General features: G+C 48.6%; 6 protein-coding genes, 4 long non-coding RNA genes and 2 other non-coding genes across 23 annotated transcripts; 3 read left to right on the forward strand and 9 right to left on the reverse strand.

Annotated features, from left to right (window-relative positions):
* Positions 1-6,399: 6,399 nt before the first annotated feature.
* HNRNPR (heterogeneous nuclear ribonucleoprotein R) lies at positions 6,400-41,106 on the reverse strand. 6 transcript variants are annotated; one of them, XM_042994605.1, is made up of 11 exons: positions 40,969-41,106; positions 37,565-37,730; positions 35,162-35,280; positions 34,446-34,553; positions 30,869-30,982; positions 21,163-21,339; positions 19,374-19,509; positions 16,745-16,959; positions 12,786-12,935; positions 10,205-10,326; positions 6,400-10,068 (listed from the first exon to the last, which is right to left on the reverse strand). In XM_042994605.1, exons 2-11 carry the CDS (start codon positions 37,719-37,721, stop codon positions 9,456-9,458), a joined length of 1,911 nt encoding a protein of 636 aa, XP_042850539.1. In that variant the 5' UTR covers positions 37,722-37,730; positions 40,969-41,106; the 3' UTR covers positions 6,400-9,455. The 6 variants fall into 6 exon arrangements, with proteins under 6 accessions (XP_042850539.1, XP_042850541.1, XP_042850538.1 ...); XM_042994607.1 differs by having other exon boundaries at positions 16,745-16,950; positions 37,565-37,733; XM_042994604.1 differs by having other exon boundaries at positions 37,565-37,733.
* LOC122240942 lies at positions 9,535-19,485 on the forward strand. Of its 2 annotated transcripts, XR_006220756.1 has the most exons (4): positions 9,538-9,616; positions 10,833-10,902; positions 18,280-18,455; positions 19,399-19,485. It is a non-coding gene; the product is annotated as an uncharacterized LOC122240942 (long non-coding RNA). The 2 variants fall into 2 exon arrangements; XR_006220755.1 differs by lacking the exon at positions 10,833-10,902 and having other exon boundaries at positions 9,535-9,616.
* A 12,667-nt stretch (positions 41,107-53,773) lies between the features above and the next one.
* Positions 53,774-61,882, reverse strand: ZNF436 (zinc finger protein 436). 2 transcript variants are annotated; one of them, XM_042996621.1, is made up of 4 exons: positions 61,476-61,882; positions 60,969-61,061; positions 60,039-60,165; positions 53,774-57,561 (listed from the first exon to the last, which is right to left on the reverse strand). In XM_042996621.1, the coding sequence occupies exons 2-4, from the start codon at positions 60,999-61,001 to the stop codon at positions 56,309-56,311; spliced, it is 1,413 nt and encodes a 470-aa protein (XP_042852555.1). In that variant the 5' UTR covers positions 61,002-61,061; positions 61,476-61,882; the 3' UTR covers positions 53,774-56,308. The 2 variants fall into 2 exon arrangements, with proteins under 2 accessions (XP_042852555.1, XP_007083761.2); XM_007083699.3 differs by lacking the exon at positions 61,476-61,882 and having other exon boundaries at positions 60,969-61,466.
* Positions 61,883-65,975: 4,093 nt separating this feature from the next.
* Positions 65,976-66,078, forward strand: LOC122241703. The gene has a single exon (XR_006221936.1). It is a non-coding gene; the product is annotated as a U6 spliceosomal RNA (small nuclear RNA).
* A 5,288-nt stretch (positions 66,079-71,366) lies between these two features.
* TCEA3 (transcription elongation factor A3) lies at positions 71,367-109,750 on the reverse strand. Of its 2 annotated transcripts, XM_042996814.1 has the most exons (11): positions 109,603-109,750; positions 104,222-104,284; positions 103,378-103,483; positions 102,762-102,900; positions 93,787-93,849; positions 84,086-84,249; positions 83,856-83,912; positions 80,348-80,502; positions 75,469-75,615; positions 73,681-73,752; positions 71,367-71,469 (listed from the first exon to the last, which is right to left on the reverse strand). In XM_042996814.1, exons 1-11 carry the CDS (start codon positions 109,669-109,671, stop codon positions 71,461-71,463), a joined length of 1,044 nt encoding a protein of 347 aa, XP_042852748.1. In that variant the 5' UTR covers positions 109,672-109,750; the 3' UTR covers positions 71,367-71,460. The 2 variants fall into 2 exon arrangements, with proteins under 2 accessions (XP_042852748.1, XP_042852749.1); XM_042996815.1 differs by lacking the exons at positions 104,222-104,284; positions 109,603-109,750 and adding an exon at positions 103,763-104,153.
* A 3,048-nt stretch (positions 109,751-112,798) lies between these two features.
* Positions 112,799-161,590, reverse strand: ASAP3 (ArfGAP with SH3 domain, ankyrin repeat and PH domain 3). The gene is given in 27 exon segments (XM_042996469.1): positions 112,799-114,221; positions 114,224-114,251; positions 115,444-115,503; positions 115,505-115,535; positions 116,061-116,289; positions 117,164-117,359; positions 117,495-117,602; positions 117,697-117,764; positions 118,373-118,488; positions 118,644-118,729; positions 119,672-119,849; positions 120,083-120,177; positions 120,410-120,543; positions 120,688-120,878; positions 121,001-121,049; positions 122,209-122,296; positions 122,611-122,680; positions 123,643-123,752; positions 123,929-124,015; positions 124,197-124,272; positions 124,741-124,826; positions 125,028-125,139; positions 132,099-132,148; positions 133,544-133,618; positions 136,023-136,168; positions 136,266-136,338; positions 161,401-161,590. Coding segments are annotated over 27 exon segments (2,715 nt in total). The 5' UTR covers positions 161,530-161,590; the 3' UTR covers positions 112,799-114,177.
* A 10,621-nt stretch (positions 161,591-172,211) lies between these two features.
* On the reverse strand, positions 172,212-172,284 carry TRNAK-CUU. The gene has a single exon. It is a non-coding gene; the product is annotated as a tRNA-Lys (tRNA).
* Positions 172,285-179,756: 7,472 nt separating this feature from the next.
* On the reverse strand, positions 179,757-202,796 carry E2F2 (E2F transcription factor 2). 3 transcript variants are annotated; one of them, XM_042996543.1, is made up of 7 exons: positions 202,017-202,796; positions 196,391-196,496; positions 194,065-194,284; positions 193,159-193,317; positions 191,374-191,488; positions 189,358-189,550; positions 179,757-183,228 (listed from the first exon to the last, which is right to left on the reverse strand). In XM_042996543.1, exons 1-7 carry the CDS (start codon positions 202,266-202,268, stop codon positions 182,945-182,947), a joined length of 1,329 nt encoding a protein of 442 aa, XP_042852477.1. In that variant the 5' UTR covers positions 202,269-202,796; the 3' UTR covers positions 179,757-182,944. The 3 variants fall into 3 exon arrangements, with proteins under 3 accessions (XP_042852477.1, XP_042852479.1, XP_042852478.1); XM_042996545.1 differs by lacking the exon at positions 202,017-202,796 and adding an exon at positions 198,465-198,526; XM_042996544.1 differs by lacking the exon at positions 202,017-202,796 and adding an exon at positions 197,045-197,330.
* Positions 202,797-213,155: 10,359 nt separating this feature from the next.
* On the forward strand, positions 213,156-223,582 carry LOC122241108. Of its 2 annotated transcripts, none has more exons than XR_006221078.1 (3): positions 213,156-213,389; positions 214,786-214,902; positions 223,463-223,582. It is a non-coding gene; the product is annotated as an uncharacterized LOC122241108 (long non-coding RNA). The 2 variants fall into 2 exon arrangements; XR_006221077.1 differs by lacking the exon at positions 223,463-223,582 and adding an exon at positions 218,254-218,770.
* Positions 220,058-221,702, reverse strand: ID3 (inhibitor of DNA binding 3, HLH protein). Its single transcript, XM_042996093.1, has 3 exons — positions 221,313-221,702; positions 221,092-221,174; positions 220,058-220,557 (listed from the first exon to the last, which is right to left on the reverse strand). Exons 1-2 carry the CDS (start codon positions 221,610-221,612, stop codon positions 221,115-221,117), a joined length of 360 nt encoding a protein of 119 aa, XP_042852027.1. The 5' UTR covers positions 221,613-221,702; the 3' UTR covers positions 220,058-220,557; positions 221,092-221,114.
* Positions 223,583-258,872: 35,290 nt separating the features above from the next.
* On the reverse strand, positions 258,873-265,324 carry LOC122241339. The gene is made up of 3 exons (XR_006221419.1): positions 264,044-265,324; positions 263,325-263,419; positions 258,873-259,145 (listed from the first exon to the last, which is right to left on the reverse strand). It is a non-coding gene; the product is annotated as an uncharacterized LOC122241339 (long non-coding RNA).
* A 587-nt stretch (positions 265,325-265,911) lies between these two features.
* LOC107179763 lies at positions 265,912-274,877 on the reverse strand. The gene is made up of 3 exons (XR_001510477.2): positions 274,834-274,877; positions 273,854-273,910; positions 265,912-270,850 (listed from the first exon to the last, which is right to left on the reverse strand). It is a non-coding gene; the product is annotated as an uncharacterized LOC107179763 (long non-coding RNA).
* Positions 274,878-284,257: the final 9,380 nt, after the last annotated feature.

Consider the following 284,257-nt stretch of genomic DNA (forward strand, 5'->3'; position numbering starts at 1 on the left):
GCTGGCTTTATTTGAGGCATAACTTTTTAAAAGAGCCTTAAACTAAACGTAAAATTGTTCATAAAAATATAAACTTTAAAGTAAACATAAAATTCAACATTTAATTCTGACCTCACATTATTTGGCCTATTTCCAACCTAGTAGTTAAGAACGTACACTTGGGAGTCTGGCAGAAAAGGGTTTTAATCCTGGTTTTGCCACTTCATAGACAGGTGAACCACTAGCTATATATAATAAATTCCTTAATCTCAATTGCTGAGTTGCTCATATGTAAAGTGGGGACAATACCACCTACCTTAAAGGGTTGTTGCTTACGTAATATACAATGTCAAGCAATTCCTTAGCACAGTGCCTGGTATACAGTACTCACACCATAGTATGACTAACCCACCATAAGAAGAAAAAAGCTTGGCTAAGGAAAAGAAACAGCAGAGTATTTATTTTCTGTACTTCACCTGTATTTTTATTTTTCAAAATAAAATAAAATAAAGTTTGAGAGTCAAAAAGCCAATTATTCTGCCAAATTTATCAGGGACTACCTACCTTCTAGCCTCTCTTTATATAAAAACAGACATACCTGCCATTTCTATTCTTCACGAGCATTTCCCATCTGTTGATCTTAATCCATATAAATTGATTTTAAAGTCACCTTTAAGGATTTTCCTTAATCTGCTTTAGCTTTTCACTGCCCACTCTAGATTTACTTTGATCTAATTAGTGAATATTAACCATGTTTTTTCTTTCAACGTTCTGAAATCTCAAGAAAAATAAAAACACACAGGTATTTTTTAGTAACCTATCAGCTTTCCCTTTCTGAGCTTTCAGAAGTTATTTTATCTTCCATGACTCTTGTAACACACTTCCTGATCTAATTCCTAAACAAACAGGCCATGACATGTCCTTAGCGACCTGATCTTTTTTGCTCTTTCCTATTGTAATTTTCCATTAATTGTTTAAAACTTTATTAAAGCCTGTTTTTCTAAACTCATTTCATTTTCTTGCAAACTATGCTCCTAAACTTTCCTCTGGATCTTGAACACTATTAATATATGTGGTGGCCTTTCCCAAAGTTTTAAATTTCCAACTGGACCAACCAGATCCTGCAAACCACTGCAAGTATCTATTGCTGGTATCTTTTCTACTAAGGTCTACTCTGAATCCCCAGAGGGGTGTGAGATAATCTATTACTCAAAGTGTAGTCAGGGACACTGGCATCACCTAGAAGCATGTTAGAAATGCAAATTCCTACCCCGTTGCCAATCCATTGAATTATAATATGTATTTAAAAAAAAAAAAATCCCCAGGGATTTCCACTCACACTGAAGTTTGAGAAATACTGTTGAATGAGGAATTGGGACCTAAACAGTTTTTAACTTGAAAATTAAAATAATCACAAGCTTTTTCAATATTATTTTGACAAATGCAACAAATGATCTCATTTATCTTTTTTTCATATTTTGAAAAGTTAAATAGAAACAATGTTACAACTAACATACTTACTCATTACTTTAAAAGAAGTTTTAATAAAAATATTAACTGTTGGTTGTATTTAGACAGATCAGATTTTTCCACACCAACTCTATGTAGGTTATACTTAAATATGATTAACCTGGTAAGGTTCTGCTTAACAGGAAGCATGGAAAGTTTCAATATGACCAGCCAATGTTAAACATCTTTGGTTAAACATCTAACCAAAAATATTTAGTTATATCATAACTTGCCAGAAATATACCCAAGTTGCTCTGACCACACCAATTCAGCAAAATATATAAAGCCCTTTATAATCAATAGGCTTAACAAAAACAATTTTTGATAATATTTTGATCAATATAAAACACAAATATTTCAAAATAACCATTTAGCTGACAAAAACAGTAATGGCTTTTTAAACAATATTCACTGCTGTCTGATCTACTTACATACAAACCCAGACAACTGATACGTGCAGATTTAAAGGATTCCTGACTCAAGTATTGAAAGTATAGGCATGTTTTTGTCTCCAAATTCTATTCAACAGTGCTTGATACAGTATATGAAATCTTTGATAATGCAGTATTTTCATATTTAAGGAAATATGTTCCCTTTTACTGAAAATTGAAGCTGAACTCCTTCCCGCCGCCCCCCCTCGCCCCAATGTCACTATCCTTGGCAATACAGGTCCTCACCTTTATCCTTGTAGAAAATAATTTTAAAGTGATCGAACCTGTTATTTTAAAGGCATGACTTGAGCTGTACGATTTTGTAACTAATTTTAAGCTCCTGCCCTCCTAATAAATGGCTAGGCGGACCTAAAAATCACCCTTTGGGAATTTTAGGTAAATAGTTGAATAAAACACTACTTTTGCTTCTTAGTTTTTGAGGAAATGCCTATACATGATTGTGAGTTCAGTCACAAATTTCAAGTGTAAGTCAATAGAAATGTGTTTTTCATAGCTATAGGCAGAAAATAGTCCCCTACGTGAATATAATACACTCCACTGAAAATATCTAATAAAATCTAATTATTTCTAAAACATAAACTAAATAAATTCAGGGCTTTAGGTAGAGCCAAAAGATACCAAGAGCCTAAGCCTAAATCCATTGTCAAAAGCAAGGTCTCTTATTTTTGGAAAAAAACACACCATAAATCAGTAAGCTGCCGATCCTAACCCCAACTCTGTCAACATTCAAAGCGGCCCAAGTTTAAATATTTTTTTCTGTTAGAACATTCCTTCCTGTCTCAGTGAATGATCTGTTGATTTTGGACAAAAGGAAAACAAAAACAATAAAACAATAAAATCTTTCTGGAAAATACTGACCTAGAGGAAGTATTTTGTCTACTCTTCTTATATTAAAACAATAGGGCAATCACTTTTTTTCCCCCTCTATTAGCTCACATTTATTTAACAGTCTTCATTTCAAAGAAACAAGGCAGAATACTCCCTGTGAAGGGTTTCTCACTCAATTTGTTTATAGATCATTAGGTCTCTATCACTTTCCTCCTAGATCTTTTTTTGCTGTTACTGGTACGTATCTGCAGAAAAATGAGCACATTATTTCAAGTAAATTTCCATCTGAGTTGCAAAATTTCTACCTCTTTTGGTAGAAAGAACTCATGAGAATAAGTACTGTATTAGGGCTCTCCTCAACAGAATGGGATCAGTATTAAAAGAGAAATCCTCGTAAAGTTTAAGAATTAGCTCTTGATATGGTACTTCTTGTATATTGGAGACATTTCCCAATGATGCATCTAAACCCTCCAACACAGCCTTCCTGAAATATTCCCTCACCACTTCTTCACCTGCTGACATGTTATGTCAAGGGGTCAAGAACACCAGGGGAATAAAATGCCTACTGACAACACTGCGTAAGTGTTTACTTTTGTCCACCTCTGTATGTTTTCTGGTATCATTTCCAAATGCCATAATTATATCAGAAAAAGTTAGTGGCAGCCTGTTATGCCAAAGCCAACATTCCCATCTTACACCTGTAGACCCAGGTCTAACCCCCCAGTAAAGCTACTTCCTGACACTTTAATAACCCCCTCAATTTCGGCCCTTTTATTTTTACTTCTTCCCACTCCTTCACTACCCTCCTTCAAAAGGTGCCCAATATCTAGTACTGAATCTGAAGACAGGAACTCCATTTGACCACAAAAGTCTCAATTATAGAAATACTGAATCTGTTTTCCACAATTGAAATCAGCACGCCCCACCCAAAATCACCAACACAACATTTTGAACATGTTAGATTTTATTAAGAATATTTAACATTGTACAAATATTCCAATACAGTTATGGTACCTGAACACTGTACCAAAAGCACGATTTTTATTAAACTGATTAAGTGGTCTTGCAAATGGTCCTATTTTGATATTCTCATATTACTGTGTGCATATAGCAATGTAATGTCTGCAGGAGCTTTCAGCTCAATTATATAAATAGCCTTATAACATAGTACTAAACATCTTAATTGGATTCATTAAAGTACAATTCTACCTATGTTACTGAACAAGCTAGAAAAGTCCCTTTTGTCCAACCATCATAGATGAGAAATCAAGAAAAGTAATGTTCACAGGATCCTAACAAAGTTACTACATAAAATGAAAGCCCTTGTTTATATTTGAGGAATTTAAGTCTTCCCCCGTAATACCTACTTTTCTGACCCCACGAAATGTGTTTTATTGTTAGTATATAAAAGCTAACTAGAGTTTGTACTGCGTTTTCCTTAACTTAGATGAACCCCTCAGAATTACTTGAGTGTTCCTACTACTTACTATAACAAGTTTTCCAAAGAGCACCATTATTAGTGCAATCTCTATCTTTTCTATCACTGATACACACACATCATATGTCAAAAGAGAAACAAGTACCTCAACAAAATAATGCAATTACTGCAATTTTTAAAGTACAATTTCATTGTAGCGATTTACAGGTAATCTACAGCAAGCTTACAGACAAGATTTCAGGACACTAGAACGTTTAACATACATCTAAGAGATTCTTCCTAGACTGATACACTCAACTGAGAAAGAAGGCATAAGAATATCAGGGAGGTTCTTCAGGCATGAATAATTACTTTTAATCAGACATATCACAATTATTTTTTATGGATTATGGTCAGAAACGCTTAGTTATTAAAGGTAATTCCCTTAATTTATACTTTACTATCATGGAATCCTCCATTATGAGAGATTTGAATCTTAAGTAATCATCTAAAAACGGACTCCTAAATTCTACCAGTGTCTACTAATCCCAGCAGCTGTCCTGGGTTTCAGACAAAACACAGTTGTTGACAGATCTGTGGTTTCACTCTGTTCAAGGTCCTAGTATTTTAGCTATGTAATTTCCTCTTGACCCACAGTCATTATATCAAATGTATCTTTAAAACAAGCCCTCTGCCGTTTATGAAACTTCTAGAACTTTTAAGTTTCATTTTACAATGTTAAAATTTTCTGGAAGATTTAAAAATAATTTCTCCTAATGCTTATTAAACCCTCCATTCTATCAACACCTTCCTACTTTTACTAAAATTGGCGTGCAATAAACATCTCTTAAGATGAACTATGTGTTAAGTTACCCAATAAGAATGCAAACATAATAAAGATATTAGAGGGATTGAAATCACAGTAAAATAAAAGCAAATTTATTGTCTAAGAGACTTTAGAGTCTATCTTGTAAGGTGTCTATTTCGATCACTTAAAATATACCCTGAGTATTTCATTACTTCATACTTGCAGGCCTTTCCTGCTAAACTATAATTTGACAATACAAAGTATGAAGTACTTATTATATGTTCCTATTAAGAACAAAATTATTTAATATTATGTCTTATTTGTCTACAAGGCCAACATAAATGCCCACTTATAAAATATGGGCATCCTCCCACACTTAATGCCCCACTACTGATAAAAAAAAAAATAGGAAAAAAAAATTTCTTACCAACAATTCCACTGGTTATCGTCCCCAGCGAACCCCACCTAGCAAGTCGACATCATGACATGTCAGGTCAGGGCAGCCTCAACCTCGCTTCCCTGATAGTCAGGTGATAAAAGGAAGGAGTTAAAACAGGAAAAGTACACTTGCAGATTTCTGGATAACATCTGAAAATGGTTAAAAAACAAAAACAAAACAAAAAACCCAGAGCTTCTGGTAACCTCTAAATAAAAAATACGTATGTATATATATTTAAAAAGAAAAAAAAACTATTCTAGAAAGATTAACAGTAACTACACTTCAAATTAAATATAAATATTAATTACTGACTAATACATTAAATATGCAGTACTTTTAAGGCTTGGTGTTTGCATTTCAAAAATCAAAACTAATCACAAACTTCTAGTGCAAAAGTAAACATGCTTGGTTAGTGGATTTGTCATTCTGAATTCTCTAGTCAGTCACCCAATCCCCAGGCTTACTCAGAACTAAGTTAACAGAAGCTCCCATTCTTAGAGAAACATAAACACACTTATAAATCCAGTGCACTCTTTCTATAAGGCTTTTTCTTAGCTGCTCACTTAAGAAATGCCACACGGTAAGGGACAAAACTAACATTAAAATTTCTTCCACATACTTCAGTTGGTTTTCTTTAAGAATACTGGATAGCTCAATGTAACAAAATCCTCTTTGGAAAATCAAAACTGCAAATTTTACCGTATGTAAAAGTCTTTATAATTGACAAATAATAGCCTTATAGCAAGTATTTACTGGAAGGGTTTTGGTTTTTACAAATAATACACAATTAATAAAACATAGGTATGATTATCCAAATGGGCAGGAGGCAAATGATGTAATGAGTTTCAAGAATATTATGTGGCTTTATGCTAGGAATGGAATTTTAGGTCTCTTCTCTTTTGGAATTTAAAACAGAATTTATTTTGATGCATGCTGTTCTTTTTAAAAAGAGGGTTCACCTCCTAAGTCAGATTTCAAAGTCAAATGAGAGAAAAATTGTCTACTAGCAGAAAGCATTGGGCTTTCTTATGCAGAATAACCCCAGTAACTAAGAAAACTGAAAAACAATTATGCTGAACTTTCGCTTAAAAAACTACAGAACCATAGTAACTCAATTTCCATATCAATTGATCAAATAAACTTGGATTTATTAGAAATCTGGCAACTTATTAGAACTTTTTTGCTTTTAAAAAATTAAAACACCATCATATAAATACATACATTTAAGCAACTGCTATAAATGAGTGATCAAATAAAAATTAGCATTCCATTATGGGGAAGGGGTATATTTATGTCAGTCTCAGGAGGGTACCTATGAAGAGGTTGGCCTCAATATGAAATAAATAGATTTCCCAACACACATTACTGCAGCAGGCTCATAAGTAAAAGCAAATGAATTAGGTTGGGGAACAAAAAAGATGGCACAAGAGCAGGAAATGAAATTTCCCAGAACTCATTAAAAAAATTCATTAAAATAAAACACCTAATGAAAATCTAAAACAAAGACCTCCTCAATGGACGTATTTGAGGTTTATAGATTAGATGGTTAGATTTATTTCCGTGAAAAGTTAAGCTCTTAATCTATTTTCTCTGAATGCTGCTACCGCAATAGTTTACAAGACATCAACAAGGGAAAAAGCTCTAAAATGAGATTTAATGCTCAAAAAGTTGTGTTTTTCTATTGAATAAAATAGCTACAAAAACCCTATAAAGCAATATTAGAGGGACAACTCAGGCATATTTTAATAGATGAGAGTAAAATATTATTTGCAATTAAAGGAAAGGATTTTGACATGGGACCCAAATTTTATTTAGTCTTATGTTTTTGCTAGGGTTTATATTTTAGGATGGGTAGGGGAAGCAAAATAAATTAATCTGTTTCAGAATCACTGTTTTTCCCATTCCTAATTTTCTTCATAGTGACTTTGTAGCTGGTAACATCAAATTTTTAAAAAATACAAACAATTCAAGTTTTACTTGTAAATGCTTTCTTCTTTCCAAGAAAATTCAGGATTATACTTAAGTCTAATTTAGGCTTATTGTTACAACTACAGATTGTATTTTCAAAGTTTAAAAGCAGCATTTAAAGAATATTTGGTGTCTTTACTTGCATACATGGGCATAAGAAAAACACCTAGATCTAAGCTTTACCAAACAGATACCCATGTTAATTTGAAAATACAACAGACTATATAATTCCTTTATGAGTTTCCGAAAACAAAAGGAATATTAATAAGGCCTATTAACTTACTGAATTATATAATAAGTGTACTTTTAAAGAGAAATGAGACACAGACTTTCATCAGTAAGTATTCTCTTATTTGAAGTCAAAAGAGAAGCCATGAAACCCAAAATATGATCTAAGCACATTCATATTAAGTGGCTTATGATTTTGAAATTTACTACTGCTGTCATAAAAGACACCAAACAGGAACAAAACACATAATAAAGGTGTGTCCATTTTAATTAATTATTCCCTAATGGCTTATTTTTATAATTTAACGACATTTTAGACCCACCTAAGAATAAAACATAAGGGAAAATTTTATGGTAATTTGAAAGTGATCCAGACTTTTCTGCACTGTCAAGGTGGGATTCTTTTGTTCCTCTTATTCTCAAGTAAAACTGCCATTGCAATAATTCAGAATTTCTAAAGGAAACAGGGAAATAGGTGTTATAACTCGGCCAATAAAAACTTTAGCCAGTAGGGTAGTAAAAAAAATAAAATAAAAGTAAGAGGTATTAACAGAAAGTCAGAAGTGGGTATTTTTAAGCCTCTCTTAGAAGGCATGAGTGCTTCTCAAAGCAAATTTACAATTGGAAATTATATTCCTAAACCAGTAACTGAAGTGATAGTCACAATCACGTACGCTAAAATTGATGTTTAGTCCGCAGTGCAATTGACGCCACAGTACTAACATTTTTTCCTGTTATACATTCACTTATCCAGCAAGTAAGTTCTTCAGGCAACAAATTATCCTTTATAGAAAGAATGTGGGTCAAAATAAATTGCAGTCTGCTTCCCCAGCCCCATTTTTATTTAACGCAAATTATCCAATGCCTGCAAGAATGTTCAAAAGCCTTTGAACCTGTTTTTATAAAAATAAAGGATAAAATTTCAAAATTAGAAGAGACTATGAGAGAACACCAACCAATAAAGTGCTATTTGGAATAAATACTAGAATTTAGACTAATTCTCAGTCTGATAGCCACGGTACATATTGGAATAGACAAGAAATTTTGCATGAATTTGATCACTCACATAGGCAGTTATAATTTGAAAACAATATTCCTCGCAAGGATTACGAATAAAATAATGTTTTAGGACACAATTGAATTTGAAATAGGTAATGTTTTGAATAGATTTTTTAGTTTTATTGAAATCTTACATGAACAAGAAATTGGAAATACAATCACATCAAAGAACAAATTGTCACGGCTTTGACGTTTAAGCCAAACAAATTTTGTAGGGCAGATTTCAAAAAGGTGTGAAGTTATAACAATTTAAAAACACAGTTAACCTACTTCTAGGAATGCAAAACATACAATCATAGGTTATTTTCAATACAAGAAAACTTAAATTTGTTTGCTTTAATTTCTTAAAACTACTAAGACAAAGCACTAGCTTGTATTTTTATTTACAGCATACTCCATACTCCTATGTAATCTATCCCAAATCCAAAAAAAAATGAAACTGTTCAAAACCAAAGGTTCTGCAAAATCATGATTTAACAGTGTGCTCAGCTTGTTTTTGAAACTAAAATGAAGCCTGAAACGATAAAAGCATTGTAACCCCCAGAATAAGGGAACTCTGCAAGCCCAATAATGTCCAAGAGCATTTATGAAAAGAGGAAAAAAATAAAAAGACTTGAGTATATATACAATAGTGATTTCTTCAGCCCAATACAAATGGCAGCAAACTGCTACTTAAAGATGAAACAGTTAAGCCAATTTTTTTTTTTGAAGAATGTAGATCTAGAGCCAATCGGATCTTGCCAATATCATTTTCAAGCCCTCACTTGTCTATTTCCACTGTTGCCCATAAGTATCCTGATAAAATTCCTGGTTGTCATTATTGTAACCATAGTTACCAGAATAGTCACCACCTTGTTGAAGCGGCTGCTGAGCGATGGGTTGGGAACCCCAGTTCTGTTGGTTGTTGGTCTGACGGCGCTTGGAATCAGGTTGGTTGTACCCGTCTGCCTTTCTCTTGCCTCCTACATTGCCCCCACGATTGCCCCGAGATCCACGGGAACCACGGCCTCTCTGCTGTTGTGCAGGACCCCCTCTGCCACCCCTAGAGCCTCTTGGTGGTCCCAAAGGTGCCCCCCTCTGTGAATAGCCAGCTCTACCTCTTGGAGGTGGTGCTCCCCGCCCCCTTGGTGGTGGCGGAGCACCTCGCCCTCCCCTTCCTCCTCCTCTTCCTCTTACTGCATAGCCATCATCATAGCCGTAGTAGGGATCTTCATAGCCTCCACGATAGTCGTGATAATCATAACCATAGTAATCATCATAGTAATCTTCATAGCCATAGTAATCTGGAGGGTAGCCATATCCACCTCTCCCCCCACCACGACCCCGACCTCTAATTGGAGGTGGCATACGAGGAGGAGGGTGATAGTAATAATCTTCATACCTAGCAACGGAAGGAAGGGAGAAAAGAAAAAACAAATTAGCTTACATCAAGACCAATCCTAAATTTTTTACTAACTTGATCTCTATTACCAAGTTATTCCTTGTTCAGAGATGTATTTATTAAAATGTAGACTCACGCAGTGCTTCTGGAAGCCTGTCTAGCAGCTTGGCGCTCTTTCCTTTTCTTGTCTGGTGGCTTGGCTAAGACTATTTCAATTTCTTCCCCTTCTATTTCTTTGCCATTCATTTCATCCATGGCCTATACAAAATTACAAAAATAAGTTTATGTTGCAAGTAAACTAATACTTTAAAACATAATTACAAAAACATGTCTGTGCCACTTAATATAATTAATAAGCAATTTATTTCACAACTATCTTAACTGGCAAAAGAATGTGGGTGGCTCAGTCGGTTACTATTAATACTATTATATTTAAAAAGGTAAAGGGGCTTCGAGGGCTGCCTATCACTGCTCCTTAATTCTAAATAACTAACCCCTCCGAGTTGAGCCATACCAAAGAAGCAAATCCACATCTGGGAAAAGCACCAGTATTAACACAAACTTTTCAGGATTCAAATTTTTAAATAAAAAACATGGCATTCAACATGTAAATCTGAAACTACTCTTCCATAAAAATCTTAAAGATATTAAAGACAAATGACGTTACTGAATGCGGTTGTCAATTAAACGGAACAAGATACTGACCAAAAATTGCCTAGGTTTCCCCCACAACACTTCACCTAAAACATACTTCCCCTGAACAGTTAAGAGCACAGAGGCCAGAACAGGCGTGGACTAATGAAGACTCAAGTACTCACCTGGGAAGCAGTAACCGTAAGTATTCTATGCTCTGTCCTTTACCTACGCTGTTCCACCTAACAGCCTCTGCCATACATCAAAGTTCAAGTAACTCAGTAACGAGGTATCACCTCCTCACCACAGCTTTTCTGTTTTCTTACACAACCTTTTCTTCTCTGGATGAACAGAATAAAATGCTCTATCTATAAGGAGCATTCAGTGATAAAAAGTATCTGAACAAAGACTAAATCAGTCCTCCTCTACAAGCTAATTCTCCCCTTTACCACATTAGCTTTTGGCTCCTTCACCTAAAGCAACTAAGTCAAGTCTACAAAAGCCTCCCAGATGCTGATAAATTTTGTAATGTGGCAAACCACCCAATCAATTTTTATGATTATATTTAATTAGAGACAACTATTTCTTTAATAAGGACTGAATGAAAATGAGTGTTTAGAAGGTATAAATTTATCAGTTATCCGTGTTTCATACCTTTGGCAATTTCAGAAACCAAGCATTAGATTCTGTACTAAACTGTGAATTTGATAAGCAGTGCTATCTCATTAATTAGTTTCCATCAAAAAGCAAACCAACAGGGGCGCCTGGGTGGCTCAGTTGGTTGAGCATCCAACCTCGGGTCAGGTCACAACCTCACGATTTGTGAGTTCAAGCCCTGCACCGGTCTCTCTGCTGTCAGCACAGAACCAGCTTCAGATCCTCTGTCCCTCCTCTCTCTGCCCCTGCTCTGTTCACGTGATCTCTCTCAAAAATAAACAAACATAAAAAAAAAAGCAGCAAACTAATAAATTCTAACGAGTCAAAGATTCTATAAGGCACACTTTAAAGCAGTACACCCTAGGCAGGAAACAAAAACTGCTCAAATTAGAGGTGGCACCACTCCACCAACAGAACATGGAGGAAAAGAACTAAGCCTGAATGAGTCACTGAGGATTTTGAACGTATTTCCCCAAATACATAAAAAGCTTTTTTAGTGTTTTGTCTTCTTTCCCCCACTAGGAAAGGCAAGAGGAACAAGAAACTAGAAATTTTACACATTAAAAATGATACTGATCCATTAGGAGAGAAAAACAGCAGGGTATTCAGCTTTGATGTCATAGCCACCACACGAAACTACTTTTTTCACCATTTTCATTACTATCATCAAATCAACTATTACATGCAAGAAATATCTCTAACAACTACTGAAACCAGCAAAAGCAGTTAATACTATTAGAATTCTAAAATGACTGAAGAAAGGCAAGACTAAAGGGGTGCCTGGGCGGTTCAGTCAGTTAAGCGTCTGACTTCAGCTCAGGTGATGATCTCACAGTTTGTGAATTCCAGCCCTGTGCTGGGCTCTGTGCTGACAGCTTAGAGCCTGGAGCCTGCTTTGGATTCTGGGTCTCTCTCTCTGTTCCTCCCCCACTTATAATCTGTCTCTTTCTCTCAAAATAAACAAACATTAAGAAAAAAAAAAAAAAGGAACTAACCATTCTCTCAGAACACATCTGCTGAATTAAATATGCTGTACTGTGTGTGAAGTCATGTACAAGGCTCAGGTTCCTTCATAAATCCAGAGTAGTTATAGTACATTCATTACCTGTTTTACCATTTACAACAGCTAATTAATACACCTTGTAATATTTCCAAGGCATCACGCTATCAAACCCTAGGTTTACAAAAACAATACAGAGATTAAAACTACTTGCCTGAAATCACAAGCCCAGTTAGTAATAATCAGGCTTTGAAATATGAAGTCTTACCTGTTAAACTATTACCACTTCAGATAATTAAAAGATAGTTCCAGAGCTCGGCAAAAGCTGAAAACCAATTTTATTTCAGTTTTTAAAGTCATTTTATGGGCTTAGCAAGTTTCAACAACAAAATTCGAATATCAAGATGCAAAATTTCAAAATGTCTACCTTAACAGCTGCTCCTCTGTCTTCAAAATGAACAAATGCATAATCTTTCAACTTCTTCACTCTTTCGAGTTTTCCAAATTCAGAAAACGACTTTTCCAATATTTCTTCTGTCACTGTAGTAGCCAAGTTTCTCACAAATAAAACTTTCACCTAATACAACAAATACACAAAATTGGCACTGGCTACTTAATTTTAGCTGAAGTCTTACACTAAAAGTATTTCTTCCTATCCTCATGGCAACCTTGCCTTTTCAAAAACATTAAATATTAAAAGTACATCACAGAAAGTATGAAAACTACCAAGAAAATTATTGTCAGTTACCAATTTATATAGATTATTGGGTCCTTCTCTTGCCCTGCCATTAAAATCCCTAACACTGTGAACAGAACCCTCAAGGAACCAACACATAATTACTAGGTTGATTCAAAAATTTAACATCGTCCCTCAACACCCTCTAAAACAGTATGTTTTGGGGCTTTCCCCCCTAGAACTGAGTGAGCAGATTCCAAAGTTCATATGAAAAAATAAACAAGAAATAGGGGGAAAAAAAAAGAACAAAAGAACAAAATTTAGAGACTAGCCCTACCACATATAACAAATTATAACTCTTAAATCACTGGAACAGTGTAGTGTTCATCTGGGTAAAAATAAAAATTGGGGGGGGGGGCGCCTGACTGGCTCAGTGGAACATGCAACTGCTGATCTCAGGATTGTAAGTTCACGCCACATGCTGGGTGTAAAGTTACTTAAAAATAAAAACTTAACAAAAAAAAGTTGGATTTATACCTCACACTATATATACCAGGATAAACCCCAAATAGATCAAAAACTTCCAAAGGGGTGGACAGGGATGGGGATGGGGAGAGACTGAAAAATATTAGAAGAAAATAAGGGTAATTCCTTTATGTAAACATTGCTCTAAGGAAGGCTCTGTGATTGAAAATCTATTATATAAAGGAGTGATAAAATTCAACTACTAGAAATAAGTGACTTTCATATGGCAAAAATACCAGAAGTGGAGCCAAAAGACAAATGACTTATATTAGAGTTCATCTTTCTTTTTTAGTATCAGAGCTCCAGGAAAAGGAAAAAAAAAAAGCTCAATGGAAACAAAAAGATATGCATAATTCACAAATACATGGTTCATATAAAGAAACACAAATGGCCCTCAACATATTAAAAACTTAAACCCATGCATAGGAAGAGAAGCAATCACAATGGTTTTGAGATCTATCATTTACCAGACTGGCAAAATCCAAAATAAGATCATACGCTATTTTAACAACGATGAGGAAAATGGGCCTCTTTGTATTTTGCTGGTGCGTGAGTAAAACAGTACCAGGGGAATATAGCAGTATCTTAATAATTACAGATGCATTTACTCTTTGGCCCACAATTTTATCTCTGAGAATCTATTCTACAGACATATCTGAACTTGTATCAACTAACAAGATACAAGCTCATTCATTACAGCATTGTAATAATAAAACATTAGAAACAACCCAACGTCTAGTTAGTTGAACACAGCACAGTATAATCCACAGAATGGAACTATTATGTAGCCATAAAAAATGAGGAAGAGTTCTAAGAGTGGATATGAAGAGACTAACAGGACACACTTTTGGCAAGACATTTTTTCCCTTTTTTACAGCTCCGAAATAGGTATCCAACTTATAGTCGATGTGACACGCAAGCACTATGTCATAAATTGGCAACATTTAATAACTTTTTAGTGGTATGCATAATAATGGTACACTTCCTTAGAGCTAATAGGATAGTGAATAAAGCAAATATAGATCAGTGAATATAGTAGGTTACCTGTAACCATCATGTAAAGTCAGGAAAGAACCTCTAAAAAAATAAACCAGAGACTACTAAAACTGGGTGTGTATCAGGGACAGGGAATATGATAGACGGGATTAAGTAGAAGTGGGACTTCTTCGACTATACCTTTCTTCATAATTTTGATTTTTGAACTAAGGAACTGTATTACCTATTCAAAGAAAAAAATTAACACACTCACTGAATAAGTTGTTACCTTAGATAAAGGGCTATATGAATAAAAATTATCTGAGGAAAGGTATTAATTCAAGGTGAAAAAACCTAACATCGTCCACTTTCACCTCCACCCCCTTTATTTTTGCAGTGTTGTCACAGAGGTCAATCTCTATGTTATGCAGGCCTCCGTTGGTTTACTTTTCTAAAAAAAATTCAACACAGATCTTTTATTCTTTTTGGAGATGAAACCACAACAGACTATATAAAAATTATTTGTTGAAACTTTGTTTAAAACGTTCCAAAGGAACAAAGTCCCTTTAAGAAAAATACATTTAGGCACTTAGGTTTTGATTTATTATAAAACTGACCCAAGTTGACAAAATATCTTCCAATGAATTACAACACTGATAGAGTGAAGTAATACCAGAAGCTTTTACTCTTTAGGGTAGGACCCCCCTGGTGGAATTTAGAAAACAATAAAGAAATCAATATTATCCGATCAAATTTATTCAATAAGTATTATTCAAGTTTATTGAGGCCTCCCTTTCTTTCTGAAACTTGTTTATGACCTCGGAAGAATAGTTCCTCGCATAAAATGTTGACGTTTTCTAACCCTACAGAAAAAAGTTTAGGATGAATTTCAATCTGAAAGGTTACAAGAGGTATGTGAAAAGCGTTGATGAGCAAATTACCAGCTACACTTACATTCTCTGGGAATTTTATTTACCTCTTATAATGTGTAGATATATTACACATGACACATGCTATTTTAAACACGTTTTTATAGAAAAGGTAATACAAACTGTACTGTTTCTACAAGGCAGTCAAAGTTGTAAGGGTTCTTAAGAGACTTATCCAATTCCAATAAAACAGAGAACATCCAAGTTCAGTAGCTTGCCCAAAGTCAAATTGCATTAGAATAAACAAATGGAATTAAAATGTTAGTAAAAAATAAAAATAAAAAATCAGAGCTATTTAAATTCCCAGTCCCTTCCTTAACACAAATCTGTTCAAGAAATGAGAAAAAGATACTGAGCAGCACATCTGAAAGCCTCTGATTCATTTTCAATGGATCTTCTCTTAATCCCAAGAGGTCTGTGCCTACAAAAACTTGATCATACTAGTAAAAACTGGGGCTGGCTCTCCTTCAAACTAGTTAGAGTGAAGACTACTTGCTCAGAACCTGGAAAAAAAAAAAACCTTTAAAGAAAGACTTCTTAGTCTAAAAGAATTCAACCACTAATTTCTGGCCATCAAAGAGTTGCTGCCTTATTACCAAGAAGGGAAGAGACACACCAAAATACACAAAAACTCACTAGAACCAGCAGAGATGCCACTCTGATGTGTCCCTTCAATCCCTGGAGTCACCCAAATGAAAGCCTAACCATCAGATCTCATGGCACCATTATTTACCAGGCAAAGATCGCAGCAACGCAAGTATAAGATTCAGGAGGAAAGCAAGGGCCTGCCACAGGACTTGCCGTGCATATTTTGCCACTATCACGTAACAGCAAACATGATAACCCTTTGTCTTTCTTCATGGAGACAATACTCTAAGGGAGCTTGACCATTAGATGAAAAAAGTCATAGTATGGTCAATGAAGATTACAATTCATAATCTCCAAAACATTACTTTATTCAACAAGTCCTGGTCTTTTATAAACCTCTGTATCCCTCCTAGTGCCTAGCACTAAACAAATTCTCAGCGTGTATGAAAATACTTAAAGGGATTTCATTTCAGTTCCTTTGCACATTTAATCTCTGGGAAAAGGGAGGATTAAAAGAAACTTCTGGATACCAAGACAGGATGTTAAGTTTGGTATTAAAGCAGGTCCTTGCCTAAATAATTAAGATCAAGAGCTACAATCTGTATTTATCATAAAACGTTTAAAAATTGAGCTTTATTCTAAGTACAAAATTTAAATGATAATCTCACCCCCATCCCAAGCAACTGCATTTACCTTAGCCATGACTTCTGGATCTGGTTCTTCCACAGGGTCAGCCCATTCAACTGTAACTACATTTCCCCATACTTTTACTTTTCCACTCATCAGCCGGCGTCTGGCTTGTGCTGCTGACTTGTGATCCTCATATTCAAGGAAGCAGAACCCCCGATTCTTCTTTTTGTCATCGGGTTGATGATAGAGAATAACGTCCACCAAACCCTCTGTTAAACCAACAGCCAGATATATAAGCCAAAAGCATCCACCACACATCTAGCGATTAGGCAGACCTAAATCCATTTGCCGAAGAGCAAAAAATATTGAAGAAGCCTCAAAAGGGTTCCCTAATTACCTAGTAGACAATTAAATCAGCATTGTTAGATATGGGTTTTGACACAGTATTTTATGTTCCCTTTTAATTTTTCAGGGTCCTGAGGGTACAGCCATAAACAACAGGTTCAACCACTATATGCTGACGTATAACATTCTATAGTGTTTTAGAGTGTTTGATATAACATGACCTTGTAATTTATGAAAACACTACCAAGGAACTTAAAACCCAAATTATTAACATAAACCCAAGAGAACTTACATTCAACAAATACTCATTACCAAAAATCATCCTTGGATCTAACTTAAAAATTAAGGTTTTTGCCAAGAATGAAAATGACTGCTAAATATTACTGTCTTGTGTTCTCATCTTTCCACATATGTTCTTTCTAGGTAGTATCGGCTACTTTGTACTTTTAAAAGCTATCTACATCCTTAAGAATGCTTAGGTTTTGGTTCTAGCCCAGACTTAAAGACATTTCGAATTTAACATGTCCAAAACCGCAGTCACCGCTCCCTAAATCTGTCTTCTCTACTTCTCTATCTAACAAACAGTCCCACCTCCTGGTTCTCAAGACGGAAAGTGAGGACTCATTCTTGATTTCTTCCTTTACCTCCTGTACTCCCCTACCCAATTCTGAGCCCATCTACCTCTTTTCACCTTCATGGCTATTATCCTAGTCCAATCTTCTATCTTAACTACCATGACAGCCTCAACTAATTAATTAGCTTCTCCTCCTAAGCCCCTCTAAACCATTATCCATATGGCAGCAGCGATAATATTCTATAAGCATGAAACAGACATTACTCCCTGCTTGAGACCTCCAAATACCTTCTCATTACACAAAAAATCTAAAACTCCTTACATGGTCCACAAAAGCCCCCTGTGGCATCTCATACAATCCTACCCTTAATTCTACAGTAATTTGAAGAACACTGGCCTTCTCTCAGTTACTTTAATACACCAACTTCTCTCTTGCCTTGGAGCTGTGGTATGTGTTGCTCTCTTGGAACGCACATCCCTTTGCTCTTTGAATGCTACATCCTCCTCATTTGTTGGGTCTTGGTTGAAATGTCATCTTATCAGAAAAGCCTTCCATAACCATCAAAGCAAGGATAGTAGCTATTCTCTAGCTAAGTATCATCTCCCTCTTCTCAGTGCTTACTGCTTACCCCAATGTATAAATATTTCTTTAATTTTTTTGTCTTATCTCCTTTCCCAGAATATAAACTCTACAAGGGCAGATAATACATCTTATTCACCACTGTATCCCAGCAAATAGCACAATGCCACCACTTAACAGGCACTAGATATCAACACTTGCTGAAGGAATGACTAAATGGGTAAGAAGCCAGAAAACTAACAAAGTGATGAAGTCAAAGAACTGCACCATAAGGGGTACGTAACCAACACAACTGTGACAGGCGGTGGCAGTGGTTACAAAGCGGAATGCTAGGAATCAAGATTTTGGAGTGGGGAGAATTTCTGGCGGCAAGATCCAGAATGTGATCTGGATGTGGGGGTGCTGAGGTAAAGAACTGGGGATGAGGTGGTCATTAAACTAGGAGGCTAGAGGATTGGACAGTTCGTCGATATACATGTTAAAGGTACTACAAATAAGTCAATTTAGGGCAGAAGAGAAACACTACGAGCCAGAGCAATCTCCAATTAATGAAAGACTGAAACCAGAAGAGCAACAGATGACAGCATCAAGGAAGGAGAAAGGATAATATATCTGGAAGACAAAAACATGGTTTTTATGAGGGGAAGTAATGGTCTAAATCAATGTTTTTATAAACCATAGCCAGCAACAGTATATTCCTACCCACATTAAAAAAAAAAAAAAAAAAAAAAAAGGAACAGGAAATACCATGCTAAATCATGCATAAAAAGTGAAATTAACAGTTTTGTTAAATTTTGTTTCAGTTATAAATGTATATAAACCTGTGATGTTCAACAAACATCTCAATTCCATGGATTTAGAATCAGAAATTTTCCAAAATCTGATTTAGACAAGGCAACAGGAAGGATAAGAACTCTCACCCTCTTGGCCCTGAAGCACACTTAATGTTGGGAAGCCTTCAGGGCAAGACTATGGCAAAAGCTAAGGCACAGAAGTGAAGGGGTCATTCCAAGAAATTAAGGATGAGAGGGAACACACTTAGTCCAAACCACTGCAAAGTAGAAAGGAGGCAACTTAAACATTGAAGATTTGTTTGAATTTTTAGATTAATATACACCTTTTTTTTTTTGTACTTATAAATAGTACCACAGACATCCCAAAACTAACTTCTACTAAATACATTTTTGTTTTACCTGTGACTTTACTGAATTCTTCCAGAATGTTTTCCTTAGTCTTATTCTTCGGAATTGATCCAACAAAAAGCCTGTTGTTTGCCACAGAAATGCACACTCCAAGGTGTTTACCAGGGCGAATTTCATAGCTGTCACACTGCAAGGAAGAAGAGAACCAGATACCCCACAACCATCCCAAACTCAGGACGACTGATCTCAATCTAAAAAATTCAACAATTTAAGGTCAAACACTTCCTGCTTCATGAACTCACCGAGTTCCCTCATGCTTACCATTATATAAATGTGTATTTTAGAACTTGTTATGGTCTCTCATCTTAGTTTGGTTTTGTTAACTTTCACTGCTCCTCTGGATAAAAATGACTCAGTTATTTCACTTTATTTTTTAAAGTATCTTATTTAATATTTCAATGTGATCTATCTGAAAAATTGTCCAGAGAACTTCAGAAAAAATACCCAAGACTGATCATTCAGGGTCCTTGGAGATAAAATTAGATACAGATAAGCCAAAGGCAAAATAACAATACAAAAAGAGTAACAACTATGTATAATTAATACAAAAGAAATTTAGAAGAATTTCACATTCTACACAAAACACAGAATTCTAAATGTATACATGAAAAGTTTTAAACAGCATATCAAACACCTTCATAATACCTTCAAAATTACATGAAATAATAGGAAATAAAAACAGTTTTATTTGAATCACTATGGTGATAGTTTCCTTGGTAAACTTTAGCTTCTTAGGTTTTAACATTACTTACCCATTACCTTACTGAAAGATACGTGATTAAAAAATAAAATCATCCATACATTACCAAAAATGTGGAAATAAAGCTTTGAAAACTTTCAATAGTAAGTCAGAAGGAAAAGTCCCTAATAAAAACTAAAATCTGGGTCAAGCTAGAAGTGGAAGTAATTTAGAAGTGATTAATGAAACCAAAAGCCCTGGTGGAAGAGGTACCCATTCTAGAAGGACTGGAACTAGACAAAGTGAGGCTTTTAGATGTCTGGAAAGAGTAGGCAAAAACAATGACACTGTTATTTTAAGTAACTGAGATGGTTGTACCAATACAGGAGTGAAGATAAACCTCATTTGCAGAACTCTGTTACTCCTACTCCTCCTAGTAGTAGTCATACTATTGTACTACTAAGTACAAAGGGTTAAAGGCCCTGCAAAAAGGAAATTACTAGATTATAGAAGATTAGCTATAAAATAGTAAAAAAAAAAAAAAGGAGAGAAAGATTAAAGACAGAGAAGGCTGAAGGGCCTGAAAACAAAATATAGAAGAATAGGCATATACTTAGAAAATAAATTGTATGATTAGGTGGTGACAAAAATAAAAGAGTCTCAATCATTTCCTGAATTATGTCCTAAAAGTCGCTGTTACTCAGTTACGCCCTGCAGAATCCATCCCGGCCTTCATTACCCTTTTGAGAATCTTATCCTAAAGTTTCATAGTAATGACTGACATCCTTTCTGCCTAAAATCAAAAGGGAACTGCAGAAGCCAAATGCATATTCAAATGAAAGTTTAGTTACTAGCCAATCTAATAAATAACTTCTAGGAATTAGGAGAGACTTTCTCTAACACATTATTTCTTGGGTATGTTCATTCTTTTTTACTTTTATAATCAGAAAATACAGAGCAAAGATCACGTACCAATTTAATCAATATATAACCACTCAAAGCAAAAGCTGAAGAAAATAATGTTAACTGCAAACATTTTTAATTGAGGTAACTCTCTCAAATAATGACTTGCTACACAGTGTGTATTTCTTTATCACATACCAGTTTAACAGCTTCCTGTGCAGCTTCCTTTCCACAGAAGGTGATAAATGCATACCCTCTGTTCTGACCAGACAGTGGATCCATCATAAGACGTAGATCCCAAATGGGACCAGCCTTTTCGAAAAGGGGTACCAACTCATCCTCATATAAATCTCTTGGTATTTTACCTACAAAGACCTGAAAAAAAAAATCTCCGTATTACAATCCCAATGTAAACATTTGATTTTAGAGCCATAAAGCCTGACTGCCCTTTTTTTTTTTTTTTTTTTAATTTTTTTTTTTTTTCAACATTTATTTTATTTTTGGGACAGAGAGAGACAGAGCATGAACGGGGGAGGCACAGAGAGAGAGGGAGACACAGAATCGGAAACAGGCTCCAGGCTCCGAGCCATCAGCCCAGAGCCCGACGCGGGGCTCGAACTCACGGACCGTGAGATCGTGACCTGGCTGAAGTCGGACGCGTAACCGACTGCGCCACCCAGGCGCCCCATGACTGCCCTTTTTCTAAGGGGCTAGGGGCACAAAGATGGTTAAGGAGGAGTAAGTACAATTTGAATCTTTGGGGGTTAACCTTAATGTTTATTTATTATGATTACCTTAGGGTCATTAACAGAGAACAATATTCTATAGGGAAAAACGGAAGCTAATTAATAAAGAGTGTGCAAAATTCGTACAAACAACTCTAAATTTTTAATTTTTATAGTTTTTCCTTTTCTCACAAAAGTAACAAAGGGCATGTATGTATCTTTGGGAAATATTTCTGCATTTTTATAAAAACATGAATTGAATAAAGACTGAAGTGCTCTTCCTCAAGCTTTCTCAACTCTAGTATCTTTACCACTTAAAACTCCAGAGCTTCTGGATGGAACTAGAGGGTATCATGCTAAGCGAAATTAGTCAGAGAAAGACAAGTATCATATGACTTCACTCGTATGAGGAATTTAAGATACAAAACAGATGAACATAAGGGAAGGGAAGCAAAAATAATATCCAAACGGAGGGGGACAAAACATAAGAGACTCTCAAATATAGAGAACAAACAGAGCGCTGCTGGAGGGGTTGTGGGAGGGGGGAGGGGCAAAACGGGTAAGGGGCTGAAGGAATCTACTCCTGAAATCATTGTTGAACTATATGCTAACTAACTTGGATGTTAAATTAAAACAAACAAACAAAACCCTCCAGAGCTTCAATGTATCCCTTTCTCTGTCAGAGTATTTCATTTTAAGGTGTGAAAAAAATTCATCATTTGAGGATTTGGTGCTCTACCTTAATTAAAATTATGTAATAAGGATTAAATTATAACATAAATTAGAATTAAACAATCAAAAGCCTTCTCAGTATTTAATATCAGATCACAATTTTCAAGTTTCCACCATGTCGGCAACATCAAAGATAATCTTTCACATGAAAACATTTGCAATCCACACACAGTCTTAAAGAGTAAATGTTTGTGTTAGAGATGAATTTTCTAGTGAAACACATCTTCATCTTTTCATACTATGAAAAATGACCTGATTAGTTAAACAGCAATCCAAAAGATGGCCAAATTATTACTAGATATTAAGTTTCTGGTGTTAATGTAACAGTTGTTCTAAGACAACCCTTTTCAAAATAATCAAATTTACCTTCACTGCTGTCTGGCAAAACTTGAGGTCTTCTTTTGAATTCCTAGTATAATTCTCACATAACAGCTATTCAGTCCTTCTGTCTCAGTGAAGTCTCCAATCCTCGTTCACTAAGTCATTCCAAGGAGATTGTGTGGGAAAGTCACCGGTGTCCTTATATTCTCTCCTCTCAGCCTTAAAAACTTTCTCAGTAACTGTTTTTACTTCTTTATACCTCAGAGAAAGAGATTTACTTCCTTTCCAAGGTTAACTCCTTACCCCTAATAACTAAGCCCATTTCTTCTCCCCACCTTCTTCTGGAAATAACCGCAAACTTTATTTCTTCGACTCTCCTATTTTGCTCAGTACATCCTTTCCTACCCACTGGTTCTTGTCTTCAAACGTGCCAAATTTCCCATAACAAAACAATATACAAACAAGAAAGCTTTACCCATTTACCTTTCACTTTCAAATGCTTTGAACACATCACATCTACTATATCCTTAATGCTGTGCAGCTACAGAGAATAACTAGACACCTAAGGCATCATCTATGCGATATCCCTATAGAACCATGTTTCTAACGAAAACTCACTCTGAAAAGCCCTTGCCATCTATGCTCTCTCTTTAACTAGCACTGGCTTCTTCCTCTAATGCTAAGCTGTATGCCCAAATGTCACTAATGGATACTTTGCTTCCGCAGTCTCATCCTCCTTGCCTTTGCAATAAGCATTAACATTAGTGGTGCTGCCTCCTAAAAATTCTCTTCCCTTAAATTTTCAGGATCCTCCACTAGCCTGGTCTTCTCACCTTTAATTATTTCTCTATCCTTTCCATGGTGATTCTTCTGGCCACCTAGTAGTAATCTGCGTGTTTCCCAAAGTTATGGCTCTATCTCATCTTCCCTGTATTTTCTTCACTTTTAAAGATCATATCCATTCCCCAAGTCTACTATATAGTCATCTCCCAGATTTACATCCCAAGACCTAATTTTATACTTCCAACTGCCTACGAAGCATTTCCTCTTGGTTGTCCTGATTTTACCTCAAATCACCAATAAGTCTAGCAATGCCAATTTTGTGTTTTTAGGTTTTTTTTAATGCTTATTTATTTTTGAGAGAGAGACAGACAGACAAAGCACGAGTGGGGGAGAGAATCCGAAGCAGGCTTCAGGCTCTGAGTTGTCAGCACAGAGCCTGACGCGGAGCTCGAACCCATGAACCACGAAATCATGACCTGAGCCGAAGTCAAACGCTTAACCGACTGAGCCACTCAAGTGCCCCAAATTTTTGTTTTCTGAATACAGATGCAGACATAAATATGACTATGTATCAGAACAGTACTAATAGTGGTTTATCAGTGCATGAAAAAACTGTTCTAATTTTATTCTTTTTCTTTAATTGTATTTCCTAAGTATTATATGGTATATATAATAGATTTGTAACAAATGTTTCTTCCTTCCAAAAAACAAAATAAGTAAAACCCACACTTGCCAACTAGTTCCTTTAATTTTCCCCATTTCTCTTAGGAGAACGTAAGTTCTGCTGCTCCCTCCACCCATGAGATGACTAAAGAAATAATACCTATGTAACAAAAATCTCAGATATTTTGAATCCCTCCCATCCCTATCCATATCCAATTAATCTTTTAAGTATCAGCTTAAAGTTGTTCCAATAAATAATACCTAGCCTATATAGATAACTGGATTCCTCCCAACTCATAGAACTTGTCCAAACTTTTCATGAGACATGGAATTGCATATACCTTCAATTCATGTGCCATGTTTGTTTTTCTAAGTTCTACAGATACAGTGAATACCACAAACAAGGTCTAAACAAACATGAGACTTAAATACTACTGATGGAGAAAAAAGTTAAATAAACAATATGATTTCAAGAGGTGTCAAAGGCTAAGAAAAAGCAAGGAAAGGGAATAAATGATGAGGAAGAGGCTATATTTTAATTAGGAAGGCTTCCTTGAAGAAGTAAATTTGAACTGAGACTTAAGGTAGAAAATTAAGGAAAAATCTGAGGAAAGAGCATTCCAAGGTAAAGGAACTGCAAAAAGATGGGAATACACTAGACGTATCTGAAAAACAGATACAGGACAGTGATGGAATAGAAACCTGTTGGGAAAGACAGAACAGGGGCCAGATTAAGTTAAACCATGTTAGGAGTTTGCATTTTATTCCAAATGGGTTGGGAAGATATCAGGGGGTTCTGGGCAGTGAGTAGGTATGACATGTTCTAAAGGGCTGTCAGCTAGGTAGAAAATGGACTGTATGGAGAAACAGGCTGACCAGTCAGGTTCACAAGGCAATCCAGACAAGGGATGATGGTGGAACGGACTAATACGTTGACAGCTGTGAAGGCAGGGAGAATGTGAGAAATAGCTGACTTTTAAGTTATGTTGGATTCAAATCTACATTTTAGTTACTTTTGAGTAAGTTTCTTAATCAGTGAGTTGCAATACCCTATCTGGGAATAACACCATCAAGAGGGTTCAATTTCCATGTGAGCAGAGAGCCCACATCTTGTTCTCATTTTATTCCCAGTACGGATCACAGTGCCTGAAACATTAACAGCTGCTCACCTTTGACGAACGTACAAATGAAAATCTACCTCATGCTGTTAGCTTATGCACTAGCTCCCATTCCTTCTCTTCTACTCAAGGACACTTGGTCCAGCAACAATCTGATCATCAATTTTCTCCTTTATATATAGACCATTCTCATCAGCACACAAGTGATCATAATTTCTAACTTAAAGTTTAAATGAAAACAAAAATATATCTTGACTATGACACACCTTCCAGTTATTGCCCCATTCCTCTGCTACCCTTTGTAGCAGAAGTGCTCAAAAGAGCTATACCAATCTTGCTATTTTCAAATCCCTCACCTCCCACTCTCTTGAATCTTCTCCAAACCCAGCTTTTACCACCACTGCCAAAGTCACTAATGACATCCACGTTGCCACAATCAAATGGCAATTCACAGTCCTTGTCTTACTTGGAAAGTTTGTTATCATTGACCAAGCTTCCTTTTGTGAAAACTCTCTTCACTTGACTTCTAGGATACCACACCCCAGGTTTTTCTCTTTCTGCTCAGTTCCCTTGCTAGTTAGTTCCTTCTCATCTCCCGAACCTCTAAACGTAGAGGGCTGTGGGGATCAGATCTCAGACCTTTATTTTAGCTGCACACACTTCCTTGGTGACCACATCCAAACTCTGGTTTTTAAATACCATCTGGATGCCTATGCCTCCCACCATTTATAATCTCCAGCCAAAACTCTCCCCTCAACTCCAGGATTATATAAGCAACTGCTCACTCAACAGCTCCATTTGGAGGTCTAAGAGACATCTAACTCTTAACATGTCCAGAACTGAACTGCAATCTTTCAATCTTGCCAAAATGTCCTTCTGTACAGCATTCTTCAATAAATGGCAACTCCATCCTTCTAGCTGCTCAGGTCATAAGTTTTGAAGTCTTCCTTGCCTCCCTTCTCCCATATCCCCATATCCAACTCATCAATAAATCCTGATAGAATCTAACCACTTCTCACTAGCCTCAGCTATACCACCCTATATTATCAATCCTATAAATGAGCATTCATTAAGACAAAAAATAAACAAGGATAACTGGTATTCATTTTGAAGTGTATTTTTTGGTGTGGCTAAGCTCTCTGGCCCAACCCGGACAAAGTGTTTTTATATTTGAGGTTACTTGTATTTGAATATTTAAAAACTGTTCTTGAAAGCAAATTCTGTTTCATATTGCTTCTATTAACATAATGCAGTGGTGCTTCATAATTGCATTTTTCACCACCCCTATTTCTTCCATACCCATTACAAATATATAATAAAGCAAAGAAAGAGCACAGAAAGTGGCAATATGAAAAAACCTTTGACACACAGCTAAGTGAGGAAGCTAGGTGTCAGATTATTATACTACTTCTATCACATTTGTGCTTATATTTTTAGAACCAGAAAATTTACCTTATCAAGCAAACCTAAAGTGAAAAACCTGTATTTTCAGAAAAAGTAACTTAATGATTGATTAATCACTCTACAGAAAGGATTCACAAGACAAGTTCCTTGTACTTTAAAATATCATTTGAATGTTAGAAGTCTAACTTACAGATTTTTTTAAGAATACTGTTTTACTTTAAAAGAAACATCAGCATTAGTCAGAGAAAGACAAAAATCATATGACTTCACTCATATGAGGACTTTAAGAGACAAAACAGATGAACATAAGGGAAGGGAAACAAAAATAATATAAAAACAGGGAGGGGAACAAAACAAGAGAGACTCATAAATATGGAGGACAAACTGAGGGTTGCTGGAGGGGTTGTGGGGGGGGGTGGGCTAAATGGGTACGGGGTATTAAGGAATCTACTGAAATCATTGCTTCACTATATACTAATTTGGATGTAAATTTTTAAAAATAAAAAATAAAGCTAAATAAAAAAAATAAGATTAGAAAAAAAATATTCTGGAAAAAAAAAAAATCAGCAAATCCATGGTCAACAAAGTCCCCAGTATTATAATCACTGGGGTCCGTGGAAGAAACAGGCTAACAATACTGGTTTACTGGGGGACCTGGGTGACTCCGTCGGTTAAGCACTGGACTTTGGTTCAGGTCACAATCTCACGGTTCGTGGGTTCTAGCCCAGTGTCGAGCTCTGTGCTGACAGCTCAGAGCCTGGAGCCTGCTCTGGATTCTGTGTCTCGCTCTCTCTCTGCCCCTCCCTGGCTCACACTCTGTGCCTCTCTCTCTCTCTCTCTCTCTCTCTCTCAAAATTAAACACTAAAAAAATAATAGTAAAACAGGGGCGCCTGGGTGGTTCAGAGTCAGTTGAGCGTCCGACTTAGGCTCAGGTCATGATCTCACTGCTTGTGAGTTCAAGCCCTGCGTCGGACTCTGTGCTGACAGCTCTGACGCTGGAGCCTGCTTCGGATTCTGTTGTCTCCCTCTCTCTCTGCCCCTCCCTCTTGCGCTGTCTCTCTCTCTCTCAAAAATAAATAAAATGTTAAAAAAAATAATAATAACAATACTGGTTTACTAAGAAAAAGGAGATGGCTTCACTTCAAGATCAGTTTAACTTTAGGACATTAACTTAAAAAGGCAAAAAATAAATAGTATTCAAGAACTAATTAAGCATAATTCCTTTAAAAGTTTCTAAGCTCAATTTTTAATTAACTAAAATGAAATAGAAATGCTTTCCTTATATTAACTTGTTGGTCCCTGTGCCACTCTGGCTCCACATGAACCGTTTGGAGTTAGCACTCAGACATGTGCAGCTAATCCTCCCCACCCCCCACCCCCATCAGAACCAACAGCATCTAATGAACACCGTAACAACAGTCCTTTCTTTACTCACTAAGCATCAAGGCTTGAAAAAAGTTTTGGCTGTCTACTATCTATCCATCAAATATTTCAATAGTAACAGAGAAAGCCCTCTGAGGCTCTGGAAGCAATAGAGGTAACAGGCAGCACAACATCGTCTTTTGAGTGTCTACGGAGTTCGTCCATCATCCAGCTCTTATTTGCTATTTTGCAAACACAGCAGCTCTTCCTTATACACAATTCAATTTAGGTACCACTAAATCATATACTTTTACATCTCTGTTAAATAAATATACTGGTTTTCTCACACTTCCATTAATCAACCAAAGAATTAAATCTCAATCTACCATTTCCCTTAAATTCCTCTACAAAACATCAGTGCTCTGCTCTTTAAACACGTAAGTGCTTATTATAACGTAAACAAATAAAAACAGACGTTCCTTCCCAAAATAGCTGTACAATGCCAGCTGAAGAGGCACAGGTACTAGAACCAGACCTGACCTGAGGGCCAAGACACACTAAAAAATACACTTCAAAATTAATACCTATCTCTCTTGTACATTTCGCATCTCAGGGCAATGTCTAAGAACAACGCCTGCAAATGGGTGCTCACTTATAGGATTAATTTATAGTACGTTTTACCCAAAGATGAACCCTTCGTCTTCTCACAACTAAATTTTACTACTGTCAGTCTCAGGCACTGACCCTAATTTCAACTTTCTCAATCAAGAGCTAAAAATTCTTAATGACTGTAGTGAAATATAAAAAGAAACAAAAACTTAAACTTCACAGCATCAAAATGACACCAACTAAAACCAATTTATTAAATTAGCAACCCAATATATTAAAAAACCTCTTATTTTTCTGATTTTTAAAAAACTTTAATTTTCAACAAGTATAGACCAAATCTCATTTAACTTTATAGGAAGAATCCAAACCTTTACACTAAGATTCTGTGGTAACAAACTGCTTGACAGCAGTGGCTTATTACGCTCATACAGGGATTTCACTGTAGCAATATTTGCTGTATGCAAGGATACCCAATATATAGGAAAATGCATCTTTTTCAGAGACAATGCAATATAAGAGAACATACATAGTTTACAATTAAGATACCAACTTAGTTTCTAACTGGATACTCAAAATAGCTTATCCTATTAAATGGTTCAAATGCTTTCAGTGAAATCTTAAGAGTACTAACAAACTCCTTTCTTATCTATATAAAACAAAGATACAACAAGTCTCCATTAACGAGCTCGTTAATAAAACCAATCCAATGGGCTAAAAAAGTTCATTTTTATAATTATAAAATAGACCAACTATAAAAACATAGTTTTAAAATTGTATTTTCTAACGTACGATAATATATAATATACAATAACAACGTAATATACAGTAACAATATTATACAGTCTTTTTATTCCTAAGGATTTTATAACTAAAGAAATAAGACTAAAATAAATGTAGTAACTGGTAGATATCAACAAGGACATCACTAGCTGGATGATACACTGTAGATAACTTTTTTAGACTGTATTCCCCTCTTGGAGGTGTTTTAGGCTGCCTCAAAATAAGGAAGAGGCAAATGAGCAATTCCATTTTTTACTTTTTTCCCCCCATTTTTTATTTATTTTATGACGGTCTAAGGTAAGAAAACAAAACTTAATGGTAAAACCATCAGAAAAAAGTACATTATGAAGTCGTTCAAGTAAGAAGGCCAAACTACCTACTGTTTAAAAGTAAACAGAATATAAACGTAGATTTGAAAGGGTTCAAAATCTAAGCAGGACGTTAAAAATGAAGAATGGGTTGGGGCAACTGCCTGGGTGTGCAACTGATCTTGGGTTGTGAGTTTGAGCTCCACGTTAGTATGGAGATCGCTTAAAAATTAAAAAAAATCTTTAAAAAAAATGTTTAAATGCTTGGAGTCCCTTTTAATATTGCTAAATATTAAGAAATAGAATACTAGTTGTAATTATGTTTGAAAGAAGTTCAGGGAACAAAGACCAATGAATGTAAACTCTATTCTCTACACAGAGAATATACTGGAATTACTTCTGATATAAATCTAAAAGGTTATGTTAATTGGCGATATCTTTACTCACAAACTAGAAATAATTATCTTTGCTCGTGGTTACCTGAAAGACACCAAATCAGAAAAGGTCCTGCTGTAAACTTACACTTTGGCATACAGTTTTTACCATTTAAAGGATTAGAACTGGCTAACTAACATAAAGGTGTATGAAGAAACCTTTACAAAGGCTCATACGGGAGGAAGGATTGCTTCTTTGCTCAAGGACAAACCAATGTGCTCTACCTTTATCTGATTCTACATCCTTCCCTTGTGTAACCCACTCCCATCAATAAATCTCTCAGGAAATATTGAGTACCCTTTATGTGAGGAGGGTGGGTCAAGAAGGGAGGACAAGCACTGTTCAAAATTACTGACATGAAACAAAAACAGAACAAAGCAATTCTTTGTCCTTAATAACCTCAACCCAAGCAACTAAAACAGTGTGTTGTTGGCTGCACGGTTTTAGAAACTAGTTCTAAGAACTCTACATTCCTTTACGAAGTGTTTGGGCATCTACTAGTCACGTGATTCTCCTTGCTTAGGAGGACAGTAAAATACAGATGGATATCCAAAACGAATAATTATGACTACACTTTGAAAAGAATCCAGTATTCTTCCCCATTATAGAATAGAATAATTTACAAACTGGAAAGATTTCGGCAAACAGCTGAAGAATACTCACTTCTGTTCCAATTCCCGGTTGCACACCCGAGTACACACTGTCTGGCGGAGGACCACCATACTTCCTCTGTCCTGTGGTTACATCCAGAGTATAGCCAGTCCTCTCAAGCAACGCCTAAAGACAATTATACATCTGTTTATACTTGAATTGTAGGCAAACGAAATCTCTAAGCACAGAACACATTTTTGTTACGCACGAGAACAGAAAGACGGGGTAAGGATTATTAAAAATGTGACAGGAGCTAACCCCCGGCTATCTACATACACATACTGCAGCATTCCTCATTTGCATTCTCCTCTACTCCAATGAGAGCTTTCCTTAACTTGTTCCCTTTATATACCATATATCCACCTGTGATTCAATTCAAATAAAATGTTCTCTACTCTTAAAAAATCAGAAGTCCCAGGGTGTCTGGGTGGCTCAGTCGGTTAAGCATCCAACTCTTGATTTCAGTTCAGGTCATGGTCTCGTGGTTCATGGTTCGTGGGTTTGAGCCCCTCAGACTCTGTGCTGACAGTTAGGAGCCTGCTTGGAATTCTCGCTCTCTCTCCCTCTGTCCCTCCCCCAATCACGCTCTCTTTCAAGAACAAATGAATTACAAAAAAATAAAAAATAAATCAGAAGTCCTACCTCCTTCATGCAGCTTTCTTCATTTGCTATTTCTCACATCTTCCTACTCTGACTTTCTATTATAGTCAGGTAAGTTAACCTTTGTTTTGTTTAATCCTTTTGTCTTTACTTCTGCTATATCATAAGCTCTATAAAAACCAGACCATTTCTCATATAGCACGGATTCAAAGTATGTGGCAATTACCAAATGAGTATACTCAGGTTCAGAAACAAAAAACAAACAAACAAAAAACAAGCAACTTTATGCTTCCTGATTACCAACTTTTTCCACATTATATTAGGTATTGAAGGAATACAGAAAAGAAAGTAAGGGTTTATATTTATAGGAGAGGCCTAAAAAAACAGAAAAAATGGAAAAAAAGGAAATGCAATGTACCTAAAAAGGGGAGAATTTTACACTTCATGTCTTAAAAATGAGATGGTCCCTGATTTGCGGTGATCTGACTTACAAGTTTTGGCTTCAGGATGGTGTGAAAGTAATATGCATTCAGTAGAAACCACACTTCATATTTTGTTTTTTATCTTTTCAATATCCAGTAGGATATTCTCGTGATGCTGGGCTGTGGCAGGGAGGCTCAGCTCCCTGTCAGCCATGCGATCACAAGGGTAAGTAACCAATACACTCACAACCATTCTGTACCCATACCGACCACAGTTTTTCACTGTCAGTACAGAACTCTATATAAATTACGTGAGATATCTAACATTTCATTATAAGATGTTTTTACCCAACTAGGCTAATGTTAAGTGTTCTAAACACATTTAAGGTAGGCTAGGCTAGGGGTGCCTCAGTGGCTCAGTCAGTTAAGTGTCCAACTCTTGATTCTGGCTCAGGCCATGCTCTCACAGTAGTAAGGTCCTAATATCAGTTGTGAGGTCCTGAGAACAGGCTCCCACTGGGTGTAGAGTCTGCTTGAGATTCTCTCTCCTCTCCCTCTGCCCCTCCCCAGCTTGCACACATATACATAGGTGCTTGCTCACTCTCTCTCTCTCTCTCTTAAAAAAAAAAAAAAAAAAAAAAAAAAAAAAAAAGGCAGGCTAAGCTACAATGTTTGCCAGGTTAAGTGTCATCAGGTGAATTTTCAACTTAGGATATTTTCATCAACTTAAGATGGGTTTACCTAAGTGTAACTCCATCCTAAGTTGAGGAAGATCTATACACAATGTCAAAGCAACAAGAGATTTTAGACATCATCAGGTTTAGTGGTTTTCAAAAATATCTTTGGAGGAACTCTGGGATTCCAGAGTTATCTCAAGCTCTCAAGCTCTCTATTCTTCTACCTTTGACTCAAAAAGAGCTGCTCTACCTTGAAGCACAGAAATAAATGTTGATACACAATAAAAACACACTACATATATTACATACTTACACATTACTTGTCTAATAGGTCATATGCACATATCACATGTATAATACATACCTTACCAAGAGCAAATACCCAGCCTGAGGGAAATAACATAGGCCTATTCAATACACGCTAGTAAGTTTTCCTTAAAAATAACTATTATGTCAGATGGGCTTTTCATGTATTTATTTATTTATTTATTTATTTATTTATTTATTTTTTAATTTTTTTAACGTTTATTTATTTTTGAGACAGCGAGAGACAGAGCATGAACAGGGGAGGGGCAGAGAGAGAGGGAGACACAGAATCTGAAACAGGCTCCGGGCTCTGAGCTGTCAGCACAGAGCCCGACGCGGGGCTCGAACTCACGGACCGTGAGATCATGACCTGAGCCGAAGTCGGACGCTTAACCGACCGAGCCACCCAGGCGCCCCTCATGTATTTATTTTTTAAGTGTACTTATTTATTTTGAGGGAGAGAGCAGGGGAGGGGCAGAGAGAGAGGGAGAGAGAGAATCCCAAGAAGGCTCCGTGCTGTCAGCACAGAGCCCGATGCAGGGCTTGATCTCAGGAGCCACCCAGATGCCCCTCGCGTGTTCATTTTAAAAATACAGGGGTGCTTGGGTAGCTCAGTGGGTTGAACATCCAACTCTTGATTTTGGCTCAGGTCAGGGTCTCACTGTTCAAGAGTCTGAGCCCTGCACTGGGCTCTGCGCTAAGAGCATGGAACCTGTTTGGGATTCTCTCTCTCCCTCTCTCTCTCTCTGCCCCACCCCTGCTCCCACTCTCTCTCTCAAAATAAGTAAGTAAATACTTAAAAAAAATAAATAAATAAGAATGGGTTATGCCATTTTATAGATGAGGGGGTAAAAGGTACAAAAGGAGGTTTATGTAAACCAGTTCCATGATAGAAGCCACAAGTTCTATTTCCTGTCTAAAACATAAGACTGCACAAACAGCTTCATTAAATAAAGTAACTATTTCAACTTGAAAAGTCTATCTCTGTGGCAATAAAACATCAACATCCATTTAACAAAGGAATTAGGTTCACTGGTCTTTCACCAAAAGCCCTATATTCACCTTTCAGGGACGTTTATCTCAAGGAAAGTAACAGTAATGGGTGCTAGTTACACAGTTCTTGCTACATTCCAGGCATTATTCCAAGCACGTGACATATCTTAATTCCTTTAATCCTCACAACTCTAGGAGATGGGTACTATCACTCTTCCCAGTGTACAAACAAGGACACTGAAGTAGATAAAGAGAAACAAAGTGCTTAGAAAGAAACCAAACCAAGAGACATGACTGAATCAATCTAAAAAGCTATTATCAGAAGCATCAATAAACATGTACCATGCACAGCCAGAAGAACAAGTAATGAGGCAAGAGTTTGAATTAGGGCTTTTCACCAAACATACAATTGAATGTTTGCCCCTGAAATGCTTCTTAATTTTCCTTAGATTATCTCATTTCTAAAACACTAGTTTAAAAACAAACAAACAAAAAAAGTGGAACTGTAAAAACTTCCTAGAAAACATGAAAAAAACATTCAATCTCCTCATTAAACTTAGTATCACCACGACTACCCAAGTCAAGTTTTACCTTGATCTTTGCTTCATCAGGTCCCTTTGTGGACTCTTGCACCTTGCTCCCCTGCTTCTCCCTTTGCCTGTAGGTCTTCATAACTCCACATAAAAATGCACTTTTGTTCTAGAACAGGCAAGTAATTCAATGAAAAAGAACCACCAGGAATTGTCGAAAGGTCAAATACATAATTAAATTACAATTTCAAAAGACAAGAATTTTAACAAAATATTTACTCATTAATTCACCCAACAAATATCTGCTGAGAGGCTACTACGTACTGGAGACTGGAGCAGAGGGTAAGAGCTTACCTTCCACACTGGCAAAACCGTCTTCTATTTTGTTCATATTCAAGTGCGTCTGGATTATCTTTGCCAGACATTCCAAAACTATTCTTATCTACGTTATTTCCCTCCAAGATAATAAAACAGAATCAGAGAACCCCAAAATGTTTAAGATCGCAGGAATCTAAACATGTAAAAACCTACTAATAACAATGAGCAAACCCTGTTTTTAAAGTAACTTACTGCAAAGCGGGGCGAGACTTTTACTTTACACTTTTGTTTCTGAAAACTCTTTGCCATAAGCAGGTTTTTCTTTCCTTTGGACTAATTTTTTAAAAGAGGCGGAGGTAGTCACAAACAAAAAAATACCAACTCTCTCAGGAAAAAAAGTAATGGTAAAGTAATTTCAGATCATGAGTTGTTCAAAGGCATGTCTAGCAATGGCCTTACCTGAACATGTGATAAGTCACTTTCCTTGAACTGTTGTAGTACAGACAGAGCTCCTTCTTCATTAAATTCCCTGAGAGCATCAATTGCTCTTTCATCAAGATCGACATAAGCTACCAATCCTAAAAATTAAATTGAAAAGGGGTAATGTTACTGCAACAAAAGGGATAATCTAAACTGTGCTATCAATGTTTAATCAAGAATTGTTATATTCGACACTATTACTAACCAACTGCATTTTCACTGAATATGCAAATAGGCAGCTATACAAATACTATATACACAGAAAGGCCAAGAGTACAAATATGAAAATAAGAGATAAAATGTCAACAACTTATAAACATAAATTTCAATCCCCACATCCCACAAAAACCCCACAAAAATCCTAACCCCGTTTCCCACTCCCCAAAAAGTTTAAGGTTTGGAAGTTAAATCTGATGCACACACTGTACTACAGATTAAGCACTAATATAACAAACTCTGATTTATGTTAGAGTAGTAAGCATACACTGTATTCCCCAAGGATCAACCTTCAAATTATATGGACTGCTGTGGTTGTTGCTAACCACACAAGAGGTGGGAGAAAAAAAAAAAAAGAAACCATTTTTATTAAATAATTCTTTCCACTCTCCAAAAGGTATCAAAGGCTTTTCCTCCTTAGCACCAAAGAGAAAATGAAATTGATTTGTTTATCTGAGCATCCACTTTGCTGCAATCAGAATGTGGAAAGGCAGAATTTTAAACTCTTCTACAAATGCAAGTGCAGCTTGATTAATCAATTCTGAAAGTCATTTAAGGCAATCTTTTGTTCTTTTGATGCGTGTCAAGCTGAGGTTTAAAAGATGCTGTGGCATTCACAACACTGTCAATAATGACTATTTTTTTTCAAATGGCATTAAGGACTTTACTGTGGACTTACAAGTAAACTATACAGAAAATATATTGGCACTGCAATCTATACATATATTAACTGCACACAGAACAACTACTCAATTTATAATATAGTTTCTTGAGTCTGTTAAGTTCGTGTTGTGTTTCTCTCTATGTAAGAATATATTTCAGAATTGATCCAATGTAAAATGGAAATATTTGGCAGATTAAAACCCGAGTCCATATGAACTAACATCAAAAGTGACTCCATTTTGATAAAGCCAAAAAGAACGTTATTCCATACAATAAATATATTTTAAATAAATGTAATGCCATTTGTAAAGTTACTTTAAGAAAATGTTGCCAAGATTTGTTTTAAAAGCTCAAGATGAGCATGCCTAAATAATTGAGAGTTTCCTTACTTCCATATTCCATACCACCACCCAAAGCCACAACTCAGGACACCCATCAATCCATTCTGTCAATCCAACCCTACACCCAAACCATCAGCCTCTTATCAATAACAAACACTCTACAAGAGAGCATCTCTGAGCAAATCACTGCCAATTCTCTATGGCAGAATGTCGCAGCAAGTTCCTGAGGACTGATTTTCAAATGGAACCATCACCCAGGAGTCATTTTTAGAAAAGTCATTTTAACGTCTAAAATTATCCTAAGCTTCTCAGATTTGAAAAAAAAAAAAAAAATCTTTTAAGGACAAAAAAACAGATATTTGTTACTAGAGTACTTAAGACACATTTGTCAGACAATTCAATTCTCTCTCCCAAATCTGGAATAGGCACACAAAACACAGAGGAAGAAAGTTTCCATCTATGGCCCCAAAGGGGGAGGACACATTTATTTATGAACAACACTCCCTAAGGGTAAATATTTCTCTCCCTCTTTAAAACTTCAAACCACTTACAACCAACCATATTAAGATATTCATATTTGCTTAAGCACTTATCCATGGGACTTCTAGATTTTTTTTTAAAAGCAGCTGTTACAAACCAAACACTTCCAAATTACTGAGAGATGTGGATTTTTGTCTATTAGAAACTTAGACAGGCCACAAACTCTCAAGAAGTCTGACATTTATTATCGTTTCAGACAATACAGTCTCACCAGTCCTCTTATTATGCCACCTAATCAGACCTAAGCTGATTTAACAATCACTTTAAGAAGCTAAAAGTAGAAAAGTAAAAGCAAAATGATGACTGATTTAGATTAAGAAAATGTAAAATTTGGTATGCTGAAACATACATTTTAATTGGTGGTAAATCTAAGACAAATTGATGTACCGTTCTGAAACAACTAAGACTGCATATTCAACACTAAGAAGGCTTCAAAATAATGAAATAAGAATATCAAAGTCAAACCCAATATGCCCTCAATGAAGGGAAAGTAACAAACATTCAGCTCTACATAGATCAGAAACAATAAGTATTATTTAACCTTAAAAAAAAAATCTATAAAATTCAAAGTGGTTTGCCCTCACTTTCATAACCAGTCAGAAACAAGAAATGCATATTATACCTGTCTGAAATATTTCATCAAGTCTTTCTGCCACCTTCTGTGGGAGGCCTGCCTCTATCAGTGTCTTGTAGTGTTCTGTGTGAGTTACACTGGAAGTATCCATTGGTTCTTCCTCTTCTTTTAACTGTACCGCATTACCATTCACCTGATTAGCCATTTTATTATGCTGCTGGAAAAAATTCAGGAGCTATATTACATTAAGCCAGAAATAACTAGTTTGTAGGACAATGCATGATTTATCTAAACTAATTTGTATACATGCTGCTAATAAACTCTATCAAAATAATATTATATGCCTTTTGTGATGTATCTGACCTAAATTTGCAATAATAATCCTGTAAAACCATAAAAAATGTACATGGAAGCATCAGATGTTTAAGGAACTTCATGTACACCAGGTTAAAAAAAGGCGTGAATTTACTAAAGGCAGAATTGCTGATTAACAAAAGCAGCTGTTGTGTCCTCACAAGCATATCAACAAATCACAAAATCCTAAAAAGCCCATCAGCTCTCAATTCTTATACAGTTTTAAAAGTTTGATTTAGAAACAATGAACACCCACAGACCACTTAATCAAAGTTTAGGGACTTTCAAATTATCCTAGTTCTGCTTCAAATCTAGGATAGGTGTGAAATAAATGCTCTGCTGTCTCTAGTTCAACATGCTGGTGGTTTGGGTTTTCTCCGCCTCACTTAAAAAAGAAACAACACAACTTGACATTAATTTTTGTTCTAAAATTAATTTGCTGTTTTCCCATTCACAGATTTAAAAGAAAAAATGACCAAGTTTAAAAGCTAAACGATTGTGTTAAGTCCACATAAAATAAAACACGAGCTATAATTGAGGTTGCTTCTTTAAAAAAAAAAAAAAAAAATCATGAGTACGTATCGAATTTTTCGTATCAGTAAAATAAAGCTCCAAAAACATATTGAAGAATGGACAGCTAACTTCTTCCAAATAGTTTCAACAAACATTACCTAAATTAGGGTAAACTTAGGTCAGATGTCCCAGATTAACCTACCCAAATTATTTTTTTGTATGTTCAACCTGTATGTAATGCTGAAATGGACCAACTCCCTGAAGAGAGAGATTAGATAATAAAACCATATAAGGCCAGTCTCTATACTGCCTCTAAAAGACAGGGAATTAAAGTGCACTGGTCTCTAGTGAATGTGATGAAGATAATAAGCAGCAGAATAAAGACATTGCAACAAATACTGAAATAAAGGACATGAAGGTGGATCTCAAGAAGAAGCCTACTTTTCTTGATGAACCTCAAGGTACCCTAGTTAGCTAGAAAGAAAATACAAGCTTCCTAAAAAGCACTAAAACCCGCGATAACCACACTTCCAAATTGCTTATCAACCACTGTGCAAATGCAGCAGGTGCAGTTTTCTGACCTATAACAACTTCTTTTCATCTCCAAGTCCACAGATATTTCGTTGACATTAATGAAAAAGGGAGGAAGACCAAGGGGAAGGAGGTAATAGAGAACAGGAAGAGAGGAAAATGCAGAAAGGGTTATTCGGAAAACAAGATAAATATGACTTCTTATGATTACAAACGTTAAGACTTGATAGCCCACTAATGTCTATACAGACGCAGACTCTGGTTAAAACTCTGGGTGGAGAAATGTTTCTCAAGGCAAGCCTCAAATTCTGATGAATTGGCAAAAACGAAAACATTCAAAACTGGCACGCTTTTGATCAAGAAACTACTTACAGTGTAAGATGAATACGTTTACTGATTAATACAACCTATTTCTATAAAGATGCACTCTAAAGTCCAAAATCTGTGAACATATAGTTCTGTTTGCCCACGTTCCCCCACCCCCAAATACAACCATTAAGATCATCAGAACTCAAAAGTTCTCAGTATCACAAGACCCTTACAGTATCGCACCTGGGATTTCTATCAGCCACAGAAAAGAAGCAAATTTTTAACAGGAAAGTTCAACGAACATCTGGTGAGGTGGTATTTTTTTTAAGCATGTGTAAAGCAAAAAGACAAGTTGTGTCATTAAGCACAAGATAGAAACATTTATGACCATCATTTCATTGCAAAGGCTCTCCTACAAGTTGATTCTGAAATTGGTTGGAATTTTCAAAAAGTTTGTAAACTTTAACGACAAAAAAAGTAAAATAATTAGATTCCAGAAAATAAAACCTTTCGGACCAAGGAAAAAAACCTCTCTCAAGCCAAATACAATGTGCTCATTTAAAAAAAAAAAAAAAAAGTCTTTTATGTCATAGGAGATCGTTTAAAACTCTTGTGTCAATTCAACACAATGCCACACAGCCAAACCATATTTCTGGATGCAGCAAATGTACTGTGACTAGAGTCATTTGATAAGCATTTTTGCAAAAAGGAAACATTTAAATAAGATTTTAAAGGGCTGCTGGGAGATTTGGGAAGTCAGCACTAGCCCCTCCCTGACTTTTTCTGAACATCTCTGCGCAAATTCTTCGTATTAAGAGACGGGCTTTAAAAGGACCAAAGAAATGAAAACTAACGGTTATCTCACGGGCTAGGAGTGTCAAGCCCTTATCCTACGACTGACTCACGAGACATAAATTCAGCCTCTTGAGGGACAGCAAAAATCTCAAACAGGTCAGTGTGAAAGGACCGAACCTTTCAAGAACCCCTTGGCTTTAAGTTTCATCTTGTGGCAACACGGTTACTGCCGCCTAAGAAAAAGAATCGCCCTTCCAATTTGGTGCGCCTGTGACAGTCTCAGAATCGTGCCTCTCAGACGCCGCTCGAAGCCTAAGTTTCGTGGCCTCTAGTAGTCATTTTTTCCTTCAAATCTCGGCTCGCAGCATGCAGCGTGGGGGAGGGGAGGAAGGCTTCCTACACGGATCGGCCCCTGGGCTCCAGCTCGCACAAAAGTTTTCTCCCGGCTCAGGTAACCCCGGGTTTGCATCCCGCCCCCTGCCCACCCCACCCCCTCAGGCCCGTCCCGATCAGTAACACATCCCACTCGTGGCTAAGCCGGCCGAGACGAGAGCGAAGCGGCTCCGGAGTTGGGGGGGGGGAGACGAAGGGGCCGCGGGCGCCCTTAGGCCGCCCGGCCGGCCGCGTGGAGCGGCCGGCGGAGGCGGGAAAAACACGGCCGTCCCCAGCAGGCCGCGCGGAGAGCACCCGGCGGCGCGGACCGCGGGCCGAGGGTTGGAGGGGCGGGGGAAGGATGCGCAAGGGCGAGGAGGCGCCTCGGCGGGGCTAGGCCCTCCGCGGCGCGGCCGGACGAGGCCGAAGCCGCAGCCGCCCCCAGCCCATCCCCACCCCCACCCCGGGGCCTCGGTGCGAAAACGAAACTGGGGCCGAGGCGCCGAGCCCGGGATGGGCCCCGTCGGGTCGGATCGGGGCTCCCGGCCCCTCCCCCCACGGGCCGGCGCGAGACTCACCAGGGCAGAGCTGGGGCCGCCGGCCGGGCCCGTGAGAATCAGCGCGAGGCGCTTTGAAAACGACTAGAAATGGCGCGCGCGCCACCCCCTCCCCCCCTCATGGACAGAGACGCGATCCCGGCAGCACGCGGGGTTTCCCGGAACTGCTTCCAGGGACTCCGAGTGGCCGGGCAATCATTTCGCGCGGCGGCCTGAAAGGCAGCCCAGGCGCCCAATAGCAGCGAGAAGCAGCGGCTCACGCAGGGGGACAAGGGAGCCAATCGATGAAGCCATCGGCTGAGCCAATGAGCGAAGTCAGCGCCGCCGGCTGGGGCGCCTCCGGGGCGGGGGCAGGAACACAAAGGGGTCTGTGGTGAAGCCCCGGGTAGAGGCGAGGCTGCGGGGCACCAGGCCCTGAGAAGCCGGGGTTCTTCCCTCCTCGTCCTCCGCCGGGGCGAGACCGAAAAGCTAGGCCTCAGGCCGCGTGGCCGCCTCCGGAACCCCGCCCCCTGCTGTCCCCGCGGGCCTCGCTCCGCCGCGACCCTCCCGTCCCTTCGCCCGCGCCGAGGCGTCCCTAATCCCTCTCGCGCCGCCGGCGTTCGCCCCAGACACGCCCACCGCCACGCGGTCGGGCCTCCCTCTGGGTCATCTTTTGGGCGCTGGTTGGAACGCGGTTTAAGAATGATTTGGCCGGCCGTCTGGCTGTAGAGTTTCACGTAGAAAATCATCCCTCGGATCGGAAAACTGCCCCCCGGCTCCCTTCCACACGTCATTGGGTCAGCTCAGAATGTGAGGGAAATCGCCAAAGTTGGCATGACCCAAGAGCAGTGTCAACTCACACGTGCTGGAACGGGGACCTTTTTTCCCACAGGGTTTGAAGCTCATTTTTTATGAAGTAGTAAGGCAGACATACGCATGCGTGAAGCCAAAAGAGCTGTGCGGGGGGGGGGGGGGGGGGGGAAGAGCTAGGTCCCAAAGGAAGCAAATTCCTGTTATTCCTAAGCCTATTTCTCACCCTCCGCCCTTACCGGTTTGTTCCCTATCCTCGCCTTAGCCCAAAGCCTGTCTCCTCCCACAACCTTCCCAGCTCTTCCCTATCCCAACGTCCAATACCCTACTCCTCTTAGGGACTGGAGAAGGTCAAGCAGTGGTCTGCAGGATTTCCAGATACACTAGAGGATCAATTAAGTTTCTCAGAACCGACCAGCCCCAAATTAATTATTAAAATCCTATTGTGTGGGGGCGCCTGGGTGATCTAAGCGTCTCTTTAAAGGTTTATTTATTTATTTACTGGGGAGCGGGGAGGGGGAGAGAGATCTGGAGACAACAGAATCAGAAGCAGGCTGCAGGCTCTGTTCTGTCAGCAAAGAGCCCCGTGTGGGGCTCCAACTCACCAAATGTGAGATCATGACCTGAGCGGAAGTCAGACCCTTAAGGACTGAGCTACCCAGGCGCCCCTAAGTGTCTGACTGTTGATTGCGCCTCAGGTCGTGATCTCACCCTTCGTTAGTTCCAGTCAGGCCTCCATCTCTGGAGCAGACAGTTGGAGCCTGCTTGGGATTCTCTCTCTGCCCCTCCTGTGCTCACCTTCTCTCTCTCTTTCTCTCTAAATAAATAAACTTTGAAATTGAAAAATAAAAACCTATGCCCAGTACCAAGCTAAATGTCTCAGTGGATCCAAGTTTTGGATTAGTGAAACTTACACAAATGCTGGGATCTTTGTGAGAAGTAACATAAAATGATAAAAAAAAAAAATTGAAAAACACAATCTTGGAAGGGCATGGTAAAAGTGAGGGACCTCAAAGTTTAAACTTTATTAACCTCTTTCTAGCTCAAGGGTTCTTAACCTTTTTAGTGCCCTTTGACAGTCCAATAAGAACTATGGATCTCTTCTAGATTTAAAAATAAAATACATAGCATTACAAAAGAAACTTCATATTGAAACACAATTGCATTAATATATTTTAAGAACAAACTTGTGATACAGTAGTCTTTACTAACATGAAATATCAAGATCTTGCAGTAGGTCAAATAACTACTGAAATTTTTTTAACTTTTTATGTATTTTTTAATGTTTATTTATTTTTGAGAAAGCGAGAGAGAGCACGAGCAGGGGAGGGGCAGAGAGAGAGAGGGAGACACAGAATCCGTGGCAAGCTCCAGGCTCTGAACTGTCAGCACAGAGCCCGACGCAGGGCTCAAACTCACTAACTGTGAGATCGTGACCTGAGCCGAAGTTGGATGTCCAACCACTGAGCCACCCACACACCCCTTATTTTTTAACTTTTTTAAAGTATTTCTTTTTTTCTTCTTTTTTTAATGTTTATTTATTTTTGAGACAGAGACAGAGTGTGAGTGGGGGAAGGACAGAGAGAGTAGGAGACACAGAATCTGAAGCTCATTCCAGGCTCTGAGCTGTCAGTACAGAGCCCGACACAGGACTCGAACTCACAAACCATGAGATCATGACCTGAGCCGAAGTCGGACAGTTAACCGACTGAGCCACCCAGGCACCCCTCTTTTTCCCTTCTCTTTAAGTTTTTTCCCTTCTCTTAAGTCGGTTAAGTGTCTGACTTGGGCTGTGTGCTGACATCTCAGACCCTGGAGCCTGCTTCGGATTCTGTGTCTCCCTCTCTCTGTCCCTCCCTCCCCTGCTTGCACTCTCTCCCTCTCAGAAATAAATAAACATTAAAAAAAAAAGTAGGGAATATAAAATGAATGAAACACAATCTCTATCCCCTAAGAGCTTACAAAGCGGGCAAAGCTGACAAAGCAGGCCAGATATATAAATAAACATAATAAAAGTGAGCTGTTAAGGAGCATACCAGCTATATCCCTAATCTTTTGAGATTAGGTAACAGTGCAGCCACGCTGTTTTACAACCCTTACCTGTCACAGACCAGATGTGTGGTCTGAGCTGATATGTTAACGAACGTGCTTTTGCTTCTCAAAACAATTACAGGGCACCAGAATATTCAAATTGAAGCTTTGACTTTTACTGCTTACAAACTAAAGTTAACAGAGAATGTTTAAAATGAACAACCCTCCTTGGGGTGCCTGGGTGCCTCAGTCAGTTAAGTGTCCGACTTTGGCTCAGGTCATGACCTCGTGGTTTGTGGGTTTGAGCTCCGCGTGGGGCTGTGTTGTGACAGCTCAGAGCCTGGAACCTGCTTCGGATTCTGGGTCTCCCTCTCTCTCTGCCCCTCCCCTGCTCGCGCTCTCTCTCTCTCTCAAAAATAAATAAACATTAAAAAATGTTTTTTTTAATGTATCAACCCTTCTTACCGGAACCTTAGATCAATCATCATGCTTCTCCCTTTTATCCTTCAGACTCTAAACACGATTACATCAATCTAGCTTCTTCGAAGTGCCTTCACTTGCCACTAACAAGGACGAGCTATCCCAGGCATAGTTCAAAGACACAGGCAGGGGAAAGGGAAAAGAAACAATATAGAAAGTAAGAAAGAGGAGAGGAAAAATAGGAAACCAATACCACGTGTAGCCTGTTGTGGAAAGGATATCAGCAAACAATCCCTGCTAACATTAGGTGCCAGGAATCCTCTACACAGCATTACCTGAAAACCTGAAACTTCATTTTCTTCATCAAACTTTCTCTCTCTTTTTTCTTTTAAATTATTTTAAGGAGCTTTCCAAAACTGTTACAATCAAGCTGACCAGAACTGAAGGCTGTTTTTCATTTATACTTCCTAGGATTGTGCTTCTTTTAAGAAATAATATGCAGTGTGGCTGACTTGAAAACAGCTTGTAGTCAATTCACCCCAAGACCTTCTTGTATGCCTCCTTTATCATTTCTGTCGCATATTTTTTCTTTTGAAGATTATCCTTGCCCTGGCCTGTTGAATTCTCTCCTAATTCTCAAATTCGTCAAAGCCACTTTATTAATGTTTTTATTTATTTTTGAAGGAGAGAGAGAGAGAGAGAGCATGAGTGGGGGAGGAACAGAGAGAGAGAGAGAGAGAGACACGGAATCCGAAGCAGGCTCAGGCTCTAAGCTGTCAGCACAGAGCCTGATGCGGGGCTCGAACCCACAAACTGTGAGATCATGACCTGAGCTGAAGTCAGACGCTTAACCAACTGAGCCACCCCCGTCAAAGCCACTTTAAAATGGAAAGCGTATCTCCACCTTAGCTGCAAGACATTTTAAACAATAATCACTCCTACTGTAAGTTAAGCTTCTGCTATGTATTGGGTGTTCACACAGGCTACTGATGTTCCTTATATGAAAGCTTTAAGAGTAGTATTTTCCTATTTTATGGAGAAAACAAGTCTCAGAAAGGTTAAAACATTTGCGCAAAGCCACACCACCGAAACTCAGTGAGGCCCAGCTCTGTGTGAGTCTAAAGCTACTTCACCAAGCTACTTTTCAGTTAAAGTCTCAGCACTGACAGTCTTCGCTTGTAGAGGGTACCTATTTTTACCAGCCAAAACATCATCACTGTCAATCTGATAAGCTAGAGGATACTATTCAGAGTCCGAAGCAAACTGTGATATGGGACAATGGCAACATTTTCCTTACGTGGTTTGCAAATTGGCTTCCCAAAGCAATTGGAGCTTGTTCTGAGAAATGACGGCATCTAAGAACAAACGTGTGTCCTCAAAAGGTCTCAACATTGGGAAGCAACAGTTCTCCGGGTAGGTTTGTTAGAAAAGAAAATGACTCAGGAAGACTAAACCTATATGGATTTCATAATACTTATTAACGTGTGTTAAGCACATAACCACGTTGTCTCATTTAATGCTCATTTAATGCTTGAAGTATGTGAGGCAAGTACAAAAATGTATCAACTCCCTTTTGCCGATGAAAAAACTAAGGCCCACAGGGTGCCTGCATGTCTCAGTTAAGCCTCTGACTCTTGATATTGGCTCAGGTTGTGGTGGTTTCAAGCTCCATGTCAGACTCCGCTCTGCCAGTATGGAGCCGGATTGGGATTCTCTCTCTCCGTCTCTCTCTGCCCCTCGCTTTCTCTCTCAAAATAAATAAACTTAAAAACAAAAAAAGGGGGGGGGTGCCTGGGTGGCTCAATCGGTTAACTATCCAACTTCAGCTCAGGTCATGATCTCTCTGTTCATGAGTTCAAGTCCCGTGTCAGGCTCTGTACTGACAGCTCAGAACCTGGAGCTTGCTTCAGATTCTGTGTCTCCCTCTCTCTCCCCCTCTCCTAATTATCCTCTGTCTCTCAAAAATAGATAAAAACAAACAAAAAAAATTTTAAAAAAACAAATTAAAAGAAAAAAAGAAAAGAAAAGAAAGGAAGCTAAGGCCCAAGCTATAGCTGAAACTCAAACTCTGGTGTAACTCCAGATTCTAGTCTCTTAATCATTATGTCACACAGCCAGAAGAGATGAATCAAAACCAATAAAGTTAAACCTCCCTCTTTTTAAGACTTCATATTACCCGGGCACGTGGGTGGCTCAGTTGGTTAAGCAACTGACTTCAGCTCGGGTCATGATCTCATGGTTTGTGAGTTGAAGCCCAGCGTTGGGCTCTGTGCTTAAAGCGCAGAGCCTGGGGCCTGCTTTGGATTCTGTGTCTCCCTCTCTCTCTGTCCCTCCCCTCCTGCCCCTCCCCTGCTGCTCCCCCTCTCAAAAATAAATAAACATTTTTTAAAAAGCCTTCATATTCCCAAAGCTTACGTTGGAAGTCTCTGATTTTGAAGTTCTTTTTGTCCTGATTACTTTTTCTCACGAGTTCTCTGTTCTCCTTGAGTTCTGTTGAGGGAATATGGAAAAAGCGAGAAAAGTGAGCGCTCCTCTCTAACCTTCCATTCCTCCACACTCAAGAAAGGCAAGAATCAACTTTCAAGTCTAATTAGGATTGTTAGACCCAGTTTAAGAGCGACGAACACGTGGTCTCATGGAAGAATTTGACATACTTGGCAATAAGATTCCCTGGCAACCCACCACGAGAACCTTGATCCATCTATCCATTGACACTGAACTCTGCAGCCATTTAAAGAGAGAGGCGCAGGCGGTGGCGACACCTGCTATCTAAATTCCAGAAATCAAATTCCAGGAGACTATTGAACATAACATTTGGTCCATTGAATTCTAGTTATTTTAAGGCTTCCCTTAAAGGGAAGAAGAGCTATAGTCTGCAAATCGTTCACGGAAGTGTTACTGTAAGCTCTTAACCCAAATCCAGGAGAATTTTAAGATATTCTTACCCATATTCAAGTATACAAGTTAAATACATGGTTACCCAAATCAGATTCAACAGGGACGGTGAATCCTGCTCCTTCAGTTAAACTTACTTATGACTTGACTTTAAAATTCAATAAGACAGTAAGAATTGATTATAAATAGACTATGTGTATGTAACTAAATTCTCATTACCCTTAAATTGAAATATCCTTTAGAAGGAGGAAGCGTTCTCAGATTATCATTAATAATAACAAGACTGTAATACCTTGTACTCACATAGAGTTTTCCCATTTACAAAAGGTTTCAAATACAGTATCTCACTAGACATCTTTGCTATGTTTGGACATCTTGAAATATGCCCCATCCCTTGGCCCTGTGACTCTCGTCTCCTGATTTTCTGGGCTCTGTAATACTTCTAGGTATTACCTCTAGGTCCTCTCCTCTGCCCATTGTTATCTACTGGTGTTCCCAGGATTCCACCCTTCACACTCTTCTTACGCTCTATCAGGGTCACCCATTCATATGCGTGCTTTACACTATCATCTCCATACCAGCTATTCCCATTTCTTTATGTACAGCCCCACTTTTGGCCCTGAGTTCTGGACTCATATTTGCAACTACCTGATGGGCATATGAATATATGTTTGGATGCAGTAGGTTCTTCAGACTCAACAGCTAGTCTCTAAAGATGGTTTTCATCTCCCACCTTTTGACCCCTTGCTCAATGAACTCCACCCCCACCAACCTGGTGGTTGTTCCTCTAGTATGCCAACCACTGCCTCGCCACTTAACGTTTGCTCTTCAGTAAATTAAGTATTCAGAACACTTCCCCCAGATATTCTGGTGGCTCATTTAGGGCTGTGCTCTAATGTCACCTCTTTAGAGGGGCTTTCCTTGAGCACTCTCTCCAAAATAGCGGTCCCCTTCACTCTCCTTCCCTTATGTCTGTTTTTCTTGTTATCACCTGATGATATATATGTCTTTGTTTATTGTCCATCTCCCCCACCAGCATATAAATTCTACAAGGGCAGAGTCTTCATCTCATTCAGTCTTATGCCAGGTACCTAAACTGGTACTCAACAAATGTTTGTTAAATGACTTAACTTGTAATCTTCATACCCGTCCCAGACTCCTCCTCTTTCGATGTTCTGGTTCATAGTATATTCATCCATCCAACAAATAACTTACCTCAGAAATCTGGATCTCATAGGTTCTGACTCCCCCACGATAAGCCACTTGTGGAAAATTAAAAAAAAATGTTTATTTATTTATTTTGAGAGAGAAATTGGGAGAGAGAATCCCAAGTAGGCTCTGCGCTGTCAGCTGGGTGCTTAACTGACAGAGCCACCCAGGCCCATACGTTTTTTTAAAGTAAGCTCAATCAAAACCACAATGAGATACCACCTTACACCTATCAGAATGGCTAACATTAACAACTCAGGCAACAACAGATGTTGGCGAGGATGCAGAGTAAGAGGATCTCTTTTGCGTTGTTTGTGGGAACACAAGCTGGTGTAGCCACTCTGGAAGACAGTACAGAGTTTCCTCAAAAAACTAAAAATAGAACTACCCTACGACCCAGGAATTGCACTACTAGGCATTTATCCAAGGGATACAGGTGTGCTGTTTCGAAGGGACACATGCACCCCCATGTTTAGAGCAGCACTATCAACAATAGCCAAAGTATGGAAAGAGCCCAAACGTCCATCGATGGATGAATGGATAAAGAAGATGTGGTATGTATATACAATGGAGTATTACTCGGCAATCAGAATGAAATCTTGCCATTTGCAGCTACATGGATGGAACTGGAGGGTATTATGCTAAGTGAAATTAGTCAGAGAAAGACAAAAATCATATGACTTCACTCATACGAGGACTTTAAGAGACAAAACAGATGAACATAAGGGAAGGGAAGCAAAAATAATATAAAAACAGGGAGGGGGACAGAACAGAAGAGACTCATAAATATGGAGAGCAAACTGAGGGTTGCTGGAGGGGTTGTGGGAGGGGGGATGGGCTAAATGGCTAAGGGGCACTAAGGAATCTACTCCTGAAATCATTGTTGCACTATATGCTAACTCATTTGGATGTAAACTTTTAAAAACAAAACATAAAATTAAAAAAATATATAAAGTAAGCTCGACACCCAATGCGGGGCTTAAACTCACAACCCCAAGATCAAGAGTTGCGTGCTGTACTGACTGAGGCAGCCAGGCACTCAAGTTTTTTAAGTTTATTTATTTTTTTAAGTAATCTCTATACCCAATGTGGGGCTCGAACTCATGACCCCGAGATCAAGAGTCCAATGCTCTTCCTACTCAGTCAGCCAGGTGCCCGGAATTTTTTTTTTTTTTTTTTTTTTGGAAATTTTTGATAGGACAGCTGGAACCAGGACTGAAGAAGAGTACAAATAGAGGCCTGTCCCCTTCTTTCCCTACTCTGTATCTGTCCCGTTCTAGGTGGGCCCTAACATCCACACGCGTGAGGCTACGCAACCTGCAGGTGTAATCTCAGTCTATCCTCCCAAACCTAAGGCCTAGGGGTACACACGTGCAGATTGGTTTACCTTCAAGAACACAAACCTGGGGAAGACACTTGAAAGGGAGCTATTTGGGCAAAGAATTCCAAGGTCCTGGATACTTAGAGTTGGTGATCTAGAAAGGGAAGGAGGAGGTATGAGCTCCAGATGGGCACATCCTTAGCCCCATGAGCGAAGGCGCAACTCGAGCAAAGCCAGATCAGGGACCTTTAAGGAGCAGGGCTCAGGGTGGTGGTCCTGCTGCCCTGATCTAATGGCAGTACTACCTAGGCTAAAACTCAAACTCCAGTAGAGCGGATGTAACTAAACAAGAATGAAGTCCAGAAAGCGTGCTTTCTCCCTTCCTTTGCTAAAAAAACAAAGATTTAAGTGCTATGATTCAAGATACCAATGTGAAGATCTAGAAAAGGAAACCTGGGGTAAAAATCCTATCAGAAAACTGCAGGTGATCAAAATTTGAAACTTTGGTTCTTTGAAAGACACTATTAAGAGCATGAAAGGCAAGGCCAAAGACTGGGAGAAATACTTGTAAGTCATATGTATGATAAAGGACTTGTGTCCAAAACATATAAAGAATTCTGAAAACTCAATAAAAGCAAATGATCTGAAACTTTTCATTAGATTGTCATAGGAATCTGGATTCTTCCTGCAAAAGATTACCCACCAATTTATTTGTTTATGTGCTCTGCTTGAAGAATTCAGAGGCTGATCAAATACCAAACTTAGAACAGGGAGCTTAAAATCCTGCCCAAGTTTCCTGTGTTGACAGCCTACCTTGCAACACAGCTCCAAAGTTGCCATAAAGAATCTATCTATTCCTAGAGAGAAGATGACAATGACCCATCAAATACAGGAACCACCAGGGGTGGCTGCCTTTATTATCCCAGCTTTATCTGGGGGACAGGCTGGGAGGTGTCTTTGATAGGTCCTATTGGCTCTGGGAGCCTTCTTCATCTTGCATAAGGCCCCACCAGATATCCAATGACAGAACTAACGTTCTTTGGTGAGTAGCTTGTGTGGTGACAAATTGGAACCGAAGTCACCAGCTCTGCTGAGGGGAATGAAGTTTACACATAATGTCCTCTCACTTAATCCAACAAATATCTGTTGCCTGCCTACTCTATATCTTAAGTCAAACATTTGCTAATAGCTGAAGATACAATAGTGAGCGAGACACAATGACTTCTTCAAGGGTACCAAAGTCTAATGGAGGAGATGAAAAAGTAAGCAGGCAATTATGAAGCAGGGATAAAGCGCTTTGATTGGCACAGACTCATGGAACACAGAAACGGGACACCTGTCCATCTTGTGGGATCAGGAAAGGGTTCTTAGAACAAGTTAGGAATGAGACTTGAAGGACAAGGAGTTGGCCGGGAGTGGAGAGAAAGAGATTCAGCTTGTAGCGTTGATAGCACAGAGAACTGAAGCTGAGGGCAGTGGAGGGCGGCAGAGGCCAGAGCACAGATGACCTCCTCAAAAATTACACCAAAAGAGTTTCACCATATGCAACGGGCGATGGGAAGCATGAGAAGATTTTACACAGAACAGTGGCAAAGAAAGGATTTGCCCTTTAGTAAGATCCAGCTCCAGCTAGGCAGAATAGACCAGAGGGGATTGCAAATGGAAAAGAGATGCATGGGATGCCTGGGTGGCTCAGTCGGTTGAGCGGCTGGCTCTCGATTTCAGCTCGGGTCATGATCTCATGGTTCATGGGTTTGAGCCCTGCATCAGGCTCCATGCTGACAGTGCAGAGCCTACTTGGGATTCTCTTTCTCTCCCTCTGTCTCCACCCCTCCCCTACTCACGCATGCTCTGTCTCTCTCTCAAAAACAAATGGATGAACTTTAAAGAGAGAGAGAGAGACTCATTAGGAGGTGGTTTCAGTAAACAAGATGTGGGTGGGGACACCTGGCTGGTCAGTCAGAGGAGCGTGTGGCTCTTAATCTTAGGGTTGTGAGTTTGAACCCATATTGGGTGTAGGATTACTTAAAAATAAAATTAAAATTTTTTTAAAAAAGTCAGCAGGATGTGGTCTGGTGATGGTCTGAATAACTGCAGCTAATATTTCAAGCCCATTATCTCACTTAAATCTTTGCAACTCTAGGAGGTAGATATAATTACCCCCATTTTATGGATGGGAAATCCAAGGAACAGAAAATTAATGAACTTGCCTAAGGTTGCATGGTAAGTGGTGAGAAAGCAAGTAGAAAGAGCAAGGTTGGTCATGACTGGATGACTAGTCAACTAATATTTATTGTCTTGGGGAAAGGCCGAAAGGAACAGGAGCTGTTGAGTGTGATATCCAAGTTTCCAGCTTGGGTAACTAGGCAATGGCTGAGTTAAATACAGGAGAAAGCAGCTGGGGGGTGGAAGAAAGCGGTAAGGTCAGCTTGGGGTTGATTTTAAGGTGCCTGGTAATTTCCAAACGGGGATGTCCATAAATCAGCTAGGCGCAGGGGCTGTTGTGAAATTCAGAGTGGATTTTGAGGTCATCAGCCTCGGTCTCTCCCTGAAGGAAAAACAAAACCACCTTTGGAGAAGCTGAAAATGATAAAAACTTTGCACACAAAGCATTTAGGAAAACATTAAAAAAGGAGATTAGCTTGAGGCGCCTGAGTGGCTCAGTCAGAAGAGTATGCGACTCTTGATCTTGGGATTGAAGTTTGAGCCCCATGTTAGGTGTAGAGATTACTTAAAAATAAAATCTTGGGGTGCCTGGGTGGTTCAGTTGGTTGAGCGTCCGACTTCAGCTCAACTCACGATCTCACAGCCCATGAGTTCGAGCCCTGCGTCGGGCTCTGCTGACAGCTCAGGGCCTGGAGCCTGCTTCAGATTCTGTGTCTCCCTCTCACTCTGCCCCTCCCCTGCTCGTCTCTGTCTCTCTGTCTCTCCCCGCCTCTCAAAAGTAAATAAACATTAAAAATTTTAAAAAAATGGAAAACTCATTAAAAAATAAATAAAATATTTAAAAAATGGGATTAACTATGAAACAATTTTAGGCCACGACAAGGTAATTTTCTTCTATTAGTTTTCCTCCTCAGTTGTGTTTCACTAATGCCCTTTTATCTTGAAGTCTCCTACAGATACACAGGGCCCAGGCTACGCCACTAGAGACGGGTATCTAACCAATGCTTCAAAAAGTCCATTCCTCCCAGGGCATAGGAACTCCTTTTCAAACAATACTAACTTTTGAAACAGTAGGGAACCACTTAACAAATTATCATTTCAGTGCATTCATGGGTGTCCTAACGGCCTGGAAGCAAAGCCCTAACCTGGCCTTTTAGAGAACAGCTCACACAGAAGGAAATCTGCTTCCATTATAATAATGGCAAAATATTAACATATCAAATACCCTTAGAGGGGGGCTCCAGGTGAGCCAGCATTTTCCTTTAACGTTTCCTCCCAGAAATAAAAATTGTTGAACATGTAGCAAGGAAAAAGAGAGCTTTAAACGATGTTTTAATAAAATCTCTTTTCTTTCCAAGTCTTGGGTATAGGTTTAATTGAAGTTTTTCTTTCATCTTTGTAGTTTTCCCCAATTTAAAGCACTTCGACTCCCTACCTCCGCCTAGACTGGCCCGCCATTTAAAGAAAGGTTTCATAAGAGAAAATTACTTGTAAGTAATTTGAAAATTGTGGCCACACCTTAGTAATACATAATCACTGCCTTAGGCAAACTGTGTCATGAATAGAGAGCCTTTGACTATTTCTAAGAGGGATCTGTTCTGGGATTCCAATACTAGTTCAGAAGAAATTGTTTTAGCGTTCTTAACAGATATCCAAAAATATCTCCTTAAAGCAACAAGGCCTCCTTTCATTTTTGCTTTTGGATGTGTTTGTGTTTCACCTTCTCCAAAGTTAACGAGACACTCATACCAAATACTCCCACGCTGCTTTGCCTCCAACCCAATCTTCACAGGAAACTCTCCAGATTTTTGCATCTTCCTAAAATAATGGCAATATCCAGAGGGCCCACCAGTGTGTGAAAATAATGTGCGCCCAAATTTCTACCAGAACATCTGTACAAATGCATCAGCGTAAAGACAATTGTGTCCACTCTTCGTGAATCTGACGAGAAACCAGTTTATGAATCGGTGCTGGGTTACTAAAATAATTCTCAGCTTTTTGATTTTTAAAAATTATACTTTTAATTATAGAATATTGTTAGAATACAGATGTAGATAGACACTAGCATAACTGCGACCGATACCCTACGAAAAACTGCTCTACATACTTACTTGTTCACTCACTCTCCACAACCATAGAAAACAGGCACAAAGTGTTCAGGGTATGTGCAGAAGCGGCCAGAGACTTGGGAGCAGGAAACATGCAGAAAGCATTAGCAAAGAGAGTCTGATGCAGAAGTTCTACACAAAAGTTCAACACAGCAAGTGGGCAGCAGTTGGCAGAAAGACAGGAGACAGCTGGTCTGGCCCTTGCCCTTTGAACTTCCCAGCTGGAGTGTACATGTATGGAGAGATGGCTGGGGCACCAAGAAGCCTCTTCTTGAGCCACTCACCTCTAAGAAGCCAAAAGCAGCAGCAGGAACAGGTTGGGATGGGGCAGGAGAGTAGGGAAGAAAGAGGGAGTGAAATACCCTTGGGCCATGAGGATGCTGTCTTCTGTGGCCACTCCAAAGCTGATGCCCAGAGTGCCTCACAGAAACAACAGGCGAACTCTGATATTTGTTAAAACCATTAGCAACACTGATACAGGAAAGGACATATTCGAGTTCAGTCATCAAGAACATGTGAGTCATTCAACAATTAAAATATGGATACCCACGATCGGCTAGATTTTGTACAGGACACAAAACATGCTCCCTGCCCGAGTTGAGTTTGTATTTAAACGGGAGTGGCGACATGAAGAAACCTCCTTGATGGAGCGGTGTTTCATTTTGTTCCTTTCAAGGTTGTGTCCCTGCAAAGGATGCAGTCCCACACAGTTGTGGCTCCTAATGACTCGACGTAGTATACTACCCGAGGGAGACCACTGGCTCCTTTAACACACCAAGTCCCAAAGAGCTATGGCGAAATATTTTTCAAATGTTACAGCATTCACAATAAAGCACAGTAGAAATAGCTCGGGGCACTCTCGAAAAAGATATATTCCTTAGTCCCCTCCCCCTCACACCTCCACCCCCAAGTGCCTGGATAAGCACCAATGCCTGGGGTATTTCTTAACTCCCATGTGGGCTGAGATAAGGAGAACTGACGCTAACAGGTTTAATTTGGGTCAACTTTCATCTTAACCACATGTATCTGTAGACTGACAGGATAGAAACACATTCCTATCTGGGTTTATTAATTCCTTGTGAGTAGGCCAAAGAGAAGAGTATTCAGTCTGAGAACAGGACACTCAACCTATCTGTCCAGTTATTACCTCCCACAATTGACTGATACACATAAACAAGTGCTTAGTTCTGTACAAAGACAGATCTTAAAGGAGCGTGCACACTAGAGCACTCGTGTTTAACATTTTTCCTTTATAAAAAAAAAAAAAGAAAGAAAATGAAAGGACATTTCTCACACTGGAGTTGTCTGTAGTTCTGTCACATGATCAACATCACCCAGGAACATGCTAATTCTGTGTGAATTCAGTTTCCGCTACTGGAAAAATTACAGGAATACACGTTTTACTGTACATACACATGCCCTTATGCAAGCCAAGAGAAACACTGGGATGTGGCCCTTATCAAATCCTAGAGTTAGCAGTAGAATTGACCTCTCGAGGCAGAAGGGGAAGAACACAGAAAGGAATGGTGGTGGTCCTTGGGGAGGAACTCTGTGTTTCCTTCCCGGGAGCGGCCAATTCCACTCGGTCCTTACACTCCACCACCAGTATGGTCCTATCTTCCCTTGAAGATACCCTCCCTACATTGTTCCCTACAGTGATCCCCCAAAGAAAAGGAATACATTTTGATCAGTGGCAATAACAACAGTAACCAGCTCTTGCTAAAGTCACCACCATTGATGAGTCCTTGGTCCCCAAACCCGTGTCTCATGTTTCCTTTTAATCTGCATCTGTAGTTAGCTCTTGCAAAGATGCAAGCTTGAATAAAGGTAATTAGGAACAATGAGGGAAACGGTTATGATCGTTGCCTTCATCGTGCAGAATCCTGCCCTCAGGAAGATGGAAAGATACAAATGCATACGCAACTCAAGGAAAACGCCTTTCAAAGGGGAAGATGTGCGTGCCCAACAATTATGGAGAGTGAACAGGTGTGGCAATTCAGGCAGTCTCTGGTTGTCTTTTTCCGAAGCAGCTGTGACCACCCTATTACAGTCCAACGTTCCCCCTAGCATAGTTCTTTGGGCCACGGATGAGAGAGATAACTTTTAAAGATTTACTCCATTTCCAATCCTGAGGATTTACCAGCATGCATCCCCTGGTCTTCAGATTCCAGTTACTTGTGGAGCTGATTCTGATGAAGTACTTCATCACTATTCAGTGAATAAAAAAAATCACTCCTTGGGAGAAGGGGGGAACATTCCCAAAGTTGTGGGTCAGAATTTCAAATGGCTTATCTTCTTTGATGTTTCAAACGATGGCCGGCAAGGAACCTCACTACGGTAAAAGCAGCTCCGTCTTGAGGGAGCTCTTTGCTATCAAATAAAATTGTACCTTCAAGTGAATCATTTCTTATAATTACAGGACTTAGTCAGTATGTACCCTCTTATGTTTAATAAGCGCCGAGCTCCGGCTGAAGCTCTTCTCGCACTCAGTACATTCGTAAGGCTTCTCTCCCGTGTGAACTCTTTGATGGGTGATGAGGTTGGAGCTCTGAGTGAAACCTTTTCCACACTGTACGCACTCATAGGGCTTCTCTCCGGTGTGGGTTCTCTGGTGTTTAATGAGATCTGACCTTTCTCCGAAGCTTCGCCAACACTCATTGCACTCGTAGGGCTTCTCTCCGGTGTGAATTTTCTGGTGTGTGATGAGATGAGAGCTCCGGCTGAAGCTTTTCCCACAGGCGTTACATTCGTACGGCTTCTCCCCTGTGTGCGTTCTCTGGTGCTGGACCAAGTGCGAGATGCGGCTGAAATTCTCCCCACATTCGTTACAGTGGTACGGCTTTTCCCCCGTGTGGGCCCTGCGATGGCGCACCAGGTCGGAGTTCTGACTGAAATTCTTCCCACACTCGTCACACTTGTAGGGCCTCTCCCCCGTGTGCACCCGATAGTGTTTGATGAGATCAGATCTCTCGCTGAAGCCTCGCCCACATTCATTACACTCGTAAGGCTTCTCCCCCGTGTGGGTCCTCTGGTGCTGAGCTAGGTGAGAGCTCCGGCTGAAGCTTTTCCCACACTCCTCACACTCGTAGGGCTTTTCCCCACTATGGGTCCTTTGGTGCTGGATGAGGTGAGACAGCCGGCAGAAACTTTTCCCACACTCGTTACATTTGTGGGGTTTTTCTCCAGTGTGGATCGTCTGGTGCTGAATGAGGTGAGAGCTTCTTCCGAAACTTTTCCCACACTCGTTACAGTCATAAGGCCTTTCCCCGGTGTGTGTTCTTTGATGCTGAATGAGGTGTGAGCTCCGACTGAAGCCCTTTCCACACTCGTAGCACTTATAGGGTCTGTCTCCGGTGTGGGTTTTCTGATGTCGATTAAGGTCTGAGATCTGACTGAAGGCCTTTCCGCAATGAGAACATATATGATACCGGATGCCCGTGTGGACTTCTTTGTGAACGAGCAGGTCAGTGACTTGTTGAAGAGGATAGCTCACCCACTCTTCGGCTGCTAGATCTCCCCACTGTCTTTCGGGTCTCTCCCTGCTTTCAAAGGCTTCTTCATTTTCAGGATTTTCCTCGGTGTTCCCCACAGGTCTTTCAGATGCAGTGCCAAATTCCACATCTTCACCAATCTCTTGCTTTGGATTCACTTCGTTCTCACTCCTGATCTCAAAATCTGTAACGAAGGGTAAATAATAATAATAATAATCCCGGCAAATACACAAAATTTGTCTCCTGTGTACCAGGCACTGTGCTAAGTTCTTTCCCCAAATTACTTCAATCACCCTGAGAGTCAGGCATTATGATTTCTACCCTATGGATAGTAAATTCTAGACCCCGAGAAGTGACCTGCAAAAAGTTCACAGAGTAGTAAGTGGTGGGACTAAGATTCAAATCCAGGTTTGTCTGATAACAGTTCATGCTCCGAACCATTACCGTTAATGGTTCTTTATGAAAATTGTATATGCTCCCGGTGTTTTCAAAGAACCAGAACAGAAAACATAAAAGACTGTATATTAGAATGCCTAGAAGCCAAGGACCTAGATGTTTTACATGTGATCGCATTGTGTGTACGTTCTTAAACTTTCCAAGCCTTCATCATTATCATTATATGATATTTACTATGAATCTACTGGGTTAGGATGGAAAAAACATTTTTGTCTAGCTATATCAAGTCTTAGTTGACAGGAAAAGTGACTGCCAAATGTTACTTGCTTCCTTCTAGTGGCCTTTAACAATTTTTTTAAAATTTTTATTTATTTTTGACAGAGAGAGAGAGAGAGAGAGAGAGAGAGACAGAGCATGAGAGGGGGAGGGGCAGAGAGAGAGAGAGACAGAATCCGAAGCAGGCTCCAGGCTCTGAGCTGTCAGCACAGAGCCCAACGCGGGGCTTGAACTCACAGACCAAGAGATCATGACCTGAGCCAAAGTTTGACGCTCAACCGACTGAGCCACCCAGGCACCCCAAGCGGCTTTTAAATGTGAATAGAGGAGGGAAGGTTGGAGAATGCACAAATGATGCCTGGCTCAGAACATCCCTGACATTAACTAAACACAGCCTTCAAATGAAAATGAAAAAGAAAATACACAACCACTATCTATAAGCAACTTTCTACCAGACACTGTTTTTCCAAGTTGTGTTACTTAGCACACTCATCAACCTAGAGGTTACTATGTATGCTGGGAGAAAAGGGTCCATGGATAAACTACTTTGGTAAATGGTGCATTCAACATCTCTTCTTAGAAATGGGCACGCCATTTAACACATTAAAGGTTCTGAAGAGTACTGAGGTTAAGAAGCCTTGTAAATTTTAATTATTTACTAATTTTTTTTTTTTTTTCAGAGAGAGAGAAAAAGAGGGCACATGCATGAGTGGGCAAGGAGCAGAAAGAGAGGGAGACAGAGGATCTGAAGCAGACTCTGTGCTGTCAGCAGACAGCCTGATGTGGGGCTCAAACTAGCGAACCATGAGATTATGACCTGAGCCGAAGTTGGACACTCAACCGACTGAGCCACCCAGATGCCCTGTAGATATTATTTACCAATAATACTGGTATTTACCAGTATCAAACTTATTTGAGAAAAGAACTTATTTTTCTGTGTGTATGTGTGTGTGTGTGTGTGTGTGTCCTTCCATGCTTCCGTCCTTCTAACAAGTACTCCTTGGGCTGGCAGAGCCATACAGATTCACATTTCTTTAAGACTCTCACTGCTTGCTTTTGTTGGATTGGGGTGAACATTTGGATGAGAGACTGCACTATATCTAGATAAATAAATTTTAGTTGCTTTTCTAAAGGAAAGATCCAAGAATCTTGGAACATCAGGGAGAGCCCAAGGTAAAAAGGAAACCCCTTCTATTTGCCTTTTGTTCTGGAAAAGGCTATAGAAATAAAGATTTCAAAATAAGAATTAGTCCTAATGAAGGGCAGATGACCTAGTGAACCATATATGGTTGCTAAGTTCTATCAAGTCTTACTAGGAGGCAAAGTGAGTCAAAAGACTGTTCAGCTCAAGAATATACTGTTTATTCTAGTTACGTCCAGACCAAAGGATAGCTAAGAGAAGACAGGTTTACAAACCATCAAAACAATTACTTCTCTTCCTAATAGAATTTGTGATCTCGTTGAGTTCAGGATTTTTCTGGAACAACATTTGACACACTCAAAATTTACGATCAACTCTGAAACATCTCTAGACAGGTACCTGCTCCAGATAAATAAAGGACCTCTGGCAAAGCTAAGGCTCTGAAGACAAAACAAACACAAAAATGTGGCTTTTGCCCTCCCATGAACCTGAGTCAGAACCCTCCTCATCTTCTAGTAAAACGACCATTTACATGGGCATTTATATCCTGGCAAGCACCATTATGTCAGACCTGTTTGGTCAGTGATCTGTACAAACAGGCTGGAGAGTGGTAGATGAGTCAGGGCACAAGAAATCTGAATGTTTCTAAAATGGGCAGAAACGGTCTTTCCTTTTAGACAATATGACCTTGATGTTCCCACACTCCAAGATCTGCCTGAGGACTCAACTCAAACCAGTATCTGATTCAATGCTTTAAAAATCACACAACTTGGTTGTGTTGAAAGAGCTGAGCCATTTTTGAGTCTCAAAAACGTGGGAGTGAAGAAAGGCAGAGAATCCTTACTTACCTAGTGAGACAACGTTTCCGTAATTCTCCTGCATGACATCCCTGTAAAGGTCCCTCTGTGTAGGATCCAGAGGTCTCCATTCTTCCCGAGTGAGGTACATGGCCATATCTTCAAATGTCACAGGTGCCTGAAATCACACAATGCTTCCTCATTACTGGGTATCCAGAAGGTTAATACTAATTCCTCCTTTTGAAATTAGAGACATGGCTAGAACTGTTGCGAAGGCAAAAGGTATCAAGTCTGATCTGAAGAGTCCAAAGAAGAAATAAACAGGCAAAAAAAAAAAAAAAAAGATGTGGGAGAGAAGGGATCCATTTACCAGCTGACTGCTCTGGTCCCATGGCCAGATACTCCTGTCCACTCCAGAACTTTATCTTCTAGCGGTACTTTTCTCAGAACACACGTAGCGCCTACATCCCTACATCCCTTTTACTCGCTGTTCCTCTATTCCTGTATGTCTCAGACTAGTGAAAATTTACAATTCTTTAAGGCCCTGTTCCAGTACAGACAGTTCTTCAGTGTCCCCTGGCCCCCTGCTCCGCTCCACTCCTCCCTTAGGCTCCTTAGAATTAATCACCCCAACTTCTTGGTTCCCACACCACAGCACTTTGTTTCTACGACAAATAAAGCTGTTATCACGTTGTATCACAGTTCAACGAATGCGTCTGTCTCCCTACAGATTGTGAGCAGGCGGGGAGGGACCGTTCCATCCATCTTTTGTCTTCCTAGGATTTAAAGGCATACAGCAGGTGTTCAATAAATGCTTGTTCGTGGCTATACTGGCCTGGTACTGAGGTTTCTCGAGGCAGAATACCGAAGCGAGCGAATTACTAATCCCAGGGAATTTCCAACAGGGATTTGCACAGCGAAGAAACGCCGGGACAAGGTGGGTAAGCAGAGGCAGGGTCCGAGAAGCCACCCCCGGCTTACCTGGGACCCAGCCATGAGCAGGGTGGCTGCCATCTCGGGCTCAAGGATTCGCCTCCCAGAAGAGAGAGCAGGAAAAGCAGCTAGCAGACAGCGCTAAAGGAGGCGAAAAGCAGGGCGTGAGGCACGGAAGATAGGCCCTGCCCACTCCCCAGGGCTGGAGTTCTGGCCGCCAGGCGGGTGGGGAGGGCCCGGGACCCGGGCCGGGTCACTCTCCTTCCTGACCCTCGAGTGCGACCCGCCCTCTGTGTCTCCGCCACCGGAGGGTGGAGGCACTGCCGGAATTTACTAAGACAGCCCCCTAGCTCGGGCCCTCCGGGGCCGGGGGTCAAGTCGATGCTGTCTCGGGGAGGAGGCTCTCAGCCCAGCCCACAGAACGCCTCCGCTCTCCCATCTCGAGGCTGGCCCTTTCCGGCAGCTATCTCAGCCAATCAGCGAGCGAAGGTTGCAAAACGCTTTGCCAATCAGATGCTGAACACTAGGCCCGCCTCTTGCAGCGTGGCTGAGCACCTCGATCACGCCTGCGCCTGCTCCCGTGGCCTGCCGGGAGTTGGAGTTCCATTCCCGCGTACAAAGGCCAGTCAGAGGCCAAAAACCAAGGAGGGAAAAGAACAAAAGGGTGAAGAAGGAAGGGCGTCCTCCTAGCCAGGGAGGAGTATCTTTCGCTTTCGTCTCTCGGTGACCACGGCCCGATTAAGCCAGAGGGATCGCCCTGCATCTCCTCACGACCTTATGTTTGTCTTGAGTCGGGCCTTAACTTCGACGTCGGGCCTAATATAGGCGCTGGCTTGTGTTGAGTTCTGCTGGGATTAGCCCTAATTTGACAGCCGGGGCGTGAAAGAAAAGCGGCAGCCGCCCACTCCCCAGGGGAGACTCGGCGGCCGCGCTGGAACTTTGAGCTCCGCCCACGCACTACGTCTCCCAGCAGCGCCTGCGGCACTCTCACCCGGCTACTCAGACTACAACTCCCAGGAGGCCCCGCGCCTCCAGTGCGCTGGCTAGTGGAGACCGCGGCTCGGCCAGGCGGTGTCCCCGCCCTGTTGCTATTAACCCTGTACGGGCATCCAACCTTGTCCTTCTAAAGAGGGCGCCGCTTGATGGGCGGGCTGAGCTGCGTCCAGCAGAGCAGAGAAAACCCGAGGGAAATCAAAAGCGAGGGTGGAGGATAGGGCGCATAAGAAGGAGCAAGTCAAGCCCCAGGGCTGAAAAAACCCGTCCTGATCATCCCTGGAGGCTTGTCTACTAAGAGGATTTCTGACGGTTTCCTGCACGTATGGGCTCTTGGGCCTCTGAGGGCCTGAGCTGGGCGGGCCCTCAGGATGCTAGTAGTCCCTGACCCGCTGAAGGTGGGAAACCGAAAAACCGAACTGGGAAAGAACAGACTTACCGCCTGCCCCGCAGAAGATCCACTAGATCGCCGGCTCCAAGATCTGAGAGGCCTCAAACAGATTCCAAATCCGCAGAGTTCTCTGAGACTTCGAGTGTTTGGAAGGATTCTAGAAATCACTGGCAGATCTCGGATATCTCAGACCCGCAGGTAGATCTCAAACCCGTAGACTTGCAGGCAAAGCCCAGAGATCGTAGGCGGATCCTAAAGACTCACAGACTCTCAAGCAGCTTAGGGAAACCACACACTCATAGGCAGATCCCCGAGACCACAGCAGCTAGCCAAGAAACACCAGCAGCGGCTAAGCTGCATTCAACTGGAGTTCTTCCGAACGGAAGGACTTGCAGCCTTTCCTTTCCCCAGCCAGGATGAGAAAATTAGACAATGGAAGCCGAACATTGGGGAAAGCAGGCATTCTGCGTGGGGAAGAGCTCTGAGCTCGCTGTAGCCTTGGAGAGGGAAGTGATGGAAAAAGAATATAGCAGCTTATTAGGGACTCCCACCCTCTTCAAGTTATAAATATCCCCAGAACCTTGGCTACGTGCCCAGAAGCCTGTTGTCTCTAACTTTACAGGAGATTTCTCTGCCTGGGCTGGGAAAGGGGCTTTTCTTTTGTTTTGCAGATACATCCACCCACTGAGTGACTTGAATTCTACCCCCCCCAACATGACTCCAGGCTATGCTTTTATTAGTGAGTGTCCTGTTCCCAGTGCCCAGTTATTTATGGTTAAATTACTCAAGTGTCTAAAAAGAACTAGGACCCTACCCAGCCATGAGGCAGACTCCCACTCCCACTGCTCTTCCCATCCCCAGCTGTGAGGTTAGGAATTCTTTAGATAGCTCAGAATTGTACCATCCTACCCCATCTGAAATTTATTTGGGTACCACAAAAAAAAAAAAAAAAAAGAAAGAAAGAAAGAAAGAAAGAAAGAAAGAAAGAAAGAAAAAAGAAAGAAGAATTGTAGAGGATTCCCAAGAGACAATATCCATAGAGCAAAGAGGGTGGGCATCGAGGTCAAACAGACCTGAGTTGGAATCCGGGCTGTCTATCCTCTAGATAGTCATTCAATCTCTCCAGGCCCATTTCCCTTTATGTAAAACAGGGCAATCATACCTAAGGCGGTGGTGGGCACTAAGTGAGATGGGGTAAAGCCCTCCACACAGAATGAACACTCAGATGGTAGCCGTTATTATTATTAATCCTGCCTTTGGTGGCAGGGGAGACTTCCAGAAAGGCCTTGTGGATATTTTCACCGGCTCAGGAAATCTGGGAAGTCAGAGTGCTGGTGACCTTCACCCACATAGTGTTTCTGTCGGAAATCCAGAGGGAATTGGAAGTTGGGCCAGTTTGGTGGGTTCAAGCAAACTGGTGTATTGAGCCTATTAGAGCAGAGGTGTTTGAGGTTGCCAGAACCCGGCCAGTGGAGGCCTCGCTTGCGTTCTGGGAAGCTCCTGGGACGACTTTGGCTGAGTAAACGCACATCTCTAACTGGGCCTAAGGTGAGTAGAGCGCCTGCGCCACTCAGCCCAGCAGGGCTCCCTTTTCATCCCTTCTCTGACAGATGGCTTTGTAAACTTCCTTAGGCCTCTCTCCCCCTTGCTCCGGTGCTTTAAGTCCTTCTTTGTCCTCTGTTTCTTTTATTCCTCAGGCCTGCCTGGGGGCAGGACAACTTTCCTCTCCCAGCCCAGCTTGGCTGCTTGCCTCCTTCTGAGTGCTTTTCTCTCTCTTCACCTGGGACCCTCAAGAGGGTGGAGGAGAAGAGAGGCGAGAACAGAAGCTGCATTTGGTGCCCTTGAGGAGGAAGGGTAGGAAAGACAGTGGGTGAGGGGTTTCCTGCTGCAGCCTTCAGCTGGACTCAGGTTGGGGTTACTGGAGAAGGAGGTGGCTTCCTGCCCCATTGTTCAGGACTTCATTGTTTCTCAGGAATACTTGTTGTATGTGAATTTTCAATAATTAACTTGCAAAGCTGTACGTGTGCCAGTCATTCAGCAAACAGTGAGCACCTACTGCGCACAGAGGTGGCAGCACAGCCTATCAGCACAGAAAGGGGCCAGAAGAACCTTCTGGCCAGGGTCTCCAAATTGGGCTTTTGACACAATCTCCAAATGGGGTTTCACATTATGGCAGATCCACTGACCGGTTTGATCAAAGACCCTCCGTCTGTGTCCCTAAACTTGTTTCTCATTAACAGACCGCTAGGCCTGTGGTGCATTATAAATTATTATATTTCAATAAATCCTATCATTATCTTGTGAGAAGCACAATTATGTTGTATTTTTTTGTATTCTTAGAAGCATTAATTTATTAAACATGGAAAAACTTGCCTCAGTATTTATTTGCAAACTTGTTTTGCCATCTCCTCATTTTCAAAAATACCAGGCACATCAAAAAATCAAAGTGCCCGGGCTCCTCTTGACCCGCCCCCCACCCCCACCAGGAGCAGAGAGGAAGCCTCATCACAGCACAAGGAGCTGGGGACACGGGGACACTTGCAGTGACTAGGAGTCCCTGCAGTCCAACTGCTGTAGTACATGATGAGCAAGTCTGTGCCGAGGAGGGGGCAGACTGAGAGCAGAGGGCAGGGGAGGAGGCTTCAGAGAGGAGGTGACATCTGAGCTGGCTTGCAAAGACTGTAGGAGTCTCGGAGGTGGAGAAGAGAGGGGAGGGAAAGCATTCCAGTCTTGCAGAACAGCATGTGCGAAGTCACGGAGGCGTGAAAGGACAAAGCTTGTTCCAGGATAGCCAGGACTGTGCAGGGCTAGAAGGAAGGGTGTGGAGGTAGAGTGGCAGGAGGAGGAAGCCGAGCAGGGACAGTCTCTTGTGTCCCCTTGCCTGCCTGTCTCTGCCTTTGGCTGTGGATCAGCAGAGCCGGTGATGAGGTAGAGATGGGGGGGCGGGGGCGGCCTGGGGGCTGGCCTGGGGTGAGAAGAGCAGATTGACTGCAGAAGGAGTGGGGAGTGGAAAGGATAGGGAAGTTCTTTAGGAACTCATGCATTTCAGCTAGTTTTCTCCCGAGAGGATCAACATTTTCCAAAAATGTAAACAATTGCATTAAAAAATGTACAAGCTTACTTAGCATTATTTAGCCTACTTAAAGGCATTGCGAGTCCCACAGTCACTGAACATGTCTCTATTCTGTACCAGACACTGCGGGGAGATAGGACACCGCCCTCACGGTGACTGCAGGGCTGTCGTGAGGATTACATTTGAGAATGGCTACAAAACATGGGCACAGAGAGGGCCTGGCCACACGGCGGCCATGACTGTTACGAGGGAAGTAAAACACATCACAGATGCTCTGTGAGATGAAGCCGTATTTCAAAGCAGCTTAGTGCATGAACAAGGACCCAGGTTCAAGTCCAGATTCTGTCTCCTAGAAGCAAATTGCTCTCTGGACTTTGGTATCCTCAGTTTTGTAAAAAGAGTGTAGTAATAACAGTTCAGAGAGACAGAAAGTGGAACAGTGCTTGCCAGGGCCTCAAGAAGGTGGGAATGGGGAACCGTTCAACAGGTATAGAGGTTCAGTTTTGCAAGATGAAAAACGTTCTGGAGATTGGCTGCACAATGATGTGGATGTACTTAACACTACTGCACTGTACGTACTTAAAAATGGTTCAGACGGGGGCTCACTTTGGCAGCACATCTACGAAAATTGGAACAATACGGAGATTAGCATGGCCCTGTGCAAGGATGACACACAACTCCGTGAAGCAGTCCATTAGAAAAAAAACAAAACAAAACCCACCTCACACTTGTCAGAATGGCTAAAATCGGCAACACAGGAAACAACAGATGTTGGCAAGGATGTGGAGAAAGGGGAAGCCTTTTACACTGTGGGTTGGGAAGGCACACTGGTGCAGCCATTCTGGAAAACAGTATGGAGGCTCCGCAAAGAGTTAAAAATGGAACTACCCTACGACCAGCGACCAGTGACTGCATTGCTAGGTAGTTACCCAAAGGATACAAAAATACTGATCCGAAGGGGCACATGCACCCCAATATTTACAGCAGCATTATCCACAATAGCCAAATTATGGAAAGAGCCCGAATGTCCATCGACCGAGGAATGGACAAAGAAGATGTGGTATATATATATATATATATATATGGAATATTACTCAGCCATCAAAAAGAAAGAAATCTTGCCATTTGCAATGACGTGGGTAGAACTATAGTGTATTATGCTAAGCGAAATAAGTCAGGGAAAGACAAATACCATATGAATTCACTCATATGTGGAATTTATGAAACAAAATAGATGACCATAGGGGAAAGGGGGAAAAAAGAGAGAGGGAAACAAACCACAAGAGACTTTTAACTATAGAGAACAAACAGAGGGTTGACGGAGGGAGGTGGGAGAGGGATGGGCTAAATGGGTGATGGGCACTGGGTGTTATGTATAAGTGATAAATCACTAAATTCTACACCTGAAACCAGTTTTACCATGTATGTTAACTAGAATTTAAATAAAAACTTGAAAAAATGCAAAAAAAAAAAATCCCCCCGAAAGGTTAAAATTGTAAATTTGATGTTATATATATGTTATCCCAATTTTAAAAAAGAGAGTATAATAACAGTAAGCAGTTCATGGGTCTGAGGGTGAGTTGAGACAATGTAAATTACGCCCCTATTACACTAGCTAATGTTTCCTAACCAAGTACTTTGTGTCAGGTATGATCGTAATGAGTCCTCAAAACCCTCTGAACCAGGTGCCATGATCATCACCATTTTACAGATGGAAAATGGAGGCATACATAATGTGTCCAAGATACCCAGTTAGCAAATGCTCAATAATTATTAGATATTATTGATACTGTGATACAAAGAAATCATCACCATCATCTTCATGGTATAATGCAGTGTAATTATGACAGTCTCACAGCACTGTGCAAGTTCTGAGGAATATCCCTTGTGGCCAGGGGTTAGAGAAGACTTCACAGAAGATGTGCATCTGGGGAGGGGTGAAGTGGGTGAACAGGATTAAGAGGTACAAACTTCCAGTTATAAAATGTCACTGTGATGAAAAGTACAGCGTCAAGATTATAGTCAATAACATAATGCTGTACGGTCACAGACGGTGAGTACACACTTCACTGTGATGAGCACTGAGTAATGTATGGAATTGTCAAATCACTATGCTATACACCTGAAACTAACATAACGCTGCGTGTCAACTGTACTTAAAAAAAAAAAAAAAAAAAGATGGGGGCACCTGGTGGCTCAGTCGGTCAAGCATCCGGCTCTCAATCTCAGCTCAGGTCTTGATCTCAGGGTTGTGAGTTCAAGCCTCGTGTCAGGGTCCACACCCAGTGTGGAGAGACGGGTGCCTTGGGTGGCTCAGTCGGCTAAGTGTCCGACTCAGTTTCAACTCAGGTCATGATCTCACAGCTTCATGGGTTCGAGCCCCTCATCGGGGTCTGCTCTGGCAGTGTGGATGGAGCCTGCTTGGGATTCTCTCTCTCTGACCCTCCCCCACTTATGCTGTCTCTGTCTCTGTCAAAATACATAAATAAACTTAAAAAAAACACGCATCTCAAGTGAGCCACTGAAGATTGGTAAGATTAGGGTGAAGGTAAGGGGGGAGCAGTAATCAGAACAGGCATAGTTTGGAAGGTCCATCAGGTTTTCAAGGGCAAATACGTCCCTTAGGCTGGAGCAAAGGGGCAGCGGAGGTGGAAGATAAGCCACCCAAGACAGGAGAGGAGCTCTGAAAGTGAAACCAAGGAGTTTGAGTTTGATGGCTGGTGGAAGTCCAGTGGAGGTGACTGGGGAAACAATGATCAGAGCCATGCGAGGCACATGCAGGTAAGGGAAGGATGCTTTGAGTCGGGAGATCAGTAAAAGGTCTTTGCATCGGTGCAAGAAAGAGAAAACCTGAAAGACAGGGTTGCAAGCGATAGCAATGGAGACAAGTGTTGGACAAGGGAGGGACTATAGGATCCGTAACTGACAAGTAAAGAGAGCAAGGGGAAAGCGTCAGAGATGCTTCTAGGTAGTGAACCAGCTGACACACAAGACAGAAGAAGGCGTTTAAGAACGTGAATATGTGAGTTCAGTTTCAGATTAATTGTATTGAGAGGGCCAGTGTATTGAGAGGAGAAATCTAGATAAATACTTAGTGACATTAAGTTTTAAGCTCCAGGAATCCAGGGCTAAAGACGGAGATTTGGTAGCCTGGATATAGTCTACGAAAGACTTCTCACCGGATATAGTCTTTGAGGATCCTGTAACCTTCTGAAAATATCTTCTAACTTGGTCATAAGATCTTGAAAGTACTTTGTTTTCAAGGTCTCTGGGCCATAACATCGCTGGTGAGACACTCTCTCCCCCATCCCAAGCGTGTTGCCTCAGTGTTCCACCTTACCTGACCTGGTCTTCTTCCTCCTGTAAGGTAGCAATCTCCACCACCCCCCAACACACACCCCCAGGAAGACTTCCTGGTAGCAGAAGTTCATGCTAACTCCCTTGCCACTCGCCCCCTCTTTGTCTCTGACATGAAGGAGGAGATGGGGTTAAATCACGAGTCCCAGCCAACAGTCTGTGCGAAGACAGCATGACAAGGAGGAACACAGCACGGCCAGTGTGGCTGGAGCACAAAGTGTGGGGGCAGGGCAGAGGCCAGCCCCACAGGGCCTTGTGGACCCTGCCAAACGCAGTGGGGGAAAATGGAAGGCCTGGAATGGGGGTGGGGGAGTGGGGGGACCCTAACATGACCAGAGTTGCGATTCTGAAAAGCCTATTCTGGTCAGCGCAGTGGAGAGCCTGAATTGGAGCGGGTCCAGAGCAGACACAGGAAGACCAGTTGGGAGGGTATTGATGTCTGCTGATGAACACAGTCTGAGGCCTATTCATGCTTTTCTGGGCCCTTTTGTGAATGTAGATGTGTACTGTATAGATGTGCAGACTGGAGCTGACTTGTTTTTTTGCTGTTTAATCTGATTCATCTCCTTTGTAAACAGTAAGGTCATTGAGGGTGGAGATTCGGTTTTTTGTATTTTTCCTGTGCTGTAACTCCCTGGGACACTGGGAGCACAATGGATACGGACACCGTGACTACTGAAACCCACCCCCCCCCAGTGCCGCTTTAAACAGCCCAAAGTAACATTTATTAACCTGAATGTATTGATAATTGTTGCTTCTGGTTTCTAGGCATTTGGATGGAGGATTAGATCATGCAAAGAAAAATCTGGATATCTAAACCTTTACTACTCAAAGTGTGTTCTACAGACCAGCAGCAACAACATCACCCGGGACGTTGTTAGAAATGAAAAATCTGGGGGCGCTGGGGGGGCTCAGTCGGTTGAGCATCCGACTTCGGCTCAGGCCATGATCTCGTGGTTCATGAGTTCGTGCCCCGCGTCGGGCTCTGTGCTGACAGCTCGGAGCCTGGAGCCCTTTTCGGTTTCTGCGTCTCCCTCTCTCTCTGCCCCTCCCCCGCTCACGCTCTGTCTCTCTCTCTCTCTCCCTCAACAATAAACGTTTTTAAAATTTTTTAACTAAAAAAATAAATAAAAAATCTCACCCTCCCCCCAGACCTACTGAATCAGAATCTGCATTTTTAACATGATCCCCAGGGGGTTCCCATCCACACTGAACTTTCAGAAGCACCTGGCTCTGGAGGCAACACCGGCCCATACTTCCATGGGTAATATGCCTCCTTCAGGTACAGCTCTTATCACATCCTGCCGGGCATGGAAGACTGCTTATGGTTTCTTTCCCTGCCAGGCCTGGAATTCCTGGAAGGTAGGGGCTGAGCACTGTGTAGGACTCTGGGGCTTTCATAGCATTGAGCACAGTGACAGGAAGCAGAAGACCAGGGTTTCGGTCCTGGTTCTGCCACTTACAAGCTCTGTCTTTTATCTTCCGTGGGAAGACTTTCAGTCCCTCCAAAGGACCTACCCCAAATCTGACTGTTGCAAAGCTGAAGATGGGGGCAGATTTCCACGCACGGTTTATTTACAGGGTTCGTCTATACAAGGAGGCGCTTGATGGATGGAAGGAGGAAGGCAATGACCAATCCCTGGATGATGCCAGGGCGTATAAGGAGCTTGGGCTGAAGTTACTCCCAACAGCTGCTCTAACAGTGAACCCAGGCGGATGGAAACCAGTGGCCTCTGCACAATGACCCTGTGAAGTAGGCACTCATGCCACTCCTACTTTTACAGGTAAGAAAGAGGCCCAGAGAGGCTAAGTGACCTTCCCAAGCTCTCACGAATTCACAGACCCCTGTACTTTGGCTATTTGAGGAAACACAGGGTCTAGGAGGCTCAGCCTGGGGCTGTCAGAAGGCCAGAGATAGCCAGAGCCTGAGACCCTGGACGTGCTCACCAGACCTGCTCACAAGACTCTTCCAGAAGGTTCCAGCTTTGCCTAAAGTTCCTATCAGCATAAAATGCAAGCCAGTATCACTGTAAGCTGTGAAGAGTGCATTGCCAGGGCCCGGGCAGGCTCCAAGCCTCCGGATCTCCCAGGGACCGCAGAACTCAAAGGCATTGCTGTACCTTTCGCTCAGAAAGCCTGAGCTCAGGATGATCTGCTCCCTGCCTAGAGGGACTGGGTCTGGAGTCCTTAAAGGTGCCCAAAGCCAGCATAAACAGGGCATCGCAGAGAGTCTGGGAAGAGATGAGAAGTAAAAATCTTTCTACACGGCACGGGAGTCCCATCTGCCTACGCCAAACTGTGTGCGTGCTGTTCTGCACGTGTGACTCTGGGGGGTTGGGGGGGGGTGGTAAGATTTGTGTCCAGTTGGTATTTTTCAATTTGGAAAAAGCTGAGAGGTTGGGATGTGAGGGAGGCGCCTCAAAGCAAAGGACTGCCAGCCCACATTCTAAGGCAGGACACTTCGGGCATGAAGCCTCTAAGCTCCTGCAAGAGGTTTGTCAACACAGACTCTTAGCGTCGCATCCCAATTATGCTACCCCATTAGCGTATATTAATAACTGATTATTAACATGCAAAAGACTTCTCCCTCTGATCCCTAAGACCCCATTCAGAGTTCAGCATTTTTCTTCATCTTAATTTTTATTTTTTTCTCCAGCTAGATTGGCTTAGTGCTTTCTCTTTGTTCTTCCTCACCTTGTTCACTGAAATCCTGGCTGGCGGTTCCATCAGCAGAACTACAAAATCAAAAAGGCAGTAACATTTTAGAGCTTTCCCTGTGTCACCCAAGGAGGCCAGGGGGCAGACGGAGGGGACATGAAAAAGAAGGTAGTATCTGGAGCCACACAGACCAGAATCCAAATCCCAGCTCTGCCGTTATTAGCTGTGTGGCCTTGAACAAATCACTCATCTGTAAAATGGGATCAGAGCGCTGGCCAATGCAAGAAGATAGCAGGTGATAAATGAGTGAAAATCTGATGCCAGGTATGTGGTGGGCTTTTAATTCATGGTCAAAAACATCGCTGTGATTACTATTAAGCCTCCCACATGGCAATGGACACTACCAGAAAATCAGAAGTCATGTAGCTACTACCTCTATTGAGCCCTGCCTCTCCAACTAAGAGATGAGGGCGGGGAGCTGGATTCACAGCATGCAGAATGTCCTTTTCCCAACCGTAAAAATTACAAGAGCTACCATTTGTTGAGCACTTCCTCTGGGATAGGCAACATTACATCCTGACCATCACTGTATGAGGTAGACACTATATATCACTCCCATTTTTGTAGGTAAAGGAGCAATTCAGACAGGTTAAGTGACTTACTCAAACTCCCATAATACCAGTAGGTAACAAACGGACCGTAATAAGAGTGGTGGTTTCTATGTGTCAGCACATATGTGCTCAGGGCTTTTTTTTTTTTTTTTTCTGGTATAGTTGTACAGGTTGTTCACTGCACAAGAGAGCCTGGCCACAGGGCAAATTGGGGCTGAAACTTAGCTCCTGCCCCGTCTGCCTAGTGCTGTATCCTGGTGCAAGGCTGGGTTCACTTGGAGGCAGGGAGACCCTTTTCCGATTTGACAAAGATACCATACGTGCTATCAGAAGCCCTGTTAATGTTGTATTTGTATTACCTTCTCTAATCCTCAAAACAGCTCTGTGGACTAGATATTAACACCCGCATTTTATAAATGATGAAATTCAGGCCTGGAAAGTTCAGGTCACTCAGCAAAGTCGCTTTGTAAGTGATAAACCTAGAATCCAAAACTGATATCAAAGCCCATGCTCTAAACCCCAAGGCCACTACACTGGCCCCATCCCTAAGTGTTCAATAAGTGAATAAAGGAAAAATACATAATCATCTGACTTTCACCTTAAAAAACAACAGCGGTTCTAATGAGGCTCCAGGGCTATCAAGGCCTTTAGTAAGGTTGCAGAAAACTCAATCGATCAGGAATTTGGAGTACTGTCTTTCAGTGCTCCAAACTGTGCCGGCTTTATGCTCGCTAAGTATTTTTCAGTGGCTCAATTTCCTCGCCTGAGAGTGAGAGGAATATTTCTCATAGTTGTTCGCAAAGCGTGTATGCATACGTGATGATCTTCGCATCGACCATGGGAGAAACGCATCACCATCACCCTTTTGCTCAGGGAGGTGCATGGCATGCTCAGGGCCACACAGTGGGTAGGGCAGAGGGGGACCTAAAACCAGGGCTCCCGACTCCCAGTCAGTCTTGGGCTCCTTGCCAAGTACCTGAGAACTTTCGGGGCACCTGCAGCCTGCCTGGTGGCCCAGGCTGCACACAGTGCACGTGCAAGTCAGACGGTACTGGAAACTGACATGAATCACATGACCACACTGAGTCTTTTCAGAAGACGTGGCAGGAAGGAGCACTCTGGTAGGAGTGTGTGCTTGGTTCCCATGCCCTAAAACAAAACCTCTGCCTTTGCAGGGGCCGGAGCAGCCCAGATTACAGTCTTGGGTAATTTAGGGCTTTTCCAGGGCTGCCTTATGAAGGGAAGATGACCTGGGAGCGCTTGGTGGCAACGCCCCCTGACAGGGCTCAGCCTTGCGCTCACCCCTGGCTGTGCTGGGCAGGGTTCAAAGGAAATTGCATCTGCGAAAGAACTCTGCAAAGAGGTGTGGCCCAAATGCAGAGTGCTATCGTTTTTCCTCCCCTCTGTGGATCTCAGGAGGCTGATTGCATCTGTGCTCAAATGACAGACTTGCCCATCCTGTGATAAAATGTGGGCGGCTGCTCCCACCCCAGCCGGGTGGCTTCCCCAACAAAAACATGCACATGCACTCTCTCCCCGCCTCCCCAGCAACCACCCGCCACTATCTCCAGCTCTGCCGGCTGGGAAGCCCCCCTCCTTGGCTGTGGGTATACTACTCCTTATGTGGGGCAGCAGCTGTGGACGACAGGGGAGGGAGAAAGTTACAGACATACAGACCTTCCAGCGATTGCCACATTCATTGCATAAGACAAAGGTAGTCATGGGCTCATCAGCACTGCGTGTCTGCACCTGAGAGAGAACAGGGCCGCTCAGGAATTCACTCCTGTGCTCTAGGACCTGCCGTAGCTCCCACTGTCTGTAGCAGAAGGCCCAAATCCCAGAGCTCGGCACTGTTATTCCCGCCCCACTTTGGCAATTCCCTCATCACTGAGAGCAGCATATCCTTGTCTCTCCTCTCTCAGGTCCATCAGTTCACCTCTAGTGCCTCTCTGGCTCACCCAGCCCTCTGCACTTTCACTTTTGGCCTCGATCCTTCTGAACTGATCTCTCTTCTCTTGCCTCAAGGCCCAGCTCCTACAGGAATGATTCCCTGACTCACCTCTGGACACACCCTCGTGGCTGTGCTCCACTGATCAGAACTTGAGTGAGCTGGGAGCACCCTTAAAGACCATCGAGTTCGCTCCTCATTTTAGAGTTGCAAGAACTGAGGCCCGGAGAGGAACAGGAATTTGAAGATCATTGGATCACGGGGACTAGTTAATACCATGTTTTCTAGTTTCTCGTCCCCTTACCCAAACCATGCAGATGCAGGCACCGGGCTTCTCAGCAAACCTGTTGAATTTCCAGATTTAACAATTGCTGTTCTGATTTTCTACAGCTGACCCTGGATGACCACGACATGTCCCTCTGCCAACACTCGCCTGTGAATGTGATGTGAGCTGGGAGTCTGTGCGGTGGGAGGTGGTTGCCCGGCTCACGAGGGAGCCCAGCAGCGGGCCAGGAGGACCCGGCTTCGCCCAGCCTCGTTGCTAGAGAGCGGTAGCACCTGAAGGAGGGTAACAGTGGGGTTTCTCTGTGCAGGGAGAGCTCTGCTGACGGGCCGTTTAGTTCTTTCTGGTAGGGAGGTAATCACTCCACAGGAAGCACATCACTCCGCGTGGAAATGTGCTTGGAAGGAAGCAGGAGGCTTACAAAAACACCTCTGAATTCCTGAACGGGAATTCTTTGAGAGACTTCTCCCGAATGGCAAGGCCGGCTGTATTTCTGCTGCAGCCAAAGATTCCCGCGGGCAAGGCGTTCTTGCTAAATCTTGGCATGTCCGGCAGACGGAGGGATGAGTGGAGTTCTAACGTGACTAGGTACAAGTTAGAATCCAGGAATATTGGTGTCCCAAGAACATAACACGTACAACCCAGAAACGGAAGGCAGTTTTCGGGCATTAAGTCTTTCAGAGAAGGGGGTTCCCCAGCCTTCTAAATTCCCTGTGCCAGGATAGGGGTCTTCACCCTCAGGACTTGGGGCCGAATCTCTTAAGCTTTACTGGCCAAGTTGGCCGTATCGAAGGCAGAAAAGTCTGGATCTGGGTTTAACAGCATCTCTGCCACTTAGGACCATGTTGGCCATCTTGGACAGAGCTGCGGAGCTTGACCCCTGTCGGGCCTCAGTTTCCCCATGTATAAAGAGGGAGCTAAGTTTTCTATTGCTCAGTTTCTTTCCAACCATCCCATCTGGGACTCTACACGAGTCTACGCCTGGTGAGTCTGCTTCCTCCTCTTCTGGCTTCAGGGCAGGCCAGAGCCTCGTAAACACGCATCCAGGTGAGTCTACGTGCAGCAGAACATTTTCTAGAAGCCACGGCGCATCATGTTGATGTACTGAGAGGTGCCCTTCTCTCTGCAGCCTGGGCTGTTAGCCCTTTCTCCCCCGGGCTCTCCCCGAGGCTCCCTCCGGCTCCGCCCCCCAACCCCCCCTCCCTGTGCCCCCACAGCCTCTCCTCTCCCGCACCTGGTTGTAGGTACAATTCTTCTTCTTGCACTTGCTGCACTGGAAGAGGTCAGTGGTGGTGCCGCCAGTCTTGGCCATCTGGTGCTCACGGATAGCCTCCTGGGTCATGGCATTCCTCAGTTCCCTCAGCTCATCACTGGCCATTTCCTGGAAAGAAATGAGTCTGCCCTTCAGGGATAAAGAGTCCCAGGAGCCCTGCCCCCCATCCAGTTTCTAGGGAGCCCGAACAGAGGAGAGGGGAACATGCTGGCTTGAGGACAAGGAGCCGGAGGGAGGCCTGGAGTCCTGGCCTTGGCCCAGATGAGGAAAGGCCATTCCCAAAGAGCCCCCATTCTGCTTCGGGTGGACGGGCAAACCTGCAGGCAGACTCTGAGCAGGCCACGAGCGGTAGGGCGCGTGCCGGAGAGCAGAAGGCAAATAGCTTCCAGCCCGGGGTCAACATCTTGTATACATTTCCTCAGATCTGGTGCTCGCCCTGCCGGCCAGGACCTCGGGTACCTGCCTAAACCTTCCTGCTTGAACTGGCTGGACCGTGACCACCTGATCTGTCATGTTCCCCTTATCCTTCCAGTTTGGACTTGACCCAGGGCCCTTGATCCAAACTGTGATCACTGCCTAGTCCATTCTGCCTGCTGGGGACCTTGACCTCAACTATCCATGACTTGCTGCTGCTACCCTGACCCAAGTGGGACCTGAAGCTCCTGGGTGCACGAGCTTAACTGCTCACCTGCATCACAGAACATCTTTGTCTTTAAGCTCCCATAGAACAGAGTCTCCTATCTCCCATCAGCTTACTGCAGACACTCAGTGTTTGCATTATCCTGCCTTGATCCACCTGCCTGGCCATTCCGACTCCTCCACTCAAACTGGAGAGAGCTCTAGGTAAGTTTGGTTTGGGGGGAGGGAGGGCAGCCGGAGCTAACGTTAAAATGAGGCCTTGGCACTGGCTAAACATTGTCATTGTTGCTGTCTATCCTGATTCCTTAAACCACGGAAAACAGAGCTGGCACAAAGGTCAAGTGATTTTGGTGTGCCGACCACAGAGTTATCACCACTTGGGCCTCCTGATGAAATGCACATTCCTATGAATCCAAAATTCTAAGGGCGGGCCTGGGAATTTGACTAGTGCCCTCAAGTTATTCCGGTGGGTGCAGATGTTTAAGTCCTACTGTATTAAGTTCAAGGACCAGGTCCTAACCATTGGCAGGGGTATACAGGAAAACAAGTCAACCTGGGGCGATACAAGCAAAAAACAGCTGACTTTAATTTGGAGGGACATCCAGAGCTCAGTGCATGCATTCATTCAAAATGTATTGGATGTCAATTTATTGAATGCCTTTAGCTGCATTTTGTGTGCTCATGAACGGGCCTTAGCCAGAGGGGTGACCAATTTCCATCGTGTAAATACTCCTACCATGGCCGATTTGTAGCTGCTAATGCGATGTGACTGAGCACAGAGCTGGGAATAGCTACGCATAATCACCTCTCTTGAGCTGATAAACGCTGGCCCCAGCAGACCACTGCCCCTGAGCCCTAAGGATTCAGATACCAAGGTCTGGTTCCTGTCCCCAGGCAATGCTAATCTGGTAGTGTAGCCAAGTGTTTAGACAGGATTGTAGGACAGCATATGAAGTACTTAAAGCCAAGGTATACAAAGTAGGGGGGGGGGGGAGGGGGGGCGGGGGGGGGAAGCCCAGGGTACGTGGCTGACTGCTTGGGGGCAGGGGAGGCTCACTAAAGAAGACACCTTAACCGGTCTTGAAAGAGAAGCAGGAGTACCCAAGGGAGATGGCAGCTATAGAGAAAGAGAACAGCAGACGCAAAAGATCAGACCAGAATAACACATCTGGGGAAGGGTGTCTGGGGTGTGTTCAAGGTGAGGAGTGTGGCAGATGTGGCTGGGGGGCGGATTGTGGAAAGAGGGTCTTGCGTGAGAGAGAACAGAGAAACACCCACTCACCAGTCCATTGGCCTATCTCTGCCCTGCCTCGCCTAGGAGGAGGCAACGTCAAGGCCACAGGGAGGAAGTACAGCGCTATGGAAAATAAGGTAGGAAATGAGGAAAGTACGGTGGGAGAGGACACTGGTCCTCGCGTGTATACATCGTTAGAGGAGGACCCCGAATATGAACCCAACGTGTGGCGCAGCTAGGACGGGTCAGGCATGGGTCTCAGTGCCGGCTGAGCAGAGAACAGACAAAACCCGTCTCCTCATGGTTCTGACAGTAGATCCACTCACCAGCTCTAAAGAACATCTCAGAATTGACCCCATTCTGTAATGTGTCTGGGTAAAGGGGAGAAGAGAAAAGGAAGAATGAGGAAGAGTCAGGGAGACACAGGATGCAGTGAGGGACACCCGTGCAGCAGGCATCCGCTGTCCCAGGCTCTTCCTGATGGCAACTCCCTGTCCCCCGAGCCACAGCACAACGGATAGCCCAACCCGGAACCGTTATTTTTCTTATTGGAGCAAAAATGGTCTTCTATTTCTTATAGAAACTTCCTGCCTGGGGCAAAAGATGACCCCAAGATGAAGGTCTCCTCTGATTCAGCACTTGGGTTACTGGCAGGGGACAGGGTCCTTGGTGGCTGGCCCTGTGGAGGGCCTGCTAAGTTCTTGGCTTGCTCCTCTTGGTCTGGTCAGCCTCTTCTTGGGCCTGGGTTGACCACCTGATTCTCTCGCTCTGTTCTAGTGAACAGTCCTTGGGTGGGGCTAGACCATCCACATGTCTGGCTCGGTCAGTTGCTGTGCTGGGACTTCTGGAGCCTGCCTTGGCCTTAACCCAGACACAGCTCCATTCTGACCTCTAGCTTCTGCGATCTTGCTGGGTTTGGCTCAAACCTGTGTCTACACCTTGCTCTTGGTTCTCCTGGGCCTGATTTCCCAATGCCTTGGATTGCCCAGAAGAGTCTCTTGATAGCATTCCTACAATGCGTACACAAAGAAGTAGAGGGACCCCAGAGGCATAGAGTGAGGGCCAGGGAGGAAGAAACACAAGGCTCGGCTTTCACGAAAAGTCCCAGCTCCTCCTCGCAAGGAAAGAGAATACACCGTAAAGCCAAGTTGCGATTTGTAACTCTGGGCATGTGTTGCTGTTTGCCTAAAAAGATCAGATATTTTGGGGGCGCCTGGGTGGCTCAGTCGGTTAAGCGGCCGACTTCGGGTCAGGTCGCGATCTCACGGTCCGTGAGTTCGAGCCCTGCGTCGGGCTCTGTGCTGATGGCTCAGAGCCTGGAGCCTGCTTCCGATTCTGTGTCTCCCTCTCTCTGCCCCTCCCCCGTTCATGCTCTGTCTCTCTCTGTCTCAAAAATAAATAAACGTTAAAAAAAATTAAAAAAAAAAAAGATCAGATATTTTGAATTAAGCAGAAAGATAATCCTGGTCTACCTGTGCCAAGCTCCCCATTTTATCGTAAAACCAGGGCCCTCTCTTATTTGAGATATTTGAGGAAACCAACGAACAGAAAAATGTACACGCGCCCACTACATTTCCAACACACACAGAGGCACACCCTTGCCACCAGTTTCAGAGGGTTCCCAGACATCCTGAGGCGCACCCGGAACGCCACGATCCCAGTGCATTTCCCCTCCCCTTGTCTAGGCCACTTGGATTGAGAGGTGCTTCAGCAGTGCAATCCGAGTGCTTGCGGGAAACCCCCTCTATCAACTCCGGCAACAGGGAGCTGCTCATACCTAAGGGTGTACGAAAGGTGTTTCCAAGGCGTGGGCTCTGAAATAAACAGATCTGGGCTCAAACTCTCATCTGTCACTTACTAGTTGTGTGTGGCCTCAGTTTTCTCAGCCATAAAGTGGGCATAATATTTCCTCTTCCACAGCATGGTGCTGGGGGTTACACGAAATGGTCGGTGAATGAGCTTATCGTATACAAATTCTGGGGAGCACTCTACACATATTAACTTGAACACTTCACATATATTAATTCCTCAATCCTTCCTGAGATAGCGGTTCTTCTTATTATTCCTGTTTCGCAGATGAGAAAACTGAGGCACAGAGGGGTTAAGTAGCTTGTCTAAGACCACCCAGCTCAGTGAGAGAAGCAGAACTCAAACTCATGCACTTTGGCACAGTTCTGAAGCTGCTAAACACTGCACAGACTTCCTCGAACAGGCTTGTTTCCTTTTCCTTCCCTTAATGACCCCTTTAAGCTGGGTCAATCCTTCCCTCCTGTAAGTTCCCCCTGGTGGCTCTATCGTGGCTCTTACCACCTCTGTATGCATAAATTTGAAAATACGTCTGTCTCCCCACCTAGGGCTGTGCTCCATGGAGATAGGGACCGCTATTCTGGCTTGCGCCCAGAGCTGCATAACGGGATATAGAACTGAACGAGGCAGAAGAAGGAGGTAGATAACAAAGCAGTAAAGAGTGGGTGCTCTGGGGCCAGGGAGCTTGGACATTTTCTTTTTCTTAAAGATTTAAATTTTTTTCAAAGAAAACCCTACGCCCAACGCGGGGCTCGAACTCACAACCCTGAGATCAAGAGTCGCTTGCTCTACCGACAGAGACAGTCAGGTGCCCCTGGCTTTGACATGTTCTAGCCGTGTGCATGGCCAACTCAGCGAACTCCTCGGAGCCTCCGTGTCCTCCTCTGTAAAATGAGGACAATAAACAACTTCTACCTAGTGTGAAGATACAATCAGCCGATGAGCCCAAAGCACTGAGCGCAGTGCTTAATTCATATGAGCTGTGTTCGCTATCCTGACGGCCCAGAAGCCTGGAGGGAAGGGGAGTCTGCAGTGGTCTGGCTGAAAAAGCCCCCCGGCTCATCTCCACTGAGTCACAAGCCGCTGCCTCTCAGGCGTGGGCCAAGCCGGCGGGGCCTGGCCTCCTGCCCCACCATGCGGAGGCCCCAGCCCCACTCTCACCTCTGCCGTCATCTTGGCAATGAGCCCAGCAGAGATGGCCCCGCTGAGCACATTCCTCCTCAGGCTGGGGTTCCTGGGGTCCTTGAGGTTGCTGATCCGGCTGCGTACCCGGTTCCGGTACTTCATGTCCGTGCTCTTGAGCTCCTGGTAGATATGTGACACAGTCAAGGGCCAGCGAGCCACTCGTGGAGGGGCACAGAAGGTTGGGGAGCCACTCCCCAAAGCCCGAGGAGCCCCAGGACCATCGGTTCCTCTCCTTGGACTAGTACAGGGGTAGGGCACCCGTGTGGCCTCTGACTCCCACAGTGGAGATCTCGCTCAGGGCATTTGGGGTCAGCTACGCATCCCGAACGAGAGACGGTCTCTCTGGTGAGATCAGGCCACAGCAAGCACTGTGGTGTCAGGACCCCAGGGATGGGCATCCTGCGTTTGTCGAGCCTTTTGTGTGACTCAGGTGAGTCACGTGACTTCTTTGTGTCTCTGTTTCCTAATTTATAAAATACAGGGCTGCGCCGAGCATTCAGCAAGCCGTACCGCGTGATGCACCAGCCTGGTGTCTGGGACATCAAGTGCTCAACACGAAGGGGCTGTGAAGATGAGGACACTGATAAAGATATCCCCCAGTTTCGAAGGGCCTCTGGACGTTATGAGTCCGGCTACCGGAGGAAAACGTAAGATTGGGAGGCCCAGGTTGAAGGCTCTAAGAGGTATTGCAATAAACACATCATTGTGTTTAACTTGGTGTTTCCAACATATTACAGGATAGAGACACCTCCCCGCTTCCCCCTTTCTTTCTAGGAATACCGACCCCCATGCCATGGGACCCACTTTGGGAATTGCTGGTCAGAGTTACTTCTCTCATGAACAGATGAGGAAGCTAAAGGCTTAGAAAGGATGTGGGCCCTTGCTCAAGGTCACGTGGCAAATTCCCGGCAGAGACAGGGCTGGAAGCCAGACCCCCTCCTGACGGTAATGCTCTCTCCACTCACTCAGCAGGAAGTCGCCCCTGACCACCGACCACGGTGAGTTCTCTGTCCAGACGCTGCCTCCCAGACGGGCCGCCCACCCCCTCCTCCCTTCTCCATCCTCTGGAGGAGCGCAGGGAGCACAGCCGCGTGTTCTCCGTCTCCCACGCCAAGCAGAATCAGGAAGGCAAGCCCTCTGCTGGGAAGAGCCACATACGAGAAAGAGACTGTGGGGACTACGGACACATGCAAACGGCTGCCTTGCTACAAGCAGTGGGAGGAAAGGTGCTGTTATCTATTTTTTCCTGTTCCTGCTGTGTTCATGCTGTTTGTACAGTAACAGCCTGAAAAGAAAGAACGTGCCATAATGCATTTGAAAGTCGAAAGATTTGTTTAAAAATGTGCGTTTGGGATTCCTGGAGGTGTGTATCTGCTTGATATGGGGGGGACAGGAGGGCCGGCAGCACTGTCATCAGCCTCTCCCTGACTCTGTCTCCGTTTCCTGAGATCACAGGGCAGCAGGATGAGGTGGAGCACGGGCCCGGGGGTCACTGACCCCTTCAGAGGAGCACGGCCCTACACTGCCGTGTCAGTGCAAGGTCACTCCAAAGAGAACAGACCTTTTTAGGACACAGAGCATTCAAGCCCCCGAACTTATCCTCCTCCTTACCTCCCATCTTCTTTTTTTTTTTTTTAATTTTTTAACGTTTATTTATTATTGAGAAAGAGAGAGACAGAGCATGAGTGGGGGAGGGGCAGAGAGAGGGGGAGACACAGAATCCGAAGCAGGCTCCAGGCTCCGAGCCGTCAGCACAGAGCCCGACGCGGGGCTTGAACTCACGGACCGCGAGATCATGACCTGAGGCGATGTCGGTCGCTTAACCAACTGAGCCACCCAGGCGCCCCCTTACCTCCCATCTTCTAAGAACAAAGGGCTCGATGCAGCTCTGATTTCCTATCCTTCAGGAGAGGGACATTCGGTGAAGGAAGAGGAGGAGGAAAGGCCAGTTGTGGGACTATGAACCGGATCACCCACCTTTGTTTCAATTTTTTTTAACGTTTATTATTTTTGAGAGAGAGAGAAAGACAGACAGACAGAGAGCAAGCAGTAGAGGGGCAGAGAGAGGGCGTCTACGGAATTGAAAGCAGGCTCCAGGCTCTGAGCTGTCAGCACAGAGCCCGAAGCGGGGCTCGAACTCACAGACCTCGAAATCACGACCTGAGCTGAAGTCGGCCGCTTAACCGGCTGAGTCACCCAGGTGCCCCAACCCACCTTTGTTTCAAACTGAGCCTGAAGGTAGAAGGGACCTGTCTGAAGGGACAACCGTTTGGAGGAAACAAAGACAAAGCTCAGAGTTCTGACACCTGGTGCTCTATGCTCCTGGATCAACTGGGATTTATGACAATGTATCTGGTGAGGTGCTGGACAGCTCGGGACATGCCCGTTCATAATTAAATGATGGTGGAGGGGAACTCCCAGAAAATATGTCAGAGGATATAAAGGTAGGACTCAGGCAGGAAGTGGCAACAGGCAAGCTTGTTGACCATGGTCAGCCCAGACTGACCAGGGACCCTCCCCAACAGACTGAGCTCCCTAGGTAGCCCAGTCACAGTCAGAACCCCTCTCCCCTGGGGATTCTGTCCCCTTCCCTCTTTGATAGGCAAAGCTTTGTCTCTCCAGTAAAAGATAGCCCATGCATTCATTGGGGCACATTGTGGGATTTTCTTTCCCAAGACAACAATCTTTCGGTGCAATGAGCCCACATCCCTCCAGTGGTCACCTCCTCTGTCTATACAGCTCCCCCCCTCAAAAAGGGGGAGAACGGGCCATGTGTAAAGAACTCAGGACATGGAATCCAAAGGCCAAGGTTTTTAGTCAAGCTGTGACACCCAGTAGTTCTCGAGCCTCGGTTTCCTCATCCGTAAAATGGGAACAACAGCCCCTGCCTCACAGAGATTGTGACAATTGGCAGAAGTAGGAAGTATCAACTGCCCATCACAGTGCCTGGTATATAGTAGGGAATCAAAAACGGGAGCTGTTCTCTTCAGAGGACGGAAGAGGGGAGAAGGCTGAGCATGAGAAACGCTGTCCTCCCCACCTGCTCTGACACTTGACACTGCAACCCAGCCGTATGATGAGCCGACCTGTTTAGCACAGCAGTTGAACCCTCCGCTTCTAGAGTCACACTTTCTGGGTTCAAATCCCAAGTCTACCACTACTATTAGCTGTAGGAGCTTTGGCAAGCGACTTAACCTCTCCGAGCCTGGGACCTCGCACTTGTAAAATGGGATTAATCGGTGAACCTACCTTGCGGGATTGTTCTCAACCTTGAACGAGGTACTGCTCATACACAGCTTAGCAAGAGGCTGGCAGGTGCAAGACTTAATAAATGGTAGCTAGAATGAAGAACTCCAGTTCAGAGGCAGAGCAGGGGGCTGGCCCCGAGCCCTTCCCCTCCCCCTCACTGTCCTGGGTCCCTTGCACTTGGGAGACCTGCTCCTGGCGTCCGGGCACCCACAGCCCTGGCACAGCTCAAGGATATGATCTTCGATTTCTGATGCCATTTTGTCACAATTGACTCCATAATCCTTGTAATCATCTAAAAGAGATTCAGGAAGCACAGGCATTAGCCAGACATGACCTTGGCAGTGGAGCCTGCCCATGCAGGGGACTGTAGCATCCTGTTCCACTCCCATGGCACTGAGAAAGACCGCATCTCATTTGCCCTTGGGAAGCCCTTCCCTCCCCTGCCCCTGGCCCAGGCCCTCTCACCTTCGGCCTTCAAGGCTGCTGAGAGCATCTCCACACACTTGTCCCGCACCGAGTCCCCTGTGAGATAGCAGGGTGCCAGGAGGCAGATGGAGGGGGCAAAGGTGGGGGTCGAGGGGCTGGTGGGTGTTTTGGGGGTCTCTGCTTTCGATTTGCTGCTGTTTGATCTGAGGATGACAAACAGTAATAGACATCTTGACATTAAGCGAATAAAGCATCCACTGAGCACCACTCTGGATGTTTCTGTGGGCGATCTCCCTTACTCCTCATGACAGCCCTCTGAGGTAGGTGCTATTTTTAGGCGCTTGACATGGATCATCTCATTTAATCCTCACGACACCCCCATGAGGCTGGTGCTATTCTTATCTCCATTTTCGAGATGCACTTTAAAGTGAATTGCACAGATGGTTGCATTTGAAATAATTTGACTCTGGTCACACACCTGGGGGAACCGGAACTAAAACCCACCGGAGTTGAAATCCGGTGCCTAGGCTCCTAACCAACCACTCTGCTCTGCTGGTTACAGGGAAGCATAACAGGGTTTGAAATCATACTACAGTCCATTAGATACCATGCGAGGTGCTCTATCTTCTTACTGAACCATTTACTCACTCATCCAGTAAATACTTACTAGACACTTATTCCACAGGTCTGGATAAAGCAGACAAGTTAGGAGAGCTCCCTTCCTCAAGGAGCCGGCAGCCTCTTGAATGGTGAATTTACCACCATTGAAGAGGGCTGGCCTTACCATGTGCCAGGCAACTTTCAGAATATTTTCTAATTTAATCTTCACAGCAGCTCTAGGAATCGGATACTCTTCTCTTCCTCGTTTGCAGATGAGGAACCGGTTACGTCATTGTGACCTGAACCCAAGTCTGTCTGATTGCAAAGTCTCCACTCTTAACTCCTAAGATTCACTCACTGCCTAAGAACGATCTCATTTTGGTTTGGGCTTAAAAACCCACAAATATATATACAGGGGGCGCCTGGGTGGCTCAGTCGGTTTAGCGCCCAACTTCAGCTCAGGTCATGATCTCATGGGTCGTGAGTTCGAGCCCCGTGTTGGGCTCTGTGCTGACAGTGCAGATTCTCGCTCTGCACCTCTCCTGTTTGCTCTTTTCTCTCAAGTAAATAAGCATGAAAAGGAAAACATTTGGGGCGCCTGGGTGGCTCAGTCGGTTAAGCATCCGACCTCAGTTCAGGTCACGATCTCGCGGTCCGTGAGTTCGAGCCCCGCGTCGGGCTCTGGGCTGACGGCTCAGAGCCCGGAGCCTGCTTCCGGTTCTGTGTCTCCCTCTCTCTCTGCCCCTCCCCCGTTCATGCTCTGTCTCTCTCTGTCTCAAAAATAAATAAACGTTAAAAAAATTTCAAAAAAAAAAAAGGAAAACATTTGATAATCATGAGTGGTCACTCTAACCGGATGGCTCAGACAGGCTTCCTGTCTTCCTGTTCTCAAGGAGCTGCCAACAAAGGAGGAAGCAACCCATGTGCCCAGTGACGGATGGATGGATAAGCAGAATGTAGTATATAACACAATGGAATATTACTCAGCCACAGAAAGGAGTGGAATCCATATAGACGAATGAAATTCCAACACCTGGTACAACGTGGATGAGTGTCCATGAATGGAAGACATTATAAGTGAAATAAGCCAGATATAAAAGGACAAAAATATTGGGGGCGCCTGGGTGGCTCAGTCGGTTGAGCATCTGACTTCGGCTCAGTCATGATCTCAGGGCTTGTGAGTTCAAGCCCCGCACTGAGCTCACTGCTGTCAGCACGGAGCCTGCTTTGGATCTTCTGTCCCCCACCAACACCCCCCCCCCGCCCTCTGCCCCTCCCTTGCTTGCATGCTCTCTCTCTCTCTCTCTCAAATAAAAATAAAATCTTAAAAAAAAAAGGACAAATTTTGTATGATTCCACTTACGTGGAGTACCCGGAATAGTGAAATGCATAGAGACAGAAAGGGGAATGGTGGATGCGGGGGCTGGAGGAGGGGGAAATGGGGCAATAATGTTTAATGGGAACACAGTTTCAGTTTGGGAAGATGAGAATGTTCTGGTGATGGCTGCACAACAATGTGAATGTACTTAATACCACTATACACTTAAAAAATGGTTAAAACGAGGGGTGCCTGGGTGGCTCCGTTGGTTAAATGTCCAACTTCGGATCAGGTGATGAGCTCACAGTTCGTGGGTTTGAGCCCCTCATCGGGCTCTGTGCTGACAGCTCGGAGCCTGGGGTCTGCTTCAGATTCTGTGTCTCCCTCTCTCTCTACCCCTCTCCTGCTCACTCTCTCTCTCAAAAATAAATAAAACATTAAAAAATCTATTTATTGGTTAAAATGGCTACATTTTATGGTATGTTTATTTTGACACAATAAAAAATCTGGGGCGCCTGGGTGACTCAGTTAAGTCTCTGACTTTGGCTCAGGTCATGATCTCACGATTTGTGGGTTCAAGCCCCACATCGGGCTCTGTGCTGACAGCTCAGAGCCTGGAGCCTGCTTCGGATTCTGTGTCTCCCTCTCTCTCTGCCCCTCCCCTGCTCCCATTCTGTCTCTTTCTGTCTTTCGAAAATGAATAAACGTTAAGAATTTTTTTTTAAATAATAAAATAAATCTATATAGGAACTTCACTGAATAAGAATAACCATCAAATGTGAAATACACAACGCTCACTCATCTGTCTTACATATCTGGTAAATCTTACTCCACTCAGCCTGATGAAATATCTTTTTTCTTATGCTGAAAAAAAAGGCTAAAATGGCACATGCTGTTACACACTATCTTCTCACAATAAAAGAAAGTTAGACAAAAAAACAAAGTGCTGACACAGGTACAGGTGAGAGGCTGGAGCGATAGTTGCACGAATGCCTCCCTTTCAGAGCTGCTTCCGCACCACCCTTGGGGTGGGGCCAGGCAGTCGAGACGCCTCTGACCTCACGTCTTGGCTCTTTTCAGGCCAGCCCTCAGGCCTCCGAGGAAAACCGGACTCATGAGAGTTGAAGAAATTTGAGCCCCTTCCTCCGCTCCAGGGTCTTACCACACTGAACTCTTGTGGCAGGTCCTAAAGGGCTGCTGCATTTCTTAATTCCAGGGAGTTCCATTCACATTGTCAGCTGGGTGCCTCCTGGGGTTGTACAGAGCACAACCTGGGCAGCTGCACCAGGCAGCTCTGGAGGTATGGATGCACTTCTTACCTTCAGGAAGACGATGCTGGGCTTCTGAAAAGCCAGGCCCAAGGAATTGTGCCCGAGAGTGAGGCTGACCAAGTAGCCTAGGCTTTGCAGTGTTCAAAATATGGGGTTACGAGGGGCGCCTGGGTGGCGCAGTCGGTTAGGCGTCCGACTTCAGCCAGGTCACGATCTCGCGGTCCGTGAGTTCGAGCCCCGCGTCAGGCTCTGGGCTGATGGCTCGGAGCCTGGAGCCTGTTTCCGATTCTGTGTCTCCCTCTCTCTCTGCCCCTCCCCCGTTCATGCTCTGTCTCTCTCTGTCCCAAAAATAAATTTAAAACGTTGAAAAAAAAATTAAAAAAAAAAATATATGGGGTTACGAGATCCTACATCCGACATCCTGCTGAGCCCTCTTCAACGTAGATTCTGCCGGAGACCTCTTCGTTCCTCAACCCTTGCTATTTGCCTTGACCTTGGATGCCCTCTGTCACCACAGACACCGTTGGACCACTGGGATTCTTGTGTTCTCTGGAGCCTTGAGGTTCCTCAAAGGTGCCTCAGTGCTGCCTCAGGAGTGAGGTGGGCTGGGAAGGGAAGCCTCTGCTCTTCTAAGGTTTATATTTGGAATTCCCAAAAATTTGGTCCAAAGGGATTTCCTGGCCTTTATTTTTTAAATGCAGTTTGAACCTTTCTGTTCCAGATTAACTTACCCCGGATTCGACCCCACCCTGCCTGACAACTGAGTGGCCTGGCAGTGGGCACAGGGGATGGGGAACGTGAGCCCCAACCTGCTGTCTATTGGGGTCAGATTTCAGTGGGAGGGAAAGGTGTGGGGGAGGGAAGGCTGGGAAGGGTGTAAACTCTAGAGCTTAAGGGGCTGCCTGCAACCGGAACGAATCTCCCCACGCCCAACCCTAGTCCTGGCCACGGGGCTCTCACCTGCGCAGCCACAGTAGCCCTGAAGCTGGTCTCTCGACATCCTCTTGCCCCCCTTACAACCCATTTGCCACACAGAAGCCCAGGGGAACCCTTTCAAAAACTCACAGCTGATATCATAGCTCCCCGCTTCTGACCCTCTAATGGCTTCCAATTACTTTCAGTATAAAGCCAAACTCCTCACTCTGGCCTCCCAGCCCCCCACCCTGCCACATCGGCCCCTGCCTTCCTTCTGACCTAATATCATGCCACACTCCAGTTCACTGAAGCCCCCCACTGCACAGCTTCTTTCTCTTCCTTAAATACACCTGTCACTCCCACCACAGGGCCTTTGCACTGGCCGCTCCCTCCTCCTGGAAGGCTCTTCCTCCTCCAGATTGTCTTACAACTGGTCCTTTTCCCCACCAGTCAGGCCCGGCTCACATATCACATCCTCAGGAAGGCCTCCCCTGACCAGCCCAGCCCAGCAGCTTGTCCCTGCCCTGTAACTCTCTGGCGCATGACCTGATTTCTTTCATTCATAGCACTTATCCAAGTCTATAATTAACTTGTGTGTTTATAAACACTGTCTGCCTCCATCTCCAGACGATAGATTCCAGAGTATAGGGACCCCTTTGGCCGGTTCACCACTGTTTTCCAGCACCTGGAACAGTGCTCTGGGCCAACACTCGATGAACCTTTGTTGAATGAATGAATGTGAGTTGAGGGAGTTGCCCACAAAGAGATGAAAGGCACACCCACAGGGCCTAGATAGAGCTGAATTGGGTGGGCGACAGGTCCTCTTTGGAAGGCTGGTGACCCTGCCCCCTGAGATCGAGAGAGGGAGCTGAGTCAGTGCCTGTCAACTCCCACAACCCAGGCCAACTCATCTCCAGTCATGATGGAGCCCCAGATTCTTCCTGGTGCCCCTCAGTAACCTGCAAACCCCACCACCACATCCTCGGTGTCTATAGGACTCACTAGTAGGGAACCGACACAGGGGAGCCTGGCGCATGCTGCGTGGAAGGAGTCATGATAACAACAGTTTTCACTTGGGGATGCCCACACTGAGTGGTATACTTATTAAGAACAAGCTGCTCCAGAGCCACACTCCGGGGTCAAGGCCTGACCCCACCACTCTGTAGCTATGTGACCTTGGGCGAGTAATGGGGATGGCGACAGTACCCATCTCAGAAAGTTTCTGAGAGGATTAAAGCACCTAAGAGAATTCTAGTAATGCAGGGTTAGGTAATTTACATAGCTTGCACAGTAAGTGTCAGAATTATCACCAAGCATTATGCATTTATTGTGCATTTAAATGGGTTAGGAACAGCGTTAAGCATTTTGTTACCACATTTATGTGTTTAAAAGTTTCTTTGGAGAGAGAACAGGGGAGGGGCAGAGACAGAGGGAGAGAGAGAATCTCAAGCAGGCTCCGTGCTGTCAGTACTGAGCCTGCAGCCTGGCTGGAACTCACGAACCATGGGATCATGACCTGAGCCGAAATCAAGAGTTGGGACACTTAACTGACTCCGCCATCCAGGCGCCCCTTATTACCCCATTTAATTCTTATAAGGACCTTGAAAGGGGGTCATAATTATCCCCATCTTACAGATCAATAGATTGAGGTTCAGAGAGCTGAACTGACTTGCGCAAGGTCATCCAACTAGCAAATGGTAGAATTACACCACAAACCTAGATCTGCCTGCCTTCCAAATTCTTTTCAACACATCTCACTGTGTCCCTAAAAGGCAGAGAGTTTCCCAGAGTCCCCTTACTTAGGTTAGGTTAGGCTGCTTGTTGCATACCCACTGCCCCTTCCTGGCAGGGCGCTCCCAGCCCGCGTCTCTCCCTCCCCTCGGCTAGGAGCCGGCTGGCTTGCTGGAATTCAAGCGTCGGTGGCATTTCAGGCAGCCAGGCTCATTTTGCTTTCAGCGCACACGAGTGGGAACTGCGACAAATTGCAGAGAAGGCATCACTGGCGGAGGTGGGGGTGGGGCGTCGGATTTATCAACAGCTTCCTTCTGCTCCCCGGATGTGCCAGCGCCAGACCCAGTCTGTGATCTGACATCACCAAGCCCTTAGAAAAATTCTCCCGCCCCAGGTAGGAGCAGAGGCACCGGGAGGCCTGCTCATTGCTCCTGCGCGCCACCTCGAGGGCACTGCCGTTACTACACCGCCAGGCAAGCCTGACTGTTCCGCAAAAAGTCAATCCAGACACCCGGGTTCTAAGGGCAGCTGATAAAGTGCAAACTTCCTCACTGTCACAGTGGTGCCCTTTGTGCTCTGCCCCCTGCTGCCCCAGCTACAGTTCCCAGAGCACCATGCTCACTTACGTTACCACACCTTCGCATGTTCCATTCCCACTGCCGGGGAGACTTGGCTTGTCTACCAGGCAAACTCCTTTTTATTTTTCAGTTCTGAGCACAAATACACTTTCTTCCACGAGGTCTTCTTTGACTTCTCAAGTCATATTGAGACACTCTTCCTATGTCCCCATCGAATGTTATAGCTTTGAAAAACATTTTTTGAAAAAAAAAAAAAAGCACTTGGAAAATAAAAACAGAAAGTATTTTAGTGTCTGCCTCCATGCTAGTGATTAGCTCTATAAAGGCAGAGGTCATGAGTTTAAATCTTTGCCTGGGCTCAGAGGCCACAACTGGTGGGCTCCAGATGTGTTTTCTTTGCCCTACTGTGTCTTAGAAAAATAGGAATATGTTGTCAATATTTAAAATTGGGAGTTTCATATGAAAATGGAGATGTCCCGCTTTCCTTAAAAAGTCAGAAGACATGGAACACAGAGCCTGCGTTTCCATAAAGCAACAAATAGCTGTGCTGGGCAGTGAGCGCCCCCTTCAGACAGGCAGGTGCTTTCCAGTCTGCCATGGTCTCCACTAGTCACCCACTGGGTGAACACGACCTTGACTCCGGGAGGATGCTAACTTTGCAAGGAAGTGCTCAACAAAGGTGCTGGATGGATGGATCGATGGATGGATTAAAGAGAAAGACGAAATAGAGAGGAAGAGAGTGCAGAAAACAGTCCGGGTAGTGGACAAGGTGGATTTACAAGACTCGCTTCTGTCCCTCTGGATTCCCCACCCCCAATACGGAACCAGCAGGAAATAGTGCAACTGCTCTAAAGACAAACATGGTCTGCTTGACTGACCTTCAGAAAAAGAGTGCATTATGGGAGGGAGTCAGGAGACTTCAAGGTCACCAGACAAAGTCAGGGGAGGAGTATGGAGGTATAAATCCTTACACAAACATGAACTGTTTTTATTATAACATCACACCCAGAGCTAGACTAATGATCAGTGTTTCCTTTGGGGGTAGAACAATCAATCCTTCATTATGCAAGGCTGTCCTTCGTGTTCTAGGACATTTAACATCTTTGGCTCCTGCCTACAAAATGCCGCGGCACTCCTCCCTCTCTCCCATTGCAGACTGAATGTTTGTGTCCTCCATAAATTCGCATGTTGATGCCCTAACCCCCAATGTGATAGAATGTGGAGGTGAGGCCTTTGAGAGGTAATTAGGTTTAGATGAGGGTGGGGGCCCCACGATAGGATCACTGTCCTTACAAGAAGGAGAGAAATCAGAGCTCCCTGTGTGTGTGTGTGTGTGTGTGTGTGTGTAGTGCAGAGGCAGTGAGAAGGTGGCCGTCTGCAAGCCAGGAATAGGGCCCTCATCAGTAACTGAGTTGGCCCACACCTTGATCTTGGTCTTCCCTTCCTCCAGAATTGTGAGGGATACACGTCTGTTGCTTAAGCCACCTAGTCCATGACGTCCTGTTACAGCACCCTGAACTGAGATCCCCTCCAAGTCAGAGTGACAAAAGTGTTCCACAAGTTTCTAAATGACTCTCCATCGAGAACCACTGGTGTAGAACCAGGATGGCGCCGGAGCCTCCGTTCTTAGACCTCACTCATGGAAGACAATGCCAGGGGACCACACGACTCTTCTCTTCAGAGGCAGGATGGGGCCTCAGACACACTCCCAAGTAGCACTCACCAGAGCCTCCACTCATCAGCTGGCCCCCGGCAGCCATTTTGGAACAGAGCAAACAGCAGCCCCCATCAACATCTCGGGTCTGTTTAATCTCCAGAAAGCCTTAAATGACCTAATTTTTGTGCCTCTTTTCTTTCCAGTGTCAGTCTCACTGGCACATTAGGTCTAATAATGGAGCGGCTCCCCATAGCCTCCTAGGAGCCAACACCCTTACCATATCCTAACCCGGTTGCCCCAGCATCCAGTATGGCCCCTGGACACTAATCATTTGCTTTGATCCACCTCTAAGCCACCTCTCCCTGCTCTGACCTCGGACCTCCCCCCGGAACACAGCTCACACTCCCTCTTTTAGCCAGTCTCTCCTTAGCAATCTCATTCAGGTTTGTGGTTTCAGATACTAGATACATGCTAATTACTCTGAAACTTAGATTTCCAGCCCAAGACATTCTTCCTGAATTCTAGCTCAGTATAACCTAACTGCCCATTCAACTTCTCCACCTGAATGACTAGGACACCCCTCAAACCCAGCTCATCCAAACCTGAGCTCTGCATCTCCCGCCATAGCCTGATTTACACACCGTCTTCCCCGTTCCAACTAAGGGCAACTCCGTCCTCGGTGGTGCTCAAGCGAAAAGACTTGGAGTCATCTTGACTCTTCATATACTCTTGTACCCCTCCCCAGTCTGTCAGAGAATCCTGCCAGCTCTCTCTTCAAAATATATCTGGAGTCCTTTACTTCTCTCCTCACTGCTGCCGTGCTGGTCCAAGCCACCATCATATCTTGCCTGATTTACTGAATGGCCCCCTGGCTGGTCTCTGCTCCTGCCCTTGGCCCTGACAATCCACACTCAGTACAGCAGCCAAAGGCATGCCGGTAAGTTTCCTCCTGTGGCTCCTGTGCCACTCTGTCCCCCAATTCTCCCACCTCACTTGCTCTAGCCCTGGCCCCCTCACTGCTTCTTGCCCCTGCCACACAGGGTCCTCAGCTTGGAATGACCCTGATATCTGCATGGCTAATCCTTCATCTCTTTGAAGGGTTTGCTCATGAGGACTCTCCTGACCACCTTGATGACCATCTTTCTCAACCTCCCTCACTCTGCTGTTTTCCATAGCGCCGGTCACATATTTACTTATGTATTACCTGTCACTCCTTATTAGAACATAGGCCTCATGACCACAGCGATTTTCCTTTTGCTCACAGCTATATCCATGGACAGGAACTTAGAACAGTTCCTGGCACATAGCCACCCCTCAACAAATATTTGATGAATAAATAACTCAATGACTTACGCTATTTTGGGTAACCAAACCCAGAGATCACACTCCAGTTATAGACTTTCAAGACCCCTGTCCTCACTGGATTCAATCTGACCTTGAGAATGTTCCCCAGGCAGTGATGGGGCAACAGTGACTGGTCAGCCACCCCAGTGAAGGAGCCCTATCTCTGATTCAGGGGCTCACTTGCTGCGTGGGTCCTAGAATTTGGAAGCAACATAATGTATGAAGTTTCCTCCTTTCTCCTGCCCTGGGCTTCCTCCATGGAAGCAGAGAGAGGGACACGTGCTGAACAGAACCTCTGGGATGGAGAAACCCACGGCTTCCTTTACCTTTCCATCGATGGCCTTTTTGGAGAGGAGGTGGCTGATGACTTGGAGTCCACAGAGTCTCTCCTGAAAGAACAGAAATTGGAGATGAGATTCTCTTGAAGGCTAGCCCCACTACTGAGCTAGAGAGCTCAGAGGCTGGGGAGAAAGCTTCTGGAAGCCAGGCCTGCCGGGATGAGGATGATGGAACACACCTGGACCCCAGCTGCCTGGAGAGGAAGCTCCAGGGGGCGTGGGTTGGTCACCTGCACCTACCCTCCATCAAACGAAGCAATCAAGGGAAGGAAGCCTAGTATGTACCAGATATGTTACTGTGTTATGCCATGTATTACTAATAATTAAAAAGATTTTAGGGGTATCTGGGTGGCTCAGTCGGTTGAGCGTCTGACTCTTGGTTTTGGCTCAAGTTGTGATCCCAGGGCCACGGGATCAAGCCCCGCTTGAGATTCTCTCTCCCTCTTCCCCTCTCCCCCATTCGCGCGCTCTCTCTCTAAAAAAATAAATAAGTAAACGCTTTTTAGTTTTTTTGTTTTGTTTTTTTTTTTTTTTAGTAAACACTTTTTAGTTTTAAGCAATCTCTATATCCAAAGTGGAGTCTGAACTCACAACCCCGAGGTCAACAGTCCCATGTTCTACAGACTGAGCCGCCCAGGTGCCCCACCCCCTTTTTTTTGGTATTACTAATTATTAATAAGTAATTCTCAGCAGGCTCCCTTCCTTCTTGCTATCAGGCAGGCGGGCCTTGGCTGGCTGCAGTCCACGGACACTGGAATTCCCGGGATTGCCTATTCTCACGAGGAGCTGGATCAGCTTCAGACTCCCCTGTGGGCACCTTACTTAGGAGAAGGAGAGGAGGGGCACATGGGCCTTGGAGACGGAAGAGCTGTGTTAAAATGGCAAGTGAAAAAAGGCACAAAATTAGGTGTATACTGTTTCTAAAGTCACACAGGAAAACCAATGCCTAGGAGAAAAAAAAAATTGAAAGAAAATACAACCTTGGCTGGCTCAGTGGGTACAGCATGCGACTCGACCTCAAGCCCCTCGTTGGGTGTAGAGATTACTTAAAAAATAAATAAATATCAGGGTGCCTGGGTGGCTCAATCGGTTAAGGGGTTAACTTCCGCTCAGGTCACGATCTCACGGTTCGTTCGTGCGTTTGAGCCCCGCATCAGGCTCTGTGCTGACAGCTCAGAGCCTGGAGCCTGCTTCGGATTCTGTGTCTCCTCTCTCTGTTCCTCCCCCCCGCTCGCATCCTCTTTCTCTCTTTCTCTCAAAAATAAATAAAGATTGGGGCGCCTGGGTGGCGCAGTCGGTTAAGCGTCCGACTTCAGCCAGGTCACGATCTCGCGGTCCGTGAGTTCGAGCCCCGCGTCAGGCTCTGGGCTGATGGCTCGGAGCCTGGAGCCTGTTTCCGATTCTGTGTCTCCCTCTCTCTCTGCCCCTCCCCCGTTCATGCTCTGTCTCTCTCTGTCCCAAAAATAAATAAAAAACGTTGAAAAAAAAAATTAAAAATAAATAAATAAATAAATAAATAAAGATAAAAACACGTCTTTAAAAAAAAAAAAGAAAATACAACCAGGGTTATGTTAGGCTGATGGGATCAGAGGTGAAAATTTGTTTCTATTTTCCAAAATGCATGTAGCTACATTCTTTTTATGATGTCTAATATATGTCCCCCTTTTATTGGTTTTATATAAAAAATTTTAACATTTATTTATTTTTGAGAGAGAGAGAGAGACAGAGAGCGAGTGGGGGAGGGGCAGAGAGAGAGGGAGACACAGAATGGGAAGCAGGTTCCAGGCCTCCGAGCTGTCAGCACAGGGCCCGATGTGGGGCTTGAACTCACGAACTGCGAGATCATGACCTGAGACGAAGTTGGCTGCTTAACCAACTGAGCCACCCAGGTGCCCTGCTTTTATTGGTTTTATAAAATTAATCTGTCTGAAATTGGAACTCCCACTGCCCATCTCACTTAGCCACACTTCCTTTTAAAATAATAATAATAATAATATCTACACCCAACATGGGGCTGCAACTCTCCACCCACAGATCAAGAGTCACATGCTCTTCTGACTGAGCCAGCCAGGTGACCCCTCTCCAGCCTTTTCCTTTTAGGTCCAATGCACACATCCCCTTCTAACATACTATATAATTGGCTTGCTTATCATGTGGAGTATCTCACCAGCTCCCATGTAAGTTCTGCAAGCACAAAGCTTGGCAGGGGAGTTTGTTCACTGTGGGGGACACCGTTGGTGCCCAGCCCACGTCCCCTCAGGCACTCACTCTACCAGTGCACCGGGACCCCAGAGCTTCCTGCTGGGTGTCTGCCCGAGGGAGTTCTCTGTGCCAGCCACTGCCAGGAGCAACCTTCAACCAGACCCGTAGGAACTGGTGGATAAAAGCCCTAGCACCCTCAGCCCTCCAGTGGGTGTGTTGCCCACCGTCACCCAGAGCTCCCAGCAGGATTTAAGCCCTGGCTGCCCACAGCAGTAGCCTGCCCACTAACAGACCCCGGTGTCCTTCCCTTCCTTGTCTCACTCCCTCACTCCTTGGTCTGCATTTCCTGAAATCACTTCCCAAGTAAGCCCCTTGCACTTGAACCTGTCTCAGGCTCTGCTCCTGGGGAATCCAATCTCATCTATTCATTGGCTTATCCCAAGCGAATAAGAGAGTGCCTAGCACAGAGTGGGTGCTCTATCAATATTTGTTGCCAGATAACGTGAAGTCAAACAATACAGAAATATAAAAACTAAAAGTGGGAAAAGAAAGCTCCCCCGAGGTCACAAGTATTAAGTTCAGCGTCATTCCTTGCAGTTCACTTTCCATGTGGGTAAAGCCTATACAACAGTTATCGTTCTGAAAAGGGAGGCAATGACATGAGTTGCAATCCCAGTCTTCTCTGAGTATAGGTTCCCTCCCCTGTCAACGGGGAGGAAAGCATCTGCGTCCAGGGGCTGGCTGGGAAGAGGACATTTATGTCCCTACAGCAGCTTCCAGAGCAAAAAAGTCCTGGGGCGCCTGAGTGGCTCAGTCGGTTAAGTGCCCGACTCTTGGTTTCGGTTCAGGTCATGATCTCATGGTTTATGAGTTCGAGCCCTGCACTGGGCTCCGTGCTGACAGCATGGAGCCTGCTCGGGATTCTCTCTCTCCCTCCCTCTCTCTCTCTGCCCCTCCCCTTGCTTGCACCGTCTCTCTCTCTCTCAAAAGAAATAAGTAAACATAAAGAAGAAGAAGAACAAAGAAGCCCGCCATGCTCCATAGTCCTAGGCGGTCTGATTTCTCATTTTCCAGAGTGTGCAATGTTCCTGCATGGATTTACAGCTTCCTCCTCGTCCTCCAGGTGGTGTGGGAGACAGTGGATGAGGCAGCTCCAGGGGCTGGGTCTGATTATCCCGTGGACAAGACCCATCCAGCTCCAGACCTTCACCCCTGCTTAAACACGGGGGGAAGAGGTAGAGAGGGAGAGGAGAGACCCTTCTTCACACGCCCCTCCGGTCCCTCACTGAGCCCCGGAAGTTTCTCTCTGGCGTTCCTCCCCGAATGCCCACGGGGATGGACAGGTGCAGGCCAGACCGGGAAGCTGGAATTCGAAAGAAGGGAAGCCATGAGCCTCAACCTCCAAGGCTCCTCCCATTCTGGCCCTTCTTCATCGCTTCATTTTGAGAGCAAATGCTCGAAATTGCTTCTTTTTTAGAGGAACATTCTGCAGTTATGGCAAATGAGCGTTATGAAAAGTATTCAGGAACAAGAAAAATGCTTAGGATACAACAGGAAGGGAAATAAACAGGGAGGTCATAGGTCATGGTTTGTACACTTTCCCTACAGGAACGGAAAAACAATGCGTGCAAGTAGCCCGGGACCGGGAGAGAAGATGTCCGACAGCCGTTTCGGTTGGTGGAAGAGGCACACTGTGGACAAATATTTTCCATTTTTCTCTTAAACGTCACCAGTGTGGTTAGTGTTTACATAATAAATAATCAGAATGAATCCTCATTGAGGAAACTAAAACAAAAAAGTTCACCAATAGAGCTGAAATTGGACCCCTGCCGATTCAATTTTCCCCACAAGGTGGGGAGACCACCTCCCCATTTCCCGCTCAGCCTCAGCAACGGCTTCATTCACAGCGAAAAGTGAACCAGCATTAACAGCTTAACGTCCCAGGAAAGTGGTCAAGATGTTCTCAAATGGAAAATGCTGGTTACAAAACCGTCTATATAGTGCCCTTCCAATGTACATTTATAGGTTCAAGAGCTGAGAAAGATACACATCAAAATGTTAATGGTGGTTATTTCTGTTCTTTTGTGTTTGAGTTTCTAAACTTTTTTTTTTTTAATGTTTATTTTTGAGAGAGAAAGAGAGAGCAAGTGGGGAAGGGGCAGAGAGAGAGGGAGACACAGAATCCAAAGCAGGTTCAGGCTCTGAGCTGTCAGCACAGAGCCTGACGCGGAGCTTGAACTCACAAGCCATGAGATCATGACCTGAGCCGAAGTCAGATGTTCAACCAACTGAGCCACCCTAGTTTCTAAACTTTTTATAGTACGCATGCCTTCCTGTTGAAATAAATATATGTAGGCAGAAAGGTTACAAAATAATATACAGAGCATACTTCCATGTTATTGATATAATAAGTCTTTTATGGGTAGTGATGACCCATACAAAAAAGTCTGGTGGTTCAGTCGGTTGAGCGTCCGACTTCGGCTCAGATCATGATCTTACAGTTTGTGAGTTCGAGCCCCGCGTCAGGCTCTGTGCTGACAGCTCAGAGCCTGGAGCCTGCTTCAGATTCTGTGTCTCCCTCTCTCTCTGCCCCTCCCCCGCTCATGCGCGCGCGCGCGCGCGCTCTCTCTCTCTCTCTCTCTCTCTGTCAAAAAAAAATAAACATTAAAAAAAATTTTTTTAAGTCTTGAAGGATACAAATGATTACATAAATGATATTTGTATTTAAACACACGATGATTATACATAATTATATGTGCTTGTCTCTAGACGATGGATTTTTTACTTCCTTATTTGTATTTTTTTTAATTTCTTTTTTTAACGTTTATTTATTTTTGAGACGGAGAGACAGAGCATGAACGGGGGAGGGGCAGAGAGAGAGGGAGACACAGAATCTGAAACAGGCTCCAGGCTCTGAGCAGTCAGCACAGAGCCCGACGCGGGGCTCGAACTCACGGACCGCGAGATCATGACCTGAGCCTAAGTCGGACGCTCAACCGACTGAGCCACCCAGGCACCCCTCTTATTTGTATTTTTAAAACTTTCTACAGTGAGCAAGTAAAAACCTGTATAATAAAATAAATATAACACAAAATAGTTAAATTAAAACATTGAATATAATTAGAATGTATTACAAATAAAACATTTTATTGTTAAGAAGAAAAAAACCTGAGAAAATAATGCCTATTTTTCAGGTCACACTACTCAGTCTCAGAGACTGGGTGGGGGGGAGGGGTGTAAGTGACCAAGTCCAGCCCAGGACTTGGCTTTCTGCTCTCCACATGTCTCCTCTCCCATACTTGTCATCCTTGTAGTTCTTTAAAAAAAAAATCGCTGTAATGATCTTTAGTGGGATTCAGGGATGGAGCAAAAGGAAACACATGTGCTCAGGCTGCTATCTTTACCCAGATGTTTTCATGGCCTATTCTACAGGTTAGTCCCATATCCCATTTGGTATCCTTTCCCAATGGTCCAGCCCCTAGTCGTTCAATTTCATCCCATGAGACCCCTCTCCGTCCTGGTCCTTCATTAGCTAAGGTGCTAAGAACCACATGTGACCAGACCAGCCTGAGCATGAACACAGGAAGTGCTGATACAGTTGGCCTAGCAATATGCAGTCAGCGTTAACTCCGCACTGGGCACCGTGGGGCTCCGGGGGTCCCTGCCAGCCAAACTTCTAGTCCCTTTGCAAAAACAGAACACGCCATATGAAAAGTGAAATGTCAGGATTTCTCCAAGTGGCACAAAATTGCAAAATGGGCAAAATGAAAGTAACAAACATAAAAAAGTTTACAGAAACATCTGACAAGTATTTCACTTTAGAAAGACCAGAGAGGGGTGCTTGGGTGGCCTAGTTGGTTAAGCGTCCGACTTCGGCTCAGGTCATGATCTCACAGCTCAGGAGTTCAAGCCCCCTGTCAGGCTCTGCGTTGACGGCTCAGAGACTGGAGCCTGCTTCGGATTCTGTGTGTGTGTCTCTCTCTGCCCCTCCCCCATTTGCTCTGTCTCTCTGTCTCTCTCAAAAATAAAAACACCAAAAAAAATTTTAAAAAACCCATACACCAAAATATCGAGCGATTATCTTTAGGTGGGGGGAACGTGGGTGATTTTTCCCTTACTTCTCTATATTTTCCATTATTTCCACAACAGATTTTTATCACTCTTACTTGCTTACTTTTTTTAAATGCTATTATTTGTTTTGATCTCAAAAGCGATATGGGATCATTGTGAAAAGAAACCCAACAATACAGATTTTACAATTTTATTGTACAAAGTAGACTATGAGGCTCTTCTTAATTATAATCACAGATATATTTTTGTGTTTAAAAAAATTTTTTAATGTTTTTATTTATTTTTGAGACAGAGACAGAGCATGAGTGGGGGAGGGGCAGAGAGAGAAGGAGTCACAAATTCCAAAGCAGGCTCCAGGCTGAGCTGTCAACACAGAGCCCGACGCGGGGCTCAAACTCACGGACTGTGAGATCATGATCTGAGCCAAAATCAAGAGTCAGACGCTTAGCCGACTGAGCCACCCAGGCACCCTGATATATTTTTGTTTTTTAAAAAATAGTTTCGGGTACCTGAGTGGCTCAGTCGGTTAAGCGTCTGACTCTTGGTTTCGGCTCAGGTCATAACCTCACAACTCGCGAGGTTGAGGTCCACATCAGGCTCTGCACTGGCGCCATGGAGTGTGCTTGGGATTCTCTGTCTCTCTCTCTCAGCTTCTCTCTCGCTTGTTCTGTCTCTCTCTTTCAAAAGTAAATTAAAAAATCTTAAAAAAATTTTTTTTAAAGTTTCATTTTTTTTTCTTCTGTAAAAATTAGTACGTATTTATTGGAAAAAATGAGAAAGACAGAAATTAACAAGAAGGAAAAAAACCCTCTCAATCCTACCACCCAGATATAATTACTATTAGCATGCTAGTATATATCCTTCCCGTCTTTGTTCCTATACATGCACACAAAATTCACTTATTTTTTTAACTTTTTTTTTTTTAAGTAAACTCTACACCCAACGTAGGGCTCAAAGTCATGACCCCGAGATCAAGAGTCACATGCTCTTCTGACTGAGCCAGCCAGGTGCCTCTCACTTTCTTAATTTTTATAAAAATGGGATCATACTATATATACTATATCATACATAGAGATTCTCGTAATACTTAGTGAACATTTTCCCACGTCATTAAATATTTTTCTATCCAGCACTGCCTCTCCATGGGCTTTTTGAACATAGTAGGTGGTTTTTCAGTATGTGGGATTCTTCTGTGCACGGAAGGACATCTTGCCCCACAGCTATTTTCACAACCCAAACTGGGAGTAACCTAGAAGAGGTATGTCTCCCTCTGGGTGAGATCTTCCTTCCATAGCATCATTCCCTAAAGTGTTTCTGTAAAACACTTGTTTTATAGGATTATAACAAACATTCATTTAAAAGGGGTTCAGAGATTAAAGATGTTTCAGAAATGACAGTAAAAAATATTACACATATATAGTGTTTATGCTTTAATCTGTTTTTTTTTTTTTTTTGTAATGTCTACACCCAGTGTGGGGCTTGAACTCACCACCCAAGATCAAGAATTGCATGCTCTTCGACTGAGCCAGCTAGGAGCCCCTGATCTGGTTAATTCCTGAAAATGATTCCTTACAGTGGCTAGCCTGGGTCAAAGGTGTGTTCATTAAAGATGATGATAAATCACAGATGGTATTATCCATATTACCCACCATTAATTATCTAGTACTACCAGAGACTGTTCAGTATTATCTAATATTGCCTTCTCATCTCTTAGGTGAACACAGGTAGACCCCCCCACCCCACCCAAGGATTTAAGCGGTCCGGTCAGATAGGGAACAGGTAGGATTTATTTCTACATTGATGAAGGCTTTTATCTACTGTCACGGGTAAGGCATCTGGGTCTATCTGAAAGTCATGCAGTTTGGGGGACCCTGGCTAGGTGGGCAAGAGGGAAGGGGCACAGAGTGGAGAAAAACAACTATTCCTCTCAGCAGAGGTCTGGGGAGGTCTGACAAAGACCGGACTCCCACTGAGCCACATAACAGCTGTGTGATCTTGGGGAAGTCTCTGCTCCCCAACCTTCAGCTTCCTTGTCACGAAATGGAAATGTTGAACAAAGAGCCAACAAAACACCTTTCTTTCTCTATGGTTAAGTAAGCTCCTAGCCCCATTTCCCTGGAACTCTGACAAGGGTGGGACGGCAGCTGTGTTTCTAGGCAACACTGTTTCTAGCAAGTGAGCCCTGATTGGTAAATGACATCTAGACAGGAAGGGCTCTGAATGAAATATAAATAATAGGTAGAAAAGCATAGCTTTTGGGCTGCCCCAAGTACGGTGAATCTTGGAGCTGGTCATTGCCCTTGCTGGGATCCTGGCAGCTTTGTCTTCTAACAAAGACCCCCCAACATTGTGGTGTGCGTCATCACCCTGTACCTGGGGAGGCGAGTCTAGGTCTGGACACTGTGTGGCTGGTTCCCTAGTAGACGAGAAACGCCTGGGCCGACCCTGCTGGCACACTGCGTCTCCTGCCCCTGGAGCCCTCTAGGCGAGGCCAGTGCCAGGGATGGCCCGTTTGGCTCTTCTGAGTCTGTCTGATTGAGCCAAACAAGACCCACGGAGGGGCACTGCAGGAGATGAGAACAACAGCCACCTCCCGGGGGCGTGAGGATCAAACGAGTTATATACACAGAGATGCTGACAGAGGACGTGACACATGCCGGCCCCCTTCTCTCCATCCCAGGAAAAAATACCTGTCTTTGGGATCTTCCCGTTTTTTCCTTGGTGGAGAAAGGCCTGCCTCTGGCTTCCAATCAGAACAGTTAAGCCCTTTTTCTTTCTTCGCTTTGTCTCTCTCCTCTCTTTTTTCTCCTTTGGGGGGTCCAGGGGAGTCTGGAAATGAAAGCACGACATTGTTCTCAAAGTCACCTCTGTCTCAGCAGATCCCCGCGGGACTTGGGGGAGGGAGGAGCAAAGGGCAGGGGCAGGAACAGTCGCCCATGCCTCCGACACACATGCACACACGCAAGAATACATTTATACCACGTGCCATCTGTGTGCAAATCCACGCTCACACAGCGAGACAGAAAGACGTCTGCACACAAATGTGTGTATGTAGACATGTGCTGTATACATCCACGCGCGAGCACACAGAAATACATACACAGATAGGCACACGCACACAAAAACTCACACGTCTACAAATGTTGCATTTGTGTAGACAAACACGGGCATTCCCCACTTACAAGGTCACCTGTCATTTGTCAAGTCATTCAACAAACATACAGAGTGCCTGCTATACGCCCGGCATGGTCCCCTCCCAGGGACTGGGAGCAAAACACAGCCAGAGTCAAACTTGTCCCCTCTCACCCAGCAGCCGCTTCCAGTTTTTGATGAGGACTTTGGCCAAAGACACCACCTCCTTGTCTGAGCAGTGCTTGCGGACCCCGTTAACGGCGACTCCAATCCTGGTTGTCTGCAAAGCGAGAGGGTCAGGGGCTGGTCTTGGCACGGACACACAGGATGGGCTGCCCTAGCTGGCAAGTCCTGCCCTGGCTCCGCACCCTCTTTCCCCAGCCCCAGCCCCAGCCTCTCCGGGGCCTCAGCCCTAACCCGTGGCTGGGGTCACAGCCCTGGTTGTGGCTCTCCGTGAGGTCCGGTGCCCAAGGCCCAGCCCTGTGCACTGACGGATGACTGCAGCTTCGGTGAAAAGCTGCGGCAGTGGTGGTTTGGGCTGCTGCTGATGACCCCTCACCATTTCCACCTCCTGGTGTCTTTGAGTTCAAGCTTCAGCTTAAGACACAGCTCTGGCTACTGCAGCTTGGATCTGTGTTGATTTTTTTCAGGGCCAAGAGCTTCTGGTAATGCTTGGGGGCTGTGGGGGTGACACGGGGAGGATCTAAAACTGGGTGACTTTTCCTTCTCCCTGCATCACTGGCCCCTTGGATCCCACAGCCCCAGGGCCTGAGGAATTGGGGTATTCAAGGAAAGCAAACCGATCTTTCTCACAGACCCAGAGGACCCCTCTGCGTGAAAGGTGCCCTGCCCCCATCTAAATGCCTCAGTCTCCACCCTCAGAGCCCAAGACCTCCGCTGCCCCTGGTCCTCCCCTTAGAAATTCCTCCCAGACTCCACCTTGGAGGTCTCCCCCCGCCCCGTCTTTTCCTGCCCCATCCCCAGGCACTGCCCCCGAGGCTTCCCACCCCCGCCCCACCTGGAGTAGCTGGATGGACATCTGACAGCTGTTCAGCTTCTTCAGAAGGTCGAGGGCCCCTTCCTGTGGGAGGCCACAAGGTGAGGACGGAGGACATAGGTTCTGCGCCGGGCCCCTTTCTGACATTGTGTGGTGTCGGTGGGAAAGAGGGGTGCAGGAGGTAGGGGGAGATTGCCCCAGCAACAGGATATAGGGAGACAAGTGGCTGAAGGCCAGGCAAGGGACAGAAAGAGACAGAGAGACAGAGGCAAAAGATTCTGCCCCAGACCAGCTCTCTAACTTCACCTCCCACCACCCAGCTGGCCTCTCGCCCTTCTGAACGGGGCCCAGCCCTAACCGCTCACCCTGACCCCTGCCACTCGTTCTGCTGTTCCTTCTACTGGCCATGCGTGCCCATCTCGCCTCTAAGATTAATCACTGTGGCTTCTTGTTACTGCTTCTGTGTCTACCTCCTCATCCTCCCGCTTCCTAACTGGGAGCTTCTGCACAGTGAGGGCCATGGCTTTTTTTTTTTTTTTACAGCTTTATTGAGGTGTAAGTGACATGCAACGAACCGCACGTTTGACGTTTGTGTACGCCCAGGGAACCACCACCACAATCAAGATAAGAACATAACCATCACCCCCCAGTTTCCTTGTGCCCCTTTGTAACCTACCCTCCCTGTACCCCAACCCAGGCCCAGGCCACGACGATTCTGTTTTCTGTCACCTAGAAGCATTTGCATTTTAAAGAATTTCATATAAAGAGTACTGCAATGGGCCTTCTCATCTGGCTTCCTCCACTCAGGGTAACTGAGATTTATCCACGTTGCTGCGTAGATCGATAGTTCTTTTTATTACTGAGTTGTTTTCCATTGTAGAGACGCACCACAATTTGCTTATCCATTCACCTGTTTGTTTTAACTTAAAACGATTTTTTAAAGTTTATTTATCTAAGTGATCTCTACACCCAACATGGGGCTCGAACTCACAGCCCTGAGATCAAGAATCGCACACTCCTTCGACTGAGTCAGCCAGGCTCCGCCATCCATCCACCTGTTGATGGGACTTGGGCTAGCCTCCAGTTGGGCCTACCACAAATAAAGCTGCCAGGAACATTCATGTACAAGTCCTTGTGTGGACATACGCTCTCATTTCATTTCTCTTGGGTAAGGAGGACTGTTTTAATCTCTGAAACGTCAGGGTTTAGCACACAGCCCAGTGTTTCCTGAGTGAATGAATAAAGCAGAGAGCGGAAGGTGGGAAGGGAGGGGGTGACGGGAGGAAAGGAGCCTCAGATCTGAAAATCTGCTGGCTGTCAGGCCCTGGGCCACCCATGCCCCATTTCAGCCTTCTCTTTCCTGCACCCACTTCCTAGAGGCCAGCCCCGCCCCCTGGCCTGAGATGGGTTCCCTGGGGAGCACCAGCTGACTGTGTCCTGTATGCCCCTTGCCCTGGTCTCACTGTGTGGTTCCAGCAGCCAACGCCCGCCCTGCCAGGCTTCCTTGCCAGGACCACATCCCAAGGGGTGCCCTCTGTCAGCCCTCAGCCTCCCTTGGAACGTGGGTTAGCAGTATGTTTCTGGAGGCGTGACCTGTGGATGTGCACGCCTGCGTGTAACCCTGCACGCATGGACCACCAATGAAAGGCTTGCTCTGTGCTGGGCACTGCTCTAAGTATCTCACCTGCATTAGTTCCTTTAACTCTCACACTGGCCCTGCGAGGTAGGTACTGTTACAACTCTCATTCTTACTGAATTATTACCCCATTTTCACAAATGAGCAACCCAAGAAACAGGGAGATTAAATAATTTGCCCAAAGTTACAAGGCATCGAGCTGGGATTCAAACTCAGGCCTTTCAGCTCTAACCTGTGTAAGTATGGACGAAAAGCTGTCTAGATGTGTGTAGTTATGGAATATCAACGTGAGTAGGTGTGGTGCCATGTTGGTCAACATTCAACACCCAGCTCTCAAAGGAAAAAAAAAAAAAAAAAAACCCGCCTGATTTGTAGGTCAATTTCAAGCTACCAATATGCTGTCACTGAACTAAAAGGAGGCACTGGGAAGAAATGTACCCTATCATGCCGTTATACTAGGATTTCCACCATATTGATATAACAGAACCTCTAGACCATGGAGAGTGAAATGTAGTAAAATAGTGAAATGTAGTAAAATAATTAGAAGTGATGACTTTGGAGTGTGTATTACCTTTGTTTTTATTTTTTTAATTTTTAAATGTCCTTTGTTTTTAATACGATTTATTTAACTGGAAGCATATCATTTAATTTTTAAAATAATGGCTCTACACAGGGAACATAGTCAATGGTATTTTTAATTTTTTTATGTTTTATTTTATATTTGAGAGAGAGAGAGACAGAGCATGAGCAGGGGAGGGGCAGAGAGAGAGAGACAGAGACAGAGACAGAATCTGAAGCGGGCTCCAGGCTCCAAGCTATCAGCACAGAGCCCGACGTGGGGCTCAAACTCACGAGCAGTGAGATCATGACGTGAGCCAAAGTTGGATCACCTTTGCCTAAGGTGCCTGACGCCTAAGCCACCAGGTGCCCCTAGTCAATGGTTTTAACAGCATTTGTATGGTGACAGATGGTAGGTAGCCACACCTGTGGTAAGCACAGCATAGCATATAGAGTTGATGAATCACTATGTTGTACACCTGAAACCAAAGTGGCAATGCGCGTCAACGCTAATCAACTAAAAAAATAAAATAAAATAATGGCTGTATTTAACAACCAGCTTGCAAAATTCCTGAAAAAACCAACAATGGACATTAAGCGGATTCCAGCTCACCACGGGGTGTGCATCTCTGAATGTCACGCTGTACAACTGGGTCATGTTGGAGAATAGCCAGGAGCCTCAGTGCAGCCGGACTTGCGAAGCCGTGTGCAAGAGCTGACTTGGGTGTCTGTCTGTGTACAGGGATGGGATATGCAGCGAGCAGTATCTTTAGTCCGTGTGTGGAGCTGTGTAAATGCAGCTGGAAGCACAGTGTGTCTGTTTGTCTCTGTGGGAGATGCCTGTGATGTGAAACTGTGGCTGTTTGCTAAGTCCGTAACTTTGCAAGTATGGGGGTAGCTGTGCTGTGCACGCATGCGTGTCTTTCTGTAAACATACGGGTCCGTGTATCTATCATGTCAGTATCTATCATGTCAGTACCAGTGCCACGACTCACATGCAGTTATGTGTATAGATGCTTGTCTAGCTATTGCTGTGTGTGGCTATGTTTGTTGCGTGTAATTATGTGTATGCGTAGCTGTGACTGTTTGGTGTATGTCTGAAGCTGCTCCAGTTGGTGCACACGCACAGCGTCTGACAAAAGCCCTGAGAAAGTTGCTGGGACTTCAGTAATTGGCAGTGAACCCCAGGCCTGAGCTGCAACGTGGAGGATCCGTCTTCTTACAGGAAGTGTGTCCTCCTCTCCCTAACCACTGCTGGGCGGGCCCACTTTTGCTCCCAGAGCAGTCTCCACCTCCGTCGGCCACAGGCCCAGAGCTCTGTGCCCACCCAGATGCTGCCAAGAGCCCAGGCGCAGACGTGGCTGCAGACGAGCTCTGTGCTACAGAGACCCTGTGGCCAGGCTTGCCTCTTTCCGGGAGACAGCTCTGGGTACTTCCTCAGGAATCCATCCCCCAGGGACACAGTTTCCTCTTCCCATTTCACAGAAGAGGGAATCGAGGCCCAGAGAGGGAAGCAGAGTGGTGAGCATAGGGCCATAAAAGGAGCGAGAGGGAACCCAGGGCAGGTGGCTTCCTCCTCAGCCAGAGCTCTACTCCCCAAAACTGCCTTTCCTCAGGTGTCCCGGCCTCCCCCACCCCGCCCCGGAGCCCAGAATCTCATGGCTCAAGTCTGGAGTCAGCAAGGGACAGGACTGTGATGTGGAATTGAGCTCAGAAGACCCGGGCTGAGCTCCGTCACCCCCAGTTGGGAAAGTGCCCTCTGACTTGAGGCTCAGTTGCACTGGTTTTGGAGGATCCCGGCACGGGGGGGTGGGTGGAGGCTGCGAATGTGTGGGTGAGGGGGTTCCCAGCACTCGGCAGGTTTCTGTGCCCCTCCTGGCTGTGCAAAAGCAGGCGTCATTCTCTAACTCTTACCCAGCACTAGTTCAAGTCCTCCAGGAGGATTTACATCTCTCTACCCTCACCACTGCCAGCAGAGGCACTCCTGCCCAGGAGACAGATAATCTCGTATCTTCCTTACAGATGAGGAAACTGGTAACTCTGGCCTTTGTATGGACACCAACTCATTGTCTACACCAGGGTAGCCTGACACTCCATGGGACTCCTCCATCTTCCCTGCTCTAAAACTTCTCTTAGGTCCATCCCTTCCCCCAAGCTCCTAGAGTCACATCTAGAATGGGCTGGAAAGGCAGGTCCTGTTCCAGCACCTGGCTATGGAAGATGGGACTGGGAGGGCCCTGGTACAGGGTGAGGTGGGGGGACAGGCCCATGGGCTACCCTCTCCTCTCTTCCTTCTCTGGGTGTGCCCAGACCCTCGCAGACCCAAGGCCAAGTTTGCTCTGGCCAGGCAACCCGGTGGCCTCCAGCTTGAGGCAAAGATCAGGGAGAGGATCAAACATTAACTTCAAGTCGGCCTGAGAGTCCAGGTATCCGCAGGTAGGGCCCTCAGTCCTGATTCCCCTCTGGGTCCGGCTCCCCCTCCCCCGGCCCCCCGACAGCCCAGGCCTCCAGCCCGTCCCCCCTTCCCCCCCCTAGGGCGCAGCGGCTGCCCAGCACCTGTTCGGCCCCCGCCTGCCCGGGGCCCCACCCTGCGGCCAAGTTAAGGGAAAGTTGCAAATAGAACCGCTCCTGGCGCCCCAAGCTGTGAGGTTGTGGGATCGGAGGTCCCTTGCTGCTCTCCTCCAGATCCGCTACCGGGGTGAGGGATAGAGGCGGCTCAGCACCCCACATCAGCTCAAGTTTCTTTGCCCCTTCTCGGGCCATCCAGGATTTTGTAAACCATCCCCCCTCCCCCGTTCCCCTTTCTCCCCCGCCCCGCTGTCGCCGCCGCTCCCCTGGCTTTGCACACGCCGCCGTGAGTCCCCGGACTCTGAAAGTCCTTTTCCAGGTCCTGGTCTCTTCGCTCGCTTTCCCGGGCCCTGCAGAAGCTACCCAGCGCCCCCGAACCCCACTTGTCCAGAGGGGCATGCACAAGCCTCGTCTTTGCGGTCCCGCAAGATCCTGCCCCCAGCGCCCTGGGCCGTGCACACACCCACCCTGGGGTCCCCAGCAGTCCCCAAGGGGCGCTGAGCCCTGCGTCAGCCGCGCCTCCCTCGAGTCCCGCACGCGCCTCCCGGGCGCGCCGCCAACACGCGCCCCCGGGACACCAGGCTCGCACGCGCCGCGCCTCCTGGGGGCGGGGGCTGTGGCCCAAACTCTGCAGCCTCACCGTGTTCTTCCTGGCCACCATCTTCTCCAGCTTTCTGGCGATCCTCAGCAGCTCCTCTTCCTGGCCCATGCTGGCGCACGACGCCCGGCGGGGCGAGGGGCGCCGGGGCTGCGGAAGGCGCAAAGGCCGAGGGCGCGCGCAACCGCGCGGGGCCCCAAACCCACACGACACACACGCCTGCGGGGGCGGGGCGGGGCTCTCCCCCCACACCCCTCTCGGCCCGCCCGCCTCTCGACCGCAGGGGGAGGGGTGACGTGCACTAAATATAGACTTCAAGGACTCGCCCGGGCAAAGTTTGCCCGCGCCGGCGGGCCTGGCCTGCGGAGAGGGACGGGGCTTCGAGAGAGCGCCCGCCACCTGGGCCCTTCTGCCGAAGGGAGATTTGGGAAGGAGTGCTCTCTGGCAAGTGGGGAGGCCGTGGTCCCCGGACCCAGGAGGCAGTCGCGGCGCGGAGGGCGCCTGAGGGTGCCCCGGGCGCTCTAGGAGGAGTCCTGGCTCCCGCGTCGGTGCACGATCGCAGCTCAAAGCGGGACCTAGCTCCGCGCCTATGCCCAGGTGCAGGCATCTTGGTGCCCTCGGATTATATTTCGTGCACGATCGTTAAATCCAGCTCTGCTGTACCCCCTGCTCACTCATTCGTGCACATGGCCTGGGGACACGCGTGTATCCAGGCCCTCTGTTTCTATTTTGTTTGTTGCAGTGAGGTTTTTGCATTTCTAACAAGCTCCCGGGAGCGCAACGGGCGGAGCGGCCTCCAGGACTGCTCTCTGAGTAGCGAGGGTTTGGGAGATACTTAGGTGCACCCGGCTTTGAGAAATCCTGACCCAGGTGCGTGGGTGCCCTTTATTCAGGGTCAGGCCACTGCCTCCCTACTGGGATTGGGTCTGGAAGGGTCATCTCGGGTGAAGGGAAGGAAGCAGAATTGTGCCCCCACAGCTGTGCACACATCTGGATTCCAGTGGAAGGACCTTCCAAGTATCCCCAGCAGACCCAGGAAAAGTCCTAAACTAGTGAGCTTAATTGACACAAAGTGATCCTTGTGCGGGAGAGAGGCTTTAAGGGACCTGAGAGGGAAGCATGAAAAGTGGTTCATAGTGTGTACAGAGTCGGGCACTGTGGCATGGGGTGTTCAGTGACATCTCCAGACTTTCTTGACAAAACTCTAGAGAACCCTGACCCAGCCTCGGTCACAACTCATGGGCTTCTGACTGCTGCTGTGTGGCCTGGGACTTCGGTAGGAACGGGCAGGTTTTTCTTTCATTCAACAAATGCTTTTTGAGTGTCCAAGCAACAAACAAGACAGACTAGTCCCAGCAAGTTTGAGATTGAGTCTATGGGCAAGAAAAAGCCTAAGCACATTTGGACACAATCAATTCCATATGATCACAACTGGGGCGAGGGTCAGGAAGAAGGGGAGGATACTTGAAGAACACATCTGAGGGGACCTGCACCAGTTGAGGTGTCATCTGCTCTGAAGCAGTGAAGTTTAAACTTTGGGCAGAAGTGCAGGGTGGGAGTTGAGGGGAGGAGGAAGGGAGTGTTTGTGTAAGAGATGGAGAGACATTCATTCATTCAACGTGTATTTATTGAGCACCTGCTATGTGCCAGGCAGTTCTAGCCCTGAGCATCCAGAGAGGAACAAAACAGTCCTCCTGGAGTTCTGAATGTGCAAAGCTTAGCGATGGGGGTGTGCTTGGCATGTCAGGGTTGGAGGAACTGAAAAACTGCTGGGGCTGTAGCACAGAGAGGTAGGTTGGGGGCAAACGGGGCAGGAAGCCAGAGGTGGGTGGGGTCTGACTACATTAGCAATGTGGACCACTTTGAGGTTAGACTTTTATCAGTTCGGTATGGGGGACAGTCTCTTGGCCAATTCCCAACCAACCTCTGGGTTGAAGGGACAGCCATCTAGTTATTCAGGATTACCCTTTTTTTTTTTTAAGTTTATTTATTTATCGAGAGAGAGAACAAGCAGGAGAAGGGCAGAAAGAGAGGGGGACAGAGGATCGGAAGCGGGTTCCGTGACGACAGCAGAGAGCCAGCACAGAGCCCTATGCAGGGCTTGAACTCATGAACCGCGAGGTCATGACCTGAGCCCATCTGACGCTTAATGGACTGAGCCACCCAGGCGCCCCAGGATTGCCTTTTTAAAAACAACATTTGATTTTCCTCAAACTTCCACACAGTTCCCACCCTGAGTTGTAGGACATCAAAAGAAGCCAAGATTCCTACATCATCGGGACTCAAAGGACCCTAAGAAAACATTGAGTGCAACCTTTTCATTGTATGGGTGGGAAGCCTGAGGCTTAGAGGAGCCCAGGGCTGCACTGCTCAGCCATATTAGACACCGTTGGTACCCACCATATTCCCTCTGTCTACCTATCCTCACTTGGAGGTCACAGCAGGCAATTCCCGGATGCACATCCAACACCTTCCCACGTGCCCTGAATGAGGGTTCAGAGCAGGCTGGAGGTGCTTGGGAATGGACACCCCCCAGGAAGGACCCCGCAACCAGTGGGAGACCAGACTTGGTGGTAAACACACCAATTTTTTCACTTTCAGTGGGACAACTTGAAGACATGTTCTTATATATTTATTTACTTTTTAAGTAATCTCTATGCCCAACACGGGCCTCGAACTCTCAGCCCTGAGATCGAGAGTCGCACACTCCACTGATCGAGCCAGCCAGGAGCCTGAAGATATGTTCTAATCAATACAGTCCCCAAGATAAGTCCTAGTTGTTCCCAGTGGTAGCCCCTCATTAATATAACTTCTATTGCGTTTGACCTACATAGGTTCCACTCCCTACTTCCTTATTATGTTTCCTGGGGTCACCTCACAATAAACTATTGGTCCCCAAAGCTTTTGTCTCAGGGAAAGTCAAATTGAGACAAGGGCTGTGGCAGACCTCAACTACGAGTCTCCTGACTCCCCGTCCAACAGGCTTTCTCTGCACCAGTGTTTCTTAACCTGGAAACCACTAGCATTCTGGATGGGATAATGCATTGTTGTGGGGCTGACCTGTGTATTGCAGGATGGTGACCAGTATCTCTGACCTCTAGCCACTAGATGCCAGCAGCGCCTTCCAGTTGGGAACAGTCAAAAAAAAAAAAAAAAAAAAAGTCTCTGCATTGCCAAACGTCCCTTGGGGCAAAATCATCCCTGTTCTACACCAGGCCCAGCTCCCTTAGCAGGTCCAGAGAAAGAGTTCCAGGCCCTAGAATTCCCACCCCCTTCCCTAATGCTCTTCAGATCACATAAATGAAACCACTGGAATTTAATAAAACAAAAATCTTTTATTAGAGATGAGTGAAATAACAAGTCTGAGATGAACAAAACCAGACACTGGAGGCTCAGAAGACAACCCTGCTCCTGTGGGATCCCAGACCAGTCAGGTCTCCATCCAGGGTAAACAGTTCAGCCTCCTGGGCCAGACTGCTTCGTTGGCCATTGGCACCCTCCAGCCTCTTCTGTTTGGCCTGGCCCATCCTTGCCAGGGCCTCATGCCCAGTGCCCATAAAGCTGTTAGAGATTGATGATGGCTTAAGTGTACCTGTTTTCTAACATGGGGCTGAAAGTCATGGTGGAATTTCTGGCAAGGGGAAGGAGAAACTTTATTTCCTGCTCTCCCTTCCTATTATTTTCCTTCCTCCTTTCTTAGCTCTTTCCTCCCCCAAGACTGGAAGGCTCCTGAGTTGACCGAAGAAAAAGGAGAGAAGTGAAAATCGGTCATCTCCGACCATTCCTTTTCTTCCTGCTAAATCAAGGAGAGTAGGCAAATGGGGGTTACTCCTAGTCTACCTCCCGGCTGGGGAATATAACAGAGGTGCCTGGGAAGGCTGCGCTGTCCCTTGAAAGGAGTACTCTTCAGAGTATTTACTTAACAGCCAGTTCAGCATGAGCACTGGCCAAGCAGAAGGCACGCAAGCTATAGACAACTGCAGGGTCTCATCGGTGTAAGCCAGCCGACTGTCTGCCCCTGGGCCGAGGACCATCCCCTGGGATCTAGCCCTGCCCATTCCCAAGCCCAGCCTTGGGGACCAGCTTCCTAGCAAGGGACCACATCTGCAAGACCCTTGTCTTACTTGTGTGACATCTGGACATAGAGAGAAACTCAGGAAAGGAGTCCTAGACTAATGAATGTCCAAGAAGGCAGCCCTTTGTCTGGTAGAATCCCTGGTCTGGACTTGAAGCATGAGGGTAGGCCGGCCTTACTCTTACGGAGCCCCCAGACTGAGAGAAGAAGCAGAGTTCTGGTCTGATGAGAGACTGAGCATTCTCAAGATGGAGAGTAGCTCAAGAATCTCAGACCCAGCCCTCTGGCTCCCTGGCCTCTGGGCAGTGATGGGATAGAGAGGAAGGAGCCACCATTAGCCCTAACGTGGGCCCAGTGTCCTGGGCAAGGGGTATGGGTCCACGGCAGGGAGGAAGGCCAGCCAAGGAGGCACAAGGGACAGAGACAGCAAGACCCAAGGGAACGGACGCCTCAGTTCCCCAGTCTTGCGGGTTCAAGTCCTAGCTCTGAACATTGGGGCCCAAACATGAGGGTAGTTCGGGCATGCAAAGGCCAGCAAGGAGCTAGTCTTGCAAAAGCTGTGCAGAGTTTCCAGGAGAACCCCCCTTCTTGAGCCCTCTCCTTCAGTGAAGCCAACCTGGGGATAGAAGAATGAAAATTGATAGTTTCTAAGTACCTATATTATATATTTAAAAAAAATTAATGTTTATTTATTTTTGAGAGACAGAGAGCAAGAGAGCGTGCAAGTGGGGCAGCGGCAGGGGCAGAGGGAGACACAGAATCCTAGGCAGGCTCCAGGCTCTGAGTGTCAGCACAGAGCCTGACGCAGGGCTCGAACTCATGAACCGCAAGATCATGACCTTTGCTGGAGTCGGACACTTAACCAACTGAGTCGCCCAGGCGCCCCGTCTAGGTACTTTTATTATATACCAGCTGTTTATCTCACTCGGTTTCACCACCGTCCTGTCATGGATGGATGAAATTATCCCCATTTAACAGACAATGAAACTGAGGCTTAAAGAAGTGAAGCCACTTTTCCAAGGCGTCCACACTCTGAAGCCCGGCCTCTTCTTAGCATGCACGTCTCAACGACAAGTATCGGCTAAATGCTGGGTGACAGATACCTGGTTGTGGACACAGATTTGTGTCTGGTGCCTGACTTTGATACAGTGAGGGTGGCAATTCCTCAGAGAGACCCGGTTCCTGCCCCTGCTGCCTCCCGCTCCCAGCACTGACACCCACGGCCACCCCTGAGGAATCCCCGGGGGAACAAGGAACAAGCAGTTTTATTCTCAGCCCAACTGGCTCTGTCCTGTGCCCACTCCCAGTTCCTCAACTAACTATGGGTAGCTGTGAGAGGCTTCGTGATCCAGCAGAGAGAAGTCGGATTAAGGATGAGAGCCCTTGCCTGGTCCCTGTCACATGCCTCTGTGCCTGGGAGTTGGCAGTCTCAGCAGATTCCTACAAGGGGACAGTCGGGCACACTAAAGACTGGTACACAGCCACCCTAATCCTGCCTCATCTGCAGGGAGGTGAGACCTTCTCTGAGCCTCCAGCCTGGTTGACAGGGGCTCGCTCAGCCTTCCCGGAGAGAAGCCAGGGCTTGGGCATCACCACCTCTGCCATCCCTCAAGGCCTGGGCTCTCCCCAGCTGCATGTGTCCTGGGCTGTGGTGGGAAGGGCAGGCACTGACCAAGCTGCGGCCACCTGCTCTCATATGTACCCCAGTCATGGGGAGAGGTCCCCCACCCCAACCGTCTCCCGTTGACCCCCTCTGCCTCCCACGTGTCCTGCCACCGCCCCTCAAACCATGGTCCCAGAGCTCATACCGGCGTGTTCCTTCTGCACAGAGGCTGCCTGGCTGAGGGACAGTCTTCCAGGCTCCGGCCCACCCCGCCGGTAGGAGCGGGTGCTCTCGGAGCTGGAAGGCAGGGAAAGGCCAATGTGACCTCACACTGAGAGCCCCTTAGTGTGGGGGAAAAGAGCTCAGGTATAGGCTGGGGCCTAAGCAGGTGGGTAGAGAACCCCTCGAGGCCCCCGGGCTTAGAACTGACTCCCGAGGGCTCTGGAGACTTCCCCGTATCTACCCCCCAAACTGCAAACTGAAAGGGCTTGTTTCCAGGGAAGGGAGGACTGGATCCTGCGCTGGAGGTGGGAACACAGCAGAGATCCCACTGAGAGCCTCCCGACTCCCGCCTCTAGACAGGAGGGACTAAGCCTTCACTTGGCCTCCAGCAGTCTGGGTCTCAGGCTCCTTCCCAGACTCAGGAGCAGGTGTGTGAGGGGCAAGGGGCCCACTCACCCTCCGCTCAAGGGCAAGCATTCTGTGTTAGTCATGGGCCTCAGAGCAGGGAGGTATCCCAGGCCTTAGGTAGGCACCACGGACAGGTGGGGAAATACATGATGTGCAGAGGGAGGGGGGAGACTTGCCCAGCTGGGCCCTCACCTGAACTTGACCGGGGGATACATCTCCGTGGGGGTGGTTCCAGATGTCAGGCTGGGGCGGGAGGGGCCCGGGGGCTCCCAGAGGCCCTCCTCAGAGCTCGGTGGGGGGGTTTGGCTGGGACCTCCAGCTTCCCCAGGGCTTGTGAGGCCGGAGGGGGTGGAGGCTGGACTGCCCAGGCTCTCAGGGGCCCCAGAAGGCTCTAAGCTCAGGCTGGGGACTTCGGAACGATCTAGAATCAGAAATGATAAAGCCTGTCTTTACCACTTACTCTGTTCTCAATTCAAAGCAGTCCTTGGCCTCAAGGGTCTATGGCTGTCCCCACTCCCGGATGCCACCCACCTCCCCGGTGGTCCCCTTCAGCTCCTCCCCACCATGCCCAGTCTCATTTGCTATGATGGCCAGGCCACACCGATGCACTTTTGGCTTCTACCCCTCCTGCCCCTCAGTCTCAGTCTGGACTCTTCTGCTCATTCCCCAGGCTCAACGCAGATGCTACCCAGACAGGATGCCTTCCTCAACCACTCCCCAGTCCCAACAGGACACGCTCCCTCCCTCCCCTGAGCTCCCAGAACAAGGCTGTTGGTTCTTTCAACGAACAGTTCTTGAGAAGAGCCAGGCGCTGTGCTAGGTGCAGGAGAAATACTAGTCAACGGAACACTCCTGTCCTCTTGAGATTTACATTCTTTGTGTGTGGGGGGGGCGGGGGCGGGGATTTACGTTCTATACCATTGTGTCTATTACTGTAATGAACTGCATTCCAGCTTCTATCTCCCCCACTAGACTGTGTCTCAGTGTAGCTCCCCAAATACTGGAGACACAGTGGATGGTCAATAAATGCTTCTCTCTCTTTTCATTTAAGGAAAGCATTGAAGAATTTGGAATAAGACAGACCCGGGTTTGAATCCCACATCGGGGACGTATTAGCTGTGGCGTTTGGGGGATGTTACTCCACACCTCTGCCCCTTTACCTGTAAGGGGGACACGATGACCTCTGCCTGACAAGAGACCATGAGGGTGATATGAGCTCACACACGCACCCTTAACTCAATGCGCTGGTGACAGTGAATGGTATGATGAGCATTTTTCTGGGCAGCCAGTCATACCTCCACTGGTATGTCCCACACGCCCTTGGACCATGGTCCGAGAAGGGTTTTTGACCGGCAAGGGCGGGGGGCAGGCCTCACTCTCGCTCTGAGGGGCAGCTGGTCCCAGGGTGGCGATGGCCTCGTACGTCTTGTTGCTGAGGTCGACCCTCCCGCTGGCCCAGCGGGTCTGGGCTGGGGGCTTCAGAGGGCAGCGCTGCAGGGGCAAAGGTATGGGAGAAAGGATGGTGTGGTTCCTCCAGTTCAGCCCTGCCCCTCCCCACAGCAGGTCCGATCTGGCTCTTTCCATCTGCTCTCTCGCGAAGGCCCGAGAGGTGGGGTGAGGACCCACCTTCTCTTCTTCCTCCTCGTCACTGTCGGAGCCAGGCTCTGTGGAGAGTCCCCAGGAGTAGTCCACGTGCAGAGGGAAGGCGAGGGTCCCCGCCTGGGCCTTCTCCAGCTGCCAAAAACAAAGCCTTGGCAGTTCAGAGGGTCAGGGGCTCAGCAGAGAAAGAGGAAGGGTCGGGGGCTTCCCCTCCTTTCCTAGACCTCACCAGCTCCTCACACTCCTTGTGCTGCTTCTTCCTGGCTATGTCCAGAGCTGTCTCTCCTGCCTCGTTCACTGTGAGGGGTAAAGTCAGGGGTCAGGGTCAAAAGACATTATAGGTTAGAGGTTAAGATGGGCCTCCGGAATCAGACTGCGCTTGAATCTCGGCTCTGCTACTTCCTGGCTGTGTGATCTTGGGCAAGTCACTTAGCCTCTCTGGGCCTTGATTTGCTCATCTACAAAATGAGTATAATAATACTCATACCTTTCTGATGAGGTTGTTGTGAGGCTCTTGTGCCAAGAGCACTTGGCCCCTTACCAGGCACATGTTAAACAGTAAATAAATAGTGGCTACTATAATCACTATTATTTGAACTCAGCTAATATTCATTTGCTTAAATACTTTCAGACACATTCTTTTTTTTTTTTTTATCTTCTTAGCAGCTCTACTTGGTCTGTGGTATTATACCCATTTTACACATGAGGAAGCTGAGGTTCAACAGATGAATGGACAGATCCCAAGGTCACAGAGGTGGTCAGAGGCAAGCTGGGATTAGGACCCAAGTCTGTCTGCAAAGCCCATGCTTGTTACCAGGGCTCTCCATCTGGGAAGAAGGCAGGAAGTGCCACACGAGGGGTAGTAAGGAACCGGAAGTCTGGCAGAGGAGGCGTCGGGGCCCCACCTGTGCCAACCGAAGCTCTCCCTTTCAGCAGCAGCTTGAGGCAGTCGGGCTGATTGTAGAGAGCAGCGCAGTGCACGGGACTGTTCCCGTCAGCAGCCTTGGCGTCCAGGTGACCTCTGGGGGTGGGGGGCCGGGGAGGAAGGAAGGGGAACAGACAGGCAAAGGGGTCAAAGTCAGGGGGGAAAAAGAGGGAAGGGGGAAGGGGAACGGAGAAGAGAAAGGAACAAGGGGGAGTATGAGGAGGTGGGCAGATGGGCAGGGAGGTTCTCACCCATTTTGGATGATGAAATCCACCAGGGGCAGGGAGGCCTGGGTGGCGACTCTGATAGCCAAGTGCAGGGCAAGCTGTCCAGGTGCCTGGGTACACAGCCACACCTCTGAGTTTCCCCCAGTCCACCTGCCCCCAATCCAGTATTACCCTCCTGAACTCTCGCTGCCCTGGACACCTCCCGACATAAAGCTGCCAGAACCCTGAGAGAGGAGACCACAGGGATGGAACGTGCTTGGGAGGGAGGTGACAGACCATTCGTTCACTGCTTCCTTCATTGGCTCTGCCTCCTCTTACCCCCAATAACAGGTACTTCCCAGCCTTGGTTCTTAGCCCTGGGCTCTCTCTGCTCCTCTCTCTCACTGGCCCCTTGAGACCTCAGCTAACCTCCTACTTTCAGCTCTATCACTCATGTGTAGGCTGTTCCAAATTCTTACCTCACCTAAGTGCTGCACCCTCGCTGCCCACTGGGAAGCCCCACCCACAAAGACATGACATTCGATTTTTTTCATGTACAGTCAGCAACTCCTGTCAATTTATCCATTCACATGTCTCTGATACCCTTCCCCTCTGACTCACCCCCTCCCGGCTCACTGGAGTCGCCAATGCAATAGCCTTCCCCGATCTACTCTGACGCACCCTTACCCATTTCCAAGGCTAGTCGAGGAAACAGAAAGATACTAATATTCATTGCACACATATTATATGCCTGGCCCTTTATATACATAACTTAATTCTCACTTCTACCCTGTGGGTGCTATCATCAACTCATTTTACAAATGAGAAAACGAGACTCAGAGAAGTTAAGTAACCTGCTCAAGATCACACAGCTTGGAAAAGCCAGACAGCCAGGAGTCTGGCCCAGGTCTGCTCGACTGAAGTGCTCGGTCCCATTTACCCCTCTGCCGGGTGGGATTTGAGCAGATGTCAGAGGCGGGGCAGGGGGTGAGGGGAATAGCTGATCCTGGAGAAAGGCTGGGGAGTATGAGAGAGCGGGTGGGGTATAAGTGGCCCTTGGGGGTGGTTCTCACCTGGCCCTCAGGCCCAGGCAGCAGCTGTCCAAAGTCCTGCCCGTTAGCGAAGGCCTCCAGTACTGACAGGAGGTCCCGGTTGCAAATGGCCGTCCGCAGTCTCTGAGGCTCGGGTGCGGACCGGCGGGCAAACCTGTGTTCCACGTACTTGGCCACAATATAGTCCCTGCGCGAGCTCCTGCCGAAGTCAACCACAATCTCAGAGCAAGGGCCGTTTCCACCCAGCTGACCCCTGGAACCCTCCCACAGGAGATACGGATCTCCTTTTCCCCAGAACCACGTCCTAGACCTTCCAGATCTGAGGCTCCCTTCTCCCCAGACTTCTGGTCCAAGACCCTCCTGAGACCACGGGAGCTGGAAAAGCAGAATCCCCAGCCAGGATGTCCCCCCTCCACCGGATAATCCCCTTACATGTCACTCTCAGCGGAGGGCTTAGGGCCTCCATGTGAGGGCAGCTGGGCCTCCATAACCTCATTGAAGCGAGTGTTTCCGATGTTCAACGCCAGCTGGGGTCGCAGGAAAGTGGTGGGGGTAAGACCGGTGGTTAGGACAGCGCCCCCTGGGGGACTGAGCCTCCGGAAGCCCCCCCCCCCCGCCCCACATCACCCCCTTCCCGGGGCGTCGGGATCCTGCCCCACCTCTCCAGGGCCCACAGTCTCAGGTTGAGCCAGTGGACCCAGTCCAGCCTCCGACCAGGCCCCGCCCCTAATGTCACCCCTGGCCCCGCCCCACCCTCACCAGCAGCTCGGAGGGGCCCAGCAGGTCCAAGGTGAGGGACTGCATGCGCGAGAAACGCACACCCAGCTCGCGGTGGACGCCCGAGCACTGGATGCAGGTGAGCACGCCCAGGTTGGTGCTGAGCCACGTGGGGTCTGCAAGGTGGAGAAGCTTGAGCCTGGGGGTGGGGGGTGGGGGGGGGGTTGGGGGGGTGGGGGGGGTGGGGGCCCCTCCCCCTCCCCCCCCTCCCCCCCTCCCCTCCCCTGCCACCTCCCTCCCTGCCCCGTCCACTGGCTGACCTGCAGCTCCGCAGTCGCAGCACTGGCCATTTCCGGGCCTGCTCTTCACCTCCGCGATGAGCAGCTTCGTGAGGTCCTGGGGCTCCCCATCCAGCCCAGCGCCCCCCCAGGGCCCCGGGCCGCCGCTGGGCTCCCCGAGGAAGGCACTGCTCAAGGCCTCGTCCTTGCTGTTCTGTAGCACTGACACCCACCTGCAGAGAGCATGCCGGGGGGGCCCGGGAGTGACACCCGCAGGGGTGGGGTCCCCAGAGGCTGGGAGGTAGCTAGGGCTCCCCTGACCCCACCCCCAGGCTGGCCGTGGGGAGTCACTCACGCCTCACACTCATGTTCATCCTCTGCCTGGAAGTGGTATGTCCTGTTGTCTGTGGGGAGACCGACGTGTGTCTGGTCCACAGAAATCCTGTGGACCTTCCCCGGGCCCAGGGAGCCCTCAACCAAACAGCTGGGCCCCCGGGGGGGGGGGGGGCTTTTGTCCCTGAGGAGCCAGGCTCTGCAGAGCTGGGGTGGGGAGGGTAATGACATGGCCAGTAGCACAGGCAGTTTCTCAGAAGTCACCTCCAAAGGAGGAGCCCAACAAGAAGCCTCTGTGTGAAACCCCAGTTACAGGGTCCAGGGAACAGGACCCCACCCAGCTCAGAGGCAGAGTATCCTCCCAACCTACTGCCATCACCCCACTTGGGCCCTCAGCCTCCTCCTGTCTGGTCTCCTTGCTCCCCAACTCCCCCTTCCCCCAACCTGTACCGGCTGCCAGATTGTTGTGCCCAAGGTTCCAATCTAATCATGCCACCCCCTGCTCCAGGACACCCCGTGGCTCCCTATACCGGGAAATCAGGTCGAAACCTTTAAGAGGCATTTCCCGGGTCTCATCTCCCATCGCTCTCCTCTGTGAACCCTACACTCTGGCCAGACTGGTCAGACCCATTGTCCTGCCCCCACGTCTTTCACCATGCCAGTCCTATCCCCTGAAATGTCTGCCCCCAAACTCTGTGTTGTGTGTTCTTCAAGGCTGCACTCAAATGCTCTCTGGCCCAAACAGCCTTTCCTGATTCCTCACAGCAGGGCAGGGCTTCCGCTCCCTAATCTTTGACAGTGCTGTATCTGCACCTCTCTTCTGGATACATCCCTGCCAGAGAGAGCTCCCTAGGATGAGATCTGGGTCTTTCTCAGCCTGCACTGGTCCCCATGTAAAGCCTGGCATCAAAGCCTCCAAAGGATGGAGACTGAAACTTCTAAAGAAATGATAATTTTGAAAGCCCAATTACCCCAATCCATTCAAATATACTTTACAGAAATAATCGTATTTAATGTGGGATGTGGGTACATTTTAATGTTTAATGGGATGTGGGGTGTACCCTCTAAAAAGAGCACCCAGGGCCTAAGGAGTCTGATGGCCGCAGCAGCAGCTATTTGATAAACACACGTGGGATTGGACAGAGACCCCTAACTGAAGCCTCCTGGGAGCTGACAGGTCTCTTCGAGAAGCCCTAGGCAGTTGTTGGAGAGGAGACAGGGACTACTCACGGGTCACCAGGTCAAAGCACTTTTTCTCCTCGGCATTTGGCCTCACTTGGCACGTCAGCAGGGTCAGCTTCACGGGGGGCCTGTTTATCTGTGGGAATTGGGGGACAGAGGATTTACATGTTACCCTCTGGGCCTCCCAAATCCTTAGGCCTCTATTTCCCAATCTGTTAAATGGCTATAATAGTCCTGTTCCAGTTCACATCTCCTCTCTCCCAGCACCTCATGGATTGTGGAGTGTGGGCCAAGACTACGTTGGGAGCTTTCAATCCCATCCTTCCTCCCACAGGGGGTCTCCAGCCACCTGGATCCAGGTTTGGGGGCCAGTGCTAGAGGGAGGGCTTGTTCTGACCAGTGAAGAGAGGACCTATTGAGCCCTGAGACCCCCTCTCCTCCAGGCCTCACCGTGCTGTGTGAGATGGTCAGGCAGCCGTACTTGACTCCACACTTCCTTTTCTGCCAGACTCTTCGAATTCTAGAGCCCAGAGGGACAGAGAGACACTGACCCAAGGCTCACGCCCAACTCCCCCGTATCAGAAAACACAGCCCTGGGCCAGGTCTCCAGCCCCACCTGTATGACCTCCAGCCACACCTCTTCACCTCTTCCATCCCCTGACTCCTACCCCCCTCACTTTCTGGGGCTCCCTTCTGATGGAGGAGACCTAGTCCTGCCCTGAGGAAGCTCCCAGTCTGATGGGGGAAACACAGCCCCCACTCTCTGGGAATCCTTATTCTAAAGGGGAACATGTGACCCTGGCCCTCTGAGAGCTTCTAGTCTGATGAAGGAGACACTGCTCCCAACCCTTAGGGAGCTCCTAGTCTGACAGGAGCATCAGGCCCTTGACCACACCGATGCATTATGATTAAGGATAAAGCAAGATAGATACTGGGACCCCCAAAACGGAAATTAGCAAACCCACAATCCAAAGCTACTTGGTACTTCTTTAAGAGGTGAATATTAATTGGTATAACAAAGCTATTCTTCTCTGATAAAAGCTGATTAGTAAACAGAAACATGAATACATCCCCCGGAGCCTTTGCATTTCACAGACTGATTTTTTTTTTTTTTTTTTTTTTTTTTTTTTTTTTTTTTTTACACCAGGGAGCAAGGCACAGTCAACGCTTTCATTTCCAGGCATATTCCGTATATTAGAGAGGTTAAGGGTGAAGGCACGGGGACAGCGTAGGGCCTAATAAGTGTTCAGTAAGGGCTAGCTGCTACTATTATTCTTTTTCAAGTTAAGAACAACCAGTAAGTTCCAGCAGGAGTTCATGTGCCTAGGATTCTGAAGATCTTGCACTGCTAGAGCGGAGGGGTGCTGGAACCCTCAGAGTCTATGCAAATGATGAGAACAGTCCCCCTGGGCGGCTCCCCCAACCATTGTTTACTGGCCGTGTGGCTTTGGGCAAGTTACTTGAGCTCTCTGAGTGACTTACCCGTCACTTTTCTTGTACAGAAAGCCCACCTTCTCCGTCCCAAACTGCTTGTTGCCTTGGTGCTGATGGATGCTGTAGCCACCTCCCGAGTTCTTCCGGCTCAGATTCTCCTGTTCCTCGGACACGCAAAGGACACCTTAGGGCGTCTGGGAAGAGCCTCACTGCGCGGGGGTCTCACTCAGGGAGACTTCTCAAGGGCCCCTTGAAGTGGGATCTTCCTTCTCTCCCTCCCTCCACGGCCGGCCTTGGGAGAAGGCCTTCATGTGGGCATGACTGAGGGGCTGACCTCTCTGCTCTCAAGCTGCGGCGTCCCTCGGAGGGAGTCCCGGAGCTGGGTCAGCTTCTGTAGCTCCTCCTCCTGGGCTTGACGCAGCTATGGGACAGAAGGCAGGACCCCGCTGTCAGCCCACAGATGTGCCGGGTGCACAGCCCGGACCGAGACTTGCAGGGCAGCAGCCTTGCTCTCTGGGCAGGGGCCAGCTCTTCCACACCCCCAGATTCTCCCGGCAAGACAGAGGACTTGACCACGTGCCCAAGGGTGAGGCCCGACTTACTGCGTGTACAGAGGCTGCCAGCTTCTCGATGAAGGGGGACAGGCTCTGAGCGGCCTTCCAGCCATCTTGGAAAAAGCTAAGAGGCGTGAGGCCAAACGGGGGACAAGAAAGAGGAGAATGAGGGAGGCGGGAAGGGTGAGAGAAGGTGCTCCAAGGATCACAGGGCCCCTGGGGGCAGTACAGCCTGCCTGTCAGGAGCAAGCTCTCTGGAGTCAAAGTTGTCTGGGTCCAGATCCCGCGTCCCAGCTGCGTGATGTTAGTAAATCTGAGCTGCAGTTTTCTGAGGACGAATGGGGGTTTCTCCTGGCTCACGGGGCTGTTGGGGGACTGAGTGAGCGCAAACGTGTAGAAGTACCTAGTGCCTGATACATGGGGAGCCCCCAGTAAAGAGGAGCCCTAGAAAGCATTCCCTAGAAAGGCATAGGCGGAGTCCTCGAGGGCCTGCCAGATCCTGGGGATGGGCCTTGTTTTGTGTTGTCTGAAGGGTTAATGGTGAGGGCCACGGGGTGGGGGTGGGGGTGGGGACAAGGGAGAAGAAACCTACTTGTGCTGGGCGTGGAAGAACTTGATGAGGCTTTGCAGGAAATCAGGACCCTGCTTCATCTGGCTCTCCCCGGCTCTCAGCAGATACTGGGGAAAGAGCAGGGCTAAGTGTGCAGCGTGTGCAGAAGCTGAATCCTGGGGGCAAGGGGCTGCTGTCCCCACCCCGGGCTAACCTTGGCCGTGACTGAACCTCGGTGATATCTCAAGTGCCATCTGGATAGGACCCCGGGGGTTCAGGAGGCGAGGAGACACATCCCAACCTCCCCTCACCCCTGCGGCGCCCCTTACCTCACACATGTGCAGCTGGAAGACGCGCCGTTCTCTCTGTGTGTCCTGGGCCACCTCCCCAGGGCTCCCTCCTGTCACTCTGGCCCGGTCCCTTTCCTTCTCCAGCCTGGCCCTAGGCCCCAAGGAAAGAGAGGCCCGAACAACTCTCGCCATAGCCCCTTTCACGACCCACCACCTCCACATGCCCCTCTCTGCCACGGGCACACGAGAGTGAGGGGGCCCTCCTGGGTGCCAGCTGTGTGGTAGGGCTGGGGGACAATGGTGAACAAGGAGGATCCAGGTGGGGGAGAAAGACATGAATCAAATCGCAGCCGCGAAGACTAAAATAGGGGATCCGACCTCGCCCGGCTGCTCAGGGAGTGCTGTTTGAGGTGAGATCTGAAAGGCTGAGAGGTAGCCTTGGAGGAAGCTAGGAGCATCAGACCACGGGGTAGCCGGAAGCAGGGGGCATCGGGGCTCAGGGACGGAGATGGAGAGGAAGGGGCTCCAGGTGAGGCACAGAGGGGCCAGATCACGCGGGGCCTAATTCAGATCATTGCTCCCAAGAGCGATGGGAAGGAGCTGAAGGCTTGTATGCAGGAAGGCGACAGGCTTAGATTAGGGCCAGGTGGGGTTTGGGGTGACCAGGCTGATTTTGCCGGAAGGATCAGTGGCTCAGAGGATCAGTAGGTACCTTCATACTTCTGAACCATGGAGCTTCCCATCTAAAGCTTAGAAAACCTTTGTCTTTTTCTTTGTGAGCAAAGACAGCTTGTAGCTAAGAGTAACCTGGGCCTTCCCCCTACAGATCTCAAGGGTTGGCTGTTTTCCCTCTTTGGGGGTGGCTGGATCTGTTTGTAAACGATTTCCTGGAAATCCCACGCCCATCAGACCACCCACTCTCAGCCGGAAGAGTGTTTCCACATCTGGGGCTGGGCACATGTAACCACAAATCCTCTGTAAAGCAGATGTCTTGCTTATCAGTTTTGCTTCCAAGTAGGTACCAGCCCTGAGCAAAGATGACAACTGTGGGATACATTACAAGGATCACTACCCCTCCCCAAGCCTCAGTCTCCTCAGCCGGGAAATGGGGATCCTTATCTGTACCCAGATGAGACAAAGTATGCAGAAGACTTAGCACACGGATGACCCTACAGCTATTATTATCATAGGTCCCTCCAGGCCTCGGTTTTCCTGTCTGTAAACTAGGGAAGCAAAGGCCTAGGCAGAGTCCTCAGGTCCATTCTGGCCTTAAAGTTCCAGGCCCTACTGAGGTCAGTGTTTACATGCAGGATCTGTCTCTGGAGACCTGTTGAGCCATTCCTCAACCGTGGAACTACGGATGTTCTGACCAGATAATTCCTTGATATGGAGCTGTTCAGTAGATGTAGGATGTTTAGCGGCACCCCTGACCTCTACCCACTAGACGTCAGTAGCATCTCCCAGTTGTGACAGCCAGAAATGTCTACTGGGGGGGGGTGCCCCTGAGTGAGCCCCACTACTCTAGAGAGGGGGTCTCTAGGTTTAAAAATTTTTTTTCTCGGGAGTGGTTATTTTTCCTTTCCCTAAAGCTTTATGATACCCCGAGAGGGAGTCTGTGGCAGGCTGGTGGAGTTAGGGTGGGACTGACCCTGTGAACTGGGCCGGGGCGGGGGGGGTCATGGCAGATGCTATTTCAGGGGATCAGAAGATGAGCAGCAGGGAGGGGCAATGGCTAAGGCTGTGGTGTGCCCGCAGTGAGCCTGGCAGCTTGCTAAGAGGGCAGGAGACAAAGCAGGCAGAGCGGCTGGGAGGGGTGGAGGCATCTCCCATGCACACTGCTAACCTCATCTTTCACTAGTAAAAGTGAAAAATAAGCTAGATGGCTATCAGTGGGAAATAGATACATTATGCTCTGGCCATCTGTGGGAATACTATGCAGCCGTTAAAAAGGATAAGGAAGATCTATACGTACTGGCATGGAAAGACATCTGCTCAAGAGTAAATGGGCGAAAAGGAAGCACAACATGGGACAGTGGCTAGAAATGTGTGTTCTAGATTTGAATAGCAGCTCTCTCACTTAACCTTTATAAATCTAAGCTTCAATGTCTCCCATTTCCAAAATGAAACAAATGCTGCCTGTTCTCAGATGGCATAATGCACGGTACAGTAGCCCCTGGCATACGGTAAGCCGTCAGGATTATGATGATGCTAATGATATTGATGAGTATGATAGTAACTACTGGTGATTCCTTTAGATAATGTTTTGTTTGTTTGTTTTTAGCATGGGGCACTTCCTGATTTATGTAATATTTTTCGTACAGGCTCTAGTGGAGATTAAAGGACAGAGGCTAGTTAGCTCAGGATAGAGACAAGCTGTAAAGTATAAATGGCTTCATGAATTACCACAGCTCTGTCCCTGCCTCAGCTGAGGTAATCTACAGAGCCATACCCTACCAGGTCTGAGATGACCTCAGACTACTAGCTGGGGACTTGCTTTTTATTCCACCACACCCTTCCCAGAAAAGAGCAAGTCCTATTCCCTCCCTGTCCTCAAAGGATCACCAATGTTGTAGAAACATTTCCCATGCTGGGAATATTTTATTTCCTTTGAATGGAGTTGCAGCAGAAGGAGTGAAATGAATATTGAGTGAAAAGCAGTGAAATGCTAGTTACTGAGAAGACCAAGGTTACTGGAGAAGGGGACTTCGGGGAGCAGTGTAGTATTCAGACGGGGAGCAGGCACTCCCGGTGGAGTGAGGGGGTCAGTGAGGAGGATGGAGGAGAGGAAAGGAATCAAAACGAACCATGCACCCGCTGACCTGATGCCTTGGAATCGCCTCTCCTGTGATGCCTCCCCCGGCCACCCTTCCCTCCACCCGATCGAAACCACCTGTCTTGTCTGCCGCCTCAACGCCGACACTATTCTTACGGCACCGTCGCTTTGTATCTTCATTATTTATCCACCCACCTCTCTTCTCCCTTACGAACCAGTGGGATCCACTAGGGCAGGGATTGGGGTGGCACTCTCTTCCTTATTTCTTACCTATAAATTGGGGATAATAACAGCCCCCTTCCCTGCCAAGGGGAATAAATACATCAGATAACAGATGTAAAGAGCTTATCATGGTACCTAAGGTAAAAGAAGCTTATAAGTAAGTATAAGTACCAGCTGCTATTATTACTAATTATTATTTTTAAGCACTGATATTGTGTTGGGCACTCTGCTAGACTCTTCACATGCTAAAGTGATAACCCCAGGAGGCAGGAATCATCACCCCATTTTATAGGTGAGGAGCCTGAGGCCGAGACAAGTCACATGTCCAAATCTCTCGGCTAGTAACTGCTGGAGCTAGGATTTGAACCCTGCATCTGGATTCAAGCCACCATCCAGTCTGTCGGATGCTCCAGGCTTGGGGACGGCACTGGTAACCAACGCTGTGTCCCAGATTTGCCCCATCCCTCCTTCCCTGTCTGGTTCCCTCTGCTGGTGACAGGCACAGTGTCTCTTTTTTTTTTTTTTTCTTTTTTAAAAAAAATTGTATTTATTCTATTAACTTTAAAATTTTAATTCCAGTATGGTTAACGCATGGTGTTCTATTAGTTTCAGGTGTATAATACAGTGTTCGACGGTTCTAGACATTACTCTCTGCTCATCACGGTAAGTGCACTCATTAAGCCCCATCACCCAGTTCACCCACGCCCACGGTGTCTTTTCTGATAGGCCACAGTCAGAGACTGTTTCACAGAAGATGAAGCTGAGACCCAGAGGAGGGAAGGGACTGTCCAAGAGCCCAAGCTGGCCAGGGGAAATGCTAGGAGCAGAGGCCTGGGATCCTGCCTGTCAGCCCCTTGCTGTGTTACTCTGATCGCAGTTCTGGCTCAGAAAGATTTATCTGGCTCAGATAAATACTTGTGGAACCACAGCACCAGGTGCTTCATATGCACTGTGTTTATGTCATCTCCACACCAACCCTGCAAGGGTGTCACTGGCCCCATTTCTCAGATGAGGAAAGAGACTTGCACAGGGAACACCCTAGAAAAACTAGGTCCCTGCCCAAGGGATGCCTTTCTCCACAGCTCCAGGTGGACAGGGGAGCCCTCCTCCTATATGAACAACCAGGAAGTGAGGCTCCTGGTGGTATCCAACAGACGCTATTCTGGGCCCTTCCAGCCGCTGCCCAGACTGGTTTGGTAAGCATGAGGTGGAAATTACAGTAACTCACAGCGCACCAATATCTAGCTATACCTGAAGCCCTCATAAAAAGGAGCGTAACAGACGCCTGTGCCAGGACAGGTAGCTCAGCCTATGTAACGTGCCCGGCAGGAGCCAGGAGACCGCGGAGCAGGGCAGAAAGAGCACTGGGTTCTAGTCCAGGCCCTGTGGATTACTCACTGAACAACCCTCACCAAGCCCCTCTCCCTATCAGTTACACAGTCTTTTCTTAAACGAAACCTTGCAGGCAAGATCAATACGTAAATCTGGTACGGGGCGCCTGACTGTGGCTCGGTCAGTGGAGCATGCGACTCTTGATCTCAGGGTTGTAAGTTTGAGCCCCATGTGAGGTGTAGAGATTACTTACAAACAAAATCATATACAAAAACATACGTATATGTATGTGTATGTAAATCTGGTAAAAGCAGAGCTGGTTGGAGATGGTCAGCAGGGTGGGGCTTATTCTTTCCACTTGGTAGGTGATGCCCTGCAAGGCTGACGGCTTAGTCAAGGGAACTCAGGAAGACGCAGACCATGTGATGGCCCCACATCAAATTGCTAGGAAGACTGCCTGCGTGGCCACGCCCCTCTCTGGGGCTCTAAAGAGAGCAGATGGCCACGCCCACCACCGCTCCCACACCCTCCCCCGGGGCGGGGCGGAGGGTCTACAGGCACAACCCCAGTAGAGACCTGAGCGCTGCTGGAGTGGGGAGTCCTGGCCTTCCTTCAGCCTCCCTGGGGCTGGAGGAACAATAAAGCTCCAGGATCTCCTTCTTAGAATTGAACCTACAGAAGTAATGATTCTGGGAGAGAGCAAACATTTAGTTCCAAGGATGCTTCCCCAAAGTCAGGGGCGGAAGAAATACATTACGGATCATGCGTATGTTGAAACACAGTGTGCCCATTTAAGTGACGATGTATATGAATATGCAACGATGTGGAAAGACAGTCATGATGTATTTTAAGTTTTATTTTTATTTTCTTATTTATTTTGAGAGAGAGAGAGAGAGAGAGAGAAAGCATGAGTAGGGGTGGGGCAAAGAGAGAGAGGAAGCGAGAGAGAATCCCAAGCAGGCTCCGCACCGTCGGTGCAGACAGAGCCTGATGCGGGACCGAACTCATAGGCTGTGAGATCATGACCTGAGCGGAACTCAGAGGCTTAATGACTGAGCTACCCAGGCGCCTGGGTCATAATGTATTTTTAAGTAAAAGAAAACTCAATATGATTATTATGTTCTCAGTCTTGTAAAAAATATTTCTTTATATATAGGAAAATGACTAGAAAGTTGTTAATGCTTTGGTCTTGGAAATTAAGCTTTTCAAGGGCTCCTGGTGGCTCAGTCTGTTAAGCATCCAACTCCTGATTTCCGTCAGGTCATGATCTCATGGTTTGTGAGTCTGACCCCCTTGTCTGGTTCTGTGCTGACAGCACAGAACCTGCTTGGGATTCTCTCTCCCTCTTTCTCTCTCAAAATAAATAAGCTTTTTTTTTATTATTATTAAAGAATTTTCCTTTTGGTCTTTGGTAGTTTCCCCTCCTCCCACTTTTTTAAGTGATAAAACTAGAGCATCCGCCCATACTATGTAAAAACACTCAAATAACAGGGGCGCCTGGGTGGCTCAGTCGGTTGGGCGGCCGACTTCGGCTCCGGTCATGATCTCGAGGTCCGTGAGTTTGAGCCCCGCGTCGGGCTCTGGGCTGACGGCTCAGAGCCTGGAGCCTGCTTCCGATTCTGTGTCTCCCTCTCTCTCTGACCCTCCCCCGTTCATGCTCTGTCTCTCTGTCTCAAAAATAAATAAACGTAAAAAAAAAAAAACAAAAAACCACTCATATAACAGAAGTACTAGCTGTTCCCCACAGGGCCCTCATCCTCTCCTAAGGATAATTAAAGTTTTTTCTTCTTTCCTCCTCATTTCCTGAGTTATTCACAATGGACACATACTGCTTTTGCAAAATGCAAGAGAAGACAACAGTTTACAAATAGTAAACAGAGCTCTGAGGTACGGTGGGCCTGGCCGGGCCCTGGCAGAGTCCCATAGACAGGGCCCGAGGAGTCTCTGCTCTGGGGGGACTGGCTCCTTCTGTCCCCATGACGTGCCAGTAGCCAGTGAGAGGTCTGGAGTATCGTGAGGTGCGCACAAGAGGCGTGGGTCTGACACTGACTCCCTTTCCTCCTCTATGTCCGACTAAACGCTTACAAATAACCACCTGGTGTTGCAGAAAGAGGATGAAGGGGCGGGAACCCCAGCTCCGCCTCCGCCTCCCGGTGTGGCCTTAGGCAGGCGACTTAACCCGTCTGAGCCTCCAATTCCTCCTGACGCTTGGGAGGCTAACACCTCCCGCACAGGCTGGGTGGTTGTGGAGACTTACTGGCATGCAGCCTTTCCCTCTCTCTGCCCACTTCTGGCACCACTGAGCAGATGGGTCTCTGAGAGCAGGATCTCGAGGACCCTTCACAACTGCCCCCCTTTGGTGGTCCTGCAGTCCAGCCCCCAGACTCCTGTCAGGCCTGGGCATAGATCACCTCCTGTAAATGCCTCTAGAGAGTGAGATGGCGGGTGCCTGGGTGGCTCAGTCAGTTGAGCTGAACCAACTTCGGTTCAGGTCACGATCTCACAGTTCGTGAGTTCGAACCCCGCGTTGGGCTTTGTGTGTCCAGGCTCAGAGCCTGGGGCCTGCTGCAGATTCTGTGTCTCCCTCTCTCTCTGACCCTCCCTGGCTCACACTCTATCTCAAAAATAAATAGACATTAAAAAAAAAAAATGTTAGAGAGTGAGATGCCATGCGCTTTTGGGTGACACGTCCTGGCAGCACTGAGGTTCTCCCCCTGTCCAGCCTCCTTCTGCAACACAAGATTCGCTCCCCTGGGCAAACCACCCTGACCGCAGCCACTTACATTTTGGCTTCGTAGTCCTTCCACGCCTTCTCCAGCTGCTTTTTGGAATCCTGTGGTTTAAAAAGAACAATTTGCCCAGGGGCGCCTGGGTGGTGCAGTCAGTTAAGCGACTGACTCTTGACTCTTCTCGATTTCAGCTCAGGTCACGATCTCATGGTTTGTGAGTTTGGAGCCCTGTGTGGGGGAGCCTGCTTGGAATGCTCTCTCACTGCCCCTCCCCCATTTACACATGGGAGTGTGCGTGCACACACACACACACACACACACACACACACACTCTCAAAATAAAAAACTAAACTAAAAAAAAAGAACAATTTGCCCAAAGGGGCACTTGGGGGCTGGAATCAACAGTATGCTTTGCTACCTTTAGGAGGACCCTGTGCTTTCATGCTCCCCTATGCTGCTCAGAGCCATACTCCAACCAACCCCTGCCCCCATAGCCCTTACTGTAAACCTCACCCCCCAAACGAGACCCGACCAGCACCATTTCTCAGGACTGAACCCCTTCTCCCACCTGACCTCTTCCTATAGCTGCTAAGAATCAGCTGGGTTTGGTGGGCCTTGGCCTGAGGTACGGGAAGAATTCTGAGTCCTCTTTCTCAGAAGGCAGAGATCGCCAAGAGAATGAGGAAGATGGAAATCAGACTCCTCCCCTAACTTTATCCCACCCTTTCTTGTGCCTGGAACCAGATCATCCTCTCCACAGGAAGGGTACACGTAGAGGGACACACGCACAGAGAGGCTGAGGAGTCTACTCAGGGCCACACAGCAAGCCGGTGAGACCTGGCTGATCTCTGGCCTGGTTTGCCTGGGCCTCATCCAGCTGGAGTGCTCACACCCTCCAGAACTGTCCCCGTCAGCCAAGTTAAAAAAGCTGCCTGGCTGGTTTGGGCGGTTCCCAGGCTGGTGGCCGGCCTAAGGCAAGAGGCAAGTCTCTGGAAGGAGGACAGCTTCTCCCCTGGGCCTTCTGGGGCAGACTTCTCAGGGAGATTATTCTGTCGCTTTCTTTGAGTTCTGCTCTGCCTGGAGGCTAGAGCTGCCAGGTGCAGAGAGCAGCCAACACTGGAGTTGGCAGCCCCAGATCCCACCCTGGCTCCTTGGACTAGCCAGGTAACCTGTAAACAGGTTACCAAACTCCCTGGGCCTCGATCTCCTCAACTGCAGAACAGGGACAGCAGTACCTACAGAACCCACCTCGTAGGGTTGTTGTAAGAATTGCCTGACCCGTTTCCCGTAAGGGCCCCGGCAGACAACAGTTCAGCCATCCCAGACTGACCCCAAAGCCAGGTCTTCCCGCCCCTCCGAGGGTCAGCACTCCCACTGTGACAGCCTCACCTGACCTCCGGCTTCAGCCCAGCCCTGTCTGCCCTTCGGTCCCCTGCCCACCTCTTTCTTACTCCATCCCATCACCTCTGGGCACCTCCACTCCCCGAATGGAAACTCACCTGTCGCCCGTCCCTCAGTTGCCCCTTCAATAGACTGTCCAGGGGGAATGAGACAATGTTGTTCAGATTCTGAACCTGGAAAAAGCAGAGACCGCCATCCCCCATCTTGGGTGACCATCTGTCAAGCCCCAAGGGGCTACAGGGCACAAGGAAGGGTCAGAGGGCAAAGGAGGGCCCTGGGGTGAGGGTGGGGGGCAGAAGGGGTGGCAGAGCCGGCCCCTGAAAGCGCTGTTTCCCCTTCTCCTGACTAACCCGGCCTCATCGCCTCACAGCTCCAGGAATATCCACGGTCAGCCCATCTCCATTCCTTTGCCACAAGCACCCTCCCCTCGCCCCTCTGACTCTGAAGTGGCCATCTGCTGTTTGTGTCTGGCCAGCTCCCCTCCCCCATCATGTGGGGAACCCTTTCCCCTGTGGTCACGTGAGGTAAACACAGGAGTCAGAGCTGACCAGAGCACCCCATCCTCGGGCAATAGGGATTGGCTCAGGTGCACAATTCGAGCTGGCCAATCAGGATCCTTCCTGGAACTTTCTGCCAGAGTCCTGGGAGAAACACTGGGTCTTTCTTCTGGTGAGACTGTGAATCTGGGTCTGCTGGGCCATCCTGCCCACTGAGCAGACACAGAGAGAAACTAAGAGAAAGAGAAGAAGCCTAGAGCCAGTTGCATACCTGGATTTCCCATTACGGGGGCCAATGAATTCTCTTTATAACAAATCCTAGTTTGAAAAAAATTTTTTAATGTTTATTTTTTTATTTTTTATTTTTGAGAGAGAGAGAGAAAGACAAAGTGTGAGCAGGGAAGGGGCAGAAAGAGAGGGAGACACAGACTCTGAAGCAGGCTCCAGGCTCTGAACTGTCAGCACAGAGCCCAACACGGGCTCGAACTCACGAACTGCGAGATCATGACCTGAGCCGAAGTCAGACACTTAGCCGACTGAGCCACCCAGGCATCCCTAAAAAATCCTGGTTTGAATTGAGTTTCTATCATTTGGCAACCCAAATTGCCTGTCTGATATTTTAGTTCACCTTTCAAAGTATAGCTTGGGTCTCCCCTCCTCCAGGAAGCCTTCCTGATTGCTCCTCCCCATGGTCTACGCTGACCTTCCCCTTTCTGAACCATGGCAGCCTCTGACCCAACTCGCTGGGCCCTCGAGTTTGTGCCAAGCTACTGGTAATGCTTGGTGTCGTCCCACATCTCAGCTCCTGTCTCTCCCACTAGACTATGGCTCTCTAAGGTATTAGCCTCTTTCCTGTGTCACCAGCCCCTCGTACGATGCCCAGCACAGAGTAGACCCTCAGCAAAGCTTAGTTTGACTGAAAACAGCAGGAGGAGAGGTCAAGACAAAAGAGGTCACTAATTCAGTTGAACTCACACACTAAAGCCCTACATATGGGACAGTGTGTGAGGCAGTGCTATGCAGAGAGGTACAATCATGACAGGTGGTAATATTATCTATCACTAACTGCACGCTTACTCTGGGGTAGGCACTTAACTTGCGTAACCTCATTATAACTCTGTGAGGTGGGTACCATTATGAGCACAATTTTACAGACGGGGCCCAGGCAGAGTGAGCGACTTGGCCAGGGACACCCACCCAGAGAGCCACAGAGCAGGGTCCGAGTCTAAGCCTGTGGTCTGGGGGCTCAACCACCAAGCAAACTGCGTCTCAGAGATGATGCAGCCAGGGCCTGGGCAAGGGAGGGACTGGAGCCACGACAGCCAGTCCCAAAGCCATGGAGCCTGGGGAGCGACGGGCTTTCCTGAGGTGCTACAGCCAGGCTTGGGTTCAGACACTGGAGCCGGACAACCTGGGTTCAACTCCGGCAGTGTGAACTCGGGCCAGGTGCTTAACCTCGTGCCCTAGTTTCCTAGCCCGTAAAGCGGGGAAGACAGTAAAACCAAACCCACAGAGCTGTGCTCCAGGATTGGATGAGTTAACCCACGTGAGGCACCGAGAACCGTGCCTGTTCAGGGGAACAGCTTCTATCTTGGACCACGTGCAGGAGCCGAGAGGCTTGGTGAGGGGAGGTCGTTCCCAGGCTTTGTGGACACAGCAGATGCAGTTGGGAAAGCAGAGGGCAAAGAGGGTTAAGGGGAGGCAGTGGCACAAAGGCAGGAACCCCAGGCTCTGCCCTCCCTTCTCCCGAACCTCCTCCAGGAAGCCCTCTCTTCGTGGGGCTCTTCCCCTCTGTGAGGCCCATCTGCTGCTGGGTACTCGCACAGAAGAGAAAGAGGAGGGCAGGGTCAGAGGGAAGGCGGGGAAGAGAAGACATGGGGGGAAAGTCAGAGGAGAAGAGGAACGCAAATGGTAGGTCAGAACTGGAAAGGGAACTGGGTCTCTGGTCAAGGTCAGGGGAGACTGGAGGTCAAGGGCAACCCCCGAGAAGGGTGGAACCTTTCTCAGTCAGGTTCTTAAGCCCACTTGATGTACCCTGAGCCTAGGCTAAGGGCTGGGTGAGAAAGGAACAGGGCCTCACCAGGTTCTTGAAAAGTGCAGCCACCTCGCGGGTGAACACGGCCAAGTTCAGGAAGCCGGTGGACAGCTCATGACTGTTTTGGGACAAGTGGCTGTTGCCCAAGGACTCTACAGCCTCTCGGTACTGCTCCTCATTCTCCACGTGGCCTGTGGAGGTAGAGAAAGGCAGAGTTCGTTCCATGCTAGGGCTGGGGCTGGGGAAGGGGCTCCTTGGCCAGGCTGGGCGTCAAGCAGGCTCACTCACCAAGGCCGGAGCTGTGGATCGCCCGCACAGCTTTCTTTATTCTCTGCAGGATGGCCTGGTCTCCTTCTAGGATCTGGAAGCAAATGTGGATAGAGTTCAGGGATGCCCAGCTGGGAGGAGTGCCGGACTCCATGATCCCACCCTCGAAACACACGTTTAACGTTTCTTCCCCGGGGTCCCCCTGCACCCCCCACCAAACATAAATAGACCACCCTCTTCCACCCAGACCACATGGGAAACATAGATCGGTCACACCACTCCAGAAGACCACAGACTTTTCTCCCCAACTCCAGTGCAGGCCAGCTAAACACAGCGATTGCAAGGCATGTGGCACAGTGGGGACAGCCAGACCTGGATTGGAACCCTGACTCTGGCACTACCTACTGCGTCAATCTAGACAAACCTGTTAACTTCTCTGAGCCTTGGGTACCTTGTCTGCAAAATGGAGATGATACTATAGACTCCTGGAGGTGCTGAGCAAATGGATTGGTTTTACAGATATATACAAAACGCTTGGGGCGCCTGGGTGGCTCAGTTGGCTTAGCATCCGACTCTTGATTTCGGCTCAGGTCAGGATCTCGTGGTTCGTGGGATGGAGTCCCACATCGGGCTCTGTGTTGTACACGCAAAACGCTTAGCAAAAGACCAGAGGAGAGAATGTGGACATCTCTGTATTCTCGAAGACAAATCCCAGGCTCAGGAAGCAGAAGGGGCCGCACTCAATCCCAACTGGAAAGAACTGGTGGGACAACCATCTCTGTGCGTTGCAGAACAGACAGCAGACTGTGGGGAAGGCCAGGAGATGTGATGGTGAGAAGCAGGACTCGCGTGCCTTGGGCGGGGGGGGGCTCGGCTCAGCTCAGATCAAAACCTCCCAGAAGCCCCAGCCCCATGGAGCCCTTATGAAATGCTTCGTTAAGCTGGAAATTATAGAATGTTAGGGCTGAGAAGGGCTGATAGAACCACAGATGAGGAAACTGAGGCCAAGAGAGGGGAGCGCCTTGCCCGGAGTCAAACAGCGGGGCAGGAGCAGAGCTGGGTTTCCAGGGGCTGCTCCAGTACCATGGTTCACCCACACACCCAACCACACGCCGCCGCCCCGCCCTGACCCCAGCCCCACCTCTTTTGTCCCGTGACCAAAAAAGGGATCAGAGTTTATTTTCAAAGAGTTACCTTCAACGTGACCAGGGGTAGCAAACACATTTGGCATAGTATCTCCAAAGATTCTAAGTGATATTCACAGGAGGACATGCACAGGGCCGACCTCAGGGGCAATGTGGGGTGTTCTCCGAAGCCTCTGGCATGTAGGGAGCCTCTAGAGGGAGGGGGGTCTGGGTTTGAAGCTCAGCTCCCCTGCCCAGGTGCTGTGTGACCTCGAGCAAGTTGCCTATTTGCTCTGAGCTTCCTGATTAGCTATCTGGAAAATGGAGGAAATCCTGAGTATGAACATCATGTGTGGGACCAATGGAGGCTCATCCCAGGGAAGAAGAAAAGAGTCAAGGACTTAGGGAGATGGGGGGAGAGGAGGCCATATTTGAATCAGCTAAAGAACTAAGACATTCTCCTGGAGAAACAAAGACGAGGGGGAGGACAGTTCCCAAAGACCTAGGTGAGGGAATATGCGTTCGCCAAAGCCCTCGATCCCCACCTCGAGACTTGAAAGGGAAAGCTAAGAGATGATTAATTTAAGGAGCTGTGACTTTATGCCAAACGACAGCGTAGGTTAAAGATATGAACAAATTCCAAAGAGATTTAGAAAACTCCCTAGAAGGCAGATCCGCGTGCTTAGCATACAGAAAATACCCAATAATTGTTTACCTAAATGAATGACGTTTTGCAAAGTCCTGGGACATGCACCTGAGAAGTCTGTGTCCGTGATACTTTTCGGAGAGTCTCCCCATCCCACGACACAGATTCTCTGAAAGCTGCCCTCCTCCCCTCTAGCGGTGGGCCCTTGTCACCTTGTTTGTTTTAGCCACAGTTGACTGGACTAGGGTGGACAGTTGACCCAAGCTGGCCCAATCAGCTTCTCTCTCCAAGGAATTCGGAATCAGGCTCTGGGAAGTTAGCTAACTGATCTGAAGTACTGAAGCTGGGACATCTTTCCCACCGTGTGCAAAGAGAAAAGAACAAAGCAGATGTACAAAAGAAGCAAACGAGACCCATGCGGCCACAGAAAAGCACTAGAAAAATGCTGCTCTGGTTTCTGGCACCTCTCCCGATCCCGCACCCACCCTGAGAGGCTCCTCTACACTTCCTGTCCTTGGGTCTTCATGAAATATCCCCGAATCCATCCAACAAATTCCCCTAAGTGCTTAAGCTGGTTTGAGAGGATCTCTCTTCCCTACAGAGACTGCTGGTTGGCTCCCAGCGTCCATTCTCTCTTCTTCTTTAGCAAAAAGAACCCTGACTTTTCCGACGGCCACTCGCGAGAGAGACGACACTTCCCAGCCTACCTTGCAGGTGAATATGGTCATATGACGAAGTGCTGACCTATGTAATACAACGGAGATTTCATTTGTTAGCTTTCAGAAAGTATTCTTAAAAGGAAGGGGGAGCCCCTGGGTGGCTCAGTTGGTTGAGTGTCTGACTCTTGATTTCGGCTCAGGTCATGATCCCAGGGTTGTGGGATCGAGTCCCACATCGGACTCTGTGCTGACAGCACAGAGCCTACTTATGATTCTCTCTCTCCCCCCGTCTCTGCGCCTCGCCCCCTCAAAACGAATAGATTAAAAAAAGGAAGGGAAGGACTACATACCTATTAAAATGGCCCAAACCCAAAACAATGACAACACCAAATGCTGATGAGGATGTGGAGAAACAGAACTGTCTTTCACTGCTGGTGGGAAGGCAAAACGTTACAGCCACTTTGGTAGACAGCTTGGCAGTTTGTTACCAAACTAAACATACTCTTACCATACAACCCAGCAACTGCACTCCTTGGTATTTACCCAAATGAACTGAAAGTCTATTGCCACATAAAAACTTGCACATGGATGTTTACAGCAGCTTTATCCATAACTGCTAAAACTTGCAGACAATGGCATATTGTTTAGCGCGAAAAAGGAGCTCCCAAGTCACAAAGGACGCAAAAGAACCTTAAATATATATTTCTGGCTGGCTCAGTTGGTGGAGCACGTGACTATGGATCTCAGGGTTGTGAGTTCGAGTCCCATGATGGGTGTAGAGATGACTTAAAACTAAATTGTTTTAAAAGATGTATATATATTACTGAGTGAAAAAAGCCAATCTGAAAAAATTGCATAGTGATTCCAACTATGGGACGTTCTGGAATAGGCCAAAGTGTGGAAACGATCAAAAGATCAGCGGTTGCCAGGGGAAGAAGGGATAAACAGGTGGAGCACAAGGGACTTTTAGAGCAGTGAAACGATTCTGCATGGGCCTGCTCGTGGATACGGTCACTATGCATTTGTCAAAACTCATAAAATGTACAATACCGAGAGTGAACCTTAACATAAACTATGGATTTGGGGTGATAACGACGTGTCAGTGTAGGCTCACTGATTATAACAAATATGCCACTCTGGTGTGGGATAGTGATAGTGTGGGAGGTTATTTGTGGAGTAGAAGGTATATAGGAACTCTGTATTTTCCACTCAATTTTGCTGGGAAGCTAACAGTGCTCTAAAAAATAAAGTGCTTTTTTAAACAAAGAGGGGGAAAAACAGAAAAGGATAAAAGGAAGAGAGGGAGGGGTACCCTCTGTCATAACTTTCTCTTGGCTGGAATGCATTTGTGATGTCTAGAGCTCAGGCAGCCATCTTGGACCACGACGTAGAAGCCACCTGTTATGGACGGTGAGTGAAAAAGTAGTAGCCTTGTCCTGGTGATTGAGGAACCACCCTAGCAGCCCTGGGCCACTTATTTGTAAACATTTATAAAAGAAATAAATGTCTATCTTATCTTAGCCACGTTATGCGGGGTATGTTGTCATTCGTGACCGAAGCTAGCTCCCACTTGCCTACGGGTAGGCAAGCCACCCTAATGACCAATAAACTATCACTTGATGCCCTTGTCAGACATATCTCAGGAAATGGCTTCCTGGCAAGATACCATTTCTGCCCCTACTGCTCTTAGCAACCAAGGTTCACATAGCTATTCATTCATTCATTCATTCATTCACTCACTCACTCACTAGTTACTGCGTGCCTGCGTTCACACTCTGTGTAAAAGACACAGACTTTGGGGCGCCTGGGTGGGTCAGTTGGTTAAGCGTCCGACTTCAGCTCAGGTCATGATCTCACAGTCCGTGAGTTCAAGCCCTGTGTCGGGCTCCGTGCTGACGGCTCAGAGCCTGGAGCCTGCTCCGGATTCTGTGACTCCTTCTCTCTCTGCCCCTCCACCTCTCACGCTCTGTCTCTCTCTCAAAAATAAATCAACATTAAAAAAAAAAAAAAAGACAGACTCAGCTCTCAGGGACATCACCATCTAAGGGGCAAAGAGCCAAGTAAACAGACACCTGCAGTGTGACTATGGCTATAATGTAAGGTGGACAAGGCACTCGGGAGCCCAGGAGAAGGACAGCCGTGTCTGCTTAGGAAGAACAGAGAAAGTCTTATTCGGTGATGCTTGACTATGGGCCCGGGACAGGCAGGAAAGAGACTAAGACTGCACGGTGAGATGCTGTGGGGAGTGCGTGATATAAATGGTAGGATTGCTGGAGGAGGAAGGCTTGCCCTGGGAAGAATGGGAAAGGAGAGGAACACTGTTCATTCATTCATTCGTTCATTCCGACAAGCACCTACTGGTGCCTATTTTAGCCAGGCATGGCCCTTTCCTTCAAGAGGCTCCCAGACACATAACCACGCAAGTGCCTGAAGCGGGCACAAAGAGGGGAGAGTTCTGATCACCCTTTTCCCAAGAAAATATTTGCACGCCACTCATACTAGGGTATCGACGGCTGACTAACAACTACCCTCTATGATATAATGGGGCAAAGGCTTAAGCTAAAGAAATACAGTTGTGTTTGTTTTTTTGAGAGGGAGAACGGGTGGAGGGGCAGAGAGAGAGAGAGAGAGAGAGAGTATCCCAAGCGTGCTCCACACTCAGCACAGAGCCCGACACGGGGCTCAGTCTCTTGCTCCTGAGATCATGACCTAAGCCTAAATCAAGAGTTGGACACTTAACCGACTGGGCCACTCAGGCACCCCTAGAACTATAGTTTTAAGGAGGAAATTCTGATCATAGATAGCCTGGGGATGGGAAGATATCTGGGGAAAGGCACAGAGGTTTCCAGATCTCCTGTAATGACCCTACCATAGCACAATGAGTCGCAAGCTGAGATTCTAACCCCATTCTCCTTAAAACGATCTCCCTGGGTAACACTACAACAGCAGTGCTCCAAACGTCCTCTTCTTTAAAGTAGGAAAATGATATCATACGGGGAGAAAATCCATCCTCTTCTTAACTCACAGAGTCACTGGTGAAGCTTGTATGAGATCGCAGACATGGCAGCACGTGCCAAGCCCTGAGGCATCTGGAAAATATGAGTACGATCCTTACTGTGGTTTGCTTTCTGCCTGTGTATGAGATCAGCCCTCCTTCTCCGTGTCGAAGACTGGGCTAGGCTAGAAAAAACAAAAATCAGCCTCTGGATTCAGGTGGGTCCATTTAATCCTCAAAGTGGGGTCTCTGAACCAGCAGCATCAGCACCACCTGGGACCTTGGTAGAGATGCAAATTCTTCGGCTGAATCAGGAAATCTAGGGGAGGGGCTCAGCGATTTATGGTTTAACAAGCCCTCCAGGTGAATCTGATGCATGCTAAAGTTTGGGAATCAGATTCTATCAGAGACACATAAATCATCACTGCTAAAAGTATGAGGCTGGCCCCAAACTATCTAGCTTTGAATTCCAGCTCCACTAGGCACCTGCTGTGTGACTTCTCCATGCCTCAGTGTCCCCATTCATGAAATGAGGTTGATAATAGTTTCTCCTGCATAAGGTTGTTGGAGAGATGAAATGAATCCACAAAGTAAAGTGCTCAGAACCTATTATTTCATAGCTAATAATGTTACTTATTCCAAAATGAACCTGAATTGGTTTGGAATTTCTCAATCTTCCTTGAGCTAATTAAAGGTCTTCTCCCCACCCTGCCATGATCCTGCTCAACAAGATGTGGGAATGACAGGTGCAGAGGGGCCACAGTGGAGCCTCTGCCACGGGGCAGTCATATACAACAAGATGCCACATGTTCTGAATACACATTTCTTGTCACCTTCCCAGCCACCCTTTGAGGTCGGCATCACCACTGGCATTTTATAGATGAAGCTGCTGGAGGAAGGAACAAGTCCAGGTATGTTCTGGTCCCATAATTCTGAACGGTGGTAGAGCTGTAATTTAAAACCAGGTCTGTCCAAATCCAGGGCTCATGTTCCTTCCACACCACCAAGCCGCCCCGCAGAGGTTAAGGGACATGGCTCCTTTGATATCAAGACCGGATCTGCCTCTGAATCTGAACCCCACCTCAAGAACCTCTGCCATATCCTCTCACCATCCCCCAAACAGGGATGGGGCAGGGAGAGACCTGTGCCAAGAAAATAAGGTTGACGGTGGTGCTCCAACTACAAATATCCCAAGGGCTATCCTACTGAAGAGAATATAGATTTGTTCAAATTGGACCTGAGGGTTCCTAGGACTGAGAGGTGGAATTTAAGGAGACAGAAACAAATTTCAGCTCAAACAGAGGAAGGCGTTCCTGAGGAAGACTAAGTGGTGAGCTCCCCACCATTTGAAGTATTCAAGGACTTCAGATGGCAGAGCATGACTCGGGCACTGGATTTGGGATCAGTAGTGATGGCTATTTAGATTTCTCTGAAATGGCTCCAAAGCCTGGGCAAGCATCGGGCAGAGGCAGGGGAGACGAGACCCAAGACCATCAGGGACGTGACTAAACTTGGAAAACCGACTAGAGTCCTTTGGTCAGCCTTGCCTGGCTGGCCCGAGACAAAGCCTGAATTCCAGCTGGTGGCCCTGCCCTTTGTGCCCCTACTTCCCCCAGTGCCACTGCCCCCACCGTGCGCGCGCGCACACACACACACACACACACACACACACACAGTGCTCTGGCTCACTGATCCGTGTTCTCTGCAGGCAAAAGACCACAGATGGCAGCACTAGGGCCATGCCCAGCTGCCCTGCTTGGAAGGGCCTTCTGCTTGCCCCCCTCCTGGGTCAGGATTCATCAATAGGACCCATTCTTCATTCCTGTGATTTCCCAGAGCCAGCTGTGGTAACCATGACGACTCAGCCAAGGGAGCAGAGCAGCAAAAGCTAAGGCCTTGGGAGCTGCCGATTAAATTTCACCATTAGACATTCACTCCTTTGGACTATTATAATATGGGACATAGGCACCACTTTTGTGGCACCATTAATCAATCACAGTGTTTTTCCCACTGAAAAACCTGGATTCAGTTTATCATTCTGTTAAGACTGCTCTTTTTGTTTGTTTGTTTTGCTTTGCTTTAAGACTGCTCTTTAGGTAACAATGAGACTAGAGTTAGCACAGGAGATGAAAACCATTTTCCATCTTTGCTTTGGGCCATGACCTTGTCCCCCAGAGGACTAAGTCATGGAATATTAGAGATAATCTAACATTACCTTCTCATCTTACAGACTGCACAGCAAAGACTCGGATGAGTTCCTTGCCCCGGGTCTCACCAGACATGCAAACGAACTAAGGAAAGCACACAAACCAACGCTTTCGCGGGGCTTTACAGTTTATAAAGCAGTTTGACATCCATCCTCTAAGATTCCCAGCTTCTCAGCGGGGCAGCTGTTGCATTGTTCCCATCTGGCTGAAGAGTCAGTGAAGCTCAGGGAGGTGAAGGAAGTGGCCTGGGCTCACACAGCCACAAAGTAGAGGAAATGAAGCCGGCACCCAAATCATTAGACTCTAACCCCCTTGTTCATGTCTAGTCTCTGGACCCCAGACCCGTGACATCCACAGAGTCACGACCGGGGCCCTACGAAGCCACACGTCCAAGAAGCACCCTAGACCAATAAAAACAGTCTCACAGATTAGCGCGACCACATTCCACACCTGCATGCAGCTGTTATGATAAATAAGACACAAAAAAAGCTTTAAAAGCATTCTTGAGGGTTGGCCGGACAGCTCAGTTGGTTAAGGGTCCAACTCTTGATTTCAGCTCAGGTCATGATCTCACAGTTGGTGAGTCGGAGCCCTGCATCGGGCCGCACTGGCAGCACAGAGCCTGCTTGGGATTCTCTCTCTCCCTCTCTCTCTGCCCCATCCCTGCTCGCTCGCTCTCTCTCTCTCTCTTTCTCTCTCTCTGTAAATAAATAAAACATTGACATAACATAACATAACATAACATAACATAACATCAAATAAAAGCATTCTTGAATTCATGGTAACTTTCAGTCCTTTTCCAAATTTCTCAAGCAATACTAAAAGTATGACTTTGTGGGAAGGTCAGTGAAACTTTGACATTAAAAAGGGATCACTCAAATCAACAGTTAAGCATCCGACTCTTGGTTTCAGCTCAGGTCATGATCTCACGGCTGGTGGGATTGAGCCCCATGTCAGGCTCTGTGCTGACAGTGTGGAGCCCGCTTGGGATTCTCTCTCTCCCCCTCTCTCTGCCCCTACTCTGCTTGTTCTAAGTAAATAAATAAACTTAATTTAAAAAAATGTCTTAAAAAAAGGGGTCCCCCTGTGAGGGGGCAGAATCTTGGCTCCTTTAAGCCTTGATGTCCCCAAAGAAGATTAAATTATATGTGCTACATATTAAACGTGAAAATGAAAGTACTATGTTTTAATGAGCAAGCCAAGTTACACTTGTAACATTTATGAAATGATAAATAAAACGCAAAAAAACAAAAGCCACCAAAAAACCCAGAAAAGGCCTTAGGGCTGCTCATGTCTACATCCAACTACCAATGTACAGGAAACACAGATGGAGACATTCATGACCCCACACCTGGGGAATGCAGCAGTGAGCACAGAGTGCGTGAAACTACAGAACAAGCCGCCGATTTCTCCAACAAGGGGATCGTAGAAAACGAAACCACAAATGATAGAGGAGAAATCATAAGAGACTCGAAACACACACTGACCAAAGGCAATACTTGGACCTTACTTTGCTTTTTAAACTTTTTTAGAATTTCAGCAAATGCTTGGCACTTGCTTCAAAACTGAGAGTCAGGGAAGCAGGTGGGGATGAGGTCGGGGCAGGACCGGGTCACAGGTAAATGGAGGCCGTTCACCATCGTGTTCTGTCTCCGTGACAATTCTAAATTCTCCATAATCAGGAAAAAGTGAGAGCTAGTAGGTGAAAAAACAAGATCGGCAAAATATTCATAGTTGTTGAAACTGGGTGAGTCTACTTTGGGGTATGTTTGAAGATTTCTACAGTACTGAGTTAATACAAGAAGACAAGGGGTTCGAGGCGCCTGAATGGCTCAGTCTATGATCTTAGGGTTCGTGAGTTCAAGCCCCACATCAGACTCTGCACAGACAGCGCTGAGCCTGCTTGGGATTCTCTCTCTCCATCTTTCTCTGCCCCTCCCGTGCTCTCCTGAGCATGCACACGCGCTATCTCTCTCTCCCTCTCTCTCTCAAAATAAACAAATAACCATTAAAAAAAAAAAAGACAAGCGGTTCTTATATTCAGAAAGGTAGGGGACCACTGCACTAAGTTACTGAAACTAGCCTTTGACACCCTAGGTGCGCAGAACTGACCCCTTTCAACGGACAGCTGTCTGGGCATAGCTTTCGACAAGGGGGATGGGATGCGAGAGTGGGTTTGGAGACGTCGGCCTGAGGGAGGCCACGGGCCTGGGGCCCAGGGCCAATGGAGGGCAAGGATCAGGCAGAAGGGTCTTTGAGAGGCAGGCAGGAAGGGGTAAAGGCTGACCTTCTGGCTCGAGGCAGCCTCCACACTCCATGGCCTGATTACAGAAGGGCACACAGTGGAAAAAGCGCATGATGTGAAGGGAGGAGGCCTGGGTTCTATTCCAGACCCAATTTCTCACCCGCTCCGAGACCCTGAGCAAGTCCCCAGCGTCTTCGGGAGTAGGCTCTCCACCTGCAAAGCGGGAATGACAGTCACTGCTGCTCCAGTCCCCTCCCACTGAGAACGGAGTCACAAAGACTGGGGAAGTTTACAGCCCACGCAAACGTGAGCGGTCCTCTTCACGTCAGGCTCTCATGGTTTGCTTTTTCTCCATCCACCTGCCCAACCACCAGATCCAGAGAAAGGAGGGGAGCCCCACTGGGCCCTTCCTGGGTGGTCTGCAAGGCTTTCCTGTACCCAAAGCCCTGTGTGGGTGCTGGGGAGAGAGGGACATCAGCTCAGGCCCTGCCCTCGAGGTCCCCGGTGTGGGAGATACGCCACGATCGCTAACAGCTGAAGAGGCGCTTGGCGAACGCAGAGCAGAAGAGGAGTCCGTGTGGGGACACAGAACGGAGCAGCCACAGCCACCCTACACGGAGATGGAGTGATGCTTCACCAGGGCCTCGGAAACAAGGAGACGTCAGTGGAACAAAGAGAGGCGGGGGGAAGACGATTCTAACGGACGGGAGGTACCTGGCAAAGTCCCTGGAAGGCATGCTTCCCACATTCGGGGACCGGCCAGGAGCTTTCCGAAGCAGCACTTACCAGGGCCGGGGTGTGGTGAGCAGTGAGGCCCAGGGCCGAGCAGGGCCCAGAGCGACCCACTGGGAGGCCACGCTTGCAGTGAGAGTTGAGCAGACGCTCCCATCACTACTGGACGCCAGGCTTGTTGTGACAGACTTTGGGTTTTTTTAACTTTATTTACTAAGTAATCTCTACCCCCAGCGTGGGGTTCAAACTCACGACCCCGAGCTCACGAGTTGCACAATCTACTACATGCCATACTTTGTACCAGTTCACGGAATCCTCTCAACAACCCAGGAGGTTTTACGGATGAGGAAAAAGTGAGGCCCCGGGAAGTTCTGGCTTTTGCCCAGGCTCGCACAACTAGTGAGTAGAGGGACCTGGACGTACACCAAGGGCGTCAGGCTCCAGAGTCCAAACTTTTTTTCTTAACGTTTATTCATTTTTGAGAGAGAGACACAGTGCGAGCCGGGGAGGGGCAGAGAGAGAGGGAGACACGGAATCCGAAGCAGGCTCCAGGCTCTGAGCTGTCGGCACAGAGCCCGACCTGGGGCTCGAACTCACAAACCGCGAGATCATGACCTGAGCCGGAGTCGGACGCTCAACCGAGTGAGCCACCCAGGCGCCTCGAGTCTGAACTTTTAACCAAAGCCCTCGGTTTTATCCCACAAGTAATGGGGAGCGCCTGCAGGGCTCTGGACAAGAGAGGAGGGACTTGGTAAATTCTCACGGTAGAAAGATCAGCTCTAGGACTTGGCTGCAGACCAGTGCCCAAGTGCAAGAAAGGGGTACAGACGCGTCCCCCAGGCACGACAGGGTGATGGGGAACACGGCCTGACCCAGCGCAAAGCAGATCACACAACGGGAAGGACTTGGATTCCAAGGTCCCAGAATGAGTCTACTTATTAACATGAATCCAACCACCCCCCTGCTTACTGAGTGAGCACTGTGGGGCAGGCACTTTATTTTTTACCTCATGCATCCCTCCCAGCAACACTGTGAGGTAGCTATTATCCTTCCCATTTTACAGATGAGGCAACAGAGGCTGGGGTAGGTTGGTCAGCTGGCTCAAGGTCACGTAGGTAGCTCCAGGAAGCGTAGAGCCTTTCGCTTCCAGAACCTTCTCCCACTCTCCCACACTACAGCCAACCACGAGGGAAGTCCCAGCTGGCGGAACCTGTTCTCTGTGTAAGGAGTACTGTGGCCATATTTTGTCTAATGGTGGATGCCAGGCATCTTGAGAGGCGATACAGAAACGTGCTGAGGGAAGGCAGAGGGACTGAATTTTAGGTCTGCCTCTGCCACTAGCCCCTCTGAGCAAGTTTCTTCCTCTTGTGCCTCAGTCTCCCCATCTGTACACCTTACAGCCGGCGACACGGCTGCTAAATCCCCTTCCAGGTCAGTGCTCTGGGACCTCGCGAGGCCCCTCCAACCTCAGCCACCAGCAAGAGCACATCTCCAAATGGTTTTCATCTGGATAGGCAAGGCCGCCGCCCCCCAGGGCCCAAGAGTCGGTGGCGGCGGCGGGGGGGGGGGGGGGGGCAGTCAGAAGGAGGTGCCAGAGAGCAGGGCAGGGCTCTTCCCAGCTTCCCCCTGCATCACCCATGTGGAGGGGCCCCAGCCCTGCCTGCCTGCGCTCCTGCACTGGCTAAGCTGCAAAGTCTGGGGCCAGCCCCCGGTCTACCCCTGCCCCTGGCGTGACCTTGTTCAGTCTCCTTTCCTCCCAGGCTGACTCCTCAACTCTCGTCTGGAGTCTGGAATGAAGGGGTTGGGCGGGATGCGGAAGGCTCCTGCCAGCTCTGACATTTATTATTTCAGGGTCCCTCGGCCTCTTGCTGTCTTCCTTCCTGCGCTGCTGGAGCCCATGACCAGCCGTGGGCCCCCTCAGTTGGGCCCCTGCAGATGTCTCCCCAGCCAGGGAAGCTGCTAGGCCTCACTGGCTGCCCCTTGCAGGGTGTTGGGAAGTGGGGAGGGGGGGGTTGCAGGAAGGGAGCCGCACCCTCGACATAAGCTGAGGCCCCTGAAAACCCCAAGTTTCCTGGCTGGGATTTTCCTCGGGAGACTGCTCGGCAGTGATGAGCTAAGAGATCAAGAACTCTGCCGGACCGACCGCCTTAGATTCCCGTCTGGCTCCTGGCTCCAAGCCCTGAATTCCACCCAACTCTGCGGACAGCCTGGCCTGCCCTCCTGGATAGAGGAGGAGAGGGTCCCCCGCCTCCCATTTTCTGGGTTCCCTTACTGGCCTGGATAAATCCCTCCCTGTGCCCGACTGGATGTCCGTCACTAATCCCGTAAACCCCAGTCCCACCCAGCTCTGCGCTGTCCTCAACACGCCAGGCTGTTCCCAGCCGCCAGGCCTCTGCTCATGCTGTTCCAGCCGCCTGGAGAGTCCCCCACCCCCAATCCATTCTATCGAGTAAAACACTTAGTCCTTCCTGACTCCACTTACAGGTCACCACCTCCCTACCTCAACAGAACCGGCCCTTCCAGAACGCATCCCTCCTGCCTTTATGCCACGCTACGCCCACTACACGTGTTTATCAGGACATTCATGGCCCTTATGTACCACGCACATCTGACTTCCCTAGGGGGCTCAAAACTCTATAAAAGGGCAGGGACTGGCTCATCTGCCTTTGCATCCACAGCACCCGGCACAGGACCCGGCACATGGGTAGCAACAAACGTTTGTGGAAAGAATGAATGAGTGAATGAGTGACTATTAGCAAGGCCCTATGGGAATGCAGAAAAAGCAGCAGGGGTTAAGGACTCCAGCTTTTACATCACACTCTTCTGAGGTCCAAATTCTGTTTCCAATAGTCTTAGCTGTGTGACCCAGAGCAAGTGACTTAGTTTCTCAGAGCCTCTATTTCTCCATCTGTCAAATGGGATAAGAACAGCATCTATTTCACAGGATTGAATGCAGTCAGGCATCCCAGCACCTAGCCCAGCACCCTGCATATAGGGAGGGCTGCAGGGTAGCTATCCTGACCCAGCGAACACCTTCTCTGTGCTCCTGGGCCCTGTGACCCAAATCCCCAGGCTGGCCAGGGGAGTCTCCTGCAGCACTTAAAAAATAAGGGTACCAGGGGCGTCTGGGCAGCTCAGTCCATTATAAGCATCTGGCTTCTGATTTCAGCTCAGGTCTCGATCTCACGGTTGGTAGGTTCGAGCCCCGCATCAGGCTCCGTGCTGACAGCAGAAGCCTGCTTGGGATTCTCTTCTCCCTCTCTCTCTCTCTCTGCCCCTCCCCTGCTCTCTCTCTCTCTCTCTCTCTCAAAATAAATAAACCTAAAACAAAAGAAGGGTACCAGAGCCTCACTTCAGAATTGTTAAATCAGAGTCAGGCATGACCCGTGGTGTAAGGGGTCAAGCACTCCCAAGTGCCAAGTCCAAATCCTGGCTTTGCCACTTACTGCTAGTAGAGTTACCAGACTCAGCAAACATACAGGACATGCAGTTATATTTGAATTTCAGATAATCAGTGAATAACTTTTTAGCATAAGTGTGTCCCAGATATTGCATGGGGATCCTGTATGTTATTTGGCAATTCTGTTTACTAAGCTATTTCCTCTCTGTGCCTTTGTTTCCTTATGGGGATTACACAAAGTATACATAGGAAATGCTTATAGCACTGCCTGGTGTCTGTTTCTATTTCCATAACTTTTAAAGCAACCCAGATGACACAGAAGAACTTTGCAAACATTACGCTGAAAGAAGCCAGACACGGGGCCATATGTTGTAGGATTCCACTGATATAGAGAGAGAGAGCACGAGTAGGGGAGGAGCAGAGAGCGAGAGAGGATCTGAAGCGGGCTCCGTGCTGACAGCAGAGAGCCTGAACTCAACAAACCTCGAGGTCATGACCTGAGCCGAAGTCAGATACTTAACCAACCGAGCCACCCAGGTGTCCCCACCTGAGTGCTTTAAAATGGTTCATATGGGGAATTTCATCTCGACTTCAAGAGATCTACCTAGGGGCGACTGGGTGGCTCAGTCGGTTGAGCGTCCGACTTCGGCTCAGGTCATGGTCTCGCGGTTCGTGGGTTCGAGCCCCGCGTCGGGCTCTGTGCTGACAAACAGCTCAGAGCCTGGAGCCTGCTTCGGATTCTGTGTGTGTCTCTCTCTCCCCCTCCGCTGCTCATGCTCTGCCTCTCTCAAAAATAAAAAAATGTTAAAAAAAAATTAAAAACAAAAGATTAAAAAAAAAAAGAAATCTACCTAAAAGCAACCCAGGTTGTAATGTACAGTTAGGACTGAGACTCAGGTAGGCTCTCGATAAACATTTCATGATGAGACGAACGGATGGGAGACAGCAAAGGGCAGAGCTAAGGGGAGAACCTGCCTTGTCCAGAACTGGGCTCAGCTCTTTCCTCCTGGACACCTGCAGGGGACGTGAGATTCCTCTTTTTATCCTGGTGCCAGGACAGCACAGACAATTTTAACACTCACTCATAGTAATGGCTTCACCCCTGTTGCTATGATCCCATTTTCTCCGTGTGGTTCCTGATCTCCTTAGCTATCCCATGTGCAGGTGATATTGTGTTTTTAGTAAAAGAGAATCTTCAAAGGTTAGGTATCTGTTATGTGCCCGGGATATGCCAGATGCTTTATATGTAATCTCCTCAAAGAACTCCACAAGATAGTTATTATCACGCATGATTTACAGAGGGGGAAACTGAGATTCAGAAAGGTTAAGTCATTTGCCTGAGGTCACACAACCAACAGGAATTCAAACCCAGGATTGTCTGACCTCAGTCACTGGACTCTCTCCATAGACCTCAGCCACATCTCTGTATGCTGTGGGTTGTCAGTCATCCTTTCATGGGTGTAAGTCCTTCTCCTTTCCAGACGGGGCCCTTGTCTTGTCATCTCCATGCCCCCAGAACCTGCCATCCCGCCTGTGCTCACAGCAGGTGTTGGATAAGCTCAATAACCTTAAGTGGGCAGGTCACATCTTACCACATCAGTTTTTGCCCACTGCTCATCAGTCTCCCGGGGAATTTCTGAACTGCTCACTTGCCCAGACCCCACCCCCCGGGGAGGAGATTTTCATAAAGTACATCTGGGTAGAGGGGCACCTGGGTGGCTCAGTCAGTTAAGCGGCCGACTTCGGCTCAGGTCATGATCTCGCGGTCCGTGAGTTCGAGCCCCGCGTCGGGCTCTGTGCTGACAGCTCAGAGCCTGGAGCCTGTTTCAGATTCTGTGTCTCCCTCTCTCTGACCCTCCCCCATTCATGCTCTGTCTCTGTCTCAAAAATAAATAAACGTTAAAAGAATTTTTTTTAAAAAGTACATCTGGGTAGAGGCTACAGCATCCAAAGTTCTTAAAAGCTCAGTTAAAGTCAAAAGCCAGCTGAGTTAGAGAACCTTTAGTGGCTGTTCCCAGCTCAGCCTCCTATACCCTCCACTGTGAGGCCCCGTCCCTGACCCCGGCGAGGCACAGGCACAGTGTTCCCATGGTAGAGGGAGCCCAGGGCCCTGCCTCTGAGTCTGGGGCATTCACTGTGCCTCCACGGGCCTCACTGCCTCAGGTGCTCTGAGCCCAGGCACTAGGCCCATCAAAAGGATTTTCTAGCCAGGCACCTGAGTGGCTTAGTTGGTTATGCGTCCGACTCCAGCTCAGGTCATGATCTTGTGGTTCCATGTGTTCGAGCCCTACATCGGCCTCTCTGCTGCTGGCGTGGAGCCCATTTCGAATCCTCTGTCTCCTTCTCTGCCCTTCCCCCGCTTGCACACACATGCTCTCTCTCTCTCAAAAATAAATAAGCGTTTAAAAAGTTAAGGAAAAAAAAAGGATCTTCTAGCAACAATGCCTGTCTGAGGTCTAGACTACCAAGCTGCCTTCGGGAAAAGCATTTTCCTTCTGCCATGACCTGCAGTTCCAGTTTCTGTCCTCAAACCTACTTGTGTCACCTCAGTGGCCAAAAACAGCTGAACACCAGGCAAGGAAGTGACCACTGAAGACCGAAATTTAGAGAGGGGAGGAGACTCCACAAAGCTGGGCGTGAGGCTGACACCCCGGGGAAGACCTTCTGCTCTTGTGCAGAGGCAGAAACAGAAAGAGGTTGGGTTCAGGTGGGGTTCAACCAAGAGGTTGGGTTCCAAGCCCATCCTGAAAGACCCTCTTGATGCAGGTCCCTAGCCATCATCCCATGTCTCTGTTCCCCAGCTCAGGAGAACTTCTCATCTGCCCCCTCCTCAAATCAGTCCATGCCAGCGTCGAGGTGAAAACAGCACTGATCCTGTTTGGAACCTGTTCATCAACAACCTCGGTGTTGCTAACCTTGGGTTGCATCTGCCATTTTCTTATTTTGCCTCTGGACATCTAGGCAGCGTCTGACTGAGCTGAGCATTGGTCCCTCCTTGAAATCTTCCTTTCCTGGCTTCTGGGGCACTGAGTTCCCTCCTTCCCCCACTGGCAGTTCCTTTTCAGCCCCCTTCGTTAACTACTCTCTCCCTCCCAATCTCTGGGCCTTGGAGCTCCCCAGAGCTTGGACCTGGGCCCTCTTCATCCCTCTCCGTGGGTGACTTTATCCACTGCTCAGCTTTAAACACCAGCGAATGTAACGTACGCATATGTGGTCCGTGGACTGCCTGTGCGAGCATCTCCTGGGGTGCTGGTTAAAATTCAGATTCCCAGGCACCCTCCTGCGTGCTTGGCAAACCTGCCGAGGGCATTTGCCAGGTTTTTGCCAGTGAGACATCTGAATTTCCTTCCTCCACCTGAAAAACGACTTGCTGTGCAAATCTTGGTAGAGCTTGTGTCCTACAAAAGCTGACCAGATGAAATTCTTGCTTTTCCAGACTCCCTTGCAGCTAGGCTACAGGTGTATGAGTTAGTCTTGGCCAAGCAGGCACTGGGATCCCAATCAGGAGGAGAGAGTGGAAGATCCGCGCTTATGCTGATGGCAACAGCAACAAAGGAGCCCCGTCTCCAGGGACAGTGGCAGTAACAAGCTGTGGCACTTAGCGCATGGCAACAGTGTCCTCGCCAAACTGGCTCATTGGAATGATTTTGGCTGAGATCCTGCCTGCCGCCTCACCCCAGTTCTCCAGCTTCCCAGAAATTCTGCAAACTACTGAGCATTCCCTTTCAGGGAACTCTTTTTTTATGTGAATCAGCTCAGGTTGGTTTCTGTAACTTGCAATAAGAAGCCTAAGAAAGACACAGCTACTGAATTGGACCCTCTGGGAATGGTATCGGGTGATTCTCACATAGATGCAAGCTTGAAACTCACTCTCTCAACCTGACAATCTCCAGTGTGTATTTCCAGCCTACTCCTTTCATCTCCAAACTCGTATATCTAAAACGCCTTCTTGACAAACAGAATTCCTGACTTTCCCCCCAAAACAGTTTGTCTCCCAGAGCTCCCCTTTCCTAGGAAAAAGTAAATGGCACTCTTCCATTGGGAATCTGGGAACCTTTCTTTTTTTATTATTTTTTTTCTATTTTTCTTAATGTTTATTCATTTTTGAGAGAGAGAGAGAGCACGCGAGCAGGCGAGGGTCAGAGAGAGAGAGACACACACAGAATCTGAAGCAGGTTCCAGGCTCTGAGCTGTCAGCACAGAGCCCAGTGTGGGGCTCGAACTCATGAACTGTGAGATCATGACCTGAGCCGAAGCCAGATGCTCAACTGACTGAGCCACCCAGGCACCCCGGGAACCTTTCTTGACCACCCCCTACACGCACTCTATCAGCAAATCTTGGTGTTACTACTTATAAAATACTTCTAAAATCTGTCCACTTTTTTCCCCCACCAATCGTGACACTATCCACACCGCCGTCATCTCTTCCCCAAACAGCCGCAACAGCCTCCTTGGGTCTTCCCCTGCTCCCTCCAGTCTAGTCTCTACACAGCAGCTGATATGCTCTTTCTAGAACAGAAATTGGATCATGCTGCTGGCCTGCAAAAGAGATAAAATCCACACTTGCTATGAGGGCCTACAAGCTTGAGTATGATCTAGCCCCTGCCTGCCTTCCCAAACCCATCTGGTCTTGCCCTTCCCATCTGCCCATCGCTATGCTTCTACCCTCTGACCTTCTTCAGTGTCACAGATACTTTAGGTTCCTTCCTGCCTCAGGGCCTTTGCTTAAGCTCTTCCCTCCATCTGGAGCACCCTCACACCACTATTCTCTATTAATGCTCCTTTTTAGTTTTCTTCTTTGACTTATTTGTCAGCCAACCAATATTTTCTGAGCACCTACTCTGGTGTTATGGTAAATACTAGGGGTATAGTGGTGAGATTAAATTCTATTCTCATGGAAGTCAAAATCTAGTGAGAAACCAGATTTTATTTTTTTATTAAAAAATTTAATGTTTATTTGTTTATTTTGAGAGAGAGAGAGAGAGAGAGAGAGAGAGAGAGAGAGAGAGAGAGAATGAATCCCAAGCGGGCTCCACGCTGTCAGCACAGAGCCTGATGTGGGGCTTGAACTCATGAAACCGTGAGATCATGACCTGAGCCAAGATCAGAGTTGGACACTTAACCAACTGAGGCACCCAGGTGCCCCAAGAAACCAAATTTTAATAAATGATTATACAAATAAATACAAAATATACCTATGAGGTGTGCTGCAAAGGAGAGAGATCCAGTGCTATCAGGAGAATTGAGCTTGAATAAAAGCAGAGAAACAAATTAGGAGGCCACTGCAGCACGCCAGGGGAGAGGAGGCGGTGGTCTGGACTAGGGTGGGGATGTAGGGAAGTGTGTGGGCTCCAGAGATGCTTATGGAACTTGTGATCCTTGGTGATGAAGGATGTATGTGGAGGTACAAGGTTTCTGGCCGGCGTAACAGAATAGAGGGAGGTACCACTCACAGAGGAGGGGATACCGGAAGGGCCAGCCTGCGGGGAAAGTCACGAGTGTGGTTTTGGACATACTGAGATGTCTAAGTGAAACAGCCAAGTGGGCACCTGAACATGAGGGTCTGGGCTGGATATACAGATGTGTGAGTCGCCTAAAGATGAGAGAGGGCTGAAGCCATGGATGTGGATGAGATGGGCTAGGGAGGGGCTAGGACCTCGGACCAAACCTCGAGGAAGGCCTTGACCAGGAGGATGAGCCGTCATGCCACTTATCACAATGTGCAATTATTTATTTGTTTGTTAATCCGTTGACTACCTGTCTTCCCCAGAAGACCGTAAGCTCAACAGGGCAAAGACCTACATCTGTTTTCATAAGCAACGTGTCTACCCAGTGCCTAATACGGGGCCCGCGATGCAGCAGTCCCCAGGTACTTCACTGGCCGCTGTGTCCCTCAGCAGGGCTGGCCTCATCCATTCCCTGGACAACATGATTGGGTCCATTGGTCGCCACTGTCCAACAAAAAGCCCAAGTGACGAACTGGCATTCACGGCCTTCTGAGTCATGCTACACCCTTTAGCCCTCCGTCTTTTTAAGTCCACTAAACCTGAGCTTTCCAAACTGGGGTTCATCTGCCCCTGGATAACCAAGTAGGCAGAAAACAAGATGAGCACAGCGCCTCTCCCTGGATCCTCGATTGCGCCAAACGAAGCACCATTGCCATGGATACATGGGGGGTGGGGACTCTCCAGGCTCTGCCCCTCTTCTCTGAGAAGTGTTCCTTCCACAGTACAAGTCTCTGTAGACACGCATACACTGCCTGAGTCTATCTTTCCATGACCTCTGCTGATGAAACCAGGGGTGGAAACCCACTTCTAGAACCAATCCAGAAGCTGAGCTGGGCCATCAAGCTCTCCTCCAGGAACGGGGAAGTGGGACACAAGACTGGCTTGGTTACCTTCAGAGGCTAGACCACTGAGGTCACATGGGTGTGGGGGCTGAAGCCACCTGTCTTCCCCAGAAGACTGTGCGATACCCTTCGGGGCCTGTGTGATGACAAGTGAGCAAAAGCAGTGCTCAGATGTGCAGAAAGAAAGAGAGGCAAGAGAACCAAAATGATGTTCTGACAGCTTCCCGGCCTCCAGTGAGGCCCTGGCGAGGTCCACGTTTACTTATATCTCTTCAGTCCCATGAGGCACCTCTGAGTCCTTAAAACAAATTTCCCTTCAACAGAAACAGCTTGAGAGGCCTTATGTTTCCTGCAAACAAACAATCGCTAAGATTGCATAATTTTCATTATTTTTTGTCAAACAGATAAAGACACGTGATGGAGCACCATGTAAAAGTCACAAGAGTATTAAGAATCAGCAACGAGGGGGCCCCTGGGTGGCTCGGTCGGTTGAGTGTACAACTTGGTTTCCGCTCAGGTCATGATCCCAGGGTCGTGGGATCGAGCCCCGCATCGGGCTCTGCACTGATCATGGAGCCTGCTTAAGACTCACTCTCTCTCTCTCTCTCTCTCTCTTTCTCTTTCTCTCTCTCTCTCTCTCTCTCTCCCCTGCCCCATCCTCTCACTCTCTCTCTCAAATAAATAAAATGAAAAAAAAATTAAAAGAAAAAGAAAAAAAGAATCAGCAATGTTCTTTCTAGAACAAGATTCCAAAAAAGCAAAAGTCACAAAGGAAAAGACAGATCTGACTCCAATAAAACTGAAAACTATGTAATATAAGACATGATACTTGGAACCTGCTTCGGATTCTGTGTCTCCCTCTCTCTCCCCCACTGACGCTCTGCCTCTCTCTCTCTCTCTCTCTCAACAAAACAAAACAAAACAAAACAAAACAAAACAAAAGACATGATACTAATTGAGGTAAACATTCCTCGTAACCACCATCCCCTTATAATAATGTGTTTTCTCTGAGGACGTACGTTGGGAAGCACACACATTTCCACAGCAATTACCTCCGGGGAGGGTATAAGGATTGTGAGGCGTGGTCAGAGGTGGCTTTTGCCTTTTCTGTTATCTTTTTAAAATTTTTAATTAAAAATGATTATGTTCTTATAACATTATATGTTAACTATACTGGAATTAAAAATTTTAACTTCATAAAAATTATGTCCTTTGTGCAATTAAAACTCCCTTAACCTTCAAATAAACATATGAAACACAAGTCTTGGCAGATCTATTTGCGGAAGACTGCTTTATCCAAGATCTAATAGGAAAAATAAGTTCACTAGTAGTTTGAGATGCACGATATAGCATGAATTCTCAGCACTGGTCAAAACAGTTTACTTGGTTCCTGAATATGCTTTCTTTCCACCAGTCTCCAAATTCACTCACTTATGCTCTCCACTGAATGATGGAGTTCTTCCATCCTTCAAGACCCATCTGGAAGTCACCTCCTCCAGGAAGCTCTCCCTGACGACACCAGTCCTCACTGTTCTCTCGCTCCCCACCCCACTGGCCTCTCTGTACCTTTCTCTGGGCATTCAGGATAGACTCCTGGGATTCCTACTGATCTCCCTAAGATAGGCTACATCTCCCCGATCAGCCAGCAAACCAGGGTAGCATCTTTATGTCCCTGGTGCCTAGCCCAGAGATGGCACGGGGAACTGGACAGAGAACAGACTCAGAGTCAGACGGACCCACTATGTGACACGAGACAACTGCCTTAACCTTCTCAGGCCCACTTTCACCTGTGGTATTGTGACCACCAATAAGATGATGGCTGTAAAGGGGCCCCGAACAGGAAAGAAGTGGTTGACAGAATGATCATCTGTCTTAACACTCCCTCACATTTGTATAGTGTTTCACAATTAAAAACAAAAAACTTTTGGGGCGCCTGGGTGGCTCAGTCAGTTGAGCATCTGACTTCAGCTCAGGTCATGATCTAACGGTTCATGAGTTCAAGCCCTGTATCGGGCTCACTACGGTCAGCGCAGAGCTCACTTTGGATCCTCTGTCCCCCTCTCTCTCTCTGCCCCGCTCCTGCTCGAGCTCTCTCTCTCAAAAAGAAATGAACGTTAAAAAACAAAACAAAACTTTAACAACCTAGAGAGGTAAACAAGGAGGGATTATTAACCCATTTTAAGGGTGGGATAACTGAGGCTCAGAGAAGTTACATAGGGAGAACAGGCAGTTGGGCTTTAGAAGGAAATAGAATCGGAGCAGGGGTTAGAATATTTGGGTGCCAATGACAATTCTTTTATTACCCAGAGATGGGAGCTTAGACGAGTCTCTTGTACTCTCTGGACATCGGTTTCCCCAACTTCAATGAGAGTTCCTAGGCGATTTCTATCTTAAAGGGTTGCTCAATGCTGACATTCCAGTTTTCAGTGGCCTGCCCAGGGTCCTTCCTAGTTGGACTGCAAAAAAAGGGGCTGCAAGTCTCAGGAAAGAGTCTCCAGTTACTCCCAGGAAACCAGCGGGGACTGGAAGCCTTGCTTTAAGAATCTGTTGCATTTTAATTCAGCCAAAGGGAACCTCAAGCCTGGGTGTGGGTTGGTCATGCCCAGGATGGGGGTAGGGGTGGAATGGGGGGAGATGGAGTGGAGGGTGGAGGTGGGCAGATGCCCGCATCAAACTGCATGTAACTATAAACATGAATGCAAAATCAAACAGGAAACCTCAGCAGAGTCCAATCCAAAGGTCAGATTCTAACCTTTTTTGGACACCGAAATGCTGAAGAGAAAAGCTGTGTTTGGGTGCCCCAGCCTTCCTGCTGCAAAAACAAATGCTTGCAGGAAACCAATTTGACAATAAATTATATAGTTTAAAAAAAAAATTAAATAAATAAATAAATAAATAAATAAATAATAGAAACAAGCAAACAAAAATGCTTGCATGCATCAAACCAAAGTCCTGAAGGCAAAGGAGGCCAGATTTTTGTCCGGCCTGAACCGGGGCAAAGCTGTGCTCTGACCAGAGCCTATTACAGCCTCCAGACCCCTTCCAAGAGTTTCTCCCCCACCCCCCCCCCCCACGACCTCCGGCCCAGCACACACAAGTGCTGACACACACCGAGCCAGGCAAGGCCAGATGCACAGGGATAAATGGGCATTTCTGTCCCTGGAGAAAGGTTGATAGTACAGCCCCTTCTCCTGCTCCAGCTCAGATTTAACATTTTAATGAAGAACCCAGAGAGGAGGAAGAGCTGTGAAAGCCCTAAGGGTACCAATGGCACTTAAGTCTTCCAAGTCTTGACATGGGAGGCTGTGAAGACAAACTTCGGGAAGGTCTCTCCCCTCGAGAGGACAGTTTCCCTGTGAACCTCCCAGAAAAACAGAATCCACATTCATAGGCAGTGGACTCTAAGTTACTGGTTCTGCCCAAGGAAAAAAGCCAAAAACTCACTGGCTTCTTCTTATTTTAATTAAAGCCTGTAACCCTACTAGGTACAGAGCACTAGGTGAGGCCCTGCGAGAGAAATGAGGACAAAAGGGACCCAGTCACTGTCTAAAAAGGTCCGTCAACTAACCTGATAGTCATTCCATTCATCAAGACGCATGCTTGATGTGTGTATACACACTGTCAGTATACACACTGACTCATGTAATACCAGAGCCCTGTGAGGTAAACATTATTATCCCATTTTATAGATGCCAAAAGTGAGGCTCAAAGAGATCAGGTCACATACCCAAGCTCGCACAACTGGCAAACTGCAGGGCCAGAATTTGCAGGTCTGCCTCCTGCAAAGTCAATGCTCTTTCCACAATCCTCTATCACCCCTGCAAAGAGATGCACGCAGATTCTGGGATAGGAGTTCAGCCTGCCAGGGAGAGGAGGAGAAGGAGATATTCCTCAAGACAGTGGCCCAGGGTATTATGAACTATTGAGCTTTGTATCTGCCACACAGTAGGTGCTCAATACTCTTAAGGTGAAGGATGGGAGATGAGAGCCCCTGCTGAGGTCCAAAATGCCATCCAGTTTGGGGCATCCTCTGAAAGGGAACTGCAAAACTACATTATTCTCCTTTGGCCCAAAGCCACAGGGTGTCTGCCCTAGAATAGTCCCTGCAGAGGAGGCCCAGGAAAGTGCAGCAAGCAGGTCCAGAAAGAGGAAGGAACTCCAGAAGGACGGGAATGGGGTGGGGCAGCCTGCAAGGGCGAAAGAAAAGGCCTGGGACGCGTTGCTGGGAAAGACAAAGAGGAAAGGGGAGGGGAGGGGAGACTACAAACTTGCCAACAGCCTGGCCAAGGTGAACCCCGGCTCCTGGCGCCTTCTCATTCGCATTCATTCCACAAGCGCCGGCCAAATCTCAGAACCAGCAGCCAGGAGGAGGTGGCCTCCCTGCAGCCGGGGAGAAGTTCAGGACTGAGGCGGGAAGGCCTCTTTCCCAGAAGGGGAGTGACTGGGGGAACAAATCTGTGGGGCTCCAAAGATGAAAACGCAAACAGATGCAGTGAGGCGCTGAGCAAACACGAGACGGGACCGACCAACAAGAGCACTGGGGTTATGACCCTGACCTGTGAAGTCCTTCATCGAGTTGAACTCAAGCCCCCCCCACCACCACAAACGGTCCCTCGGGCCCTCCCGCGGACTCAACGGGGAGGGCGCAGATGTTTGAGATGCACTCGATTCTCACAGATCTAGAGAGGGGTCAGGTTTCCGGGGAGGGGTAAGGGCCATCGAAGCGCCGGTCACGCCGGTGAAGGTCAAGGAGAGGCCCTGCCGGGACCCCCGACCCCGCCCGCCCAGGGCCCCCTCACCTCCTCCCGCGCCAGTGCAGCCCCCCGGCACCGGAGCATCTTGGCGGTAAAGGCGGCGGCCCCGGCCGGGGAGGTGAGGTCCTCCGCGGTGACGGCCAAGAACTCCGCGACGCTGAGCTGCTCGGGCATGGCGGGCGCGGGGTGGGGGCGCCGGGACTGCCGGAGCGGGGCGCGGGGGGCGCTCGCTGCACCGCGCTGGGCCGACCTCACAGCCAGCCGCGAGCACCGTCGGGGCCTCCGCACGCCCCGCCCCCTCCGCGCCGCCCCGCCCCGCCCCGCCCCCGACTGCCTCCGACCGGCACCGCCGGTTCGCCTCGCGTCCTGGGAGTCCAGAGCTTCCCCACCCCGCCCGCCTTTCGGCTCCGCCCCCGGCCTTCCAGCCTCTCCCCACCGACCTTAACCAGGACAGCGCGGCCCTAGCCCCTCGCTGGGCTCCCCAGCCCCTACCCCGGCCCCTCACTAACCTCCCCAATCCCTCCCCCAGGCCTCCTAGATCCAGAGCTCCGCCCCTGGCTCACTGCCCCGCCCCCGGCCCCTGGCCGGGCTCCACAGCCCCGCCTCCAGGCCTATTAGCCCTAGAGCTCCGCCTCTAGCCGGGCTCCCTAGCACCTCCCCCAGGCCTCAGCCCCTGAGAGCTCGGTTACTGACTCACTGCCCCGCCCCCGGCCCCCCGCCGGGCTCCCCAGCCCCGCCTCCAGGCCCCCTGGCCCAGGAGCTCCGCCCCTAGCCCGGCTCCTCGGCCCCGCCCCCAGGCCACCCAGGCCGATAGCTCCGCCCCTAACTCACTAACCCCGCCCCAGCCTCCCTGGAAGCTCAGCCGCATCTGTCTCCCGGCCCCTCTGCAGCTACTCCCCCTTTCATGCCTCTCTTGGGCCTCCCAAGTTGCCTCCCTCCCACCCCCTCCGCGCCCCCCGCTTCGTGAGTCTTTCATCTACCTCTCCTCTCCTATGGGTTCGTTCCCAGCCCCCTTGACCTCGCCCCTTCAGCCTTACCCCGACTCAGGCCCCCATCTCTCCCCCCAGGCCCACCCGGTCTCGGCGCCCCCCTTCCGCTCCCAATTGCACCATCCCTCCCTTGCTTCGTACACTCAGCTCTCAGCCTCGGCTCTGAGCCGCACCTCCCCCCCCCCCCCCCCCCCCCGCCTTGGCTTTTGGCCCCTGCGGAGTCTGTGTGGCTCGGTGCCTTCGGGTAGCTGTGTGATTTGGGAGAAAGTACATTCCTTCTTGGAACCTCAGTTTCCTTGTCTGCAAGGTGAGAAGCCTGCTGCCCACTTAACGGTGATGTTGCGAGGAAACAGCCTAACCCTTGCGTGTACTCAGTAAGCGCTCTGCAACCCGCTCCCCCTTTCCCGATCCTCTCGCTGCACCCTCATTCTTCCTGGGCTCAGTATGGTGCCTTCCCCTCCGGAACCCAGCTCACTGTCCTTACCAGGCTGAAGACTGCCACTCCTCCCCCACTATTAACCCTTGCCTCTTAGAAACCATCTATGTCCTTGGGTGGATGAGAGATGAGGTTCAGAAATCTACTTAGGTTTCGTTCTGGAGCCTGAAGTCCTACGGAAAAGATTTCTTCAGGTAAAAAATCGGGGAAGCAATATTGGCTTTGGAATTTGATAGATCTAAGTTCCAATCCTGGTGCTGCTGTTGACCAGCTGTGTGCAGCTGAGCAAATGGCTTGCTTCTCTAAACCTGAATCTTCTACTCTTCAAATGGTCTAATAATATTTTACTCCACAAGGCGAGTGAAAGTATTACATGCTTTACCTGAGGGGAGGGGGGGGCTACAAAGATACACTAAGATATTACCTGCTGAGGACATTATGAGTAATTTTTCTTCTTTGGCTAATCTGTATATCCTAACTTTTCTGTAAGGAGCATATGCTACTTGCGTAATAGAATTTAAAGTTGAAACAATGTGTACAGTCTGGTGGAGGAGATAGGACAAATATGCGTGAAATACAACTCTTATTCACCCCCAGTCACCTTTCAACTCACTCGAGTCAGTTTTCAGCCAGAACTCCTACAGAGTTACTTCAAGGTCAACTAGGATCTCTCTCTTAAAATGCATCAGGCCCTTTTCTTAACTTCTAGGAGCATTTTGTACTGTTAGCCACGCTGTCCTTGAAACACTTTTTTCTTTTGAATTCTGAGACGATTATCTTCCGTGGTGGTCTTTCTCCCTCTCTGGCTGTTCCATCTCAGGGCCCTTTCCAAGATGGTCTTCCTCTGCATGTATCTTAACTGCTGGGATCCTTGGGAGCTCTCTGCTAGACCCTTTGTTCTTCTCACTCTACCCAGGCTTCCTGGACACTTTTGTCCATCCCTACCAGCTTCCTTCATACCATTAATGTTGACGCCTTCTGTGTTAGTTTCCTATTGCTGCTGCTGTAACAAATCGCGGCAAACAACACACATTTATTCTCTTACAGTTCAGGAGGTCAAAACTCTGAAATGAGTTTCGTTGCGCTGAAACCCAAATACAGCAAGGCCGCACTCCCTCCGGAGGCTCTAGGGAGCCATTTCTTTGCGTTTCCCAGTTTCTAGAACTGCGTTTCTCATATCCTTTGGCCTCTAACGAACTTCCTCCATCTTCAAGGGGATCTTGTCTCTGTGTCATATCCTATCGCTTTCTTTTCTATGGTCAGATCTCCCTCAGTCTCCATTTTATAAGCACATTTGCGATTATATTTAGGGCCCGTCCAGATAATCCAGGATAATTTCTCCAGCTCAGGATCGTTCAATTAATCACGTCTGCAAAATTCCTTCTGGCATAGGAGATAACATTTACAGGTTCCAGGAATTAGGACCTGGATATCTTTAGGGGCTATTACTGAGCCCACCACATCTTCCAAGGCTCTCTCTCCACGTTGGACCCTTTTCTGGCTTAAGATCTATGTATCCAACTGCCTATGGGATGGTTTCACATGCTTATATCACAGGCAGACCTCTCAAACTCTACATGTCTAAAACTGAACTTGCCATCTTGTAACCTGCCCTCAGATCTGGCTTCTTCTCTGTCCCTGTCTTAGTGGAAGGTACCACCATGCACCCCCTCGGGGTCATCCTCCCCGTCTCCTTCCACCAATTTCCACTCAATCAAATCTTATCACTGCCTCCTAATGTCTCACACATGTGGCCACCTTCTCTGGGCTAACCCCAGTCCAGTCCATACCACCTCTCGTCTCCTCACGGGTCTGCCTGCCCCCAGTCTTACAGGTCTGATCTGATACTGCCCTGCTTAGAGCTCTTCAATGGTCCCATTGCTGTCTGGATGAAGTCCAGCTTTTTTTTTTTTTTGCATGGCTAGCTGCTCCTGGCTTATCTCTCACCACCCCATCCCTGATACGATCTGAGCCCTCTTGATATTCTTCCTGCTGACCCATAACACCCCCTGACCTCCTTTCAACTGCCCAAATTCAATGTCACTTCCTTCAGGAAGCCTTCCCCAATGTCCTTCTAGGCACTCCTACAGACCCTGGTATCCCCTGCTACAGCAGTTCTCACTGTGGACTGTAACCACCTGTTTGCTGATCTGGGCCTCTGGCCTACCTATTTATTTATCCAGAACTTACTATGTACCGGTCACAATGCCAAGGACTATACAAGTAATAGTTAACTCAATACTCCCAACAACCCAGTGAGGCAGGTAACATTATTCTTGCTATCTCTGTGTCACAGGTGGGAAAGCTAAAGCTTAGAGAGGTTAATTGGTATAAAATCAGAATGAACAAGTAATATAACCAAGATTCCAACCCAACCCAGGTCTGCATGAGTTTGTGTTTGGTTTTGTGTTATTATTAATCACCAAACTACGTTACCTAACTTAAAAACATTGCCTCTTGGGGGTGCTTGGGTGGCTCAGTCGATTAAGCGCCCGACTCTTGGTTTTGACTCAGGTCATGATCTCACAGTTTGTGAGTTCGAGCCCCGCGTCGGGCTCTGTGCTGACAGCTCAGAGCCCGGAGCCTGCTTCGGATTCTGCGTCTCCCTCTCTCTCTGCCCCTTCCCTGCTCATGCTCTGTCTGTCTCTCAAAAATGAATAAACATTAAAAAAAAAAAAAAAGAGGTGCTCTGAGAATTAGGGGTGGGGGAGGGGAAAAGAGAGACTTTCCACGTGTGGCTCAGGGAAGCTGGGGAGGCTTCAGAGAAGAAAGGGCACCTGAGCTGAGCCCCGAAGGATCTGAGGGAGCTGGGGACAGAATGAGCAAAGACAGGGAAGAAAGACAATACAGAAAATCCACTCCCATCAGCACAGACACTTGCCTCAACAGCTCACGTGATAAAACGTCTCCTCTTGACTTCTCCCTCCAGCTACTGCCCCATTTCTCTGCTCCCCTTTGCAGCTGAAGGTCATTGAAAGTCACTGCTGTATTCACCGTATCCAATTCCTCTCCTCCAATATTTTTCTTTCCGGTAAAATAACTTCGATCGATGGGGCGCCTGGGTGGCGCAGTCGGTTAAGCGTCCGACTTCGGCCAGGTCACGATCTCGCGGTCCGTGAGTTCGAGCCCCGCGTCAGGCTCTGGGCTGATGGCTCGGAGCCTGGAGCCTGTTTCCGATTCTGTGTCTCCCTCTCTCTCTGCCCCTCCCCCGTTCATGCTCTGTCTCTCTCTGTCCCAAAAATAAAATAATAAAAAACGTTGAAAAAAAAATACCTCACTCCCTGAGCTACCATTAGATATAGACATTCATTTAAAAAAAAAAAAAAAACCATTAGATATAGACATTCATTTAAAAAAAAAAATAACTTCGATCGATTTCGGGTCGCAGGCAAATTGCATCCATCAAAGGGAGAACCCAGGATATTGCTGGGATTGAGTGGTGGGGAGGGCGAGAGACGAGCTCAGGGAGGCCCAGAAGCATGCGCCGCGGAGCCACAGGGGACAGAGGTAGGAGTTCTGGAAAGAGGCCTGAACTTCAATATTCTCTTACATTCCCTCTGATCAGAATCTTGCCCCCACCAGCCACTGCAGCTGCTCTCATTAAGGTCACTGCTACACCCCTTATATTGCTGAGCCCAATGGTCAGCGCTCAGTTCTCACCCTGCGTGGCCTCCAGCAGCTTCCTTGTGCCTTCTTATGCTGCTTTCTTCCTTTGGCCTTCAGGACACCACACTGTCTTGATTTTCTTCCTCCCTCACTGGTGACTTCTTCTTGATCTCCTATGTATGTCAGTTCTTCCTGTTCTTTCTGGTTTCTTAACACTGAGGACCCTGGTCCTTGGTCACCTCCTCGCCTATGTGTGCTTAGGCCCTTGATGATCCCACCTCGTCCCGTGACTTTAAATACCATTTAGATCCTGATGATTCCCAAACTTGTAACGCCAGCCTGGGCCTCTCTCCTGAACTTCAGCCTCTTCTATCCATCTGCCTCCTTGAAGATCCTGGAAGTCAGATGGGGCCTCTTGAACTTAACGTATCTAAAGCCGAACTTCAGATTTCCCTCCCCAAACCTCCTTCCCCACATCGAGACATCTGTTGGATCTATACCCAAAATCGATTCCAAATCCACCACTCCTCACCGCTTCACCGCTACCAGCCTGATTTAAGCCATATCATCTCGTGCCTGGATTACTTCAGGAACCTTCTGATTGGTCTCTCAGCTTCCACCCTTGCTCCTCTATAGTCTACTCGCAACAGAGAAGCAAGTGATCCTTTAAAATATCATGTCAGGGGGCGCCTGGGTGGCTCAGTCGGTTAAGCGGCCGACTTCAGCTCAGGTCATGATCTCGTGGTCCGTGAGTTCGAGCCCCGCGTCGGGCTCTGTGCTGACAGCTCAGAGCCTGGAGCCTGCTTCGGATTCTGTGTCTCCCTCTCTCTCTGACCCTCCCCCGTTCATGCTCTGTCTCTCCCGGTCTCAAAAATAAATAAAATGTTAAAAAAAAATTTTTTTTTAAATAAATAAAATAAAATATCATGTCAGAATACAAAAGGTCATGTAATTTCACTGCTTAAAACCCTCGAATGGCTCCCCATTTCACTCAGACTAAAAGCCAAGTTTCCACATGGCCTGCAAGTCCCTGTATAAACCTGTCTCACTCTGACTCCATCTACGCTTACTCTTCCCCTTGTTCTCCACCTCTGTTCCAGGCACACTGACTTCCTTGTTCTTTGAATGTACTAGGCACACTCTTGCCACAGGACCTTTGCACTGGCTGCTCCCCCTGCCTAGAATGCTCTTCCCACAGATATGCACGTGGTCAACTCCTTCACTTTTTTCCAGTCTTAGCTCAACTGTCACCGCCTTGATGATGCTTATCCTGACCATCTCATTTAAAACTGCAACCACCTGTCTCTTGCCATACTCTCCGTCACCCTTACCCTGCTCTATTTTTTCCTATTTAGCATTTACGCCTTTTAACATGCTGCTTTTCTTATTTGTCTTATTTTTTTTTATTGTTTGCTCCCTCCATTAGAATATAAGTTCTCTGAAAGGAGGGACTTCCTTTCCTTATTAGGGCTTGGTTATGTACCCAGGCTTTGGAACCAGACTGCCTGGGTTTGAATCCTGGCTTTGCTATCTACCTTGGGTAAATTGTTTAATCTCTGTGGGCCTCAGTTTCCTCATCTGTAATATGGGGGAATAATGGTATCTCCCTCATAATGTTATAGAAATGATTAAATGAGGTGCTGGATGGAAAGGATTTGGCAATGTTAACTATTGTCCCCACATCTGGTCCATAGTAGGCATGCAGTAAATATTTGCTGGATCCAGTAGGCGTTATTATTGCTGTTTGCTGATGCCCAAAATTACACCAGTGAGTGGCAGGGACAGAATTAGAATCCAGGTTTATCTAATGTCAAAATCCCTGTCTCTTCTGCTCTACCATCTACCTTCTGAAGATCCGAGGCTGAGCTCCAGGGAGTAGAGAAGTCACATTTCATGTCGTGGGATGAGATGAGACCAAAGACCGGAAGTGAAAACGAGGATTGCCGAGGGAAAATGGATGCAAAAGGGACTCCCCCACCGCCCCCTGCCTCAAGATCAAGTCTGCACTCTTTTGCAAGACCACAAGCCCCTTCCCCTCTAGCCACATCTGCTTCTTCAATCCTCATTCAGGAGAAGAAAACTGACCTCTGCCCAATTCCTAAGGCCACCAGACCGCCACCTCTCTGCTCACGCTCTGGCTGTTACTTCTCCCCGCACTGTTCTTCCAGTTCCTTTGCCTGGCCGTTTCCTCTTCATCCCCGTGACCCAGATGTCACAGATATCACTGCCTTAGGAAGCCTTCCCTGAGGCTGTGAGATGGTTTGGTGCCCTTCCCATAGGCTCCCGAGCTTTCTCATTACGTTTCATGTTTCCTTGTTTTCCCCTCACTTCCTGCGTGTGCACGTGTGTGTGTGTGTGTGTGTGTGTGTGAGGACCCACTCCCACCCTCTGCCAGACTGTGAGCTCCATGATCGTGTGGTTTCAAGTTGTGCAAGATCTTTCCTACCCAGGAGTCCCACGGGAGACTGGAAAGCACTCAAGAATCAAGAGCAGCTGCTCTCCAGGGCCAAATGGGCTTCATTTACGTATCCTCAGTTTGAGCTGCCAGTAGAGACTAATCTTAGACTCTCAACACGTAAACTCCCTTGGGAGAGAGACAGTTGGGGAGCCCCAGTCTGGATCAGAAGCTCACAAGCCCCCATGTTGTACAACCCCAGGGTTGTGAATCGTAGTCTACATCATGGCGCCCCTTAGAGTGGGGCAGTATACAGCCTGCACAGCTGGAAAGCTGGATAAAGTAGCCCTGGATGCCCATTAGGGTGAGCCAGGCTGCCCGCGAGCTGTGGGGGCCCACCAACGCCCACAGAGTCCAAGCATAGCTGCAGGAACCTATCCCTGTGCACCCAGGGGCAATTTTCAGAGAAGGGTATGGACGAGCCACACATACAAAAGTCTGTAGTTGTCATTAGAGTCCCAAAGGGTCCCCAAACCCACAAAAGGTTGGAAGCTCCTAAAGAAATATTTTGTGAGCACGTAAAAATATTCATATTAAAAGCGTATGTGTGGGAATTCATCTGCACAGTCGATCACCGCCACTGTGCCTGAGAAGGAGGCTTGGGATGGGGCGGGTCTCCCACGACATGAACTGATAATGAAAATAGTGATAACGGCGTTTAGACTTGCTTTGTATAGGTAATGAGTTAAGTCTGTTACATACGTGCCATAACCCATAGAACACTCTCAAAGGTAGGTACTATTATTATCCCCATTTTACAGAGTAGGAAATAAAACCGAGAGTAGTGAGGGACTTACCTGGGACGAGGAGACAAACACAAGCAATCTGGCTGTGAACCTGGGCGTCAGTCTTCCATGGCCTAGTTGAAAGCAGATCCAAGGCAGGGGGGAGGGGGTTTGTGCCGAGAAGTTCAAGTTTGACTTTGCCGAGTTCCTCATTAGAAGGGGAGGACGTCCAGGGGTCCAGGGCCCTCCAACAGTGTGCCCCTGCTCCGGCCAGGAAAGGCCCTCCTTTCGCCGAAGCCCTTCCAGGCACCCCCAAGTGAAAGCTGTCACCGTGGTCTAAAGTCCTCTCAAGCCTGGTGGGTACAAGCTTTGGAGACGGGCCTGGGCTTCAGTGCTGGCTGTACTCCTTATTCATTCCGGCGAGCCTCAGTTTCCCCACATGGAAAATGGAGATAATAATGCCTATGTCATGGGGCTGTTGTGAGGGTTGAAGGGAGCATGTTCGTGAGGTATGCACTGTAAGCACTCAGAAAATGGTGACGGATGTTATTGTCTTTGGTTGAAAAAAAGAAGACCGTTTTCTGCAGTCTTCTGAAGCTTTATCCCATAGCTCTGGAGGTCAGAAGCCTCAAATGGGTCTCACCGGGCTAAAATCAAGGTGTTGGCAAGACTGGGTTCCTTCTGGAGGCTCTGGTCATTGGATGCCCTGCCTTTCCAGCTTCTAGAGGCCGCCTGCATTCCTGGCTCGTGGCCCCTTCCTCCGTCCCCAGAGGCAGCAGTGCAACATCTTGAAATCTCTCACTGACTCTGGCTCCGACTTTCCTCCCTCTGTCACTTATTAGGACCCTGTGATTATGCTGGGCCCACCCGGATAATCCAGAACAAGCTCCCCATCTCAAGGTCAGCTGATTATCAGCCTCCACTCCGTCTGCAATCTTCATTTCCCCTTGCCATGTAACTAACATAACACAATCACAGGCTCTGGGGACTAGAACATGGACATCGTCGGGGACCATTATTTTGCCTGCTACAGTGGGCGAGCAGGAAAATGCCGCGAAACACCGGAACTTTGCACTGAGCGTACCTCTGTTCAAAAACCTACCACGGCCCCCCACTGCCTCCAGGATAAGGGCCAGGCCCTTCAGCCTTGCCTGCAAAGCTTTTCATGAACTGACCTCTATCCCACTTACGAACAGGCACTCTCTGGCCTCCGTGCCTCTGCTCTGCCTGAAAGGCTTTTTCTTCCATTTATTTATTTAAAAAATTTTTTAATGTTTCTTCATTTTTGAGAGAAAAAGCACGAGTGGGGGAGGGGCACAGAGAGAGAGAAGGAGACACAGAATCCGAAGCAGGCTCCGGGCTCTGAGCTGTCACCACAAAGCCCGACACAGGCGGGGCTTAGACCCACGAACCGTGAGATCATGACCTGAGCCGAAGTCGGACGCTTAACTGATTGAGCCGCCCAGGTGCCCCGTTTCTTCCATTTATAATCCTTAAAGTCCTTCCATTCGTCGTGGCCAGGCTCACATGTCATCTCTTTCACGAAACCTTTTCAGAAGCCCCAGAACTCTCTCCCTCCCCCTGGCACTATCCTAAAATGTCTTGACCGGAGTTATTTGGCTTGTCCCACTCCGGTTGGTCCCCATCTGACTGCGGGCAGGTGAGGCTCAGGGACCACAATAGCAATGATCTGTGAGTCTCACACTTGAGATTCACACAGAATCACCTGGAGGGCTTGCTAAGACACAGGCTGCTGGGTCCAACACCCACGGTTTCGGATTCAGTAGTTCTGCGTGGAGCCTGGTAATCTGCATTTCTAACAAGTGCCCAGGTGATCCTGCTGCAGCTGGTCTGGGGAACACTCTTTGAGGACCACTGGCACAGAAGTCGAGGTGCTAGACTTGGACTCAGATCTCAGCTCTGCCTCTCACTGTGTGACTTTACATACACCCCCTGCCCTCTCTGAGCTGCTTTCTCATCTCTGAAAGGATTCATTCTTCCCACCTCCTGCCCCACTGGGTTGAAGTAAAGAGGACCAGGCTTAGGGCAGCACCAGGCGCCCTGCTGGTGCTGACTAAATGGCCTAGAGCTCTCCCTCTGCCAATTGCCCTCTCCCTGTGTTTTGACTTCTTAGTGGCTGCTCAATAGAAACTTGGGTATTAGTTTCAGGGAAAACTGCTGACTTGAATTCTGATGCAAAATGCTGGCAAACTGAGAAGAGCTAAAACAGCCAAGCTGGGTATGTCTGGTCAGCGGAATGCTAATTACCTTCACACCGCGAGAATTTTCCCTTCTGCGCCTCAGGACCACACGGTGCAATAACGATCATGTGTATCGTTGCAAGGGACAGCAGGTCAGCTGTTGCAAGTTTATGGTCATTTATCCAGCAAGTGTTTCCCCAGCACCTCTAAGGAGCCTGCCTGGTGGTGACTGGCTTGTCTCAGGGGATGCACTGCCCGAGGAAGAAGACTCCTTGTGGCCAGGACACTGCCTTCCAGCTTCCCCTCAGGACCTGTTCCCTTAGAACACCAAACACACACACACACACACACACACACACACACACACACACACACACACCATGCTTCCTTTGCTGCTCCTGGAGCAAGGTGGGTTTTTGTTTTGTTTTTTTTAAGTAGGCTCCATGCCCAACATGGGGTTTGAACTCAGGACCCTGAGATCAAGAGTCTCATGCTCTACCAACTGAGCCAGCCAGGCACTCCATGGAGCAAGGTGTCTTTTCACAACTTACATTTGCAGGACACAAGTCATGTTCTTCATGGGCAAAAGGCTGTGTCTTTGCTTTACAAGCATCTAGGATTGTACACAGAAAGGAAACATCCAAGGTTAGAATGGAACCCCCATAATGACTGTTAGGAGGCTGGGTCACCAGGTGGTTAAGATCATGAGCCTAGGAGCTTGGCTGACCCGATTCCAGTCCCATGCCATCACCAGGGCTGGGATTAGGGTGAAGCAGATGAGGGGCCCCTCTTCCTCCCCCTAAACTGCCTCACCCATCACAGCCTGTCCACCACTTCTGGTTGTGTGACCTCAGGCAAGTAACTTCACCTCTCTGAGCCGCACTGGGGATAATACCTATTCTATAAGGTTTTATGGAGATTAAATAAAACTTGGTTCCTAATGGTCTCAATAAAGGGCAATACTTTTCCTAAATTCGGCATTTGGCAGAGTGGCCACCAGAGGGCAGTGGTCCCCATGTTGGAAATAAAATAACCTGCCTGGTGATTAGTGATCCCTTTGAAGGAACACACACACACACACACACACGAACACGCACACGTGTTCGCACGCATGCGTGTGAGTGCATGCACCAGGAGAGATGTGTGCTTTGATTGGGTCAACACAGCCCCACTGGCCAGCAGATACACTGGGCATCCTGCTGGTCACCCATGGCTGTGGTCACTTGAAGATTGACTTAAGACTGACACCAGTGAATTAAGATTTACTAGGACACTGCATCCTACTCCCCTAGGATTAATGGAAGGATCAAGGGGCAAACAAAATGTATGAATATACATAACGAAATAGTATTGTCACACTGCTGAGCCTTGTTAGAAATTCTCCTTTAGAATCCCCAGGGAGGTCTGGTCTTCTCTCTTTGCTGTAATCTAGAACCCTTCAGGTGCCTCAAGAGCTGTGCTGCAGACACACCTGCCAGGCCATGTGCATCCATGGAAAGAAGAAGCCAATTCTTAAAATAGGTCAATACTCTTGACAGGAAACGGTAGTTAGGATCCCACCCTGGCACAGGGTAGATGTTCAGTAAATGTCTGATAAATAAATGACCCTCGTCTAAGGACAGCACAGGAGTCGACTGCATTGGGTTGGGGGCAGTCAGATCCTGGCTTTTTTCTCCCTCTTGTCTTATTGCTTTGTCCCGGTTCACCAGGATGATGTTGATTTGTAACAGTGATAGTAGGTATCTTGTTTCTAAGGTTTTACCATTAAATACGATATTTGCTATAAAATAGTAACTCCTGGGTCTTGTCATGTATCAGGTTTTTAATAATCATAAATGAGTGTTGAATTTTTCAAGTGCTTTTCTCATATCTGTGGAGATGGTTACATGGTTTTTTTTCCTTTAATTGGTTAATGTAGTAATGTAGAAGAGCATATACATTGCTCTCTTTCCTTTTTTGCGGGCAGGCATTTATGTTATGCACTCGTATCAAAACAGTAACCAGTACTTAACAGGCACCCAAATATTTGCTGAATGAATAAACGAGGAACAACAGATTCTTGGGGAAACTTCCCTCATGTAGCATTTCTTAATTTTTTATTATTTGAGGGAGAGAGAGAATCCCAAGCAGGCTCCACATTTAACATAGAGACTGATGTGGGGCTTGATAGCATGATCCTGGGATCATGCCCTAAGCCGAAATCAAGAATCAGACACTCAACCAACTGAGCCACCCAGGTACCCCCAAAAGTAGCATTTCTTTTTTTTTTTTTTTAATGTGCGTTTATTTTTGAGAGAGGGTCAGGGGGAAGGGGCAGAGAGAGAGGGAGCCACAGAATCTGAAGCAGGCTCCAAGCTCTGAGCTGTCGGCACAGAGCCTGACAGGGGCTCGAGAACTCAGGAACCCCTGAGTCAAAGTTGGACACCTAACCAACTGAGCCACCCAGGCACCCAATAGCATTTCTATCTTGCATTCTGCACATGAGAACAGCTTGGAGTTTTGAGGCAAATGTGCAGATAATGTGTTTGCACTCCTGGGATCAGTCTAACTTGGCTATTATTTTTTTTTAAAGGCTCTATTTAATTGGCTAATTTTTGTTTAGGATTTGTGTCTCTATGTTTAAAAGAATTCCCCCTGCAATTTTCTTTTCTTGTATCGTCCTTTTCTGGTTTGGAGATCTAGGTTATCCTACCTATAAAAAAAAAATTGGATGACTTCCCTTTGTCTCGTTCTCTGAAATATGTACAGGTTCAAGATCAGAGTTCAATAAAACTTGCCTGTATGGGTGCCTAGGTGGCTCAGTCGGTTAAGCATGTGACTCTTGGTTTTGGCTCAGGTCATGGTTCGTGAGTTTGAGTCCCACATCAGGTTCCATGCTGACAGTGCGGAACCTGCTTGGGATTCTCTCTCTCCCTCTCTCTCTGCCCCTCCCCCACTCACTCTATCTCTCTCAGAATAATTAATGAATGAATTAATTTAAAAACTTTAAAAATGAAAAAAAAAAACCTGCCTATAAATCCATCTGGCTCTGGCATCAGTTTGGAGTCAGAACCTCTTGAACATCAATACAAGTTAGTTAATGATTTCTATTTCTTTTTGAGTCAATTTGGGTAAATTTATTATTTTCTAGAAACTTCTCCCTTTCACATACATTTTCAGCCTTGCCTCTCATTGGTTGCATTACCTGGAAACTCTTTATTTTTTTAAAACAACTTTATTGAGGTATAGTTTACATAATATAAAATTCACCTGAGGTGTTTGGGTCACTCAGTTGGTTAAATGTCCAATTCTTGATTTTGGCTCAGTTCATGATGTCGTGGTTAAGAGACTGAGCCCTGTATCAGGCTCCATGCTGGGCATGAAGACCGTTTAAGATTCTGTCAACCTCTGTCTCTTCCCTGCTCGGGCTCGCTCGCTCTCTCTGTCTCTCTCTCAAAAAAAAATTTTTTTAACCTATTTCAGGTGTACAATGAAATGATTTCTAGAAATTTTATCAAGTAACTACAACCATTACCATAAATCAGCTTTAGAACATTTTCATGCCCCCAATAAGATCCCTATGTCCTTTTGTAAAATAATAGCTTTATTGAGTTATAACTCATATACCATACAATTCACCTACTGAAAGTATACAATTCTGTGGTTTTTAGGATATTCATAGTTGTATGTCAATCACCATGTCAATTTCAGAGTGTTTTCATTACTCCCTCCCAATAAAACCCTGTACCCATTAGCAGTCACTCCCCTTCTCCCTTCCCCTTCTTCTAAAGTCTTAAGCAACCACTAAGTTACCCTCAGTCTCTATAGATTTACCTATTCTGGGCATTTCATATAAATGAAATCATATAATATGTGGCCATTTGTGTGTGGTTTCGTTCACTTATCACGTTTTCAAGGTTCATCCATGTTGTAGCACATGTCAGTACGTCATGTCTTTTTATTGCTTAAAAACATTCCATTATGTGGATATACTATCGTTTATTTGTCCATTCATCAGTGGAGAGACATTTGGGTTGTTTCACTCTTGGGCTATTGTAAATAATGCTGCTACAAACATCTGTGTGGTTTTTGTGTGGCCATACATATGTGTTCATTTCTCTTGGGTATATACCTAGAAGTGAAATTACTTGGGCTCCATGGTAGTTCTATGTTTAGTTTTCTGAGAAATTGCCAAACTGTTTTCAAAGTGGCTGTTGTATTTTACATTCCCACTAGCAGTATACAAGGGCTCCAAGTTCTCCACAGCACTTTTAAAAAACAATTTTTAATGTTTATTCATTTATCTATTTATTTATTTGATGTTTATTTATTTTTGAGAGAGAGACAAAGCATGAGTGGGGGAGGGGCAGAGAGAGAGGGAGACAGAATCCGAAGCAGGCTCCACGCTCCGAGCTGTCAGCCCAGAACCAGACACGGGGCTCGAACTCACCAACCATGAGATCATGACCTGAGCCCAAGTCGGAAGCCCAGCCGACTGAGCCACCCAGGTGCCCCAGTGTTTATTTTTGAAGGAGAGGGAGACAGAGCACGACAAGGGAGGGGCAGAGAAAGAGGGAGACACAGAGTCCAAAGTGGGCTCCAGGCCCGGAGTTGTTAGCACAAAGCCCAACGTGGCACTTGAACTCAAGAGCCATGAGATCATGACCTGAGCCAAACTCAGCAGCTTAACCGACTGAGCCACCCAGGCGCCCCTCCACAGCACTTTTTATTGTCTTGCTGATTATCGCCATCCTAATAGATAAAAGGCGATTATCTTGTCATTTTAAGATATTTATTTTAAGTGATTTCTACACCCAATGTGGGGCTTGAACTTACAACCCTGAGATCAAGAGTCTTACACTCTGCTGACTGAACCAGCCAGGTGCCCCGATATCAATATCCCACGGTTTTGATTTGCATTTCCCTGATGGGTGGCTAATGTTGCTGAGATCTTTTCATGTGCTTTTTGGCCATTTGTATATCTTCTTTGGAGAAATGCTTATTCATAGCCTTTGACCTTTTTTTAATTGGGTTATTTATATTTTTACTATTGAGCTGTCTTTTCATTTATTTGGATATTCTTTAATTTCTTCCAACAATGCGTTGTAGGTTCCAGAATATAAGTTTCGCACTTCTTTAGTATTAACCTTATTCTTTATTTCATTTTATGTGAGTGGGGAAGAGGCAGAGAGAGATGGAGAAAGAATTCTAAGCTGGCTGCATGCTGCCAGCACATGGCCTGATGCGGAGCTCGAACTCACAAAGCCACAAGATCATGGCCTGAGCCGAAACCAAGAGTCAAAAGCTTAACCAACCGAGCCACCCAGGCGCCCCTTGTTAACCTTATTCTTAACTATTTTATTATTTTTGATGCTATTATAATTTAAATTGTTTACTTAATTTCATTTTTGGGGTTTTTCATTGCTAGTACATAAAATTACAACTGGTTATTGTATGTTGATTTTATATCCTACAACCTTACCGAACTCATTTATTAGTTTTATATTTTTTAATGGATTCCTTAGGATTTTCTATATACAAGATCATGTTATCTGCAAATAGAGCTAGTTTTTCTTACTTCCCATCTGCATGACTTTTATTTAATTTTCTTGCCTAATTGCCCTGGTTAGAACCTCCAGTATAATGCTGGATAGAAACAGGGGGAGTAGATCTCCTTATCTTGTTTCTGATCTAGGAGAGAAAGCGTTCAGTATTTCACAATTGAGTATGATGCTAGCTGTGGATTTTTCATAGATGCCGTTTATCAGGTTGAGAAAGTTCCCTTCTATCCTTAGTTTGTTGAGGTTTCTTTTTAAGTTTTTTATTTTAATTCTAGTACAGTTATTATATTAGTTTCAGTGTAGGAGTGTGTGTGTGTGTGTGTGTGTGTGTGTTTTCAATCATGAAGGGGTATGGAATTTTGTTCAATGTTTTTTCTGCATCTACTGAGATGATCATGTGGTTTTCATCCTTCATTCTGCTGATATGATACATTACATTAGTTGATTTTCAGATTTTAAACCAGCCTTGCGTTTCTGGGATAAGTCCCATGGCGTACAGTCCTTTTTACTTACACGTTGCTAGATTTGGCTTGCTAGTATTTTGTTGAGAATTTTTGCAACTCTATTCAGAGGAGCCAATTGATGGATATTTAGATGTTTCCAGCTTGGGGCTATTATGAATAATGCTGCAATGAACACTCATGTGCAAGTCTTGTCTTTGCACGGACATATGTTTTCATTTCTCTTGAGTAGACACCTAAGGGTCGCCATCACCAAGTCCTACGATAGTTTTAAGCTTATCTTTGTGCCAAAAATGCTTTCGAAAGTGGCTGTACTGTTTGACATTCCCATGAGCAAAGTATGAGGGTTACCTGAGCATTCATTTAAGCTGTTTCTTCATCTGTAAAGTGGTGGCGACAAGAACACTGACTTTATGAAGTCAGAGATTATGTTGTGTGAAGGACTTAGCATGGCGCTGAGCCCAGACACACACAAAGCTCAATACGTGACATCTTTTTTTATGTTGTCTTTGCTAATGTCCCGGGCTTTCACCTCCTCCAGGAAGCCCTCCCTAATGACCACCCTCCTAACTCCTAAAACGCATATTACTGCAACCATCACATTATTTGTGACTATATTTTTATGCATTTGTGTCTCATGAACATCCTAGGGATGGGGACCATTCTTATTTACTTCTGTCTCCTCCGTGCCTAGCACATAGCAGGTATTCAATAACCCATAGATAACCATATCTATGTACAAAACATTAATGCTTACATGTTAGTGTCTAAGAAAACTCTATAAAAAAGGCTCTTGAACTGGGCCTTAAGGAAGAAGCAGGCACCTGCTCAGTTGAAATGGAGGGAAGGGCATGCTGGGTGAAGTGAACAGTATGTATAAAGACCCAGCAGAGGAAAAACATGTTTTCGGGATCCAAGAAGTCCAGTGTGGCTATGGGTAGTGGGATGGAGTGGCCAGTGAGGTGAAAAGGGAGGGTAAGCCACTAGTAATGTTGTAAATGGACGTTCATGCCAAGTGAAGGGGCCCTGAGGGCAAGGAGGAGCCATCCATTAAGTAGGAGTGACACGATCAGAACTGCATGTTAGGGGCACCTGGGTGGCTCAGTTGGTTAAACATCTGACTTCGGCTCAGGGCATGATCTCACGGTTCGTGAGTTCAAGTCTGGCATCGGGCTCACTGCTGTCAGCACAGAGCCTGCTTTAGATCCTGTGTCTCCCTCTCTCTCTGCCCTTCCCCTGCTCTCTTCTCTCTTTCCCAAAAATAAATAAACATTAAAAAAAAACCCTGCATTTAAATTTTTTTTTTCAATGTTTATTTATTTTTGAGAGGCAGAGACTGAGCGTGAGTAGGGAAGGGGCAGAGAGAGAGGGAGACACAGAATTCAAAGCAGGCTCCAGGCCCTGATCTGTCAGCACAGAGCCCGACGCGAGGCTCGAAACCACAAACCGTGAGATCATGACTTGGGCCCAAGTCGGACGCCCAATCGACTGAGCCACCCAGGCGCCCCAAAACCCTGCATTTTAGAAGGAAGTCTCTGGGGTTGGTAGAGGGCATGAGTACTCAAACTTCAGCTGCATTAGAATCACCTGAAGGGTTCACTATGTTACAGATTCTGGGTCCCGCCCTGAGTTTCAGAAGGTCTGGGGCAGAACCTGAGAATATGCATTTCACACAAGTTCTCAGGTAATGCCGGTCAGAGGACCACACTTTGAGAACCACTGATAGGATGGGACGGAGAAGAATGGGTGGCAGTGAGAAGATGAAGGGAGCTGTCCAAATAGTCCAATGAGAGGTGATGGACCCAGAGCAGGGGAGATGTTCACATTTTAGATCTGGGTGCTAACTTTTCAGTGTCTTAGTGGTGACATTTCAGGCATGGTAATAAGCCAATGTGGGAAAGGGAGGCTGCTTCTGGGGAGAAATCAGCCAGGTGGTCAGGATAGTCCCCAGACTCACACTCGGTAATGACCTTCAGAAAACACAAGAATCAAGGTGTCCAGAGTTGCCATTTAATGCCCAATTATCACAACACAAGGAGGTTTACATGGTGCTCATCAAGGCAGGACCCAGGGAAAAATCAGACCAGAGGGAAGTGACCTGTACAGAGTCCCAGCACGGGGACCGAGTTCTCTTGGGCCTAATTACCCTCGAGACACACGTGCCATATTCAAGGCTTCTTCACTCACCCAGGAGCCAGCAGGCTGGCTGGGCTTCTGGTCACCAAGGGTCCTCGTGGGAGAATGGTGTCCCAGGATGAGGTGGGGACCCTGGGACACGATGAGAACCAGAAAGCTGTTTGCAAACAACCCCAAAAGGCTTTCACTTCAAATGCACTAAAGCCACACGATGCTCAGATGTGCGAACACCCAAACGATTTCACTGAAAACTACAGGCTGTGCAGAACTGAGGCTGAGAAAACTTGGGGAGGGAAAGGAAAGTCAAAACCATCCCAGAACCAGCTTTCTGAGCTTCACCACCCCCCACAGCTACACCAGTCCAACCACAGCACTGCTGTGGAGAAGGGACACCACACTGATCTAATGAACACTTTTCATGGGAAGGGACATGGGAGCATGTCCCTGGTTTTAAGAAATCTCTTTGAATCTCCAACTCTACTGCACAACTTAATGCTACCGAGTTCCCTGGAGCCCCCGAACCTTTGGTGCCCCTGGGGACACAGGTGACTTGTGGGCTGCCGATGGAGCTGGGGAAACATCCTGACAGCAATAACATATCTCAGAAAGAGGCTAGGTCTCAAGTTTACATGTGGCCCCTAAAGGAAATTCCAGCCAAAATGCATTCTTAAAGCACCTGACGGAACTCGAGAGGTTTCAAGTGTCACTGGCAAGAAACAGGCATGGGCTTGTGTCCCTCCCAACCCCCCTGCCCCTAGCCGGAGGCTTGGCCTAGGCGGTCCAGCCCCGGGGGCCAGGCAGGGTATGGAGGGGATAGCACAGGACAGGGGCAGCTGCTCAGGGTACAGGCCATGGGCCCAAGGGGCAGCCCATCTGTCCAGCACTATGGCTGGGAATTTGGGGAATGAGCTTGAATTCTGGCCAGACTTTGCCATTAAACTCATTCCCGGTGGGTCCTGCAAGCCTCTTCTCCCCTTTGTCTGCTTTAATTCCAGGAGAACACTCTAGACAGAGCCAAAGGCATGGAAGTCAAACGTCTCTGTCTTCAGAGATGGGGCACGGCTAAATGGCAGCCCAGAGGTCTCAATCTCTGGCCCCACATGCCCCCAACCAGATTCCATGCAAAACTCCCTCCCCCTGCCCAAGGGCCAAGGTAGTCCCTTGACCCTGGACATACTGGGCTTCGAGACAGGCTTCTGACGAGCCCCCTGTGAGTATCTGGGGAGCTTCTGCGAAGCATACAAAATTAGCCCTGTTCACAGCACGAGGCATCTGTGACCTGTTGACCACTCCTGAGAGGGCAGTTAGGGGCCCGGGAAGTTGAGAAAACGACAAGGCAAGACTGTCCCCACGTGGGCCTTAGCTCCCATCAGACCCCCATGTCCGAACAAGTCTACCTCCCAAACTTCAGATGCCAGCTTCTGGTCAGCTCGAGAGCAATCCCGTGAGGCCAACTTCATATTTAAAACCAACTTAATGCTACAAACTCAAAAAAAGAAAAACAAAAGTGCTGCCCAGCTGAGCCCCTGAGGAAACCTAGCTCCCTGAGGGTGGGTGGTGGCCCTTTCAGACCACCGTCCCTGGCTGCCTCTCTCCAGAGGGCACAGCCTTGGTTCAGCCCAGAGCAGCCCCACCCCAGGTTGGGTGGGGAGGAGAGCTGATCCCCCCACACCCAAGCGGGCTCCAGAGACACCTTGGGATGGTCAAGCCATTCCGGGGCGGGGAGGGGAGAGAGGAGGGCAAGAGACCTTCTCAGGACCCTATGCCTGAAGAGTTAACGTACACCCATCGCCCCACTAGCTGCCAAGGTCTGGTGTGCACTTAAGACTGCTTCCTGTCAGCCCTTCGGCATTCCTGTGACAAAAGGAGGCAAAAGGCCACCAAGTCCTGGTCACCTCTGTCCTTGGCTGGGGAGGGGGGGGGCGTGGCGGAGAGAGGGAGGTCTTTCTGTGTGAGAGCTGGTGGGGAGAGGAGGTCCTTAGAGAATGACTGCCTCCAAGAAACAAAAAAAATCCCTCCAGGGAAGGGGGAGACTATACCAGCAGCTACCAGAGGGGGTGCTTTCTGGCATTCTCTTGTTTTCATCCCACCTGTCTCTTTGGGGGGGCTGCCACTCCCTCCCAGGTCCTCACTGCAAGACAGCACCTGTCCCAAGCGAGAGGCAGAAATAGAGGAAGGGTGCCCTCGGCGCCTTCCACGTCCCTGTCCGTGTTTCCCCGGGAGCTCTTCTGTGCCGACTCCCTGCAAGGTTGATTTTCACGTCCCGAGGGAGAGGTAGGGGATTCCATAGGAAGTAGGTTTCCAGAACTGGAGCCTCGATGCCGCCTACCCTGGGGTGGCTCCCTGCCGCCATCTCTGGGACAGAGGAGACCAGGAATCCAAGGCTGGCACCTCAGCTGGAGATGCCACGCCACCACGTACTAGAATCACGAGCCCTAAGTGCAAGTAGCGTTCTAGCAGACGGGACGGCCCCCCAGAGACCCAGCCCACTGATGTGGGGAAACTGGGGAGTTGGCCTGGGGCTCTGGAAGCCCTGGCTTGCCCTTGGACGGTGGACAGCTCCGGGCCTGTCTTGAGAAGTCTTACTAGAAACTGGAATGATCTCCCTGCTAAAAACTCAGGGAAGACAAACAAACAAAACTCAACCTGAAATAAATACAAAGGCATTAAGTGCTTCTTGATAAATTCAGGGTCCTAATTCCCCCTCAAAAGGGGGGGGGGGCCGGGGCCCTTTCCCTGGACCTGGTTGCCTCACCTGTGGCTCTTCGCATGAGAGGTCAGAGGTCAGAAGCCGGATGGGCCTTCCGGGCTCAGCTTCCCTTAGGAAGGAGGGGACCCAACCTCTGATACGCTCCTCACCCGAATCCCCTACATGGCCCCCCGAGACAGCTTCGGCCGGCTGGGGGTAAGAAAGGAGAAAAGGAGACCCCCGTACCCTGAGGACGGCACCTTGTGTCCCACGTCCCTGTGCGGGCAGAGGGCCCGCCAGTCTGTGAGGAGGTAGAGACAGGGGCGGGCTGCCGGGGGCAGGCAGGGCCACTCAGTTAATCAGCAGGTCCCCGAGGTCATAGGAGTCGAAGAGGTCGCTGATGCCCTCGCCCCCGTCCAGGCCCCACAGGTAGTCGTCCTGGTCCAAAGGCGGGGAGAAGCTGATCAGGGGGGAGCTGCACGGCAGGGTGGGGGACAGGAACTGGTCCTCGGTCTGCTGCAGAAGTGGGTGTGGCAGCTCCAACATGCTGTCGGTGGCCTCCAGGGGCACAAGTGGCAGTGGTGGTGGCGGAGGCGCTGGCAGCTGCAGGGCCTGCTGGGGAGTCAGCGCTGGTCCTGGAGACAAAGAGACAAAGGTCATACCCGGGCCTGTTGCCCCAAAGAGTCTGGTCAGACCTCGGAGCACAAGAATAGCCCTCCCGTCCTCTGGACGACCGTGCGCCCTTCTCCCTGTGTACCTTCCTGGTACCGCTCTAGCCACTGCCCTCATTTTCCTACCCTCCCTCCCCTCCTCTCCGAGGAGATGGGATCTCCAGCTCTCGAAACCCCACCCTCTCAGGGCTCCTGGCTGGCTCAGTCGGTAGAGTACGCGACCCTTGACTCTCGATCTTGGTGTTAAAAGTTCAAGCCCCGCGTTGGGTGTAGAGATTACTTAAAAATAAAAATCTTGCAAAACCAAAAACAAAACCCAAAAACCCCTACCCCCTCTCACCATCAAGTTCCTGGCCCCTGAAACCACATTCTCTGTTTCTTGCATCACCAATCTCTCTCTCTCTCTCTCTCTCTCCCAGATCATTCCCATCATCACACAGACACGCTAATGACTCCTATCTTTAAAAAGCAGCCTCCCCGGCCTCATGACTCTCTCCAATTCCCAGCCCAGCTTATCGCTCCTTTTCATAGCAAAACTTCTCAGCAATTGCCTGTGTTTACCCTCTACCCCCTCCAAATGTATCCTCTACCTGCCCGCCACCCTTCACTCTTCCACTGAGGTCTGTCCCCACCACGCCACTGAACCAGTGGCCTCACGTTGCCGAACCAATGGTCAGTTCTTGGCCTCGTCTTATTTGACCTTCCAGCAGAATCTGGTGCCGTTATTCACACCCTTCTGGAAACACCTCTTCACTTGGCTCTAATAGACTAGAGTCTCCTGGTTTTCTTCTTACCTCCTTGGCTACTTCTCCTGTCCCCTTTGCTCTGTATCCTCCTCTTCCTAACTTCTAAGCCCTCAGTGCCCCAGGGCTCCAGCCTCAGACTCCCCTCTCTGGCTGCACATCTCCTCGGGTGACCACAGCTGCCCCTTGGCTTTCAATCCCGCTCCCAGTGGACGCGTCTGGCACAGACTTCGCCCCCGAGCTCTCGGCTCCTGCAACGCCTCTGCTTAGAGAACCGAGGTACCCCAGAACTTAGCACGTCAAAACCAAACACTCCTGGTCTTCCCCCCTCAGTGAATGGACCACCACCCACTCAGCTGCCTAAGCCAAAAGGCCCAAGAGTTGCACGCAGTCCCGCCATTTCCCTAGCACCCAGCCTGGCAGCGAGATGGGTCATTTCCACAACTGAATGAATTCTGCCAGTTCCACGGGGCCTCCTTACCAGTCAGCTTGCCTCGACCCTTGAAGTCTGTGTTCTAGCTTAAAAAGGGCTGGCGGAGGGGGTGGGGGGTGGGGCGCCTGGCGGGCTCAGTCGGTTAAGTGTCCAACTTTGGCTCAGGTCATGATCTCACAGTTTGTGGGTTCGAGCCCCACATCGGTCTCTGTGCTGACAGCTCGGAGCCCAGAGCCTGCTTGGGATTCTGTGTCTCCCTCTTCTCTCTTTGCCCCTCGCCAGCTCATGCTCTCTCTCTCTCTCTCAAAAATGAATAAAAATTTAAAAAAAAAATTTTTTTTAGTGGGAATTGGAGCGCCTGGGTGGCTCAGTTGCTTAAACGTCCAACTCTTGATTTCAGCTCAGATCACAGTCTCATGGTTTCTGAATTCAAGTCCCACATCGGACTCCACACTGGTAGCACATAGCTTGCTTGGGATTCTTTCTCTCTCTCTCTCTCTCTCTGTCTCTGCCCCTCCCGCTCTCCTTTCTCTCTCTCAAAATAAATAAGTAAGCATTAAAAAAATTTTTTTTTTAAATGGCTGGGAATGAAATCCAAGTTCAACCAGTGCCAAGAAGGCTCTGCGTGATCTGGCCCCTGCCTGCCTTTCTACTCCCTCTGTCCCAGCCTCGCTCCACTCACGCTCAGCCTCTCCAGCCACACTGGCCCCAGCTATTTTCCAGCACACCAGGTGCATTTCCACCTAGAGGCAAAAAGGCGACTTCTTACACAGGGATGAGGAATAGGGCACCAGAACCCGCCCCACCCCCCAAAGATATCCTGATACCCAGAATCTCCGTTTGAGCCATGACTTAACCCCCAACCATGCATTCCTTGGAAAATACAGCTGTGCTGGTTTGTCATCCTGCCTGATCCTGTGTCTATGGGCAAGCGACTTAATGTGCATGAGCCTCTGTTTCTTCACCTCTAAAATGGGGATGATTCTACCCACCTCCCAGGGTTGTTGAGAGGATTCAATGATAAGTGCAAGTAGAGGGCAGCTTGTCTGAGTGCTGCCCTGGTCAATGGTAAGAAGAACTGTGCTTTACCAAGGGCTTACCCTGGCTGGCTGGGCTCCCAGGAAGAGGTGTGTTTGACCTCCTGGGACACTCAGGTGGCCCCGAAGGAGGCAATATTGTGACCCCTATTTACAGATGAGGAAACTGAGGCTCAAAGAAGTCAATTAAACATATCTGAATGGAAAAAAAGTGGAGTATTTTTTAGCGTGTTGCAGAGGCCTGCAGGGAGGTGTTCTAGTAAAAGGCCTGGTTCGGGAGGAGGGGGAGGACCTGGGCTCGGACCCCAGCCCCGCCCACCCCACCGGGTGAAGCCCCCGTTTTCGTCGAGAGGAAGAATAAGGCTCCAGCTCGCTGCCGTGCTGAGCAGGAACGAGACAACGTGCGTGAAAGCCTCCGCTGGGCCTTGGTCTCCTGCACGGTTATCACCCCCCAGAGGGAGCCGTTCCTTACATCTGGGCCTCCGCGCACTCGGATGGCTCAGACTCACTCCTCTATCTCCAAACCGCACAGAGCAGGCGCCCGGTTCGTATAAGCTTTTTCAAAAATCGCATTCACGCTGTGTCACTTTCTGTAAACCGTCCAGGAACGTGAGGGAGTTTTAAGCGTCCCAGTTTTTAGAGACGTGAGAACGGGGGGCTCCAAGGGGCCACCGTGACTCGCCTACAGTCACCAAGTCACAGCAGGTGAGGTGCAGACTCAAGCCCGAGTCTCTCAGAGTCATCTCCTGTGCTACAGCTACATCTAGGTTGACCTCAGAATGTCAGAGGTGGGGAAATGTCAGAGACCATTCCAGAAGCCCTTCTGTCCAAAGCCCTTCCGTTACAGACGAGGGAAACCGAGGCCCCAAAGGGTTAGTGATTCCCCTGCACGATGCCAGAACCTGGTTGCCAAGACCATTGCGGCCTCCTCTTTGGATGTGGACCCTGGTGCTCAGACCTCAAAATGACTCTGCTTCGGGCCAGAACGCGGAGTGTGTGTATGCGCGTGCGTGCCGGCACGGATACCTTCCAGAAAACACCCCCCCTGCTCCCTTCGGCAAGGATGTCGCCAAGAGACCACGTGGCCAGCATGGTTGGTTTCTGGGCTGGCTCCACCACCGACTGCTTTGCCAGCTTCTACCCCTTCTGGGAGCACAGCTGATCTGTAAAACTGAGGCAAAAACCTCGCCCTCGCTTATGTTGGAGGGTCCCCCGCCTCTGCCCCAAGTCTCAGAGGACATCCGAAGCGAAAGTGGTTCTCACTCAGGAGAGACGCACACATGTTGACAGTGAAGTGCGAAAGCAGAGCGAGGGAGGAGAGAGAACAGGGTGGGGCACAGGTCTGGAGCGGGAGATAGACACTGGGAGGTGCCCAGAGGGACAGATGGCTGGTGCCGGGAGAAGCCCGGATCCCCGGACCAGACCAGGACACAGGAGAGATCAGCTGGGGGTCTGGGCTCTTGTCCAAGCTCTGCCGCCAACCTCTGTGTGACCTTAGGGAAGTCACTTGCCTCTGTGTGACCTTAGGGAAGTCACTTGCCTCTGTGTGACCTTAGGGAAGTCACTTGCCCTCTCTGCGCTTCAGTTTATTCATGTGTAAAATGAAGGGCTGAGTTATATCAGCGCCCAGCAAACTTCTGTAAAGGACCGGATGGTATTCTAGGATTTGCAGAACACTTACAATCTCTGTCACACAGTCACTTTCTTCCTCTCCCCCAACTCTTCAAAAATGTGAAAGCAATTCTTAGCTCATGGGCTGCTTAAAAACAGCCTGCAGGCAATAGTTTGTGAACCCTTGAGTTAAAGAAATGGAAGGGGCGCCTGGGTGGCTCGGTCGGTTAAGCGGCCGACTTCGGCTCAGGTCATGATCTCACAGTCCGTGAGTTCGAGCCCCGCGTCGGGCCCTGTGCTGACAGCTCAGAGCCTGGAGCCTGTTTCAGATTCTGTGTCTCCCTCTCTCTCTGCCCCTCCCCTGTTCATGCTCTGTCTCTCTCTGTCTCAAAAATAAATAAACGTTAAAAAAAATAAAAAAATTAAAAAAAAGAAATGGAATCCATGTCTGTGTTCTGTGGACACCCCACCAAGCCTCCTCCGTCAGACCAGCTTGAGCTCTGGCTTCTTTAAACACCAGGGTTCTACTTAAGGGAATTCTGCTGCTAAGAAAACAGAAAGTTGAACACTGGCCTCCACAACCTGAAAGGATCTGTCAGCCTGACCTGATGTGTGATCCCAGTAAAGGGCATAAACCATCCTGGAAGAAGGTCCTTCCCGGGCTCCCATTTCTACTCCTTCCAGACTCCTTCCCTGGGACTTCTCCCGCCTCTTTGCTCATGACTCAACTCATGCTACTTCCTGTCAGGTATAGCCAGCTTTTTTTTAGCCGTACAGCGACCTCCCAGCCAGGGGTGAGCCTCTCTAGTCAGGAACCCCTTCCTCGATTTGTTCTGAGCCTCGTGGGGAGAGGCCTGGGAGAGGACATGGGGAGAGTCACATCACCTCTATGCCTCAGTTTATTTACCTCTAAACTGGGGACAAGAACACCTGCCTCAACAATGGCTGTGAAAAGTAATGTGATAATAGATGTACCTGATACAGTCATGGTTTAAAAAAATCTTAGTCATGGGGCGCCTGGGCGGCTCAGTCCATTAAGTCTCCGACTTTGGCTCAGGTCATGATCTCACAGTTTGTGAGTTCGAGCCCCAGGTCAGGCTCTGTGCTGACAGCTCTGAGCCTGGAGCCTGCTTCGGATTCTGTGTCTCCCTCTCTCTCTCTCAAAAATAAACATTAAAAAATTTTAATAGAAAAATTAAACATCTTAATTATAACAAAAAATTAATAAAATAAATAAAAGATAAAAATAATTAATTAATTTTCCAAACTCCCAGGGGCACCTGGGTGGCCCAGTTGGTTAAGCGTGTGACTCCTGATTTCGGCTCAGGTCGTGATCTCCCGGTTGTAAGATCGAGTCCCATGTCAGGCTCTGTGCTGACAGCACGGAGCCTGCTTGGGATTCTCTCTCTCCCTCTCTCTCTCTCTGCCCCTCCCCTGCTCATGCTTTCTCTCTCTCTCTCAAAATAAATAAATAGGGGCGCCTGGGTGGCGCAGTCGGTTAAGCGTCCGACTTCAGCCAGGTCACGATCTCGCGGTCCGTGAGTTCGAGCCCCGCGTCAGGCTCTGGGCTGATGGCTCGGAGCCTGGAGCCTGTTTCCGATTCTGTGTCTCCCTCTCTCTCTGCCCCTCCCCCGTTCATGCTCTGTCTCTCTCTGTCCCAAAAATAAATAAAAAACGTTGAAAAAAAATTTTTTTTAAATAAATAGATAATTAATTAATTAATTAATTAATTTTAAAAAATCTTAGTTGAGCCTTCCTTCAAACATCTGTAGTTCCCATTCACTGAGGGCTTACTGAGTGTCAGAGGCTTTGTCGTTCGTAGTCACCACGGAAGTGTGGCACCAGCCCTAGTGGCAGTAATAATGACAAGACTAGTTAGCCGTTACTGCCTGGTGCCGTTCTAAGTGCTTTGCCTATATTATTTCCTCTAATTCTCACACCCTATTAAGTAGATCCTGTTAGTTACTATGCCCAACTGACAGGTGAGGAAATTGAAGCAAAGAGAGGGTAAGTGACTTGTCCAAGGTCACATCGCTGGTGACTGGAAGTGCTGGTATTCAGACCCAGGACCCCTCTGGCCCAGAGCAGCATTAGCCTCCCCCCTGGGACAAGAACACGCATGTGCTCTATAAAGTGTGACGTGCAAACACACAAGCGGGGGAGAAGGACTGGACCCCTCTTCGCCGCCCAACAAATGTTGACATGGAAAAGGAAACGCGAAGGCTGGTTGCTCTCCCCACCTCCTGTCCCTCTGGACAGAGGGTCCTACCTGGAGAGGCCATGGGTTCTGTCATCCCAGGGTCAGTGCTGCTGCTGGGCTGGGTGGAGTCAGGGATGGGGCCGAGGGGGGAGGGGGAGGGGAAGGGCTCCTTGGTCGGACTGTCCGGCTCCTGCACCTCCTCTGGGCACAGGTAGACTTCGATGGGTCCCTGCGTGCTCTTCAGATATATCTGCAGGTTCTCCTGGAGGAAGAAGAGAAGCCAGGTCATGGCTCTGGGCAGCTGGGCACTGACTCATGGGTCGGGGTGGGGTGTATGGATGGACACCCACGGCTCCCGCCATCCACGTGAGCCAGCGCAACTCCTGAGCTTGGCGCTGACGCCTGCCCTGTCTGACCTGTGGTGGGCCTCCGCTCTTGCTGCCTGTCCGGTCCCCAGGTCCCCTTCTTTTAGGGAGAATATCTTGATTTTCCTTTGGGAAGCCACTCCTCTCCAACTCATGTACTTTGGGGGGACAGCACTCTTCCCCACTCCAATGGGTGAGCTTGGGGTACAGGCTGGGAAAGCCACCGTGATGGTGACTGGTTCAGGGTAGCGCACGACTCAGGTCAGTCCAGGAGCATCGGACCCAGGACTCGTGCGGGACTCGTGGGAAACGGAAGCTCCCTTCCCACTGGGGTCACCGAGCTGGTGGTTATCATGAAAACTAGCTTTGCCACCAGAAAAGGGGAGCCTGCCTTAATGGAAGCATAAAGAATGGCAGAGAGAGATGGAGAGCATGGGGCGAACTGAAAGTCATAGTTTGAGCTCCTGCATCTAGCCTTGCCTGCAATCCCCAAGTCCTTCCTCTGGACCTGTCACTTGCTTCCCCTTAGTCCCCTCCACCCCCAACTTAAGCCATTTGGACTCGGCCTTCTGTTACTTGTAACAAAGCGTCTTGATAACTTGGCCTTCCCGCCCCTGCTTCTTCCCTCCATGATTAACTGCACACATGCTATTCCGACAGGCATTTAGGTCTCCACCCGGTGCACCTGCACTGCCCTCTGCCCACCCGTTTCCCCTGACAACTCCTGTTCATGCTTTAGGACCCAATTAACCTGTAGCCATCTATGGACTCTTCCTCCAACTGTCCTTTCTCTGGGCACCTGGAGTCTATAAATGGCAGGATGACTGCTTGCTTGGGTCTTTTTCTCACTAGGTCCCGAGCTCCTCCAAGACAGAGGTGGGGCCTCCTTTATCTTAATGTCCTTCCATTAAACGAATTATTTCTTGAGCATTTATTATGTGTCCAGCTCTGGGCTGGGGGGGTACCACAGGAGCGCGGCATGCTTCTGTGGAGCTTACACTCTAACAGGTGAAGCAGAACACAATCACAGAATCACTAATCACCCAGCAAACGGAGGTCAAGGGTGGTAGAAAAGCACAGGTAGTAATGAAATCTGGGGGGGGGGGGGGGGGGGGTTGGTAATCAGGGAAGGCTTCCTTGAAGAAGTGATGTTTGAGTTGAGACCAGTAGGATGAACAGCAGTAAACCAGGCAGAGAAAGAGAAGAGCATTTCAGCTGGAGGGAACAGCCTGGGTGAAGGTCTTACACTGGGGACGAGCTTAGTGTGGCGGGGAAGCTGTAGGTAAGTCAGTGTGGCTGAAGCAAAGACACCATGGGGCAGCATATGAGAAGAGGTTGGTGAGGTCAAAGCACAGAGGACCTCATAAGGAAGTATTAAGAATTTCTGGTCTTTCACCTCGCCAAACACAGTTAGCAGGAAAGGATTACTGTGAGCGCTAACACCACGGTGTATGGGCACATGTATGCGTGTGCCCAGAAATGTTGGGGGCCGTGGGATGCAGAAAGATACCAGGAACGGAGATTTTCTCGGGCCAGCATCTGATGCCTGTTGCCCTTTCCAGCTTCTGCCATTTCTGCCCCCAGCTCGGGGACCACTGATCTTGTAATGGGTACCAGAACGGACCTGGGAAGCTTGGGGTCAGGCAGCACCAGGGACAGAGCATACAGAGCAGCCCGGGACCCTCCTAACCCTGCTCTCCACCAAATGCTTCCCTCTCACCTCGCTCCTGTCGGGCACTTCCAGTCTTGTCTGAGGAGGGGCCTTGACAACGATCACTGTCTGCTCCTTGAAGCTTCCAACAGCACGGATGTCCTGGTAAGTCACATAGGCCAGTGTAGGGGCAGGAGAGTCAAGAGAAGTAGCTGGTCACAATTCAAACCCCCGGCCTGCCAGCCTAAGCCTCTGGACATCTCTTTCTCGGTCCGTCTACAGCTTAGAAATAACCAAACACCATAACCTGTTCTTGTACAATCATAGGCTACCCCACATCCCTTTTGAAAACAAACAGGAGGGGCGCCTGGGTGGCTCAGTCGGTTAAGCGGCTGACTTTGGCTCAGGCCATGATCTCGCGGTCCGTGAGTTCAAGCCCCGCGTCAGGCTCTGTGCTGACAGCTCAGAGCCTGGAGCCTGTTTCAGATTCTGTGTCTCCCTCTCTCTGACCCTCCCCCGTTCATGCTCTGTCTCTCCCTGTCTCAAAAATAAATTAATGTTAAAAAAAAAATTAAAAAAAAAAAAAAGAAAACAAACAGGAGTATACATCATTTCTTAATGCTGCCTCATAACGGTTTTTTATGTAAAGACTTCACCTCAGACTGTATCATTAGCTCTGAGACAGGAGGGCTCCGTCTTATTTCTTCATGTTTCTCACAATGCCTAGAATCCTTCCAAAAACACAAAGTCAGATCCAAAGACCAATTAGATGGTAGAACCATCTGATTGGGAAAAGTGTATGAAAAGCCTTAGCAAAGCCCATGCTTATAGTGTCAGTCCTAGGAATCCAACCTAAGGAAATAAGTAAAAAATATAGGAAAATGTTCTCTCTACAAAAATATTCATCACAATGCTGCTTTATAAAAGCAGAAATCTCAAATCAATCTAAGTGTTGACTCTAGGCCTTAACAAACCAGAATGTGGTCTGAGTAGGACATTCTCAAATCATCCTGAACACGAGGTTAAATCCTATGAGACTGCTGTTTGGCAAAAAATGGTCCAATAGCAACACGTTCATGGATCAAGCAAATAGGAAGGATTTGTAACATAAAAATGGTCTATGGTGATAGAAAGCAGGATATAAAATGTTACATATGGGGCACCTGGGTGGTTCAGTCAGTTAAGTGTCAGACTTCAGCTCAGGTCATGATCTTGCAATTCGTGAGTTTGAGCCCCACATCGGGCCCCTTGCTGGCTGTATGGAGCCTGCTTAGGATTCTCTCTCTCTCTTTCCCTCTCTCTCTTCCCCTCTCAAAAATAAATACTTAAAAAAAAAAGTTATGTAGGGGCGCCTGGGTGGCTAGGTCAGTTAGGTGCCCAACTTCAGCTCAGGTCATGATCTCGCTGTTGGTGGGTTCGAGCCCCACATCGGGCTCTGTGCTGACGGCTCAGAGCCCGGAGCTTGCCTGGGATTCTGTGTCTCCCTCTCTCTCTGCCCCTCCCCCACTCGCACTCTGTGTGTCTCTTGAAAATAAATGTTAAAAAAATATTTTTAAAGTTATGTATAGCAGGCACACACTACATTTAATAACCCGTGCCCTTGTGTATGTATAGTTAAGAAACAATGGCTACATTAAGGGAGCACCTAGTTCTTTTCTCCATTTTCCAGATTTAAGAAACTGGACTTACTTTTATAAGGAGAGTAACTTCGATAGGCTCGTGAGGACAGGCCACCAAAGAAGGAAGAAACAGATATGCCAGCCCCCGAGGCTGAGTTAGGCCTTGCAGGGAGGTGCTGCCTCAACTCCGATAAGGCCCTGCTCCCTGACCTCTTCCCCCCACCAAACAGGATATCTCTTGTTGGCCTTGTCCTCGGTCAGGTGCTTGAAGTTCAGAGAGCAGGTCTGGATGAGCTGGTCCAAGGCCTGCTCCGTGCTCATCAGCTCCTTCAGCTCCTGCCCCAGCTGCTGCCGCTTCCCAGGTCGGGTCGGGTCTTCAAACATTCCCCTGCCTCTGGGAACAGAGCAGTCCCCCAGTGTCAGTCTCAGCGCACATCCAGGAGCCCCAACCCCAGGGCGGCTGTGCAGGCCTAAACGGGCGGTGCAAAACCCCAGGATGGGGCCACTCACACGGTCTACAACGGCGCCCCCTGGGTTGTGCAGATCAGGGGCCCTGCCTAGCTCCCGGGGAGCTGCTAGGAACTGGAACTTGAGGTCTGAGGGTTGGGCTAGGGAAAAGAAACAAATCAAGCCTCACCCCACTTTGGGGGGCTGTCAATGCCTATGCCACCCCCCCCGCCTCCCCCAAACGCCTTGCCTGGGTTCCCTCGGGGTCGCGCCAGGGGCTGCAGGCCCGCTCTGCTCTCTGTAGGAGGAAAGGAGCCTGGCGGACTCCTACCTCAGAGCTGCAAGGAGTGTGGGTTGCTGCAGCCCAGCTCCCAGAGGACTTTCCTAAGCTGGAAGAGGGGAATCTTTGGGATCCCAACTCAAGAGGATCTGGGTCCTCTCTTGGGCCTTTGCGTGTCCTAGAAATCATTCTCCACGCTGCCCCAACCTGCTTTCCCAGTATATTCCCGGCATATACATCTGTCCTTCCACCTCCCTCTTAAATACATTGGCTCTGCTCCCGGCAGGTACGTGAGCCTATCGGACGCCGCCCTGAGCTCCAGCCCCGACACACCCACTGCATACCGTGCACCCCGCACCTCCACCCGCAGCACGTGCACCCACTGGTGCCATCGGCCCCAGCCCAGGCACTCACACCCACTGGATGTTGTTCTTGGCCTTCTTACGGATGAGCTGGATGCCCTCCAGCACGTTGGTGATGTCATAGATGCGCCGCTTCTGCACGTCCAGCACCTCAGCCGCCCAGTTCAGGTCCAGGACGCCATCCTTGGACTCGCTCAAGAGGTAAATGAACTTCTTGGTGAGGAGCCCCAGCGACGTGTCATACCGAGTCTTCTCTCCAGGGGACTTGGGGGCTAAGAGGAAAGGGGCCCAGTCACAACCTCTTCCTTTGATCTGGACCCGTTAAGTACCACCCTTCGCATGAGGGCTGGAGCAACCACTCTCCAGTTTACAGAGCACTGTGAGGCAGGAGGTCGTTCGCCACCACCATCCAGGCAGGGACCCTGATGCCTAGAGAGGACACGTGACTTGTCTGAGGTCTCGCAGGGGCAGGGGCGCGACTGGAAACCAAGCATCCTAACTCCTAGTTCACAGCCCCTTTCCATTATAGCTTAGGGCAGCCCTAGAAACACCACCTCCATCAACACCAACAAATAGTTATCGTGTGTTGGTCACCGTTCTAAGCAACTTTCCATATACCAGAAATTTAATCCTTGCAACACCCTCTCAGGCTGTTGCCTGAGAGGCATCCCATCTTACGGGTGAGTACACTTCAGAACGGACAGGTGAAGGAACGTGCTCAGCTCAGTCGGCTAGAAAGTGACAAAGCTGATTTAAATCCGGGCAGTCCGGCTGCAGTCTTCCTTCTTAACCATCACCCTATCCCGCCAGCTAGGTCAGGAATCGAGGATTACGGTAGGGAGAGAATAACGGGCTGGGATTCGAGAACATTTGTATAGAATCGCTTTTTCTTTCCATGTGCAGCCCAATGATTATCTGAAAGGAATCAGCCCTATACTATCACACCGGGCAGGCGCATGAAAAAAGATCCTTTCTTAATGAGGTGGATGTCCCAAGACCACATCTCAGCTGCAGCATCTTAAACCACAAGAAGACTTCTGCAAATTTAGTGACTTGCAAGTCATATAGCAAGCTAGTGGCCAGACTAGTTTTGGAAACTGAGTTTTAGAGAGTCTCAGATTCCTCCGGAAGGGGACTTTAGAATCCCCCAACACACAGATGGCAAGCATTTGGCACACAGGCTGTTTTTGTCAGGTTTTGCACCCTTGACAGACATTGCTGACTGATCAGTGCACTTAGTACCTTTCAATAAAATGATCCCGGCAGCCTCTACCAATCAAAGGGAGAGCAAACTTTATTGCTATTCCTGATCTCAATGTGTTTCATTTTATAGATGAGACAACTAACGCTCACAAGAGGAGTGATGAGTCAGATCAGGGCAGAACCTTGTCCAGACCCCCAAATTCCTTTTTTTTTTCATTAAAAAAAATTTTAATGTTTATTTATTCATTTTTCTGAGAGAGAAAGGGAGAGAGAGAGAGAGAGAGTGAACAGGAGAGGGGCAGAGAGAGAGAGAGAGGGAGACACAGAGTCCGCAGCAGCCTATGGGCTCTGAGCTGTCAGCATAGAGCCCGATGCAGAGCTCGAACCCATGAACCATGAGATCATGACCTGAGCCAAAGTTGGACACCTGACGCTTAACCGACTGAACTACCCAGGTGCCCCAAGATCCCCAAATTCCTGCCCCTCATGTTTCCCACCTGGTCACATAACTTCTTCATTAGGTCTCTGACCCCACCCCCCCCAAATTACTGTTCCTCTCTAACATAATTTCTAAAACTCCAGCTGGAACCAGGATATTGACTGAAAATACCAGCAGGCAGAGGCAGAAATTCCCTGCAGCTTAACTTTAGGAAGGCACCACCCGGGCAGCCCCTGGATCTTAAAAATCTCTGAGGCCACGCGGGTTAGACCAACCCAAGTTTCACTTCCCTTTGAGTCATTCATTTAGCCCTCTGCATGTGGGAGAAAGACCCTGGATTCTTTCTTTTAAAAAAGATCAGACTGCAGGAAATGTAATTTTTTTTTTAATAGTAAGCTCCCAAGTAAAACGCTGGTCATCACGTTCAGGTCACGAGAGCGGTGTGCAGTGTGGGAGAAGCAGTGCTAGCTTGGCTTTGAGTCCTGACCCCACTCACCAGCAGTGTGACCTTGGGTAAGTCGCTCAAGCTCTGCGTCTCAAGTTGCCTCATCATTGAGAGGGGGACAGAGCTACCTACTGGCAGGGTCCCGTGACACAACCCAGAGGAAACTACTTTGTAAACTGGGAAGTGTGCTACAAATATCACTCCTGATGATTCAGGCGGGGCTGCTGCCCTCTGCCCTTACCCATCCCCCATCCGGGGCCCGCCCTTAGATGCCCAATCGGCAAGGCTTACTTTTGGGGCTGGGGAGGCCGTCCAGTCTAATGCACTTCCCCTTGGGGGTCCGGAATTCAGGGACTGCTGGCTTCCCGATCCCCTCCAGGTCCAGCTTCCTTTTGGCCTTGGAGAGAGGAGAAAGAGACAGGGTTTGAGAATCATTCTTCCTTCAGCCTTTCCCCAAGTTGGGGCCAAAGCATGGAGGCCACCAGCAGCTACTTTCTGTGCCTCAGTTTACCACCAGTCCTGGTGAAAACATCATTGCACTTGGTGAGGAAATAGGAGGGGTTCAAAAAGTGAGCTTTCATGGGAAGGAAATCCTATTTTTTTTCTTTACCTTTTTTTTTTTTTTAGATTTTATTATTTAAGTAATCTCTACACCCAACATGGGGCTCGAACCCAAAACGCTGAGATCAAGTCACGTCACACGCTCCACAGACCGAGCCAGCCAGGTGCCGCAGGGAGTCCTATTTTCTGAAGAGCACACAACACTCCCATTCTGAGGTCCATGCTCTTGAAGACTATGGAAGCCAGTCCAGCCGAGAGCCCGGGGTTTCTTAATAACAGGCCCCAAGGTCACTTCTATCGGCACCATGCCCAGAGGATGATGCGGGGAGGAAGGAGTGGGTAGGACCTAAACCACACCAGGCTGGGGAGAGCCTCCCGCCTCACCAAGTGCAAAAGCAGCTGGCCCAGCCTGCCCTGGTGCCCATCACAGCCCCACAGCTGGCCCTTATCAGGGTGGGGCTGGGCATCCGCCCAGGCCCAGGGGACTTCCTGGCTCAGTGCCACACCCCAGGGAGGTGCCCACATCGGGAAGCAGAGCAAACATTCCCCACCCCCATGTTTGGGCTCCGGCTCAAGGGCCCCAGGCCCTCCTGAATAGACTCCATTTGCCATTCTTTGCTGAGAGGGGCAGACAATGAATCCTTCCCCTGCTTCTCAAGGACGAACAGCTGAGGTCCCCCTGCTCCCCCTGCCTGTTCCCGCCAAGCTTGGGAAACACCTGCTGGGGAAATCAAACCACAGACCCGTCTGCTCTTCTCCACCCCACTGCCACCAGGCCCCAATTAGGCCCAGAAGCTGCACTGGCCCGGAAGGGGCCTCTCTCCTGGTTAGGGCTGGGCAGGGGCAGGGCTAGGGCACTAGGGCACGGGGGCATAAGCCAGCTTGGACTTGAACCTCCCGGCTCCTTCAGGGACTCACTGTGTCTGTGTGTGACTTGGGGATGTACTCTGCATCTAGGAGCCTCAGTTTCCTCCTTGGTAAAATGAGGCAGAAATCACCTACCTTGAGGGATGATTACAAGGAATAGAGGAGCTAACTCCTGCAAAGCGCTCACCCTGTGACTCAGACACAGTAGGTGTTCAGAAAATGCAGAGTCCCCTCTCTGAAATCCAGGCTTGGCCTCTTCCTTGACACACCCTTCTGGGGGCCACTGAACCCATTTCCTTCCTCTCCCTCTCCCCCCAACCGCCCAGACACCCCTAAGCTGGTCAGGACAGAGAAGCCTATTTTAACCTTTGACAGTGAGGTCATGCTCGGCAGGGCTGAGACTAACTGCTGCTGAGCACAGCTGGGCTGACAGGTGTCGGAGGTGGTGACAGCTCTTCCTGCTGTCAGTTTCCCTCCCCGCTCCTGCCTCCTCCAGGAAGCCTTCCCGGACTGATTTCAGGAGACCTGCTCCCGGGTTTGAGGAGCCTGGATACGATGCCACTCTCTTCCACCCCTACCCAGACCTGGACGCGATCCAAACACTTCCCTGCTCATTCCTCTTGAAGTCTCTCTGGGATATTCTTTTTCTAACCTTTCAGCTGGTGAGATCCTAGATCCCAGGGAATGTAACCCATCTTGTCTCTAGAGAAAGGCCCGGTCACTCACTGAGACCTTCCACATGCCCTGGGCTGGGCCCCAACCTTCATCACCTCACTGAGTCTCCCCAGCACCACCAACCCCCACTTAACAGCTGAAGTAAGCAGGACCTGGTGAGCTCCAAGGCCTTTATCAATCCTGATTGAGGTTGTCCATCCCAGCACCCTCAAGAAGGAAGGCCAAGAGCAAGGAGGGGAAGGGAAGCCAAGCTGAGTTCTACCTGAGGCAAAGGTGGGGCAGCCCAGAGTCTCCCCAACCCCATCCACCTCCCCCACCCAACAGGAGCCAGGCCCTGCTGAGTTCACAGAACACTTGAGGAAGAATCTCACCACCTACAAGGTGGGGAGAAGGAAGGAAGGACCTTGAACAGAGTACCTGCACTGGGCCTATCACGTGCTCATCGGTTCTGCAACATCAGTGTTGGCAATCCCTCTTGGCAGACGAGAAATGGAGGCTCAGAGAGGGTGAGACACACGCCCACGGTCACACAGACAAAGGGCAGAGCCAGAGTTTGAACCCGGGATTGTCTGACGCCAAAGTCACATACCAGGCTGCCTCAGCTCTGTCCCACACACATCCCCCCAGAATTTGCTGGAATTTGAGCCAAGGCCCGGCTGTGCCCACCTGCCCCCATTATTTTATACGCCCACACCAGTTCCCTCCCTTCTCTTACTCTCCCTCACCCTTATGCTATACTCCAAGTGTTCCTAAGCAGCAAAATGTCCCTCATCCAAGGACATCTCCCTGACACCTTGGGGCACTGCCCAGAGAAAAGTCAGCCCCTAGATGGGCCTGAGCCTGCAGAACAGAGGCGGCAGAGGACAAGCCCAGGAAGATGAGGGCCAAGGGGGCCCTGAGCACAAACCTTGGAGTCAGACCCATCTGGGTTCCCATCCAGGCCTCCCCCCGTCTCAGCTGGGTGAGCTCATCAAGACAGTCGACCTCTCGAGCCCCACCTGTAAAATGGGGATAATCTGCTCCCCCGCGGCTGGGGATTCAGCAACAGTGCAGCAAAGCGCTTCGCTCGCACAAGGAAGCGGCTATCACTAAGGCACGAGGGGCACCAGCAAGGAGAAAGACAGTTCAGAGGTAAGCTGGAAAGAGACGGAGATGTGCCAAGGGCAAAGGCCAGCCTGGCTCTAACCTGGACCCTCGTAGGCAGCCCCTTCGGTTGTTTCCTAAAGGCCTGATCAGGATCCGAGCTCCCCTGCCAACCCCAAAGGACAAAAGCGAAGCTCCTTCCTCAGGCGGCCCCAGAAGTGAGAGGGTCCGAGACCACCTGGCACAACCCCACCATGGGCAGCGAGGTGAGGAAGCTGGGGCTCGAAGGAGGGGAGCTGACTTGCCCGAGGGCACACACGGGCCGGAGCCAGGGTTCTCCCAAGCCCCAAGTCCTCATTTAGACGGCGGGGGTAGGAACAAGCGTTCCAGATCCCAGCTCTGCCACTCGGTACCCTACATCTCCTCCTCTGACCTGGCTTGTATGGTTGTTCCTTAAAATGTCCGTTTGCTGTCATGGCTCTCAGAGGGAATTTGGAAAACGTAGACAAATTAAAAGGAAGGAGGACTGTGCACAGAACCCCACCCTCTTCACGGATTCCCGCGGGAACGAGACAGAACAGCGTGATGTGCCCGGCCGGAGGAGGGACGCCACGGAGGAGCACCGCAAGCCTTCCCCAGAGGGTGCTGGAAAGAGCCCTGGACAGGAAGTGAGGAGACCAGGGCTCAGGGCTTCGTTCTGCCATTGAACTTGGTTGCCACCCCTGAGGTCCTTTTAAACAGCAGCTCCTCAACAAATCCTGCTCACCCTGCACTTTGCAACCCGGCCACAAAACAAGCGGCCACACCCAGGGTTGGGTTTGGAGCTCTTCCAGGTCACACCCTGGTAAAATGAGTAAGCAGGGGGCCAAGCCTGCCCACAGGCAGGGGGCCATGGGGCATCCCACAGGAGAGGGGGCTCTGGGCCCGGCAGGCCTTTAGGGCAGTCTGATGCAAGGAGACTCTCCCACTTCTTGGCTTGTGACTTGGACAAGTGACTTCACGTCTCTGCTCAGTTTCCTCATCTGTGAGATGCCTCATCCCAGGCATCTTGGCCAAGATAACAACGCGGAGGGTGCCAAGCAGTGCCTGGCACACGAGAGGCGTTCAGTAAAAGAGGGCCATTCTTGCTGTGATCACTGAGCCCCTCTGGGAGGGAGCTACAGACAGATGCACTCGGGCTCCTCTGGGAGGGAAGCAGTTCAAAACCACAGCTGTTACTGAAACTCAGCCACTGAAACTCCGCCTGAGCGCCTGAAAGCAGCTGGCCAGAAGAGACTGCGCCCGCCACAGAGCCCCCTCCCCTGGGGGCACCCAGCTCCTAGGTCAGGCTGCACTGGGGAAAGTTAAGGCTGCAGAGAAGAGACCCAATGATCACCAGCCTTGGTCATACATCCCCCTGAATGACCTTGGACAGATCACATCCCCACTCTGTGCCTCAGTTTCTCCCTGGGGCTACTAAACCTTCTACTTCACAGGGTAATGCTGAACATAAGAGAGATAGCCGGTCTCAAGTTATCTTTGGCTGCTTGGCCTACAAAATGGGAGTAACACCCCTGCCTCCTTCCTCCTAGTTAGAAATCACGTGCAGGAAGGGGCTCTGAAAGGTTCAAAGCCTTGAGGATGGGCAAAGCACAATTTCAGTAGCAGGGAGTGGTAGCCACTGACAGGGAGGGCTGGGGGTCCGTGCCTGCTCACCGACACAGGTCTGAGCAGATGTCTGTATGGCAGTGTGGGTGGGTTGGTCTTAGCTCTGTGCCTGAACTTATTCACCACTCACCACTAAGTAAGCCTACAGCACCCCCATTTCCCCTCCCTGGAGCCTATTTCCAAAACCCAGGACCTGGAGCTGGAAGTGACCTCAGATGAGTTAGCCCAGCTACCCCATATACACATGCGTTTTCAGGCAAAGGAAATGTAAGCCCAGACTGGTGCCAAGACTGATGCAAGGCCCCACTGAATTAGTGGCAGTCAGGACCAGAAACCAGGTTCCCCACCCCCCCCAGTACCCCCAGGGCTTTTCCCACCCCACCTACCCCCACCCTATGATTGTTTCCCTTCTCAAGGGCTCCAGGAATTCCACTCCCACAAAACACACCCTGTACCCGGTGCCACACTTTGGGCCCTCCCTGGCAGTGGCCTGGGGCTTGAGAAAAGAACAATCTGAATAGGAAACCCAAGGGGCTGCCCTCAAGTTGCACCTGCTACTGGCTGGCTGGGAGGGAAGGCTGGGCCTGGGGGGAGACCTAGGGCAGATAACTGGGAAAGAGTTGGCTGTATGGGAAATTTGGAGTCTGTCCAAGGCAGACTGGACCTGAAACACAGCCCCCACCCTTGCCCTGTTTTTTTTTTTAAAGTCCCCACTGTCCTTAGGTCAAGCCCTGAACCTGGACAATACCAGATGCCCGGTAGGAGTTTCTGGATCCAGCAATGAATGAATGGTGGCAGTGTTGCCCCCGTGGACTTCCCCAAGGTCACACGGTGCACTGGGGGTGGTGGGTTGGGACTCCACTCCAATAGATGAGGTTATTTCATCCCAAGTCCGAAAATGAAGGGCTCTTCTGCTCAGGTATGCAGGGCAGTGGGTTGTTCTGGAAGCCGAAAGCTCTCATTTCCCTCCCCAACTCGACCTGCTTCGCTCAAACTGGGTCCCAGGCGCCCCTCCCTCCTTTCCCACACCCGCAAAAGCACAGGGAGAAGCGGTGGGTGGCGGTGGGGAGGTCCCCAGCATTACCGGCAGCCGGCCAGCCGGCACGCATCGCACAGCTTGGCCCTCCGGTCCGTGGGGGGTGGCGTCGAGGCAGGTGCCGGGCGCCGCAGTGGGAGGCACAGTCTGCGGGTACAGCGAGGTGTAGTAGGTGGTGGTGGCCGGGCAGAGCTGGGGGCTGCTGAGACCGGGCGGCCACAGCTCTGTAGGGCTCATCGCGGGCAGTCCCTTCGAGGGCGGCCCGGCGGCTGGAGCCAGGGCCCGGGGCCCTCGCAGCATGGCGAGCACAGCGCCCCCTCCCCAACCGGGCCTGGCGCGCCCTCAGGCACCTGCGGGCTCCGGAGCCCGGGGAGGCTCACTCGGCCGGAGGCATGGCGCGGAGGCCGGGGGAAGCCGCCAATGGACGCCTGTGGGGCAAGGCCGGACCCTCCCCTCCTGGCCCGCGGCCGAGCCGAGCAGCGCTTGGAGATCCCCGCTTAGAGATCGCCCCGCGGCGGCGGCGGCGGCGACACGGCCAGGGGCTGTGCCGCCCCGAGGGCGGCGGCGACCCGGACGGCCCCGCGCCCCAGAAAGGCCTCGGCGCTTGGGGTCCGGCTAGCTCCCGGGAGGGGTCTCCGGGGTCGCCGGGGGCTAGGCGGAGAGGCGATGCGCTCGGACCGGCGAGGGGGGGGGGGCGCGGTTGCACCGACTCCTTCGCGCCTGGCTCTCTAGTCCCCGAGCCTTTCTGTGCCTCTTTTTTTTTCTCCTTTTTTTTTTTAGCGCCAAACTGCGTGCCGCGAAATTCGGATCTCCCGCGGAAAATGCCGCGCTTTGGTTGGTCGCCGCACCAAGCACAGGCTCCACCCCCCGGAAAGGACCGGTCCCCAAGGCTGCGATTGCAACACGAGCTTTGCTGCTTAAAGGGGCCGCCACACCTGCTGTCGCCTGGCGCCCGCTGGCCCTCGCAGCCCGCGAAACAGGTTGGGAGGGTGGGTCCCGTATCGTGCAGAGGCAGCCGGAGCTGCACGGTGGCCCGCTGAGTAATGGGCCCGGATTCCGGGGCGGGGGCAGATTTGGGCACGGAGTCCTGTCCTGAGCCCAGACCCAGCAGCACGTTGCCCAGGCCAAAGGCCTTTTGTTAGTTTGCACGGTTGCTTACTTAGCATATACGCTTTTATATCCTTTTTCTCCCCCGCTAAAATGAAAGCCAGCAACCTGTTTTCTTTCTTGGCAGGGGGCGATGGGTGGAGCCTAACATTTATACCTCTTCATAGGAGGATACTAACATCTGCTGAGTGCCTACAATATGTCAGGCTCCCCGTTAGTTAGATCATTACACGAGTTGTTTTATTTAATTGAATCCAACAATCCTGGGAAGAGGCATGATGGTCTTCGTCGTAAAGATGGAGACACAGAGAGACTCCGTAACTTGCCCAAGCTCACACAGAGATTCACTGATTTGAGAACTGGCAGTCCAATCTGGACAAGGTGCCGGCACAAGTGGGAGGCACAGTCTGCGGGTACAGAGAGGTGTACCCTTGTTTGTTTCTGAGCCCTTGTTTGTTTCAATATGAGGTTTCTCCTCCACTCTCCCAAGCTGTGTCCTGCCCCATGCCGGCCTGGGTGGGGGCTGGGTCTGGAGTGCGGAGCTCGTTCTTGTTCTCGGTTACATTCCCAGAGCCCAATACTCAGTAAATATTTGAACATCTCCGTGTTTCTCCTAAACAATCCTGTGGTCACAAGAGCCTCCCTCTCTCTTTCAAAACTTTCTTTGCTGGTAATCCATTTACACCCCCCGGCTCTCGAGTTTAGAGATGCCGAGGCTCCAAGATGTGACCTTGGCTAGTGAGTGGTGCAGCTGTCGGAAGCTAAATTCAGGTCCGCCGGTTCCTGCCTGGTGCTATGTGATTTCTATGCAGGTCTGAGCCTGGCTTTCAAAACCTTCCAGAGTCAGTCCCCAGCTTAATACCAGGTCCTCAAACTCAGATGTCATGGATGAAATGGCACTAATGCACGGTGATTAAGAGCCCAGACTTTGTAGCAGACAGCACTGGGTTCAAACCCAAACCCAGGTAGTTACTTTACTAACTGTGTGATCCCAGGCAAGTTTTATAAACTCTCCGAGCCTCACTTTTCTCATCCCTATTAACACCCACCTCATTGGATTGTGGGGAAATCTCATGAGATAATGCATGTAAAGCTGTCAGCACGGAGCCTAGTTCATAAAGAAATAGCAGCCGTGGTTACATTTCTGGCCTTATCTCCAGTGCACAGACCCTTTTACTCCAGTCTACACATTTCACTGATCCTTCAAGGCCCAGCTTAAACCTCACCTCCTCCAGGAAGCCTTCCCTGCCTGCCTCCCCCTCCCAGAGTGCTTCTTGACCTCTACCCATGCGTAGTGTGTTTCGACTCAACAAACAAAGCTCTGTTTAGTGGTAAGGAGGCTCCAAGTCAAGTCGCGTTCTCTGCCTCCTAGCTGAGCAACCCTGGGCAGGCTGCTGCTCCACCCCTCAACCTCAGTTTCCTCAACTATCAAGCGCCGACAATGCTTCTACTCGCTGATTTCACAGGACTCTGAGGCACTATTGAAATGGTGGTGGTGATGATTCTCACAACACCCCCCTGAGACAGGCACTATCATTATCCCCATTTTACAGATGAAGGATCCTGGAAGGAATTGTGGCAGAGCAGGTTTGGGGAAGGAGCAGAGCCCTAGGGCCAGGAAGGGAAATGGGGGTGGTAGGGTGGGGCTGAGACTAAAGAAGGGAGCCAGCAAGGGGGCCAAGAGCCAGCTCTCTGTGGTTGAGTTTCGGGCAGCTGGGGCTGGCTTTAGTTTCACTGCCTGGGAACTGACTAATTCCTGTGGGAGCACATCTGTAGTCTATCTCCCCAAACACGAATCCCTGCCCCATCCATTCGTAGCTTGTGCTCTTGATCAGGTTACTGGACCTCTCTGAGCCTCAATTTCCTCATCTTTGAAATGGGGATGGCAAAAGTGACCTGTCTATTTACTGTGCGATTCAGTAAGTTGTCCTCAAAGTCCTCCGAGGGGCACTACTGTGCACTTAATATATTTTATTTTATTTGTTTCTTTTTAACATATATTTAAGTAATCTCTACACCCAACGTGGGACTGAACTCACAACGCCCAGATCAACAGGTACATGCTCCGCCAACTGAGCCAGCCGGGTGCCCCGGCACTTAATATATTTTATCTAAGATTTGTGTGAGATGGACCAGAAGAAGCCCCAGTGGAACCAAACTACAACATTTGCAGTTTTCCATTCATGGGTTACACACTCCCATCTCCCAGGTTTTGCTACCGTGGCTCCATATCCCCAAGGCCCCTTCTCCCTTCCATCCCCTCATGCTCAACTCTGACCCAGCTTTAAGGCCCAACTCAAATGGCGGAGTGGCAGGAGCAAAAAGCCTGAAGTCAGACATTTAAGGACACTCTCGGCTCCTTGGGAACAGGACCCATGCTTTGTTTTCATCTTTCTGCCTTCCTCTCTGAGGGTGCCAGGCCATAGTAGGCCTGCGCTCAGTGATATGGTGACGATAATTCACGTTTCCTGAGCACCTCCCAGCATAAAGCACCCAGCTAGGCACTTTATAGGCACTATCACCTTGATATTTCCCTATAACACAGGTGCAATTTGGACAGATGAGAAAACTGAGGCTCAAACATGCAGAGAGATTTGACGAAGGGCTGGTTAGAGATGAGACCAGGAACTGAACTCAGACCTCTGGCTCCCAAGGCACTGAGTCATTCTGAATAAAGAGCCTATTATCCCCAGTGTCCCAGGTGAAGGAGGGTACATTCTGCTACTGAATCCAGGGTTCTGCTGCAGACATTGGTGAGGGTGGAAAGAGTGTGCCCCACCCAACTAAATAAGTTAGGGATGCTTAGTGCCATTTCCCAGACGAGGAAGCCAAGGCATGGGGGACATTAAAGAACTTGCTTAAGGCTACACAGCTGGTAAGGGAGAAAGACCCTATTGCAGACACACCCCAAAACTCTGGAAAAGTCCCCAAACCCAAGCAAACTTCCATTCCAACTGGTGGACCTCATCTCTGGTGTGTCGTCTCCTGAAAAATGCTCAGATTCTCTCTGTTCAAAGCCTTGCTTATCAAAATACAAAACCCTTTTTTTTAAAAAAACATTTTATTTATTTTTGAGAGACAGAGCATGAGCAGGGGAGGGGCAGAGAGAGAGGGAGACACAGAATCCGAAGCAGGTTCCAGGCTCTGAACTGTCAGCACAGAGCCCGACGTGGAGCTCAAACCCACGAACCGTGAGATCATGACTTGAGCCGAAGTCGGACGCTTAACCGACTAAGCCACCCAGGTGCCCCCAAAATACAAAATTCTTGATAGAAGCTTCCTGAAGGTACAGACCTCCTGTTTGAGGGCTCCCCAGTGTGTTACCTGTTCAAATGAACCTAAAATCAAGAGAGAAGCCAAATGGGCACTGTGGGAACGAAGGGAGAAAAATCTCTGCCCATTAGGGAAAGAAAATCAAAACCACAATGAGATTCACACCCACTGGGATGGCTGTGATTGATGAGACTGACAAAAACAAGTGTCCAGGATGTGGAGAAATTGGAACTCTCATACACTGCAGGAGGAATGTAAACTGGAAAAAAAGTTTGCCGGTTCCTCAAAAAGTTGTACAGAGAGTTACCATAAGACGCAGGAATATCACTCCTAGATGTATAGCCAAAAGAATTGAGAATGAGTGTTCACAGCAGACTTACTCATAATAACCAAAAAGTAGAAACAACCCAAATGTCCATCAGTGGATGAATGGATACATTTCATGTGTTAGCCGTACAATGGAAAATCATTCGGTCATAAAAGGGGATGATGGACTGATACAGGCTACAACACGGAAACCCTTGAAAACATTACACTGAGTGGAAGAAACCAGACATGGAAGGCCATCTATTGTATGATTCCATTAATGTGAAATGTCCAGAATAGGTAAATCTATAGTGACAGAAAATAGGGTTGCGTTGCCAGAGGTGGATCAGTTTCGTTTCACAGGTGAGGAAATTACGGCTCAAGAGAAGCTGAAGAGAAGCTGAGTTCCACTCCACCTGCCTATCTGTGTGACTTTGGACCCATGACTTCGCCTCTCTTGGAGCCTTAGTTTTCTCAACTGTAAACCAGAGATAATGATGTGCACTTAAGGTGGCTGGGCAAGCTTGGTAGTCATTCCTTTTCTCTCCTCTCTGGCCTTTGGGTGGAAGCTGGTGAGGGTTAAGGCTGCCATCTAGAGGTAAACTCAGGCAACTGCCCTAAATCTGCAAGGCGATCTATTCTGGTCAACAAGTCAGCCCTGACCGCCCTCCTCCACACACACACACACTGTGGGCTTGGGGAGGAGAAAAAAGATGTGAAAAACGCAGCCCTGCTGGAAGGCCAGGGCTACCAAATTGGTCGGATTCTTCCCAGATGTCTCCAGACCCTGGAGATGGTTTTCACAGATGTTGGGTCCTGTGAAGGTGGTCCCATGTTGTAGGAGGGCAGTCGGATTCAAGTCCCAATAGAGATGCCCAGGCTAGTAGGGTAGGCAAGCGCCACCCACGATTCCTGCAATTACCAATTAATTCTCTCCTCTTCCTGCAGGAACTCTTTAAAATGCACACCTGACCTTGTCACTCTCTAGCTTAATAAGTTCTGGCAAGAAGTTCCCCACCATGGCCTGGCCACCCCTTTGCCCCCAGCCCCTCTGATTTTCAGCCCCCTTCACACAAGGACCTTAGGCTCTGATCGAATGCACTTCTGACTCCCCTCTAACATCCCTGCTTTCCCTGTTTACCTATGTCCTCTCTCTTTTTTTTTTTTTTTTAATGTTTATTTATTTAGAGAGGGGGGAGGGTCAGAGAGACAGAAAAAACCCCAAGCAGGCTCCGTGCTGTCAGCACAGAGCCCCATATGGGGCTCCAACTCACCCACTCCACTCATGAGCCACCCATGCGGGCTCCAACTCACGAGATCACAACATGAGCTGAAACCAAGAGTCGGACGCTTAACCGACTAAGCCACCCATGCGTCTTGTCTCTTCCACCAGGAAAAAAAAAAAGGTCTGCTCTCAGACACAAGTTTCTCAGATACACAAATCATTGAGAATGCTGTGTACCTTGTATACATATGTGATCTCAAACAACATTCAATAACAGTGGGTGTTCTAGAACTCTTCAGATTAACAGAACTGGAACCTGGGACAGCAAAATCAAGGATCCAGATCAATTACCAACACTGAAAAATAAGACTCGGGGTGCCTGGGTGGCTCAGGCAGTTAAGCATCTGACTCTGGACTTCAGCTCAGGTCATGATCTCATGGGTTTGTGGGTTTGAGCCCCAGGTGGGGCTCTGCACTGGCAGTGTGGAGCCTGCTTGGAATTTTCTCTCTCTCTCTCTCTCTCTCTCTCTCTCTCTCAATCTCAAAATAAATAAATAAACTTTAAAAAACTAAGAAAAGAAGACTCAGAATCCTCTCGAAATAAGTAAGACATCCAGCCTTTGGAGTCCAGGTGATGTTCATATGGGTCTGGGTGGTGATAGCTCCTACCACCCACCCCCATCAGAACTCTGATGCCTGCTCCCCACCTCCTATTAAGAATCTCAAGCTGTCATCATTTCACAGTGTAATTACAGTGGTTCTTCTGTTCTATTCTCTTCTCCAGATTTAAGCTGTTCCTTGTCTTGTCTATCATTACACTCCAGTATCCAGCCCAGCGCCCATCACAGAGCAGAAGTGCGAGAATTGCTTACTGAACTGAACTCAATGAAAGTTTTTTAGAATGGCTGAAGGATCACTCCCAATCTCTTCCCAGGAAAGCTCTGGCCACTGTCAGAATCTCTTTGTGACTCTGCATTAGGGGACCTGGGGACCTTGTGGGGCCAAAGAGGTCATAGGGGCCAGTATTCTCAGGCACCAACTTCTCCTGGCCTTACTCTCCTTGTTTTTTTTTTTTTAAGTTTATTTATTTTGAAAAAGAGAGAGCAGGAGGAGGGGCACAGAGGAGAGAGGGAGAACCCCAAGCAGGCTGCACTCTGTCAGCCCAGAGCCCAACGCATGAGATCATGACCTGAGCCGAGATCAAGTCAGACAGTTAACTGACTGAGCCACCCAGGCGTCCCCTTACTTTCTAATCCCACTTGCCCCCCACCCTCATGATTGTTCCTCCCCCAACAGGCAGATTAAAAGCAACAATGCTAACAGTAGCGAAGCAAGCACGTTCATACCCCATATCCACAAATCCACGTGATCACAACAGCCCTGTGGGGAAGCCACGATTAGCCCCATTTTACGGATGAAAGAACTGAGGCCAGGAGTAGTTCAATGATATGCCTTGAAGGCACAGAGCTTGAGTATGAGGGCCCAGAATTGTATTTATTTACTATGTGCCAGTCACCATTCTGACAGCTTAGAAATCTTAACGCATGTAATCCTCATAACATCCCTATGAACTATGTATTGTTATCACCCCAGCTTTGCAGATGAAGAAACGGAGGCTCAGAAAGTTTAGGTAATTTGCCCAAGGTCACAGGGCTGGTGATGATGGGGCAGGTTTTGAGCCAGGGTTCATCCACGCTGCCATCTAGCCTTACTTCAGGATTTCCTCAGAAAGCCTTGGCTTCAGTACGTGGAAGTAGGGTAAGAATACCCACCTCACAGGGTAGTTATGAGGATTAGATCTAATATGTGTAGGTGTCTGGATCACAGCAGCTACCCAGGAAGAAGTCATTTTTGTTCCCCCCTGGAGCCTCCACTGACAATTACAGCAACTGGCCACCAGAGGGGAGTCATGTGCTGAGGACCCAAGCCCTTCCCGGGAGGCCCGGTTGACAGTTCAAGGGTTGAGGATTCAGAGTCCCCTTTCGCCCTGTGGGCAACCCTGGGATCAATGATCTATCTCAGCCTGCGCCCGAATCTCACGGAACTGACCTTCCTGCAACAGAAATAAACTTTAGGCCTTAAATGTATCCAAGGCCCCTTTGCTAACACCAGTTCTAGGACTGAGAGGCTGGGACGACGCGTGGGGAGGAGAGCCCAGCTGTGTCCCATTTGGTAGTGGTAGTGGTGGGGGGTGGCAATTATCAGCAATGCCCCTTCTGCTGGAGGCTGGGTTCCTGGAGCCACAGCTGCAGGGCGGAGGGTGGCTGGGGGAGCTTTGGAATTGTCTCCCTAGGGGTTTCCATGGTTACAGACTGATGCAGGCAGCCCGCTAGGCTGGGTCCTTTATCTGTGTTGTCTCCTGGGGAGACAATGGGCTTTGGGGATGGGGGTACTTGATGCAGATGCCGCTGCAGGAGCTGTGTGTGCTGTGCTCTAGGAATCCCCTGACCCTGCTGCTGAGGTTGAGAAAACTGGGCATGGGGTCAGCCTTGGAAGTCACTCCTTGCTTTGGGGTACAACACTACCGCTGCAGAGACTCGAAGAGGCCGTCTTCCGAGGCCCCCAAACGGCAAAAGTGCCTCAAAATATTAAACAAAAACCACACATTCAGGAGGCAGCCCTGATCAAATCAGGATTCTGTCTCTTACTGCTGTCTGACTTGGGCGCGTTACTTTACCTGTCCAAATCCCAGCTTACTTGTCTGGAAAGTGGGGACAACATCTGCTTTTTTAAATTACTGGGAGGATGAACCAAGCACAGAGCCTGGTATCGAGAAGGCACTCAAAGGGGGTGCCTGGCTGGCTTAGTCGGTAGAGCATGTGACTCTTGATTTCAGGGTCATGAGTTCAAGCCCCATGTTGGGTGCTGAGTTTACCTGATAAAAATAAATAAAATCTTTTTTTTAATGTTGATTTTTGACAGAGAGAGATACAGAGTGAGAGTGGGGGAGGAGCAGAGAGAGAGGGAGACATAGGCTCTGAAGCAGGCTCCGAGCTGTCAGCACAAAGCCCGCTGCGGGGCTCGAACCCACAAACCGTGAGATCATGACCTGAGCCGAAGTCGGATGTTTAACCGACTGAGCCACCCAGGCGCCCCAAATAAAATCTTTAAAGAAAAAAGAAAAGAAGGTACTAGAGAGTACCTGAGCTCTTATAGGCTCCTGACAGGTCTTGGGTCACAGGACTGGCTCTGTGGTCTTAACCGAGGCTCTTTTTGTCTCTTAGACTTAGCTGCCTCATGTGTGACCTGGGGACTTTGAAAGGTTTATAAAGGATGAAGTGAGATGATGAAGAAAATGCTTAGGGAAATAGAAATCAAACCCCTAACACACAACTCTGCCTTCTAGGACTTAAAAAAAATTTTTTTTTAATGTTTATTTCACTTGGGGGGAGGGCAGCAGAGAGAGAGGGAGACACAGAATCTGAAGCAGGCTCCAGGACAGCTCAGAGCCTGACGCAGTGCTCAAACTCACAAACAGTGAGATCATGACCTGAGCTGAAGCCGGAGGCTTAACCTGCTGAACCACCCAGGCGCCCCTAAATTAAATCTTGGAACACACAACATGCTCATGGGGGGCATGTGGTATTTGGGTGCGTCCAATATTTGGCAGTGTAGCCGATAAGGGAGAATTTCTGAAAGAGGCAAGACTCAGAGGGTTTCAGAATCAGGGAATTATTCTAGAAAGATCTTCCTGTGCCAAAAAGAAACAAAAGCCCAGAGGGGTGAAGGGACTCAGCCCTCTGCTGCCCAGTCATCTTGACCTATCACCATCCTGACCTATCACCATCTTCTCCAAGGGAAAGGTGTGGGGAGGTGGGGAGGAAAGAAGAGGGAAGGCAAGCTGTCATTTGTGGGACACTTTCATATGAGGCAAGTTGCTCACAAGCCCATTTTGTGGATAAGGAAACTAAAAACTACTCTTCTTGTTACCCGACTGGGTTGGCCAAACAATGTATAAGACCCGAGAATGAGATTAATTTATCTGCAGTACAGAAGACAGAACTTGCCCATGGGAAAAGTGAAACAATTCCTTCACCTTTAAATAATCAGCAGAGGGAACCAAAAACTTCTAAATGTCTATCCTTCCTCCTTCCCCTACGATGATGCACTTAAGTCTGGGACACGGCACACAGTGGGTGTTCAAGAAATGAAAGTTCTTATCGCTGTCACTGTTATTACTAGATTTATTACTACACATTCAGTGCTGGGGATACAAAGGTTAACAAAACTCCCTCCTGTCTTTGAGGAATTCAGCCTAGTGAGAGGGGAAGGGCAACGAGGGCAGAAAATAATCTCTTCCACTTGTTTGACTTTACAAAGCACTTTTACACACACCACCTCATTAAATTCTCAAAACAACCTGGTGAGGAAGGCGTTTTCCCCATTTTAGAGATAAGGAAACTGAGCCTCAGGAGGCTTCAATGATTTGCCCAGACATTGTAAAATATGAATAAAATGGGAAATAAAATAATGTTTGGGGGGGGAACCTTTGTTGGATTAACAGATGTGTTTAAAACCAATAAAACATATTATGTAAGGCATAGAAACAATGGCCCCATTTTATTGAGGAATATATAAAAGATAGCTTTTACTAAATTTAAAAAACAGCCAAGCTCTCAACAGCTCTCATTTATGGAGCAGCCACTGTGTGCCAGGCTTTCTAGGAGTTTCTCTAATCCTTACAACAATCCTGCAAGGTAGAAACGGTCAGCCCCTTTTCACAGAGGAGACGCCAAGGCTCAGAGAGGTGAAGGTACTTGCTCAGGGTTGCACAGCAAGAGAGGGATAGAGCCAGGACTGGGACCCGGGCTCTAACTCTCAGCTTAAGAGCCGGAGCCTGGACTTGCTCCCAAGTCAGTTTTGCCTAGGAGTACGCTCCTGCTGAGAGGTGACCACCCTTTCTTGTCTCCACAAAGCATGATGAGGGGGAGGGAGAGTGCAGGCAGTTCTCCAAGGTAAGAGGGGTGGTTTCAGCCCATTTGGGAAGCAGCATAGTGTAGCACGGCTTTCTCAAAGTGTGTGTGTCTCCACGTGCAGGGGCGTGTGCACATGTGTGACTACGTGTGAAGTTGGCTGGGTCTCAGAAAGGCATGTGATGAAAACCTGCACATCTCTCTGAAATGTCAACGTTACTTAAAAAATTGAGACATTATGACTTCATAAAGCACAGATGGCTATAGAATGCATGAGAACGTAAACTTCCCGTGGTCTCTTAAGATAACGAAAGACAACTAGTACCGGGGGGCTCTTTTTATGTCCCAAGCACCAGTCTGAGAGTTCAGTGTGTTAACTGGTTTAATCCTCACAACTGTTGCAGGCACGATCACCCCCGTTTTATAGGTGCAGAAAGATGCGGAAACTAAGGATGAAAGAAGTCAAGTCACCTGATCAAGTTCACGCAGCCGCCAAGTGGAGCAATGTGGGCACACAGAAGCATTTCAACACCAAGAATTAGAACATCCGCATTATCCGTTGTCAGTTCAATTGAACACTGGCAAAAGGACTTGCAGGTGAGGATGATGAGGAAACAGCTGGCTGCTGCTTGACTTTCTCCTGATGAAATCAGGAAGGCTGCCAGCCCCAAGCCCCTCACCTGTACCGGGTACTCTACCTCTGTTGTCTTAATTCATTCCTACGACCACCCTTTGAAAGAGGCGCTGTGGGGAGTTTTACAGATGAAAAACTAAGGCTCAGGGCGCCTGGCTGTCTCGGCCGGTTAAGCATCCGACTCTTGATCTCTGCTCAGGGCCTGATCCCATGGTTTGTGGGATCGAGCCCCATGTTGGGCTCCGTGTTGACAGCATGGAGTCAGTTCGGGATTCTCTCTCTCCCTTTCTCTCTCTCCCTCTCTCTTTCTCTCTTGCTCTCTCTTTTTTTTTAAATTTTTTTAATGTTTATTTATTTTTGAGAGAGAGACGGAGTGTGAGTGGGGAAGGGGCAGAGAGAGGGAGACACAGAATCCAAAGCGGGATCCAGGCTCTGAGCTGTCAGCACGGAGCCTGATGTGGGGCTTGAACTCACGAACCGTGAGATCATGACCTGAGCTGAAGTCGGACACTCAACCGACTGAGCCACCCAGATGCCCTCTCTTGCTTTCTCTCAAAAGAAATAAATAAACTTTAAAAAAAAAAAAAAAAAAGGGAAAACTGAGGCTCAGAGAGGTGAAGGAGCTTGTCCAATGTGGCACAGCCTGGGAATGGAGGTACTAGACTAGGGGGCTGGAGTCCTGCTTTTAGTCCCGGCTCTACTCCTCAAGACACCTGGCTGTCTTGCTGATCAGATGCTCCTGGGTGCATGTGAAAGGGCTCTGAAGGGCATCTGTGCTGGGCAGGCAGTGCTGAGATGCTGTGATTGGATTATGCCAACAACACTGCCTCCCTGGAAAGATGAGCAAAGAATTATATGAGGAATGTGACAGCCATGCCCAGCTAGCTCTGTGGTTGGGGTCACCCAGGGCCTACCCAGTGCCAGGCACTTTACATGTGTCATCTGATTGAATCATCAAAGCGGTCATGTGAGGCTCGGAGAGGATAAGTAACTTACCTGTAAGGGCGCAGCTGATACGTAGCAAAGTCAGGATCTCAACCAGCATCTGTCTGATTCCCAGACTCAGAACATGCGGGAGGGCTCGAGTAGCTGGCTGAGGCCAATTCTGTGTGATTCATTGGTTTGTACAGAGTTCTAAAAGAGCTACAGACGTCAACGGCACTGGATGTGGAGGCTGTATTGGAGACCTGGGCTCTGACACTTACTCCAGGGTGACCTTTTGCGGGTCCGCTAATATCTGTGGGCCTCGCAGGAGTGAAATAGAGGCAGCCCCTCAAGTCTCCTATTACCATGTAGATGAAAATGCTGTGCACGAGTGAGTGGCCTCTTTTGAACACCTTCTTGCTGCTCTCTTTGTAGAGGGAGTCAAATCTACAGTGGAAAATGCCATTAACGAGATGCGTGACCAACATTTAGGCTCCCTGGGACCCATCTGAATGGAAGCTGGGATCAATCCTTCGTGTATCTGGACCCACAGTAAGACCTGTCAGGGGCCCTGCTGGGGAAGGGATGTGTGTGAGCCAGGGTGTGTGTGTGGTGCGGTAGCATCTGTCTTGATGGTCCTCGAGTCCTCACCTCCTCCTCGCGTGACCTACAGTGGCCTAGTAGCCTGGAATGTCTTGAAACCCTTATTTTTAAACTTTTTTTTTTTTTTTTTTTTTTTTTTTTGGTTTAATGCTAAAAAATGGCACGGACTAGAAACAAAACCAGGTTCAAGAAGAACCTGGATCAGTGAGCAGGTGGGGTATTTCCAGGGGGTCCGCCATGCCTTGGTACCCTTATTGCCACACAGCTCACACTTTTAGCCCCAAACCAACTGCCAGCTGGCCAGGGACCACCTCGACTTAGGGTAATGAGTTCCATATGTTTCCACAAGAACCCAGCTAAGCTTTTCCCCAGCAGTTCTTAAAAAGTGTTTCTCTCCCCTCCCCAGCTTCCAACTCATGCTTGGCCACCCTTGTTTCATTTGCTCCTAATGAGAGCAGGAGGGAGGTGGCTGGGTGGCAATGACAATGAGGCAATGCTCCAGCGAACCACCGTCCTTGACTTCACATTTCCAGAGCCTCAGGGTGCACGGAGGGACAGGGGTGTGGACCAGCCCCTGACAGTCTCTCCGTAGAAAGCGTGTGAGGCCCTAAGCCTCTCAGGGTCTCAGCTGCCCCATCTCTAAAGTGGGAATGACGGTCTCTGCTCGGGGTAAGCAGATATCACAAAAAGAGCCCTTAGATAGGCAGGTAGGAGGCTTGGGTCTGAGTCCTGTCTTGACTAGCAACTTTCTGTGTGTCGCTGAGCAGGTTCCTTCTCCTCTCTGGGCCACATTTGTGACCCAGAAGAGCCCTTCTATCCATGACAAGCTTTAGATTTACGAGCAAATGACAAAAGGTGCAGGGAAGAACATCAACTTACCTGCAGACCAAGGTGGCTCCAGGGTGGGGTTCGCCGGAAGCCTATGGCCTCCCTACCTTGGCCAGTGTTACTACCCCCCTGGGCGCCCTTTGACCGTGGTCTGGCCCCGTGAGGGCTCTGCCTCCTACATCTGGCACCAAGTGGAGCGGGGCGGTGGTGTTGAGGACAAGGAGGGTCCCCAGATGGAAAGTCGGTTCTACAGCTTGGGTGGTTTAGGGGGGAGACTACCCACAGTCAGCCCCCAGCTCTGGAGGAATATGAATCTGAGTTCAAACGGTTACAGCACCACCCCCTCCCCCGCCCCCTTTATCTGACTTGTCAAACGCAATCCTCAAATCCTTTCCTAAGTGACCCACAGCCCTGATCTGCACTGTCCACCTACCCGACCCATAGACTGACTCACCAACCTCGACCACTGATGCCACTCAGACTGACCTTCCCACCATGTCTATTAACCCAGGCTCTGGGTTTATCGGCCAGCAGGTTTATCCGCAAACCCTGCCGCAGTCTGGCAGAATTCCAACTCTGGCCACACTCTGACTCGTTACCCTACTTTCAGACTCACCCCGGATTGGGGCCCCAAGGAGACCCCTTGACCTTGACACTGACTGACCCTTAACAGGAGAAATAACCAGAGGACAATTCAATGCTAAATTGTGGGTGAAACAGGACATCAGCGAGGAGAGTGGGGTGGGATGGGGAGGGAGACGGGGGGGGGGGGGGGTGGAGGACAGAGGCTTCCCGGAGAACCCCGGTGGGCCTGGGGCCACACTCGGAAGGTCGGACTGGCCTTGTGCGGGGCACGTCGCAGGCGCTCGAGGAATGCGAGTAGCCTGAAAGAATGAAGGAAGGAAGGAACGGGGTGCGATCCAGGGCGGCCGCCCGGCCAGGGCAAAACTGCCTAGGCAGGAAGCGGGGTGGGGGCACGCTGAGGCTGCAGCGGCCCGAGCGCAGCTGGGGGCAGCGGGAGAGCAGTCGGGTCAGCGACTCCGCTGGGTGGGGGGCCCCCCCCCAGGCCGGGAGGCTGGGAACTGGGAGGCCGCGCTGCTGGCAGAGCGGCGGGGGCGCCGCGAGGCTCCGGATGGGCTGGGAGCCCCGCCCGCAGGCTGCGGAGGGAGCCGGAGCCAGAGCGGAGCCAGAGCTCAGACATCCGGGCGCCAGTGAACACCTGCGAGCGGCCCCCAGGGCCCGCGGGGGGAGCGCGGGTCGCCGGGCCGGGGGCGGGGCGAGGGGCGGGGCCGGCTCTCCTCCGCCCTGCGGGGCTCCGGGCCACGTGGGCCGAGGCTCCACCCCCGGCCGGGCTCCGAGCCGAGGCTCCACCCCCGGCCGGGCTCCGAGCCGCGGCGGGTGGAAAGCGGCTGCCCAGCTGCAGGGTGGGGAGCGCGGGCAGAGGGGAGCCGAGAAGCAGTTCTGCGGGAAAGAGAGCGGCAGGAGGCTTTAGAGTGTAGCCTGGGGAATGAAGAGTGGTGGCCGTGAGAGGTGATGAGGCCGGGAAAACAGATAATTGAAGGTTGTCGGGTGCATCCGCAGCTGGGGAGAGCTATCACTGGCCTCCTCCAAAGGGCATCATCTCCGGTGTCACGGGCATGAATTTGAATCCCTGCTTCAAGAGCTGGGTGGCCTCGCGCAAGTTACTTCGCGTGTTCTGAGCCTGTTTTGTTAGTCTCGTTTTGTTTTTTATTTACAAAGTACAAATCTCTCCCAAATGGCCCTATTTCAGAGCTGATGCGATAATGGACGTAAGACGCGGAGTTTTACCGACCCTTGTGTTTCAGAGAGCCTGACATATGCTTCATGTATGTTCCCTTTCATCTGAATTCCAAACCTGTAAGGGAAGGACCGTCACCCCCTTTCACAAAGGAGGGAGAGACCCGAGGTGGCCCTGGGTCATTCCTTCAGCAAGCACCCACTGGGGACTGAACTAGTACCCGGCACAGGGAATGGAGAGGGAGAAGAACTGGCCTGGAGTCGACGTGAAGACGTGGGTTTTGAAGCTACGCGGACCTGGGCTTCCTAATCCTTGCTGTGCCACTTCTTTGTGGTGTGACCGGCATCCAGTTCCTCAGCCCCTCTGAATCGGTTTCTTCTGTAAAATGGGGATAATGATACCCACTTTGCTGGGTTGTGGTGAGGATTAGAAGGAAAGAAGATAAAATAGAGCCTGGCATCTGGCAGGCGCTCAATAGGTGATTATGACAGAAGACACTATCCTCTCTCTCAGACTTTTCCGACCTGAGGCCAAATTGCTTTCACTCTCTAATGACTAATGAATTGGCAGCCTGGTTTCAGCTTTTGTCCCGGCCACCTGAACAGCTCAGTCTCAGCAGAACTGACAGGCAATTTCCTTGGAATTAGCTTAATAATACCTTGTAGGTGTGTGATGCATTTCAAAGAACTTTCCCACCATTATCTTCTGTCCAGGGAGGGAGAGTTCGAGAGCTGCCAGCTGCTGGGCAAAGGAGGAGAGAGGCTTGGAGAGGTGAAGCGGCTTGCTCAAGGTCACCTGGCAGATGAGCCAATCGGCTCCTTCCAGCCTTCTCCAGTCCCACCGCTTCTGAGTGAGCAGGAAGCAGCATGCTGTGGCAGAAAAGGTAGAAGCTCCGTGCCTGGCTTTACTGCAGTTCATGGTCTAATGTAGAGCCAGGGGCCTCCGAATAGTATGCTCAGGATCAGCAATTAGTTAGATGTGGAACCTGAAGGTCAAAGAGAGGCAGTCTAGCTTGCAGTTGTATAGCTAGCATGTGACAGAGTCAGGATCTGCACCCGTGTGTCTGTCTCCAGAGCCAGCAAAGCACACCCAACAATCCAAACCAAGGTGGACCCAACCTGGGTCTACCTGGTTTGAGCAAGAGTTCCACACATGGGGACTGAGGACTTCCCAGGGGACTGGAGGTCTGCTATTACTCTTCAAAGGTGTGTGCATGTATTTTCTGAAGAGTGTTCATACCTGCCATCCGATCGTCAGAAGAAACCAGGAAACAGGAACGGCTGGTCAGCCGGTTAGCAAAGACAGAAGTTCCCCCCCTCGCCCCCCAGCACATGCCCCTGTTCACCCCTGAAAGCTCACCAAGGTTAAGGCATGAAGGGTGATGACGTGACCTGTTTGTTATGAAATATTGAAGTAACTCATGCCAGGGGCCAACACAGATGAGATCATATCATAAACAGGAATCTAGTGAGGCCAGGAGCCTGGTGGAGCCCACCTGGGGAGCTGCCAGGTGGGGGGCAAAAGGGGATGGTGTGGGTTTGGGGGGGGGGTCTTGTCTTCTGCCCTCCTCTCAGACCTGGACCTATGGGATGGCCAGTCTCAGGCTCTGTCCCTGTCCCCTACGACTATCGTCCCTGTAGTTAGGTTAAAGTCCCATCGCTTTCTCTCAAGGGGCTCTGAGAACCTGACTCAGACCCATTATCTACTGAGCCTCAGTTTCTCCATTTCTGAAAAAGGGATAAAGATGCTTTACAGAGTAGACTCCCGATGGAGGTGTTATAGAAAGGAAATACCGGAAGGAATGGAGGCAGTAGGGCAGCTTCTTCAAATTCCCAGTCTAGTCTCAGAGCCCTCAACGACCAACTAGTTGGTACTAGTATTTCCAACGAGCACCCAAATCATTCTGATCAGAGTGGCTAGGGATTTGAGGGACGAGAAAAACCCCTCTCCTACTTTTTCCAAATTTGAAAGCCCAAGGGGAAGCCAAACCAGAGAGCATGAGGAGGGAAATGAAACCAGGCCCCCATGTGCTTATTCATCTCTGAAATGGGTCTATCAACCACCACCCGTCTGGGCACCAGGTGAGACTACTCTTCCACATCCCCTGCTAGAAAGACCTCATGAATCATTAATGACATTGAAGAAGACGACCATCTGGTAATGCAGCAAAGAGCTCAAGGGACCTAAGGACTGGGGCTCAGGAAACCTAATTTCTATCCTGAGCTCCCAACCTGCTGGGTGAGCTTGTGCTAGTCACTTCCCCTCACATCTTCCCTCATCTGTAAAATGAGGGGACAAGGGCCAGGATCTTCTCTGCACCCAAACCTCAATGGATGTGGAGCTCCCATCATGAGCCTTTTCCACTCCCCCCCTCTCCCCACACTCCAGTCTTAGCTGGCATTTTCCCATCCCTCTTAAATAAGCAAGTTTGCTTTTTCCCCAAGGTCCAAGGACATGTATTTCCCCTAAATTCAGTCTTCGCAGAGTGTTAGCAACTTAAGGAACCAAACTATATACTCAAGTGTTTAAAAACCGTTTATTATGCAAAATGTTAACTTTTATAAAAAGTTTAATAATATACATTGCATGGTTACAGAAAGTCACCTTCCTGCAAAAAAGGTACAAAAGCTATATACTCTATTATAGAGTTCATAATCAGGGCAACAGAGCCTTTCTCCAAGGAGACCAGAAGACCAGCTCTACTGCTGCCTTGGCAGACTTTGGAGAGCAGCCACTCCCCCCCCACCCCCACCTCCCCACTCTGAAAGACAGTCTTTAAAACCTGGGGGTGGGGTGGGGGCTGGGTGACGTTGCCCAGCTGGTGCCCAGAGCTAGCTCTGGCCCTTTAGGCCACCCAAGTTCACAGTCCTTCGCTCCCGGGCGCCAGGTCCAGCCTCGAGGCAGGGGTTCGGGGAAGTCAAGTGGGCAGGGCGAGGTTGGGGCCCATCCATGCCCTCGGGCTTCCGGCCGTAGAGGGTCCCGGGGTCCCAGGCGGAACGGGCGCCAGCACCTGCGTTCTGGGCGGGGGAGGAAAGAAGACCAGGGAGCCATCAGTTTCCGCCGAGCGCGCCGAGGCGGGGGCCGTCCGCAGACTGCCCGGCGCCAGGGAGGAAACTTGGTCTCTACCTCCAGCTGATAACTCCGCGCCCCACGCTGCCCCCACCCAGTTGGCGCCAAAGGACCACAGGCGGAGCTCGCAGCCACCCCGCCCTCTTGGAATTGACACTAGTTGGACAAGGGCTGAAAGACACAGCTTCCTTCACCAAACCCCAAACAGAACGGCTATTTTATTTACCTGCGCCTACTTTCTCGTGTCTTTGGCCACTGGGGGAGGGCAGGGGCAAAGTGCGTTGAAGGTTGAGACGCACACTGGATGGGAATTGGTTCGGTCATTCATTTGATGTGACCGCGGGTAAGTCACTAGCCCCTCTCTCGCCTCGTTTTCCCTACGCTGAGGAGGCCCCAATCCCTTGGCAGGCCTACCAATTCCATGATTTGTCGTTTAAGCACCGCCCCACCTCCAGCCCCTGGAGAAGGCGGCGGATACTCACCTGGAGGCGCCAGGACTGCCAGGTCAGTGGCAGAAGCTCCTCTTGTCGTTGGAAATCACAAGTTCCGGAGCGAGCTCGGCTGTCTGGGAGAAAGAAAAGAGGGGAAAGTTATGCATGGTATTTGGGAACGCTCGGGGGCAGGGGTGGGGGGGGGGGGTCTCAGCAGCATCCGGGCTCTGGAGCTCAGCCCCGCCCCGGCTCCCGCGCACGCCCCCACACACCTGGATGGGAAGATGCGGGCCGTCTGGGGGTCCCGGGGCGGGCTCGGCCAGAACCACCTGCAGGTCCAGAATGTAGTCGATGACGCGCTGCAGGATTTCCACCTGGCTAAGCTGAGTGCCTCGCGGTACTCCGGGTACTAGTTCTCGCAGGCGCGAGTAGCAGTGATTCATGTCGTCCAACAGGCTCAGCGGCTCCTCGGCTGCCGGACCCTTGCCGCGGCCCCGCGCGATGGCCAGGCTGCGTTCAGACAGGCAGCACACGGCCTCGTAGCAGCCGCGCACCGGGCTCAGCGCCTTCATATTGAGGAATGAGACCGGAGGTGCCGAAAGGACCCAGAGAGCCAACGGACCCCTAAAGGCAGCTGGCAACGCGCGCACGCTCGCAGCGGCCCGTACTTATAGAGCCCGCCTCGAAGGCACGCCCCCTTATGCAAAACGTGACCCTCGGCCCCGCCTCCGCCAGCCCTGGGCGTTCACAACCCGGTTAAATTGCAAACAGGCTTCCTCAGGCTGGTCTGACGCCGAATACCGCGGAGCCGCGGATTCAAAGAATGAGGAAGCGCTGATACTGGGGAGAGGCAGGCCTCTTTGCCAGCAAGGATTTTAAAAATCACTTAAAACTATTAACTTTAAGAATTTGCCTTTTCCTGGCAGCGCCCCAGATCTTTGAGTTCCCTGCCCCCTGCCAGTCCACCCACAGCCCAACACTGGTTCGAACCCACAGCTCCTCTGAGGTCATAAATCCCTGAACAGCAAAGAAGCTTTTTTTTTTTTTTTTTTTTTTTTTTTTTTTTTTTTTTAAAGCAAAGGATTTTTCAAGGGAAACTTGTAAGGAATTAGTGCCGCCTTGTTCCCCAATTTGCTGTTCGTCTGACCTCCAGACTCACTGGCGTCAGGAATTATCTTGTGACCAGAGGGGAAAAAAATTAATTGCGGTGAAGCTGAGGTTACAATGAAGAAAACAGATTTGGGCTAGGCGCTGAGATTGCAGAAGGAGGAGGGGAAGGGGGTTTGAGCAAAGAACACTATTTATTTGAGCAACAGGGGAAAAGAAAAAAAAAAAGGAGAAAGCAGGCTGAATCCGTGATTTTTGCATGGAGAAAGAAAGGAGGTCCCACCCTCTGGCCCTATGCACTCCATAAGGAGCCAAATATATGCCCAATTGTGTTTTGGAAGTGAGTTTGATTAGACTTTTGGACTGGATTTTAAATATGGGCCTACAGACAGGATAGTTTCTTCATTAGTCTTTTTAGGAGTCCCACACTGGGTCAGCGAATCTCTTAATTCTTGCTTTGCTCTTTCCACACACCTCTATGCAGAAAACAATAGTTTGGTAATTTCATCACTCTATTGTCTGTCCCTTTCTGCAATGGAAGGGGAGGCCACCTGGACTTGATTATTCTTAGCCTTGCTGAAAGAGCTCCAGCTCTATCTGAGAGCCCAGGAAAGAGCTAAGCTCTGTATTGCAACAGGACATTGCACTCAAGTATTCTCTGCTTGTTTTCTTGTAACTTCCCAGAACTTTGGGGAATGTGCAGCCTCAAAGTGCTGGTTTTCATCTTGGAACTGACCAGGTGGGATCCCCCAATGGTTGTTTCCTAAATCAATCAGTTGGTAAATATTTATGGAGTCCCCTCACATAAAACAGTGACTCCTGCTCTCAAGAATCTCACAATTTGGGGAGACCAGATTAACACAGGAAACAATTAAGAGTTCTATAGTATGTGGCACTGATTAACAGGACAATGGGAGCCCAGAGCTAAGAGAGTCTCAGAATAGTTATAGTATAAAGGACACTGGAATCAACATCCCAGCCTTGCCAATAATTTGCCACACACTCCTGAACAAGCCTAGGTACCCTGGCCTTGGTTGCCTTGGGAATAATATGGGGAGGTGGTGTCAATGATTATTTTAAATCCTTCCCAATACCAGGAATCTAAGGCTTTATGAAATTTGGACAAGCAGGTGTGGGACGGTAAAAGGCCCAGAGAGGGGCTATAAAACATGTCCAATGTCACGCCATAGCTAATGGCAGAGCTAACCCTGAAGTACCATTGTTTGCCATCATACCATAGGGCTCTGTTCCAAGAAAGGGGTCTTCTAAAGATTTCTTCTAGAATATTAATGGTTTTAAGTTTCTCATACTCTAGCACAAGAAGGAGGAAGAAAACAACTTGGGAGTACACAAGTCAGTCTATAACTACAGACATCAAAAGAAGAGAATTCCAACTGTTTGGTCATGGGAAGGGAAAATGGTGGCTATGCCGACTCCTGAGCGACCAAATAGAAAACCTTTTCTTTTTCTATCATGCAGACTTCCGTGGTTTGTGCAAAATGGTCAAACCCGGGGTGGGGTGGGGGTGGGGGGGGGCGGGTTCTGGAAAAATTATGGCCTTTGGGGCCAGGCAGATTTATGTTCAAATCTCTTCTCTTTTACTAATGATGTTGTACTAAGTCAACTCTCTGTGTCTCAATCCCCCAATTTATAAAATGAAGCTAATTAGACCTACCTCATTTATTCAACAAATACTTATTGCATGCCTCTGCTCTGCAAGGCACCTGACATGCTCCCTCCACCAGATCTGTTACTCTCCTTGGTGCCTGGGGACACGGCATGGGGCCAGGTGTGTGGTAGGTGCTCTGTCCACAGGTCCACACAGGTTCTCTTCACTCCTTTCCCCTCCTCTGTTACTACCACTGATGCCTCAGGCTTGTGTAGCTGTTTGCAAAGCACCTTCACATTTATTATTTCCCCAGATGCTTTCAGACTGAAATACCCATGGGCTGTGTGACACAAGGCAGGAGAAGGATGCAGTGGGATTAGCAAGCAGCATTGTGGCTTGGCCATGCCAACACCTTGCAATGTGGCCTTGGACGAATTTCCTTCCTTTCTGAGCCGAATTTTCTGCAAAATGCCGGGGGCGGGGGGGGTGGGGGCGGCCAGGGGGGCGGGGTGGAGAGCAAACGACCTCTGAGGGTCTTCTCCAATCTAAGATTCTAATTCTGAAAGAAGCAGGGTACCGTTGGGAATCCTGAATAAAGTTTGAACCCTAGCGACTTCTTTTTCCAACAGCGAACCGGAGGGCTAGCTCAGGCCTTCTGCAGCTAGTTTAGTGGTGGCGGGGCCTCAGCCTCTTATTCCAAATGCCTCTGAACTTTCTGTTCCCAGTTCTGCTCCTTTTACCAGCTTTTTCCCCCCTCTTGCATTTTTTATTTTTATGAAAGGATGTCATTAAGGCTTTTGTCTGCGCTGTTTTTGTTTCAGAACTTTTCTCACAATCCTATTTTTTGTTGAGGAATCCGCTCCTTTGCCCAGCTGTGGGTCCCGGTCCCACAGCTGTGTTGATCTAAGACTCAGCCCCAGACAGCCTGGCGCCAGGGTGGGACGTCATGCGTTCACACAGGGATGCGTGTCCCAGGCAACCTTTCCTCGGGCAGTCACCGGTCGGCGACTGCCGCCCCCACCAATGAGCGCCCGACACCCGAGAAAGGGGCGGGGTCTGCGCCGCCCGGACAGGCGAGCGGCTTGTCAATTGCAGATGCTGGGAACTTGATAACGTTCCTTGAATTGGGGCCCTTTAAAGTCTTTTTTTCCCCTCCCTCCTTTAGTCCTTTCTTTTCTTCCTTTTGTTTATCCTTTCTTTCCACATTCTTCCTTGATCCATATAAGTATATAGTTTTTCTTTGTCGTCTCCTTCTTCCTTTTTAAACTATCTCCTCCCAGTGTCAGGAATCATTTTGTAAGCATTTCCAGGAACTGAATCTTCCTTTGCCAAAATTGAAAGAAAGAAAAAAAAAAAAAAAGAAGAAGAAGAAGAAGGAGAAAAGAAAAAAAAATTCAGTGTTGTGTTCTCTGTTTTTTGAAGAGTTGGCAGAACTATTAAGTTATACTGTTTTGTCTCTAAAATTTTAAAAAATGGTGGGGGGTCTCTGAGCTGTTGCTTTCAAAGCCAAAGTAATGATGATGAGAACCGCAGATGTCTTTTTGCCTAAACTGAGTTTCTATCTATTTATCTACCTATCTATTTTTTCCAGTTGTGTTCCAAAGTGGGAATCAAGGGAACCTCAGAAGCTTGCCCAAGGTTACTGGGGATGTCAGCCGTGAACCTGGGGCCAGGACCCTGGCCTCCCCCTCACTGGACTCCCTGTCCACTCTCTCCCTTCTCATTAGCATTAGGGTGGCCTGCTGTGGTCTCAGAACATCCCCAGATGCTGCATTTCCTAATAGGTACTGGTTTGCTCCTAAAGTGCCTGTAACTGTGTGCTCAGGACTTTCCAGCCACACACATAGAACATGTTCCAAAAAAACCAAAAACAAAAACAAAAAACATGCTCCTTCTCCCATTAGCAAGGCTAGACCTCAAAGTGCTGCTTGAAACTCCTATGATACAAGGAAAGCACAGGCAATTCAGAATCAAGACCAGGCTCAAATTCCTGTATGGACTGCCTCCCCTCACTCTGCCTCAGTTGTCACCTCCGTACAATGGGAAGGAAAATAATATCCACCTGCCTCACAGCTGGGAGGATGAAAGGGGAGGAGGGATGGAAAGCGCTGTGGGAACCAATTAGTTATTTTTCTGTGCCACGATAGCCCCTGGTGTGTGGAATGGGTGGTGCCAGGTGAGTTTAATGGCTCCTGCTGAGACTGTTCTCAGGAATGTGGGTAATACTGAGAAGGGGAATGTGGGAAGCCTGGGGATCTAAGGCATGAGTCCTTATAGGGGTGAGGATTCCAGGGGCCTCCAAGATAGGCTACGCGATAGTTCAGAAGTAATTGGTGCTATCATCATCATCCTTCACTGAATCTTAACTGTGTGCCTACTCATACCTTATCTCATAGACACATTTTATGGCCAAGGAAACTGAGGCTCAGAGAGGTTAACATACTTGCCCAAGGTCACATAGCCAGTAAGTGGCAGATCCAAGATTTGCACCCATGTCTGCCTGTGTCAAAGCTTCTGTCCTTCTGTGCCTATGCTTTTCCTTCTGCCCCTTCAGGGGACCTTTTCGGAACATAGCTGGACCGGACAGTATTTTATTCTATAGGATAGAGAAAAGCAAGAGGGGGCGGTGCATTTGATAGGAAGACAGACACTAAGGTATTGGGGACATTAAGGGAAAGCCTTTGTTTTCTTTTTTAAAAAAGTACTTTTTTTTTTTCATGTTTATTTTTGAGAGGGAGAGCAAGCATGGGAGAGGGGCAGAGAGAGGGGTATCCAAAGCAGGCTCGGCACCGACAGCAGCCAACCCAGTGCAGGGCTCAAACTCATGAACCATTAGATTATGACCTGAGCTGAAGTCAGATGCTTGACTGAGCCACCCAGGCGCCCCAAGAGAAAACCTTTGTTTTCTAACAGAAAGACTCAGCATTGGAAATTTCTTGGAAATTTGGAGCTTTCTTCCCCCCCCCAAAAAACCCCTTTCCTGTCCATACTTTAAGGGATGTTTATACTTTTTTAAAAATCTTTTTTCATGTTTATTAATTTTGAGCTGGGGGAGGGGCAGAGAGGGAGAGAATCCCAAGCAGGCTCCATACGGCCAGCGCAGAGCCTAATGTGGGGCTCAGTTCCAAAAATCGTAAGATCATGACCTGAACCGAAATCAAGAACCAGACACTTGGCTGACTGAGTCACCCAGGCACCCCAACAGACATCTATTCTTAAAGTGCAGAATGACTACTCCTGTTTTTTTTTTAATGTTTATTTTTATTTTTGAGAGAGAGAGAGAGAGAGAGTGGGGGAAGGGCAGAGAGAGAGGAAGACATAGAATCCGAAGCAGGCTCCAGGCTCTGGGCTGTCAGCACAGGCACACAGGCACCCCACTACTCCTGTTTTTAAGAATCAGCTTTGGGGGCGCCTGGGTGTCTTAGTCGGTTAAACATCCGACTTCCGCTCAGGTCATGATCTCGAGGTTCGTGGATTCGAGCCCCATGTCGGACTCTGTGCTGACAGCCCAGAGCCTGGAGCCTGCTTCAGATTCTGTGTCTCCCTCTCTCTCTGCTCCTCCCCCAATAGCACTCTGTCTCTGCCTCTGTCTCTCTCTCTCTCTCTCTCTCAAAAATAAAAATAAACATTAAAAAAAATTAAAGAGTCAGATTTGGAATTGAATTTCCTCCCTTTCTCCTTCTTCCAACCCAAATCCAGCCTGGCTTGGTACAGCCATGCCACCCAGAAGTTAACTAACCCCTTGTTTCAACAGGTAGGCAGTGGCCATGAGATGTCCAGGATCTGGCTTGGCATCTGGGTGGAGGGGTGGACACCCACAGTGAAGCAGGTACGGAGTTTATTTTCTGAGCACCTATCCTTTGTTGGGTGCTTTATAAACTCTATCTTACACAATCTCTTCTAGAGGCTTTGGGGGATAGGTACTATTATGACAAAGATACTGAAGTTCAAAGAGATTTGTCACACAGCTGGTAGGAAATAGAACTCCACCAATCGAGATTTGAATCCGGTCCTGTGGTTCAAAAATTGATGCACACAAGGATGGAGACACACATTCAAACTTCACACAGTGTGTAGACACAAAGGACTGGTTCCCTTGCCCTAGCATTTCTAGACTAATGAGTATGGCCAGCAATAACCTATCAAGCAGGGACAGTTTGGAACTTTTAGAATTTGGAAAGCATCAGTAGGTTATGTGGAAGTTCAACTGTGACTTAAATAACAACAAAAGGAAATGAACATATTGCCGAGGTTTTACTAGTTCCAAAGCACTTTCATTCAGGATTTCATTGAACACTCCCAACCACCATAGGAGGCATATAGCTCACCTGCTTTGTAGCCAGTGGAATCTGTCTCTCTGTTTTCAGTAGACCTCAGAGTGCCTGGCACAGAGTGGGCACTTAGTAAACATGTACTGAATTAAGTTCCACCTCAGTCATCACTTTGGGGAGACCATCTGGGGGTGGGGGGGATTTAAAACTTAGATGCAAGTTATACTGGATGACTCTGATTCTGTGACTCTCAGGTCTTTGCTGCAGACAGATGCTGACTGTTGTATTCGGGCTCCCACTAACAAGGGGTCAGAAAAGGCTTTAGAAAGATGAAGTCCAAAGGAAGAAAAAAATATGGCAAGAAAAAAAAAAATGAAAAAAAGAAAGGCCTTGAAAAGCAATGTTCACCCGGCCCGGATATTGTCTTGGGTTGGCCTAGGTCCCAGCCACAGTTCAAAGGTTTCGAAGACAGGTACTGAGGTCGAGGGCAGGGGAATAAAGGTGACCCTGCCAGAGAGGAAGGGGGTCCCCTATCCCCAACCAGGCCAGAGCTCTGCAGTGAGCTGGAAATGCAGGGGTGTCCGAAAGCACAGGTAGGAGCTACTCATGAGTGTAGTCATCACAGGGGCCCAAGCACCAGCAGCCTTTTATTTTTATTTTTTATTATTATTTTTTAATTTTTTAACGTTTATTTATTATTGAGAGACAGACACAAAGTGTGAGCAGCGGAGGGGCAGAGAGAGGGGGAGACACAGAATCGGAAGCAGGCTCCAGGCTCTGAGCTGTCAGCACAGAGCCCGACATGGGGCTTGAACCCACAAACCATGAGATCATGACCTGAGCTGAACTTGGTTGCCCAACCAACTGAGCCACCCAGGCGCCCCAACCAGCAGCCTTTTAAAGGACAGCTTTTGATGAGTGCCAACAATGAGCCAGGCATCTTACATGTATTTTCTCTCTCTCAATCCTATCGTTTGAAGCTCAGAGAGGTGATGTGACTTGCCCAAGGTCACACAGCTGTTGGGTGGCAGAGCAGGGCAGCCTGAGTCCAGAGCTTGTGCTCTGAAGCATGCGCCAGGCTTATCAACTGGAGGGAGAAAGGAAGCAAATGCTGGAGAATGGGGACTACCTTAAGGAGGAATTGAGGATGGAAAGGGAAGGAAATTCACAGACCCTCATGATGTCAGGCAGCTTACATGTGTGTACGTCTCTGAGTAAGTGGGTGCTTCTCTGAACGTGTGTGTTCCTCCCTTGAGTGTGTGTCGTTGGCCCTTCTCAGGGTTTTGGGACCCTCCTTGAGGGTTGCGAGTGAGGGTGGGGGTGTCTCCCCGAGTGCCCGTGGTCCCTTGCCTAGTATATGAGCTTCTCTGGGCGTGCGGCCTTCTCCCTAATGTGCCTGCTCAGGATGTGTCCATCTTCCCTCAATCTTGGGGCCAGGTGCAAACAGGGCCAAGAGGACAATGAGCCTGCACGCCCGGGTGGCCTTTTCCTCCACTCCCTCACCCACTGTGACCCCCCCCCTTCCGCCTTCACCCCGAGCCCTGGCTGCCCCCATTCTGGCCCCGTCCCGACCTTGGCCCTCCTCGCCAGCGCCCGGGTGCCCCACCTCGGCCCCGCCTGACCCTCCGGGCCCTCCCTGCCCGCGCCCCTGTGGCCCCCACCCCGGCCCTCCCCGCCTGCTCCCCGGGGCCCTGCGGCTCCCACCCCGGCCCTCCCCGCCCGCGCCCCGCGCCCCGCGCCCCCACCCCCGGCGGCCCCAGGCGCGCAGCTGCGGGACACACAATCGCCGGCGCCCCCTCCCCACCCCCCGCGCAGCCCCTCGCCCAACAAAAGCCGCTTTCTTTCCCCACAACAGATTAAAGACCAGGAGGGGGTGAAAAATAGCTTCTCCAGCCCTGGCGGGGGAGGGGCGCGGGAAAAGCTGGGCTTTGGGGACTCTTTGATGGCGAGCGTGTGGGAAACCCGGAGGAATGTGGCTGCTGGGACCGGCGCAGCGGGGCGAGGCTCCCGGAGAAGGGGCTGTCCCCCCACCCCGGACCCCCGCGACCCTCGCGTCCCCCACGCCCCGCACCGCCAGCGCCCCCAGGGACCCTCGCATCCCCCGCGCCCCAGCGCGACAAGCCCTCGCTCTCTGTGTCTCGGCTTTTCTCTCCCTTCGCGTTTCTGCCCATTAGATGGGTCCCTCAGTCACTTTCCTCAAGTTCTAATTTCTCGGTCTTTTCCCTGTTTTCCTTTCTTCTAATTTTCCTTTTCGCGAATCCCCTTTTCTCCTCCACCTCTTTCTTCTCATTTCTACTCTCTTCGTCTCTTACTCCATGTCTTTCTTTATCTTGATTTAAACATTCATCCTGTATCTCCTCTCTTTGTCGCCCGACACACTTTCTGTGTCTCTTTGTGTCCGTGTCTCTATTTCTTGGTGGCTTCTTCTCTGTGCCTCTGACCATGGCTCTCCTGGGTTGGCTCAGAAGGACTACGGTGCTGGGTTTAGCACAGTCTCCTGCCTGTTTGGAGAGGGCTGGGAAGAGGGAACCCGGGATGTGGGCAGTTTGTTTAAACATTCCTCTCCCTACACACATATGAGTGGCAGAAGGGAGCTGACAAGGGGAAGCCTGGGGGAGCCCGGAGAGCCGGCAGAGAGGAGACTTGGGGAGGCCTGGCCTGCTAGGCCAGGGTTCAGTAGAAATAGGGGCTCTTGGAGGCCTCCAGGGGTTCAGCATTATTTTCCGCCCCGTTTAGTTCAGTCCCTGAAAGGAATTCCTGGCCCAGGACCGGATGGTGGCCTGGGGACCCTGGTGGGAAATGGGTTGGGTCTCCTGGCCCCCTCCACTATAGTCCTTGGGATGGGCCTAGGGGAAGGAGGAGGAGACTGATTCAAGACAAAGGGCTTCCAAGTAGCTGGGGGCAGAGACCGTCCTTGCGAAGATGGGGACGTAGATCCAGGGAAGCTCAGCCTAGAATCTTGGAAACCCAGCTTTTGCACTTGGCTCTGCCACTAATTGACAACCCTGAGCAGATCCTTTCTCGTCCTTGGGCATCAGTCTACCCACCTGCAAAAGGAGATATTTGTTTAGATCAGTGGCCCTCAGCCTTTCATTCTGCCCACAGATCCCCAGATCCAATTTATTCCAAATGCATTGCTTATATTAATTAATCTGCTGTCTCAATTTGTATTTATGAAAGACAAGCATTCAGAGTTTCTGATTAGCATGATTCATTACCATGCAGAGCTGTTCTAATTCCAGCCGAAGACACCCCAGGGAGACCCCCAAAGCCCTTGGTGCTTTAGTAGTCTGTGCAGCAAAATCCCGCGGAAGACTATCCGCTTTGGAGTCAGACAGCTTGGGTTTGAATACTGAATCTGCTATGTCCAGCTGTGTGACCTTGGGGAGGTCACACCCTCCCTCTGCTTCCTTATCTGTAAAAAGGAGATATTCATAATATCTACCCCACAGGATCGTGCTGAGCATTACATCAGATAACACATAGAAAAATTAAGAAATAGGTGCTCAATAAATAGCAACCGTTAGGAGGTTGATGCTCTACACCAATGCTATCCAAAAAAACTATGGCACAGCCACAGAAGTGAGCCATGTATGTAATTTTAAATTTTCTTGGGGAGTGCCTGGGTGGCTCAGTCAGTTAAGCGTCCGACTTCGGCTCAGGTCATGATCTCACGGTCTGTGGGTTCGAGCCCCGTGTCGGGCTCTGTGCTGACATCTCAGGGCCTGGAGCCCATTTCGGAATCTGTGTCTCCCTCTGTCTCTCTGCCCCTCCCCCGCTGGTGCTCTGTCTTTTTCTCTCTCTTTCAAATGTAAATGAACATTTAAAAAATTTAAAAACATAAAAATAAAAAATAAAAATTTTCTTGGGTCACCTGGGTGGCTCAGTCCATTGGGCATCTGACCTCGGCCTAGGTCATGATCTCCCCATTCCTGAGTTCAAGCCCCATGTCAGGCTCTGGGCTGACAGCTCAGAGCCTGGATCCTGTTTCAGATTCTGTGTCTCCATCTCTCTCTTTGTCCCTCCCGCACTCACACTCTGTCTTGCTTTCTCAAAAATCGACATTAAATTTTTTTTTTAAGTTTCTAGCAGTCACATTTTAAAGTAAGAACAGGTGAAATTAATTTCAATAATGTGTTTTACCTAACCCTGAATATTATCATTTGAACATACAATGAATACAAAGAACTATTCATTTTGCATTATTTTTCACACTGGTGAAAATCCACATCCATCAAAATTATACACATGTGATTTCATGCACATCAAAATCTGGTGTGCGTTTTATAATTCAGCACATCTCAGTCCAGACTAGCTGCATTTCAAGTGCTTGGTAGCCACATATGGCTAGTGGTTACTGATTGGACAGTACTGATCTAATTAGTTAGAAAGTCGAGATAGACCTCAGAGGGGAAAGAATACTGGAGCTGAGTCTCGAAGGCAGGAGGGATTTAAAAATTTTTTTTAACGTTTTTATTTATTTTTGAGACAGAGAGAGACAGAGCATGAACGGGGGGGGGGGGGGCAGGGAGAGAGGGAGACACAGAATTGGAAGCAGGCTCCAGGCTCTGAGCCGGCAGCCCAGAGCCCGACGCGGGGCTCGAACTCACGGACCGCAAGATAGTGACCTGAGCTGAAGTCAGACACGCTCAACCGCTCAACCGACTGAGCCACCCAGGCGCCCCCAGGAGGGATTTTAATACATGAAGGGCAGACAGAAGGAAGACAGGAGGGAGCGAGCAGAGAATGGTGTGAGCAAAAGTGCTGACCAGTGGGTGGATGCTGGCCAAGATTGGATAAGTAGATGGAGGCAGGGTGGGTGCAGAGGCTTGAGTGCCAGGCTTAGAGCATCAAGAATGTGGGCATTATTACTTTAGAATGACTGTCTCTTTGAGATCTACCTTCTTTTCAGGGAAGAAGGCAGCAGTACCGTGGGTAGTGTAATTAGTTGACCATATGAAGACCTCGATTAGCACCAGCTACCATTTATTGAAGATTCACTATGACCAGGCACTATGCTAAGTGTGTTATGTTAATTACCTCATTTAATTCTCTCAACAAACGCTCAGACATTGCTGAAGGGAAAACTTTAGAAAACTGGCAGTTTCTTAAAAAGTTAAACATAAATTGACCATATGACCCAGTGACTTTTTTTTTAAGTTTATTTATTTTGAGAGAGAGAGATAGCGTGAGTGGGGGAGGGGCAGAGAGGACCCCAAGCAAGCTCCATGCTGCCAGCACAGAGCCCGACATAGGGCTTGAACTCACGAAACCTGAGATCATGACCTGAGCCAAAACCAAAAGTCAGATGCTTAGACGACTGAGCCACCCAGGTGCCCCAACCCAGCAATTCTCGTAGGCGAGAAATGAAAACATACGTCTACCCAAAGGCTTGTATAGAGATACTCATAGCCACATTGTTCCTTGTAGCCAAGAAGTGAAACAACCCAAATGTCCATCAACTGATAAATGGATAAACAGATATACCTCCATAGAATGGAATTTTATTCAGCAATAAATAAAGGAATATAGTAATGATATATGCAACACATAGGTAGATTTCAAAAATATTATGCTAAGTGAAAGGAACAAGACACAGAGGAGCACAGTGTGATTTTACTTATGTGCAGTTTGCAGAAAAGGTAAATTTATAGAGATAGAAAGTAGACTAGTGTTTGCATAAGGCTGGGAGGAAGAAGGGGAGTGACTTCTTTCTTTCTTTTTTTTTTTAAAATGTTTATTTATTGTTGAGAGAGGGAGAGAGACAGAGATCAAGCAGGGGAGGGGCAGAGAGAGGGAGACACAGAATCTGAAACAGGCTCTAGGCTCTGAGCTGTCAGCGCAGAGCCCGACGCGGGGCTCAAACTCACAAACTGTGAGATCGTGACCTGAACTGAAGTCGGACGCTTAACCGGCTGAGCCACCCAGATGCCCCAAAAGGAGAGTGACTTCTAATGGGACAGGGTTTTTTTTTTTTGGGGGGGGTGGGAAGGGAGCTGATTGAAAATATTCTAAAATGGATGTAGTGATGGTTTTGCAACTCTGTAAATGTGCGAAATACCATTGACTTAAAGTGGGTGAGTTTTATGGTATGTGCATTATACCTCAATAAAGCTCCTTTAAAAAAGAAAAGTATCCCAACAATGTTTATGATAGATCCTACCGTTACCTCATTTTACAGCTGGGGAAATCTCAGAAAGGTGAAGCAGAGGCCTCAGCTAGGAAGTGAAGGAGCCAGGCTTGAAACGTGCGAGCTTAGCCGCTGGCCTCTGGACTCTCACACTTGATAAAGGCTGCTTGGGCTGTGCCCTCCATCTTTCTGGGGACATTTAACTCACCAGTTTGGTGCCAGACATGTTTTCGAGCTGCAACAACGACTTCTTAGATGGCAAGGGTCAGGGGGAGGCTGCAGATTCGGGATGCTGGGAGAACCTCCTCCGTGAGAAAGCTCCGGCAGCAGCTGGCCCAAGGTCATGTGTGGTAGCCCCCATGCTCTGACACCCTCTCCCCAACCCTGTCTCCCTCCCAGGGGAGAAAGGAACTTGGCTCCAAAGCTGAGGCCAGAATGTGAGCCAGAGACCTGACCTGACCCCCACCTTGGAGTTTACTGGATCTGGGGCCATGGTGGGGGAGGGACTGTCCCCAAACCAAACTAACAAACCCTGTTATTTTATAATCACACCATAGAACAGACTTGAATGGAAAGTCATGGGATCTGGAATCTTGAAAACCTGGTTCAGGCCTCTATCTTCTCCATCTCCACATTCAGTGTCCTTGGGCAACTTGCTCACCTCCTCCAACCCTCAGTTCTCTCACCTGTGAAATAGAGACAATGATACTCCCTTGGGTGGTTGTAAGGATTTGGGGAACCAGGGGTTAAATTCACTTCATTTTAGACTGCCTACATTGTTATTGCCTAAGTTGTTATGGTTTTAACAATTCCCCACTCAAAAGAAACAAGGTTAAAAGAGGGTAGTAAAAGTAGTTAAATAATTTGAGTCAGCATTTATGGATGCTGATTTTGTTCTGTTTCAGGTCCTCTGCATACATTAACTCACTAATGTTCATCACAACCCTTGAAGCTGCTATTATTATTACCCCCACTTTGCAGATGCAGAAACCGAGGCTCAGATAAGTTTGGCATGTTGCTCAAGGTCACCCAGTGTGGAAAGGGCAAGCCAACTGACTTCAAAGCCTTAGCTTCTTGGCTTTTTTTTTTTTTTTTTTTAAGTAAACTCTAGGCTCAACATGGGCTGTGAACTCACAACCCGCGATCAAAAGTTGCATGCTTTACTGACTAAGCCACCCAGGTGCCCTGCCTTTTGCCATTTAGAATGGAATAGAATAGACCTAAAGAAGACCCCAGTCTGGGGGCACCTGGCTGGCTCAGTCGGTGGAGCATGCAACTCTTGATCTCAGGGTTGTGAGTTCGAGCCCCACGTTGGGTGTAGAAATTACTTAAAAAGACAACTTCAAGAAAGACAGAAAGACTGATTCCAGTCTGGTTTATCGAAGTCCTGGTATGTGAGGACCAGGAGAAGCATCAGTCAGTTACGATGGCAGGTCCAAAGTAACTGGCCAAATTGATTAACATTTCACCATTTCTAAATCTTTCTGCCCTGAGGTCACATATACCATCTTCATGGAAGTACAGTAGAGTCGCCATGACAACTGCATTTATGTTTTTACCTTTAACATAAACTACCATATGTCAAACCATTTTAAAATGTATAAAAGGATTTCAATTTAATGTTTTAAATAGGTAACACACCTGCCTCAAAATTCAAAAAGCATGAAGAGGCATAAGGTGAAAGCCTCCTTCTCACCCCGCTTCCTGCCATCCCCCCAGCCTGCCAGTCTCCTCCCAGCCAGCCAGTATTGCTAGGTTTTTTTCTTTTTTTTTTCAAGGGGAAGGGAAGAACTGATACCTTTTGAAATTAGAAAGTGTGTGCTTAATTTGTTCTGAAGTCATGAGGCATAAAGCCTACCTCACTCTGGCTGATTTCTTCAGGTCAGTCTCTGCCTGATTTCCTGTGCCCTTTGATGCACCGCTGCTTCCTGCAGGTGATGGTTGGTCCCTTAGGGAAATGGTTTGTCCCTTCTCCCTCCAAACTTTCCCCTGAGGAATCCCCACCAGTACCCGCTAGGCTCCTGACCACATTCCCTCCCGCTTCCAGGCCCAGCTTGTTCCTCATACCCCAGAGCCTGCAGAGCCTGTAAATGCCAGAGAACAGCTCTCCCCACGGCTGATAGGGTGAAGGTGGATCCAGAGGTCACACCTGGGTGGCCTCAGGCCAAATCTGGCCCATAAAAGAAAAAAAAAAATTTTTTTTTTTTTTTGGCCTTGCCAAATGATTTCAAGATTGGAAAATTTCACCTGAGACTCTAGTTTTCCAGCTTCATTTGAAATATTGGTAGATGTAGCCATACTGAACCCGTATTCACGCGTGATGAGATCAGCCAGGGCTGAGCAGCAGCTGTCTGCGTAAGGAGTGTCTGCGGGTGTGGATTGTCGTGCTACCTACCACTGCCTGCTGGTTAATGTGGTTGGCAGACTAATGGCCTCTCCAAAGATGTCTGTGTCCTGGAATCTGAGCATATGTTATATTACATGACACGTGGGAGTCAAGGTTGCAGAAGGTTGCCCATCAGCTGATCTTTTTTTTAATGTTTATTTCTTTTTGAGAGAGAGAGAGAGAGACAGCATGAGTGGGGGAGGGGCAGAGGGAAAGGGAGACACAGAATCTGAAACAGGCTCCAGGCTCTGAGCTGTCAGCACGGAGCCCGACGCGGGGCTCGCGCCCACAAACCGTGAGATCATGACCTGAGCCGAAGTCGGATGCTTAAACGACTGAGCCACCCAGGCACCCCCTCTAATCAGCTGATCTTAAAATAGAAAGGGTATCCTGGATTATTTTGTTGGGTCCAATGTAATCACAAGCGTCCTTAAAAGTGGAAGAGGGAGGCGGAGAAAGAGATGACAACGGAAATAGGGCCAGAGAAGTGTCACGTTGCTGGCTCTGAAAATGGAGGAAGGGACCATGAACCAAGGAATGTCAGCAGTTTCCAGAAAGCGGAAAAGGCGAGGAAATAAATATATCCTTTTCTAGAGCCTCCAGAAGGAAACGCTCACCTGCCAATACTTTGATTTTGGGCTGGTGAGATTTGCAGATGGGAGAGTGGGGCACAGCTGGAGAGGACTATTGCACGGACATAAGGCACTTATCTCAAAATGCTCGGTAAATGGTTGATGTAAGGAATGGGCCCGTAGGGTGGATCCCGGACAGGGGGGAGACATGGGTGCCTAGTGTCCATCCCAGAGTCCAGCCCTCGCTGAGTGAGTTGGGCTGAGCGGGTAGTCCTGGGTCACCACGCAGAGAGCTGGCGGGTATCAGGAGCCAGTGGAGGAATCTGTCCCTTGATTGAGGACAGGATTAGAGGGTCAAAGTGGAAAAGCAGGGACTGGGCCCCAGGCCGGGTAAAAGGACCATCAGAGCCGAAGGTGGGAGGATCAGGCACAGGTCCTCTCGTGGGGTGTAAGCCGGGGTAGGGAGCGGGGTTGGTCCAGAAGGCAGGCCTGACTCAGGTGGTGCCAGTGGGTTTGGGGCATGACTGGTGGTTCAGGCCTGCTGGGGGGAGCTGCAGCCCAGCTTGCCGAGAAGGAACCCATCAGCCAGTTTATCATGGGCAGTTGCTGATGGCTCGCAGTGGCTCGCTATGCCAGACTTGCCTGAGATATTCCTGTTTAACAGTGCATGTCATTTTAACATGAAAAGGTGAAGTTGCATTTAAGGTGGCAGTTTTGAGAAGGAAAACCTCACGGTCACGAGGACGTAAGCTGTCACCTGGACGGCCATGCACGTGCCTCACCTGCTCACAAAACTTCGCACCCCCGGAAGGTCTCCCATCTTCCAGCCCCCATGCCCTTAAATGTTCCCTAGGCTTTTATTACAATTCTTCCACTTATTTTCTGTGTGTGCTGGACCAATTTATTTCTTTTCTTTTCTTTTCTTTTTTTTTTTTTTTTAGCAAAAAACTCATATAATACTTGATATGTACTAGGCACTGTTCTAAGTGATTTACAAATATAAATTCATTTAATCACCATAATCCTTGACATTAGTGCTGCTGTCTCCATGCTATAAATGTGGAAAATGAGGCAGAGGGAGGTTAAGGAATTTGCCCAAGACCACATGAGCCTCAGGCTGTCTCAGCCATTAAACGGAGATAGAGATGTGAGTGTCCTCCCCAGGGCACTTCCCAGCCCTGGGACTATGGACACTGGCTGTGAGGGCTGCCCTGTGCATTGTGAGTTTTAGCGGCATCCCTGGCCTCTACCTGAGAGATGAAGTAGCAAATCCCCTTCCTAAGTTGTGACAAACAAAAGTGTCTTCAGACCTTGCCAAAAGTTCCCCGGGGGGCGAAATCAACCCAAGTTGAGAACCATTGGTCTCATGGGATCTGGCGAGGATTAAACATGGGTAATGCACGTAGAGTACCTTCACATACTCGCTTCTCTGCCCCTTCTAAATCTATACTCTTTGTTGTTTTTTTTAACCTGTACGCTTTGAATTATGACTCTTCAGAACTCTCTTTCTCTTTCTGTTCCTTTCCCGATCTTGAAGCTGTGCCCACCTCAACGTAGACTGTGTGCATGACAGCTTGTTTGCAAACCCGAAGCTGGTTCCAGGAGTCCGATCTACATTCTAGTCCCATCTCTTCCATTGACACGCAGTGTGGCCTTGGCTGAACCCCTCTCCCTCCCCGAGCCTCAGTTTCCCCATGTGTGCACTGAAGGGGCTGACCTAAAAGTTTTCCAAAGGATCTTCTCGTTGCAGAAATCAGTGACTGGGTGATTCATACCAAATACCAACAAATTCCCCTCACAAAGTCCAAATTCTTCCAGAGACTTAGTCATTCCAGGGTTTGAACTTTCTCGCAAAAACCATTTGAAAAATTCTTCCAGCTTAAAAAAAAAAAAAAAAAAAAAAAAAAAAGCTATTAAAAGAAAGTAAAAGTTTCAAAACCAAATCCTAAGCAAACAACCCCGAAAACAATACACACACGCACACACACGCTCACAGCACCCAAGGTAACACTGAGAACAGGATATGAAACCTTGCAGGCCGGCACTAAGAAATGATTCACAGGCTTTTCGAGATGCTTCTATTTCAAGGCATGATCCGCCCACTGGATCTGGTGGCTCCAAAAACAAAATAAACCTTAAAGAAGGCTGCCGTTTCTTATCTCAACACACAATTAGCCTGGCCAGCATCCCCAGATCTCAAGGGCTCCAGCCAGAAGACAAGGTTGAGTCCTGTGAATTCCCTTTCTGTTCTATTTCAAGTCTCAAGCCGCTGGCTTGTTTAAAGAAAGTCGTTTGCATCCACCTTTGGTTGGCTGAGTTTAAAGCAACACCGCCTCAACTTATGTGAGTTTGTAAGTTTAGTTTAGCAAGGCCTCTGTGTGGCTCTGTCCTGCTAGATTCCAGGCTGGTCGTTCTAGCAGCTGTCTACAACTGAACAGTCCTGCCTGGCTTGGGGGTTGTGCGTATCAGTATTATACTTGCCCCAGGCCAGGAAACATTCATTTTAGCACGCTGCTCAAAGTTTCATGCCCTCGTGTGAAATAGAATTATAGAAGTATTTATTCACTCAATGAAATGCTTATTGAGTGCTTACTGAGCGAGGCACCAGGGTGGCACTGGCTAAGATACAGCCCCTTCCTTCAGAAAGCCTTGTCGAGTAGGAAAGGCACCCGAGTGAAATTTAGCGGGAACCTATGGAACTATTCCATACAGGAAATGCCCTGCAGAAAAAGTGATACTCACTTTGGAGCACAATTTAAAGAAACACAAACACTTGTGATATGGTTGAAAACATTCTTATCTGTGCTTACCCTTGATTGCTTCTTTTGGATTTAGAAAATTTCTCTCATTGGTGCGCCAGTTGACCCCCACCCAAAAGCCCAGAATGCCGCAGAAAGGATCTAGCCCAAACCTACTTTTCTTACCAGCTGATTTCCTCACCCCCCAATCTTACATCCCCACCACCACTGCTCCACAGAATCTTCCCTCCTCCCCCTCTTATCTGTCCTCCAGGGTCTGATTCCAAGCCCATTTCCCCAGGAAAAGCGTTTGCAGACCTCCTGGCCATGTCCTCACTATTCCTAAACACACGGATCCCGTGCTTTCTTCTTGGCTCTGAGCCTGTCCTGCCTTGTGACCTCTCTTGTATTTCTGTCCTGAACTTTCACCTAACTTGTGAATTGGGAGAAAGAGGATAAGAATGGACAGTAAGTGCTTTTGGTGCCAGGAGTCTTGTTAGTCCCTCATGGCACATAGAAGGGTTCAGTAAATATTTGCTGACTGGATGCCTGAGAGATTTCACTTAAATATAATAATGACGGTGAGGCAAACACTATTAGTATTCCCATTTTACAAATGAGGAAACTGAGGCACAGACAGGTTAAAGCCTGCATTTGTGTTCTTTCTGCCTCCAAAGCTGAAGTTCGGGCTCATTCTTCAGTTCTGTGCTGCTTTTCTTCAAATATATATTTTTTCCCTAAATATCTTGTATGCGGTGTTTAATAAATATCTATTGATTGATAGGACACATACCATGCTCCCTTCTTTCTCCATCCTGGACATTATTACTTGCCATCTTTTGTGGTTCATAGTCTTTATTTCTATGCCTGGTTTATTTATTTATTGTTTTAATGTTTATTTTTTTATTTTAATTTACGTCCAAGTTGGTTAGCCTACAGTGCAATGATGTTTATTTATTTTTGAGAGAGAGACACACACACAGAATCCGAAGCAGGCTCCAGGCTCTGAGCTGTCAGCGCAGAGCCCGACAGGGGCTCGAACTCACGAACGGTGAGATCATGACCTGAGCCGAAGTTGGATGCTTAACGGACTGAGCCACCCAGGCGCCCCTCTATGCTTGGTTAAAAAACCATCCCACTATGACCTGTGCCTGTCTGCCTGTCCCACAAGACCACGGGCACCATGAATGCAATATACCTGCTGTGCCCAGGGCTGGCACGGTGTGCTCAACGAAGATTTGCTGAGCCAGGGTGGTGGTGGTGATGTGGCATGTTGCATTATGTCCCCCCAAAAGATGTGCTCAAGTTCTAACCGTGGTACCGGCGAATGTGACCATGTTTGGAAATAGGGTATTTGCAGGTGTAATTAAGTTAAGGATCTCGAAATGAGATCATCCTATATTTAGGGTGGACCCTCAGTCCAAGGACTGGCGTCCTTCTATGAGACAGGAAAGAGAGATCTGAGACACAGAGACACAGAGAGAAGAAGGCCAAGTGAAGACTGAGGCAAAGATTGGAGTCACAGGGCCCGAGGACGAGGAACGCTGACCTTTACTGGCAGCCACTGCAGCTAGAAGTGAGGCATAGAGGCGAGGATTCTTTCCCAGAGGCTCTGGAGGAAACAAACCGTGCTGATACCTTGCTTTTGGACTCCCCACCTCCGCAACTGTGAGAGAATCCACATCTGTTGTTTGAAGCCCCCAACTTTGTGGTTGTTTGGTTACAGCAGCCCTAGAAGACGAACACAGGGTTTGAGCAGGTGGATAATCCTGGCTGAGAAATTCAAGGCTTAAGGGAAACAGCCTCCACTTTGGGGTCTCACCAACCTGGCTTTGGCACATATCTATTCTATGGGCTGGATGGATGACTTCACTCTTCTGAGCCTCCATTTCTTTCTGTGCAAAATGGAGAGAGTCATAATTATAGCTAACATCTTTTTTTTCTATTTTATTTTTACTTTATTTTATTTTATTTTATTTTTATTTTATTTTATTTTTGTTTATTTTATTTTATTTTATTTCATGTTATTTTATGTTATTTCTTTATCATGCTTACGTGTACTCTTTAATATATAGCTAACATCTGTAGAATGCCAGGCAGTGGGGTAAGCCCTTGCCAGGTTTCCTAAGAAGGCCTGGGTAATAGGCCAGGTATAATCCTTAATAGAAGACACTGGGTTTGAAATTTATAACCTCGCCTTGCCCTGTGTGAAGAATTCTCCACCCGGCATTGTTTTGCTTTGACACTGACAATGTGATAATTCATGAAAAGAGCATAGGCGGAGTTGGACAGAACCGGGTTCAAATCCTGACTCGGGTATTCGCCTGGTGCGATCTGGCCTGCCCCTCCGAGCCTCGGTTTCAGCATCTGTAAAACGGGGATGGTGCTGGTCCCTACTTCATAACACGGAGGTGACGATTGGATTAAATGATATAAGAGAGTTCATGTGATCACGAGCTGTGCTGTAAGGGCAGTGCGGTCCTGGTTCGTAGGAGATCGTTTAACGGGAGAAAGGGGCTGCTGCTGGGGCTGAAGATCATGATTCAGGAGGAGACAATCCAGAACAGCAAGCCAGTGAGAAAGGACTACAACAGCTGGCGGTTGATTTTCCCAGAGGGGGACTGAGGGACAGCGAGGGCCTCTCGGGCAGCTGCTTCCTGGGGTTGTGATGTCACCAGCCCATCCAGGAGGCCACGGTACCAGTGCCTGTCACTGCCTCCCAGCTGGCCGGCTCCGCTTCCGGCGCCCCGAGCTTGCCCTTGCCTTCTTTCTCATGACCCTTGGGAGGCAGCTGGACTGCGGCTCAAGGAACAACTCTCATCTGCAAATTGGGAGAGCAGGGGCCCCTTGCCACCCCCCAGGGCTCCTGCACCTTGGAGGGCCCCTAAACAGTGCCTCTTGTCCAGTGGTTTTCAAAACGGGCTCCTCTAAGCCCTGGGATCCCACGGAAGTGCCTCAGGGACCACTGAGGGAGGGGAGGGGGCAGGGTGGTGGAAGCAAGGGGTACACTAAGCAGACCTGGTTCTCAAGCCACGCCCCCCCCCCCGCACAACCCCGCTCTTACCTTGTTTATGCATTGGACCTTCATATAAAATTTAATGTCTGAAACAAATATTCTGTGACAAAACAAAGTTAAAAAACTTTTGATTCTTTATGGCACGTGAACTATATCTCAGTTTAAAAGAAACCAAAAAGCTAAAAACAAAAAGAGAGAGAGATTAAAAAAGGGGGGGTTGCGCCTGGGTGGCTCAGTTGGTTAAGCGTCCAACTCTCGATTTTGGCCGGGGTCATGGTCAAGGATCTTGGGATCAAGCCCTGCGTTGGGCTTCTTGCTGAGCATGGAGCCTGCTTGGGATTCTCTCTCTCTCTCTCTCTCTCTCTCTCTCTCTCTCCCCACCCCCTGTGCTCTCCCTCTCTCTCAAAAAAAAAAAAAAAGGTATTAAAAAGAAACCAAAAAGCAAACCCTCCAATCTCTTCTAGCCCTTTTGTTTTCTAGATGGGAGACTGCGGCCAAGTGAGGCGCAGCAGCCCCTTCACGGTCTCCCCACGAATCAGGGATAGAGTTGGGAACCAGGCCTCCTGCCACAGACAAATGCTGTCTCTACGCCATGTGGTACCAGGAGGGGGTGGGGGCAGACAGCTCTGACTGCCGCATCTGACAATCAATCACCACCTCATCCCTTCACTCTTGGGGGCACGGCTCAGGTGCACAGTGGGGCCAGCTCGGTGACCCACACAGGCACGCTTGAGGCTCAACATGTAAACCTCTTGCCTCCAGAGCCTCCATGACCCTCCTTCGGGAAAGCAGGTACAGGCGCCAGAAGACAACTCCTGGGAACATGGAATTTATTAGTTGTTCTTTCAACTAGTATTTAAAAAAAAATTTTTTTTAATGTTTATTTATTATTGAGAGACAGACACAGAGCATGAGTGAGCAGGGGAGGGTTAGAGAGAGGGGGGAGACACAGAATCCGAAGCAGGCTCCAGGTTCTGAGCTGTCAGCACAGAGCCCGACGCGGGGCTTGAACTCACGGACCACGAGATCATGACCTGAGCCGAAGTCGGTCACCCAACAGACTGAGCCACCCAGGCGCCCCTCAACTAGTATTTTTTAAGCATCTACTATGTGCTGGGCATTGTACTTGGCTTTGGGAATCGAGGAGGGACAGGGATGTCAGGCTCCAGCTCATCTGGAAACTTACTTTTGTATGGGAGAGGCTGATCCTAGACAAGCAAACAAACAAGTCAATGGGAAAATGTCCACGTAAGTTCTATGATGGAAATAAGAGGAGTGATGAGGTAGAGAAAGAACATGTTTCTAATTCATTTGGGCAATTAGACAGCATCCTCTAAAGAGGCAATATTTTGGGGCGCCTGGGTAGCTCAGTCAGTTAAGTGACTTCAGCTCAGGTCATGATCTCGGGGGTTTGTGAGTTCGAGCCCCACGTCGGGCTCTGTGCTGACAGCCCAGAGCTGGAGCCTGCTTCGGACCCTGTGTCTCCCTCTCTCTCTGCCCCTCCCCCACTCACACTCCGTCTCTCTTTCTCTCTCTCTCAAAAAATAAATGAACATTTAGAAAAATTAAAAGGAAAAAGAGGCAGTATTTGAACAGAGACCTCAAAGAGGTGAGGACCTAGGGGACTGATCCTAAGGGATTCTCTGTGGTGGCCAGGTGTGCTGTGTGAATGCCAGACGGCAGCGGGGAGGGGCAAAACTGGTTACCTGAGCCCCCACCTGTGTTACAATTCGCTTATTACTACACGCGTACAAATACGTGTGCGCATATTCACGTGCCTGTCTCCCGACTTGTGTTCCCCGATGGGACTGACCCTTCACGCTGTGTGTAACGCTTGCAACGCCCTGTGTCCCCTTCGAGGCATTTTGATGTGTTGCTTCATTAATCCTCATAGCAGCCCTGTCAAGAAGGCACCATTATTCCCACTCTTTTACCAAGGAGGAACCTGAGGCTCAGAGAGGTGAACAGACTTGCCTGAAGTCACACAGCCAGAAAGTGGTGGAGCTAGAACTTGGATCCAGTGAATCCAGGGTCTGTGGTTTTTCGGGTTTTTTATTTATTTATTTATTTGGGCGGGGGAGGGGCGGAGAGAGAGAGGGAGAGAGAGGGTCCCAGGCAGGCTCCCCATTGTCAGCTCAGAGCGTGGTCTATGGTTTTAACCGTTGCCCACCTTTGCCTAATCCACCGTCTGCCCACAGTAGGTGTTCAACTAGGCGGATGTCTGCTCGCGTTCGGGGAGACGGAGCTCTGGCCAGCTGTTCAGCATTCCCGGAGCCTTGGCACGACACTCCCCTTGAGTGGCACACGAGGTCTTGTGCTTACCTTTCCCTGCCTGGCTTCCACCGACCTTCCAAAATAAATCCCCGATGTCCCAAACCGGGAGGGAAAAATGAATGTGCCGGCAGGAGTCACGACAGCGTCTGCAATCATCTCTGTGGATTGTGAAACTAGACAAGTTCTGAGACCATGACTCACAAATTTTACGTCAAGAAGGAAATTACAAACGAGCAAAAGCCAGGAGCACCGTTTCACAGAGCATCCTCCCCTGGTTGTGTCACCGTGGGCCCCTGACCCTATGTTTTAGTCACCGCAGGCAGCTGGAATACAGATGGGAGCCCCGTGTCCCCTCCCCCCGAGATCAGCGCCTCCTTCTCCCAGGTCCTCTCTCCCTGAGTTGGGTTTTGTGCTTCCCACGATACTCCCTGATCCTCCTGGACTTTCCAAAGATGACAGTTCCTGTGGGGAGGCCTGGGTTCAAATCCTGGTTCAACCATTTACCAGTGAGTGCCTTTAGCAAGTTTCTGGACCTCAATATCCTTAGTCAGGGACTAGCCAGGATGACAGATGCCCGTCGCCAAGAGGGCAGCGTCCCTGTGTATGTGTTCATTGCTCTATCTCCAGGGCTTGGAATGGTACCCGACATCAATTACTGACTATTTGTTGGAGGAATGAAAGTCCCAGCGCAGCGCCTAGACATTTGGTAGGTGCTCAGTATCTGGTGACTGTTTTTATTACCACTAATTCCTGAAGGAGAGCCTACTCACCAGCTGACCTCAGAATCCTCCTGCTCAGCCCATATCCTTCTCAGGATCATTGAATAAGCTGATGTAGCCATTGGTCCTGGCTCATTTTACTAGTGTGAGTCAGGCTCCCAGAGCCTGGACACCTGGGCTGGTACGAAGGGTGGACAAGACCCTGCTATTGCAAAATTCAGGAAGAGAATTGGGGCACTGAGGCATCTCCGATGGCTGCTCTGCCAAGAATCCTCTCCCAGGCTCCTCTGCCCAAGGGTGGTCTCACTCCACCCCTCTGGAGACTCCCCTAAGACTGGTCTATCCTTCAGGATACAGGAACCTTCTTTCTGCAGCTGGGGTGGGGGGCAGACAAGAGAGCACCTCGATAAAAATAGGGAAACTGGCTCATTGCATCAGCCAAGGTTCCAGCAGGCCGAAGGGGTCATTGGAGAGAGAGTTTAATGGAGGGCCTTAATCCCTAAAGGGGTTGGTACGGATGGAGGGGCAACCAGGACTACAGCAGGGAGCCCTGGCCTCCGGAGCCTGGAGGGGCGAGGGGTAGCTGCAGGAAAGGAAGTGTGGTCTTAGGTAGAAGAACTCTGCGCAGTCAACCCAGCCAGTGGGGAGGGAGGAGACGGGGCAATAAATACCCAACCTCTCTCTTCCTTCTGACACCAGTCTTTTGCCGGTACTTCATTGGCCAAATCCAAGTGGAGGCCAGAGAACAGAGAAGCCCAGGCTCTTTCCTGGGCAGGCACGTGGCGAACACACAGCATGCCTTGCTGTTGTTTTGCTTTTGTTTTTAGCACATCTATGCTTGAGGGACTTTACACACGTTAGTTCACTATTATGTGTGCTACATATATTCTGGCAGTTGCTCTGAGAAGTGAGGAAATCAAAACTCAGAGACGTGAGGTGACTTGTCCAGGTCTTCTGACCCAAAACCACGGTCTTTCCTTCCTTCCTTCCTTCCTTCCTTCCTTCCTTCCTTCCTCCTCCCTTTCTTCCTTCCTTCCCTCCCTCTTTCCCTCCCTCCTTCCCTTCCTTCATTCCCTTCCCTTCCTTCCTTCCCTCCCTCCCTCCCTCTGTCCTCCTTCTCTCCCTCCTCCCTTTCCTTCCTCCTCCCTTCCCTCCTTCCTGCCTTCCTTCCTTCTCTCCCTCTTTCCTTCTTTCCCTCCCTCCCTCCTTCCTCACCCCCTCCTTTCCTTCCTTCTTCCCTCCCACCCTTCCCTCCTTCTTTCTCCATGTTCTAATGGAGTCTTTGGAGTGGGATGGGAGATAGGGAGATATTTAAATATCTTAAAAGCCAAAGAGATGCAAAGCACAGCCTCACCTGGATGGACCAGTATCTCCACAGAGCTTGGGGGAGCCAAATGTAGGCTGAGGTGCAGCCCCGTGTCAGCTGAGGAGGGGAGGCCCCACGGCCGGCCGGCCTCCCCCACAGGAGTCCCAGCAGCGAAGCTTCAGGAAGCCCATTGTTTTCCAGTGGGCAGGGTCAACATTATCAGCAGATTACTGCTTTATTATAAAAGGATATCATTCAGGAACAGCCAAATGGAAGAGATGTGTGGGGCAAGGTATGTGAAAAGGAGCACGGAGCTTCTGTGTCCTCTCCAGGCCACTCTCCCCAGATCTCTGGGCGTTGACCAGCCCAGAAGCTCCCCGTGTTCTGTCCATGTGGCATGATTCTGACAGAGCCCTCCCTGACTTTCTGGCTGATATGTTCTACTTTCCAGGGGAAATCTCTCTGGACCAGGTGATGCTCAGTTTCAAACAGGAAGTTCAGGGGTCAGGGAGGACTGGTGGGAGGAGGGAGATGTTTTGTATTGTGGAGCATCTTTGGTGCTCAAACTATTCCAGGGGCCACCCCTGAGGTTGAGTCTCATTATTCTGTGACTCAATAGCTGTGAAATGGACAAGGGCAAGGGGGGGGGGCGGGGCTGAGTGTGGAGGGACATTGCCCGAGGCGATCAGTGAGGAAGTAGGTAATTACTACCTGGCCGTTCCTCCAAAGAGGTATCTATTAAGATGGTCATTGTGGCTCATTCCTCTAACTGTGAAAAACTGAAAACGTCTAAACGTCTATCATCCAATGTTTTGACGGTACCTGGGGCTTAATGTATAGAGGTGACTGAGCGCCAACACAGTGAGGCCACAGCCATTGAAAGACGTTTTATTACTTATAATTCCAAAGAGGAGGGGTGCACCACACCACACGAGGCCACACGCGGTAGCACCAGGGTCCGTGGGGAGGCAGAAGGAATGAACCTCGGCTGTGGTTTCCTTGGTAAGGAATGGGCGAGCTAGGGTAGGCAAGTTCGAGCTTGAATGATGTCGGCAGGCTTTGGGCTATCAGATGGTGCTTAGTTATCCAGTACCCGGCCCTGGGGTGAGTTAGGGCAGGGGAAATACTGACTTGGTGTGTGAGAGTTAGATAAGGTGGTTGGGGGTGTGGGCTCCAGATCGGTTTGTTTGTATATGAAAGGTCTGTTCTCAGGCAAATTGTCTGCTATCTCTAGGAATTAGCTAGCCTCAGGAGGGGCAGTTTCTCCAAGATTGGAAAGATCCTGGGGGGGGAGTGGAGGGGGATCCAAGCCTCATTAAATACAGATAACAGGGAAGCAGGACTAAAAACGCAGTACAGTCATACTTTGGGATACTATACAGGAGTTAAACAGGTAGGTCTCCATGTTCTGACATAGGTGGCCCCCGAGACGTTGCTAAGTAAAGAAAACACGTTTTGGAACAATACTTAGCCATAAGATTCCATTGACATGTGGAAAAAATAAACACAAAGTGAACCTTAAACTTCTGTACGTCTATATGGATGTGTGCGGGGCACAGAAAAATACAATAGACACCAAACTGGCATCAGTGAGAAGGAGGTCTTGTACTCTTGCCTGTATGTCCAAAAATTTTAAATAAGCACATATTCACGTATTGTCTAAATCATTAAATAGAAAGGAATTCATTTCAAAACCAACCTGGGGGCGGGGGGTGAGGGAACTTGAGTGAAGGGAGTCAAAAGGTACAAAGTTCCAGCTATAAGTTCTGAAGACGTAATGTACAGACAACAGGGTCACTCTAATTTATCAGAGTCTATTGTATATTTGAAAGCTGCTAAGAGACTAGAACTTAAAAGTTCTCATTAAGGAAAGAAACTTGTAACTATGTGAGGTGGTGGGTGCTGACTAGACTTATTGTGGCGATTATTTCACAATATATACAGATATCAAATCATTATGTTGTACACCTGAAACGAATACGATGTTATATGTGTGCCAACTACACCTCAATAAACCTATCAAATTGATATCAAATATCAATTACCTCCGGATAATATCAAATCTATGGTGATGAATACAATGATGGGGAAGCATGGAGACTGGCTGGTGGAAGCAGAGAGGAGTCCCTCACCCCGATTAGGCAACCAGGGAGGGCTTCCTGAAGGAAGTGAGTCCGGAGTTATGTTTTAGGAGCAGATCTTGAGGGGCATCAAAAACCCAGCTGAGAGGTGTAATTTCCTCCCAGAGGGCAATGAGGAGCCTTGGAAGGGCCTTCAGCCTTGCCTACAGGGGTCCAGGAGGGGAGGCCAGGCAGTAAATGGGATGGGCAGGAGCGAGGCTAACAGTCAGGGCTGCCCCTCTCCCCGTCAGCACGCTAGAGCACACATGGCTTTCCCCCTGAGCTCTACCGCAGAGACCCTCAAAGCTGAAGGTCCATCAGAATCACCAATCACCCCTAAAAGGGTTTAGTAGATCTGGGGGGGGGTCCCAAGAATTTACACTTTATTTCTTTAGTTAGCGATTTAGTTACTTATGTTTAAGTGATCACCCAACCAATGTGGGGCTCGAACTCAAAACCCCGAGATCAAGGGTTTCATGCTCTTCCGACTGAGTCAGGCAGGAGTCCCCAGAATTTCCATTTTTAACTAGTTCTCAGGTGATGTTGCTGGTTGGGGGGACCCCACTTTGAAAACTGCTCTCTAACATACCTTCCCATTCTCACCCAAAGGCCTTTGCACCTGCTATTTTCCTCTCCTTGGGGATGCTCTCCCTTGGATCTTTGTCACCTCCTCGGAGAAGCTTTCCTTGACCACTCACGTACTCTAGCCCCTAGGTCACTAACATCTTGCCTGTTTTGTTTTCTGTACAGCACTGGTCATGCTTAGAAATTATCCCGTTACTGTATTTATTGACTTCTTTATTTGTTGTGTGTTTGCCTGTCTTAGAATGTAAGGCTCCGGGGGTGGGGTGGGGGGCAAGGATCTTTCCCTGGGGACCCAGGACAGTGCTTGGCATGCAGTAGATTCACAGGAGATTGTTTATCAAATGAAAAGCAGGTAGGGTGGGCTTCTATCACCTGGGGAATCTGCTGGGGGTTTCTCGCAGTGGAGGCCCCAGTGATGGGCACCAGAGGAGGAAGCTGTTTGGATATTGAACTGAGTGGTTGACACAGGTTAGAAAAAGTCATCCTCTTTGGTGGGGGGGGGGGGGGGGAGGGACAGGGTGGGGTGAGATAGAGTTTAAAATAGGTGACCTTTCAAGCAGATGTGGGAGGAAGGAAGGGCCCACTGACATCACAGCTGAGAGGCCCAGAGCTCCGTTGTGGTCCAGGGACTGGGGCCACTAGAGAAGGCCCCAGCCTGAGTCACTCCCACCTGTAAATCAGGAGACCAGGCCAAGCCTGGAGGTGGGGGTGGGAGGGTTGTCCTGGGGGAGTCTGGGGACAGGGAGAGGTGGCAGTGGCTGCCCAGCCTGGGTCCCCCTTCTTTCTTGCCTCAGCCCTCTCCTGCACTTGCCCACTGTATTATGGAGGCCTGGGTAAGACACAGGTCCTCAGTTTCCTCATCTGGGAAATGGGGGAAGGGAGGAAGGAGGAAGTCCAGGCTTCTCCGCATGCCACGGTTGACCTCACCCCAGCTATTTACCTCATATGTGCCTGCAGTTCTGGAACCAGTCCTGCCTTAGGCTTCCATTTGAGCTCTTTTTCCAGTGCCCCCTACCCTACACACACACACACACACACACACACATACACACACGGCCCTGCCCTCCTTTTCTAAGCTGATGCTCTTCATCCTCCAGGTTCAGGGTGCTGGGTACGGGCAGAACAACAGCATGGGCTTTGGAGCCTGACAGAGCTGCTTCCAGATCTGGCTGTCCCTGATTCCCCCCGTGAATCTTCACTCTTTTGACCTCAGCTTCCCTCCCTGTAGAGTGGGTATATCTATTGCTTCTCTGCCTTTTGGCTAAGATCAAGTGTAGAGTGGCTATATCCACCTTCTAGATTGTGGTGAAGGTAAAAAAGCCGATTAGGGAAGTTGGTTTCTTTTGCCCCTTTTTTCCAATTTTTCTTCCTGTGGCGAAATACACAAACCTAAAATGTACCATGTTAACGACTTTTAAGCATACAGCTCAGTGGTGTTCGATACATTCACACTGGGCAGCTCTCACCGCAATCCATCTCCAAACCTTTTCATCTGTGAAACCGAAACTCTCCCCACAGCCCCTGGCAACCTCCATTTGACTTTCTTTTTCTTTTCTTTTTTTTTTTTTTCAAAGGATTTTATTTTTAAGTAATCTCGACACCCTACGTGGGGCTTGGACCCACAACCCGGAGATCAAGAGTTGCGTGCTCCACTGACTCAACCAGCCGGGTGCCCCTCCATTCCATTAGCTCTCCGAATCCCACTACTCTAGAAGTGGAATCACGTGGTATTTGCCTTTCTGTGACTGGCTCGTTTCACTCAGCATCATGTCCCCAAGGCTCATCCACGTAGAAGCATGCGTCAGGATTTCCCTCCTTTTAAAGGCTGCATGGTATTTCATTGGATGCCTATATCGCATTTTGCTTATCCATTCATTCGTCAGCGGGTTGCCGTGTCGCTGGGTAAGACACAGGTCCTCAGTGTCCTCATCTGGGAAGCGGGACATTTGGGTTGCTTCCACATTTTAGCCGTTGTGGCTAATGCTGCTATAAACACTGGTGTGAAAACATTTCTTTGGGACCCTGCTTGCAATTCTTTCGGGCGTACACCCAGAAAGGGAATCACCGGATCAAGTGGTAGTTGAATTTTTAATTTTTTTGAGGAGCTGCCAACACGGTGGCCTACCGCTTTCCATTTCTACCGACGGTTCCTTTGCCCTTTTCCCCTCCCCTAGTTCCAACTACTGCTGCCCTGAAGTCTTTCAAATTTTCTCAGCATGATTGAATGCCAGTAGCACTGACCAGTCCTCGGGCTAGACCACTAGAGAGCCCTTTGACCCCAGCCTGGCTGAAAGCAGAGACCGGTTCCCGCACCACAACTCTGCCTCCGGCTCAGACCGGGTAGCAGAGCGGGAAGGTCTACCAAACACCGAGTATGCACCAAGGGCCCTGGCAGGTACCTCACATGCATCATCGATTGGCCCCTTCATCCTCATTACTATGCAGAAGTGTTACCATGCCCACCAGGAGAGCGAGCATTGGGAAGTGTCCTGACTTGCCCAAGCAAAGATTAGGGAGCAACGAGGCTGGAGAAGTGGGAAGGGCCCAGTGTACAAAGGTTCTTGAATACATTTTATCTTGAGGGCAATGGGGAGCCACTGCAGGTTTTGAGACAGGGAGACAACATGATCCGACATGGGCTGAAAGCTGAGCAGGGTTAAGCTAGGTAGGGAGGAAAGGAGAAGGATTACGGTTTGATTTCTGCTTCCCAGAGTGCTAAGGAGGGAGGCTTTACCTTGGTAAAGAGGGAAGGTGATGCAGGCAGGGCAGATGGGGACAGAGCTGGCACGCGTGACCTAGAATGAGCCATTTGAACTTGAGCGGGGAGTGGGGAGCTTGAGGCGATTTCCCGTTGCCTAATGCAAGGCGCAGTGTTGTCTCAGGCACTTACTTTGGTTCTCTGAGTCTCAAGTTCCTCATCTGTAAGAGGCAAGGTCACAGTACGACCTCCTGGGCAGCTGTGGGAGTTAAGTGAGATCACCAACACATGCAAAGCATTTACTTAGGCCAGCCTGGCACACAGCAAGTGCTCGAGAACCACCGAGCCGTTGTGGGAAGCAAGGCACCGAGGCACCGCCATTATTTTTATTGCAACCCTCAGGCTTGGGGGCAGCCTCCCAGGTAGGCTGGGGTCTTCAGCCCCCAGGGAGCGTTCGTTCCCAAGCCTGGCTTATTTCGCGTGGGCTCTGTTGGATGACATTTCTCTGCTTCCTGGTGGGGACGGTGGGAATGGCAGCCACGCATGCAGGTGCCACCTCCCTGCCCACCCCCCCTCCCTCCCCTCCCCTGCTCCTGCTCCTCTCCACCCTGGGTCTATTTCCAGCAGCACGGCTGCCTGAGGCCAACGCCAGGTGTGGGTGGTGAGTCAGAGCCAGGCTGGCCCTGGGGGCCTAAAGCTGTCACAGCTTCCCTCCCTTGGCCTTTCCCAGCAGCCCTCTGGGCACTTTAATGGGGGAGGGAAGGCCAGACCAGTGCCAAAAGGTCCCTCATCAGTGTTACCAAGAAGACACGGGGACAGCGCCCCAACATGCCCCAGATCTACCTCTCCTGGCTGGAGGTGGGGGCTGGGGCGGGGGGCGAGGCCCATTCAGCTCCTCTCCTGGTGTACCTCCGTCCAGACTCGGCATGTACCAGGGATGGAGTAAGCGTTCGCTGACGGAATGAGCCCACATTCGTACAAGACTTTGGAGGAATGAGATTTGCTTTTGTGAGGACAGAGCATAGGTTCCGGGACAGAAAGGCAGAGTTTATGTGACCCCTGGGCAGGTGGATTTGCCTCTCTGAGCCTCGGTTTGCTCATCAGTGAAATAAGGATAGTGATGTGTACCTTATAAAGGACCGCGGTGAAGTATGTATAAACGAGGCCGGCCTCAGAGAACTAGGCCTTTTACGATATCGATACGAACATCGGTCACATTCTGTGGCAAGTGTATTGCCATATCTGCTCCTCCCTGGGTGGTGAGCAACGCTCATTTTTGCTCCCCCTCGTCAGGCACTGGGCCCGGCACAGAGCCAGTGCCCCGTCCACGTTCGTTGCATGACTGACTGACTCCATCCAAGGCAGGAACTTGTGAGGCTGAATGGTGGTAACGGTAGGCCACAGCAGCTGGGCGCTCACTGTCCCTTCAGCACCTGTACGCCGAGAGCTTTCGTGGCTTATGTCATCAGATTCTCACGGTGCTCCATAAGCAAGGACTGTGCTATTACTATCCCCATTTTACAGATAAGGAAACTGAGGTTCAGACGTATTATTAAGTCACTTGCTTATGGTCATGTTGACCTAGAGGTGGAGCTGAGACCAAATACAGGTCTGTTTGGCCTCCCGATGTTCTCGGTGGTCCCAGAAGAGGGAGTTGGGACGGCACTGCTAGTGGATTTCTTCGCTGGTCTGTGCTGCCTTGAGGTAGCCTGAATCTCAGGACCCTAATGGCCTGTCTGCACATCTGTGTGCCCCCACCAGTACGTACTGAGGACTCTTAGAAACGGGACTGTGTCTCCCTCACTTTAGGGACTCCAGGGCTCGGCACAGGCTGTGGGAGGTGCTTAATGGGAGCTTCCCGGGCAAAGGAGTGGTCTTTGGTCTTCTCTGTTGCCTGGGTCCGACACTGTGGAGATGGCATAAACCACTCCACGTGAAGGCACTGAATGTCCGGGCACCAATCCAACACCAGCTGCCAACAGCAGGCACGCGAGCAGGGTCACTACCCCCAGCTAAGCTGGCCTCTTAGAGTCAATACTGTCCTCCATTTCAGAGTCTCTTTGTCCAGCCCCAGGTCAGCTCTCCCTCCCTCAGCCTCCCAGGACTTCGGAGCTCCTCTCCCCACCCCATGCCCCGCTGCTCTCACACCTGGCCAAGCAGGGACTTGCTTTCGAGGTCACTGAAGCGGCTCTGTGTCAGGTAGGCTGGGCCTTTTACATAACTGCTTTGAGTCTCTGAGCCTTTTTTTTTTTTTTTTAAGCTTATTTATTTATTTATTTTTAATTTTGTTTTTAATGTTTATTTATTTTTGAGAGACACAGAGACAGAATGCGAGTGGGTTGGGACAGAGAGAGAGGGAGACGAATCTGAAACAGGCTCCAGGCTCTGAGCTGTCAGCACACAGCCTGACGCGGGGCTCGAACTCACGAGCTGCGAGATCATGACCTGAGCTGAAGTCGGACGCTCAACCGACTGAGCCGCCCAGGCGCCCCAAAGCTTATTTATTTTTGAGACAGAGAGAGAAGGGAGAGAGGCAGAGAGAGAAGGGACAGAGGATTTGAAGCAGGCTCTGCCCTGACAGCACAGAGCCTGACGCAGGGCTTGAACTCACAGACCATGAGATCATGACCTGAGCCGAAGTCAGACGCTTAACCAACTGAGCCACCCAGGCGCCCCGAGTCTCTGAGCCTTTAGTTGTTGTGATGCCCCAGCTTCTAACACAGTGTCAGACACATAATAGGTGCTCAATACATATTTGAATGACTAAGTCTTTGGGCTCCATGAATCTGCAGGTCTATTGAACTCCGCTGGTAAAACTCTGGATTGATGTGTGTGGGTGACCGCAGCATTTCTGAGCTTCTGTTTTCCCATCTTTGAAATGGATAGGTTTGATGGAACCAGCCCTGTCCACCCCAGCGTCCACTGCGGTGTGCTGGACAAACAGTGGACATTCCCACATACAGCCTCCCCCCCCATTCCCTCCCCTCTGTGCACACCCAGATTTTGACGAAACTCAAAAAATCATTGCAGGGGAAGCAAAGTCCTAACGTGATCTGTGATCATCACAATTATTGACCCGGGAACTAGCCGCTCACTCGGGGCTGGAGGTTTACAATCCTCTGCTGCTGGAGACTCCTTTTGTTCTGTCAAGGAAGAAGATTGCAGAGCACAGGGTGTGAATGACATCGGTTACAGGACTCGGTTGGTCATCTCTTGATCTACTTAACAACGATTTATGGAGCATCGCTAAGTGCCTGCCCCTTGGGGATGCAACAATGAATGAGTTCTTTGGGAAGTTACGTTCTGGTGGGAGAGACAGGGAATAATTAAAAAAAAAAAAAAAAGGATACATAGTAAGTGAGAAGATGCCGTATTAAGATAAGTGCCACCTAGGAAATCCACAGGGTGCTGAGTTATCGGGGCCAGGGAGTGGGGGTTACCTTAGCAAGGCGTGTGGGTCAAAGTGGGCCCTCAAAGCTTCATGGGAGAGCTTTATCTGAGCTGCACCTGGAGGCTAAAAAGGTGCTGACCTTGCAAAAAGCGGAGGGAAGAGCATGCCAGGCAGAAAGAACAGTCTGTGCAAAAATTTTGAAGGGGAAAGAGGAAATTGTGGATGTTTTAAAAATATTTTTAAAAAAGAAAATCAGGGGCTGGCTCAGTCAGACTCTTGATCGCAGGGTTGTAAGTTCGAGCACCACGTGGGACACAGAGGTTACTTTAAAAGAAGAAAACCCTGCAATTCTTTATTGTTAATGCCAGATTAATTTCTTCATGCAACAGACAAGCCCCTGCCCTACTGTGCAGCCGGCCCTGTGCTAGTCCCCAGGGACAAACAGAGACGCATGAAAGGGACATTCTTGTCACACACATCCTGGACCGGGCACCCCACGGAGATGAGCTGGTCTGATGTTTGCGAAGGGCTCCCGGCTTGGATCCTTGGGGAATCCAAATAAACCCCGCAGGTTCTGGCAGCCCAGGCCTCCGGCCAGCCAGGCTCCAGGCCTCCAGAGGAGAGAGGCTGCTGCTTCCTGCCTCTCCCTCCCCCACCCACCTGGGCACAGAGGCTTTTTCGTCCATTGTTCCTGCTTCCTGCCCATCCGTCTCCAGCTGCTGGTCTGAACCCTGCAGATTTACACTGACAAGCGGATGCTTTTACCAGGACCCTCGAGGGGGACAGGGAGGGGAGTGGCCTGGGACTAGAGGGAACTTGGGGGAGGGAGGGCCAGAGCTTTGTGACAAGGAAGAGTTTCCTGCCCTGAAGAGGTGTTAGACCCTGAGGGCTGAGAGGAAGGGAAAAAAGCCTCGGTCCCCAAAGGCTCCCTCATGCTGGGAGACAGAGTGATTAATGACCCCGGACTCGGCAGGGCCTCCATGCCCCTTGGACAGGGTTCAGGTTCAGCAACATCTTCCCCGACCCCGATTTTCTGATGCGCAGAATGAGCACTGGACTTGGAGTCAGGAGGCCTGGGTTTCCACCTCCACCAACTCTTAGCTAGCTGACTCAGACAAATTTCTCAGCCTCTTCGGGCCTCAGTTTCCTCATCTGACGGGTGGGCCTAATAATCCATGCCCAGCAGTGTTGTGAAAATGAACGTGATCTTGTAGAATAGATGGTTGCAAAAAGCCATTAAAATGAAACACATTTTCTACCCCTCCACCCGCCCCGCCCCAGGCTCTCTTACCCTACGTAGGGCTCCTGTTGCAAACCGGCTCCTGTTAAGGGGGGGGCTTGATGGAGCACCTACTGTGTGCCAGCTGCTGTGCCAGTGTTGAAGAGCAAGACTCAGTTCTTGTTCTCAAGGGAGACGGGCGAGCAAACAGACACGTGTCACGTGACTGGTTAAAGCTGTTGAGCATGCCAGCCTGCTTGGGTCTATGTCCCAGTGCTGTCATTTACCCGCTGTGTGCAGCTGTAGGCAAGTCACTTAACCTCTCTGTGCCCCAATTTCCTAAATGTGCAAAATGGGGGCCAGTAATTACCCGCCTCATAAGACTGTGGTCAGGATTAAATTATTTGATGCTTGTTTTTTTAAAAAAATTTTTAATGTTTATTTATTTTTGAGGGGAGGGGGACAGAGCGCAAACAAGGGAGGGGCAGAGAGAGAGGGAGACACAGAATCCGAGGCAGGCTCCAGGCTCTGAGCTGTCAGCACAGAGCCTGATGTGGGGCTCGAACTCACGAACCGCGAGATCATGCCCTGAGCCAAGGTCGGAGACTTAATGGACTGAGCCATCCAGGCACCCCAAATTATTTGATATTTGTAAAGCATTCAGTATAGTATATGTTATATGATATGCCTCAATAAATAAAAGTTATTATTATAGGATCTGCATTTCACCCAGAACGACAGGAGTCTGGTCCCAGAGCTGGAACGCTGGTCGCTGAGGCTGAAGGAAGCCGATGCTGAGTGGGCATGGTTCTCCTTGGCTGGCTGTGTCTGTCTGTCCTGCAGCAGTGTGGGACCACACACCATCGGTCCAGCCAAAGCTGCCACGTGCATGAAGCTGAAGCAGGTCCTGAACCACAGGGTCAGGAGCGTCACAAGGAGAGCGGCAGCCATGCGGTCCCACCAGGCAGCGACATGTGGAAACGTGGCAGCGGTCAGCTCTCGCTCCCAGGGGCTAGGCCACTGCCTAGTGTGGTCTGCACCACGCTGCCGGAGGGGCTGGCTGGGCCGGTCACGCGCTGGCCATACGGGTGTAGACCCCTGCCTAGCGGAGGAAGAACCCTCAACTGGACATCAGCTCCCCCTCTGCCTGGGTGGGAACAAGAAAACTCGAGGAACCCGTTGAGCCCCAAGACAGAGGGAGGACCGGGATCAGAAGGCATTGCATGAGAATAAACTCCCGGAGCCTTCTTCCCCTCGGTACAGTCCAGGGTTTGCAAGGGACGAAGACCCCTCAGCCCTGTTCTACTGACACCTATATAGTCTCTGGAGATAGCGACTCATTTCAGATCACAGCCAGCTCAGGAGAAGAGTAGACTCACTGACCACTGCTCTTGCCCTATGGGGAAATGCTGCCCAGGGATCGTTGTTCAGTTGTGACTCAGGAACCACGAGACCTATCGAGTGGGAAATAATCCCATACGTTAATTAAATGACAAACTATCGGGGTGTCTGGGTGGCCTCAGTCGGCTGAGCGTCGGACTTGGGCTCAGGTCATGATCTCGCGGGCTGTGAGTTCGAGCCCCGCATCCGGCTCTCTGCTGACAGCTCGGAGCCTGGAGCCTGCTTCCGATTCTGTGTCTCCCTCTGTCTCTGCCCCACCCCCGCTCATGCTCTGTCTCTCTCTCTCTGTCGAAAATAAATAAACATTAAAAAAATTTTTTTAAAGAGACAAATTATCATATTAAAAAGAGTCCTTATTAGTGGTGCTGCCGAAGTCAACACAGAGTGGGGAGAAGGTGGCCTGAGGGACCTGCAGCCTAGCCAGCAGCGGAGCTGAGGAAGACGGGAAGAAGAGCTGAGCCTTAAACGATGAGTGTGAACAAAGTAGCAATAGGAACCTCCTCCCGCCCCCGCCAGGAGAGGACGCATCGGGGGTGAGAAGCAGCACTGGATGCTCCAGGGACCTGCAAGGGAAGGGAAGATTCAGCCGGAGGCACAGTGGCAGATGAGGCAGGGATGGAACTCGGGTCCTGCCAGCCACGCTAAGCTGTCGGGTCACGATGCTGTAGACAAGCAGAGGGTTGTAAGCAGCGGAGGGACAGAGCAGATGTTGAGTTTTGCAAACCGCCCTGGTTGAGGTATGGCAGATGGATTGGAAGGGTGGAGCCTGAAGACGGGGAGATCACACAGGAGGCTGTTGCAGTGCTGCTGTGGGTAGTGAAAGGGAGGAAAGGTTTCCTGCGCCTTGGGGGTGTTAAGTAAGAAAAATACTCCTAAAGGGCCTAGCACAGCGCCCGGCGCATAGTAGGTGCTCACAGCTCGCAGTAAATGTAGCTAAACGCTGAGGGTCTGGACTAGGGCAGCGGTGGTAGGAATGGAGTAGGGGATTGGCTTGAGAAACACTGAGAAAGGCAAAGCTGCAGGAATCATCGACTGGCTGGCTGCAGGGGTGAGAAAAGAGGGGTCCGAGAATCCCTTCAATATTTACGAAGCACCCACCATGCCTGGGAGGCTGCTTTTAGCTGATGATCCAGCTTCCCGCATCCACCAACTTTTTGTGGAGCACCTACTATGTGCAAGGCACCTTCCTAGGTGCTGATGCTATAAAACCAAGCAGAGCTGGCCCCTGGTCCCCTGGAGCTCACCGATAAGACTTCATTAACAGTGGAAGGACCCGAGGCCTCTAGGGCCTCTGGAGCTGCCTTCTGGCAGATTCTCTTGGTGATCGCCAGGCTTTTCAAACCTCACACCCCCCAAACCGGAGTCCCACACCTGCCCTTCCCGCCTGCGCGTTTCCCCACCCCAGGAAGTGACACTACCACCCACCAGGTGCTCAGGCCAGATGCCTGGGTGGCCCTCCTAGTGCCTTCTCTCTCTCTACCCTCCAGCCCAACCCATCTGTAGCTCCCGTGAAATGGATTTCCAAAACCCACTTTGAGTCCCTTGAGTTCTCTCCCCATCTTAGTCCAGGCCACCGGGACTGCCACGGGATGCCATTTCCACTGCGTGGCCGGTCTCCTTGCTGCTTGAGCCTCCCCTCATTATTCCCCACAACAGGCAAGAGCAAGCTTCCTTCTTTTTTCAAGTAATCTCTGCGCCCAGTGTGGGGCTCGAACTCACAGCCCCAAGATCAAGAGTTGCGTGCTCTACCGACTGAGCCAACCAGGTGCCCCAAGTACAAGCTTCTTAAAAGGCAAACCACATCTCCTGATGCCACTGCTGAAAACTTCGCTTTAGTAGCTTCCCACTGACCTGGAATCAAATCCATGAACCTAAGAAGCCCCCCAAGCCAGCACAGGCCTGGCCCTGCCCTCTTCCCAGCCCCTCCTACAAGTCCACACCCCTTCCCTCTCTGCCCAGCACTGGTCTTCCAGCTTCCAGATCCGCCAAGCTCCTTTCTACCTCTGGGCCTTTGCACATGCTGGTCTCTCTCCTGGAGATGCCCTTCCCCCCATTCTTTGCTGTGCTCATTCCTGCTCACTGTCCAGTCCCAGCTTCAGGGCCCCCTCCTTCCAGAGGTCTCCCTGACCATTTCAGTCTCGCCCGTTCCTCCTCATCTCCGTACTGTTTGTTTCTCTTGGAGCACTTTTCCCGGTTTGCAATTATTTTATTTGTCAACTTTTGTTATCTGTCTCCCTGCTCCTTGGACTAGGATCCTTGAAGGCAGTGTCCTCCGTCCTGGCCCTGGTGTTCCGAGGGGCACCTGCCCACCCCCCTAACTAACTTTCACTGAACACTGAGTTCCAAGGGTCCAGCCATCTTGCCAATCCCCCACAGCACCCCCCAAACTCCCCTTTTGTTCAAACAGGTGGAACTCTCTCCTCTCCCCCGCCTCAGCGGAATAACTTGTGGGTTATCTTGTCATCTATCAATCTCTAATAAACCGAGTTATTTTTAGAACAGGTGAAAGCAACGATCTCACATCTCTGAGAAGATTTTCCACTCCCATCTGACTTTCTACTACAATTTGGTTTCCTGTGGTGGTTGCGGAGGCTGTTAAGCTAGCAGGCTTTGTTATTCTGGGGTGCAGAGAAGGGCCTACAGAGAAAACCTAGCCTCCCCTCACACCCCTCGACCCTGCACCCTGCATGGAGAGAGGAACCCGGTGCCTGGGGCAATCCCCTGGCAGAGGACTCTGGGAAGCCTGGAGGAAGCCTGACACTCACTGTGTGTCATTTGCCTCGTCACTTTCCCTTTCTGAGCCTCAGTTACTCCTCTGAAAAAGGAGGGTGTGGGAGGGTTAATCACTAAAGACCTCTGACTGGTAAGATTTGGATAGAACCATGAGCCAGTGGGGTTTTTTTTCCGTCCCTGGACATCAATTAGATGACATCGGTTCTTTCTATGAATGAAATGTAGTCAGTGCCTCTTATAGCACGTATGCAAATATATGTAAATTAATACAAAATAAAGGACCCCCAAAAGCTTCTGTTCATAGAACCAAGGTCTGGTCAGACCTGGGGTGGAGGGAGAAACTTAGCTCATGCTTTCACCCTCCTTGAATGCCTCCCCCCATCCCCCACCCTACAGAGAAGGACCTGAGAAGGACCCCGGGAAGGAAGGTGACTGGCCTAGAGTCATGCAGCCAAACACTGACAAAGTGTTTCAGCAGCCAGGTCTCTACCCTGGCATTTTTCTCACCGGCCCTTCCTTCTGTTCAGCCCAGGCCTGGGGCTAGAACCTAGCTCTAAGGGAAGGGAGGTGCAACCTGTGGCCAGGACAAGGTGCACTGGAATAAACTTCATAATGAAGTTCTACCAAAACACCCTGTATGCAGATCAGGGAGAAGTCCTTTTGGTTATGTGATCAGGGTGAAGAGGTCCTTTGAGTCACATGTTGAAAAACTGGGATGTAGGGAGATGATTCCCTGTAGAGGGGACCGTGTACCCCAAGGAGCAGATGCCGAAAACAGGAAAGCACCGTCATGCTCCGGCGTTCCTGCTTATAAAGACAAGCCTCCATGGTGTCCCCTGCCAACCAGAATGCGACCCCCCCCCCCCGTCTCTTTTAGATGGAAATTCTGGAACCTCCCCTGCCTGTAGGATAGTGCACATGTAGGGAGATAGTGAGGAACGAGCCTGGATAGCTACCTGGGGACCAACATGTCCAAAGTCTGAAATGGTAAGCTAGGGAATCATCCGGACTTTGTTCTGAGAGCAATAGGGAGCCACTGAAGGTTTTAGAACAGTGAGAGAAGTCATCGGATTCATATTTAGGATGACCCGATTGGTGCTGGCAGCAGAGAAATCAGTTCGAAGACTGGGGACAATAGTCCCAGTGGTAAAGGGAAAGACCTGAACCGGGCCAGGGAAGCAAGAGTAATGCAGGGATACTTGTCTGAATGGTGTAGTCTGAGCCTGTTTTGGATAGGGAGGCAAGGGAGAGGACTGAGAACAGTGAGTCTGCTTAATCCGGAGAGGAAGGGAGCTGAGGCCTCTCCTTTCCATCCTTCTCATGACTGGCTATTTCCCCAAGCTGGTGCCCAGGCAGGCAGGGAAGGGGGTGCCCAGGTCAGTGGGGCTGCTGCCTGCCAGGAATCCAGGACAGAGGGCAGCTTGACTTTGTTCTCTGGGGACTTTTATTCTATTTCTCTAACTTGTTAAGGAAAGACCTGGGAGCCTTAGGGGACCACAAGTCAAGTATTTCCCAAACATTTATTTAGTACTCACTAGGGCAAAGTATTAGTGTGGGGGACAGACATGCCGAGGCCAGATTTCCTAAATCTCAAACTGTGACGTGAGATGTGCATAGGATTTTTTTTCCCCCAGATTTGACATTTATCTATATGACAAACACTTTAAGGACATCTGTTATAGGTTGGGTTACGTCCCCACAAAAGTTATGTTGAAGCCTCGACTCTCAGCACCCCAGAATGTGACCTTATTTGGGAAGAAGGTTGCTGCAGATGTAATTACTTAAGATGAGGTCGTATTGGAGCGGGGTTGGCCCTTAGTCCAATCTGACCGGTGTCCTCCTAAGAAGAGGAGAGAACCACACAAGGGGAACACTGTTGTTGACAGAGGCAGAGATGGGAGTGATAGAGCTGACCACCACGGAATGCCACAGACTGATGGCCACCAGAAGCTAGTGGAGGCAAGGAAGGTTTCTACCCAGAGTCTTCGACAAGGTGACCCTGATGGTACCTCAATTTCAATCCTCGAACCTCCAGAACAGAGAGTGAATAAGTCCGTGTTGTCTTAACCCCGGCTTTGCTTTGCGGTACCTTGTCACAATGGCCCTAGGAAACGAATAACACACTGAAATCAATCACATTTAACTTCGGCCACTGCCCCCACTGATCACCACTTGAAAGGCGGGGGCCTTTCTAGAACAGACACGCCCGTGCCACTCCTTTGTTCAAAACGTGTCCACAGCTCCCCAGTGCCCCGGGCAACGCTTGGAGGGACTCCTTGCCTGGGCCCCACATGCTCCCAGCCTCTCATCTCTGCCCTTTGCCCTCTGCTATCAGCATTTCCTCGGGCCCTTCCTCTTATTACCCCCCCCCCCCACCCCCGCCGCCACCACCACCTGTTCCCCCTTCCCTGTCTTCGGTAGAGCGGTTAAGAGCAGAGTGCCCGGTTTTGAATCCCGGCTTCCCCATTGCCCAGCGTCCGGCAGTGGCACCTTGGGCAACTTTTTGTCTCAACGCCTCAACTTTCTCACGTGTAAAACGGGAATACTAGCCGTTCCTATTTCAGAGAATGGAAAGGCACCTTGAAAGGGCTTAGTCTTTTGATCTGGCACACGGAGGAGCAGTCATGTTACCTCCCTCATGCTTGGTGTGCTGTCTCCCAGAAGGCCTCTCTGCCCACCGCCCCCCCCACCCCCCACCCCAGGGGATTGTGTCACCCACGTATTGTACCTGTCTCGTCATATTTCTGTCCTCACCAGGTTGTGCACTTCTCTGGGCAGGGAAGAGGCCATCCTGCATCCCTGCATCTGAGCATGCAGCAGGAGCGCAATAAATGCTTGCTGCGGTAACTACCCAGAGCGAATTGGCCAAGGGGATCTGGGAGGTAGGGCATGGGGACAGCTTTCATAGGACAGTCGGCCCATCTGTCTGGAAGTGAAAGTTGTATTGTTAGTTCTGAGAGCATGAGAAAGAAAGCGAGAACCAGAGAGAAAAAGGCAGTGGGCAGAGGGCAGAGCCCGCGCCCCGCTCCGGCACCCCGACCTTGCCCACCAACCCCAGCACATCCTGCCCCTCCCCCGTTGTGCCCCTCCAAATGCTCACCCACGCACACCTACCCCATCCCCAGCCAGCGGCTTCCTCTGACACACATTTTCCATTGCTGGGCGGGGCGGAGCCCTTCCAGGTGAAAACAATCTCCGGGGTTTCCTTTTCAGGGTCCTTCCCCCAACGTTCCCGTCCCTGCCGAACCTACCTGTCAGCAGCCCCTGACTTCAATGGCACAACATCGGCCTGGGGCCAGAACATTCAAGGCTACGTGAGGTGCCGCCTGGTGTCTCAGATCGGGTTCAGAATGGTGACTCAGGATGCTGGCTCCGCTGCACTCGAGCTGTGTGACTCTAGGCAGGCCCCTTCCCCCCTCCGAGCCCCCTTTTCTGTAAAAAGGGGTGGTGATGCCAGTCCTCCGGAACTGTGGTGGGTTTTCCGTGGGACGATGGGAAGAGCACGAGAAAGCTCTACCAATCTGATTGTCCGTGGGGACAGCGCAGGCGTGCCGTGGCAACAGGGAAGGTCCCCTTCCCCAGGCCCAGGGCCGTGCCAGGCACTAAGGGGTTGAGAGCGCTTGGCCTCCAGTGTTGCTGAGTATGGATGGGGAAGTGGGGTCTAGAGTCTGGCGGAAAGAACAGGGAAATGGGAGTGAGACCTGAGCTCACCCCCGCCCCCCATGACTCTGTGACTTGGCATGTCTTTTCTCCTCTCTAGACCTCGGTTTCCCAGACTTAGCATCGCGGGACTAACTCTGATGCCTGTCTAGGTCTTCCAGGTCTGAAATCTCAGACCTCCTAGAACCCTCCACCACCACATTCACCTCCCTCGCGTAGACGAAGCGTCTGCCTGCCTCCCTGGGTTTGAAGGAAGATCGCAGTCTTACTCGTTGCACACTGAGCATCCAGCACAGGACCAGGTGCAGAGTCAGTGGTGAGGGATGGGGGGGAGGGGGGGGACAGGACTGGAGGGAAGTGAGTGAATGGGGAGAGGGGGGAACGAGGGAATTGGGAGATGGATGCTGGAGGAGTGGACAGTGGACGGATGGATGGTTGGATGATGATTCTACCGGCAGGTGGACAGCTGATGAAAGTGAATTGGTGGGTGTTGAATACTCAGCTACTGATCACGGTTTTTAGCATCACACACACCCCGGGCTTGCCAGGGACCTCCCCTACTCGCAGCCAACGTTCCATGGCTCTGGTTTCTCCTCCAAAGCACGGACGTGGGTCTAAGAATCCTCCCAGGACTCTCTCCACACGAGAGCCTGGATAAGCTGCCCATCACAAGGCCTTACCGGGCTGCCCGGGTGGCTCAGTCGGTTAAGCATCTGACTTGGGCTCAGGTCATGATCTCACAGTTCGTGGGTTCGAGTCCCGCGTCGGGCCCTGTGCTGACAGCTCGGAGCCTGGAGCCTGCTTCGGATTCTGTGTCTCCCTCTCTCTCTGCCTCTCCCCGACTCACGCTCTGTCTCTGTCTCTCAAAAATAAATAAATATTCAAAAAAAAAAAAAGAAGAAGAAGAAGGCCTTACCTTTATCATCCCATCGAAATTTCCCCCGCATCGGTGTGAAAATGACAGTGACTTATTCACTGTGACCCTACATACGCAGGAGTGGGTGTTTCTGGATGATACGGCGTTTTGCCTAGGGAGGAACCGCTGAGTGTGGTGGAGGCGAAGACGCCAAGTTGACCTGCTGGCTACCGTCTGGTGAGCCTAGTCTGTTACCTCTGCAGACCTCCCGTCCAACGCAGGCCGTGCCTTCCAGCCATTAACAGCTCCCCCGGTAAGAGACTCTTGCAACTCACCAGTCGTCCCCAGTTCTCTCCTGCCAGCCTATCTTCACGCCCTCCCAGGCACCCTAGACCCAACAGGGGTCAGAACCCAGTTTGGTGGGTTACCCTCCCCCACTCTGTCCCATGGACTCAACCGATGTAGAAACATTACAGGATTTGGGGTCAGAGGTGAAGTTCACCTCAGGTGAAGTTTTAACTTTTTAGCCCTCGGCCAAGTCTTCACTCTGGGGAGCAGGGGTTGGCCCAGAGACGGAACAGGGCAGCGGGAAGAGACAGGCTTTGGAGCTACGGAGACGTGGGTTCACATCATGCCCCCATCGGGGAGTGGGACCTCGGACAAGTGACTTAACTCCTGAGTCTCTGCTTCCTCATCTGTAAAGTGGGGGGAAACAGCCCCCTGTGGCTCCTGAGCACCTGAAACGGGGACCGGCCGAGCGGAGACGTGCCGTGCATGTAAAACACGCACTGGACTGTTTAAGACTTAGGGGAAAAAATGTTAAAATTCTTAAGGACTTTTGTATCACTTTTAAGTGATATTATACATTGATAATACCTTGAAATATTGGGTTAGATAAAATATGTTATTAAGAATTTTTTTTTACCTTTGAGGAGGTCCCTCTGCTATGCAGCCTTCCCAGCCTCCCTCAGAGTTTGAGGGTTTCTCTTGCCTCAGGGTTTGAACACGCTTCTATAATGGCTTCTTAGCAAATATTGTGGTTGTCTGTTTAGGCGTCTGTCTCCCCATCTAGTCCATGAACTCCTTGGGGTCAGGAGCTCTAGCTCGGTTATCTCTGCTCCCGGCTGCCTGTACGGGGCCTGGCACACAGCAATACTCAGCCAAAGTTACTCAAGTGGATACGTATATACATGTGAAAGCAGGGTGAAGTTTTGCTATTCTACCTGGAGTCCTTGACGAATACAACAGGATACAGGTCACACTAAAACCATGAGCAGGGCCTTGGCAGGAAACAGACGGTACACTCAAGTTGAGAAGTTTGAAGAGGGTTTAATCAAGAGACTATTACCAAAGTCGCAGGCAGGATTCAGGGAGACCGGGAGGGATGGTGCAGTATCCCAGGGCTGGCCACAGTGGGGGGCCGTTACCACCCATGGCCTGAAGGGTGAAGAGGGAGAAGCGACCCAGACTCAGGGCCAGAGATGTATGCACGGGGTCGCCTACCAGGAGCCAGAGCCTTTGGGTGAGGGACACAGCCAACCCGTGCGACCCTGTAGCAAGGGGCTGGGGGAATCACTATGCCCCATTCTCCACCTGCCCTCTGCCTTCCTGCCCCACCCAACCAGAACCAGAGGGCAAAAGAGGCCATTGATGGCACCCCAGAGTTCACCTGCCAGGGCACAGAACAGGATGGAGAAGGGCAGAGGGGAGTTCTAGAGGGGCAAACAGAGAAACGCAGCACTGTGGAGAACATTATACCCCTGGGATCTTTGAAGGCCTCTGGACATCTTTATAGAGGGCAAGACACGGTCACCACCAACCACAATCATTAGGTAAACAACTACTGTGTGCCGGGTGCTGTGCTAACCCATTTTCCAGGCTCAGAGAGTGCAAGGAACTTGCCCGAGGGTACACAATAGGAAATGGTGTAGCCGGGAATGGAACGCGGGTCGGCCCCCAAACTCAGGTTCTCATCACCTCTTCTCAACTACACATCAGGCACTGTGCTGAGTACTCTGTCTGCATTATCTCTAATCCATCAAAATTCTGCAGGGTCATGTCCTTTTCCTGTCTCAGAGAGGTCGAGTGATTTCTCCAGGGCCACACAGCTCGTGGGGGATGGGAGTGAGGCAGAGAGGCAGGGTTGGTGAGTTTGCCATTAATTAGAGCAGGTGAGTGGCAGATTGCATGGTGGCAGCCTCAGGGATTATTTTAGCCCCAACGGGTAGAGCCACCTCTCACCAGGTGCCTCCTAGAGTCACTCCCCAGCTGCAACCACAGGATTTAGATTTGCAGAGCTGGGCAGGGCCCTCAGCATCCTCTAGGCTGACTCTCGCCTGTGACTCTAAAACTAATAATAATTACGGCAGCGGCAGCCGCGGCTTCCAGAGCCCCTGATATGTTCATTCGTTGTCTTTCTCTACACGGTCACTAAATCTGACCATGACTTTCCCTGCGGGCTGTATGCTGTCTGGAGGCAGGTACCGTGGGCTGTTCAGCTTGCAGAGCAAGAACTGAGGCTGAGAAGGAAAGGGCTTGTCCACGGTGACGCAGCAAAGCAGACCCTCTGCAGCCAGACCTCCCCCCGGGGCAGCGTATGCCCCTAAGAAGAGCGCCGGTTTTGGAGTGGGACAGGCTGGGTTCGGCCTGGCTCTGCACCTGCCGGATGCACTGACCTTGGGCAAATCACTCTTGGGTGTCTTCATCTCATCTGTAACACAGGGGTGGCAGTATGCACGCACGCGGCGTGGTGAGGATGAAGTGAGTTATTGTACATAAAGCCCTTACAACGGAGGCTAGAACACAACAGGCATTATCACCCCCTCCTAGTCCACCGAGTTTTCCCACCCCGTCTGGGGAGGCTCTTAAAGTCGTGCTCTTGGGTGACCCTGGCTTTGGTAACCGACTGAGCAGCGGCCGTGCCCTGCGTGGTACGCGCTCTTGCTTGCCTCCTCCGGCGCTCACCATGCCCCCATTCCCACTTTGCAGGCAAGGAAACTGAGGCCCAGAGAGAGCTAATGACCTGAGCAGGCCTTCACACCTCAGAAATCGCAGCCAGGACGGCCACACCCAAGTCGAAGCCCGTAACCCCCCCTCTGCCAACTGCAGGAAACCCAGATTGTTATGATTATTGGTATTGTTGTCCAAAACAATACTCTAGACGGGCGACAATACAACAATCATGGAGGGTGCTTATTTCCATGGGCTCCACAGTCATCCCGCCGCCCCCGTGGAGGGGGCCTGGAGCTTTAAGAAGAGGCTCCTCGAGCAGGATGAACAAACAAGCAGTGAAAAGCTCACAGCTGGGCCCCAGGTGCTGGGAGAGAGAGTGGGGCAGGAAGCGGGCAGGCCATTTCTTTCTTTCCTCTTCTTTCTTATTTGTTTGAGAAGCAACTTTACTTTCTAAATCGGTCATTGTCACCCGTTGGCCCCCGCCCCACCTGGGCCAGGGCCTCTGGTGACAGGGGCTCAAGAGGAAGCTCTAGGGGGCAGGAGGGACGAGGGCACTAGGTGTGGCAGAGCCAGGGGGGCCCAGCTGGACTTGGGGGGGATGAGGAGCTCTTCCCCGGCAGGGGCTTCATGGATTCCCTGCAAGTGACCTGGCAGGCAGTGCCTGGCTGCGGTGTGACCCGAGTCCTTCAGGTTCAGCTGCCAGGCGCCCCTCATAAACAGGGAGGTATCAGGGCAATAGTTAAGGGGCATGGCCCTGGCATCATCAGACCCGTGTGGCTTCCAAGCTCTGTGACCTCACCTCTCTGAGCCTCTGTTTTCTCACCTGTAAAATGGGAGGGGTTGTTGTGACAATTAAGCATAATTAAATAACATGACCAATGTAAACCACGAAGCACATTTACTAGCATTTAGCATATTCACTAGCTGGAGATTTACTTGAGAAGCCGACAGCTATCGGGGACTTAACAACGTGCCAGGCACTTGTCAAGCGTCCTAAACGTATTCATTCACTTCATCAGCACCGTAACACTCTTTCCACTTAACAGATGAGAAAACTGAGGCACCGGAGAGGCCGAGCGTGTTGCGCACACAGGGGCGGATCCACATTTTGCAGGATGTGAGTAGAGCGTATACCACACTGGGGAACCCCGGTAAGAAAAATAATAGGAAATTATGAATACAAAATGATGCACAAGGCCTCGCAAGGGAGCGACCCAAGGCTTGAACTTCATGAGCCTGACCTTCAGTCTCCCTCTAAGCTCTAGACCACACAGCTAGCAAGTGGCGGAGCCCAGGTGGCCAGGCTCCGGAACACGCAGTGCTATAAAGGCAGTATTAATAGTAGACGAGACAGGAGGCCTCTACCAAATGTCATACAAGGTGCCAGCAAATAAGAGGCAAGACTTTCACTGTGCTTGCTGTGTGCCACACGCTTCTAATTTAACCCTCCAACAACACAGCGAGGTGGGCAACATTATTACCATCCCCATTTTACAGACGAGGAAACTGAGGCTCAGGGAGGACCAGTGCCTTGCCTGAGGGCACAGATCTAAGAAGGGACAGGACAAGACTCGAACCCAGGCAGCCGGACTGCAAGGGCTCTTTGTTTAGCCACTGTGAGAACTGTTACCTCGCTCATCATTGGGGATCAGCCCCTCCAGCCGTCACCCTTCAGCTCCCTCGGCAAGTCCTGCCATCTTTTACCTGACAGCAGATTGGGGCGGGGACAAGACACCCTGGCTTTGGAGTCAGAAGTGCCCGCACACTAGTCCTCACCCTGTTGCTTCCTAGCCGGGAGCCCCTGAGGCAGACTTTTCCCATCTCTGAACCTCAGTTCTCTCTTCTGTGAAATCGGATTGTATGATTTATAGGGCGGGGGAGTCTGGATGCACAATTACTTGGTACGCTTTGTAATGTGCTATCAGTAAACCAGGTCTTATCTGTGCGTACTTCTAGGTCTCCTGGCTGCCGTGGATAATACTTCACAGGGTAGTCTGGAAGACCAGAGACAGGCAGATGAAGGGCCTGGTCCGCACTAGGTGTTCGGCACTGGGAGAGATTGCCGCCCTGTAGGCAGAGGAGAGGTCATTTGTGACGAGAGGACTTTGGAATGGAGAAAGAGCACAGGACCAGGTGTCGGGCAACCTGCGTTCTAGATGGCTCTCCGCGACCAGCTCGTTGTGTGGCCTTGGACCAGTCACTTCCCTCTTTCTGGGCTGTTTCCCTATTTGTAAGTTACATGCGTCATCCCCCCAATGCATGAATGAAATAGTCTCTAAGGGCCTTAAGAGATCGGATTTCTGCATAAGAGCACAGGACTGTCTTCTGGGGTCCTCTGAGGGCTCTTCCTGTGGAGGCTCCCCACTTCCCTTGGGGTGCTCTTCATGACTACCCTTGAGGCAGAGAGGAGGGTTTGCAGTGAACTCTCACAGCTCATCGGCTCCAACAGAACCACGGTGTTGTGGCTTAGCATGTGGGCCCTGCAGCCAGACGGTCTCGATCTAACAATCAGTTTCCTCATCTGTAAAATGGGGATGAAGATAACAGACTTCCTTGTCCCCATTTTACAAATAAGGAGAGGTAGGTTCCAGGGGGCGCCACACTTGCTGGAGGTCACGGCTCCCACCTCATGTTTGTTCTACTGTCCCTGCCCCACACTCTCAGAGGCGTGACGTTCCCTGTGCGGGAATCCTGGCTCCCTCTCTCCCTCCCGGACGGTTGGGTCACACTTTTTCCCCTCTGCCTGACCTCCTATCTCTCCTCTCTCCTCCATCCAGTGGGGTCAGGCCCCTGGGCCAGGCCCGGTGCCCCCACTTACAAGCAAGTGACTCTGAGCAAGCCTGGGCCCCCCGCCCCCATCCACGTAACAGGGACAACGCCCCCTACCTCATGCGTGGAAATAGATACCCGACCTAGTACCCGACCCTCTATGAACACTCGTGAAATGTCAGCTGTTTCCGTCCTTCACCAGCGTCCTTCAGACCCAGGTCAAATTCTGCCTTCTTGGGGCGCTGCCCTCGTGCCTCCACAGGACCGAGTTTCTCTGGGCTCCCACAGCCCAGTCCCTATGGTGCTTATGACCTTACAGCCTAACTATTAGCTGTGTCTGTCCCACACTACCTCAGACTCTTGCGTTCTAGCCTTCTTGCCATCTGCTGTGTCTGGCATAGGGACCGGTATACAGCAGGTGTTCCATTAAAGACTGACTGAATGAACGGTATCTCAGTGATGCTGAATTTATCAGCGTACTTTCCGCCCTCCCAGGACAGCAGGAATCTGCGTGCCATTATTACCGCCGTATCTTCCACCAGCACCTTACGTGGCTCCCATTTATTGAGCCCTTACCAGGTGCCAGGCACCGAGGTAAGCATTTCTCAGCACCAGCTCACTCATGCCCCTCAGCCACGGCTGGGGGGAGTGTTCTGTTGGAATCCTCATTTCCCAAATAGAGAAACAGGCTCTGCTGGGGGCAGGGGGTAGCACCTGTGTTGGCTGAATGGGGGGGGGGGGGGAGGGCCTTTCCGCTTGGGTGGGTGGAGCCCAGAACAGCAGGAGCCTGTCGTCCCTTCCAGAACTTGCCTCTGCCCGTTCCTTCCTTGCAGAACTTCTCTCCTGCCTTGAAGACCCAGAACCCCTCTCATACTCCTCAGTCTCCTTCCCAAGTTCTGTTCAACATCGGTGTTCCCCAGGGTTCTGCCCTCAAGCCTCGGGCTGAACGGAGGCAGGGATGTAGTTCGTCGTGCCCATCTGGCGTATCCCCAGTCCTTCTCATTTCCTGTCCGTGGGGGCCGGCGGGATGTCCATCACAGGGCCCTACAAGCTGGGAAGGGCAAGGAGGCCAACCACAGTGCCACATTCTCCTTGGTACAGTGACTGGGCGGGGGCTGGGCGGGTGATGCCCACTGGGTCAATCAGAGCCCTTCCTGGGACTGTCGGTCCACACAGCCAGTAGGGCCACTGGCCTTTCCTTCTGAAGTGTGAGCTGACAGTGTGTGGACATGTGAGCATCCTTCCTGGGACTGGAGAGGGCCCGTCTGCCGTGGGCTAGAAAGAGGCCCATTCTTAAAGACAGGCGGAAACAAACAGAACTGACTGATGGGGTGGAGGGGAGATAACACAAGGAGCCCCCTGAGGGTAGAACCTTCCTCTCCACCCTATTAGGAACCCTGGATCCAGCAACGCCTGAAGTTGACATGCCCTTGTAACTCCAAGGTAAAGGAGCCACTAAATTCTCAATCTCTCCTTTTCCTTTTCAATTTTTCCCCCCTTAGCCTGGTTTGAACTGAGTTTCTGTCACTTACAACCGAAGCTTCCTAATACAATATTCTCTCTTCTCTCTCCCTCTAGCCTCCTGTGGATGAGGTTGGGCCTTATCTACTCCCACATCCAGGGGCCTAGTACAGAGAGCTCTTGAAGAAATGGATGTCTGACAGGTACCCTGAAGGTGACCTCACCCTGCTCCTTTCCTGGGTCCCCCATCCCAGTTAATGCTGTCACTGTCTACCTCAGGTTCCAGAGCCAGAAAATTCAGTTGTCCTTACCTTCTCTCCCCCAAACTGGTCTACTGGAAGTAGAACCCACACCTGATGACATCGCTCCCCTGCTTCGAACCCTGCAGGGTTCCCCATCAACCTCAGGAGAAGTCACACTCCCTATGGTGGCACCGAAAGCCCTGCCCTGTTTCCTCCCTCCCGCACCCCTCTCTTCCCACCCTGCATCTCAGACACATTTCATGCCCTTTCCCTGAACACACTACATACTTTCTTGTCCCCAGACTCTTCTGCTAGAACTGTCTCTGCCCGGAATGTGTGTCCGCTTCTCCCCACCTGAACTCCAACCATTCCTCAAAGAAGTCCTCCTCCCTGTATCCTCCTACCCTACCCCTAGGGAGTGCACTCCCCAACCCCTCAGTGCTCCCACCACACCGTTGCCTCTTGGCTAACTGGACGGTGAACCCCCCTGAGGGTAGGATCGATCTCTCCACCCTTATGCCAACGAGGCCGGATGTGGTGGGCTTCTCCAGAGAAAGTGAATGCCAAGTGGTCCTTCTCATGGGGCTCGGAAACTCACCGGCTAAATCTAGTTCGGTTCTTGACTAATCCTTGACCCTTGAGGACAAAGAGGCACCTGGAAAAAAAAGAATCATAATTTCGGTTCTCTGCACGTGGACAGCACTGCATAGCTGACAAAGCGTTTCTGGGTTCCTCGTTTGGTCCTTGCATCTATCTCTATGGATTGTCAGGGAAGGTGTTATCAACCCCACATCACAAGTGGAAAACTCGCATCAGGTAGGAATGCAACCAAACCCCGGTCTTGGGAAAGCCCCTGACTCTCTCAGCCCCTCAGACTTTTCTGATCCAAGCCCTCCCCACCCTCCGCATTTCCCAGATGGGGGCTGCCAGGCACAGAAGGCCAGCGTACCTGGATGAGAAGGGACAACGCGGCTTCCGGGCCGGGCTAATAGCAGCCACCATGACCACCGTGACAGCGCCTGCCCTTACTGTGCACGAGCGTTCGGGGCACTTCGCTAGCATTAACGGGCTCACGAGGAAGAGTTAATCGTTCTCATTTTGCAAAGGAGGAAACTGAGGCACGCACCGGTTGAGAGCCTTGCCTCTCTTAGGTCTTCCTGAGCACCTCCCCCCCCCCCCCCCATTGGCCCAGCGCTTTGGAGTGTATACCGTTCACACCTCTTTCCCGGTCTCACCAGCCCGGCCGAGCCGGGAGAGGGCACCACGCCCGCGGCCCCGCAGCCAAACTCCGCGGGGCGCGGGGGGCGCCGGGCCCGCGAGTGCGCGTGCGCGCCACCTCCGCGCGCGCCGCCCCGCGCGGAGCCCCGCTTCCCGCAGCGCAGCGCGCCAGGTGCGCCCCGGTGGCCGCGGCGCGGCGGCTGTGCCCGCGTGGGCGCGGGCGAGGGGACCCGGGCGGGTGGCGCCCCACGCCCATCCTCCCGCCCGCCCTTTCTCCCGTGGCTGGTGGCAGGTGAGTGGGTGTCGAGGAACCGCCAGGCAGCGGAGAAAACAGGACGCCGCAGAAATCAGATTACTCACCTGCAGCTGCGACTACCCAGCGCTAATAAAAGCTGAGCTTCCTGTTGTTTCTTTATTACCACCCTCTGCCTCCCCCAGCCCCGGCCCAGCTCCCAGCTGCAGCCAGAGCCCTAACTGATGGCCAGAAACCGGCCGCTTCAGGGTCCAGGACCACGCTGCTGCCTGCAATCACGCCATGTGTGCAGCGCACGATGAGGTTCATGTTTCTCCATCACCTGCAGGCGAATCACCTGGGGTGCTGGTTAACCAGGCGGGTCCCCAGACGCTGCTTTGCACCTGCTGAATCAGAATCTCTACGGTTAGGACCCAAGAGTCTGTGAATTCATACCAGTCTCCGGTGATTTGTAAGTAGGCGACAGTCCGAGAGCCACAGAGTTCAGATGTTGTAGTTTCACATGATGGGGGTTTGTCGGTCTTGACTACCACCCACAAGTCAGGGATGGATCCTATCCCCAGTACGCGCCAAGTGAGTCCCTGACCTCGGGGCCTCTGCTCATCTGTTGAGTGGGTACGAAAATAATATGGACGGGGTTGCCTGGGTGGCTCAGTTGGTTAAGTGCTGGGCTCTTGATTTCGGCCCAGATCATGACCTCAAGGTTGGTGAGTCGGGGCCCCACCTCAGGCTCCTCTTAGGCGCTGCAGAGCCTGCTTGGGATTCGCTGTCTCTCCCTCGCTCTGTGCCCCTCCCCAGATCATGTGCATGCACGTTCTCTCTCTCTCTCAAAATAAGTAAATAAAAAAAAAAAAAAAAAAACTTTTTAAAAAAGAAGATAATACAGACCTCTCGGACGGAAACAGGCTCAAATGCAATAATACGCTCAGCAGGATTTCTGGTGGTTTTTCCTGAAGTTTACAGTCCCACCAGGAATAAACACTGAACCAACATGATGACTAGGACCGAGGGGGTGGGTGTAGGGTGATTCGGAGCTAGAGAGGAGACATCGGAAGGCCACAATTCACTCTAGGTACACTGGGAAAGAAAAGCCCTTCACTGTGGCCCTTCTCCAAAGTTGAGTCCTACCAGGCCGGGAAAATGATCCTGCCCGGGGCACTGGCAACCCCTCATGGCTAGATCTGGCGGCTTCTTCTGTGCCTCTCTGACTTGTGACTCTGGGGTGTGCCACACCCTTCTTCACGCTCTCACCTCCCTCAACTTCAGGAAGACCCCACGTTCTTCTTGTGCTCCCGCCTCGGCATCAGCTCTGGTGCAGCTCCCTCCCCAGCTCCTCCTTCTCCTGCCTCTGGGATCACGGGCACCTTGCACTCTACTCACACCCTCCCGGTTACCTGGGAGCTCTGCCTGAGCTCCCGAGGTGTGAAGGCAGCACTTCCTGGCATCTCTTAGTGGCCCCTGCGCACCCCAAACCAACTCAACCAACTCTGAACTCCTCATCTTGCTCCCCGACCCAGCCTGCTTCTCCTGGGTTCCTGTCTCAGGGCATCACACCTGGATATTGTCCCGGGTGGTTTCTGCTCCTTTGTCCCCACAAATGGTCTTGTAGTCCAATCAGTTTTATCTTCCCAACTGTCCTGGAGTCTGTCTTGTCCACTCACTCCCCCTGTCCCTGTGCACTCCAGACCTGCTAGTTCAGGACTCCATAATCTCTCACCTGGATTATTTAAATAGCCTCTTAAACAGACTTCCTGGCTCCGGTCTTGCCCCCTCACTTCAGCCAGATGGATCTGAGACACGAATCCTGTCTTCAAATCTTCAAACCTTGTTTCAAACCTTCAGTGACCCCTCAGAGCCCTCAATACACAATCCAAACTTCTCCCATTCAACACTCACCCGGGCAGAGCCACACCCTCCTCTCCACCCCACCTCCTCAGCGCTTTGTACAAACGGCGACATTTACTGAGCTCTTGCTCAATGCTTAGTATGATGGCGACCTAGCTATCTCTATTATTTTTTTTAATTTTTTAATGTTTATTTATTTTTGAGAGCGAGAGCACACGCGTGCACACATGAGTACGGGAGAGGCAGAGAGAGGGCGGGTCAAAGGATCTGAAGTGGGTTCTGTGCTGACAGCAACGAGCCCAATGACGCGGGGCTCGAACTCACCAACCTCGAGATCATGCCCTGAGCTGAAGTCGGACACTCAACCCACTGAGCCACCCAGGCGCCCCGCCCAGCTATCTTTAGAGCTTGGTCCCAGCCTCATAGCATTGCCAAGGGTGTCATTCCTGATTTACAGATGAGAAGATTGAGGGAGAGAGAGGTTGGGTAGCTTGTCCAAGGCCACACAACTAGTAGCTGGGATCCATACCCGGGTGTCCCTGGCTCCAAAGAGCTGGTGCCCTTCGCGGCTCTGTCTTGAGCCACCTCCTCCCAAATGCATCCTGTTCTCTTTTTTTTCCATCTTCCCTCGTGTCTAAGAGGGTAGCTGGCATATGGCGGATACTTGTTGAATGAATGAACAACTCTATCCACACTCCCAGTTGATCCTTAGAACAAGCCTGGGAACTACAGAAGTTCTCAATTCTGTAAATGATGTAATATTTGATGACTACAAAGAATGTGTGATGAGTGTCTGGCTTATGACTACCAGCATCTGTGGACCCGCTGCCCCAACTCAGGAACTAGAACTTCGCCAGCACCACTGAAGCCCCCTGGGGGCCTCCTAATTCTGTTCCCTGCCTCCCTCCAGAGGTGGACACAGTATGGAATTTTGTGGTCACCACTCATTTGCTTTGGGAAAAAAATAGTGTCACCATATGGGGATGGACCCTACACAACATATTTGCTGTGTTTGCTTTGATACCTTTATGTAAATAGTATAATGGATGGGCGTTTCTCTTCGGCTTGATTTTTTTCATGTATCACTGTGTTTCTAAATATATGTCTGCATTGTAGCCGGCATGCATTCATTTTTCTCAGCCGTCTAGTGCTCCGTGGTCTGTGTAGACCTAGGTGACTTTATCCGTTCGCTAGTCAAAGGGGATGTAGGCTGTTTCTCATTTTTGCTGCCATGATTGCTCTTGTGCATGTCTCTTGGTGGAGACACGCACGGGTTTCTGTAAGCGACATATCTGAGATTTAAATCACGGGTCATCGGGGCTCCTGGGTGGCTCAGTCGGTGAGTGTCTGGTTCAGCTCAGGTCATGACCCCAGTGTCGTGGGATCGAGCCCCACGTCAGGCTCCACGCTGAGCACGGAGCCTGCTTGAGAGTCTCTGTCCCTCTGCCCCTCTCCTTGCTCACGTGCTCGCTCTCTCAAATCAGCAAATAGGTAGGTGGATAAGTAAATCGTGGGTCATCAAGCATGCACATAACCAGCCTTACAACTGCTGGCGCACTGTTCTCCCAAGGCACTGTGAGCACTTGCCCTTCCTCTGCCGCAGGGAGGAAAGTTCCAGTTGGTGCACATCCTCACTAGTACTTAGACTCCTCTAAGTTCCTAACGTCAGTCTTCACTTGCACTTCCCTAATCAGATGAAGCATCTTTTTCTTTGTTCATTTTGCATTCTGGTTTCTTTTTCGGGAAATTGCTCATTCAAGCCTTTTGTCCCTTTTTCTGTCAGGTTGTTAGTTTTTTCTTATTACTTTGAGGCATTCTCAGGGAGGTTTTTTGTTTCTCTTTTTCTCTCTCTCTCTCTTTTTTTTTTTTAATTTTTTTTTTTAACGTTTATTTATTTTTGAGACAGAGAGAGACAGAGCATGAACGGGGGAGGGTCAGAGAGAGGGAGACACAGAATCTGAAACAGGCTCCAGGCTCTGAGCTGTCAGCACAGAGCCCGATGCGGGGCTCGAACTCACGGAGCGCGAGATCGTGACCTGAGCCGAAGTCGGACGCTTAACCGACTGAGCCACCCAGATGCCCCGTCTCTCTCTCTTTTTTAAGTAATCTCCATGCCTAATGTGGGGCTCAAACTCACGGCCCTGAGATCAAGATTTGCATGCTCTACCGACTGGGCCAGCCGGGCACCCGTGCTTTTGTTTCGTAATAGAGTGAGGATCCGAGACCCAAGTTCACAGAGGACAGAGCTGGGTCCCACACCCACACCTCCCTGATTGCAGGGCCCTGTGTACCAATCTCTTTGCCTCTCGTTCATTCGTTCATTCATGAAATGTCTACTGGTGATCTTCTCAATAAATATTGGAGAGGGAGCAGAGAGTTGTATAGTCTCTGGAGCCCCTCTGCCTGAATTTGAATCTTTTCTCTGCCACTCACTAGCTGTGACCTTGGGTAAATTTCTAACCAATCTGTTCCTTAATTTCTTCACCTATAAAATAAGGATAATGCTAACAGTACCTCTCCTACAGGGTTGATGTGTGGGGACTGACTGAGTGAACTTAAATAAAAGGTTTAGGACTGTGTCCAGCACAGTCAATCCCAAATAAATAACTAGCACATGCCAAGCACCCTGCCCGAAAGGTACTTGGTCTGGAGACATGGGGATATTGCCCTCATGGAACTCACCGTTCCATTGAAGGAAATGGGCACAAAACAAGTAAATAAAGAAATAATAGAATGTGTCTCATGATGAGGGCAAAGAGGAAAACCACCAGGTAACAAGACAGAGTGAGCAGGCACTGACTCAGTGGGATGGTCATGCAGGGAAAGCCCCCTGGAGGAGGTGACACTTAGAGGCCTGGGGGATGAGAAGGAGCCGCCCAGGCAAAGAGCCTAGAGGAGAGTAGTCCAGGGAGGGAAGGGCATGTGCAAACAAACGCCCTGACGCAGGATGCACTTGGCCTGCCCAAGAGACCACAAGGAGAACAGCTTGAACGGAGCCAAGTAAGCAGGGAGCTGGGGGGCAGGAGAGGAAGGTGGGGAAGCCACCCCGGGGTGGGGGGAAGAGTCTGGATTTTGCTCGAAGTGCAACGGGAGGTTTTGAACAGCAAAGTGTTGTGATATGATTTATGTTGTTAAAAGGTCACTCCAACTGCTGTGTGAAGATCAACTATCTATGAATTCATCTAAATACTTCTTGTAGCCACTAGTATTTTTAGCCAGCACCCCCTCTGTGCAAAGCAAAACTTCCTTTTACTGGTCTTAAGTTTACTACTCTCAGGTTTCAAGGGGAGCCCCCTTCCGCCTTGTATCGTGGGGTTAGCGGCCCCCGTCAGGTCTCCGGCCAAGATTTTTACAGAGGGGGTGGGAGGACGGTCCCCCGGTTGCAGGCTCACCTGCTCTGTGATGTTTGCCCACCTGTGAAATGAGAGGGGCCACCTCAGAGAGGCTGTGAGGGTGAAGAGAGAGGCAGCTTGGTGGCACGGAGTAGCCAGTGCAGGCCAGCTGCTTTGAAGATGAAGATAGGAGGGGGACGACGGGGGTTCTGCTGCGTGACCTTGGGTGAGTCACTGCACTCCTCTACCCTGAGCTGAAAAATAAAATGAAATAATATTTAAAAAGTCATGATAAGTAAAATAAGGGACGCCTGGGAGGCTCAGTGGGTTAAGCGGCCAACTTTGGCTCGGGTCATGATCTCAGGGTTTGTGAGTTCGAGCCCCGCGTCGGGCTCTGTGCTGACAGCTCGGAGCCCGGAGGCCGCTTCGGATTCTGGGTCTCCCTCTCTGTCTGCCCCTCCCCCACTCACGCTCTCTCTCTTTCTCAAAAATAAACATTAAAAGTTTTGGTTTTAGTTTTTTAATTATAAAAAAATAATAAATGAAATAAAATAATAGTGTTGTAAAATAAACTTGTACAATAAGGGTATTGTGTCAGACGACCTGTGGAGACCTACCAGGCTCTGAGGTCCTAGAATTCTGTGATTTAGACTCTCTCTTCCTCCTTTCAGCCTCGGTTACTCTCTTCCCTGCAATTTTGGTGTTCCCTACTGACTCGGGATGAGAGAGAGAGAGCGGGAGACAGAAAAGTGGCCTGGAGCCAGGAGGCCTGAGGGTCCAGCTGTGACATTTACAGCGGAGTCCTCATTATGGTGCATTTAACGTTTTTTTTTTTAAAGTTTTTAAATGTTTATTTATTTTTCAGAGAGAGAGAGAGAGAGAGAGAGACAGAGATAAAGACAGAGTATGAACAGGCGAAGGGCAGAGAGAGAGTGAGACAGAATCCGAAGCAGGCTCCAGGCTCTGAGCTGTCAGCAGAGCCTGACATGGGGCTCGAACTCACAAACCGTGAGATCATGCCCTGAGCCAAAGTCGGAGACTTAATGGACTGAGCCACCCAGGCGCCCCTGTGGTGCATTTAACTTACATTTAAACACACACACACACACACACACACACACACACACACAGCAGGAGAGAAGAGAGAGCGCCATGTGCACAAATCATTGCTACAGAGTTACGCTCCCATCCCGCCCTGCGAGCACTCACACCTTGATGGGGACATGACCTAATGGGGCCTGCTCCCAATCGATCCCAGTTCCCCCACACCCAGCAGCGCGCGGGCTTTCACCATGCCTAGTGTGATCCTGGCGTTCAAGCGTGTTTTCTACTGGGTGGCCTTAAATGCAAGCCAACCTTTCCATCGGGTGGTCAGCGGAAGCCACAGCTGTCTGTAACAATCCCAAAGAACCCGCGCGACCCACTGTTGCAATGGTCAATGCCTGGTCCTCATCATCAGCGTGTGATCAGGTGACTGAGTCCTCCTACTTGAATACATCCTCCCTGAATCTTCCTGGACTTTACTCTTTGGGTTCCCCTCACACCTCCAGGGACCTCCCTTTTTTTTTAAAGTAGGTTCCACGCCCAGCATGGAGCCCAATGAGGGGCTTGAACTCACAACCCTGAGATCAAGACCTGAGGTGAGATCAAGAGTTGGATGCTTAACTGACTGAGCCACCCAGGCACCCAAGGGACCCCTTTTCTCCCCAGCTCACTCCGGGGTGCTCCCCTCGGGTCCCAAGGCTTTACCTCCATCTTACATGCTGCTGACTATAGATTTGCTTCCCCAACCTAGACCTTCCCACTCAACTCTAGAATCATACATCTCTGCTCAGCTGTTCGGCAAGAAACTCCACCGAAGTCTTCACTTTTATCCCCAAACCTGATCCTCCCTTGGTCTTCCCATCTTCGCAAATGGCTCAGGCTACGACTGGGGTCATCCCTGACTCCTCTCTTTTACACTCGCACCTGACCCAGCACAGATACCTCCGGCCCCACCCCCAAAAGGTGTCCAGAATCTGACCCCCACCATCTCCACACTACTCCTGAGGCACCATGTTTTCTTGCCTCGATTTCCATGGAGACCTCTTGGTAGGACTCCCTTCTTCTGCCCTGGCTCCTCCCTCTACCTTCTATTCTCCACGTAGGAGCCAGCAGGATCTTTTAAAAACATGAATCAACCTTAAATATAGAGGACAAACGGAGCGTTGCTGGAGGGGCTGTAGGAGGGGGGATGGGCTAAACGGGCAAGGGGCAGTAAGGAAGACACTTGTTGGGATGAGCGCTGGGGGTTGTACAGAGGGGATGAATCGCTGGAAATCATTGTTGCACTATATGCTCACTAATGTGGATGTAAATTTTAAAAATAAGTAAATAAAAATTATTTTTTAAAAAAATGAGTCAAATCACTTCCTTCCTCTTTTCAAACACTCCAGGGGCTCCCTTGTCTCTTGGAGCACATCTTAACACCTTTCCACGCCCTCACCTGGTCTCCGCTTGCCTGCCCCCCTGCCTCACTTCAGCTGCTCTGGCTTCCCTACTGATCTTGGAGCAGCCACGGGCAATCATACCACAGGGCTTTTGCACTTGCTGTCCTCTCCGCCCAAAGGAGACTACTCTGCATCCGTCTACAGGGTTCACTTCTGCTCATCATTAAGGAGACTCTCCCTGGCCACCCCACGTAGAATTGCACCCCATCCTCACTCCCTCACCTCTGCCACTCGCTAGTCCCCTCTCCTGCTTTACTTTTCTTCCTGGCCTTCCTCACCACCAAAGGGACATTCCAAGCATGGTGTTTGTTTATCGTATGTCTCCTCCACTAGAATGTCAGCTCCACAAAGGCAGGGACTTTATTTCATCCTCTGTTGTGTTATCCAGAACAGGGCCTGGCTCATCGTAGGTGCTGGGTGAATATACACTAAATGCATGAAAGTGTTTGAATAACTGAGAAGTTATCTGTTGGTGTCCACTGTGGCATCTTCCCTAAAGGATTTTCAACATTTGCTCATTCAACAAACATTTTATGGAGTATTTTTCTGTGTGTGTGTGTCTCTCTCTCTGCCCCTCCCCCACTCGCACTCTGTCTCTGTCTCTCTCTCTGTTAAAAATAAGTAAATATTTTAAAAAATTTTTTAAAAGGGGGGGCACCTGGGTGGCTAAGTCGGTTAAGCTCCGACTTCGGCTCAGGTCATGATCTCACGGTTTGTGGGTTCAAGCCCCACGTCAGGCTCTGTGCCGACAGCTCAGAGCCTGGAGTCTGCTTTGGATTCTGTGTCTCCCTCCCTCTCTCTCTCTCTGCCCACCCCCAACTTGTGAGCAGGCGCTCTCTCTCTCTCAAAAATAAACAAACATTAAAAAAAAAAAAAAAGCTCATCTCTGGAGAGAGACAGAGATGAAAAAAAATAACTGAAATGTGGTCACTGGAGAGTCTCGTGCATTATCAGTGGGAGGTATAAGTTGGCACAACCTTTCTGGAAGATTTGTCCTTTTGCTCCTGAATCTTCAGACTAGGAATTTACCCCCCAGGAGATTACCACCCAAAGGCAAAAAGCCACAGGGATACTCACTGACCCTTTTTTTTTCTTTCGTGATAGTGAAAGATTCGAAACCCCAATGGCCAACCAGAGGAGATTGGTTATGAAAAGTGTAATAGATCCACATAACTGATACTAAGGGGCCATTAAACAAGATGTTGTGCAAGAATATTTAGTGGAACTTGAAAAGATATTTGCAATCTATTATTAAAAATGAAAAACTTTTCAAAAAACCAGATGGCAGAACAATGTGGCAAGTGTAATGAGATTCTTATATAGACACATTTATATGTGTTTAGATCCAGAAAGATGTTCGGAAATAGGGCCCCAACATGTTTAAAGTGGGGTGGTGGTTTCGATTGCTGAATTGAGGTGATGGGCGTCTGGGTGTTTACTATGCTACTCTTTCAACCTTTCTGTATGTTTGAAAAAAATCTTACAATATAAAGTTGAAAGAAAATGTGGTTATTTTGAGTAGAGTGATTTGGGGAATTTTTCCCCCTCCTTTGTATATCATGTATTTAATTTAATTGCTTATAATGAACCCCTACCACTTTTACAAAAATAATTAAGCGACTTCAAAATAAAATATAGCTCTTTGTACACAAAATGTTTAAGTAAGTTGTTGTTGTAGTAATCTTTCTCCCCAACGTGGGGCTTGCACTCACAATCCTGATGTCAAGAGTGGCACACTCTTTGGACAGAGCCACCCGGGTGTCCCTAAATAACTTAAAAAAAAAAAAAAGAAAGAATAGTGGCTCTGATAGATTAAAAAAAAAAAAAAAGGACAAGGAGAGACTGTGCAGGCACCTGGGAATAGA

The sequence above is a fragment of the Panthera tigris genome, chromosome C1 (assembly GCF_018350195.1).
Source record: "Panthera tigris isolate Pti1 chromosome C1, P.tigris_Pti1_mat1.1, whole genome shotgun sequence".
In the NCBI taxonomy this organism is placed as follows: Eukaryota; Metazoa; Chordata; class Mammalia; order Carnivora; family Felidae; genus Panthera; species Panthera tigris.

Coding starts and splice junctions, on each gene's coding strand:
- HNRNPR (XM_042994605.1), bottom strand. CDS start 37,721: ATGGCTAATCAGGTGAATGGTAATGCGGTACAGTTAAAAGAAGAGGAA. Junction 34,554..35,161: donor GTGACTTATCACATGTTCAG/GTAAGGCCATTG, acceptor TGCCTGTTCTAG/AACAAAAGTGCATTTTTATG. Junction 10,069..10,204: donor CAGGCTTCCAGAAGCACTGC/GTGAGTCTACAT, acceptor TTCCGTTGCTAG/GTATGAAGATTATTACTATC.
- ZNF436 (XM_042996621.1), bottom strand. CDS start 61,001: ATGGCAGCCACCCTGCTCATGGCTGGGTCCCAG. Junction 60,166..60,968: donor TGCTCATGGCTGGGTCCCAG/GTAAGCCGGGGG, acceptor GTGTGATTTCAG/GCACCTGTGACATTTGAAGA. Junction 57,562..60,038: donor CGGAAACGTTGTCTCACTAG/GTAAGTAAGGAT, acceptor CCTTCGTTACAG/ATTTTGAGATCAGGAGTGAG.
- TCEA3 (XM_042996814.1), bottom strand. CDS start 109,671: ATGGGCCAGGAAGAGGAGCTGCTGAGGATCGCCAGAAAGCTGGAGAAG. Junction 84,250..93,786: donor AAAAGGCCATCGATGGAAAG/GTAAAGGAAGCC, acceptor TGTCATCCTCAG/ATCAAACAGCAGCAAATCGA. Junction 80,503..83,855: donor GGCATCAGAAATCGAAGATC/ATATCCTTGAGC, acceptor TGACTGTGTCAC/ATATCTACCAGGAGCTCAAG.
- E2F2 (XM_042996543.1), bottom strand. CDS start 202,268: ATGCTGCGAGGGCCCCGGGCCCTGGCTCCAGCCGCCGGGCCGCCCTCG. Junction 193,318..194,064: donor AAGAACAACATCCAGTGGGT/GTGAGTGCCTGG, acceptor CTCTGTTCCCAG/AGGCAGGGGAATGTTTGAAG. Junction 189,551..191,373: donor AAGTGCCCGACAGGAGCGAG/GTGAGAGGGAAG, acceptor TTCTTCCTCCAG/GAGAACCTGCAGATATATCT.
- ID3 (XM_042996093.1), bottom strand. CDS start 221,612: ATGAAGGCGCTGAGCCCGGTGCGCGGCTGCTACGAGGCCGTGTGCTGC. Junction 221,175..221,312: donor GCCCGCATCTTCCCATCCAG/GTGTGTGGGGGC, acceptor TCTTTCTCCCAG/ACAGCCGAGCTCGCTCCGGA.